We start from the raw sequence: 288,358 nt of genomic DNA, 5'->3' as shown, positions 1-288,358 counted from the left end.
GCTATAGTCCTTGGGGTTGAAAAGAGTCAGACACAACTGAGCGGCTAACACACAGGTTGCTGGCCTCCTGAATGAAGGAAATTTTCCTTTCCAGCCAATGCTTGTCTCTCGAGCAGTCAAACATGAGTATTACATTGATTGGAATAATTCTAGAAAAAAAAAAATTGCCTTACTTTTCCTGCTGTGCTCATGTTTCTTCTTTTCTCTGCTGGCAGGAGATGTGAATTACAGACTTAAAGACTCTTTCCTGTTCAAGTACATACAAGAGATAGCTTGCACAGATTTTTTATATGCTTGAATAGCACCCTGTTCCCCACATGTGATCTGGTATCTTTAAGCCCTGCCCATCAGCTTATTCTTAGACCCAGTCAAATCAACAATAACAGGGCACCGAACCAGCACTCAAACATTAACTTTGTTTGCAATATGCTAATTTCAAATAACGTCTTGACTTCATTAGTTAAATATTTTCTTATATGTAACTTTTTTTTTCTGGATTACATGTTTCTCCTCTCTCATTTCCACATAGGATGTTCAGAGTTCTGTTTTCCCTTTGTGTAAACTGAGCTCCAATTTCAAATCTACATAACACAGTTAGCAAGAAGGAAGGGTAAGAAAGCAGCACAAAAGGCATAGGACAGAGAGAGCTACAAGCTCGAGCAATGTGTTTGTTCCAGCACACTCCCGCTCTTCACAACAGAGAAATCAGACACCAGTCAGTGACAGCAAAAGTGGCGTTTCTGCCTCATACAGTATCAATCAAAACTGACTGGGACCCTCCCTGTTCCAGATATTCAAGTGGGTACTGTGGGGTGACAGTGATGGATAAGATGTGACCTCTACCTGTGCCAAGAGGCAGTATGAGGCCATGGTTATAGCATGACCTTGGAGTTGAGCTGACCCTGCCCTTACGAGCTGTGTGAATTGGACTTGTTATTTAACTGTCCTTGGCCTTAGTTTCCTTATCTATAAAATGAAGATGAACAGTCGTGTCACCTGGAAAGGTTGTTTGATGAACAAATGAGTTAATCTTCTTAAAGCACTTAAGGACCCTGACAAATAGAACGGCCTTTAATAAATATTAGCTACAATGTTCATCCATAAAAGTAAACTCATAATCTATGGGGGGAAAAGACATAGCAAACCAAGTCAGACGATCTGTAATGTTCTATATCAGACAGCGAGCATCCTGTCTGAAGAACTCAGAGGAGGCTTTGTAGACCTTTCAGTTAGAAACTAAATAATGATCATTTTGGCAATTATTCAAGAAAACTCACTGTGAATTTCCATTGTTATTTGTTCAGTGCAGTGAGTATGAGAAAGAGAATATGAGCTTGATTTTTAATAAATCTCAAGTCTTTTACCAACACTTGGAGGATATGGTACATTCAACTACTTAATTAGATTTAGTCTGTCAACATATGTTAACAAAAAGGGTATATTTCTCTAGAATTGTCAAGGGAACAACACTATTGTCTGTTGCCAACTTTACATATGCAGATATGGAAAGCCATACTACAGCTACACTGTCCACCCAGCAGAGAGGGTCGAAAGGTCTTCTGTCTCACTGTGGTCTTATAATCTTTGACTAGACACCGCTTCTGTGGAATGGTGACACCAATTCTACAGAATGGCTACCACACTGCTCTCACTCACCTTGACTCGTAAAGGACAGCAGTGCAAAAAAAGGGAGTCTGACCACTTCTCAGAGATTCTGGGTGGTATCAAAGGGCTGATATGTCCCAAGCAATTCAAAAGACTCATTGGCTTGACTTGTTTATAGGATAATGGAAGGATAGAGTATTGGGAATAATGTAAATTCTTAATAAACTGTTGGTTTATTTATGAGATATAAATTTGCAGGAAGCTAAAGGCCACAATTAACTGAGCATCTACTATATTTCTAGAACTCCACTGGGAGTTCATGCATTCTCACCTACAATCCTCAGAGCAATTCTACAAAGAAAATACTCTTATTATTCCCATTTCATAGATTAAATAAGAGAAGCTCAGAAATTATAGGTCCCTAAGTATCCTTTCTAGATCAGAAATATTGGCTTCAAGAACATCAAGATACTCAGGCTGATGTTAATAAGAATGAATGCATTCTAAGTCCTTTCAGTTGTGCCCAACTCTTTGTGACCCTGTCTATGCACCGTAGCCCATCAGGCTCCTCTGTCCATGGGATTCTCCAGGCAAGAATAACTGGACTGGGTTGCCATGCCCTCCTCCAGGGGATCTTCCAAAGCCAGGGATTAAACCCGCATCTCTTACGTCTCCTACATTGGCAAGGAGGTTCTTTACCATTAGCACTGCTTGGGAAGCCCATTAATAAGAGTGTTAGGGTGTAAATATAATAGACAATCACATAAGCATCAAAGGACAAGAAGTGAATTGTATATGGAATATCAGGGCTAACTGACTATTTCACATCTTTGATTCTCCCTCTCTCTTTGAACATAGCCTGGCTCTGGCTTCTGTCTTTTAATTAAAGTCTCTCTGTCAAGCAGTTGGATCAGGTAGTATTTTAGTCTGTCTTAGCTGCTATTAATGTATCAAAAATATCATAGACTGGGTAGTTTAAACAGCAAATGTTAATTTTTTTACAGTTCTGGAGGCTGGAGAATCCAAAGTCAAGGTGCTGGCAGATTCGATGTCAGGGGAGAGCCTACTTCCTGTTCATAGATGACCATCTTTTCACTATGTCCTCACATGGTTTAAGGAGCAAACAAAATCTCTAGGGCCTCTTTTATAAAAGCACCAATCTCACTCTTGAGAGCTCTACCCTCCTGACCTTATCACCTCCCAAAGGCCCTGCCTCTAAATACCAGCTACTGGGGATTAGGTTCAAACTTATGAATTTTGGGGAATGCAAACATCAGTCTATATCAGGTGCCCAGTCATGAAATAATCAGTATAAAACAGAGGGTTGAGGTTTAGCAGGTGTAGAGTTATACCATCTCTAAGTATCATGAAGTTGGAAAGTGGCAGTGGCAGAATCCTAGCCAAGTCTGTTCAATTCAGAAGCCTATATTTTCCCCACTACTTTATAAAAATAAAGCAGGGCAGAACAGGGTTTGAGTAAGATATTTATCTGTCCAAAAAGGTAGCCCCCACATTATATAAGGCCTGAGAAAGAATACTTTATCTAGCAAGGAGATTAGAAATCCAATTCAAATTCCTTATTTTATAGGCCAAATGACTTGGCAAAGCAATGTGGTCAATATTTACTTAAAAGATATTTGGAAAGGAAAAAGATAACAATACTTCTCATTATTGCATAAATAATCTAACAGCTTCAACTATTGTGGAGTTTGAACAGATAAAGAGAAAGATTAGTAACAGCCAAACATTAAAGTTGCTATGGCAATATGTTTAATCTGCTCAAATCCAATACCATAAATCAAGTATTTACTTAATATTTTACTTTGACATTGAAGCCTAAGTTAGTGAAGGGGTTAAAGTTATCTCTTTTTCCCCCAAATTAGAAAATATTTTGGCAACTTTGACCCCTGACCATGACCTAAAAAAAATGTAGAGAATGTTTAAAATATTTGTTTGTAGATCTTGTGAAAAGTGCTAGGAAATAATCTCAGAGAAGTGTTAAGGCAAAGCCATGCAGATTTTCTTGACAGTTTTCCCTGAGTTCCAGACTTGAATGATCTTAATATGTAGGTGTTTTAGTGAAATATTGTGGATCAGTGTGCTGAAATGCTATGTAAATATAATTTTTGAGATGATACAGACACAAAAATATTAAGCAATGATTTTTGAAAAATTAAGTATAGTTGATTTACAATGTTGTGTTAATTTCAGGTATACCGCAAAGTGGCTCAGTTATATGTATCTATCTATCTTTTCTTTTTCAGATTCTTTTCCCTTGTAAGTTATTACAAAATATTGCCTAGAGCTCCCTGCGCTATACAGTAGGTCCTTGTTGGTTACCTCTTTTATATATAATAGTGTGTATCTATTAATCCCAAACTCCTAATTTATCCCTTTCCCCATCCCCTTTTGGTAGCCATGTTTATTTTCTATGTCTGTGGGTCTATTTCTGTTTCGTAAATAAGTTCATTTGTATCATGTTTTTAGATTCTGCATATAAGTGATATCATATAAAAATTTTAAAGTAATGCAAAATAGTATGAATTCCACACTTCAATAATATGAAAGTATGTACCAGGGGAAGATGTGATCTACACACTGAAAACAGTTGTTTAATGATGAAGAAGACTCTATGGTGATTTTCCACAGGATAGTATTTTTATTGATCATCACATTATATAACTAATAATAGCCAACTTTTATTGAGTGATTACTTTATTAGTGCTTTCTTTACATTGTTTGGTTTAATTTTTATTAGCACAGTATTATCATACATCACCTTTTGTAGATAGGTAACTGAAGATACTAAATTTAAAAAAAAAGATTGAGATAAGTCTCTAAGAAGTTTTCTCCAAAGGTCTTTTTTTTAAAGTGTTTATTGAGTTTGTTACAGTATTTTTTCTGTTTTCTCTTTTGGGTTTTTGGCCAAGAGGCATGTGGGATCTTAGCTTCCCAACCATGGATGGAAAGTTAACTCTTAATCCTCACCCCCAACATTGGAAGGACCTCTAGCAAGTCCCCAAAGTTTTTAATAAAGAATAATAATGATAATACTAGTAGTTAACAATTATGTATGTTTTGTATATGCCAGGCACTATTCTAAGTGCTTTATATTTACTAAAAATTCTCAAATCAATCCTATGCAGTGCTGTATTCCTTTTTACAGATGATGAAATGGAGGCCCAAAATCAAGTTCTTCAGCCAGCATGGGGCAGAATCAGGATTTGAACAATTCAGCTCCAAAGTCCACATTCATCTGTTTACTGCTCTAGTCCCAGGACTTAGTGAAAGTAGCAAAGGATGAAAAGAGAAATTACAAAGGAAAAGTAAAGTACATGTGATAAAATCTGAAAAACTCCAGTGTTCCAGTGCGAATATGTGGGAGAAAGTGGTTTTATTGACTAACAGGGGAAGTTGATTTGAACATGTTGAATTCTAGATAACCTTGAAATATTCTGAGAGGAATGTCCAGTTGGGAATGTAATAGGCAATATAAAATGACTCAGTGTATAGATTTAAAGAGTATGCAAAGAGAGGTCAGAGAACTTCTGGCTTTCAGTCTGTCATGCAAGAAGCTTGGAAGTCACCACACCATCCTAACAGCAAGTAAAATGTTGAACAAACTGAGAAATCAACTCTTCATAGATCCATAAGAGAAATAAGGTCTCAGGGCAGAATGGTTCACCCCAAATTGGAGAAGTCAACAGGTGAGTACAAAGCATGACCACTTACAGGTGTAGCAACTTCTGCAGGAACCAGCATTGTGTAAGAAGACCTGAATTGTAATTGATGAATTGCTGAGGCTCAGTTAAAAACTGAGGAAGTTAAACAAGTTCAGGGGGGATCCAGTCAGAAGGAGACCCCCACACTTTTGTGAGTTTTGTCTCCTGGATCTTGACCAGATTCTCAGTTATAGGAGAAAAATCCACTCCTGCTTCCTGCAAGGGGAGAAGAGCCTTCTTGAAATAGGCCAGTATATTTTGTTCTTCTTAACAGGCCTGTGATCTTTCCACTAGTCATGTATTGATGTGAGACCCGGACCATACAGAAGGCGGAGTGCCGAAGAATTATGCTTGTGAACTGGTGCTGGAAAAGACTGTTGAGAATCCCTTGGACAGTTAGGAGATCAAACCCATCAGTCCTAAAGGAAACAAACTCTAAATACTCATTAGAAGGACTGATGCTGAAGCTGACTTTGGTCAGCTGGTGCAAAAAGCCAACTCATTGGAAATGAGTTCAATACCTTGGCCACCTGATGTGAAGAACTGACTCATTGGAAAAGAGCTTGGTGCTGGAAAAGACTGAAGGCATGAGAAGGGCAACAGAGGATGAGATGATTGGATGGCATCACCGACTCAATGGACATGAACTCGGGCAAACTCCAAGAGACAGTGAGGCATAGGGAAGCCTGGCGTGCTGCAGTCCATGGGGTCGCAAAGAGACGACTTGGCAACTGAACAACAAGAACAATGCCTTCCCTCAGGAGAAGCTAGTTCACCAAAGCCTAACCTTCTGGGGTTGTCATGAGAGCCTAGATTACCTGGGCACAGGGAAACACCCAACCCCAGCCAGCTCTAGCCATCTCGTCCCACCTAAGGGGGGGTTGAGAGGCAGGCTGAGAAGCCCTGATGAAGTGCACGGTGCAGGGGCCCAGGCTCACTGAAAGACTGTAGAACCATAGAGCCCTCCCCTCTCTCACACCTCACCACTGCATTCCTATTTTCAGCAATTCCTTTTTACCCAATATAACATGTCCAGATATCAAGAAAAAATTACAAAGTGTACTGAAAGCAACAGAGTAAGCCTCAAAAGCAGACTCAGATATGGCAAAGATACTGGACTTACTGGACTGGGAATTTAAAACAGCTATGCTTAAGATGCTAAGCTCTCTCCTGGATAAAGCAGACAGCATGCAAGAGCAGATGGGCAGTGACAGAGCAGATGCAGAGAGATGCCCTGTGCTTTCCTAGAGGGAAGTTGGGATGAGTGGAGCTTGGCATTAAATAGGTATAAATGTTTTGTGTTGGGACCAGCCCAGCAACGAACCGACCTGAGGGAGTGGTGCTGCAAAAGAATAAAGAAAAATAAGACTCAGAAATAAAGTGGGGATCACGGGGCTGATGCCATTCACAGGCAAAAGCCCGGATCCTAATCCTAGCATGCCTTTTATTGTTAACATCTACTTTCTGTACATGCTCTAGAGATGTCTGTTCTTTACAATCTTAGATCGGGGATAAAGATACACAATGCACAGTCCTCAGTGTCAAACCTTCAGGCCTTTCATAACTTTGTTTAGTCCTTCAGCTAGTGACGCCCTTTCTCAGCAACTCCCTCAAGACTCTGGCTATGGGAACAGTCACTAATGGTTTTCGATCAGTCACATGAGTATTTCAACACCTTGTTTTCAAGACGTCTTTCCAAGATGTACTTTTTACTGCTCCCAGCTCTTTGCCTGGGGTTGATGAGAAAGTCATTCTTACTTTTCAAGGAAGCCGTGTTAATACAGGCCTGTGCATAGCATATTCCCTACAGTTTTGCTCTTAATATTGATCTGTTGTCATGGTTACACTTTCATAGTCTGCTCTGTGATGCTGGGACTGTGCCTTTGCAAATTCAGTTTCCCCAAGTCCCTTGATATGTAGCTTCCCTAAAGTTTCTGTCACAGAGATCTGAACACAGGAAAAGGGGAAGGAGACTTTCTTTCCAGTTCTCATCACTGTTATACGTGTCACACAGTTGGGTCCATTGGCCAGGTGCTTTTAGGTGCTCGGGGCTCCAGGCTTGCTTCATGCCTCAGAGGCAGCAATGGCAGTAGCAGTTGAGCAGCTTTCTTGGCAGAGTGAGCATGAGCTTTGGCTTCTGAGCAACCACTGTGCTGCACCCTGTCTTCAGAGGCCTAAGTCATAATCCTGGGGGGCCCTTTTGCTCAGGTTTCCGTTCTGGCTACCCTACCACATTTTTTTTTTTCACTCTCTCTCCCAACCCTTCTGAGGCTTAATGATCTCAGTATGCCCTTGCAGGCTTCCAACAACCCTATAACCCATTTTCTGTATTAAATCCATTTTATTTGAAATGTAGAGTTTTCTGCTTTCCTAACTGGACACATTGATACAGCTATTGGCACCAGGATTGATTCCAGAAGCAGACCCTCAAGTAAATGTTAATGCCAATTGAGTTGATATCTTGTTTATGGTCTTAATTTGTTGAAACAGAAAGCGCTGGGATGAGTGTGTTTAAGGGATGTGAGAAGAAAGGCAAAGACCTAGAATTGTCAACGGAGAAGCCGTTAGAGATGACTAACAAGGCCCAGTTGCTCTTTCCCATGACAGATTTCTACGGGCCTGACCTGCAATGTTCTGTGCACCCTCCATGTGTCTACAAGTAGAAGTTTTCCAGAACACTTCTGCCAGGGGAGTTTGTAGTTTATTTGGTTCTGTTTTGCAACAGCAAAAATTTGAAGAAATGGATGGACCAGTGTTACAGCTCAGTTTTATTCGGCAAGCAAAGGAAAACACATCCTCCAGGTATGAGGGTGGGGCTCCACCTCCCATCCAAAAGACACAAAGAGAAGAGGGGCCTGAGGCTCAGTTTTGGCTCCTCTTTTTATATGTTTCTTCTCGTCCCCTTGAGCCTGCCCTATGTAAATTGGGCTAGCCAGAAGGGCTGTTTGCTTCATCGAGGTTCTCACTCTGGTCCTTGGACCTTCCTTTGTTTATTTTCGTGGGCTTTTCCCTGCTTTGCCTTTTAGCCACCACCATTCTGGACTTCCTTTTCCTATTCTAACTACCTGACATTCCCCCTTCAAGAGATGGGAGGTCTAATTCTTTGGGAATAAGGGTGTCGAGGTCTCTCTGGCTACTTCCTGCTGAACTCAGGTGGCAAGGGGCATTGGACCTCCCCCTCTTGCTAGTATCAGGCCTCAGAGTCCTTATAGTGGTGTCCCTTTAAGGGTGAGTGGTATTTTCTGTGGCTGGTTGTAGTCTTGTATATCCTTGTTGAACCGGCACTGCATGTTGTAGCTTGCTGACAGGTATACTGAGTGTTTTCTTCTGTTTTCTTTCACGCTTTACTCATGAGTAGTGAACCCAGGAGTCATGTCCTGGTGCTTTGACTGCTGTGGGGGTAGAAAGTATTACAGGGTAGGGGCCCTTCCATGTGGGCTGGAGTTGAGCCTTTGGGGACCCATCTTTCCAGACTTTAGAGTCCCTGGAGCATATAGTGGTGACTCTTTAGAATCTTTTGAGTCCTGGTTGATATCCCATAAGTGTATATCTTGTTCGAATTGCCCAATGGCCATGGTGTAAGACCAGAGGGTCTGAACCTCTGGATCTAGGAAGAGGTCATTGACATAAACAAAAGGTCTCCAATATAGCATGTCATAAGGACTAAGATGAACCTATTCTTTAGGGGCAATACGGGTGTGGAGGAGAGCTATTGGTAAAGCCTTCTTCCATCCCAGGGAGGTCTCCTGGGATATCTTTTTTATCACTGATTTTAAGAATTGGTTGGCTCTCTCCGCTACTGCTAAGTTGCTTCAGTCGTGTCCGACTCTGTGCAACCCCAGACTCGGGGCAGCCCACCAGGCTCCCCCATCCCTGGGATTCTCCAGGCAAGAATACTGGAATGGGTTGCCATTTCCTTCTCTAATGCATGAAAGTGAAAAGTGAAAGTGAAGCTGCTCAGTCGTTTCCGACCCTCAGTGACCCCTTGGACTGCAGCCTTCCAGGCTCCTCCATCCATGGGATTTTCCAGGCAAGAGTACTGGAGTGGGGTGAGGTCTCCAGGCACAATGGAGGTAATAAATAATGCCCAAGGCTTTAGAGACCTCTTGGGTGAACTTAGAAGTAAATGATGTTCCATTGTCATTTTGTAATGACCTGGGCAGACCAAATCTCAGAATGATTTCATGGAGCTGTTTTTTTTTTTTTTTTTTAAACCACCTCCTCAGCCTTCTCAGTCCAGGTGGGAAAGCTTTTAATCCATCCTGTGAATGTATCTATCATGACTAATAGGTATTTATACCCTTGAGAAACTGGCATCTGGATGAAGTTCATCTGCCAGCCTCTCCTAGGTATGTCCCATGTCGTTGGATGGGCTGGGCCAGCTGGGGTCTTTGAGTTCCTTGGGAGTTGTTTAATTGGCAAGTGGGACAAGAGAGGACCACTTGCCTTGTAGTCATTTGGAGGCTTGTTCCTCTGAAGGACTTTTTTAGTAATCTTTGGAGGACCTTCTTCTCTAAATGGTGGCATGCAAAGAGTTAACCAACTTCCATTGGAGGTTCCCAGACAGAAAAGGAGTCCCTCCTTTAGGAACCACCCCATTTGATCATCTTGAAAGCCCTCACTCTTAGCTTTAAGAGTCTCACCTTCAGTATATGAAAGAATTTCTAGAAAATTAGTCTGTGGAACTAAGGTGGCAACCCCTATTAGGTCATTGTTCTGTAATGCTGCTCTTAGCTGCCTGATCAGCTGCCTGGTACCCTCAGGCCCCTTCCATGCTCAGTTTTTGGTGTGCTTTACAATGGGAGACTGAAACCTCAGTGGGCAGATGGACTGCCTCCAAAAGCCTAAGGATTTGATTGATTTGGGACCTTCGGGTGGTCAAGTGGCCTCTTTCTTTCCAAATAGCCGCATGTGCATGTAGCACCAGAAAGGCATACTTGGAGTCAGTGTAAATGGTGACTCTTTTTCCTTTTCCCAGCTCCAAATCTCGAGTCAGGGCTATGATCTCAGCTAACTGGGCTGAAGTACCTAGGGGCAAAGGTTTAGCCTCTAGGGTCTCAAAATTGGAGACTGCTGCATATCCAGCTCTTCTTTTCCCATCCAAGACAAAGCTGCTCCCATCAGTGTACCAGATTTCCTCAGCATTGGTCAGAGGATCTTCTGACAATCCCCCTCTAGGTTTTGTCCAGTGGTCCAAAGTTTTTAGGCAAGATTAAAAGGAGAGAGAGTCCTTGGGAGTAGGCAGAGGGTGGCTGGGTTAAGAACCTCACAAGGAGATATAGTAAGGCCTGGATTTTCCATCAGCCCTACTTGTTATCTGAGGATTCTTTGATCAGACATCCATAAATGGCCTTTCCCATTCAGGAGTTGTTTCACTTGATGACTGGTAAAAAATAGTTTGCCCCTTAGAGAGTTTTAAACCATCTTCTATCAGGACTGCAATAGCTGCAAGATTTCAAAGGCAGGTTGAGATCTCTTCCCAACAAGGGAGTAAGGCACTCAGAGGCCACCAGAAACTGGTGGGGAAATATTTGTTCATCCCAGCAACATAGAAGTACTCAGGTGAATCTTTTTGTAGGTTTTTTTTTTTTTTTCCTGTAGCAAAATGGTACAGGTTTGGGAGAAGAAGCTTCCAGAGTAGAAGGTCAGGATAGAGCAGGTAGCCCCTGTGTCAACCAAGAAATTCTCGGACCTACCTGCCACATCCAGTTGTACCCTTGGCTCCAGCCCTGTAAAGGTTATCTGTGACAGGCAGGCTGGCTGGAGTGGACTGCTTCAGTTCTGTTGAACCCATTGTGAGGGAAGGCTTGGTGCTTGACCTCAAGGCTTTTGGGTCCCAAGGGAAGAGTGCCACCCAATTTCCCAATTGATGGCATTTGAAGCAAGCCATTTTAGGAGACTTGTCACAGTTTGGACACTCTTTGGCCCAATGTCCTGCCTGTCTATATAGTAGGCATTTGCCTTGTGCCTTGTCCTTCAAGGAGTTGGGGTTTGTGATAGGGCTTTCCTGGAGGGCAGATAGCATCTGAGCATGCCTTGTCTCTTTTCTTTTCTCCCTTTCTTAGGCCTTGGCTTCCCTCTCCTGTCTCTGTTATAAAAGGTATGGGAGGCTGTCTGTACCATCTCATCTAAAGAGACAGCAAGGTCCTGCTGCTGTAGCTGTTGTAACTTTATCCTGATGTCTGATGCACATTGGGACAGAAACTTGTCCTTTAAAATCACCTGTCCCTCCTAAGATTTTAAGTCCAGATTGGTAAACTTGTGGAGGGCCTCTTTTAGCCTTTCCAGAAAGGCAGTGGGTTCTCATTGAATTCCAAAGCTATTGCTGAGACCAGTCACAGCCCAACAACCGACAGGCTTCCTTCTATTTCCATGGGTGGACTTCCTTAGGAGTGAGTCTTTCTGAAGCTTATCCTACCCAATACTGTTGCAACCTGAGAGCCAGGTGTCCTTGGGTCAGGATGCAGATTCCCAGGCAGGCTGAAGCATGACAGCCTCCTAGAGATCGACTCCCTGGGTAGGTTGAGGCAGGTAGGCCTCCCTTGAATTAGATCTCTGGGCAGGTTGAGGCATATCGACCTCCTGGCCCCCCAGACTGGTGGATCCCTGAGCACGTTGAGGCATGATAACCTCCTAGGGACAAGATCCCTAGGCAGGTCAAGGCAGGTTGACGTTCTGGGACCCCCGGACTGGAGTTGAACATCCCCATGGTCTCCAGCATGACTAGTGCTGGGTAGGATTAAGGGGTTATAATCTTAATTCATTGCTGATTTGCCAACCGCAGATGGGAATAGATATCATGATGTAAAGCAATCCAAGTCTGCTGAGATTGGGAACCTGGTGAAACACCCTTATTCTCTTATTGCTCTGAGGGAAAGCAAGTCACTGATTTCCTTCTAGGTCCTCGATAAGAACAGCTTAGGGTGTTTCCAATGGTAAACATTTCACTGTCATCAGTTCAGTTCAGTCACTCAGTCATGTCTGACTCTTTATGACTCCATGGACTGCAGCATTCCAGGCCTCCTTGTCCATCATAAACTCCTGGAGCTTACTCAAACTCATGCCCATTGAGTCAGTGATGCCATCCAACCATCTCATCCTCTGTCATCCACTTCTCCTCCCACCTTCAATCTTTCCCACCATCAGGGTCTTTTCAAATGAGTCAGTTCTTTGCATCAGGTGGCAAAAGTATTGGAGTTTCAGCTTCAACATCAGTCCTTCCAATGAGTATTCAGGACTGATTTCATTTAGGATGGACCGGTTAGATCTCCTTGCAGTCCAAGGGACTCTCAAGAGTCTTCTCCAATACCACAGTTCAAAAGCATCAATTCTTCAGCTCACTCAGCTTTTCTTTATAGTCCAACTCTCACATCCATACATGATTACCGGAAAAACCATAGCTTTGACTAGAAGGACTTTGTTGGCAAAGTGATGTCTCTGCTTTTAAATAAGCTGTCAGTTTGGTCATAACTTTCCTTCCAAGGAGCAAGCATCTTTTAATTTCATGGGTGCCATCACCAACTGCAGTGATTTTGGAGCCCAAGAAAATAAAGTCTCACAGTTTCCCCATCTATTTGCCATGAAGTGATGGGACCAGATGCCATGACCTGAGTTTTTTGAACTCTGAGCTTTAAGCCAACCTTTTCACTCTCCACTTTTACTTTCACCAAGAGGCTTTTTAGTTCCTCTTCAATTTCTGCCATAAGGGTGGTGTCATCTTCCTATCTGAGGTTATTGATATTTCTCCCAGTAATCCTGATTTCAGCTTATGCTTCATGCAATGTGGCATTTCACATGATGTACTCTGCATTTAAATTAAATAAGCAGGGTGACAATATACAGCCTTGACGTACTTCTTTCCCGATTTGGAACCAGTCCATTATTCCATGTTCAGTTCTAACTGTTGCTTCCTGACCTGCATACAGATTTCTCAGGAGGCTGGTAAGGTGGTCTGCTATTCCTGTCTCTTGAATTTTCCACAGTTTGTTGTGATCCACATAGTCAAAGGTTTTGGCATAATCAATAAAGCAGAAATAGATGATTTTCTGGAACTCTCTTGCTTTGTTGATGATCCAACAGATGTTGGCAATTTCATCTCTGGTTCCTCTGCCTTTTCTAAATCCAGCTTGAACATCTAGAAGGTCATGGTTCATGTACTGTTGAAGCGTCATAGACCCACTCTATGTAATAACAGAAGTAATGACAAAGGAGTGGGTTATCTTGTCCTGTCAGGGGCATTCAGACTATTTTAACAATAAGCAGGATGGAGCCACATTGCCTACCAGGTAGCAGCGTCCTGGTTGTAGGAGTTAGTAAATGGCTTAAGAACAAACTGATAAGAAGGAACAGATCAGATGTTCCATAAAAGTGGAGTGGAGATTTAATCTGGGGGTATGTTTGTAACTTTAGGAGAAGGATGGCAAGAGTATGTGCCCAAAGAGCCTGCAGGACTAACTCCTGCAGTGGCAAACATTATCCCTGGAAGCCCACTTGCCCTTGAAGGAGGCCACCAATAGATGGACTTCTAGCAGGAATTGTGTGCCTGTCATCTGCCCCAGGGGGTTCACTGAGAAATGCTATTGTTGCACATGTTGTAGAAAGCATGGAAAATGAAGGCCTGAATATCTAGAGAGATTGGAATTTGCTTTTCTCTGAATCTGAACAAATCTACCTCTTACCTATCACTATGTTTCTCACTGACTTTTTTTCAATGAGATATCAAGAGCCTGAGCTTTGCTACTTCCCGAAACCAGGCACCATGGGTTTTGGCCAGGTTCAAGTCCCAGTTGGATACAACCGAGTGACTAAGCATAACACAGAGTTCCTGCCACATGGATTTGAATCCCAAACTTAGGTAAATGATTTCAAACACAACTTTCAGAAATGGAAAGATGATGACCTGACCAATACTTTGTAAGCAGTAGCATAGATGGAGAGAGGAGCTGAAGGATGGGAGGAAAAAGCAGTGGGAAAAATGTGCTGAGGAATCCCCTTCATAACCTGCCAGAAAATCTGCTAAATACCTGACCTGTGCTCACAGTTTTCATTAGCCTGATCCTTGGCACAAAGAAGATTAAGGACAGAAGAATCCCCGCCCACTGGGGCAACAGCTACTAAGGAACAGCAAATAGCAAAGCCTTTGGGACACCCTAGGGCGCCCACTGCCACTTGCCTGTTTGCAGGGGGTTTGAGGAAAGAAAGAATGAGAGAGTGTAAGGAATTAAGATTTTGTTAGACATATGTCCTTCCAGCCATAGCAGCGAGGACTTCCTACCCCAACCAGAGGTTTTCTGGAATCTGAGACTGAGCTGTGTGAGCTTTCTACCTCTTCTGTGTTTGCTGTTCCAGTTTCCAGCACTCTGGGCTTCTTGTCACTTCCACTGCACTGGGTTTTCTTCACATTCAGATTCCACCATGGGAGCTTTTGCTGAGTTGGGCTTCTGCTGTGCTTGGCCTCTGCCTTGCAGGGGTATCGTATGGTTGTTTCAGCCAAGCTAAATCTGACAAATGACACCATATATGTCAGGGGAGTTTGTAATTTCTTCAGTTCTGTCTCGCTGCAGTAAAAATTTGAAGCAACGGATAGACCAGTGTTACAGCTCAGTTTTATTTGGCAAGCAAAGGAAAATACATCCTCAAGGTGTAAGGGTGGGCCCCTATCCCCACCTCCAACCACCACCCAAAAGATGTGAAGAGAAGAGGGGCCAAAGGCTCAATTTTGGCTCCTCTTTTTATGTCATTTTTCTCCTCCCCTTGAGCCTGCTCTATGTAAACTGGGCTAGCCAGGAGGGCTGTTTGTTTCACCTGAGATTCTCACTCTGGTCCTCAGACCTTCCTTTGCCCTATTTTTGTGGGCTTTTCCCTTCTTTGGCTTTTAGCCACCACCATTCTGGACTCCTTTTTCCTATTTTCACTACCCAGTCCTATGTGTTCTTTGGAAGGAATGATGCTGAAGCTGAAACTCCAGTACTTTGGCCACCTCATGCAGAGTTAACTCATTGGAAAAGACTCTGATGCTGGGAGGGCTTGGGGGCAGGAGGAAAAGGGGACGACACAGGATGAGATGGCTGGATGTCATCACAGACTCGATGGACATGAGTCTGAGTGAATCCAGGAGATGGTGATGGACAGGGAGGCCTGGCATGCTGCAATTCATGGGGTCGCAAAGAGTCAGACACGACTGAGGGACTGAACTGAACTGAACTGAACACGTCCAAGGTGTTGCAACATAGTACCTTTTGAATTCTTATGTGATCCAGTCACTAAAAAAGTAACATTCAGCTACATATATCTATTTTTGTACATGCTATGAAATTGGTTTTAAAACATTCATTTTATGCTTATGAATTTTGGAATGTAACCAATTCTTCCTGTCTTCATCATTTTTCCAGTTTTTTATTTTTATTTTACCAAAGTGATACAGGAATATACAAATGCAAAAATGTTTCCTGCAAAGCCTAACCACAGCATTCACTTTACCACTTCTTCCTACATTTACTTCTCCCTAGAAGCCACTGCTTTCAACTTTTGAAACTTACTATTTTGTGTTTTCTCTCTGCATGTCTAAGTAGCATGCATATATTCCTAACTTGGTTTTTCTTTGGGCTTTTGTTGTTCTCATTTTGATGGATGAGAATTTGGGGCAATTATTACCACAAAAAGACTATACCTCCCCCCATTTCCCAACCAAGTAATAGATGTTAAGATAATTTATATTATAATGGCTATGTAAAGGCTACTTACACATGAGCCATGTAGTTTGCACTGCCTTTTTTCTTTTTACCTGAACATTTTTGCTTTTCCCTAGAATTAAATACTGACTTAAAAAAAAACTGTTTTGTTTTTGTCTTATATTTAACTAATTCAAAGCCCAAAGCATCACCAGTTGTCTAATTCTCCACTCAAGACATATAGATGCATCAGGAATCCCATGAATTTTGTCTTGATGGGAAGTCTCTCCTGCAGTGGTTGACTTGCTCCAGGATGGCCTGGGTGTGCTCTGCATCTGGGGTCCATCTGTTGTGTTGCTTTCGTGCGGCTGCTGTAACAAATTATAGTGTGTGCGTGTGTGCTCAGTTGCTTCAGTCATGTCTGACTCTTTGTGGCCCTAGGGACCAGAGCCCACCAGGATCCTCTGTCCATGGGATTCTCCAGGCAAAAATACTGGAGTGGGTTGCCATGCCCTCATTTCCCTCTATTTCAGGTGCATTCAGTGACTACTAAAAATATGAAGATTAACTGCCTCAGTTCTATAACATTCACTTATGTTGCTTTGTTAATGTTCTTCCCTCTCTGCCCCCTTTCACTCTGCTTTGTCTGTTCTTTCATTCTGAAACTCCCACTACTCAGACTTTGAATGTCTTGATTTGGTACTCTAATTTTCTCTCTCCCTGCCCCTCTCTCCATTTTTCTCTTCGTGTTTTCACTCCCTCTAGCTTCAAATCCCCTCTTAAAATGAAGGTGCAGGTGGCAGTGTCAAGGTTTGCAGAGCATAGCACTATCTTCTTAGAAGTTGGGGGCGTTTACAAGCCTAGTGCTGGCACTTGGTTCTTAGTTCTAGTGGTGAGGACACAAATGGGTTGGAACAGAGCCTTAGTAACGTCATGCAGTTGGGTACCAGCTCAGAGCACCCTCCTGGTCTCCAACAATGACAAGTTTGATTTCCAAGATCAAGAAATTCTATTGATTTCCTCCAAATTGTCACAACTTATATTCAAGGAAATAAGGGCCCTAATTTTTTGCTTACCATCCCAGCTAGTCCCCCAATAAATTGTGAATGATATTTATATGATGATTGATAAGTTTATGGTTCATTAAGACTTGTGCTACTGCTTGAACATTTATAGCTGGATAATGAAAGTTCTCAGTTTGCCAGAGATGTTACTTTTGTCCCAGTGTTATTCTGACGGCTCACTTTTCACTTTCGGGAGTGTTCTAGTGTCATTGTACTTACGCCTAGATATAACTTAGGCTTATTCAGTTACAAAAGGCTTCCTTGGGATAAAGAAAACTTTCCAAGTTTCAAGAGTTAGAGGCTCATGTTCATTATTTGAGCAATAGTTCCTGCAGTGGTGACCTGTTCCAGTAATACTGTAAAAATTGAAGAAAAAAAAGAGTAATGCAGAAGAACACTTAACTAATTTTTACCATTTTATGAGTCATACAACTAACTAGGATTAGAAAGAGCAAAGGTTAATGTAGCTTAAAAATTAGATAGGCTCATAAGGAAACTATTCTCAGAAGCTATGTTAGAATGAGTCAAAGTCTATATTAATTAACTACAAAATATTTAATTTTTATAGGAACTGATTATTACAAAACCTCTGTTAAATATTCACTGAAAGATTTGAGTCATGACTGTGTTGAAGTATGTCAGTTTTATTTGTGTAAAACTTGCAATAACCGAGAAATGGGCCATTGCATGAGAATAGATAAAATTATTGAAATGAGAACGTGTGGAAAGTACATCAAATTGGTGTGTGAATTTGAGATTAACTCAATGAGATTAATGGCCTTATGTGTGGACTTGATTTTCTTTTTTTTAACTGACAGTCCACAGGATGTTCTGTGTGCTGCTGGTACACACAATCCTACAAAACCAGAACTTATTAGTCTGGTTTTGAATAAGCTTCATGCTAAGGGGAAATTTTTAAAAAGTCCTAGCGTGCACATATGTGTGAAATATTATCCAGGTAGGCTATTTAACACATTAATAATTGTCAACAAATATTAAATGTTCTTTTCAATGAAAGCAAACCAGAAAAAGAACAAGATCTTTCTTATGTAAGCATTCTGTTTTTGTTCTGCCACTCACCAGGAACTGCAGGTAACCTTGGTGGTATCCAATTACCTTAAGGTAGATCGCTGGAGTCTCAAAACAGAATTAGTACTTGTTTATTCTAATGTAAAAAAATAAATATTCTCCTAGAATGTTTTGTCTGGAATCTGAATTGCAGGGAGGGCAACCAAAGAATGTCAAAAATAACTTAAGGACTGGTTCTGCAGTCTAAATTCAGGCCCTGGAAAAGTAGAAGTTAAAAGAAAGCTAGAGTGAAGTCTATTCCTCTATTTATGAAAGAGAGTTAAAAGCAACTGCCCAGCCCCCATCAAAGTGCAAACAAAAGTAAATAGGAAGAAGGGTTTGGAGGAATCATGACACACAGAACCTTCCTCTCTTATAGAGATATTCCAGGGTACACAATACTCAAGTCACTGATTATTTTCCAAGTATGAGGATTTTTAAGCCATTTTTATTTATTTATTTAATTATTTATCATGACATTAACTTTATTGATATCAATTTTATATGCAAAAAAAGGCACCCATTTCAAGTTTACACATTGGTAGGTCTTGCCCAATTAATAGTCCTCTAAATCTACCACCACAAACAAAGTATGGAAAATTTCCTAAAAAATTCCCTCATGCCTTTTTGCAGCCAGTCTACCTACACACACCCAGCCCCAGGTAACCACTGATCTTTCTCTCTTAGTATAGATTGTTTAGCTTGTTCTGTACTAGTATATACATAAACTCAAGCCAGGACAAACTCTCACACATTTAGCCTCTTTCTTCAGCATCATGTTTTTGAGATGTAAACATGTTCTGTATATTTGTACTCTGTTCCTTTTTATTGTGAGATAGTAGCTCACTGTATGGATTTACTGGATTTATTTACCCATCCACCAGGGGATGGACATTTCAGTTGCAATTTTGGCTAGTGTGGAAATAGCCACTATTAAACACTTGTAGACAAGTGTTTTTGAGGACATATGTTTTCTTTCTTTTGGATAAATATCCAGGATTGAAATCACTGTGTCATATGGTGGAGGGATGTTGAATTTCATAAAGAAATAGCCGCACTGTTTTCCAAAGTACATTTTACATTCCCACTAACCATGTACATGAATTCCAATTGTTCCACATCCTCACCAACACTTGCTATTGACAGTCTTTTAAATTTAAGCCAATCTAGTCAAGTGCAGTGTTATTCCAATGTAGTTTAAATTTTCACATACTTCAACACTAATTTTTTGAGCATTTTGTTCTTATTGACCATTTGTATAATTTCTTTTGTGAATTGTTCAAATCTTTTAGTTATTTTTATTGGGCTATTTTCATCCTGTTTGTTGGCAAGAGTTCTTTATATATTCTGGATACAAGCACTTTGCCAGGTATGTGCTGAGAATATTTAATTTCATTCTTTGTCTTGCATTTTTGCCTCTTTAGTGGTGTTATTAGAGGAGTATAAATTTTTAATTTCACTAAACTCTTAGTTATTAATTTGCTCCTTTATAAGTAGTGTTTTTTTTTAATTTATTTTTAATTTTAAAATCTTTAATTCTTACATGCATTCCCAAACATGAACCCCCCTCCCACCTCCCTCCCCATAACATCTCTCTGGGTCATCCCCATGCACCAGCCCCAAGCATGCTGCATCCTGCGTCAGACATAGACTGGCGATTCAATTCACATGATAGTATACATGTTGGAATGTCATTGTGTTCTAAGAAATATTTGCATGAGCCAACATGCAAAAATTTTTCCAATGTACTCTTCTAGAAATTATACAGTTTTACCTTTCACATTTATGTCTATGACCCAATTTAAGTGATTTTGTGTGTGTGTGTTTATCAGTTCAGTTCAGTTCGGTCACTCTGTCATGTCCGACTCTTTGAGACCCCATGAATCTCAGCACGCCAGGCCTCTCTGTCCACCACCAACTCCCAGAGTTTACTCAAACTCATGTCCATCAAGTTAGTGATGCCATCCAGCCATCTCATCCTCGGTCGTCCCCTTCTCCTCCTGCCCTCAATCCCTCCCTGCATCAGAGTCTTTTCCAATGAGTCAACTCTTCGTATGAGGTGGCCAAATTACTGGAGTTTCAGCTTTAGCGTCATTCCTTCCAAAGAAATCCCAGGACTGACATCCTTTAGGATGGACTGGTTGGACCTCCTTGCAGGCCAAGTGACTCTCAAGAGTCTTCTCTAACACCACAGTTCAAAAGCATCAATTCTTCGGTGCTCAGCTTTCTTCACAGTCTAACTCTCACATCCATACATGACTACTGGAAAAACCATAGCCTTGACTAGACGGACCTTTGTTGGCAAAGTAATGTCTCTGCTTTTTAATATGTTATCTAGGTTGGTCATAACTTTCCTTCCAAGGAATAAGAATCTTTCAATTTCATGGCTGCAGTCACCATCTGCAGTGATTTTGGAGCCCCAAAAAATAAAGTCTGACACTGTTTCTACTGTTTCTCCATCTATTTCCCATGAAGTGATGGGACCAGATTCCATGATCACCACTGAGATAATCACGATGGTGTGATCACTCATCTAGAGCCAGACATCCTGGAGTGTGAAGTCAAGTGGGCCTTAGAAAGCATCACTACGAACAAACCTAGTGGAGGTGATGGAATTCCAGTTGAGCTCTTTCAAATCCTGAAAGATGATGCTGTGAAAGTGCTGCACTCAATATGCCAGCAAATTTGGAAAACTCAGCAGTAGCCACAGGACTGCAAAAGGTCAGTTTTCATTCCAATCCCAAAGAAAGACAATGCCAAAGAATGCTCAAACTACCACACAGTTGTACTTGTCTCACATACTAGTAAAGTAATGCTCAAAATTCTCCAACCAGGCTTCAGCAATACATGAACCATGAATTTCCAGATGTTCAAGCTGGTTTTAGAAAAGGCAGAGGAACCAGAGATCAAATTGCCAACATCTGCTGGATCACGGAAAAAGCAAGAGAGTTCCAGAAAAACATCTATTTCTGCTTTATTTTTTGTGTATAGTGGGACATAAATATTGAGGTTCATTTGTTTTCATAAGGATAGCTACTTATTCCCTCACCATTTCTTGAAAACCTCTCCTTTTATCTGTCACATTACTTTGGCACTTTCGCTTAAACACATGCACACACACACGGGTCTATTATTTTTGGATTCTGGAATCTCTAATATGTTGTATGGCTATTTGTTTATTGGTGTGCTAATGCTGCACTATTTTGATTGCCATAGCCTTATGATAATTCAGAAGTCATCCAACTACGTTCTTATTTTTCAAAACTGTTTTGGAGACTCTATGTCCTTTGAAATTTCATCAAAGTTTTAGAACTAGCTTGCTGTATTCTACAAAAAAAAAGCCCACTGTGAGTTTGGTTGGAATTGTATTAACTCCATAAATCGATTTGGGGTCAAATTATATCATAACAAACTTGAGTTATCTAATCCATAAACATGGTATTATCTATCCTTTTAATATCATCAATAGTATCTGACAGCACTGTTCAGCATAGTTGAGGGTATAATGCTTATATATATGTTTTGGTCATTTTACCCCTGAGTATTTCATATATTGAATGATATGTAAATGAAATCTATTTTCCAACATTTCATTGTTACCATATTAAAATATAATTGATTTTTTTATATTGACATACTTATTCACTAACCTTGCTAAATTCACTTCCTAAGCCTAGAAGCTTTTTGTGCATCCCTTTAAGGTGTTTTCTGTATACAATCATGATATCTGTTAATATAAGCAGTTTTACTTCATCCTTTCGAATACTGAGGGTTTTTGTATTTTTGGCCTTAAGAAACTTGTTTAGACCTTCAGGACAATGTTGAAATGGTGAGAATGGAATTCTTTGCCTTGGTTCCAAACATAGGTATACAGCCTTAAACTAAGTATGCTACTAGCTTTAGATGTTTTCATAGTTCACAGAGATTTTTCTTTTCATGCATGGATGTTAGATATTGTCAAAGGTTTTTCTTGCATCTGTTGAGATAATCATATGAGTTTTCTCCTTTACCCTGTTATGAATTATACTTACTCTGTGGTTAATTACATCAATATTTGCATATATTTTTTAAAATTAATTATTTTATTTTTTTTTTTTGTTGTGCTGGGTCTTTGTTGCTGCATATTGGCTTTTTCTAGTGATGAGTGAGGGCTACTTTTCATTGCAGCACTTAAGCTTCTCATTGTGATGCCTTTTCTTGTTGTGGAGCACAAGCTCTAGGCATGTGGGCTCAGTAGTCATGGCTCTTGGGTTTTAAAGCACAGGATTTAGTTGCTGTGCAGCATGTGGAACCCTCCCAGAGCAGGGATCAAACCAGTGTCCCCTGCACTGCAAGGAAGATTCTTCTCCAATGCACCACCAAGGAAGTTCAACATTTGTATACTAAAGCATCTTTTCCTTCCTAGGACAAATCCCACTTGATTATGACATTATCATTTTTACATATGATTGATCTGCTAATATTTTGTTAAGGATTTTTGTGTCTGTGTTTATGAACTCTAGGTTTGCTGTAAAATGTTTGTCTGGCTTATATATCAGAGTAATAGTGACAATAAAATGGGTCCCCTCTTCCTCTATTTTCTAAAGTTGTGGAGTAATTGTTATTCTTCCTAAATATCTCTAGTTAGAAGTGGAGTTTACTTTGTGGGAAGAGTTCTAGCTAAGAATCCAATTTGAAAGATAGACAGGAAAGAGATGCAGGATTAAGCAAAGTGCCTGAGCCCTTAATCATAATGTGAGTTTGTGAAACTTCCAAAAGTAATAGGTACTTGAAAAGAATAGAACATGAAAGTAATATTAGAAAGTAGAATTAAGCAAAGGATTACAGTGTTTTCTCTCTCTATCATGAACAAACTTTTGAACTTGTTCCCATATGTTTATTTATTCTGTAATCTCAGAACTGCATAATTAGTGACTCTGAATTTAATGTCAACATTATATAATATTCCATAAAAAATATGGTGAATTTAAAGTTCTGTGCTTCTTGATAATCTGAGTACCTCCACTCTATAAGGTCTTTCTGACTCTAAAACCTTGTAGGAAGAAGAAAACTCTTATTTTACTTGAGATTTTGTCACAAACATTCAATGGTTGGATGGGATCCTTTAGTTTAAATTATTTTTATATGATAAAATTGAAGGTCCTACATGAGGTTATGCAATTTACTCAGGTCATGTAGAGTTTGTGAAACATCTGGAAGGGGAACTCCATGCATTTCTTAATATACCTCACTAATATCGGGGTCTAGGCGTTGCATCCCTGGGTTCAGTTATAGGGTTAACATGACAGAAAGTAGCCATGCCTGCTACCCCTCCATACAACCAAGCCAACAAAGACTAAAAAAAAAAAAAAAAAAAAAAAAGTCATCCAGAGTAGAAATGTGAAAGGCCAGAGTAGATTTCCTGTCAAGTCAGAGTAGATTTTATATCAAATCAGAGTAGATTTCCTTTCAAATCAGAGTAGATTTCCTATCAAATCAGAGTAGATTTCCTATCAAATCAGAGTAGATTTCCTATCAAATCAGAGTAGATTTCTTATTTGTATTAAGAAGGGTAGACTTTGAGACACACCTCATACTTTAGCCTTTGAACTATATTGTAACTTAACAGAGGAAATAAGAATGTATTTTGTTTTACCTCTCTTCTCTGTGATTTTTTTCAACTTGAAGGGCTGTACAGATGACTGGGAAAAGTGGCCATCCCTGAAGTATGAAGTGTCGACTTTGTCCATTATAATTATTCTACTGTGCTGGACAGGTCCTACAAAATTACTGCCTCCCTTTCTCCACCCAGGCTTTTCCATAAATGCTATGTATGGAATGAAAGGGGTCTGGAAAAGGCACATGGCAACCTTAGGTGCTTAGTGACCTAAGGAAAAGAGTTGCAAATGTGGATAGAGTATGGGAAGAGTTCACAGAAAGGTCTAGTCCCATGCATAATATTGTTCAAACAGAAACTGCACTCTGTATGGTAGTTACATTGCTAGTCTACCTAAAATTAACTAGGAGCTAAGCACCTAAGTTAGCTTTACCTACAGAATGAGACTAAGGTAAAGGTTGGAGTCCAAGTGGTATCTGAGTGAGTGGGAAACTTATACAATAAGCTATAGGTACAAGTTTAAAGAGCTTCCCTGGTGGCTCAGCAGTAAAGAATCTGCCTTCCAGTGCAGGAGATGCAAGAGACATAGGTTCGATCCTTGGGTTGGGAAGATCCCCTGGAGGAGGGCACAGCAACCCACTACAGTACTCTTGTCTGGAATATTCCATGGACAGAGGAGCCTGGTGAACTACAGTCCATAGGGTTTCAGAGCTGGATATGACTGAAGTGACTTAGCACACATGCACAAGTTTAAAATGGCTTCCCAGGTGGCACTAGTATAAAGAACCCACCTGCCAATGCAGGAGACGCTGGGGATGCACATTCTATCCTTGGGTTGGGAAGATCCCCTGGAGGAAGGAATGGCAACCCACTTCAGTATTCTTGCCAGGAATATTCAGTCATGTCCAACCCTCCTACTAACACACATGCACACACACAAGTTTTAAGATCCCCTCAAAATGGAAGCAGTAGAGAGTAGAATGGAGAAGGCAATGGCACCCCACTCCAGTACTCTTGCCTGGAAAATCCCATGGATGGAGGAGCCTGGTGGGCTGCAGTCCATGGGGTCGCTAAGAGTGGGACACGACTGAGCGACTTCACTTTCACTTTTCACTTTCATGCATTGGAGAAGGAAATGGCAACCCACTCCAATGTTCTTGCCTTGAGAATCCCAGGGGCGGCAGAGCCTGGTGGGCTGCCGTCCATGGGGTCGCTAAGAGTGGGACATGACTGAGCGACTTCACTTTCACTTTTCACTTTCATGCATTGGAGAAGGAAATGGCAACCCACTCCAGTGTTCTTGCCTGGAGAATCCCAGGGGCGGTGGAGCCTGGTGGGCTGCCATCTATGGGGTCGCACAGAGTTGGACACGACTAAAGCGACTTAGCAGCAGCAGCAGCAGAGAGTAGAACTGATACTCTTGACAGTAAATCAGTAACCTAAAGAACAAACTTGAGACACTCATCAAGAAACCCTAGAGTGGGTTAAAAGAAACACAAAACTTCTTTAAACAAAATGATGGTTAAAAACAAAAGAATAAATAATAGGTAATAATGATTTATTCATTCAGTTAATTTTTATTGAGCATGCTCAGTCACTCAGGCGTGTTTGACTCTTTTGTGACCCCATGGACTGTAGCCTGCCAGGCTTCTTTGTTCATGTGTTTTTCCTGGCAACAGTACTAGAGTGGGTTGCCATTTCCTCTTCCAGGGTATCTTCCCAACCCAGGGATCAAGCCCATGTCTCCTGCTTAGCAGGCAGATTCTTTACCACTGCACCTCCTGGGAATCTCTTTTATTGAGCATCTGTTGTGTTTTAGGCATGTATTTGGCAAATTCAAACAAAGAGAAATCAAGATGGTTTCATAAATATCATATAGAGTTCAAAATGAAGAAGCATGAGACCAGATAAAGAGGATCATCTTGTATTGATAAGAGGAAAGCTGAATTGCCAAGAAATATCCTGGCATTAAATAATATTATGTTTTACAAGTTTTATTATAGAGAAAATGATAGAAGCAAACAATGAGAAGTTGGAAGTGCTAAGAAAGAGGAACGCATACAGATTGAAACACTTTATCCATGAGAATTCTTGGGCTCCAAATTACAAAATACAAATGAACAATGACTTGAACTCCTGCCAATTAATGTGAGGTCTACGGACCAACAGCATGGGCATCACCAGGGAGTTTGTTAGAGATAAAGAATCTCAAGACCCGCCCCATACCTACTGAATCAGAATCTACATTTTAACAAGGTCCCCACATGATACAAACACATGTTGCTCATTAATATTCACACATATACTTGATATGTAAAGATTTGGAGTAATAAAAAATACTAATTTTTATATGTGCGCATAATAAAGTTACATGTGCTATATACTCTGCTTACAGAATTAGCCTCTTTTATTGAACATTTATGGAAGACAGAAAAAATTCATCACTAGGTTGTAAACAAAATTCCTATTTGCTCCAAAGAGTAGAAATTGTGCAAAACATACAGTCTGAGAACTAGATTAAAATTTAACTATACTGACTTGAACAAAAATCAGTCAGCCAAACAATAACAAAACTCTATAACAACAAACAGAAACTCTCATTAGCTATTGTTTCAAAGAAGTAATTAAGATTATCTTCCAGTCCAAGTATGCGGTATATTTTCCATCTGTTGAGTTGTCTTCAATTTCTTTCATCAGTATCTTATAGTTTTCAGAGTACAGGTCTTTTGCCCCATTAGGTAGATGTAGTCCTAGGTATTTTATTTTTGATGTAATGGTAAATGGGAATGTTTCCTTAATATGTCTTTCTGATAGTCCATTGCTAGTGTATAGAAATGCAATAGATTGCTGTATATTAATTTTATATTCTCCAACTTTACTGACTTCGTTGATAAGCTCTAGTAGTTTTCTGGTGGTGTATTTAGGACTTTCTATGCATGGTGTCTTATTATCTACACATGGTGACAATTTTACTACTGCCTTTCCAATTTGGGTTTCTTTTATTTTTTTCTTCTCTGACTTCTATGGCTAGGATTTCCAAAACTAGGTTGGATAAAGTCATGAGAGTTGGCATCCTTGTCTTATTCTTGATTTTAGAGGAAATGCTTTCAGTTTTTCACCTTTGGTATGATGTTACCTGTGAAACCCACTGTCACATATGGCTTTATTACTTTGAGATACGTGAGATATGTTTCCTCTACTGCTGCTGCTAAGTTGCTTCAATCGTGTCTGACTCTGTGCGACCTTATGGACAGCAGCCCGCCAGGCTCCTCTGTCCACGGGATTCTTTAAGCAAGAATATTGGAGTGGGTTGCCATTTCTATCTAGACATACTTTATTGAGAGTTTTTCAAAGTAATGAATGGATATTAAACTTTATCAAAAGCTTTTTCTCTGTCTATTGAGGTGATGATATAGTTTTATTCTTCAATTTGTTAATGTGCTATATTGCAATGATTGATTTGTGGATACTGAAAAATCCTTTCATCCCAGATAAATCCCACTTGGTCAAGTTATATGATCCTTTCAGTGTGTCGTTGGGTTTGGATTATGGACTTTTTAGAAAGCTTCATACCAAGAAGTGTCAAATAGGCAAATATGCTTACGGGGTCAGAGTTCCAGAGAGAGGCCTGGGCTGGAAATGTAGACTTGAGGGCATTAGCATGTAGGATTTGAAACCAGGGAGTGAATGAAAGCACCATCAGGGGAGGGATGAGGACAAAAGTATGTTAAGGAACAACATTAAAACAATATTTTAAAATTAAAACAATAGGAAGTCTTTAGGTCAAGTCTTCGGTCCAATATATTAATAAGATTGATATTATAATATATTAATAAAATTGATACCTAAGGAGTAGAAAAATTTTCTAGAAAAGGTATAAAACATCAGGATATGACTGGTTTAAAGATCTGTGACTTTAACTGTAGAGGCAATAGTCAAGTCAGTTTGTGTAGCAAAATTGGCAGTTTCCTTCTGTAAGGCAGGAGAATTTAACAGTCACCAAGGATGATACAGGAGCCAAGATGTGACTGAATGTATAGGTTCTTGCATCCTAGTGACCCTTTTGTTGGAGAGGGGTCAAAAGCTCTATTAGTTAACAATGAGATTGCTATCTTTTCCTCTCTTGTCCTGTATTCATTGCTTGCTTTGCTTGCCTTTCTGGTTTCCTTAAAATCCCTGTTGGTTAATAACTCATGTACTCTTCCAGTGATATTTCTTTTCACCTTCAGTTTGTCACTAATCAACCCATGCCATCTTTAATCTAGGGGTTTGGGGTGAAATTGGAAGGTAGGAAGGGGAAGAGCATGAAAGTAGAGCTGGTAAAGACAAGAACAGGTCCAACTGACTTTGCCAGAGAGCATGTCTGTGTGGGATATAGTGGTCTGTGCAGGAAATGTTTAGGTTGGGAGCTGTGGTTCTCTTTCATTAAAGCTTGTAAAGAATCCTGAGTGGATGGGAAGGATCAAACATAAGAGGAAGACATCAACCTTTTCTTTAAAAAATTCAGTTCAGCCAACTCATTACTCAATGGGAGACAGATGCAAAAATACCATGATGAACTAGATTCCTTAAGGAACTTAAAGGCCAGAAGATTGTGTAGGGAAAAGTTTAACAAATCCTGCATTAGAAGTATAAAAAGGAGTTATCAGATAAATCCATCCAGAGTGATTGGGAAAAGTCATGGAGATGACTTTTAACCAGGCCTTATATATTGTGACAAATACACACATGGAGGGAGTATAATTTGCAAAGGAGGAATACCTTAAACAGGTTGGGACAATGTTGGGCATGTTTTGATTGGATGTAAAGTGTGTGAATGCATGAAGTTTAGAGAAGGAATATTGAAAAGTGTGCGTGTGCCTGTTAGTCACTCAGTCGCGTCCAGTGCTTTGCGGCCCCATGGACTATAGCCTCCAAGTTCCTCTGTCCATGAGGGTCTCCAGGCAAGAATACTGGAGTGGGTTGCTATTTCCTCCTCCAGGGGATCTTCCTGACCCAAGGATTGAACCTGAGTCTCCTGCATTGTAGGCAGATCTATTTCTGTCTGAGCTACCAGGGAAATCCATATTGAAAAGTAATAAAGTCTAATTATGTATTACTTCAAATGCCATATTAGAGTTTGCATTTTCTTTTTCAAAGGAAGGATGTTTGAACATTCTCAGTGTTAAGTAAAAGGATCAAAATTATGTTTTTAGATAATCTCTTAGCCTTGTACAAGATTTTGAGGTATGTGTGTAGAGGGGAGGAAGGTAAGAGTTCTTCCAGTAGAAATAATCCTTTAGGGATGTATGTGTGTGACTGTGTGTTAGTTGCTCAATCATGTCTGACTTTCACGATCCCATGGACTATATCCCACCAGGCTCCTCTGTCTATAGAATTTTCCAGGCAAGAATACTGGAGTGGGTAGCCATTCCCTTCTCCAGGGGATCTTCCTGACCCAGGGATTGAAGCTAGGTTTCCTACACTGCTGGCAGATTCTTTACCAACTGAGCCACCAGGGAAAGCCTTTAACTAACTTTTATATTTATACCTTACTTTAAAAAAAAAAAGTCATTAAGCTCTCAGCTTTATTACCAAAGACTTCCTTTAGATAGGAAGATGTAGATATTCCAAATTAGAGTAGCAAAATTCAAATGGAAGAGACTGTACTCAAGCCCTTAATTATCAGTGCATGGTATTATTGAGGTACAGGGAGCGGCACTTTTCTATTTCTGGTGGAAGCAATGGATGGCCAGGAAAGGGAACTAAAGCTTGCTGAGCGTTTTCCATGTGTCAGTCACTTTTAACAACTATCATCTCACTGAGTCCTCATAACAACATTTTAAGGCAGCTATGACTTTTTCCATTCTACAGTTAAATTGGGGTTCAGATAGATGAAGTAACTTTCCAGAAATCACATAGCTGGAAAAGAAGCAAAGCTGAGAGTCAAACCTAAATCTGCCTGCCTGAATTATTGTTACCATCATGCTAAAAATAGTAAAGTTTTCTTCAAAAGGAATTTTAAGAAATTTAAACAACAGATTGAGGAGATGGAGAAAAAGAACAAGGAGATCCAAGTATAGTTAATTCTAGGTTTACAATAATTTCCTGTGGATGTTAGTTTACAGGTGGTGCAATTTTTCTCTTTAATAATCAAATACAGGATTAGCTTTCTCACCATAGGCAGTATTGATGAAACAGACTATTGTAGTATAAACCATTTCTTGTGAAAGAGCTGTGGAACCAGCCAAATGTTTGTCTAAGCAAATAGTTTACTGCTCATCTTAGCTTGGGCTACCCTAACAAAATACAACAGATGCGGTAGCTTAAATAACAGACATTTCCCACAGTGCTGGAGGTTGGCAACTTTAAGATCAAGGTGCCTACTGATTGGTTCTAGCAGTGAGAGCCCTTTTCCTGACTGGCTGCTATTGCTGTTTAGTTGCTAAGTCGTTTCCAACTCTTTACACCCCCATGGACTATAGCCAACCACATTCCTCTGACCATGGGTTTTCCCAGGCAAGAACACTGGAGCAGGTTGCCATTTCCTTCTACCTGATGCAGGAATCAAAGCCAAGTCTCCTGCTTGGGAGGCAAATTCTTTACCACTGGGCCACCTAGGATGTCCATTCTCCTGGCTTAGCTGGCCACTTTCTCTCTATGTCTTCACAAGATGGTGAGAAAGAGTGAACGCTCCAGGGTTTCCTTTTATAAGAACACTAATCCTATCATTCAGGGCCCCATCTCTGTGAATTCATTTGTTATTACTTTCTTACTCCAAATACAATCACACTGGAGGTAAGAAATCAAAATGAATTCAGTTCAGTTCAGTTCAGTCACTCAGTCGTGTCCGACTCTTTGCGATCCCATGAATCACAGCACGCCAGGCTTCCCTGTCCATCACCAACTCCCGGAGTTCACTCAGACTCACGTCCATCGAGTCGATGATGCCATCCAGCCATCTCAAAATGAATTGGGGGCGCACAATTCAATCCACAGCAATAACTGTAACAATATTCAAAAAAGTATTATCTGTTAAGTTTCAGTTCAGTTCAATCACTCAGTAGTGTCTGACTCTTTGCGACCTCATGGACTGCAGCACACCAGGCTTCTCTGTCCCTCACCAAATCCCAGACCTTGCTCAAACTCATGTCCATTGAGATGGTGATGCCATCCAACTATCTCATCCTCTGTCATCCACTTCTCCTGCCTTCAATCTTTCCCAGCATCAGGGTCTTTTCAAATGAGTCAGCTCTTCAGGTCCGGTGGCCAAAGTATTGGAGCTTCAGCTTCAGCATCAGTCCTTCCAATGAAAATTCAGGATTGATCTCCTTTAGGATTGACTGGTTTGATCTCCTTGCAGTCCAAGGGACTCTCAAGAGTCTTCTCCAACATCATGGTCCAAAAGCATCAATTCTTCAATGATCTGCTTTCTTCACAGTCCAACTCTCACATCCATACATGACCACTGAAAAAACCATAGACTTCACTAGACTGACCTTTGTTGGCAAAGTAATGTCTCTGCTTTTTAATACGCTATCTAGGTTGCTCATAACTTTCCTTCCAAGGAGTAAGCGTCTTTTAATTTCATGGCTGCAATCACCATCTGCAGTGATTTTGGAGCCCCCAGAAATAAAGTCTGACACTGTTTCCATTGTCTCCCCATTTATTTTCCGTGAAGTGATGGGACCGGATGCCATGATCTTCATTTTCTGAATGCTGAGTTTTAAGCCGGATTTTTCACTCTCCTCTTTCACTTTCATCAAAAGGCTCTTTAGTTCTTCTTCGCTTTCTACCATAAGGGTGGTGTCATCTGCATATCTGAGGTTATTGATATTTCTCCCAGCAATCTTGGTTCCAGCTTCTGCTTCATCCAGCCCAGCATTTCTCATGATGTACTCTGTTAGAAGTTAAATAAACAGGGTGACAATACACAGCCTTGACATACTCCTTTTCCTATTGGAACCAGTCTGTTGTTCCATGTTCAGTTCTAACTGTTGCTTCCTGACCTGCATATAGGTTTCTCAAGAGGCAGGTCAGGTGTTCTGGTATTCCCATCTCTTTCAGAATTTCCCACAGTTTATTGGGATCCACATAGTCAAAGGCTTTGCATAGGCAATAAAGCAGAAATAGATGTTTTTCTGGAACTCGTTTGCTTTTTCCATGATCCAGTGGATGTTGACAATTTTATCTCTGGTTCCTCTGCTTTTTCTAAAACCAGTTTGAACATTTGGAAGTTCATGGTTCACGAATTGCTGAAGCCTGGCTTGGAGAATTTTGAGCATTACTTTAGTAGCATATGAGATTAGTGCAATTGTGCAGTAGTTTGAGCATTCTTTGGCATTGCCTTTCTTTGGGATTGGAATGAAAACTGACCTTTCCCAGTCCTGTGGCCACTGCTGAGTTTTCCAAATGTGCTGGCATATTGAGTGCAGCACTTTCACAGCATCATCTTTTAGGATTTGAAATAGCTCAACTGGAATTCCATCACCTCCACTAGCTTTGTTCACAGTGATGCTTTCTAAGGCCCACTTGACTTCACATTCCAGGATGTCTGGCTCTAGGTGAGTGATCACACCATCGTGATTATCTGGGTTGTGAAGATCTTTTTTGTAAAGTTCTTCTGTGTATTCTTGCCACCTCCTCTTAATATCTTCTGCTTCTGTTAGGTCCATACCATTTCTGTCCTTTATCAAGCCCATCTTTGCATGAAATGTTCCCTTGGTATCTCTAATTTTCTTGAAGAGATCTCTAGTCTTTCCCATTCTGTTCTTTTCCTCTATTTCTTTGCATTGATTGCTGAGGTAGGGTTTCTTATCTCTTCTTGCTATTCTTTGGAACTCTGCATTCAGATGCTTACATCTTTCCTTTTCTCCTTTGCTTTTCACTTCTCTTCTTATTCACAGCTGTTTGTAAGGCCTCCCCAGACAGCCGTTTCACTTTTTTGCATTTCTTTTCCATGGGGATGATCTTGATCCCTGTCTCTGTACATATCACGAAACTTCGTCCATAGTTCATCAGGCACTCTATCTATCAGATCTAGGCCCTTAAATCTATTTCTCACTTCCACTGTTTAATCATAAGGGATTTGATTTAGGTCATATCTGAATGGTCTAGTGGTTTTCCCTACTTTCTTCAGTTTAAGTCTGAATTTGGCAATAAGGGGTTCATGATCTGAGCCACAGTCAGCTCCCGGTCTTGTTTTTGTTGACTGTATAGAGCTTCTCCATCTTTGGCTGCAAAGAATATAATCAATCTGATTTTGGTGTTGACCATCTGGTGATGTCCATGTGTAGAGTCTTCTCTTGTGTTGTTGGAAGAAGGTGTTTGCTATGACCAGTGCATTCTCTTGGCAAAATTCTATTAGCCTTTGCTCTGCTTCATTCCGTATTCCAAGGACAAATTTGCCTATTACTCCAGGTATTTCTTGACTTCCTACTTTTGCATTCCAGTCCCCTATAATGAAAAGCACATCTTTTTTGGAAAGAAAGTTACACAGCTCAAAATAGCCTGGAGTTAAAACTCCCCTTGGGTCCTCCCCACCATTCTATGCAAAACAAAGAACTCTCTCACCCAAAGGGAAATAATGACATTAAGGTTGATTAAGCCCAGCACCTAGCTGGTCCCAGCCTCTGGGGATCTCCAGAATTCCTTGCCCCAGCTGTTTTAAGAGATAACTACTCCAAACAACCTTGGAGAACATGCCCCCTTAAGACAGTAGATTTCCACATATATGACTATGTATACTTACTCTTTTCTTGGGTTAGTGCCGCAGCTCACTAATCTGACTGCTGCCTCCTCTCGCCTCATTAAAGATGATATGTTCCTGTAAAGTGCCAGTCTCGCCTTCTCTACCTCCCTTACCCTACATGAACCTCACTCCAATAGAGGCTACAGGTCCCCTGACCCACTGCACCAGATTTTGTGTCTTTTCTTTATTCTTATCGCTTGCTCCCAGACCATTAGAGCAACAACTGGCGCCCAACCCGGGGCTGGAGGGAAAGACAGCTATGAGCGAAAGTGGAACTACAGCGACGCAGAACCTGGGACAGTTAAGAGGCCTCTGAAAATTCCTGCTTGTAAGTCCTTCAGGCATTTAATCAGGGTTAAAGTGGGAAATGTTGAGAGTACAGAACACTATCGCCCGTATATTTGTTTATTAAGACAGCTCTTGAAAGCGGGGGGAGCTTCTATTAGTGAAGGGTGATTATTAGAATTGTTGCAAGCAGTGGATAATTATTGCTGCTGGTTTCCATCAATAGGGACCTTAGGTCTGAAAGTCTGGGAAAAGGTCAGAGCCAGATTAACGAAAGAACATGCAAAAAGAACTCCGCTCCCTTTTTCTATTTGAAATACATGGTCATTAATTAAATCAGTACTGGAACTTTTGCAGACTTCTGATTCTTTTGAGGAAAGTGATGATGACTCTTTAGAAAGAATTTCAAAGTCCAGAATATGTGGAGTCTGAGGGAAAGGGCAAGCCATATGCAAAACCTGCCCCCTTGGCTCCCCAGGAGGATGATGAGGGATTTTTTTCCTCTGCCTCCTTCCCCATCCTCCACTCCTACAACTTGCTTTTGGAGAAAACATCTTCAGTCGAGAGTCTATGCCCACTCCTCCTCTTTCATCCATACAGAAAGGAATTTTACAAGCACAACAGGAAGGAAATTTAGAGGCTTTTTGTACTGCCTTTGGAAATGGCAACCCACTCCAGTATTCTTGCCTGAAGAATCCCATGGGCAGAGGAGCCTGAGCGGGCTACAGTCCACGGGGTCACAGAGTCAGACATGACTGAGTGATTTCACTTCACTTCCCGTGGCTATTCATGAGAGGGTAACTCCTGGTGTGAATCCTAACAACCCTAATGGAGTCTATGAGGTTGTTTATGAAACTTTTCCCTTTAAAATCCTAAAGAAATTAAAACAAGCAGTACAATATTATGGTGTAAATTCCCCATTGATGGTGGGAGTAGTTCAGGGTGTGGCAGAGGGCAATTGCCTCATTCCAGCAGATTGGTCGACATTAGCAAAAACAGTCTTAGCTGTGGTGACGAAAGGACGAAAGAGCAGATAACCAAGGAGGGTCTTGGAATGCAGGAATGTAAAACCAGACGCTTATGTCCTTCCCTTCCCCGTGTTGTAACTATTAATGGAACAGTATAACCTGTCTCCCCTCCTACCTCATATGGAGGAGGTTATTTGCCTTACTCTTCCCCTCCCACCAAGCATACGTGCCTCATCCAATTAGCAAATGACCCACAAGACCCCTATCCCACTCCTTGTACCCTGGGTATAAGAGTGGACTAAGGACTCCCATTCATGTTGGTTCTCCCTTGAGCTGGCCTGCTGTTCTAACAGCATCTCCCATTCTAATAAACTTTATTTCGCTCTCATTCTGTCTCATGTCTGGCAATTCTTTTCCAACCCGCACCCAGATCATGACATTAGCCCTGGGGGAATTTCTCCAATTTAGAACTTGATGGCAAGATGCTGAGACTTTGACTGCACATAATCAGACTCATAATATCCCTATTTTGTTGGAAAAACTTATGGGGATAGGTCCATGGAGGAGAGTGCAAGATCAAATATGTATGAATGATTAAGCCATAGAACAATTGCGAAGATGTTGCTTGAGGGCCTAGTTAAAAATAGTCAAAAAGCCAGACTTCTGATTCCTTTCAAAAAATTGTCCAGGGTCCTAAGGAGCCCTATACTGAATTTATTGCCTGATAATGAGAGGCAAACTGCCAGCAAGTTACAAATGTTGAGAAGGTAGATGTCATATTACAATTGTTGGTTTATGATAATGCTAACACTGATTACAAGAAAGTAATGAACCCTTTCAAAGGAAAAGCCAGTTTGAATGATTATGTTAAACTATGCCAGGGAATAAGAACTGTTACGTAGTTAGAATAGGAAAAAGGAGTCCAGAATGGTGGTGGCTAAAAGACAAAGAAGGGAAAAGCCTGCAGAAATAGAACAAAGGAAGGTCTTAGGACCTGAGTGTAGGCCTCAGGTAGCACAAACACCCTTCTTGGCTAGCCCAGTTTACAGAGGGCAGGGTCAGAGGAAGAAGGAAAAACACATAAAAAGAAGAGCCAAAATTGAGCTGGGGTGGGGGTGGGGTGGGGTGGGTGCCCAGGTGGTGGTGGTGGTGTGTGTGTGGGGTGGAGGGTGGGGGTGGGCAATGGCAGGGTGGTTCTCTTCTCTTTGCATCTTTTGGGTTGGCCCTCCCTCATGCCTCAAGGATGTATTTTCCTTTGCTTGCCAATAAAACTGAGCTATAACACTGGTCCATCCATCGCTTCAAATTTTTGCTGCTGTGAGACAGAACCGAGGAAATTACAAACTTTCCCAACAGAACCAATTCCTTTAAAGCTGATTTATTAGCTCAGGCTATGGCTGGATTATGACTTCCTAAATTCTCCAACTCTTGTTTTAATTGGGGGAAACCTGGGCATACTAGAGTTGAATGTAAGTTCAAAAAAGGGAACTTTCAAAAGAGTAATTCACAAAAGGGAAATGTCCCTGGCTTCTGCCCAAAATGTAAAAAAAAAAAAAAAAAGAAGCCATTGGGCAAATCAATGCCATTCTGAATTTCATAAGGATGGCCCCTTTTGGGAAATGGCCTTTGGGGCAATCTCCCAGCCCTAAGAAACAAGGGAGCCTATCCTGTTCAGACTCCACAAATGTCTTTCCCAACTACTCCTGCCAGGAACAACAACAGTCAGAATTACCATGCTGTGTCATGGAATTAAAAGATGCTTACTCCTTGGAAGAAAAGTTATGACCAAACTAGACAGAATATTAAAAAGCAGAGACATTACTTTGCCAACATAAGTCTGTCTAGTCAAGGCTATGGTTTTCCCAGTAGTCATGTATAGATGTGAGAGTTGGACTATAAAGAAAGCTGAGTGCCGAAGAATTGATGCTTTTGAACTGTGGTGTTGGAGAAGACTCTTGAGAGTCCCTTGGACAGCGAGGAGATCCAACCAGTCCATCCTAAAGGAGATCAGTCCTGGGTGTTCATTGGAAGGTCTGATGTTGAAGCTGAAACTCTAATACTTTGGCCACCTCATGCGAAGAGTTGACTCATTGGAAAAGACCCTGATGCTGGGAAGGATGGGGGGCAGGAGGAGAAGGGGATGACAGAGGATGAGATGGCTGGATGGCATCACCGACTCGATGGACATGGGTTTGGGTAGACTCTGGGAGTTTGGTGATGGACAGGGAGGCCTGGTGTGCTGTGATTCATGGGGTTGTGAAGAGTGGGACACAACTGAACTGAACTGAACTATGGGGGTATAGGACATTCAGACAAAAAGTGGGGCTCTGGGGGATTTAGAAGCACAGGCCAGGCTGGTATTTTTCTCACTGAAAAGATTTTGGAATCCAGATCCACTTGTCAAGTCAATATAAGTGGCAAAAACTTTCAAGGTTTAATAGATACTGGAGCCAATGTTTCTATCATCAGCTCTCAACATTGGCCTAAAACATGGCCAGTGAGGCCTGCTCCAATATCTGTTGCAGGTCTAAGACAGACACAAGGACTAAAACAGAGTGCTATGGTATTGTCTTTTTCAGGGCCTGATAAGCAGCCAGCCACTATCCAACCTTATATCACTGATATACCTATCAATCTATGGGGTCATGATCTTTTAGATGCTGAGATACATATTCCTCCAAATAAATATAGTCACCAAATTATGTTCAGTCAAGGTTATATACCAGAATTGGGACTGGGCAAAAATCAACAAGAAAGACTTGATCCTTTGACTACTCAAGATTTCAAACCGCCTCCTTTTCACTAGTGGCCACTTTTCGTATTAATCTTCCTCTACTCACATCCATAGCTCTTAATTGGAAAACTGGTCAACCTGTGTGGATACAACAGTGACCTCTAAAACAAGAAAAATTAGAGGTTGTACATAAATTAATGAACAACTTAACAAGGGACATATTATTGAGTCCTTTAACCCTTGGAATTCTCCGGTGTTTGTGATACAAAAGAAATCTGGTAAATGGAAAACGCTTACTGATGTGAGAGCTGTTATGCTGTTATTGTTCTAATAGATGCTTTGCAGCCTGGCCTACCTAATCCTAGTATGATTCCAAGAAATTGGCATTTGTTTGTTATTGATCTCAAAGATTGTTTTTTTCATTATTGCTTTATATCCTGATGATCAGCCTAGATTTGCCTTTTCAGTTCCTTCCATTAATTTAAAGGCACCACATAAAAAATTTCAATGGATGGTATTACTTTAAGGTATGCTTAACAGTCCCACTATTTGTCAAAATTTTGTAGCCAAGGCTTTACATCCAATGCTACAATTCCCTCAAGCATATATCCTTCATTATACGGATGATATATTATGTGCCTTACCTGAAATTGATAGCCGGCAGGAATTGTTTTAAAAGCTAAAGGAATGTTTAGAATGTGCTGGCTTACATTTCACTCCTGATAAATTACAATACACTGAACTCTTTCAGTGCTTAGAAAAAGTTTGTAGTACTTCCATACTACAATCAAACCACAGAAGGGACAAATACACAGAGACTCAATTAAAGCTCTAAATGACTGACGAAAATTACTAGAGATATTAACTAGATTCAGCCTAAGTTAGGGATTCCAACTTATTCTTTATCCCATTTATTCTCTCTATTAAAAGGAAATCCAGAGCTTAATAGCTCCCAACAACTAACTCCTGAAGCTGGAAAAAAATAAAACAAAACTAAGACTTATAAAAGAAACTGTACAAAACTGCCAAATAGACAAAATAGACCCTTTAGAGCCTCTCTAGCTATTTGTCTTTCCTACCCCTCCTTCCCCTACTGGGTTGATTATACAAACTCCTTTAATAGTTAAATGGATATTCTTAGCTAATTCACAAACAAAATCTATTACCCCTTGTTTAGATATGATACCCACTATAATTCTAAAAGGAAGAGAGCGTGTTCAACAACTTACTGGACATGGTCCCTGCCTTATTTGCACTACACTAACCTCCAAAAAGTTAAAACATTCTCTTCAAAATTCATCATCTTGGCAACTAGCTTTAGCTGCCTGTGTTGGACAAATTGACAACCAGTATCATGATTTGCCTATCTTACACTTTTTGAAACAAACAAGATGGATTTTGCCTAAAATTACTAATGTCAACCCCATTCCCTCCACTCCTTTCATTTTTACAGATGACACTAGCCAAAGAAAAATAAGAAATATAGGCGCGTTTACGTTATTTATTGAAACACCTAGATATTTTACACAACAAACAAAAATTCCAGCTATTACACACACATTACAAAATATTCCCCAAACAATTAATATCTTATCTGATTCTCAATATTCTGTACATATCACTATATATATAGAAACAACAACTATTAAAGATACTATCGCATCCACATTATATACACTTTTTACAAATTTACAACAAGTGATTAGACACCAACAGTTTCCATTCTACATTACCCATATTGGGGCTCATACTAATTTACCAGAACCTTTAACAAAAAATAATGCTCAAGCCTTTTACTTCCAACCTTTACAGAGACGTCAGGTTTTCATGATCTGACACATTGTAATTCAAAATATTTTAAAAACCAAGTTTCGTATCACTTGGACTCAAGCTAAACAGATTATATAGACTTGTTCTACTTGTCAGACTGTTGTGATAACCACATCTACAACAAAAGCCAGGGAAATTAATCCCCATGGCCTAAAGCCAAATCAGATCTGGCAGATGGATGTAACTCACATTCCATCCTTTGAAAAGTTTGCTTATATACCTGTCACAGTTGATACTAACTCTAAATTTATCTAGACAACTGCTTGCTCTAGAAAATCTACAAAACATGTGATTTCACATTTGCATAGCTGCTTTGCTACTATGGGCCTCCCACAAAATATTAAAACAGACAATGGCCCGGCTTACACTAGTACTGCTTTTAGAGATTTTTTAAAGTCTTGGTCTGCAAAACATCATGCAAAAATCCCCTATAATCCCCAAGGACAAGCTATTGTAAAATGAGCTAACAGATCTCTTAAAAAAATATTACAAAAACAAAAAGGGGGAGATGGAATGTCAGCAAAAGTTACATAAAGCATTATTTACTTAAAAATTTTTGCATCGAGATAATGATCTCACTGCAGCAGAATGACATTTTACAAAGGAACAAAAAGAAATTCACCCCAAACCATCTGTTAGATGGTATGATCCAGTAACACACTCGTGGCATAGGAGGGAATCTGATAACCTGGGGAAGGGGTTTCACTTGTGTTTCCCCAGGTGATTCAGAAACACTTATTTGTATTCCCTCACCACCATCTGAAACCGTATCATGAGTGAACTCCCTCAGAAGAGACGCTTTGCATGGGACAGAGAGCACCCAGTAAAGAGTTTCAAAGGCCTGAGTCTGAAACAAAGATAATGATTTCCCTCCCTTCGACACATCGGAACAAGATCCCCAACTGGGGACAGATTAAAAGATTAACACAGAAGTCAGAGGAGATCTTAGAAAGTGAAGGGAAAGCTGTCACTCCTGACAATCTGGCTGTTGCCATGTTTGCCATTATCACCACCACAGTGAGTATACCCCTAGCAACAGCTTAATCTAAAAATTATACTGATTGGGCATATATACCTAACCCCCATTACTAAAACCCGTTGATTGGGGGGATTCTATGATCCCCGTTTATGTTAATGATTCTTCCTGGATACCAGGACCTGAAGATACACATCTTCCTCTTTTTAAACAAGAGGAAGGGACTCCCTTCAATGTTACTTATGGGTGTGTATCCTAGCCAATTTGTGTAGGACCAGCTACAGAATGTCTTAAATTATCTACGCAAGCCTGGCTGTTCACTAATTCTCTAAATAGTAACTATGCTAAGATTCAGTTACATCTTCTTTCTGGTCTGAGTTTTGCTTATAACAACTCAGAACCCAATAATGACACCAACTCAGGCAGACCTTTATACGAGCATCACAAGCTGTGGACTGAAAAACAAGATCGTATTCAGTGGGATCATTGCCGTGGGACTGAGGGAGTAATTTTGACTAATGGTTCCTATGGAATTGTAAAGGACTGGTGCCCTATTGGGTATGCAGTCTCTAACTGCTCTCATCAAAATCAGCACTGCAATCCTCACAAAAGGCTGTGTTGGCAGGTGCATAAGGTCTTTAACCATACTAATATTACCACTCATTCAAATCATCCAATTATATGACATGGTAATGGCATGTCATCCCCCCTTTCCACAACTGGATCAAGAAAGAGGGCAAAGAGAGATTTGGAAATTGGCTTTAAGTCTTAACAAATTCCAAATTTGGGATGGACATTATTCCAATAAAACTAATTATTCATTAACATTTAATACCAGTTCAGTTCAGTTCAGTCACTCAGTCGTGTCCGACTCTTTTCAACCCCATGAATCGCAGCATGCCAGGCCTCCCTGTCCATCACCAACTCCCAGAGTTCACTCGGATTCATGTCCATCGAGTCAGTGATGCCATCCAGCCATCTCATCCTCTGTTGTCCCCTTCTCCTCCTTCCCCCAATCCCTCCCAGCATCAGGGTCTTTTCCAATGAGTCAACTCTTCACATGAGGTGGCCAAAGTATTAGAGTTTCAGCTTTAGCATCAGTCCTTCCAATGAACACCCAGGACTGATCTCCTTTAGGATGGACTGGTTGGATCTCCTTGCTGTCCAAGGGACTCTCAAGAGTCTTCTCCAACACCACAGTTCAAAAGCATCAATTCTTCGGCACTCAACTTTATTCACAGTCCAACTCTCGCATCCATACATGACCACTGGAAAAACCAAAGCCTTGTCTAGATGGATCTCTGTTGGCAAATTAATGTCTCTGCTTTTTAATACGCTATCTAGGTTGGTCATAACTTTCCTTCCAAGGTGTAAGCGTCTTTTAATTTCATGGCTACAATCACCATCTGCAGTGATTTTGGAGCCCAAAAAAATAAAGCCTGACACTGTTTCCACTGTTTCCCCATTTATTTCCCATGAAGTGATGGGACTAGATGCCATGATCTTAATTTTCTGATGTTGAGCTTTAAGCCAACTTTTTCACTCTCCTCTTTCACTTTCATTCCTCTTCACTTTCTGCCATAAGGATGGTGTCATTTGCATATCTGAGGTGATTGATATTTCTCCCACAATCTTGATTCCAGCTTGTGCTTCTTCCAGCCCAGCATTTCTCACGATGTACCCTGCATAGAAGTTAAATAAGCAGGGTGACAATATACAGCCTTAACGTACTCCTTTTCCTATTTGGAACCAATCTGTTGTTCCATGTCCAGTTCTAACTGTTGCTTCCTGACCTGCATATAAGTTTCTCAAGAGGCAGGTCAGGTGGTCTGTATTCCCATCTCTTTCAGAATTTTCCACAGTTTATTGTGATCCACACAGTCAAAGGCTTTGGCATAGTCAATAAAGCAGAAATAGATGTTTTTCTGGAACTTGTTTGCTTTTTCCATGATCCAGAGGATGTTGGCAATTTGATCTCTGCTTCCTCTGCCTTTTCTAAAACCAGTTTGAACATCTGGAATTTCACGGTTCACATATTGCCGAAGCCTGGCTTGAAGAATTTTGAGCACTACTTACTAGTGTGTGAGATGAATGCAATTGTGCAATAGTTTGAGCATTGTTTTGCATTGCCTTTCTTTAGGATTGGAATGAAAACTGACCTTTTCCAGTCCTGTGGCCACTGCTGAGTTTCCAAATTTGCTGGCATATTGAGTATAGCACTTTCACAGCGTCATCTTCCAGGATTTGAAAGAACTCAACTGGAATTCCGTCACCTCCACTAGCTTTGTTCAAAGTGATGCTTTCTAAGGCCCACTTAACTTCCCATTCCAGGATTTCTGGCTCTAGGTGAGTGATCACACCATCAGGATTTAATACCAGTACAAAATATTATTTTCAGGCTTGCATAAGAGATCCTTATGTACTCTTGAAAGGAACAAATTGTATCAATGAAAGTGTACAAGAACTTTGTTGCCAGGACTGCAAATTATATACCTGTTTAAATTGGTCCCTTTATAGTTCTAATCACTCATTTGTTATATTAAGAAGGAGATTGGGAATATGGCTTCCAGTAAATCAAACCAGACTTTGGGAAAACTCTCCTGAAACACATGGTTTTTTAAAGGTTATAAAGAAAGTACTGCAATGTTCCAAAAGGTTTATTGGGCTGCTTATAGCAGCTATTGTGGAAATTATTGCTGTAGCCATGACTCCAGAAGTAACCAGGGTGGCACTGCATCAAACTATACACACGACTACATTTGCACAGCAGTGGCACCAAAGTGCAGATTCTGCCTGGGGAAGTCAAACCCGCATAGACCAAGAAATTAATAAATGGTTGATTTAGAAGATGCAGTTCTCCTACTAGGGGATGAAGTAAAAAAATTTAAATTACAAATTCATCTTAAGTATGATTGGAATATCTCCATTTTGTGTCACACCTCATAAGTATAATCAAAGTGCATATACTTGGGATCAATTATCTGAACATCTGAGAGGATATGTTCATAATAATCTATACTTAGATATTTCCCAATTACAGGCTGCTATTTCTAATATGCAGATTGCTCACTTACTATTATTCCCAGAAACTGATTCATTTGAAAAAAATTGAGGAAAGCTTACATAAACTTAACCTCATGGTGTAGATTAAAACTTTAAGAAGAGGATTGCTTGGTACTATAATATCAGGATGTATATGTTTAATTGTTTTATGTCTAGTCCTCAGATACACAAGAGAAACCATCCGAGAATTGATGAAGAAAGAAGTTGTGTCAGATAGCATATCTATTCCTGCAAAAACAGAAAGGGGGATATGTAGTGGGAATTCCTAACAATGTACTTTCACAGCCTTGAGAAATTCCACAGAAATAACACCTGGAAAAACAGCATATATTAAGAAACTATGTTAATGATTATCTTTCATGTTTTTCTTAAGAATAATTGCCTTGTTACAAACCCAAGGCCAGACCCAGAAGGGAAGATGACTAGGATCATGAAAGCATGGACCTTGAAACACTGGGTCAGCATCAGGCACGAACGCTGCCTACACACTTGCTGATTGTTCCCGAGACTACCCCAGAAGGGAATGGCCAGTGGAAAAAACAAGGAGATCTGGACTGTGTCATTGTAGTCCCTGACATTTAGCAGTACGTGATTAACACAACAGGTGTGCTGAGAAAGATAAAGCCAAAGAAACTCTTGTAGTCTGCAATTAGGAATAAAAGCTGAACTCAGAGTGGACTCTGCACCTCAGTCCAGTAGAGGCTACAGGTCCCCTGACCCGTTGCACCAGATTTCGTGTTCTGTCTTCATTCTCATCACTTGCTCCCAGACCATTCGAGTAACAATATGGCACAACTATGCTATGGAAAATAGTGTGGCAATTCCTCAAAAAATTAAAAATAGAACTATCATATGATCCAGCAATCTCATTTCTGGGTATATACTCAAAAGAATGTAAAGGGTCAAAAGCACGATCTCAAAGAAAATCACACATCCATGTTTATAGGAGCACTATTTGCAGTAGCCAAGAGGTAGAAGCAATTATAATGCCTATTGATAGATAAGCGGATAAACAAGTTGTGGTATATACATACAAAGGAATACTATGTAGCTTTTAAAAGGAATGAAATTCTGTCACATACTACAACATAGATGAACCATGAGGATACTTTGCTAAGTTAAACAGTAACAAAAAGAGAAATGCCATTTGATTCCACTTATATGAGGTATCTTAGTAATCAAATTCATATAAATAAAAAGTAAGGTGATAGTTATGGGGAGGGAGGAGTTGTTACTCAATGGGTATAGAGTTTCACATTTGCAAAGTGAAAGAGATCTGAACATCTGTTTTACAATAATGTGTATATACTTAACACTACTGACCAGTATATTTAAAAATGGTTAAAATGGTGAATTTTGTGATATGTGCTTTTTACCACAATGAAGAAGATACAGCTTTTTGTCCCATTGAACTTTTAGATGTCTGGTAAAAAATAAACTGGATGAGATGAACAACAGATTAGATGTTGCAGGAAAAAAAATTGGTGAATTTTTAAAAACCAGTAAATGAGAGAAACTATCCAAAATTAAAAACAGAAAAAGAATTAAGAAAGCATTAGTGATATGTGAGATAACATCAGGAGGACTAATACATGTGCAATTTTAGCTCTAGAGGGGAAAAAAAAACAGGGGAAGATATTATATTTGAAGACATAGTTGGTTGACAATATTCTATATTTGGTGAAAATTATAAACCCACAGATCCAAGAAGTTCAGTAAACCTCAGCTACAAGATACATAAACTATGCCAAGGCAAATCAGTCACATTGCTCAAAACCGGTGATAAAGAGAAAATTTTAAAAAGAGCCAGAGAATAAAGACTGATGCACTGCTCTTTTTGGGGTTACAGATGTGTTTTTATCTTGACAGTAAACATATGTAAAGTGAATCAACTGTACATTTTATATTTGTGCAGTTTATTTTTTGTCAACTATAACTCAAAAGAACTTTAGAAAAAGTCAACTGGTTGATCAAAGAAATCTGTCTTCATTACTTCTCTAATAGTTATTGGGCTGGTTTTATCTTCCTTTTATTGAGCTGTGTTCATGGCCCCATAGTAGGGAAATATTATTTTAAAAAACTGAAACTTTAGATTGCAGTAGGAATGTCTTTGATTAAAGGCATAAAATCATAAATTCATCTTTTTAAAACATAAAATTAAACATTAAAAGACAATCTCTCCTATTTCCTTTACAAAGGAAAAAAAATATTTACTTTCCCACATGAATATTTAAAATTTCCCTGGGAGAGGAATTTTTTTAAAAATTCTCCATTTTTTAAATTGAAGTATAGTTGATTTACAATGTTGTAGGATTTTACTGAACAGCAAAGTGACTCAGTTATATATACATGTATGTATGCATTCTTTTAAAACATTCTTTTCCATTATGGTTTATCTCAGGAGACTGGGTATAGTTGTATGCCATACCATAGGGCCTTGTTCTTTATCCATTCTAAATGTAACATTTGTATTTACACTCTAAACTCCCAGTCCATCCTTCTCTTTCTTCCTCCCTCCCTCTTGGCAACCATGAATCTGTTCTCTATGTCTGTGAGTCTATTTCTGTTTCCAAGATAGATTCAGTACTGTCATATTTTAGATTCCACGTATAGGAGCTATCATATGGTATTTCTTTTTCTGACTTATTTCACTTAGTATGACAATCTCTAGTTGCATCCATGTTGCTGCAAATGGCATTATTTTATTCCTTTTATGGCTGAGTAGTATTTCATTGTATATACATACCACATCTTTCTTATCTATTCATCTGTCAATGACCTTTATCCATATTTTGGCTATTCTGAATAGTGCTGCTATGAACATACAGATGAAGGTGAAAGTTCAGTTGCTCAGTCGTGTCCGACTCTTTGCGACCCCATGGATTGTAAACTATCAGGCTCCTCTGTCCACTGGATTTTCCAGGCAAGAGTACTGGAGTGGGTTGCCATTGCCTTCTCCAGGGGATCTTCCCGACCCAGGGATGGAACCTGGGCCTCCCACATTGTAGGCAGACGCTTTACCATCTGAGCCACCAGGGAAGTCATGCAGATACATGTATCTTTTTGAATCATAATTTTGTCTGGGTATTTGTCCAGGAGTGGCATTGCTGGATCATATGGCAACTCTATTGTAAGGAACCTCCATACTGTTTTCCACAGTGGCTGTACAAATTTACATTCCCACCAACCATGTAGGAGGGTTCCCTTTTCTCCACGGTCTCTCTAGCGTTTGTTGTTTGTAGATGTTTTAAAGATGGCTGTTCTGACTTCACTATAGCTTTTACTTACCTCTATCTGATAACTAGTGATGCTGATCATCATTTAAGGCGTCTCCTGGCATCCGTATGTCCGCTTTGGAGAAATGTCTATCAAGGTCTTCTGCCCATTTTTTGATTGGGCTGTTTGTTTCTTTGTTGTTGAGTTGTACAAGCTGTTTATCTATTTTGCAGATTAAGCCCTTGTCATTCTCATCATTTTCAAATATTTTCTCCCATTCTGTAGGTTGTCTTTTTTTTTTTTAATGGTTCCCTTTGCTGTACAAAAGCTTGTAAGTTTGATTAAGTATCAATTTGTTTATTTTTGCTTTGGGAGACTGACCTAAAAAGAAAGCAGTCTGATTAATGTGGAGACATAAGTGACTGATATAAAACACTTTCTAAGAACAACTCTTTAAGGGAGGAGAGAGAGAGTGAAAATCTAAAGGCAGGGTGACTATATGTTTCAGTTTTTCTGGGACCCTATTGGTTTGTGCTTTTTGTCACAACATAATTATTAATAATACTGCCATTTTTTTCTTAAGATGATATTAGTTTAAATAATAAATTATATGGTCATCTACCAAGTCTGGCTAAGATGTAGGAGATGGGAAAAAGAGGCAGAAGTACATGGAGAAGACAAGTTAAGTTTTTCTGCACCTCATAGTTGCCTAAATCCTCTGCTTCCATATCAACCTATCAAGAGGGCATGAATCAGTGGTAGGAATGGTACTAATCCAAGTACATGGAGAAAACCAGATTTAGTAAGGGAACAGGAAGTCAACACACAACTAGAAACAGAGAAAATGACAAAAGGAAGTCTGGGCTGAGGCCAAATTCCATTCCTGAGTTCCATTATTGCCAAGGGAGTCCAGCTGTCTTCATATGCTGTTTATTGCTTAATTGTTTATTCTTCTTTGTATTACATAAATTAACACATTCTTAATTTGTCATGGACATCTGCTTTATTTAATCTGGAACATTCTGTTATTTCTTCTTCAGTTAAAAAAGTTTTTTTTGACTGCTCTGGGTCTTCATTGCTGCATGTGGGCTTTCTCTAGTTTTCAGGGTTGGTGGCTACTCTCTCCTTGTGGCAAATGGGTTTCTCATTGCAGTGGCTTCTCTTGTTGCAGAGCACAGACTCAGTAGTTGTGAAAAACGGGCATAGTGCTCCCACACCATGTGGAATCTTCCAGGACCAGGGATCAAACCCATGTCCCCTGCATTGGCAGGCAGATAATAACCACTGGATCACCAGGGAAATCCTCCATTATTTCTTCTTTTGAAGTTAAATCCTTTTTCCTTTGGGAATTACCCTTTCCTGACTCCATGTTTTTCCAGTGAAGCTGCCTCTGCAACATCCTTATTGCGGGGATAAGCACAAGGCCCAGACCAGGCCAATCATAGCATTTCACCCTTCCGACCAAAGACAGTGACCCTGGGATGGGCTCAGGAACCCTGCCCCACTTGTTTGAGCTTTTCTTTGGGATTTTTGAGTGAGGATCCTTAGGGAGGAAAGTTTTCTTTCTTCTGGGATTTCTATGCTGGGATAACTTGAGTTCTGAGTGGTTCACGGAGAGAGTTGTCATGTGTAAACCAAAGTAAAAATGGACTCAATTAAAATTAAAATAAACATTCAAATCAACATCACTGATTTCACTTTTTTATCTCCTCTTGTAGCACCTGTGGAGGTTTTAGTTAAGGTTACGGAATGTGTGTTAGAATGATTTTACCACTTAGTGACATAGCCTGCGGCTGAGCCTGTGATCTCATTGAGGCTACACTTTTATTGCAGAGGTTTTATTGGAGGGCTCTTCAGGTAAAGAGCTAAAGAAGGAAGTACCATCCATCTTAAAGTCCTTTTCCTCACAGCCTCCTAATAATGTCTCCACAGTTCTCCTTAATCCTCTCTAGGGATTTATTGCCTGCTTTTGACCATAAGTTGTATCCACTGATTATCCTCTGTCACTTCACTGCATCCCACCATTACCTCAGCAAGGAGATGGGGTGGTGTTGGAGCTGTGACTAGCAGGTGAATTGGGAGCTTCCAGGGGGAGGCAACTCCCTTCCAGCAGTAGAGGCAGTCACCTGCTCTGGTCTCCCCAGGTCTTTGCCAGGGAGCCTCCAAAATCTCAAGGGATGGGGCTCTGTGTTACTCCATGGGCATAGCAGCTGAGGGCAGGGTGTGATGAGGTCTCCTAGTGTGCATTTGTGCTTTGGAGGATTCTAAATCCTTCCAAAGGAGATGCTCTTCTATACCTAAAGGCTTTTTTATTTTGGTGACTGTTCTTATGTTCATGTAGTTTAAAATATGCAGGATGGAACTAGAAATGCTTTACAGGTAGAACTGGGGTGAAGCTCTTTGAAATATTTATTCACTGAAAAGGGCCTCTTGAGGGCTGAATGCTCCATGGTCTATATCCTAAGCATACAATAAACAAGGCAGGTTCTCCTACCTTCTCTTGCCCCAGCTCCCAGGGCTGCACTGATCAGCCCTCACCTCATTCACACTAATAATGAACAAATACTGAGATCAGCCAGGATGCAGTCTCACTCTCTCTCTCCATTGCTACACAGGGGCATCAAAGTAAGAAGCATTCAAAAGCTCAAAGGCCAATGGAAAGGGTCCTTCACCCTGACACAGAGTTGTGTGTGTATCTCCTGTGTGCCCCTGTGTTCTCAGAATGCCTCCCCCAGTTCCCTCGTCCCCCATCCCAGGGAACTCTTCCTTACTTAATGAAATCCATGTTCTCATCCAGGAGAAGGCTAACTTGTTTGTTGTGTACAAGTCTATTCAAAAAAAAAAGAAAGAGGCCAATTTGGATTTTTATCACAGTCTCTTTTTGCCACATGGTAGGCAGCTGAAGCCAGAAAGGACCGAAGGCACCCATATACACAGTGAGCACGTGTCACTTTTCCACTGTGACCAAGCGAAGGGAACCCTTTGGCCCTCCAGAGACCAAGGCCACATCAATGGAGACTATTGCAGTCACTTCTAGGACACTTCTTTCACTATTCCTGAACTATAACATGACTTCAGTTCTGTACAGTTGAAAGGAAAGCTGCTCTTAGGTTTTCTTGAATCCCACATACCCACTAGGGAATACTCAATCTACAGAGAAGGCCCTTCTTTCAAAGGATCTCTGACTGGCAGGCTTCAATTTTCCCTTTGGGAACACTTGCTAAAATTGAGCAAAGTTTGTCCTGGTGATTTCCACTGTATTTCTGAACTTTGCGTAGATGAAAGGTGAATGAATTATACATAGGATTAGCCATTAAAAGTTTATTGTTAATGAAGAGATAGAGAGCAAACTAGTGGTTACCAGTGGGGAGGGTGTAGGAAGGGAAATTTAGGGGTGGGGAAGAGGGAGGTACAAATTACTGGGTGTAAGATAGGATCAAAAATGTTTTGCACAACATGAAGAATATAGCCAATATTTTGTAATAAGTGTAAACAGAAAGTGACCTTTAAAGTTATATAATGTTTTTTTTAAAGTTAATTGTTAATGATGACAATAATTATGTCCTTGATTCTCCCTGAAACTGGTTTTGGTTTCAAAGTTCAAGAGAGAACCCAGCCAATGCTAGCTCTGAAACAGATTGCAAACTCTGTTACTGTATCTTGAGCCTGTAATAGCTAAAGGACACTGATAACTGAGTGTAGTCTTTATATCTACCCAGAATTGCAAAAGTGTCTTATGTGAAAGAACTAGCCTGAGGCTGATACTAAAAGTAGTGCCGCTAAATATACATAGAATTCTAACCTTGGTTTTCAAAGAACAAGATTTTTATTCCCCTTACATAGAGAAAGAAACTGTTACATAAGACAGATCCAGTGACACAATGAATGGTGGGGATGATTGGAGAAGCTGTGGAGGCAGATGTCCTGTTCAGAGAACTAACTGTGTTTCATAGATTAGTAGGTTAACATAGCAGAGAAAATGGATTCTTCTGTCCCAGTACTTTGTCTTGTCAAGACACAAATCTTCTTTTAAGCACTGCATTATTCTATACCTCTGAAAAAACTAAATTTATATATAGAAATACATCATATATTCATATCATAAAAGGGGAGGATGGTGGTCACAAAGTCAATTGCAGATTTCATGCTGGCTTTAATTTCTCCCCAGAACACCAGTTTATCAAATTTCAAGACTATCTATTGGCTCTCCATCTTAGAGATCTTGGAACTGTGAGAACGGATAATGGGGGCAAAGAGCTACTTAGGATATTAAACAAGCATACATCTTTTCTTGATAAGACTGCTAAGAGGTCAAATTGCTTTTCTTTCAGCTGGGCTATGTAAACTCAGTGTGGTAACCTTAGATATCTTATGCTGATCCGAACCTGGTGACAATGTATGGTTTTTATTGATAATAACTGCTTTAAAATTATGCTTGGCAGACAAATTGTTGTAAAGCCTCAAGTCCATGAGGGGGTTATAATAATGTAGGGGGAACAGCTGTGAATCATCAGAGACACACTAGGGATATGAAGGAGCACTATAGTCAAGTCATCCAAGTCTTTGGTTTCATCAGAAATTCTCAGTCACTTTTGGATCAGCTTAGGTTGTCTCTGAATAATTCCAGAAGGAGTAATTTATTTACTAAATATTTATTGGTGAAACCCTATGATACTTCCCTGCCATGTCCTCAGCCTGCCTTTTGTCTAAAAAATATTTAGCCAGGGAATAAGTTTAGTCGGAGATGTGGTAAAATGCAGAAATAAAGGGAAACAGTCCAACAAGACCTAATAACAATCATTTACTCATTAAACATAGTTGAGGATCTCCTCAAGGGCTATAGATAATATTCTGAGCCATATCCTGTGACCTGTCTATTAGGTACTGAAACCTGCACCAGGTGGAAGAAGTTAGTTACATGATGACTAGACTATAGCCATGACATAAGCTGCCACATGTCTAAGAACTGGCCTCAAGAAAATGGGAAAAAGCTGACCATGGAACTGAAGATTAACTCGACTTTAAGCAATCGAGATGATGCTGATCAGACCACTGATGACCAACTTCACAATGACTGTCGGAGATGACTGTGCTGTTTCTGAATGTAGCCCCTTCCCTCTGTCTATAAAAGCTCTTGCCCACTGGTTGGCAATAGAGGGGGGAATCAGTCTTTGGATAGGAGTCTGCTTTCCCCTGTACACCCCTGAAATAAAGCAAACTTTCCTTTCCACCAGCCTTGCTTCTTTATTGGTTTTTGAGTGGCGAGAAGCCAGACCCTACTTTCAGTTACATTGAGACCTAAGTGACAAGCACTGTGCCAAGTACTGGGGAGAGAAAGAAGAGTGAGGTAGATGCCCCATGCTTGTGATACCCTGCCTGACCTTCAGATCATTCTCTGTCCTGTACTGTGCTCTCAAGAGGCTGATTCCAACAGCTGGAACAATAGGCCTCCCTGGCCTATGGATTCTGGCTGGGTCAAGTCAAAGAGGTTACCAGCAGATGATCAAGGGCAAAGGAGAGAAAGATTGGGGTGTTTCTTTCCTATCTTCCTCATCACCCATCCTGGTTGGGCAGGGACTGTGTTTTCTGCTCTTGGCCACTGCTCCTGCCAGGCAGCCCCTCTGCTATGTCTCCAGCTCTTGCTGGGTTCTGGTAGCTCTTCCCTGCCCTTGCCCTTCAGGCCTGGATGTGATAACAGTTTCCCACTGTAATAAGACTTTGAATACTTCATTACCCCTTGTGGGAATGACTCATACTGCCTACGGTTCTTAAAAGAAAAAGAAAAAAAAAAAAAAAACCCTTCCTAAACTTTATTCAGTTAAACTCTAATTTGATTAAGTTTACTGTCTCCTGCTAGGTTCCTGACTGAAATTGGTCCTGCCCTCAAGTTGATTACCAAACAAGTCAATAAGCAGGAGCTATTCAATGTGAACATGACTGTGATGAAAATTCTAGTTTCTGGCTTCCTGGGTTAGAAATTCATCAACCTGTGGAAGAAAGACCAGAATATAACATGAAAATTATAGCAACAACCAAGGTAAACACTTAGAGATCACTGAAAGAAACCGTCATTTCAACCTACACTTATTGGTTTAGAACCTATCATAGGTGAGGAAATGTAGAGGTAGGAGGTTTGAAGAACATAAAATAGGAGAATGGGGTCAATTCAGTGGGATTAAAAGCTAATATTAATAAAAGTAAATAAAGTATAAAAGAAAGACGGAGTCACTGTGGGCATATAAGCATTTCCCCAATAGCTTCCTCAGTTTTCAAAATCATTTGTAAACTGGAAAATTATTTATATAATGATTAACAAATAATTTTCTGTACATTCCCCCTTATTTGTGAAGCAATCCCTAAATCAGGCATGATAAACATGGAAAGATTGCTTTGTTCAAGTCACATGGTGATCCAGTATTTCATTTTGGTGTTTTCATCAGGCACAAAATATTCAGCTGTTGCTTCATTTTCCTCAACTCTACAGCAAGAGAGAAATGAACAAGGCAGTTAAAAAAGTGTCCCAAAGGACATGTAAAAGGGAGCTGTGGTTTCTGATTTTTCTTCCTATTTTAACTATGAACTTGCTCATAACCCTTTGGCCTAGCTAGACAGTGCCAATTTCAGCCTCTTTCCAAGTCCTGCAGAGGAAACCAGTCCTCAGGGGATCTTTTTTTATACTTTTATTTAAGAATCTGTATGCGTTTATTTAAGAAACACCATTGTATATCTGTTCTTGTTGCCTCTCCTTTGGCAGCTGGAGACAGGCACAGAGACTTGTGAGGGAATAAACACACACAGAATACGACAATCTAACATGGCACACACAACGACCAACTCACACTTAGGCTATTGAGAGAGCAGAGAGGCCCTGAGGTCAGAGGACGTATTCTTGAGGAGTGAAGACTAAAATGAATCCTAAAGGAGATGTAGGAATTTGCTAAGACAAGGGAGCAAATTGGGGGAATAGTCTAGGAATAGGAATCAGTTCAGTTCAGTCGCTCAGTCGTGTCTGACTCTTTGCGACCCCATGAATTGCAGCACGCCAGGCCTCCCTGTCTATCACCATCTCCCAGAGTTCACTCAGACTCACATCCATCAAGTCCATGATGCCATCCAGCCATCTCATCCTCTGTCGTCCCCTTCTCCTCCTGCCCCCAGTCACTCCCAGCATCACAGTCTTTTCCAATGAGTCAACTCTTCGCATGAGGTGCCCAAAGTACTGGAGCTTCAGCTTTAGCATCATTCCTTCCAAAGAAATCCCAGGGCTGATCTCCTTCAGAATGGACTGGTTGGATCTCCTTGCAGTCCAAGCGACTCTCAAGAGTCTTCTCCAACACCACAGTTCAAATGCATTAATTCTTCAGCACTCAGCCTTCTTCACAGTCCAACTCTCACATCCATACATGACCACAGGAAAAACCATAGCCTTGACTAGACGGACCTTAGTCGGCAAAGTAATGTCTCTGATTTTGAATATACTATCTAGGTTGGTCATAACTTTTCTTCCAAGGAATGTCTTTTAATTTCATGGCTGCAGTCACCATCTGCAGTTATTTTGGAGCCCCCAGAAATAAAGTCTGACACTGTTTTTACTGTTTCCCATCTATTTCCCATGGAGTGATGGGACTGGATGCCATGATCTTCATTTTCTGAATGTTGAGCTTTAAGCCAACTTTTTCGCTCTCCTCTTTCACTTTCATCAAGAGGCTTTTTAGCTCCTCTTCACTTTCTGCCATCAGAGTGGTGTCATCTGCATATCTGAGGTTATTGATATTTCTTCTGGCAATCTTGATTCCAGCTTGTGTTTCTTCCAGTCCAGCGTTTCTCATGATGTACTCTGCATAGAAGTTAAATAAGCAGGGTGACAATATACAGCCTTGACATACTCCTTTTCCTATTTGGAACCAGTCTGTTGCTCCATGTCCAGTTCTAACTGTTGCTTCCTGACCTGCATACAGATTTCTCAAGAGGCAGGTTAGGTAGCCTGGTATTCCCATCTCTTTCAGAATTCCAAAGAATAGCAAGAAGAGATAAGAAAGCCTTCTTCAGTGATCAATGCAAAGAAATAGAGGAAAAGAACAGAATGGGAAAGACTAGAGATCTCTTCAAGAAAATTAGAGATACCATGGGAATATTTCATGCAAAGATGGGCTCGATAAAGGACAGAAATGGTATGGACCTAACAGAAGCAGAAGATATTAAGAAGAGGTGGCAAGAATACACGGAAGAACTGTACAAAAAAGATCTTCACAACCAAGATAATCATGATGGTGTGATCACTAATCTAGAGCCAGACATATTGGAATGTGAAGTCAAGTGGGCCTTAGAAACATCACTACAAACAAAGCTAGTGGAGGTGACAGAATTCCAGTTGAGCTGTTTCAAATCCTGAAAGATGATGCTGTGCAAGTGCTGCGCACTCAATATGCCAGCAAATTTGGAAAACTCAGCAGTGGCCACAGCACTGGAAAAGGTCCGTTTTCATTCCAATTCCAAAGAAAGGCAATGCCAAAGAATGCTCAAACTACCGCACAATTGCACTCATCTCACATGCTAGTAAAGTAATGCTCAAAATTCTCCAAGCCACGCTTCAGCAATTCATGAACCGTGAACTCCCTGATGTACAAGCTGGTTTTAGAAAAGGCAGAGGAACCAGAGAACAAATTGCCAACATCCGCTGGATCATGGAAAAAGCAAGAGCGTTTAGGAAAACATCTATTTTTGCTTTATTGACTATGCCAAAGCCTTTGTGTGGATCACAAGGAATAGGAGTAGCAAGAGAGAAAGCAAGCAGGAAAAAGACACCCAAACATGGTGAGTGCAGGAGAAACCCAAGCATTTTAGTGTTGCCAGAGTGTAGTGGGAGGGAGGGCCCTTCAGGAAGGGCCTTAGACTCATGTTCATGTCCAGGAAGCAAAGTGAAGTTCTGGAATCACTTGTAAATAAAGGAGCAGCTTGTTCAAATTTGCTCCTTGGCTGTCTCATTCTGGAGACTGTGGGAAAGACAATTCTGAGGGGAATAAGACAAGAGGCAGGGTATAGAGAATTTCCCAAAGCTCTCTCTGTAATTACCTTAGAGGAAGATAATAGGATATCAAAACATTTCTCTTTAAGTAGGTAATTTCCCAAAGATTAGGGAAAATGAAGTTACACTGACTGTGTTTTGGTTGAGTACATTCATCCCTTGATATCCATGGGGAATTCATTCTAGTACCCATTGTGGATGCTCAGATTCCATCATCTTCCTTCCATATCCACATGTTTGACATCCAAGGATATGGAGGGCTGACTCAGAAAACTTACACTTAAAAACTCAGTAAATCAGCAACTTCGCTGGTGGTCCAGTGGCTAAGACTTCACGTTCCAATGCTGGGTGCCAGGGACCTAAGATCCCACGTACCTCCTGGCCAAAAAAACCAAAAACATAAAACAGAAATGGTATTAAATGGCTCACATCAAAATAACAGCAACAAACCCAAACTCAGTAAATCTAACTAAAACAATGCCATGATTCCCAAAGTATCACTAAGCTTGTTTTTGGTAAAAGATAAAGCAGTTAAGTCCATGGTATTTAGACTCAGAATCCTCAATCTTGGTTTTCAGGGGAAATAAACCAGTGAAAGATAAATCTACTTTTTAAGAGAAAGGGAGCAATAAGTTCTTGCTCTGATAGGAAGCTCTCACACCAGCGAGGTGTGTCAATCGAGTGCACCTGAGCTCAGCATTATCCCCTCCCTTTTCAGGTGATGTCCATTCCTCTCACACTCGCCTAACAGGAGTCAACCAGGGCGGAAGCCGAGCTGCTCCACAGTGAACAGGCCTTCAGTCTCCACCCTGCACTTCCTGTCCATGCGGAGGCTGTGAAATATCCTGCTCTGAGCCTCAGGTAAGAGAACGTAGTACAAGGAGGTTGGTGCCACTTCCTACTTTGCTCTCAAAAGGCTTTTTGGTATTTTAAAGAACAGAAAAAGAGTGCTCATTGTGAGCCTTCCTGTGGATGAACTTGAAGGATCTGGACAAGTCTGTTCAAAGCTGTACTGTAACAGGCAGGGACTCATGTTGATGTTTGTTGTAGGAATTTGGGCAAGAGATGAGGGAATAAATCACAAACTGGGGAAACTTGGTAGTAGGGAAGAAGGCAAGGGAATTGATTGGTTCATGGTCTCGGAGGTAAAATCAAGAGGTCTTAATAAATCATTAGCTGTGGAAGCTGGTGGAGAGGGAAGATTCCAGCAAGGGGCCTGGCTTTTGAGTTTGAGTGGATGGTAGGGCCACAGACCAAAGTGAGGAGCCAGTAGGCAGATCAACTTTGGAGAAAATGAAGGGTTTAGTTTTGGCCGTGTTAGTTTGCATTGCCCATGGAGTAGTGAGGTGGTTATTCCCAGGAGGTGGAGAGACAACCCATATGGGTGTGGTCAAAATGCCAGGCTAGTCTTGGGGTAAAGTAATCGGGATATAGACGCTCAGGGATATTTCCTTGTGTAAATTAAAAAAAAGAGAAAAATATTCTTGGTTAAAAGGGGAGAGACCTCATGTGGGAGGCCTCCTGAGTGCGGTGTGGAGACTTCTGGGGATGATTAGGTGTTTTCTTTCAGGGCCTGTTGCTGTTCCTATAAGCACTGCCTGCTGCACTGACACCAAAGGAAAGTGCTTGATCTCTTCTATGAAAGTCCTAAGTCTGGTGGCTGGGGGCCGGTTGATCCTCTGAAATATACGTCCAGTGTAGGGAAGTTGCCCAGTTTCTTCATTTTTACTCTGACTGTAATTAGAGGAAATCATTTGGATGAACTGAGATATTCAAAGCAACGAGAAGAAAAAGATAGATATTAATATCCTTCACACAAGATAAACTGTAGAATTTGGGGAAACTGGCATTCTTACAAAATGACACATTATGATGACCATTTGTTTCAAAGGGACAACAGCCCAGATTAGGCTAGAATTCTGCCATACCAAGCTTCTAGAAGCAGGTAGAGGTGAAATAGGGCCTCTTGGTACTGCCAGGGCTGAGTTCCTGATGAGAAAACTTTGTTCTCTTTCTCTGCATAGTGTTCATTGGGCATAGAATGTTTTACTAGGTACTGTTTCAAGAAAAAAAATTTTTAGCACAGTTTCTATCTTCTAAAACTTTGCATGTATAGTGGGTTGAAATCTCAGAGAAAAGACATAATTCACTTCTCTGTAGCCTGTTGGGTGACTGGCAATGTCAGAAGAGTGGTAGAACGGATTACAGGAATCTAAGGCTGATTGGTGAAGGGACTCCAGTTCTATAAGGGAGTCGGAAACAAGAAGATGAATGAAATAGATATGCAAGAAGGAGGTGACTATGGCAAGCTAGTTTATGAGGCCTCAGTCAGCTAACTGTTACAGAGGAATAGGAAAACTTTTTGATACAGAGAGGAGTGAGAAATAAAATGCTGATGGGAGGAATTTTGCAGGTTGGAGTTAAGGTCATGGGGGAAAGAGTATTCCTGGGAAAGCTATATCTATCTATCTATAGCCATTTTCTTCTTCTAAGTAAAAATCATTTAATGTTAATCTTGGTAATAGCTAAAGCACATTCTTTTCTGGACAAGTGCATATAAAAGCTGACTATTGAGAGAAATATATAAAAGTCTTCATAAGGAATCAGCATTTAGAATATTATTAATGTTTTGAGGCCATTCTGACCTGTTCTCAGTTCCCAGTAGGAGATAGTCAATTTTTCCATATTACTGGCCTTTGGATATGTGGTTCCTCCAACTGGGAGAATTCTGCCCCTCTCTTCATGGGGCCTGTTCCAGCTCATCCTTCAGATGTGAGCTTAAATTGTACCTACTCAGAATGGCCTTCCAAGACACCTTATAGAAAGTTGGAAGATTCCTTCCTTCCATTTTTTTTCTCTAACACAGTGCTTTAGTCACTGCCCTACTTAACACATCATGTGTTCAGTGATATATTTGTATGTTTATTTACTTTCTTATTAAGTGGATGTCTTGCTGCACTCTATGCTCTGTTAGGGCAGAGGCCACATCTGTTTTACTCACCACCATGAGCTACATGTTTACCTAACTCATTGCTTGGTATGTGGTTGAAATGAAAAGAAAAATTGCATAATAAATTAATACCTTTCACTCATGATTTAAGTAGATAAAATCGTAAATTATTTTTTAAACAAGAAGTTGGATATTTATTTAACATTCTTATAGCTATTTCTTTAATCCTCTGATTTAACAGCCAAGAACTCAGTTTGATACTGCTTCATGGCTTTGTTGATTAGAAATGAAAAATACATAAAAACTATCCTTTTCCTGATCTCTCCTTAGGACCAGCATTTTCTGTGATATGAAAAACTGCTCGTAGGCAGGTTTCCTTGGGAAGATTGAAGAAGGTCTTTCTGTTCACTGTTTGGTCATGGCAAGCTCAGAAGTGAGAAATGATTTCACAAAGTTTCATAATAAACACTAAAAATATAAAATTGTGACATATACAACATTTTTAAAAATAAAATTTATAAGAAACTAGGCATAAAGTGGAGTTCGTTTAAAAAGCTGGTCTGAGAGAGATAAAGTTTTATTCCTTTTTAGGATCATTTCTTCTGGTGTAACTATATTTGTATATAACTTTAGGTATCCTTGTGTAACAAGTTTTCTCAAAATTTGAGGTAAGGGTCATAAACATTAATATACTTTATGTATTTTTCTGGTTAAAAATGCTTTTGGGGATCAATTTTCCTTCATTAGGTGTTTGGGTTGTAACTGTAGACATTGCTAATGGATGAGGGAAGTCTCTGAATGATTCTTAGGTGGAGAGTGTGTGTGTGTGTATATATATATATATATATATTCTAATATGTATATATTTTCTAATAAATTGTAACTATAAGTGCTTTGAGAAGTGCCATAGATGAACAGCTGATGAAAGTTACTTCACAAAGGAATTTAATATACCTTTTAAGATATTTCTGCTGTTTTTTGTTTTGCTTTGTTTTTCAAACCTAGATTAAATGTAGATCAAGAAACTGGCAAAGGAAAGAAATTTTACTCCTTGGGTTTGCCAGGGTCCCTGGTGGATCCAGGGAATTCGAAGGGGAGATGGTGTCAGCGAGGAGAGATTTATTTATTTAGAAGTATAAAGAGAGATTAGGAAAGAATAGTGTGGTAGGAAAATTAGTGGAGAAAAGAGGCTGAATAACTTGGTTTACATAGAGAACCAATAAAACTCTGAGACAAGGGGTTTGCAGCGTCTCCGTAGGCCACCAGCACCTGCTTGAATAGCGGAGGGTGCCCCGCCTTGGGCTCCCTCTCGCATGGGTCTTAGAAGCCAGGGCAAATAAGTAGACACAGTGAGCCTCCATGCTCCAGATGGGAATTCAGCCAGAAAAGGGAGAAAAGAACGACATGCGGGAGCCAAGCATCGGTGCCAGACCCACAACTTTATTTTCAAAAGCAGCTTATATACCCCAAGTTGTACATAAAGAAATAATGGAATATGCAGAGTTATGCAGGGGCAGCAGTCCTGACCCTTATTGAGACTAGGCTTGCTTTTTGCATATCTTCCCATATACAAAAGGTCTTAGCTGGTTTTACATCATCTTCTGGCCAGGGGGCCTGTTAACATTTTTATGGCTCTTTTCCTAGATAAATGTCTATCAGCCAGAAAACTCTTTTTCCCTTAAAGTATTTTTCCTTTAATCTGCATCACCCTCAAAGTACTAAATAAAGTTACATTCCTGTAGAACAAAGGTGCAGTGGGTTATAACAAAGAAAGTACTTAACTCAAAAGATCTAATGCTGCTAATACCAGGGCTACTACCTGTTTTTTCTATATACCAACTATATCAACAAATAAAAGATGTGAAAACTTGGCAGCAAGTATTGGCTCAAAAAAATGAAACCCTTAATCAGTCCTATTCTAATGATTTTGACTCCTCAGAAGCCCCTACATTCCTAGGATGTTTTAAGCTTCCTGTGCCTCTGGTGGTCAGGAGGCTGCAAACAATCACATGCGCAGCTGTAAGAATCAGGCAGGCAGGCTAGAAAGCCATCAGAGGGTTTTTTTGCATTGAAACACTCTTATTATGCCCAGGAGACTTATTATCTAAAAGCTCTAAATTAACTTTTTCCAGAAAAAGGTGGTGGGGGACAGCCCTCTGTTAATGTCAGAAGAGTAGGAAAGCATAACACAGTAAAGCAGGCAGACTCTGGTTTTGGGGATGGATGCTCGAGAAAATCCAGGGGGGACCCCTGAGGCCTGATTCTGCCTTTGTGTTTTGTCAGGCCCCCTTCCTCATGACCTTTGCCATGGGTGGGATTCCCCATGGTGGCTCCCAGCATGGGTTCAAGCCACTTTTCATTGGGAAATACACATCACATAAAAGTAAATACTCTTAAGTACCTAGACTTTTGTGCAATCTCCCAAGGCAGGAATGTACAAGCTGTATTATAACCTTATATTGAAAGCTCCAATTTCCGTTGTACTCACATTACTTACTTTTCTTACAAAGTATTTCATATGTTTCATATAGGTGTCTTAATGCTTTACACATAGAGAATAAAAGTTTTATAATAAATAGAACTACCCTCTTAAAAAATCACCACAAAACATTTTATAAAATCTTTAAATTTTATTAAGAATTAAGTATATTGTATATATAGATTCGGGGCTTCCCTAGTGGCTCAGAGGTAAAGAATCCACCTGCAATACAGGAGACGTGAGTTCAATCCCTGGGTCAAGAAGATCCCCTGGAGAAGGAAATGACAACCCATTCTTGCCTGGAGACATGGACAGAGAAGCCTGGTGGGCCATGGTGTCACAAACAGTTGGACACAACTTAGCAACTAGACAGCAAAAATGTAAATAGATATAGCAAGCTGTGCCAGTATAGATGTATACAATTAAAAACATTATTTTGTTAAATGGAGTCATTACTAAGCCAATCAGGACTAGGGACTGCTTTATTGAACTGACTATTAGGATATATATGTAATATATATATTACACTGTGATTGTAGCTGAACTTGTATGCTTAATAGTATCATCAGTTCAGTCTGACTCTTTGTAACCCCATGGACTGCAGCACACCAGGCCTCCCTGTTTATCGCCAACTCCCGGGGTTTACTCAAACTCATGTCCATTGAGTCGGTGATGCCAGCCAACCAACTCATCCTCTGTCGTCCCCTTCTCCTCCTGCCTTCAATCTTTCCCAGCTTCAGGGTCTTTTCCAAGGAGTCAGTTCTTTGCATCAGGTCGCCAAAGTACTGGAGCTTCAGCTTCAACATCAGTCCTTCCAATGAATATTCAGGACTGATTTCCTATAGAATGGACTGGTCTAATCTCCTTGCAGTCCAAGGGACTCTCAAGAGTCTTCTCCAACACCACAGTTCAAAAGTATCAATTCTTTATAGCCCAACTCTCACATCCACACGTGACTACTGAAAGAACCATAACTTTGACTAGATGGACCTTTGTTGGCAAAGTAATGTCTCTGCTTTTTAAAATGCTGTCTAGGTTGGTCATAACTTTCCTTCCAAGAAGTAAGCGTCTTTCAATTTCATGGTTGCAATCACCATCTGCAGTGATTTTGGAGCCCAAAATAAAGTCTGTCACTGTTTCCACTGTTTCCCCATCTATTTGCTATGAAGTGATGGGACAAAATGCCATGATCTTCATTTTCTGAATGTTGAGTTTTAAGCCAACTTTTTCACTCTCCTCCTTCACTTTCATCAAGAAGCTCTTTAGTTCATCTTCACTTTCTGCCATAAGGGTGGTGTCATCTGCATATCTGAGGTTATTGCTATTTCTCCCAGCAATCCTGATTCCAGCTTGTGCTTCATCCAGCCCAGCATTTCTCATGATGTACTCTGCATAGAAGTTAAATAAGCAGGGTGACAATATACAGCCTTGACATATTCCTTTCCCAATTTGGAAATAGTATTATGAAAAGACATATTTTCCTGAAATATTCATGTATGCTGACAAATCTCTTATACTATGCTTTTCAGTTTCATCTAGTTATAGAATGATTCTTAAAGTTAATCACTTAAAATGTGCTCCTCCCTTGTATCCTCCCTTTCACTATTTCTTTCCTAATCAAGTAACTTACACTATGCAATGATCTGTTTTCAAAACCTAATTCAGCTTATTTTGTAACAAGTGCTTTTTAAAAATATTTACATTTGAATCCAAAAAGAATGGTTACAATGTATTAAAGGCTATCCATAAAATTAATATTAGTGTAGGAAATACATGTGTCATATCTTTATGGCTAAATCTGCAGGGTAAAATTCATGTAAGAACATGTAAGTTAAAATTTTTAATATTGTTGACCCAAGAACCCTGCTAATTCCCAGACACTGAATGTTTACTTCATGAAGACTATACATCTTCATATATATATATATCTGTCTTCAGTCTTGTATTTATGAAACAGATCCATGGTCACAGCAGAGGAAGTATAAAAAGGGAAGGTCCAGGTCACTGTCATACAACACAGACCTTCTGTCACCTAGAACCTCAAAATGACAGGACAGTTTGAATGCTGAAATGTAAAATGACAGTCTTTAGTGATTTGTTTCCATACCTTCCAAACAAAAACATTTCATGCAAGTGTCCTTCCTGCCTGATTTAGGAAACTTCAGGTCAGTTCTGCTATTGGAAATCCTTCTGGGCCTGAGGTCTCCACCATTCATTTTCTTTCTGTGGGTCTCTGATATCTAAGCTGATTCTTGAAGCATCAGTACAATTGCAAAAGCTGACAAGAGTAAAGGGATTTCCTGAAGGGAAAGTCTGAAGGAAAAGGATGAATAAGGCTATGAAGCTGTGAACAGGAAGGGTCATCCAGTGAGCTTAGACTTCTGGGTGTCTAGGAGAAAATTAGGAGAGTGCTACTCCCTGGCTTTATCCCCAGAGCCTAGCACAGAGGCTGTGATAGGGTGGGTGCTAAATTCTTAGCTGTTAAATGACTCGATATATTAACAAACAAAAGTAGGTTGTGGTTTAATAGTAAAGGCTTTCAAAACCATGTTAAGGCATTGATATTTTGGGGCAACTTGAGTTTTAGCAGTTTAGTGAAGTTCTGGCCAATATGGTAAAATATAGTAGGCAGGAGACCTATTATCACACAACTGTGTTAACATGGTCAGTGAGAGATAACTGAATTTAACTAAGGTAACAACTGTGCAAAATGAGAGCAAGCACGCCCGTGTTCACTGCAGCACTGTTGACAATAGCCAAGAAGAGGAAACAACCTGTGTCCATGAGTGGATGAATGAAGTGTGCGTGTGTGTATAGTGGAATATTTAGTCATAAAAGAATTAAATTTTGCTATTTACAACAAAACAGATGGCCTCAAGGGCATTATGCTAAGTGAAATGAGTCAGTCAAAGACAAATGCTATATGATCTCACTTGTATGTGGAATGTGGAATCTAAAATAACAAGAACAACTTCATAGATACAGAGAACAGATTCAGTTCAGTTCAGTCGCTCAGTCTGAACTGTCCGACTCTTTGTGACCCCATGAATTGCAGCACACCAGGCCTCCCTGTCCATTACCAGCTGCCGGAGTTCACTCAGACTCACGTCCATCAAGTCAGTGATGCCATCCAGCCATCTCATCCTCTGTCGTCCCCTTCTCCTCCTGCCCCCAATCCCTCCCAGCATCAGTCTTTTCCAATGAGTCAACTCTTAGCATGAGGTGGCCAAAAGTATTGGAGTTTCAGCTTTAGCATCATTCCTTCCAAAGAACACCCAGGACTGATCTCCTTTAGAATGGATTAGTGGTTGCCATAAGCAGGAGTATGGCATGGTAGAAATAGGTGAAGGGAATCAAAAGTTAAAAAAACAAGGAAACAAAATCTAATCTTCAAGGATCAGAAGAAAACACACTTTAGAAAGCACTTTAAAAACTATAAAGTAAGGAAATTTTGTGGCAATACTTGAAGAAGTGAGGGGGTTTGTGATGAAATAAAAATACCTAAGATGAAATCAATCTATTAAAAAATCAAAGTACAGAGGTTTTAAAAATTGATTCTATAGGACAATGACACAATAAGTCTATGAAAAAGACTTATTCTTTTTGTAAGTCTTTACAAATCTTGCTATATAAGATAATATAAAATGTGAAGGAAACATACATTTATAAATATTAAATTTAAAAAGTAGCCTATGAGAAGAAGACAAGATAACCATAAAAAAGCAAGTACCTTTGTCCTGAGTTGAGCAGTTCAAATCTTTTATTGATTTTTTTAAAAGCTAAATCATGTGTTATCAATTGGTCCAGGTCAAATTTCTTTTCCAGGAAATCAGTCACTAGTTTTGGAACATAATCTTCGCTTTCCCAACCTGTAAATAAGCACACGTGTTCTGTTTAGACTTTACTAAATGATTTTTATATTTTATTATCTTATATTTGTTCCTTCTCTCTTTTGTACTGTTACCTTTACCCTGGATGATACTATTCTCAGCAGCACACAACGGAGCTGCATTTCTCCCTTCTTAAGAAACAAAGGCAGAAACTCCATGAAAACCCTTTCTTGCCCCCACATCTTCTAGCTACCCCATATCTCTTCTCCTTTTACAGAAAAACTACTCTACAGGAAGGATTTTCTCCAGTTCAGTGTTGTCAGTTCCACTTCCTTTTCTCTTATTTTCTCTTGAGCCCACTCAGTACCTGGCTGCTATAGCTCTTGTCAAGGTCACCAGAGACATAGACTACCGTCAGTGTGAGGCCAAGTCTTTTCTCTTTCCACAGTACCTGGGATACAAAAAATGAGAGGCCAGTTGGTACAGATGAGATTCTTCAGAGAGGGCTCCTTAGAGAAAATAAGACTAGTTGAGAAATAAACAATAAGAGATATAAGTTGAGCTTCCTCACTTTGGCTATTTGTGTGATGTGGGTAGTATGGATTATTGACAAATTAGAAGTAGAATTCACATATTCACTGAGTGTCTTTTGAGTATATGCTAAGTACCAGGGGGCTTCCCTGATGGTTCAGATGGTAAAGAATCCACCTGCAATGTAGGAGGCCTGGGTTCAATCCCTTGGTTGGGAAGATAACCTGGAGAAGAAAATGGCAACCCACTCCAGTATTCTTCCCTGGAGAATCCCATGGACAGAGAAGCCTGGCAGGCTACAGTCCACGGGGTTGCAAAGAGTTGGGCATGACTGAGTGACTAACACTTTCACTTTAAGTACCAGGTACCATTTCAGAGATGGGAACAAGATGGAGGCAAAAAATGCCCTGTCCCCTGGTCTCAGGAAGAACAGGAAGCCCAAGAATCCTCTCCCTTTAGTTCAGGGAGACTGACAGTAAACAAATATCGCAGAGCTCATCATCAATGAGAAGAATGAAGGAGAAAAATAGAGTAGGGGCAGTAGGTTGTGCAGAGGCCGAGGTTATGCAGGTGGGGAGGGAATGTGATTTTTTAAAGCTTAGGGAAGTCCAGTCTGATTGGGTGACATCTGAACAAAAACATAAAGGACAGGAACTATCCAGAAATCTTGGGGTAAAGTAGTTCAGGGAGAAGGCCGAGTAATTATAAAGGTGTTGAGGTGAAGTGTTGGCCAATGAGAACAGTGAGGAGGCCAGTGTGTCAAGAATAGAGGGACAGCAGTGGTAGCAGTGGGGTCAGAGGGCCGGATCAAAGGGGGGCTTTCGGCCATTGCATGTTTGAGATTTTATTCTGAGTGAGAAAGGAAGTCATTAGAGGTGTTTGGGAGAAGGGTGACCTGATCGGATTTCCCTTTTAATAGTCTCATTCTCTGGCTGCTCTGTAGGGAATACTCTAGGAGACAAAGGGCAAAAGCAGGGAGGCTGTTGACCAAGCAAGTCATTTATGTCACGCAGGAAGAGGTGATGGTGACTTGGACAAGTGATGGTGCTGGTGAGAAATGACCAATCCTGGGTATACTTTGAAGGTAGAGACAACAGGCTTTGCTGAAATACTCATGGTACAAGAGAAAGAGCATAACCCGGGGTTTGAGGCTTGATTAACAGGAATGATGGAGTCGTCATTTATTGAGATGGGAAGGCTGGGAGGCAGGAGTGGTTTGGGGCAGGTAAAGTTCACATGTCTACCAGCTATCCAAGTGGACATGCCAGGTAGGCAACCTTTATATCTTCAGGTCTAGGCTGAAGATATAAAGTTAAGTGTTATGGGTAGAGTGTATTTAAAGTCTTGAGACCACAGAAGATCACTGTGGAAGGAAGCGTAAATAAAGAGGAGGAGAGGACTGAACACTGAACCTTAGGACACACCAAAGTTAGAATCTTAAGGATGTAGGGGAACCCAGCAAAGATTCCTGGAAGGAGTGACCAGTGAGGAAGGAAGAGGAGGAAGGGAGGAGGAAGAACAATAGCAGCAACAACAAAGTGATATCTAGAAGTGAGGTGAAAGGAGTGTTTGAGAAAAAGGGAGCCACCAGCTATATAAAATCCTGCTGATAGTTCATTTAAGGCTGGGACTTACACTGTTGGTGGGAATGCAAACTAGTACAGCCACTGTGGAGAACAGTGTAGAGATTCCTTAAAAACTGGAAATAGAACTGCCTTATGACCCAGCAATCCCACTGCTGGGCATACACACCGAGGAAACCAGAATTGAAAGAGACACGTGTACCCCAATGTTCATCACAGCACTGTTTATAATAGCCAGGACATGGAAGCAACCTAGATGTCCATCAGCAGATGAATGGATAAGAAAGCTGTGGTACATATACACAATGGAGTATTACTCAGCCATTAAAAAGAACACATTTGAATCCGTTCTAATGAGGTGGATGAAACTGGAGCCCATTATACAGAGTGAAGTAAGCCAGAAAGAAAAACACCAATACAGTATACTAACGCATATATATGGAATTTAGAAAGATGGTGATGATAACCTTGTATGCAAGACAGCAAACGAGACACAGATGTATAGAACAGTCTTTTGGACTCTGTGGGAGAGGGTGAAGGCAGGATGATATGGGAGAATGGCATTGAAACATGTATAATATCATATAAGAAACGAATCGCCAGTCCAGGTTCGATGCAGGATACAGGATGTTTGGGGCTGGTGCACTGGGATGACCCAGAGGGATGGTACAGGGAGGGAGGGGGGTTCAGAATGGGGAACACGTGTACACCCGTGGAGATTCATGTTGATGTATGGCAAAACCAATACAGTATTGTAAAGTAATTAGCCTCCAATTAAAATAAATAAATTTATAAAAATTAAAAATAAAAAGGTATATGATTTAAAAAAAAACCAGGACTGAGTTGACCATTGTCTGTGTCAGTCTTTCTGTGTTATTTTCAATCATCCCCATAAAATGAGACAATCCCTTTTATTTTGGCTTTAGATCCAGAACTTTCTGTCGATGCTATTTAGTGAATCAAATAAACTCTATTTTTCATACACATTCTCGTGTATGTTGAAAATAATAGGTTAAATCAGAAATTTCTGTTCCATAAAATCATCCCAACAGGGAGTGCTGGAGCCTCTCATTCAGGCCTTAGTATTACAGATGCGAATACTAAAAATATACCACCAATACTAGCACTAAATCAGAGTAGGGGGATCATCTTTTGTATCATCATGGCCACAGTCTCATTTTAGATCACTTCATATCCATTCTTGGAAGAAAGACTTTTCAGGGAGGATATGATGAGAAAACAGACTTCTCTCATTGTCAACAGGGCTAAAGCCACACTCTCAGGCTGGAGGCTCTGTTCTTACCTTCAAAAATGCATCCCTTCCACATGCATCCAGTGAAGAGCAGCGCTGGGTGTAAGTGAGCATCTTGGCTGATGGAGGGGCCCCTACCGCCACGCTGACCACTTAGTTCTTATTGCAGATGCAAAGGCATCAATCCAAGTTTAGAATGAAGGAGAATGTTTATTTCTCATCTCATGTTGTGGACTCAGAAATACCCTACGTACATTGTGGTTCTAATAGTTGATTTATTTTCCAAGTCATGAAGTAAAATTAGGCCCACATGCCTTTTGCTTTATGCTTACTTTAAAAAATTCTCAACACAATTTTAGTCACAACTTAAACTTGTTCATACATTTGACTTTTAAGGCAGAAAGTAGAAATTAATGTGGTCAGTGTTCATGGCATTTTCAGTTTACCATGGACCAAAATGCAGGGGGAAATTTCTTCCATTTTCAGAACAATATCACCACTTGAGAAGGTTTAGAAAGCCATTTGAACTAAACTAAATCAAATTACCTATACTGAATCAATTGACCCAGTTTTTTTTTATTAACCTTTAATATGAAAATTAAATCAAATGGTAAAATGTAGGAAAAAGGAATCCCTTTCTTGGTTGCATCTCTGAGACTAATCCCACATTTGCTGGTCATCTGCCCATTAACTATTTGTTAATAGTTTTTCTGAATACTTGATAGTGAGAGGGTAACAGGCAGGAAGGCCAGGGGTCTCCAAACGGACGAAATAGCCAGCAAGTGTCAGACATTTTATCTCTCTTAAGCAGCAGGAGGAAACAAACTAGCGATATTTTTTCCTTCTCTATACAAATTTAAAAGGAGGTTTTTCTTAAAATTCTGTGTTGCCATGACACCTGGTTTCACCTGAAGCTAACCAATGCCTTTTTCTTGTGGAAATGTTTATCTTAAGCTATGCTAATGTACTATGCATTTACCCCAAACTCTGTCTTCAAGTCGGTTCTGCCTTTCGGCTCAGAACCTACTTGACAAACCAGTATGTTATACTCAGATATTGTTCCTCTAATCTATGTAAATGAAACTATTTGTATGGTGATCTGCCCTTTTTCAAGATTCAAGTTAATCATTTTATGGCCCAAGGTGAACCATTTGGTGCCAAGATTATCACAAAATGCATTTTATGGGTGAAGGGCCTGGTGCCATTCTGAGTTTTAAGATATTCCTTTATTTCATTAACAGACTGCTAGTGACTATATAACATCCAGCTAAAGACTAGCAGGGGGGCACTCTTTCTGCCCCCTTCTGATGTCTATGTCAGAAGCTTTCTCCATCTCCTTTATACTTTAATAAAACTTTTATTACACAAAAGCTCTGAGTGATCAAGCCTCATCTCTGGCCCCGGATTGAATTCTTCTTCTCTGGGGTCCAAGAATCCCGGCGTCGTGATTCAACAACAACCTTTCAGTAGGTTGTAGCAATAGATGTTATTTATTAGAGACTCATGTTCATTAAAGTATCATCTGGAAATCAATAGAACCTAACAATATCCAATGTTGCATATTGACTGTGTAAACGTGGTATTGGTTGCTATGTAATAATTCTAAGTGACATCAGGGAAGGGGAATGACAACAACGGTAAAGACTACTTTTTCCTAAGGTACCAAAAATATTAGAGCGAATTTAGGCTACTGCTCAATAGGGAGCAGAATTGATTGTGTCCCATATTGTCCCATATTGCAGTTCTCCTTTCCTACCCTGGCACAGACTGGGGCTTTCTAGTCCAGGAGACCTGACCTCAGATCTAAGCAGAAGTCTGGTGCTACTGACTGCCACAAGGGAGGCATATTTTAGAGAACTGAGGGCTTCTATTTTGAGAGAATTCAGATAAGAGACGGAGAAGGCACTGGCAACCCACTCCAGTACTGTTGCCTGGAAAATCTCATGAACAGGGGAGCCTGGTGGGCTGCAGTCCATGGGGTCGCTAAGAGTCAGACATGACTGAACGACTTCACTTTCACTTTCCACTTTCATGCATTGGAGAAGGAAATGGCAACCCACTCCAGTGTTCTTGCCTGGAGAATCCCAGGGACGGGGGAGCCTGGTGGGCTGCCGACTGCGGGGTCGCATAGAGTCGGACACGACTGAAGCGACTTAGCAGCAGCGGCAGCAGCAGATACGAGGAAGCAAAGCTCAGGTATAGAGTGAGAAATTGGCTACACCATGGTTTTGACGGAAGATGGCCAGATTTGGAATAGCCCCTCCACCCATGCCTTTTGTTCCTGCTCTCTCCCCAAAGAGTCACTTTAGGCTATTTGGCTTACTAATGTTCAAGAGATGTAATCATTGTTGCAAAAAAAAAAAAAAAAAAAGCCGTATATACAAAGCAGATTAATACTTGAGCAATTTGCCCTGATGGTTGACTTCCTCGCAGTCTGGTCACATGAGAGTGGTATGATGTGAAACTTAACTTTACGTGGAAGACCTGCACGTAAGTTTTTGTATGGCTTTAAGCACAACTGCTTCACGATTACCAGGTATTTTGCCTAATAGGTAGTTCCTATTAGTAAAGCTATGGAAAATGAGTTTCCCTTTGTGCAATCGAGGTAGCTTGTGTATTGCATGGCTCCCGTTATCCTGGCTCTTACCATAGTTTCAAGATGCCTAATAACTTCAAAACGGTAGCCCATAGTGTCACCTGTCATTTCTGACAGCACCTCACTGACGGGCTTGGTGAAGTCCTTGGGGTTGATGCACTCAGCGGCTCCTACAGCCACAGCCTTTTCAAATTTGTCTTTGCTGAGGTCAGCCCCAACGATCCTGGATGCACCAGCTGACTTACAGCCCATGATGACCGAAAGGCCAACCCCTCCCAGGCCAAAGACCACACATATTGAGCCAGGGGTGACCTGTGAGGAGACAAGTCCTGTAAATGCTAGACCTAGGGTAAAAAGGTAGAACCTGCAAAGCGTCTCTAATCATAGAACATGAAATTGAGAAGATCACTTTGATGAGTTACTAGGACCGAATGACTCATTCTCATGACAGTGCCACAAAGAGAACCAGAAACAGCACAAACCCTTGCCAAATTTGTTTTAGATTTGGTTTAACCAGCATGTTCTTAGTGATCATAACTGAGTCTTTTGTAAATAAATTGAAAGTTGAGCCTCCATGTTGCAATAGATTATCGATCTTTCTTCAGGAAGAAAATGCAGTTAAATCAGTTGGGGGATTTTTACCCGTACTATGTGTTATTAGGGTTTCCCTGGTGGCTCATATGGTAAAGAATCTGCCTGTCATGCAGGAGACTCAGGGTCAATCCCTGGGTTGGGAAGATCCCTTGGAGAAGGGAATGGCTACTGATTCCAGTATTGTTGCCTGGAGAATTCCAGTGGACTATGCAACCAGCACATAGTCCCTGGGTTGCAAAAAGTCAGATGTGACTGAGCAACTAACACTTTTACTTCATGCTATATTAAAGAAGATTCTAGCCAAAATTCATCTCCTAGATGAACACTCTTAATCCTATTATACAGCAGGGAGCAAGGAAACCTGAAAACACTCCTAGAACACTCTTAATCCTATTACACAGCAGGGAGCAAGGAAACCTGAAAACAGAAAGACCTGTATCTATATATGCATGTGTTTTGAAATGTCTAAACTTATAAGCAGAGATTTCTGTGGGTACAGAGGTGCCATACCCATTCTCCATGAGCTGTAATTTCAGCTGTGGCCTCCCAAGCTCTCAGTTCAGTTCCTGAACTTGGAGCTTTGAAATCCGTGTGGCCATTCTCTCAAATATCATTAATCATCCACTCATCCGACAACACATTTTATTGATGAGTTCTTTGTGGTCAGAAACTAAATGGGGCATGTTCTGCCTTTTCTTGTAATTTCTCTGGCAGTTTTACTAGCACAGTAAAAAAGTAGAATACTAATTTAAACTATATCCAATGTCCCGTCTCTCATCTCTTTCTTGGAATAAATCTGTTTCAACAGCCATATGTATATTTTCCACAAACTCCTTACCTTTTTAGTCTTCCACATATTTGGGCATCCCTTTCCTTTATTCATTCATACTTTTCCAAGTATTATTTATTGAGTCGTTACTATGTCCAGGCTCCTTGCTAAGCAGTGCAGGGAACAGAGACTTGGTCCACACCTTCCTGAAGCTTGTGGGCTAATGAAAAGTAAAGGCATAAGAATTTGAGATTTGGGACCATACTATTAATGAACCAGTCATGTTACCTTGAATAACAGAAAGAGATTCCTGTTTAGATGTAGTGGATAGAAAGAAATAAAGAACTTCTTTGAGCAAGCAGGTGATTTTTTTTTTTTTTGAGAAACCATTTCAGCTCAATTCCGTTCAGTCGCTCAGTCGTGTTTAACTCTGCGACCCCATGAATTTCAGCATGCCAGGTTTCCCTGTCCATCACCAACTCCTGGAGTTCACTCAAACTCACGTCCATCGAGTCAGTGATGTCATCCAGCCATCTCATCCTCTGTTGTCCCCTTTTCCTCCTGCCCCCAATCCCTCCCAGCATCAGTCTTTTCCAATAAGTCAGTTCTTTGCATGAGGTGACCTAAGTACTGGAGTTTCAACTTTAGCATCATTCCTTCCAAAGAACACCCAGGACCGACCTCTTTTAGAATGGACTGTTTGGATCTCCTTGCAGCCCAAGGGACTCTCAAGAGTATTCTCCAACACCACAGTTCAAAAGCATCAATTCTTTTTTTTTTTTTTTTTTTTGGCCAGGATTCAAGCATTTTAATATTCTTTGGGTGACTTAGAAGATTAGTGTTGTAATCATGTAATTACATGTGAGGTTATTTCCCTTAAACCACCTGCACTGCTACAGTTCTGAACTCATCCTAGAGAGATCTGAAATAAATAAAGTGACTGAAGTTCTCTCACAGACGAGTTCTATGTTCAGAAGCCCTCCTCCTCATGAAGCTGCCACTGTCATCAGAGTTCACGGCGACCGCGCCCCATCAGGCGGCGCTCTCACACGACCGTCTGCACAGGCGTGACGCACTGTGCCGGGGAGCCGGCTCTCTCTGACGATGAGGTTGATCGGTTGGAAATCTCTCTCTGTAGCTCCTCTACTTTCTTCTGAAGCTCTGCCCGTTTAGCGAGAAGCTCTTTATATCTGTTGTGAATGGGCTCCTGGGGCTTCATCTGGGGGTTCCACCTTACGTAATATCCCACCCAGAGCTCTAGGTGGCGCATGCTGGCTACTGGGTAAAGGACATGATTGGAATAGCTCCCGTAGAGGGGATTAGTGAAGTCCTCCAGCTGGCTATTTATGTAAGACCACAGTGACACGGTCCTCCTGGGAAGATTCTCTTTGCCTCTCTGCTGTTCACTGTTACAGAGGAATGTTCCGAATAAACAGCTATATAGGTGGTCCAAAATGGTAATGAGAAAATATTCATTGAATTCAAATGCTGTAGGAAACTGTCTTGTCATCTGCCAGACACAGTCAATAAACTGAAGAAAGACAGGTGATCTGTCTGCATCTGCATGGTTCTTATCTCCATGGCCAACTCTAAGCTGAAATCGATGTCCAAAGCTCAGCCACTCTTTTTCCACAAGGACTTCAAACCCTCGGATGGTGCGGTAGTATCCGTCCAGCATAAGCATGGCCAGGGAGGTCAGCTGGGCCGTGCGGTCCCAGCCATCGCTGCAGTGCACCACCACAGACGTCTTTCCTGACTCCACCCTGTCAGCAATCCTGAGAGCCCCTGCAAGAATAAGCTTAATATGTTCCAGCCAGTGAGTAGATTCCAAGTTAGACAACCAGTGGGTCTCCTCAATGTTGGGGTACACAATCTCCTTAAGTTTTCGTAAAGATTCTCTCATAACATGGATATCGTGGATATCTAGAAAAACTAGTTCTGCATTTTGATAGGCATCTTCACTTTCATAACCTCCACCTTTTGCCTTATTGGCAACTGCATTAACACTTGGCCGGGCGTCGAATATAAAGATTTTATGAGATTGGGCATTGGAGTCCATAATAGCTTGAAGGTATTTTTCATCTTCTTTGCTTCACTTCCCACTCACCCCACCATGGGCTGGCTACACCGAGTGATTGTGGCTTGACTTTCAGGATGAATCCATGACAAAACTGGGATACGGCCCCGTGATCTGAAGGAAGCCACTCTCTTCAACTCTTCATCAGGGATATTTGCCGGAACAACCAAGAGGGCAGGGTAGGTATCACAGAGCTCATATCGTTCATTTATCTTTGTTATTCTCCAGCTTTCATTTGGAATTCCCTGCCTTCTATACTCCGAAAGAGAGTCATATAGCTTCCACCCATTTTCAGGGAATACTTCTTTATACTCAAAAGCAAAAAGAGACAGGTTATTAGAGACAGGAAATGCATATTTCATTAGATTTTCAAATATTGATCTTCTTGTTCGCCCCTCAGGTTTATGAGCAAATCGTAAATTCCGAATATCCTTGCACACAGTTTCCAATCCATAAGAATTTTCACCACGACTAGAAGCACCACCAATTTTTTCTACTCTGCTTATAACACCAAGAGAAGCATCTAAAACAAATGGGGGATCCCGTTCCATGCTTTTGAAATATAACCTGTAATTCGTAACAGTCAGAGTTCCTCGTACAGCACCAGTGAATGGACATATATAAGTTACATCTTTGGCCATGTCTTTAATATTTTCTCCTGGAAGCAAGGGCGGTTCTTCCATTTCTGCTAATTTGTTAGACTCCCTCAGGACCCTCAAATCAGGAGAAAAGTTCTCTGCAGAAGTTGATATGGAATCCGATGAGACAACAGAAGCTGATTTTGTATGCACTGAATTCTCTGAATGAGAAGTGGAAGCAATTATAATTTTTGAGATGTTTTATCTTCACTTCTGATGATCTTCAAATGTCAATGGCTCTTAACACATTAACTGGACAGGGAGTCCACGCTGGGCGGCCGTGCTACCGCTGGCTGAGAGCCAAGGCTTTCGCAACTCGAGCTCTTCTCCATGGCGCGGCGCGGGGGCAGCCGGAGGAAAAGCCTGCGGCGACCTCCGCGGCTGCCCGGCGGGAGGAGCGGAGGGCGGGGTGCGACGGGCTGGGTCCGCGCTCAAGCCCGCGCCCCAAAAGCATCAATTCTTTGGTGCTCAGCTTTCTTCACAGTCCAACTCTCATATCCATACATGACCACCGGAAAAACCATAGCCTTGACTACACGGACCTTTGTTGGCAAAGTAATGTCTCTGCTTTTCAATATGCTGTCTAGGTTGGTCATAACTTTCCTTCCAAGGAGTGTCTTTAAATTTCATGGCTGCAATCACCACCTGCAGTGATTTTGGAGCCCCCCAAAATAAAGTCTGACACTGTTTCCACTGTTTCCCCATCTATTTCCCATGAAGTGATGGGACCAGATGCCATGATCTTAGTTTTCTGAATGTTGAGCTTTCAGCCAACTTTTCACTCTCCTCCAGAGAAACCATTTATTTCTCCTTAATTTTTAGATTTTACTAGGATGCAAATCTAAATTGGTAGTCTTTCTGTTTCTTCCCTGGTGGCTCAGTGGTAAAGAATTTGCCTGCAATGCAGGAGACCTGGGTTCAATTTCTGGCTCAGGAAGAACCCCTGGAGAGAGGAATGGCAACCCAGGAATGGCCATCCAGTATTCTTGCTAAGAGAATCCCATGGACAGAGGAGCCTGGCAGTCTACAGTCCATGGGGTTGCAAAGAGTCAGGCACGACTGAGCAACTAACACTTTCACTTTTCTGTTTCTTCCAGTATTGTAACTTTTCCCACCAGGTGATCTTTATTTTTTATTTATTTTTTTAATTTAAATTTTTATTTTTACTTTATTTTACTTTACAATACTGTATTGGTTTTGGCAGGTGACCTTTAAACTGAGAATAATGTTAAGGAAGCAGCCACATAAGGGCTCAGTAGATGAGCATTCCAGACAATCAGAATACCTTGTGTAAATATTTTCATGCAAGACAAGGACAGCTCAGCAGGCTTATACATCTCACGAGAGGCGGGTGTGAGTGGATCATAGTGGGTTAGATGAGATTGTTCCAAGAATGGAAGCTATTGAAGGGTTTTTAGCAAAGATGTGATGCAGACCAATTTATGTTTTATAAAATTACTCTGATTTGTAAATGGAGAATTACTGGAGATGGAGAGGAGTAATGAACACCATAAAAGGAAGGCCATTGCATCCAATGAAGATATGATGATGGTAGTGAGACGAAGAAAATGGAAAGATTTGAAATATACCAGAATTGAAAGAGATACATGTACCCCAATGTTCATTGCAGCACTGTTTATAATAGCCAGGACATGGAAGCAACCTAGATGTCCATCAGCAGACGAATGGATAAGAAAGCTGTGGTACATATACACAATGGAGTATTACTCAGCCATTAAAAAGAATACATTTGAATCTGTTCTAATGAGGTGGATGAAACTGGAGCCGGTTATACAGAGCGAACTAAGCCAGAAAGAAAAACACCAATACAGTATACTAATGCATATATATGGAATTTAGAAAGATGGTAATGATAACCCTGTATGCGAGACAGCAAAAGAGACACAGAGGTAAAGAACAGACTTTTGGACTCTGTGGGAGAGGGAGAGGGTGGGATGATTTGGGAGAATGGCACTGAAACACGTATACTATCAGGTAAGAAACAAATCGCTAGTCTAGGTTCGATACAGGATACAGGATACTTGGGGCTGGTGCACTGGCATGACCCAGAGGGATGATATGGGGAGGAAGGTGGGAGAGGGGTTCAGGGTTGGGAACTCATGTACACCTGTGGTGGATTCATGTCAATGTATGGCAAAACCAATACAGTATTGTAAAGTAAAAAAATAAAATGAATAAAATAAAGTATACCTTGTAGGTAAAGTTAGCAGGACTTGCTGCTGGATTGTATATAAGGTGATGGAGAGGGAAGATCAAGGATGAAGAAAATTAGAGTGGGCATAAATATGTCTGGGTGACAGGGAAGAAGAAAATTAAGAATTCCATATGATACATACTCATTTTGAGATACCTGTGAGATTCTTAAAGGGAGATGTCAGGTATGGCATTGGATGAAAGAATTTGGGGTTCAGAGAGAGTACTGGAGATAGAAATTTCAACTCAACTAACATATGGACAATTTTTAAGACTTCAGAGTTGGATGAGACCACCACATACGGGATTGTTTGGGGAATGGTTTTAGTAGTTATGAATTGTGTGTTATTTTACCCACTTCTTCTACTTATTAAGAGTGACATAGAGAGTTAGTTTAGTCTCTCAGTTGTGTCTGACTCTTCGCAACCCCATGTACTGCAGCATGCAGGGCTTCCCTGTCCATCACCAACTCCTGGAGCCTGCTCAAACTCCTGCCCATTGAATTGGTCATGCCGCCCAACCATCTCATCCTCTGTCATCTTCTTCTCCTCCTGTCTTCAATCTTTCCCAGCTTCAGGGTCTTTTCCAGTGAGTTAGTTCTTTGCATCAAGTGGCCAAAGTACTGGAGCTTCAGCTTCAGCGTCAGTCCTTCTAATGAATATTCAGGACTAATTTCCGTTAGAATTGACTAGTTGGATCTCCTTGCAGTCCAAGAGACTCTCAAGAGTCTTCTCCAATACTACAGTTCAAAAGCATCAATTCTTCAGCACTCAGCCTTCTTTATGGTCCACATCCATACATGACTACTGGAAAAACCATAGCTTTGACTCTATAGATGGACCTTTGTAGGCAAAGTGATGTCTCTGCTTTTTAATATGCTGTCTAGATTGATCATAGCTTTTCTTTGAAGAAGCAAGTGTCTCTTAGTTTCATGGCTGTAGTCAGCAACTGCAGTGATTTTGGAGCCCAAGAAAATAAGTCTGTCACTGTTTCCATTGCTTCCCTATCTATTTGCCATGAAGTGATGGGGCCAGATGCCATGATCATTAGTTTTTTGAATGCTGAGTTTTAAGCCATCTTTTTCACTCTCCTTTTCATTTTCATCAAGAGGCTCCACAGTTCCTCTGACATAAGCTGAGTCAAAATAATCACTCTTAAATTTTCACATTTTCATACTATATGCTAGCCATTAGAGGTTGCATTTTGTCCCCCCACCTAACTACTTATTCATACATTGAAGTCTTAACTCCCAGTACCTCAGAATGTGATCTCATTTGGAGATAGGGTTTTTGTAGAAGTAATAAACTTTAAGGTAATTCAGTTCAGTTTAGTTCAGTCACTCAAATAAGGTAATTAGATGGGTTCTAATCCAGTATGATTGATGTCCTTATAAAAAGGGAAATTTTGGATAAAAAGACTGGCATAGAAGGAAGGTGATATGAAGAGACATTGGGAGAAGACAGCCAAGGAGAGAGACCTGGAACAGATCTTTCATTCACAGCTCTTAGAAGAAACCAGTCCTGCCAACATTTTGATTTGGGATTCCTAGTTTCCAGAATGTGAGACAATAAGTTTCTGTTGTTTAAGCCACCAAGTCTGTGGCAGTTTGCTACAACAGCCCTAGCAAGTTAACACACCAGCATTAATAGTTATTTTGTGAAAAAGATTAATTTTAGATGTGAATCTAAATTTTAGAAAAGAACCTGAAGGAAATACAGAGGAAACAAAATTAAATCTAGAGATTTTATTTTCACTTATTCAGAAATAAAATTTTAAATCTGAATTTTTCATTCTCTTCCAATTGATTTGGCATTGTGTAGAAACAGCCTGCATATGAGATGCTTTCAAAAGTTTTGTTTTATAAAAAAAACTTCAGTTTTCCTTAAAAAACAAAAAGCATTTAAAAAACAAAATAGGAACTAGCCCACCCTGCTTCTTACCTTGCCAATCTTAATAGCGGCCCTGTATCCAGTGGAAAATCCACATCCCGTTAAACAGACTTTCTCAGGAGGAGCTGCACCAACAGTCTTGGCGATGGAAGTTTCATCCACCGCCGTGTACTCAGTGAATGTACTGGTGCTCAAGAAGTGATAGACTGGCTTGCCTTTGCATGTACATCTGGTGCTGCCATCAGCCAGGACTCCATGACCAGTGATGCTGTTTGATACAGCAAATACTCAGGTTAATTCAATTCAAAAAATTAGCACAGGAACAATTAAATGGCATTACAGAAAAGTGACTGAAACCTACTCTGTCCTTATACAAAGGTTGCCATCTGGGTTGTGACAAGCATTGCATTCTCTACACTGAGGCAGACAGTGGGGGATGACTTTGTCATCCAGAGAGAAAACATGATATAATGTGTTGGTCATTAACATTAAATGATGAAATAGACAAATGTGAATTGAGCCCATGCCATATGCAATAAGAGTAGAGGCATGCCTTGGAGATATCACAGGTTCAGTTCTAGGTCATTGTTGTAAAGTGAGTCACACAAATTTTTTAGTTTCCCAGTGCACAAAAAAAAATCATGCTTATACTATCCTGTAGTCTATTATGTATGCCAAAGCATTGTGTAAAATAGCAGTGTATATATCTTAATTTAAAGTTTTGCTATTGGAAAACTGGCACTGATAGACTTGCTTGAGGCAGGGTTGCCTCAAACTTTCAATTTTTTTTTTTTTAAAGGCATTTCCTTAGAAGCATAATAAAGCAAAGTGCAATAAAACAAGGTATGCCTGTATTCTAAAGTTTATAACCACATCAAATTTGTTTGTTAAAGGTTGAGACTTTGCCAAATTAAATTTCACTCTATACAACCCATTTTCCTTGTGTTCTCTTATCCTCCTAAATTCATTAAGGCTCCTCTAATAATTCCTAGTTGCACTATTTCTTTTGATAGGATAGACAGCCCTGCTTATCTCAGACTTGTGGCTCAACATTTGCACACCTAGTTTCATTGTAGTGACTCCTTCTCCAATGCTGTCTACAACCCCAGGGGCTTCATATCCCACAATCACTGAAAACTTAAACACTATTGCTCCTTTTCATCACATGGGCATCTGTTTGACAGATTCCCTTTGCCAACACCTGGGTTCAAAGGAAAGAACATTCACCAACCAGCAAAGGGGTTGTTCTACAGTTGGGAAGACATTTATCTCTTTCTTGAAAAGACTATAATTATTTATGCTGGATGACTGCCCAATATAATAGTGTTGATTCTCAAATTCTGAGCTGAGGATCACCATCAAACCAAAATCTCTCTCTTTAGGGAATTTATAGTACTGCTGCCTCTGGCTGTATTTTTGAATCTCAGTCTTTTTGAAGTAAACTGATGCTCCTGTGAGGGAACTAGAATGCAGTTTGTTACCCGGCACAGAAGTAGATTTTTACCATTAGTTCCTCCTCTTGATGAAAGATAGAGGGAATGGGAATGGTGTGCAGAAGAGAAGTGAGCAAAATTGTATGTTACCACAGTGCTCAGATAACAAGAGATGGTCGAAGAAAGATGGCAGCAATGACTATTCAATAATCTGGTGATCAAAACAATGGTTAGGCTCTGTCCAAAGGAGTGGGAGGAATGTTCCAGGAAGCTGTCAATTCTAAAGGCACAAATGAGTTCCTTATTTTTTGTGAAAAGTAATCTCAATGTTATTTGATACCCAGAAGATTTAAAAAATATTCTTTAATCATAATGATTAACCATTTTTATCACTGTGTCAATAAAAATTCAACAAATGAAAGTTATACAGAGCTGATTAGTAGAACTGTTTTTTAATCAATAACTAAGTCATTAATTTTATACCCACTATGGCCTTATCAATTTAAAAATAAAACAGAATGAGAGTTAGTAACTGAAAATTGGGAATCATTTCCTTATTTAAGGATCCAACCTCACAATAATATATACTCAAAGTAGGGGTGATAAAATTTTAGGCTTATATGCACTCTCAGGCTACTTTAATATGGACTTCTTTCGCCTTTGGTGGAGCAACTTCTATCTCCTCATTGGAGAAGAGTTTCTTCTGTTCCCATAGCACAGCCACTTTACGTTTAATAACCTAAGAAATTGGTGAGAGTTATAAACAGGCTCCAAGTTTGTCTTTACAGTTACAGACTCTCCAAACGATACACATCTGGACAGAGCACTTTGTAATCCTTAGAGACCATCTTATGTGCACCTGTGATATATGAGGAGCGCAGCCCAGAGGTACTAACAACTGGACCTGTGCTCACAGAGCGTGTGGGAAGCAGGGCTGGACCAGATCCTGAGGTGCACCCTTTCCAGCCCTTTGCCTTTTCTCTGCCTGTGCTCACATAATATTTTACTAAACTAGGTTCTGTTACTACCACTTCAAAGTAACAAAATGTCACCTGTGTATCACTTATTCACAAGAGCAGATTTATAAAACAGAAAATGTTGATATATCTTCAAGAATCTAAGCCAGTATTTAATAGCTGTATAATCATGTAGCAATGGTGAGGACATTAGGAAATTAGCTTGTTTAGAGATGAAGGGAACCATGAACATCATGATGCATATAGACTGCGAATTCCTGGATGACTGTGTCTTTGCATCTCCTAATCCCTTTTTGTACCCAGCCCAGTTCTTGCATCTCATGGGTCTAGATAGGTGAGGTAAAGCTTCTCATCTCTGCTGCTGCTAAGTTGCTTCAGTCGTGTCCAACCCTGTGCGACCCCATGGACATCAGCCCACCAGGCTCCTCCCCTCACAGAAGTGGAAATTAAAGAGTGGAGCATCTCAGTGAAGAGCCTTCAGCTGTTCAACTGGTTTGGGTAGTTATTTAATTAAAGAATTTTGCTGACATTATTGAAATCAAAGAAGAGGGGAGAAAGAGATTGTTTTCTTGATTTCCCATCCTCAAATCTGTTTAGGAATCCAATTCATTTGTTCAGACACCAAATGAGTTATCAGTTATCTTTCATCTTTCTTGTCAACTAATACACCATTTCTAAGATCTGCTTCAGATGGATAGTTACTACAAGAGATTTTGAGAAATGATATGCTGGAAACAGTTGGGACGCTGAAAGCTATCAGTGATTTTAACATTCACCCTCTGCCTCTCTGAGGCAAATGTCATATTGCTTACTCTATTGTTTTATTCCTGTCCTCTTTGTTGCCGTTGTTCAGTCACTCAGTCATGTCTGACTCTTTGTGACCCCATGGACTGCAGCATACCAGGCTTCCCTGTCCTTCACCATCTCCTGGAGCTTGCTCAAACTCATGTCTCCATTGAGTCAGTGATGCCATCCAACCATCTCATCCTCTGTCGTCCCCTTCTCCATCTGCCTTCTATCTTTTCTACCGCTGTCAGCAAGTAATGTCTCTGCTTTTTAATATTCTGTCTAGGTTTGTCATAGTTTTTCTTCTAAGGAGCAAGTGTCTTTTAATTTCACGGCTCCAGTCACCGTCTGCAGTGATGACCCCATATGAAAAGGGTTACAGTGCAATGTGGCCCAATCTTGATGCTAGAAACTTCACATCACAATCCCACACTAATTCCTGCTGGACTGATAGTTGAGATTTAAAGTCAAACTATAAATATAAACTACGTGGAGCATTGAGGAGTTTTTGTGCTTGAGAATGACAGAAAAAAGTCATACTGGAAACATCTAAGAATGAACATTTTGTGTCTTGAGAAGTAGTAAATAGCAGTATGTGTCACTGAAAGTCAATTTATGGAAACATTTTGCTTACCAGAACAATTGCCCAGCTATCCTGAAATTCAGTTATTAATAATGTCAATAGAAGCCACATTTTTCCATTTTTCTTGCTGCAAAAGCTCCCATATGCTGTTTTATCCTGTTTCTACTGGCATTCTCTGAAATCCTAACCCATTGCTCTCCCTCATCCCCCAGGGTATGCTTGCTCAACAGGCATTTAATTCCCCAAGAAATATCCCCAAGTATTCAATTATGTTAAGATATTCAAGTTCTAACAACCAGACCCGCATTATTAGATCGTGAGGATACAGAAATGTTCTGCTCACATTCCCAGCGGTGCCCATTCTGTCATTCTTTTTGTGCTGTGTTTCAGTAAACAGACTTTTTCTGCCTGTTGTTTAGCTCAGTTTGCTGTAAATAACAGCATCTTGCGCCCTCAGATAAATGGCCTGGCTCAAAAGTTCTGCCTTGAGTGATATGACTCATGTCTTCAAGACTTCCAACGGGCCATAACCCTCACCCTTGGCAGTCAGTTTTGAAAAGAAATATGGTAACCTGCAATGATCAAACCATGAGTAGAGCTCTAACAAAGACAAGATGGTCAATCCTATTGAAAATGACTGAAAGCTTTCTTATCCATCATATTTCTGGGGATATAAAAACATATCAGGTTAGTTCAGCTCAACATAACTCAGTAAAAAATGGATTGTGTGCTTCTTTAGCTGCTCTGCAAGGCACAGCTGAGTTTAGGGATGTGTGTGTATTTATTGGTGTATATTGTATTTATTGATGTTCTAGTAATACTTCACAACACAGAGACTTGATGTAGTTTGTGGAAAACATGTAATTAAACATAAATGAAAACAAGGCCAAGAAAATGTAAAAGATTGGAATAAAAGGTCAAAATTAGAAAAGAGGAGTCAAGGATATATAGAACATGGGTATGGATAACTGTGGTTTCTAGATATTTGAGGGAATGAAAAATGTGTAAAATTTGTTAGCTCTGCGTGTGGACAGATTATGGACTGAACCCAAATCACCATTACACACAGCTGTCTCGTACAGTTGTAAAAGTTGTGCATGGCACAGAGGCATACAGTGCAGAGGAGAAAGGGAGCTGAAGTCCAGCCTGTATCTGGCTCTCAAATGTTAAGGGTTTTCATTTACTTGGCAAGTGTTTCACTCTTCTGAAGTAGTTGTTTAACTACTTCAAGGGACTTTTTCTGAAGATAAGATACAATGGAGCTGGAATCTTTGGGATTTCCTGACTATTGATAGGAGAATAGGCAGGATGGATTTTATTTTTCACACTATTTGGGAGTGCACTGGCAAATTCACTTCCAAGTAAATTCATTTTACACAAAGGAGATTTTACTCTTGTGGAATCAGTCAGTAGGGCAAGTTTTCCAAGTCTATAAAGCTGTTCAGATCATGAAATATACGTTTAGACAACAGATATGAGCAAAATTTTCTTTTAAAAATCTGGCATAAGCTTTGCCCACAGATACCTCTCTCAGTGTAATATATTAAATGTTGTAGGTCCACCTTAAAATCTACATACCTAATTCAGGATTATGAACTAGAAGGACCTTGTTTATCCATCCTATATGTAGCACTTACGTCTGCTAACTCCTGTCTCCCACTTCGACCCTCAACCTCTGTCCCATTCAGCAATCACGAGTCTGTTCTCCATGTCTGTGGGTCTGTTTCCGTTTTGTAGTTAGATTCATTTGTGCCAATTTAAGGTTTCACATAGAAGTGATATGATATTCTCTTTCATTTTACTTCTCTTAGTACGATAATCTCTAGATGTATCCATGTTGCTGCAAGCATCATTAGTTCACCCTTTTTTATGTCTGAGTAGTATTCCATTATATATATGTACCACACTGTTGGGAGCCAGCGTGAGGAACTCCGCCCATGGCAAAGGCCATGAGGAAGGAAGCTTGGCATACGCAAAGGCGTGATCAAGCCTCAGGAAACCCCCTGTTCCCGAGCATCTACCCCCCAAACCAGAGTACTTTATGGGGAGCTCTCCCTCATAACCATTTCTCTCAGAGAAGGAGTTAACTTGCAGCTCCAGTTAATAAAAATTCCTGGGCGTAATAAGAGTGTTTCAACTTACAAACTCTGAAGGTTCTCTGGCCTGCCTGATCAGGCTCGTCCGGCCGCATGTAATTGTTTACAGCCTCCCAACTGTGAGAGGCATGGGATGTTTTAAAACTTTCTAAATACAGACTCTTTTGAGAAGTTAGAAGATCATTAGTATAGTATTAGTAGGATGATTAGGAATTATATTGGTGAAGGGTTTTTTCATTTGTCCTGCCAATAATTACTGCTAATTCCCTGCCCTGGGTGTGACAAGGATGTCTCAGGTCAAACCTCTCTGCCTGCAGACTAGCTTGTGTGACAACCTCTCAACCATAAACAGCACAGAGAGTTTGGAGTATTAGTGTAGGGCTTTTTTCATTGATGAGTCAATGATTGCCATCAGGCCTCCATATCGTTAGGCACCTGGGAATATATTAATCAATGTATCTGGAAGATAGAAAAGGGAATATAGTAGTTTTTTATGTTAGCAATACTAGACTTTTGAGTTAATGAATCTTCTCTTTTGTTATAGATCACTGTACTTTGTTATAAATCACTATAAATCACTATGCTATGTAACTTTATCACTATCTTAAGACAAAATATATCTTAAGGGGAACATTAGTGAAGGGTTTACATTTGTTAAGCCAATACTTGCTGCTAAATCTCCATATTCCTGTCCTTATAATGAATATAACTAGCATATAGGAGAAATAAGTATTAACCTTTAAGATTAATCATGTTAAACCTTAGGTTAAGTAAATTCCTTTCTTGATTGTAACTCACTACACCCTCACCCTATAGAAATGCAACTTTATTTGGAGGGTGGCGCCTGATTTAAGAAAAAATCACCCCTGGAAAAATAAGTTTTCTGGTTAACTGATGGGTATCAGAAGGGGCCATAAAATGTCAGCAGACCTCATGGCTAAAAGATGATGAAACTCATAAGACCTTTGTATAGTTTTATATGAAGCAGCTGATTGTGACAAGGGTCAGGTCTGCTGACCCCCGCGTGACTCTGTATTCATCCCTATGTATAACAAAAAGGTACATAAACGAACCTGAAAAATAAAGAAATCGGATCAGTTTCTGGAAAGACTGATTCCCCCATGTCATTTCTTTCTCGCTCTCCACTTTCCTGGCTGAATTCCCATCTGAAATGTGGGTACTCACCAACACATTCTAATTCTGCCTGGTCTTCTGAGATTGGACTAGGGGAGGCCTCAGTGCCTCCTCTCCTTTGGGAGAATGGAAAGACGCCTGTGGCCTACGTAGGTGGTGATTGGTATTCCATGTAAACCAGTTACTCAGCCTCTTTTCTCCACTAATTCTCCTACTACACTATCTGTTTCTAATCTCCCTCTATATCTGTAATTAAATAAGTGTTTTCCAGGACGCCGACTCCGTCCGCACCTTCGAATCACCCTGGATCCACCGGGGCTGGACCCCGGCACCACACCTTTGTCCATTCATCTGCCAATATACCTTTAGGTTGCTTCCATGTCTTGGTGATTGTGAATAGTGCTGCTATGAATACAGGGGTGCATGTATCTTTTTGAATTATACTTTTGTCCAGAATATGCCCAGGAATGAGATTGCTAATATATTTAAAAAAAAAAAAAAAAGAAGAAGAAAGTACATGAAAGAAAAAAAAAAATTATCAATTAGAATTAGTCATGCTAACTCACTGGCCAAATTAAATCCACAGATAAAAGCATTACCAGTCAATCAGCCTTGACTGGGAGCACCATTTTCTTAGCAGCCAAACACTGAAGAAACCCAGCATGCCTCACAGGTATTACCAGACAGAGTTAAGAGTTAAGTGAACCAAACATCTATTCTGAGTCTTAATCTTCAAATCAAAGATGGCAAAGTTTATGTCAGCAACAAAAAGTTGTTTACTTATGAACAAAGACAAAAGAGTACCAATATGCGAGGTGCCAGCACAAATATGGAAGTCCTCACTTGGTAAACTCCCTCATGTGAAGTTCGCTCAGTCATGTCCAACTCTTGGCGAGTCATCCTGGTTTCCAGGATTGAGGGGGTTCCCAGGACACTGGAGTCCTAGTGTTAAAGCCAGGACAGTCCCAGGCAGCTGAGTTGGTCACCCCTGTGCACCGGCATCATCACACAGTCTGTGTATGTGGTGGGCAGAGTCACGTGAGCTTCAGGGTGTCAGCTGTCCTCTCTGAGTCCTGGTTCTTCCCCTGCATCCTCCGTCGTGGACCTCAGTCAGGAGTCGGATCACCTAGTCTCACATTGACAGCAGTGGAGTCATACTAGTTAGTGGGGTCAGGAGAACTAGGTCTGAGTATCAGCTCTAGCAGTGACTTGTAAGTGCTCGTGACAAGACACTAAATGCTCTGAACTTCCCAGTGAAAGGAAATTATCTGACTTCAGGGCTTGTCATGAAGCTGAAGTGAGGTACTGTGTGTGGAAGTGCCCATCAAACTGTGGAACACTCAGTGTATGAAAAGTACACTAAATGATATCCCTAAGGTTAAAAAAGTAGGAAAGAGGCCTTCGTGTCCACAGGGAAATGGACTTCTGTTTATTGCTGAATCATTCTTAATAAGCAGAAATAGTTACACAATTGGAATATTCCAAGGCATTAAAAAATCTGCTAATAACTTGAGCCACAGTGACTTGTGTTCTGCCAAACCTGAAGGTGGAATTTCACTGTGGCCTCTGCGGCTAAAATTTTCAAACACTCCAAACTCAGGCGGTAAGTCAAACAACCAGCTGCAAGCTGAAACTTATCCTTTAATCCTTGAGCTATGCCAAGCCAGGAGAGGATGAGGAAAAGCTGGAAAGCTGGGTTGAGATGGACTTTCTGCAGCTTTGCCCTGACAGGCTAAGATTTTGCTAATCCTTTTTCAGGTACGCAGTGACAGCTCTCAGAACTGCAGTGTGAGATTATGCTTGGCAGTTTCAGAAAATTTTTTTCTACACGCAGAACCTGAGCAGGGAAAGAATCCTGAGAAGATATTTCATGATAATGCCAGGGCTTCACATCACTCCAGCACATCTCCATTGTGCTCAGCTCGTCAGCCCAGTGTGCAAGTTGATGAGAATTTCCATTTAAAGAGGTCAGGAATTGTGGGAAAAGTATAAATCCAAGTTGTTTTGTCCTCCTGTTGAGCTTCCCTTAAGAATAAAACAAAGCAGATAGGAAAATTGGTTTTGCTATGTGTCAGGCTGAGGACTAGTTGAAAATAATTCTAGAGCACCAAGGCCTGGCAGTGCTTCATTCCAGACATGGCCTACGGATTGCTTCTATTTCTAGAGTTCCTTTCAGGGCTTGTCTGGATAAAACATGGAGTAAGAGTCCAGAATATTAGCACCAGAAGTACCCACAGACAAAGTACCCACAGACCACTCCTCTATTACAAAAGCCCACTCCATATTCAGAAGGAACTCTGCCTGGCACAAGAAGAATTTGGCTCTCATAGTCAATCAGCTTTTTCTGCAGTTCCACCCAGGCTCTCCTTGTGTTTTAAATTATCATTAAGATGGTTAGGGGGTAGATCCAGGGGAATGTTGAATCCCATCTCCATGGGTTCTGTGGCCTAGGAACTTCTCAGCTTTGCAAGTTCAACAACTTGATTCTCTTAGTATGTGTAAGTTTGATTGGATTCTGAAGGCTGATTCACATGAACCACACTCATGATGAATTGATAAACTATACACCAATTCATCATTTATTAATTTATGATACTAACCACTATAACCTTTGAACAGATTCTGCACAAGGAACATAATAGACAGATGTAATATTCAAAATATTTATCAGCCCTGAAAGGCATGAGCGCCAATTAATCAGAATGGGTCCACAATCCATTATAATAGATGCCAGCTGGCCCTGGAAATAGAGGCAAGAGTTAATATTTAAGTAACCCACTACCTGCTAAATACTAATATGTGATCAATTCACTTGGATTTTTTAAGTCAAAACCTTACAATGATCCTTTGAGGAAGGCATTAAAAAACTGACTATAGAAGGTCTCAGACAATCTGTCCTTGGTCCCACAGGTAGTTAGATAATCTGGGTTTACATGCAGGTGCCTGGTGGGCTGCCGTCTCTGGGGTCGCAAGAGGACACGACTGAAGTGACTTAGCAGCAGCAGCAGCGTGTGTATCATACTGCAAAAGTAAATCCACCTCACCCCATCCCCCTAGTACATTCATGCTGGAAGCAAATTGAGATCATATGGTCAGCTAGTGTTGTTATTATAAGAGGAAAGGGATTAAAGGAATTCTTTAAATTCTTAAGGTTTTCCTTAAGAATGCCAAGATTGTCTCAAAAAAAAAAAAAAAAGAGTTAGACTTATTTTATTTTGGCTGGGTTGGGTTAGAAAAGCTAACCTCTCTGGACCTGCATGGTTATCCTGCATAGGACAGAGTTGACTGTGTGTCCATGCTTGGCAAGAATGAAGCTAAAATAAAAGTGAAGCATTTAACTCTGGAGCAATGGGCTAAGTACCAATGCTGAGAGTATTTAGAAAACTTTATAGCAACTTGACAGAATAAGTATATATCTATTGAATCTAATAATTAGAAAAATACAGGCTAGTATTTTTATATCTTTGGTTTTTTATTTCATTTTTCTGGTGGTTCATTTATATTATATTGTACAAGAGGATCAGTCCATGATGGAGTGGGGGAGGGAAGGTAAGGGTTTTTCACCATAGATGGTTTCGAAAGCATAGCTCGAAACCATCTCTTCGGATAATCTTGGGTATGTATTAGTTGCTCAGTCATATACGACTCTGTGACCCATGGACTGTAGCCCACCAGGCTCCCCTGTCCATGGAATTCTTCAGGCAAGAATACTGGAGTGAGTAGCTGTTCCTTTCTCCAGGGGGGTCTTCCTGACCTGGGGATCAAACCCAGGTCTCCTGCATTGCAGGCAGGATTGAACCCATGTCCCTTGTACTGGCAGGTGGATTCATATCCACTGCACCACCAGGGAAGTCCTAGACTTTACTATCTGAGCCAGCAGGGAAGCCCTTGGATTACCTTGCGTCCTGCTAAAGACCACACTTTGAGGAAGATTCTGCCTGTACCTGCTGCCCTTCTGAGGCTGTCATTGGATCGTTTACCATCTTTGGTTTCATTATCGGGGTCAAACGTAACTTCCTCAAGGGTTAGCTTATCTTTGCCAGTTTTTCTCAGAGGACACGGTTGCAGCACTCTTTCACTTCTATAATATACCTGGAAAAAATGGCAATATATAAGTATAAAACATGAATCTCCACTAAGTGGTAAAAGAAAAAGGCAGGGCTCAGTTGTGCTTGGAGATTAGCAGTGGGTGCCTGGGTGTCTAAGGCTGACTTGGAGGCTCCTCAGCCAGCTGCACTTCTGGGGGGAAGAGCCCAGGGCATTGTTGACGATCTATGCTTTTCTTTTCTGGTCTGAGGAATGATGGTATGTGACAGGATGGAGCTGTATGGCAGTTCTCACTGAGGACAAGACCCAGGGTTGCATAACATGGGAGAGCCACTGGCTAAATGAGGTCTGAGCCATCCTGTAGGGGAGGACTAAACTGTGAATAACTCTGCAGATTGTCCTGGATCATTTCAAACCAAGAAACTTCTGACTTAAAAATAAAAGTTTTAATTATGCCTCCAATATAGTGAATTTTCTTTTCCTAATTAAAAAAATCAACAGAGTCTAGGACTTCCCTGGTGGTGCAGTGGATATGAATTCACCTGCCAGTACAAGAGACATGGGTTCAATCCTCGGTCTGTGAAGAGTCCACATGCTGCGGAGCAGCTAAGCCTATGGCCCACGGTTACTGAGCCTGAATGCTGCAGTTACTAAGGCCCATGTGCCTTGAGCCTGTGCTCTGCAAGAAGAGAAGCTGCTGCAGTGAGAAGCGCAAGCCCCACTACAAAGAGTAGCCTCTGCTCATCACAACTAGAGAAAGCCCACACACAGCAACAAAGACTCAGAGCAACCAAAAATAAACAAATAAAAATTAAAAAAATAATAATAACAAATAATTGTTCTTAATATAAAAAAATCAAAACAGTCTAATTAAGGGTTTGGTTTTGATGTTGGGGCTTCCCAGGTGGCCCTACTTGTAAAGAATCCACCTGCCGATGCAGAAGACATAAGAGACATGGGTTTAATCCCTGGGTCAGGAAGATACCCTGGAGGAGGAAATGGCAACCCACTCCAGTATTCTTGCCTGGGAAATCCCATGGACCGAGGATTCTGGCAGGCTATCATACACAGGGTCACAACGAGTTGGATACAACTGAAGCAACATAGCAAACAAGCAAGATATCACTTCCTTTAATCCTTGAGACCTCATCTTGGAAGTATAATTTGGACACACATAATAATTTTCTGAGACATTTTAGTGCATAAAGCACTAAGGAAGGACAGAAAAAGAGAGTATTTTGTATCAGAATATGCTTGAAAATAAGAGATATGGCCACATTTCTGCCAACATGGTCTCTGATTCCTCTGCCTTTTCTTAAGCTAGCTTGAACATCTGGAAGTTCTTGGTTCACATGCTGTTGAAGCCTCACTTGGAGAATTTAGAGTATTACTTTGCTAGTGTGTGAAATGAGTGCAATTGTGCAGTGGTTTGAACATTCAAAGCTATGGTTTTTCCAGTAGTCTTGTATGGATGTGAGAGTTGGACCATAAAGAAGGCTGAGAGCCGAAGAATTGATGCTATTGAGCTGTGGTGTTGGAGAAGACTCCTGAGAGTCCCTTGGACTGCAAGGAGATCAAACCAGTCAATCCTCAAGGAAATCAGTCCTGAATATTCATTGGAAGGACTGATGCTGAGGGTGAAGCTCCAATACTTTGGCCACCTGATGGGAAGAGCCGACTTACTGGAAAGGACCCCAATGCTGGGAAAGATTGAAGGTAGGAGGAGAAGGGGATGACAGAGGATCTGGTGGTTTGATGGCATCACTGACTCAATGGACATGAGTCTGAGTAGACTCTGGGAGATAATGAAAGACAGGAAAGCTTGGTGTGCTGCAGTCCATGGGGTTGCAAAGAGTCGGACATGACTTAGTGACTGAACAACAACTTCGGTCACATCTATTTCTTTCTCTTTTTAACTGAATATTCTTTCAATTAATGGTAGTGAATATTTATTATCTCATTAATTCATTATCTCATTTAATATTCATAAACTTCCTCCAAGGAAAATGGTGTTACTATGTTGTTTATCAGTTTTATACATAGTAGTGTATATCTGTTAATCCCAAATTCCAAGTTGATCCCCACCCCACCCCCTACCCCCCAAACTCTTTCTCCTTTGGTAACCGTAAGTTTGTTTTCTATGTCTGTGAATCTATTTGTTTTGTAAATAAGTTCATTTCTATCATTTGTTTAGATTCTACTTATAAGTGACATCATATGATATTTATCTTTGTCTGACTTACTGCACTTAGTATGATAATCTCTAGGTCCATCCAGGTTGCTGCAAATGGCATTATTTCATTCTTTTTTGTGGCTGGGTAACATTCCATTGAGTGTATATATATATATATGTTACATCTTCTTTATTCATCTGTTGATAGAAATTTGGATTGCTTCTGTGTCTTGGCTGCTGAAATAGTGTTGCTGTGAACATTGGGGTGCATATATCTTTTCAAATTAATTTTTGTCTTTTCCAGAATTATGCCCAGGACTGGGATTGGTAGATCATATGGTAACTTTTTAGTTTTTTAAGAGAGTGCCATACTATTTTCCCATAGTGGCTGCACCAGTTTATATTCCCACTAACAGTTTAGGAAGGTTCCCTTTTCTCCACACCCTCTCCAGCATTTATTATTTGTAGACTTTCTGATGATGGCCATTCTAACAGGCGGGAAGTGATACCTCATTGTGGTTTTGATTCATATTTCTCTAATAACTAGCAACATGGAGCATCTTTTAATATGCCTATTGGCCATCTCTATGTTTTCTTTAGAGAAATGTCTACTTAGTTTTTCTGCCTATTTTTCGATCAGGTGTTTTTTTCTGTTGTTGTTGACATTGAGTTGTATGAGCTGTTTGTATATTTAGAAATTAAGCCCTGTTGATTGCATTATTTGCAAATATTTTCTCCCATTCCATAGATTATCTTTTCATTTTGTTTATGGTTTCATTTGCTGTACAGAAGCTTGTAAGTTTGATTAGGTCCAATTTATTTTTGCTCTTATTTATAGTGCCCAGGGAGACTGACTTAAGAAAAATTGCTATGATTTATGTCAGAAATGTTTTGCCTGTGTTCTCTTCTAGGAGTTTTGTGGTGCCGTCTGTCTTGTCTTATGTTTAAGTCTTTAAGCCATTTTGAGCTGAGTTTTGTGTATGGTGTGACAGAGTGTTCTGACTTCAGTGACTTGCATGTAGCTCTGTCCAGCTTCCTCAATACCACTTGCTGCGGAGGCTTTTCTCCATTGTATATTTGTGCCTCCTTAGTTAAAGATTAATTGACCATAGATGTGTGGGATTACTAAACCCGTTTTAGAAATGAGGAATATAAGTTAAATAAACCTCAAAGGTAATCTCGAAGGGGAAACGACGTACTACTTGAGTGACATGAAAACTAAGTGTGGGTTATGGAAGTGTTTCTAGGACTGCTGAACAAAGGTAAGAAGATGAGGAGGAAAGGGAAAGAAAAAGAGCTGGAAGACAAGTAGTCTGAGTTCTAAAATCAAGTTCTACATTGAGCCGTCATTCACAGCGTGAAGAACCCTGTACAATAGTCTGAGTGGCCCTAAATCTGAGGAGCAGAGAGCAGCATGAAGCCCTTGTTGGCTTGCTCACCCACACACAGAGTCAGCCTCAGGGAGGGAGGAAGTGCTCTTGAATACAAACTACCAGGCACACCCAGGCTAGGGTAAACACACCCAGGTCATCATCTGTGGTTCTACCTCATTTTTTAAAAATCATCTCTATTCTCAAAGAGTTAGCCACCCTCTTTTCCCCATTGCTTTCATCACTGGGCACTATAGAGCCTAAATAGCTAGTCAAGTGCTGTATAAAGAATTTAGATGCAAGCAAAGCAGATTTCAGCAGGTTTGCATTTCAGACTTACTGGCTAGGAAACTTCAGGCAGTTGATGTAATCTCTTATACCCACATTTTGCTTATCTGCTAAATGGAGGAGCTAATGTCTTTCTTGTAGGGAGACTGCATTGAACAGTGCTTAAGAGCTCGGTCTCTGGACTCTGACATCCATTTGAGAATGCCTCTACCTTTGATAAATTACCTGATTTCTTCAAGCCTTAATTTCTTCATCTATAAAGTAAGAATAACACTAAAAGCACCTATTTCACAGAATGGTTATGAGAATTGAATGAGATACCATATACTTTACACATTCCCTGAGAAATGATTAATGATCAACACTTATTAGCTTTTATCATTATTACTGAAGATCACACACAGTTTAGATCTGTCCAATGCATGATAACTACCCTTAATAGGATTCACATGGTGAGATTTGAGTTTTCTCTTTTGGCTGCATTCGATCTTGATCGCAGCATTCAGGATCTTTGTTGCAGAGTTCTGGATCTTCAGCTGCAGCTTGTGGGCTCTAGTTCCCTGACCAGGGATTGAACCTGGGCCCGCTGCATTGGGAGCTCAGAGTCTTAACTGCTTAACTGTCAGACCACCAGGGAAGTCTCAGCTTTGAGTGATTTTTATGCACGTTATTTTCTCTGAACTGCCATTCTTGTTAATACATGTGTATTTGATGATGAAAGGCTGGTTTTCTAGATCTCTTCTCTTTAGATATGTAAGCCTTCACACAGATATAGGCTCAAGGTGTGGGGAAAGTCTTTAGCAAGCTTGAATACTGCTCTATACACCTGGGAGGTCTAGCTGGGAAGAAAGCAGTGGGTTGAATATTCTCTTAACATTCATGTCGACCAGAACCTCAGAATACAATCTTGTCTGAAAGTAGGGTCTTTGTGATGTAAATAATTGAGGTCATGCTATGTGTGCTAAGTCGCTCAGTCATGTCCAACTCTTTGCAACACTTTGGACTGTAGCCCATCAGGCTCATCGGTCCATGGGGTTCTCCAGGCAAGAATACTGGAGTGGGTTGTGATGCCCTCTTCCAGGGGGTCTTCCATACCCTGGCTGGTGGGTTCTTTACCACTAGCACCACCTGGGAAGCCCAAATCTAATGCTGCTGCTGCTGCTGCTAAGTCGCTTCAGTCGTGTCCGACTCTGTGCGACCCCAGAGACGGCAGCCCATCAGGCTCCCCCTTCCCCGAGATTCTCCAGGCAAGAACACTGGAGTGGGTTGTCATTGCCTTCTCCAAATCTAAGGCCATAAAAAGGCCATGTGAAGATACAAAGGGGGAGACACAGCCAAGAATGAGCTGTGACTACAGCAACAGGGATCAGAGCATGCAAGTACAAGCCAAGGGTGCCAGGCAGTGCTGGCGGCCGCCAAGATCTAGAGGGGAGGTTGGGGCAATGGCCCAGCTAGGCAGGGCTGCGGTGTTCCCAGTGGCCATGTGTGGATGTGAGAGCTGGACTGCAAAGAAAGCTGAGCGCTGAAGAGTTGATGCTTTTAAACTGTGGTGTTGGAGAAGACTCTTGAGAGTCCCTTGGACTTCAAGGAGATCCAACCAGTCCACCCTAAAGGAGATCGGGCCTAGACCGATGTTGAAGCTGAAACTCCAATACTTTGGCCACATGATACAAAGAGCTGACTCATTGGAAAAGACCCTGATGCTGGGAAAGATTGAGGGCAGGAGGAGAAGGGGATGACAGAGGATAAGATGGTTGGATGGCATCACTGACTCAATGGACATGGGTTTGGGTAGGCTCCAGGAGTTGGTGATGGACAGGGAGGCCTGGTGCGCTGCGATTCATGGGGTCGCAAAGAGTCAGACGTGACTGAGCTACTGAACTGAACTGTCTCAATGACTCTAGAAGAATCCAACCCAGTGGAGAGTTTGATTTTGAATTTCTGGCTTCCAGAAGCTATGAGAGAACAAATGCCTATTGCTTTAACCCACCAAGTCTGTGTAATTTGTTAGCGTAGCCCTAGGAACTGATACATGAGGGATCTCCATCCAAAAGAGGGAGTAAGTATCACAGTATCTCTCTTCTCCAGCAAGGAGGAGTGAAAGGGCATGTGTGGGGTCCTGAATGGCACACCAAAAAATGGGTCCCAGTAAGGGCAGGTGCAAAGAGCTGACTCATTAGAAAAGACCCCGATGCTGGGAAAGATTGACAGCAAAAGGAGAAGGGGACAACAGAGGATGAGACGGTTGGATGCCATCACTGACTCAATGGACATGAGTTTGAGCAAACTCTGGGAGATGGTGGAGGCCAGAGGAGCCTGGCATGCCTCAGTCCATGGGCTCACAGAGAGCTGGACACGACTGAGCGACTGAACAACAACAACGACCAGAAGGCAGGTGTGTGTTCTCTCAGTGGCCTGTTGGGTGTCTGGGGGTAGTGTTGTGGCATGAGGAGCTAAGCGCCAGGCAGGAAGGGGCAGTGAATTATGATCACACTGAAAGGGACAGATGAGCTGAAATTGGGCCACTGAAGTTCTCCAGGGTGACCCACCACACAGATTCGGGGGCTGCGACACACTCAGAAACAGTCACTCACAAATGAATCCTTTTAAGTATAAAGCCTAAAGCTGACTACCTTCTTACGCTGCAACGACAGCACTGACATTCAACTACTGTATTAAAACAAGTTCTATCAGCCAGTTTTAAATTTAATGCTAACAAATTTTAACCCAGAGATAGCCTGTTAACAAAACAACTAAAAAAAGAATTTTTTTAATGAAAGCTTTTTCTGCTTTAGATATCCCAGGGCTCAGGATGGGGACTGTCCTGAGTTGTCTTACCAAGACTTCATTTTAACACCTCCTAAGAAACCTTTCTTGCCAAATTCAGACAGGGGAATCTATTCAAAAAGTAGCAAATCAAACAAGCATTCAGAAAGAGCTAAGTCATGGTAAGAGTGGAACCTCCCTCCAGCAGCTAGAAGAACACAAAGGATGTAAGTGCTTGACTAGTTTTACAATCAGGATGGCTTGACTGGGCAGCTGAGAAAGGGAAAAACTAAATCAAATCGGAGTCTTGGAAACTCAGGTCAGCCAAATCTCCTTTTTAAGTCACAAATGTCACCAGTATAAATGGCCATTCAGTTATCCCAGCACTCAGTGAATCTTCCACACATCCAGTGAGGTTTTGTTGGTTTCTACTACGGTATAGGTGCTGGGATATTGGTGGAGGGTACTGAAGTGATTAAGAGGTACTCTCTGTTCCAAGAAACTTAGAATAGAATAGGTTATCAATAATGTTTTTTGTCTCATCTGATTAACCCTAAATTTTTTTAAAGAATAAATAGGGTGACAAAGCACGGCCACTCCAGCAGATGTACACACACATATATATGCACACACACTAAGAACATTGCTCAAATCACAAAAATGACCAAACATTCTACTTTCCGACTTTGGTGATTTAAAAAGCATGTCCGCACATTTTTGGGTACTCTTCCCTTGAGGAGGTGGAGCTTCCCCTCTCCCTGAGTAAGTTGGATATAGTGATTTGATTGGGCTTCCCCCATAACTCAGTCAGTGAAGAGTCTGCCTGCAATGCAGGAGACCTGGGTTCGATCCCTGGGTCAGGAAGATCCCCTGGAGAAGGAAATAGCAACCCACTCCACCATTCTTGCCTGCAAAATCCCATGGACAGAGGAGCCTGCCGGGCTACAGTCTATGGAGTCGCAAGAGCTGGACATGACTGAGCGACTAAGCACGTAAGTCAGTGACTTGATTCTAAGGAATAGGCTGAGGTGGAGGTGATGAAGTGTAGTTCTGAGACTAAACCATAAAAGTCATTGGAATATATTCCTTCCATGCTCTCTGTCTTGGGTCACAAGGGAAGACCTGTACTGAACAGCCCCATGGAGAGGACCTGAAGCTCCCTGCCAGGAGACGTGTGTGTGAGACTGGAAGCTGGACTTTGACCCTGGTCAAGTCTTCAGGGACTGCAACCCCAGCTGACAGTTTGAAGAAGACCCCAAGAGAGACCCTGAGCCAGAACCACCAAGCTAAGCCTTCCTGAATTCCAGATCCTCAGAAACTGCTGTCATTGTTTAGTCACTAAGTCGTGTCCAACTGTTTTACAACCCCATGTACTGTAGCCCGCCAGGCTCCTCTGTCCATGGGATTTTGCAGGCAAGAATACTGGAGTGGGCTGCCATTTCCTTCTCCATTTTCTTTCTCCTCCCTTTACTAACTCCAGGGGATCTCACCAACCTAGGGACTGAATTCACGTCTCTTGTGTTGGCAGGCAGATTCTTTTGTGTGAGGTCATAAAGGGTTGTTCTTTAAGCTGCTAAAATTGGGGACGACTTGTTGCACAGGAAAGATAACTAAAGCAGCTGGTTGAAATGGATACTGCTCCCTTACCAATTACAGCAGATTCATTCCTGTTGCCTCCTTGATGAGTGTTGTCTTGATAGATGTTATTCCTGATAAATGTTTTTGAAATGCTCAGTCAGAATTGTTTCTGTTTCCTGACAGCATCCAATCCAGGACAAAGCTCCATTTCCTGACACTCTCCTGAGACTCACCTAACAGAAGCCCAAATCTTAGAAATTTTTTCTAACATCCTCTTGTTAAGATGGCTCATGTTCCTGATTACACACAATCTCTTACCACAACAGGCAGATAAATCCAAACCTTTGTTACAGTGCATTCCTGGTGGACTTCCACTAAAGGTGTCACAATAGTGTGGCGCTGTACCGGGCAGCAAACTTCCGGTACTGTGCATGGGTAAAAATCAATTCAGGCTGTTAATAGATACAATTATAAAAATATTAGCTAACATTTACTGAATGCTCACCGTATGCCAGATATAGTGCTAAGTGCTTTACATGCATTATATTAGTTTAGTAAAATAACTTTATGTAGTGGCTGACATTATTATCCCCATATTAGAAATGAGTCAATTGAGGTGTTGAGAGGTTAGGAACTGACCTAATGTCACACAGCTAGGAAGCAGTGGAATTTAAATCCAAACTTTCTCCAGACCACCATTCCTAACCATCAGTGAATTATCCCCCATCAATGTATATTATAATATTCACTTAAAATCAGATAGCCAGTGATCCCATAGTATCTCCTTCAGCCTGATTGCAACCTACCCCACTAACTGGCAGTATGTCTGGAGTGCTACCTTTTCTAATCATCTAAAAGCAGATTTAAAATGTTTTTTATTAAGTTCTCAGCAGAAGAGAAGAGTGGGGAGGGTTCAATGGCTAAAGAAAGTTTGAAAGCCATGAATCTAACCTTCTCTTCTATAATCATCATGAATCTGGACTCCAAATACCCTACAGACTCTTGTTCTTAGGAGATTTAAATATAAAAATCCTTTCTTGGAAATAAAATATGATTTCTGTTTTTTTCCAACCCAGTAAGTAATTGAAGTAATAATAAACACACTAAGAAACTTCCTAAGCAGTTAATTTAATTTCCCATTTGCTTCTCAATTATCATGTCTCATAAAAAATAATGTTCTTGCAGAGTTAGAAAAATAAAGTATGAGAGACTTGGGGCAGTGTTGGCATGACAACCAAGGAAGAGAAAAGCCTTGGGATAAAGGACAGTGATTGAGGAAGAGGAATTTCTTCCAAGGAGCAGGCTCTGAGAGAAGAGTCACATGCATTTAAGCCAGAAGAAGAAAACCAGAAAGCTGGAGTTGGCTGATGAACAATCATGCTGTGAAGTGAAACATGATCACTGCTTCAGACTCCCCTTCACACCTCTTCCCGCTCTGCCCGTGTCTGCAAAGATGCTTCATCATCCCTTCATTCCACTCATTCATTTAGGTATTCATTCTCATCACACTACATGCAAAATAAAAGACACATGTAAAGTATGGTCAAAAAAAAAAAAGGCATAGTCACATAAAAAATGTAGTAAGAATGTTAAACAAGGAGTGTTGCATTAATTCAGAGGACAGGGGCACAGTTTAACACCGCCTCAGAGACAAGCAATCCCACAGAATGGTTTTTGCCTATGGCTACTCCCAGATACAATTATTCAGATTTATTCACACATCTCCTCCATTTCATCAGTCTTTGCCTTGTCTCCCCATTAATTGCATCACACAACTTGGGTCCCCCAAGTAGAGTTCCCTTCTTTACATGTTTTGGGGTCTGAGGCTTTCCTACATCTAACTCCCCAGACAAATTCTCTTCCTTCCTGCCTGTCTTTGTTCTGTGCAAGGACAGGACTCACCAACCCATCTAAGAAATGAATTTAGGTTCAGGAATTAAAGGAAATGTGCTGGCTCCAAATTTCTTCTACTTGATAACTTTCAAAAAGGAAATCAAGTTTGGGGATAGCCTGAATCATGCCATGGTCACACCATATTCTGCCTATTTTGCTTTTTTTTTTTTTTTTTTAATCTTGGCTTCCAGAAGCCCAACCTGAGTTCACACTCTATGTGGTCCACTGGAGAAGGGAATGGCAAGCCACTTCAGTATTCTTGCCTTGAGAACCCCATGAACAGTATGAAAAGGCAAAATGATAGGATACCAAAATAGGAACTCCCCAGGTCAGTAGGTGCCTAGTATGCTTCTGGAGATCAGTGGAGAAATAACTCCAGAAAGAATGAAGGGATGGAGCCAAAGCAAAAACAATACCCAGTTGTGGATGTGACTGGTGATAGAAGCAAGGTCCAATACTGTAAAGAGCAATATTGCATAGGAACCTGGAATGTCAGGTCCATGAATCAAGGCAAATTGGAAGTGGTCAAACAAGAGATGGCAAGGGTGAACGTCAACATTCTAGGAATCAGAGAACTAAAATGGACTGGAATGGGTGAATTTAACTCAGATGACCAGTATATCTACTACTGCAGGCAGGAATCCCTCAGAAGAAATGGAGTAGCCATCATGGTCAACAAAAGAGTCTGAAATGCAGTACTTGGATGCAGTCTCAAAAACAACAGAATGATCTCTGTTCGTTTCCAAGGCAAACTATTCAATATCACAGTTATCCAAGTCTATGCCCCCACCAGTAACGCTAAAGAAACTGAAGTTGAACAGTTTTATGAAGACCTACAAGACCTTTTAGAACTAACACCCAAAAGAGATGTCCTTTTCATTATAGGGGACTGGAATGCAAAAGTAGGAAGTCAAGAAACACCTGGACTAACAGGCAGATTTGGCCTTGGAATACGGAATGAAGCAGGGCAAAGGCTGATAGAGTTTTGCCAAGAAAATGCACTGGTCATAGCAAACACCCTCTTCCAACAACACAAGAGAAGACTCTACATATGGACATCACCACATGGTCAACACCGAAATCAGATTGATTATATTCTTTGCAGCCACAGATGGAGAAGCTCTAGACAGTCAACAAAAACAAGACCGGGAGCTGACTGTGGCTCAGATCATGAACTCCTTATTACCAAATTCAGACTTAAATTGAAGAAAATAGGGAAAACCGCTAGACCATTCAGGTATGACCTAAATCAAATCCCTTATGATTATACAGTGGAAGTGAGCGATAGATCTAAGGGACTAGATCTGACAGATAGAGTGCCTGATGAACTATGGAATGAGGTTCATGACATTGTACAGGAGACAGGGATCAAGATCATCCCCATGGAAAAGAAATGCCAAAAAGCAAAATGGCTGCCTGGGGAGGCCTTACAAATAGCTGTGAAAAGAAGAGAGGCAAAAAGCAAAGGAGAAAAGGAAAGATATATGCATCTGAATGCAGAGTTCAAGAGAATAGCAAGAAGAGATAAGAAAGCCTTCCTCAGCGATCAATGCAAAGAAATAGAGGAAAAGAACAGAATGGGAAAGACCAGAGATCTCCAAGAAAATTAGAGATACCAAGGGAATATTTCATGCAAAGATGGGCTTGATAAAGAACAGAAATTGTATGGACCTAACAGAAGCAGAAGATATTAAGAAGAGGCGGCAAGAATACACAGAAGAACTGTACAAAAAGATCTTCACAACCAAGATAATCATGATGATGTGATCACTAATCTAGAGCCAGACATCCTGGAATGTGAAGTCAAGTGGGCCTTAGAAAGCATCACTATGAACAAAGCTAGTGGAGGTGATGGAATTCCAGTAGAGCTCTTTCAAATCCTGAAAGATGATGCTGTGAAAGTGCTGCACTCAATATGCCAGCAAATTTGGAAAACTCAGCAGTGGCCATAGCACTGGAAAAGGTCAGTTTTCATTCCAATCCCAAAGAAAGGCAATGCCAAAGAATGCGCAAATTTCTGTACAATTGCACTCATCTCACATGCTAGTAAAGTAATGCTCAAAATTCTCCAAGCCAGGCTTCAGCAATACGTGAACCGTGAACTTCCAGATGTTCAAGCTGGTTTTAGAAAAGGCAGAGGAACCAGAGATCAAATTGCCAACATCCACTGGATCATGGAAAAAGCAAGAGAGTTCCAGGAAAACATCTATTTCTGCTTTACTGACTGTGCTAAAGCCTTTGACTGTGTGGATCACAATAAACTGTGGAAAATTCTGAAAGAGATAGGAATACCAGACCACCTAACCTGACTCTTGAGAAATCTGTATACAGGTCAGGAAGCAACAGTTAGAACTGGACATGGAACAACAAACTGGTTCCAAATAGGAAAAGGAGTACGTCAAGGCTGTACATTGTCACCCTGCTTATTTAACTTCTATGCAGAGTACATCATGAGAAACACTGGACTGGAAGAAGCACAAGCTGGAATCAAGATTGCCGGGAGAAATAACAATAACCTCAGATATGCAGATGACACCACCCTTATGGCAGAAAGTGAAGAGGAGCTAAAAAGCCTCTTGACGAAAGTGAAAGAGGAGAGTGAAAAAGTTGGCGTAAAGCTAAACATTCAGAAAACGAAGATCATGGCATCCGGTCCCATCACTTCATGGGAAATAGATGGGGAAACAGTGGAAACAGTGGCACACTTTATTTCGGGGGGCTCCAAAATCACTGAGGATGGTGATTGCAGCCATGAAATTAAAAGACACTTACTCCTTGGAAGAAAAGTTATGACCCACCTAGATAGCATATTCAAAAGCAGAGACATTACTTTGCCAACTAAGGTCCGTCTAGTCAAGGCTGTTTTTCCTGTGGTCATGTATGGATGTGAGAGTTGGACTGTGAAGAAGGCTGAGTGCTGAAGAAGAATTGATGCTTTTGAACTGTGGTGTTGGAGAAGACTCTTGAGAGTCCCTTGGACTGCAGGGAGATCCAACCAGTCCATTCTGAAGGAGATCAGCCCTGGGTGTTCTTTGGAAGGAATGATGCTAAAGCTGAAACTCCAGTACTTTGGCCACCTCATGCGAAGAGTTGACTCACTGGAAAAGTTTGTGATGCTGGGAAGGATTGGGGGCAGGAGGAGAAGGGGACGACCAAGGATGAGATGGCTGGATGGCATCACGGACTCAGTGGATGTGAGTCTGAGTGAACTCCGGGAGTTGGTGATGGACAGGGAGGCCTGGCGTGCTGCGATTCATGGGGTCGCAAAGAGTCGGACTCAACTGAGTGACTGAACCGAACTGAGCACAGCCACCATGGAAATGCAGATTCTGCTCCTCCCCTCTCCATGCACCCCAGTAGAAACGTGAAAGTCAACAAAACAAATTAGGTGATATAAAATTATTCATCAGGATAAACAAATTATCAACTTTGTCAAGTGCACCATGAAGTTGGGATAGTTCCTTTTAAAGAGAAAAATGGAATTAGACTAAGCAACATAAATTAATTTTATATTTGAATGCACATGTGCTAAGTCGCTTCAGTCGTGTCTGACTCTGCAACCCTATGGACTGTAGCCTGCCAGGATCCTCTGTCCATGGGATTCTCCAGGTAAGAATACTGGAGTGGGTTACCATGTTCTCTTCCAGGGGAATCTTCCCAACCTGGGGATTGAACCTGTGTATCTTAGGTCTCCCCCATTGGCAGGTGAGTTCTTTACCCCTAGTGCCACATGGGAAGCCATATATTTCAATGATCCATTCTAAAAACTTAAGAATTCATCTGAAAATATTAACTATATTTCCTTCCTCTTATCCTTTATGTTGTTCAGTTGCTCAGTTATGTCTGACTTTGTGATCCCATGGACTGCAGCACAACAGGCTTCCCTGTCCTTCACCCTCTCTATGAGTTTGCTAAAACTCATGTCCATTGAACCATCTCATCTTCTCTTGTCTCCTTCTCCTCTTGCCTTCTCTCTTTCTTAGCATTAAGATCTTTTCCAATGCGTCAGTTCTTCACATCAGGAGGCCAAATTATTGGAGCTTCTGCTTCAGCATCAGTCCTTCCAATGAATGCTGAGTATTGATTTCCTTTAGGATTGACTGGTTGGATCTCCTTGGAGTCCAAGGGACGTTCAAGAGCCTTCTCCAAAACCGCAGTTCAAAAGCATCAATTCTTCAGTGTTCAGCTTTCTTTATAGTCCAACTCTCACATCCATACGTGACCACTGGAAAAACCATAGCCTTGACTAGATGGTCCTTTGTTGGCAAAGCGATGTCTCTGCTTTTTAATATGCTGTCTAGGTTGGTCATAGCTTTCCTTCCAAGGAGTAAGCATCTTTTAATTTCATGGCTGCAGTCACCATCCTCAGTGATTTTGGAGCCCAAAAAATAAAGTCTGTCACTGTTTCCATGGTTTCCCTATCTATTTGCCATGAGGTTATGGGACCAGATACCATGATCTTAGTCTTCTGAATGTTGAGTTTTAAGCCAACTTTTTCACTCTTCTCTTTCATCAAGAGGCCGTTTAGTTCTTAGCTTTCTGCCATAAGGGTGGTGTCATCTGCATATCTGAGGTGATTGATATTTCTCTCATCAATCTTGATTCCAGCTTGTGCTTCATCCAGCCCAGTGTTTCAGAAGATATACTCTGCATATAAGTTAAATAAGCAGGGTGACAATATACACCCTTGATGTACTCCTTTCCCTATTTGGAAGCAGTCTGTTGTTCCATGTCCAGTTCTAACTGCTGCTTCTTAAGTGCGTACAGATTTCTCAGGAGGTAGGTAAGGTGGTCTGGTATTTTCATCTCTTGAAGAATTTTCCAGTTTGTTGTGGTCCACACAGTCAAAGCCTTTGACATAGTCAATAAAGCAGAAATAGATGTTTTTCTGGAACTCTCTTGCTTTATCAATGATTCAGTGGATGCTGGCAGTTTGATCTCTGGTTCCTCTGCCTTTTCTAAATCCAGCTTGAACATCTGGAATTTCATGGTTCACGAACTGTTGAAGCCTTGCTTGGAGAATTTTGAGCATTACTTTGCTAGCATGTGAGATGAGTGCAATTGTGCGGTAGTTTGAACATCCTTTGGCATTGCAATGAAAACTGACCTTTTCAAGCCCTGTGGCCACTCCTGAGTTTTCCAAATTTTCTGACATATTGATTGCAGCACTTTCACAGCATCATCTTTTAGGATTTGAAATAGCTCAACTGTAATTCCATTACCTCCACTAGTTTTATTTGCAGTGATGCTTCCTAAGGCCCACTTTACCTCGCATTCCAGGATGTCTGGCTCTAGGTGAGTGATCACACCATTATGGTTTTCTGGGTCATGAAGATCTTTTTTATATGGTTCTTCTGTGTATTCTTGCCACCTCTTCCTGATATCTTCTGCTTCTGTTAGGTCCATACCATTTCTGTCCTTTATTGTGCCCATCTTTCATGAAATGTTTCCTTGGTATCGCTAATTTTCTTGACAAGATCTCTAGTCTTTCTCATTCTATTCTTTCCCTCTGTTTCTTTGCATTGATCACTGAGGAAGGCTTTCTTATCTTTCCTTGTTAGTCTTCGGAACTCTGCATTCAAATGGATATATCTTTCCTTTTCTCCTTTACCTTTTGCTTCTCTTCTTTTCTCAGCTATTTGTAAGGCCTCCTCAGACAATCATTTTGCCTTTTTGCATTTCTTTTTCTTGGGGATGGTTTTGATCTCTACCTGCTGTACAATGTTATGAACCTCCATCCATAGTTCTTCAGTCACTCTGTCTGTCAGATCTAATCCCTTGAATCTATTTGTTACTTCCACTGTATAATCATAAGGGATTTGATTTAGGTCATACCTGAATGGTCTAGTGGTTTTCCTTTCTTTCTGTAATTTAAGCTGAATTTTGCAATAAGGTGTTCATGGCCTGAGCCACAGTCAGCTCCCAGTCTTGTTTTTGTGACTATACAGAGCTTCTCCATCTTTGACTGCAAAGAATATAATCAATCTAATTTTGGTATTGACTATCTGGTGATGTCCATGTGTAGAGTCTTCTCTTGTGTTGTTGGAAGAGAGTGTTAGTTATGACCAGTGCGTTCTCTTGGCAAAACTCTGTTAACCTTTGCCCTGCTTCATTCCATATTCCAAGGCCAAATTTGCCTGTTATTCAAGGTATCTCTTGACTTCCTACTTTTGCATTCCAGTTCCCTATAGTGAAAAGGACATCTTTTTGGGGTGTTAGTTCTAGAAGGTCTTGTAGGGACTCATAGAACCATTCAACTTCAGCTCCTTCAGCATTACTGATTGGGGCATAGACTTGAATTACTGTGGTATTGAATGGTTTGCCTTGGAAATGAACAGAGATCATTCTGTTGTTTTTGAGACTGCACCTAAGTACTGAATTTTGGTCTCTCTTGTTGACCATGATGGCTACTCCATTTCTTCTAAGGGATTCTTGCCCACAGTAGTAGATATAATGGTCATCTGAGTTAAATTCACCCATTCCAGTCCATTTTAGTTCCCTGATTCCTAAAATGTCAATGTTCACTTTTGCCTTCTCCTGTTTGACCACTTCCTATTTACTTTGATTCGTGGACCTAACATTCCAGGTTCCTGTGCGATATTGTTCTTTACAGCATCAGACTTTACTTCCATCAGCAGTCACATCAACAACTGGGCATTGTATTCACTTTGGTTTCATCTCTTCATTCTTTCTGGTGTTATTTCTCCAGTCTTCTCCAGTAGCATGCTGGGCACTTACTGATCTGGAGAGTTCATCTTTTGTGTCTTATCTTTTTGCCTTTTCATACTGTTCATAGGAGTCTAAAGGCAAGAATACTGAAGTGGTTTGCCATTGCCTTCTCCATTTTCAGTTTGGTTCATTTTCAATGTTTTAGAGGGAAAAGCAAATCATAGCTTTGGGATTAGTGACTGAGCTTGGCTGGGTACTAGCCATAAACCTTGACCTAGTTACCACAGTTTTCCGAGCTCCAGGAAATGAGGCATGTCTTGAAGGAGTGTTTTAAAGATAATGCAATTAATATGTACCTTGTAATAGGTAGTTATTAGGGTAGTTCTGTTTATTTTTGATTGCTAATCATTATTTTGGAGTGTAATACTTATTTGTCAACCAACTGCCTACAGACATAGTTTAAGTGCAGACAAATCTTCCAGGTATAAACTGTTTACTCTCCAAGGTTCCCCCTCCTCCTGCTCTGTCCTCAGGGAAGGCTCACTAGCTGGTTTAGTTGAAGGACTCTCTTGCCCTCTGGTTGGGATTTGGCCAAGTGGGGATCATAAGCAGAAGAAAGGCAGAGCCAGGTTGAGGGTTGATCCCCCAGGTGCCTCCCTATGGGTCCTGCTACCAAAGGCCAGAGCTACAGTTGAGAAGCCCCTCTGTGTAACCACGCCTCTCTCTTTCTCAGTTCCATAAACACTCCCCATCTCTTCCCCCTACTAACTTCAGAGTACTAGACCACTTCTTGTTTGCTGCTTAAAAAAAAAAATAAAAACAACCCATCTCTTCCCCCTACTAACTTCAGAGTACTAGACCACTTCTTGTTTGCTGCTTAAAAAAAAAAAAAATGCTGTCCACAACTTTATAATCTATGAAGTCTTCTCAGTAATTCAGCTTGGAGGTAGCATCTGTTTCCTGCTAGTGTGCATATGTGCATGCTAACTTGATTTTGCAGTCTCTGATTCTTTGTGACTGCATGGACTGTGGCTCTCCACAGGAATCTCTAGGCAAGAATACTGGAGTGGGTTGCCATGATCCAAGATCCTCCGGGGGATCTTCTGATCCAGGGATCAAACCCACATCTCTTATGTCTCCTGCATTGGTAGCGGGTTCTTTACCACTAGTGCCACCTGGGAAGCTCATTTCCTGCTAGAGCCAGAAATAATACAAGGGTTATTACACTCCCACTATTATTACTTCCAAATTTCATTAGATTTTGTTTAACATGTGTGTATAGTTATAGTCATCAATCAGGTTCTTCCATGAGGCCTTCCATCATAGCTAACAGAAACGCATTATGAAGGTTTGGCTGGACAGAAGCTTTGGTTTTAAACAACTGGGTTCTGGTCATGATTCTGCATTTCTGAGCTCTGTAGTGTATCCCAGACTTCTGTCTAAGCCTCAGTTCTTTCATCTGTGAAATAGGGATAATAGTAGTTCCTATCTCATGGGATGGTTAGAATACATGTAACTGTTCAATTAATGTCAAGTGTTATGTTACTATTATTATGCCAAAAATAAGAAAAGAATATCCAGCTGGTCATGAATCAGCAGTGGAGCTGTCAAGTCTGTCTTCAATACTGTAACATTTCAGGCCAAGGTGGAGGTGCTTAAAACTCAGGACTTGTGTGAACCCAGTGTGAACAGGAACCAGGTGGCTGGAAGAACAGTCAGCACCCTCTGGCTACAGAACAAGTCTTGTAGGAAGCCTGGCTCCACTGCTATTTTTTTTTTTTTTTCCCAACCCAGACTGTGCATCAACCTACCAGGAAAGGTTTTTTAAAACAAACTGTAGGCTGTATTACAGAGCTTTAGAATTTTCACAAAGCTACTCAAGTGCTTCTGATATTCAGCCTGGGCTATCAGCCTCACCTCAAGGAGCAAGGTATTACCCTGAGTAGAGGTCCCCACCCTGCTGTACTCTGTGACTCTCCTCTGCTCCATAGCCACACAGGGACCAATCATATCAGTCTTCAAAGAAAGCAAATAATTAGACAATTTAGGGCTAGGATTTACCCTAGGATTTCTGAAGGAGATCAGCCCTGGGATTTCTTTGGAAGGAATGATGCTAAAGCTGTAACTCCAGTACTGTGGCCACCTCATGTGAAGAGCTGACTCATTGGAAAAGACTCTGATGCTGGGAGGGATTGGGGACAGGAAGAGAAGGGGACAACAGAGGATGAGATGGCTGGATGGCATCACTGACTCGATGGACGTGAGTCTGAGTGAACTCCGGGAGTTGTTGATGGACAGGGAGGCCTGGTGTGCTGCAATTCATGGGGTCGCAAAGAGTCAGACACGACTGAGCGACTGAACTGAACTGAACTGAACTGAACCAGTCATAGACTATAAGTGGGAGTTGTTTCTTCAATTCCAATATAGAGTCCTAGTGCCAGATATTAATAAACTCAGTATTCTCTGGTGGGGGAGAGGGGAGTCTCAGCCTACTGCTTCTTTTTTTTAATGTGTTTTTTCAGCCTGCTGACTTCGACATGGTCAGTTAGGCCAAGATGTAGAAGGTCAGTTTTGCTAGTGGAAGCAATCTATTGCAAATGTTCCAATTTATCAAGAGTATCTTATCGAAAGGGCTATACATAAGTCTTCACTGAGTTTTACCCTTCTAAATGGTTTATTAGTTTAGGAAATAGAATGGCCACAGCAGTTCCTCTTTCTGAAGGCTTCCATTCCAGCTCTTCCTGCCCTAGCTGACCGGAGCATGGGCAAGTCTGTGAATAGCATGTTGCCGCCACCTAGTGGTGAATGTGGCACTTTAACTTTGTGACGAGAATAAAAATCTCTTTAGAAGAAAATTGGGTTTCCCGGGTGGCTCAGCTGGTAAAGAATCCGCCTGCGATGTGGGAGACCTGGGTTTGATCCCTGGGTTGGGAAGATCCCCTGGAGAAGGGAAAGGCTACCCTCTCCAGTATTCTGGCCTGAAGAATTCCATGGACTATATGGGGTCGCAAAGAGTTTGTAAGACTGAGCAACTTTCACTTCATTTCACTTCTCTTTTTAGGAGAGAATTGGGAGAGCTGGATTAGCAACATCATTTTAAAAACAATGTTGAATCCTCTATTACCTTCCAATAAATAAATAAAACCCACCCAAATATATCCCTTTGACAAATTTAGATATTCTATAACTAGCTGTCTTTAAAAAAAAAAAAAAAAGCTATAATCATTTCCCCTCTTTTCTCTATTCACACACTATAGTAATTTTTCCTTAATTACAAAAATCAGAAATAAACTATCACCCTAACTTCTTAATATTTGTAAAATATCTAATGCGGATATACCAGTGACAGACAATGCTCTTTCAACCTTTTTAATGAACACTTAAATATCAAATGCATAGCACTTCTGATGAATGAAATGGCTCTTCTCAGAGCCAGGAGAGCAGTTGAGAAGCACTTGGTTTTGAGTTCTAACAGAGATGAATCTCACCTTCAGAGAGATCACTTGATAGGAATTGATAGTAATTAGATTTACAAACTGGAAGAAGTCATGGTATCACCTCCCCTTTGCTATTTTGTTAGTTGGTGATCTGATGTAAGCTCGTCCATCCTGAATTTCCCCAAGGAACTCAGAAAACATTTCTCATTTGTTTTCTCTCTTACTCAGATGAGGGACTAGAAGTGTGAGAGAGAAATCGCTCACGCATTTAAGTCTGACTTTTGTGGCGCTGGCAGCATTCTCAGGCTGATGCGGCTCTTCGCTCAGTTCTTCTCAACGTGGTACCGGTTTTGCCGCCGGCTGTCTGTGTGATCCTGGGGAACTTGTGCATATCAGCTGCATTTCAGCTGGACACACTAGAGGAAGAATGTTTTCCAGGTAATTATATTGGGGGTGAGATGGGAAGTCTGGAATCCAGAACAGAATCACTGTGAGATCCTTAGGCTGATTTTTAATTTTATTACTTATTTAAAAATTCATTTGCTTGCTTTATCTTCTAAATTCCACATATAAGTGGTAACATGCAGTACTTTTCTTTCTCTGCCTGATGCATTTCACTTGGCATAATACCCTCCAGGTCCACCATGTCCTTTAGGCTGTTTGAAATGGATGAGCCTCAGAGCAGGGTAGGGAACTGGATTTCAGGGCTGGCGCTAAGCTCTCCTCTCCCAGCCATGACCAGCAGGTTCAGAGCTTGTGCGCGGCACTTTGTGCTTTGAGCAAAGCCTCTTGAGAAACCTGTATGCAGGTTAGGAAGCAACAGTTAGAACTGGACATGGAGTAACAGACTGGTTCCAAATAGGAAAAGAAGTACGTTAAGGCTGTATATTGTCACCCTGCTTATTTAACTGCTATGCAGAGTACATCATGAGAAACGCTGGGCTGGAGGAAGCACAAGCTGGAATCAAGATTACTGGGAGAAATATCAATAACCTCAGATATGCAGATGACACCACCCTTATGGCAGAAAGAGAAGAGGAACTAAAAAGCCTCTTGATGAAAGTCAAAGAGGAGAGTGAAAAAGTTGGCTTAAAGCTCAACATTCAGAAAACGAAGATCATGGCATCCAGTCCCATCACTTCATGGGAAATAGATGGGGAAACAGTGTCAGACTTTATTTTTTGGGGCTTCAAAATCACTGCAGATTGTGATTGCAGCCATGAAATTAAAAGACGCTTACTCCTTGGAAGGAAAGTTATGACCAACCTAGATAGCATATTCAAAAGCAGAGACATTACTTTGCCAACAAATGTCCATCTAGTCAAGGCTATGATTTTTCCAGTGGTCATGTATGGATGTGAGAGTTGGACTGTGAAGAAAGCTGAGTGCCGAAGAATTAATGTTTTTGAACTGTGGTGTTGGAGAAGACTCTTGAGAGTCCTTTGGACTGCAAGGAGATCCAACCAGTCCATTCTAAAGGAGATCAGCCCTGGGTGTTCTTTGGAAGGACTGATGCTAAAGCTGAAACTCCAGTACTTTGGCCACCTCATGCGAAGAGTTGACTCATTGGAAAAAACTCTGATGCTGGCGGGGTTGGGGGGGATTAGGGGCAGGAGGAAAAGGGGATGACAGAAGATGAGATGGCTGGATGGCATCACTGACTCGATGGGCGTGAGTCTGAGTGAACTCTGGGTGTTGGTGATGGATAGAGAGGCCTGGCGTGCTGCAGTTCATGGGGTCGCAAAGAGTTGAACACGACTGAGGGACTGAACTGAACTGAAAGTACTCTTCTGTGTTTACAAAAAAAAACAACAAAACAATTCTAGCATGTTCGCCATGTTCCAGATGTTGTGCATGATCACATTCCATTCTAAAGCTTTCTGAGGCTGAGAGTTTTATTGTGTACAATGAACAGATAAGAAGACTGAAGCCTGGGCAATGAAGTAAACTGACCCGGAATCACACAGGGAGTATTAAAGCTGAAACATAAGCCTATTTTGACCCAGGCTCAAAATCATTTGGTTTTACAATCTGTCTGCTGCATAAATTAGCACCTAAGAAATCTTTTATAGAAAGCCACTTGCTTTGAAACCAAGAATGTGCTGTCCCTATGTGCTACCTTATAAGAAAGAAGTAACTTGGTTCAGAGAAGGCACAGTACACACTCAATAAATGTTTGTTGAATTAATGAATAATTAGTTTATAATTTCATATCTTGCAGTGTAATATAGCTGAAAACTTCAGCTGCATATTAATAATTTTACATCTCCAGATTTTAGAATTCTTCCTTAATGACTTATAAAGAACTCTACTCTTAAGACAGAGATCAGAAGCCATGTAGGAAATAAATTATAGACAGCCAAAATGAATATGCTTAATCTGTGAGATACATTTCTTTTTTCCATCTTCCCTCTCTTCACAAATTTTCACTTTTATTGTCATTTTCTGAATGCTGCAAAGAAATGTGTAATGTCCTACAATTACAGGTATTAATAGCATGATACAGTTCAACAAATCATTTTATTTAGTGAACTCAATTAAAATATATTATTTTTCAGAGGTAAACACTAGCTAGAGATGTCATGCAGAGAAAAAATCTAAGGGTGATCAAGTTTGGAGAAATATTGCAGTCTGAAGCTGCCAGTGATTGGAGAAAATTTTGGGGTGAGGCAAATATGGCATTGAGGGATGTAGCTACGCATGGGCTCAGATTAAGTAGAACACCAATACAGTATACTAACACATATATATATGGAATTTAGGAAGATGGCAATGACGACCCTGTATGCAAGACAGGAAAAAAGACACAGATGTGTATAATGGACTTTTGGACTCAGAGGGAGAGGCAGAGGGTGGGATGATTTGGGAGAATGGGAATTCTAACATGTATACTATCATGTAAGAATTGAATCGCCAGTCCATGTCTGACGTAGGGTGCAGCATGCTTGGGGCTGGTGCATGGGGATGACCCAGAGAGATGTTGTGGGGAGGGAGGTGGGAGGGGGGGTCATGTTTGGGAACGCATGTAAGAATTAAAGATTTTAAAATTTAAAAAATTTAAAAAAAAAGATTAAGTAGAAAGTTTGTAAGGTCAGGATGCAGCTAACAATTTGAGTTGTCTTGACTCCTACTGAGAATAGTTCAGATTTGGTTAAATGGAAGAATAGGAAAAAAAATTATAGTTGGAAAACAAAGCCACAATGATTCAAACATTCCAGATTTTTCCTTTTGTAAAAATTGTGATGATTTCATATCACCACATGCTTTCTTTTCCCCAGACAGGAACTCGTGACATAATGGGACCATTATGGGCCTCCATTCAGGAAATTTAATGACATAGCAGGCATAAAGTTTATTATTTGGGGGGCACTTTCTATGTATACCACAATGAAAGCATATTCTAGTCACTATTGTAAAACATTTTTTAATTGTGATAAAATACATATAACAAAATTTACTACCTTAACCATTTTGAAATATACAATTTAGTGGCATTAAATAGTTCACATCACACAACCATCACCATGATAGCTTATGGTGAAAGGTGTTGGATTCGTGATCTGTAAGGAAGAAGATTTAGCTTCAGGACCAAAGACTTGATCACTCAAGAGCTTTTGTGTAGCAGAGTTTCATTAAAGCGAAAAGGGACAGAGAAAGATTCTGACATAGACATCAGAAGGGGGATGGAGAATGCCTCCTTGCTAGTCTTTAGCAAGCTATTTTATGCTGTTAGACTGTTATTGATCAGATAAGAGCGACACCTCAAGGCTGAGGGAGTTTCACCAGGCCCCTCACCCACAAAATGCATTTTTGAGACAGGATGGCAGGAGGTGTGTCATCCCCCAACCATAAAACAATTGATATGAATACTGGTTTGTTGAGCAACTATCAGCCAAAAGTTAGTCTTAGGTGGAACCATTTTGAGGAAAGGCAAGTTCCAAAGCAAATATATAATTTCATTAACATAGCTTAAGAAAACTATTTCCATTAAAAAAAAATGAATTGGTTAGCTCAAGGTTTCAGAAAAGTTAAGTTCAGGTGGAACCGGGTGTTGTCATAGCAACACAGAATTTTAAGAGAAAAAGATCAGACACTTGTAGTTTGTTTCCTCCTGCTGCTTAGTTCAGTTCAGTCACTCAGTTCTGTCTGACTCTTTGTGACCCCATGGACGGCAGCACGCCAGGCCTCCCTGTACATCACAAACTCCCAGAGTCCACCCAAACCCATGTCCATTGAGTCGGTGATGCCATCCAACCATCTCATCCTCTGTCGTCCCCTTCTCCTCCTGCTTTCAATCTTTCTCAGCATCAGGGTCTTTTCTAATGAGGCAGTTCTTCACATCATGTGGCCAAAGAATTGGAGTTTCAGCTTTAGCATCAGTCCTTCCAATGAATATTCAGGACTGATTTCCTTTAGGATGGACTGGTTGGATCTCCTTGCAGTCCAAGGGACTCTCAAGAGTCTTCTCCAACACCACAGTTCAAAAGCATCAATTCTTCAGTTCTCAGCTTTCTTCACAGTCCAACTCTCACATCCATATAAGACCACTGAAAACCATAGCCTTGACTAGACAGACCTTATTAAAATAATATTTCAGATACTTATAAAATCATCCAATCCATTTTGAAGGATATCAACCCTGGGATTCCTTTGGAGGGAATGAAGCTAAGCTGAAATTCCAGTACTTTGGCCATCTAATGTGAAGAGTTGACTCATTAGAAAAGACTCTGATGCTGGGAGGGATTGGAGGCAGGAAGAGAAGGGGACGACAGAGGATGAGATGGCTAATGGCATCACGGACTCGATGGACGTGAATCTGAGTGAACTCCAGGAGTTCCTGATGGACAGGGAGGTCTGGCGTGCTGCGATTCAAGGGGTCGCAAAGGGTCGGACATGACTGAGTGACTGAACTGAACTGAACATTTATTGTTCTTAATCACTTTATCTTTTCATAGCATTTTTAAATGTTTATATTTGTATGTCTGTGGGTCATATACACATACATATACCCATCCCTCAACACACATAATTAATTGATCATTATTTATGCGTTGGAGCAGGACCAAAGGAGAATTCTGGCTTCTGTTATTTCCATGAGTCTCTTCAATTCAGAGATGCAGTCGCTGGCTGTTTGAATGTGAGTACCTTGTAACTTGGGCCCCTGTGGGTCCACCCAAGACGGGCGGGTCATGGTGGAGAGGTCTAACAGAATGTGGTCCACTGGAGAAGGGAATGGCAAACCACTTCAGTATTCTTGCCTTGAGAACCCCATGAACAGTATGAAAAGGCAAAATGAGGATACCTAAAGAGGAACTCCCCAGGTCAGTAGGTGCCCAATATGCCACTGGAGATCAGTGGAAAAATAACTCCAGAAAGAATGAAGGGATGGAGCCAAAGCAAAAACAATACCCAGTTGTGGATGTGACTAGTGATAGAAGCAAGGTCCGATGCTGGAAAGAGCAATATTGCATAGTAACCTGGAATGTTAGGTCCATGAGTCAAGGCAAATTGGAAGTGGTCAAACAGGAGATAGCAAGAGTGAACATCGACATTCTAAGAATCAGCAAACTAAAATAGACTGGAATGGGTGAATTTAACTCAGATGACCATTATATCTACTACTGTGGGCAAAAATCCCTTAGAAAAAATGGAGTAGCCATCATGGTCAACAAAAGAGTCTGAAATGCAGTACTTGGATGCAATCTCAAAAATGACAGAATGATCTCTGTTCATTTCTAAAGCAAACCATTCAGTATCACAGTAACCCAAGTCTATGCCCCAGCCAGTAACACTGAAGAAGCTGAAGTTGTACGGTTCTATGAAGACCTACAAGACCTTTTAGAACTAAGACCCAAAAAGATGTCCTTTTCATTATAGGGACTGGAATGCAAAAGTAGGAAGTCAAAAAACACCTGGAGTAATAGGCAAATTTGGCCTTGGAATACGGAAGGAAGCAGGGCAAAAGCTAATAGAATTTTGCCAAGAGAATGCACTCATCATAGCAAACACCCTCTTCCAACAACACAAGAGAAGACCCTACATATGGACATCACCAGATGGTCAACACTGAAATCAGATTGATTATATTCTTTGCAGCCAAAGATGGAGAAGCTCTAGACAGTCAACAAAAACAAGACCAGGAGCTGACTGTGGCTCAGATCATAAGCTCCTTATTACCAAAATCAGACTTAAATTGAAGAAAGTAGGGAAAACAGCTAGACCATTCAGTTATGACCTAAATCAAATCCCTTATGATTATACAGTGGAAGTGAGCGATACATCTAAGGGACTAGATCTGACAGATAGAGTGCCTGATGAACTATGGAATGAGGTTCATGACATTGTACAGGAGACAGGGATCAACCCATCCTCATGGAAAAGAAATGCCAAAAAGCAAAATGGCTGCCTGGGGAGGCCTTACAAATAGCTTTGAAAAGAAGAGACGCAAAAAGCAGAGGAGAAAAGGAAAGATATATGCATCTGAATGCAGAGTTCAAGAGAATAGCAAGAAGAGATAAGAAAGCCTTCTTCAGTAATCAATGCAAAGAAATAGAGGAAAACAACAGAATGGGAAAGACTAGAGATCTCTTCAAGAAAATTAGAGATACCAAGGGAACATTTCATGCAAAGATGGGCTCGATAAAGGACAGAAATGGTATGGACCTAACAGAAGCAGAAGATATTAAGAGGTGGCAAGAATACACAGAAGAACTGTACAAAAAAGATCTTCACGACCCAGATAATCACGATGGTGTGATCACTCATCTAGAGCCAGACATCCTGGAGTGTGAAGTCAAGTGGGCCTTAGAAAGCATCGCTATGAATAAAGCTAGTGGAGGTGATGGAATTCCAGTTGAGCGATTTCAAATCCTGAAAGATGATGCTGTGAAAGTGCTGCACTCAATATGCCAGCAAATTTGGAAAACTCAGCAGTGGCCATAGCACTGGAAAAGTCAGTTTTCATTCCAATCCCAAAGAAAGGCAATGCCAAAGAATGCTCAAACTACTGCACAATTGCACTCATCTCACATGCTAGTAAAGTAATGCTCAAAATTCTCCAAGCCAGGCTTCAGCAATACATGAACCGTGAACTTCCAGATGTTCAAGCTGGTTTTAGAAAAGGCAGAGGAACCAGAGATCAAATTGACAACATCAATTGGATCATTGAAAAAGCAAGAGAGTTCCAGAAAAACATCTATTTCTGCTTTATTGACTATTCCAAAGCCTTTGACTGTGTGGATCACAACAAACTGTGGAAAATTCTTCAAGAGATGGGAATACCAGACCACCTGGCGTGCCTCTTGAGAAAACTATATGCAGGTTAGGAAGCAGCAGTTAGAACTGGACATGGAACAACAGACTGGTTCCAAATAGGAAAAGGAGTACATCAAGGCTGTATATTGTCACCCTGCTTATTTAACTTATATGCAGAGTACATCATGAGAAACACTGGGCTGGAAGAAATACAAGCTGGAATCAAGATTGCCGGGAGAAATATCAATAACCTCAGATATGCAGATGACACCACCCTTATGGCAGAAAGTGAAGAGGAACTAAAAAGTCTCCTGATGAAAGTGAAAGAGGAGAGTGAAAAAGTTGGCGTAAAGCTCAACATTCAGAAAATGAAGATCATGGCATCTGGTCCCATCACTTCATGGCAAATAGATGGGGAAACAGTGGAAACAGTGGCAGGCTTTATTTTTCTGGGCTCCAGAATCACTGCAGATGGTGATTGCTGCCATGAAATTAAGACACTTACTCCTTGGAAGGAAAGTTATGACCAACCTAGATAGCATATTCAAAAGCAGAGGCATTACTTTGCCAACAAAGGTCCCTCTAGTCAAAGGTCATGTATGGATGTGAGAGTTGGACTGTGAAGAAAGCTGAGTGCTGAATAATTGATGCTTTTGAACTGTGGTGTTGGAGAAGACTCTTGAGAGTCCCTTGGACTGCAAGGAGATCCAACCAATCCATTCTAAAGATCAGTCCTGGGTGTTCTTTGAAAGGACTGATGCTAAAGCTAAAACTCTTAGTACTTTGGCCAGCTCATGCGAAGAGTTGACTCATTGGAAAAGACTCTGATGCTGGGGGGTGGGGGGGGGGGGTACTGGGGCAGGAGGAGAAGGGGATTACAGAGGATGAGATGGCTGGATGGCATCACTGACTCGATGGATGTGAGTCTGAGTGAACTCCACGAGATGGTGATGGACAGGGAGGCCTGACGCCCTGCAATTCATGGGGTTGCAGAGTCAGACACGACTGAGCAACTGAACTGAACTGAACTGAACCTTGTAACTCTCTAGCTTTCACACTGAGATATGTATCCTGGATCTGCTTGTCTGTCTTCATGCATGTCGTCCTCCCATGTAACTGCAACCAAGTCAGAATAAGCGGAAAAATCTCAAGGTAGAAATAAATACAGATTTTCCATGTCTTACTTTATAATACTTTTCTTGGCTGCTACGATTCTTTGTGACCCATGGACTGTAACCTGCCAGGCTCTTCTGTCCATGGGATTTCCCAGGCAAGAATACTGGAGTGGGTTGTCACTTCCTTTTCCAGGGGATGTTCCTGACGCAGAGATCAAACCAGGGTCTCCACCTTTGCAGGCAAATTCTTTACTTTCTGAGCCACTAGGGAAGCCCCAAGACTATTACAGTAATTGCAAAACTAATAGTTCCTGTGTTTAAGAACTGAAAAGGGTACTGACTCCTCTTCTTTGACCCTCCTCCTGTCCCAGCACTCATCACTCAAAAGAGCTTTGAAGGTGTTCTTACATGTCAGATCAGCTATGGTAATTTTAAAAATGGGTTCTCTTAAGTTTAAATGCAGATTAAAAATCTTTGGAGCTATGGTTCAGAAGATTTGCCTAGACATGAGAACTTATCTGCATTCTAATTACTTTTTTTCTGTCTGGTTAAGAGAACTATGAAGGGAACATCTGAAGGCACCAAAGAAGTGAGTGATTAGAAGAGTGCAGTCACTGCTTATATAATTTTATGGTGCATGTGGTGAAGACATATATATTCACCTGAAGATTTATTAGTCTGGACCCCCTCATTTGAACATTCTGTATCAGGAATACATAAATCTATAGGAAAGAAAAATGTTTTATTTTTGTATAAAATGGGAATAAAACAAGCTATTGTGATAATTTATAATAGAGGTCATCTAAGAAAGTAACACTGATATATATTGTTGCTTCAATTTTAGTTCAAATTGAAGCCCCCCTTTCTTTGTTGGTGGAGAGCATTATATTAACACTCAGCTCTTTCCTGAATGATGCAAGTCAATTCCTTCCTGAATTTGTTCTCTGTGCAACACATGAGTTATTAATGATCCATATTAATCATTTTTTGGCCATAAAATCGGACACAAATTTAAAGCCATATCTCTGCTCCTGAAACCTGATACAAATGAAATCAAAACATGTGCCACAATCTGGGACTTTTTGTTGGGTTACATTTTTATGTTACCAGGAAGACTAGTTACTAGCAAGGCTATTAATAAGATGTTTTTAATTTCATAAACACTTAAGTTAGAAAAATAATTTGAATTAGATTTCTGCCTTTGTTTTAAGGGTTTCTAGACAAGTGGATCTCAGGTGTCACAAGGCATTAAAATTGCCTGGGATTGGGGATCCTGCCTAAAATTCAATATCTAAGTTCTCTTCCCAGGAATTTTAACTCAATAAGTCTAAGGGGTGGAACCCAGGAAACTGCATGTTAAAAAACTTTTAATAGAGTGTGAGTTGGTGATGGACAGGGAGGCCTGGCGTGCTGTGGTTCATGGGGTTGCAAAGAGTCGGACACAACTGAGCGACTGAACTGAATATTCCATCAGTAGGGTGTCCACATCATTGGTGTGGAGCTCAGTAACTTCTCACAAACTGAACCCACACATGTAACCAGCTCCCAGTTCCAGAAGCAGAATCTCCTGGCACCTAGAGCCTTCCCGCGCTCTGTCCTCTCACTCTCCCGTCACAAGGAGGACATGATGCGCACTAGGACTCCAGAGGTTCGTTTCGTCTGTTTCTGTATTTCATGGAAACAGGATTGTGCACCTGATACTCTTCGATTCTGTCTTCTCTCATTCAACACTATGTTTATGAGGTTCGTCACTATTGTTGTGTGTAATCAGATCATTCATTCTCACTGCCACGTGGTATTCCATTGTGTGGCTACACCCCAATTTATGTATTCACTTGATTTTTGTTGGGCATTTGGGTCGCTTCCCATTGGGCTATTAAACTGGTCCTGCTGTAAACACTGCTGCTTGAGCAACCAGGGAAAGGGGAGCCCTGTAATCAAAGTTCATAAAAGAAAGTCTCAGGACCTATAAGAATAGTGCCTTGTGGAATTTAGAAAGATGGCAATGATGACCCTGTATGCAAGACAGCAAAAGAGACATAGATGTGTAGAGCGGACTTTTGGACTCAGAGGGAGAGGGTGGGATGATTTGGGAGAATGGCATTGAAACATGTATACTATCATGTAAGAAACGAATCGCCTGTCTATGTCCAATGCAGGATACAGCATGCTTGGGACTGGTGCACGGGGATGACCCAGAGAGATGTTATGGGGAGGGAGGTGGGAGGGGGGTTCATGTTTGGGAATGCATGTACACCCGTGGTGGATTCATGTCAATGTATGGCAAAACCAATACAGTATTGTAAAGTAAAATAAAGTAAAAATAAAAATTAAAAAAAAATAATAGTGCCTTAAAGCTAAAGGGGAAAATAATAATGTCAGACTTGTTTTCTGAAAAAAAGTGCTAAGAGCAAATAATAAGGCTTTTAATGGTATGCCTTAAACAAGACTAGAGGGAAAGAGCAGATAAAGAAAGCAGAATTACTTGAATTTTCCCACGTCTTTTCAATAAGGAAAACACTGGCAGGTAAACAATGGGTAGAGAGTGCATGGTTGAGACAGAGCTGAGTCCCAATATAGGCTAGAAGGTGGTGAGTTAGTAAGCGGCAAAGTCAAATGCTAGCAAATACATCCCTTAAAAATTTTTTTTTTATTTTTTAATTGAAGGATAATTGCTTTACAGAATTTTGTTGTTTTCTTCCAAACATCAACATGAATCAGCCACAGATATACATATATACCCTCTCCCTCTTGAACCTCCCCTCCCATCTCCCTCCCCATCCCACCCCTCTAGGTTGTTACAGAGCCCCTATTTGACCTCCCTAAGTCATACAGCAAATTCCCATAGGCTATCTGTTTTACATATGGTAATGTAAGTTTTCATGTTACTCTCTCCATACACCTCACCCTTTCCTTCCTCCCTTGCCAGTCATGTCCATAAATCTGTTCTCTATGTCTGTGTCTCCAGTGCTGCCCTGAAAATTTCACCAGTACCATCTGTATAGATTCCATATATATGTGTGAGCATACAATATTTTTCTTTCCCTTTTTGACTTACTTCACTCTGTATAATAGGTTCCAGGTTCATCCACCTCATTAAAACTGAGAGATGTGTTCCTTTTTATGGCTGAGTAATATTCCATTGTGTATATGTACCACAGCTTCTTTATCCATTCATCTGTCGATGGACATCTAGGTTGCTTCTATGTTCTAGCTATTGTAAATAGTGCTGCAGTGAACACTGGGATACATGTGTCTTTTTCAATTTTGGTTTCCTCAGGGTATATGCCTAGGAGTGGGATTGCTGGGTCATATGGTGGTTTAATCCTAGTTTTTAAAGGAATCTCCATATTGTCTTCCATTGTAGCTGTATCAATTTACATTCCCACCAACAGTGCAAGAGGGTTCCTTTTTCTCCATACCCTCTCCAGCGTTTACTGTTTGTAGACTTTTTGATGATAGCCATTCTGACTGGTGTGGGATTATATTTCACTGTAGTTTCGATTTGCATTTCTCTAATAGTGAACAATGTTGAGCATCTTTTCATGTTTGTTAGCCATCTGTATATTTTCTTTGGAGAAATTTCTGTTTAGGTCTTTTTCCCACTTTTGATTGCACTGATTGTTTTTCTGGTATTGAGTCATATGAACTGCTTGTATGTTTTTGAAATTAATCCTATATCAGTTGTTTCACTTGCTATTATTTTCTCCATTGGAGGGTTGTCTTTTCACCTTGTTTATAGTTTCCTTTGCTGTGCGAAAGCTTTTAAGTTTTATTAGGTCCCACTTGTTTATTTTCATTTTTATTTCCATTATTCTAGAAGGTGGGTCATAGAAGATCTTGTTTTGATATATGTCACTGAGAGTTCTGCCTGTGTTTTCCTCTAAGAGTTTTATAGTTTCTGGTCTTACATTTAGGTCTTTAATCCATTTTGAGTTTATCTTTGTGTATGGTGTTAGCAAGGGTTCTAATCTCATTTTTTAACAAGTAGCTGTCCAGTTTTCCCAGCACCACTTATTGAAGAGGCTATCTTTGCTCTGTTGTATATTCTTACCTCCTTTGTCAAAAATAAGGTACCCATGGGTTTATTTTTGGGCTTTCTATCTTGTTCCATTGGTCTTTATGTCTGTTTTCATGCCAGTATCATATACTGTCTTGCTAACGGTAGCTTTGTAGTATAGTCTGAAGTCAGGAAGGTTGATTCCTCCAGCTCTATTCTTCTTTCTCAAGATTGCTCTGGTTATTTGGGGTCTTTTGTGTTTTAGCAAATGCATTCTTATCAAAAGAACTTGTACTTGTGATTCTTACAGCCTGAGAAGAGTCCAGACCCCTGGCCTGCCAGCAACTCAGTGTTCACTAGTCACAGGTAAAAGCCCTGGATTCAGGGTCTGACAGACATTGGTTTAACACATTTCTTGTTACACAGTGGGTGGGGAGTGTGGGCATGGCTTAACTTGAGCCAGATCTCCAGATCAGGGTCTCATAAGACTGCAACCCAGGGGCCAGCTGGGGCTGGGCTTTCATCTGTGGCTTGGGGTCCTCTTCAAGCTCTTGCGGTTGTTGGCTGACTTACTTCCTGACAGCTGTAGACCTCATGACTGCTTGCTTCTTTTAAGGCCAGCAGGTGAGCTGTCTGTTCTTGTCTGTACATGCTTAGTCGCTCAGTCATGTCCAACTCTTTGTGACCTCATGGACTGCAGCCTGCCAGGCTCCTCTGTCCACGGGGATTCTCCAGGCAAGAATACTGGAGTGGGTTGCCATGCCCTCCTCCAGGGAATCTTCTTGACCTAGGAGTCGAACCAGGGTCTCCTGTGTTGCAGGCGGATTCTTTACCAGCTGAGCTACCTCAACCTGCTAAGTCACTTCAGTCGTGTCTGACTCTGTGTGACCCCATAGATGGCAGCCCACCAGGCTCCCCCATCCCTGGGGTTCTCCAGGCAAGAACACTGGAGTGGGTTGCCATTTCCTTCTCCAATGCATGAAAGTGAAAAGTGAAAGGGAAGTCGCTCAGTTGTGTCCAACCCTCAGCGACCCCATGGACTGCAGCCTACCAGGCTCCTCCGCCCAAGGGACTTTACAGGCAAGAGTACTGGAGTGGGGTGCCATTGCCTTCTCTGTACCTCAACCTAAATCTCTTTTAAAGGGCTCACCTGATTAGCTCAGAACCATCCCAAATAATCTCCTTTTGATGAACAGACTTTAATAAACTCTAAGTAATTTTGATTTTGGAGAAGGAAGTGGCAACCCACTCCAGTGTTCTTGCCTGGAGAATTCCAGGGACGGTGGGCTGCCGTCTATGGGGTCACAGAGAGACGGACATGACTGAAGCAACTTAGCAATTCTGATTTTAGATCTTAATTATATCTTCTAAATCTCATCTAGCTCATAGAATATAATCACAGGAGTGACCTTCATTCTATTCACAGGTGCTCCCACAGTCAAGCAAAGGAGATTCCCCAGGGTATGGACACCAGGGAGAGAGAATTTGGGGGCCAGTTTATAGACACTTGCATATGTACTATTTTCTGGGATTACAGATACTTGATGCAGATTGTGTTGAATCAGTGCTTTCAAAATGGACAGAAGAGAGTACTGGATGGGTAAGACACGAGATGAAATTTTTAGTTTTGTATTGTTTTAAATGAGCATTTTTTGTGAATTGAATCGCCAGTCTATGTCTGACGCAGGATGCAGCATGCTTGGGGCTGGTGCATGGGGATGACCCAGAAAGATGTTATGGGGAGGGAGGTGGGAGGGGGGTTCATGTTTGGGAATGCATGTAAGAATTAAAGATTTTAAAATTTAAAAAAAATTTAAAAAAAAGAAATAAATTTTAAAAATTTAAATTGAAAAAAATAAATAAATAAATAAATAAATAAATGAGCATTTTTGCCTTTCATAAATTATTTGCATTACCTTCTTATAAGTTAATCAGACACTGATGACATTTTTATAGTAAATGCAAAACGAGGATAAAAATGAATAGGCCTGATCCATTCATAGCTCCAAGATGTGGCCACTTGGAACTTGCGCATGGAGAAAATGGACCTAAGAGTTACCTACATATTCACACCTGTGTGAATCTGCTATGGCTGCCATAACGTAGTGCCACTGACATTATGTGGCTTAAACAACAGAAGTTTATTTTTTCAGCATTGTAGTAGCTGGAAGTCTAAGATTAGGTTGCTGGCTGGGTTGGTTCCTGGTTAAACCACGCTTCCTGATGAGTAGATGGATGCCTCCTTGCCATGTCCTCACATGACTTTTCTTCTGTATGTGCAGAGAGAAAAAGAGAGAGTGCTCTGGTGTTTCTTTCTTCTCTTCTAAGGATGCCAGTCCTAGCTGTTTAGGACCCACTGTTATGACCTCATGTAACTTTACCTCCTTCTAGGTCCTGTCTCCACACACAGTCATGCTGGGGGTGAATGCTTCAACACAGGAATCTGGGGGCCACACACCACGGCAATACTCAAAAGTATCCGTGGACAATGAACAACCTGTGGAGTTTCCTGCTGTTGATTACCTGTGTTTTAGAAATTACTATTCACCATTCATAGATTCATGCATATATCCCAAGAAATCTCTCCATCTATTTTCTACCTTTGCTGAAAATAACAGTGTCTTGGACTGGTTGTCTGTTACCAAGGCAACAAGGAAACACAAGCTGCCCTGAACCGTGCCTCAGAGTCATCTCAGTCCATGGTTCTGACAGAATTACTGCAAACTGTGCCCAGCCCAGTGAGATGTATCATTTTTTCTGGTAATGAGAGAAGAGAGGTCCTCATAAAGGGAATACAGCAGAATTATGGTCACATGCCAGAAGTATATCTTCTTCTAATGGATGATGCTTGTCTCTCTCTAAGGAAAGGTGTAAACCACAAGAATATAAACACCTCTCACACATGGGTTAGGTATGGCAGGCTCTGTGGTAGAGACTGCTTATAAACCTAAAGTATGTTTTCTAAGCCTCTGTTTTAGAAAGGGGTGGGAATGTACTCTGTGAGGAAGCTACATTTTCTTTTCTTTTTTTTTTTTAGTTTTTTATTTTTTAAATTTTAATATCTTTAATTCTTACATGCGTGGGAGGGGGGTTCATGTTTGGGAACGCATGTAGGAAGCTACATTTTCTGTGCCCCCCACCTCCCCCTTTTCCCCCCCACCCTCCTGCTCCAGCTACAAGTGATCAGCACATCCAGATTATTGCCTGGGATTCACGGAAAGGCTCTTACAGGAGGGGCACATGGCTAGCTCATGCCCGTCTGTTCTTCCCCACCCTCTGCCTTTCCTCTTTTCTTCCTGGATTATTGATGTGATGTCTGGCAACAGAGTAGCCATTTGGATGGTTAGAACTTCAGGCACCATCTGGGATAAGAGTTAAACTCCAGAAGAGAAGCCTCACGATAAGCAAGATGGACCTAAATGCGGAACAAGCCTAGGTCCATAATAACACTATAGAACTGTTATCAACCACGGAACCCTTTCACATGAGGGAGAAATAATCTCTGCTACTAGCTGCATAAAGCCAATCCCTAGCTGGTAGAAAGTAAGTCTCAAAATGAAAAAATTACCTTGGAAAATCCTTTAAACCCCCCATAAATAATATGTAAATCCTGAATGGGTTATAGGTGCAGAGAGATGCTGAGCCTTTAGTTCTTGGGGCCAGTCAAGAAAACAAGATTGTATTAAATTCTATCCTTGTATTGTAAATTAAGTGTTTGTCCTTCAGGAATTAGCTACATTGCTTTCAGAGACAGTAATTCAGCTATCAAAAGTCATGTGTGGTCTGAAAAGAAAAATACTGGGAAGCACCAGTATATATAATCCCGACAGTTGACAGCAACATATATGTTTGTACATTTGTGTGTGTGCATAGTAATTCCATCTTTAATTTTCATAGAGAACTTTATGACTTTAACTGTATTACTTAATATATCTTTATGATTTTTAATTAACATTTCAATTCTTTTTCAAGGCTGTTGAACAGTCATCGGCATGGTCATCCTGATTATTCGAGCAGGATGACTGGGATTCTTTAGTCATTCAGACTTTCTCCCTACATGGTTTTTGATGAGCTAAGTTTGATTACATCTGCATGGTACGAGTTCTTTAAGCAAAATTCTGCAGAGAATTATCTACATGATTGAAATTCTTCCTCTACTCTCTGTTGTTCTTTCTCTTGCATTTGATTCAGCTCTATTTTACATTCAAAGATGAGAAAACTCACTGCTGCCAAGTGGCTCTGTCAAGCTGTGGGCAGGTAGAACTCTAAGAAGAATGATAAGTGGAGAGGTTCTGGAACTCAGATTTCCCCAAGGAATGTTACCTACCAGGTTGCTAAGCTATATAGAGTATCTTAACAACCAGGGAGCCATATAGGGCTCCTTGGAGCAAGAGTGGGAGAAACCGGAGGGAGACAGTGACATTCATTTGGAAGCCTTGGACATTAGGCTGTCTCTGCCAATTAAGGATTCCCAGCTCAAGTACAAAGATTTCAGGAAATCAATGACAACTCAAGATAGACCCATTACAAGGCTTGAAAGGTATCACAAGCCTTGAGTTCCTGTCAGCCAGATCACCTTCCTTTAAAGTTGACCTCAGGTATAATTTTAAATTCATCATTAAAATAATTTTTTAAAGTTTTAGGTTTGATTTAGTTGAGGGACCACAGTTGACCTGACCTTTTCAAGACTACATAAAAGCCAATTAAGTCTGTTTTGAGGAAATGGGGCATTACCTTTTAAAGTAAACCACCTATTTTTGAGAGATCAACAAATAAAAATGCTGAATTTGTGGGATAAGAACATTTATTCTTTGAAAAGGTTTACTTAATAAATATTTATTGAGCATAAACTATGTGACAGGTGGAAAATTCAACTAGATCACTGCCTGCTTGATACATCCTACAGAGAAGCAAAAAATAAACACAGAAATGTAAAAAAAAAGTCAGGGTGACATACATTATGAGTTATGAAGACAGTTTAAAGAGGGTTGAGGGAAAGAGAATGGGATAATGGTAGAAACGACTTTGGAGAGGGGTAGGAAGCCCTCGGAGAAGGAAATGGCAATCCACTCCAGTATTCTTGCCTGGAAAATTGCATGGACAAAGGAGCCTGATGGGCTGCAGTCCATAGGGCTGCAAAGAGTTGGACATGACTGAGCACACAGACATACACAGAAAGCCTTTTGGAGAAAGTCTTATCCAGACAAAGCCATGAACAAGGTGAGGGAGGAAGCGATGGGAAGACCTGGGTAGCCAGGGGCTCTGCAAATGTAAAATGGTTCTGCATTCATCACCTAAATAACAGTCTTCACATCTCAAGGAATTCAGAGCAACTTAGCTGCTCATTAATCAGCTATTGTCTGCTTTTGTAAGCATGCATTTTGCATATGTGCTATTTTGGACTAAATTAAATCTGTATTTAATACACATCTGCATGGTATTTTCCAAGTAAATGGCCAGGACTAGATTGATTAATAATGTTTTTAAAACTACCTATTCTGAGGATTTTGTGTCATGTGGTCTAGATAAAATTCAATACTTTACTAATATATAGGTAGATTTTAGAGGCTTTAGAAAAGGAAATATTTTTACCAGTACTTACATGATTCTGAGTGGTGAATGGTAATTTTAATTAGATTTTCCCACAGAGTTACCTGTATACAGGTTTTTCTTCTGTTCTTCAGGATGAAGGCACAGTTTTAGCATCACAATTAAAATGGAATTATAAACAGAACTTGGCTACTTTGACTCAGCAAATCTTTGGGATGTATCCTCTTAAGACATTTCAGCCTAGGTTTTATAGTAAGGCAGTCAGGCTAGTGGTGATGGAATTCCAGTTGAGGTGAAGGAAGTCCAGTTGAGCGGTTTCAAATCCTAAATGATGATGCTGTGAAAGTGCTGCACTCAATATGCCAGCACATTTGGAAAACTCAGCAGTGGCCACAGGACTGGAAAAGGTCAGTTTTCATTCCAATCCCAAAGAAAGGCAATGCCAAAGAATGCTCAAACTACTGCACAATTGCACTCATCTCACACACTAGTATCTTCACTTCAGTTCAGTTCAGTCGCTCAGTTGTGTCCAACTTTCCACGACCCCATGAACCACAGCATGCCAGGCCTCCCTGTCCATCACCAACTCCCGGAGTTCACCGAAACTCATGTCCATCGAGTCAGTCATGCCATCCAACCATCTCATCCTCTGTCATCCTCTTCTCCTCCTGCCCTCAACCCTTCCCAGCATCAGGGTCTTTTCCAAGGAGTCAACTCTTTACATGAAGTAGCCAAAGTATTGGAGTTTCAGCTTCAGCATCAGTCCTTCCAATGAACACCCAGGACTGCTCTCCTTCAGAATGGACTAGCTGGATCTCCTTGCAGTCCCAGGGACTCTCAAGAGTCTTCTCCAACACCACAGTTCAAAAGCATCAATTCTTTGGCACTCAGCTTTCTTCAGAGTCCAACTCTCACATCCATACATGACTACTGGAAAAACCATAGGCTTGATTAGATGGACCTTTGTTGGCAAAGTAATGTCTCTGCTTTAGAATATGCTATCTAGGTTGGTCATAACTTTCCTTCCAAGGAGTAAGTGTCTTTTAATTTCATGGCCGCAATCACCATCTGCAGTGATTTTGGAGCCCCAAAAAATAAAGTCTGCCACTGTTTCCACTGTTTCCCCATCTATTTGCCATGAAATGATGGGACTAGATGCCATGATCTTCGTTTTCTGAATGTTGAGCTTTAAGCCAACTTTTTCACTCTTTCACTTTCATCAAGAGGCTTTTTAGTTCCTCTTCACTTTCTGCCATAAGGGTGGTGTCATCTGCATATCTGAGGTTATTGCTATTTTTCCCAGCAATCTTGATTCCAGCTTGTGCTTCTTCCAGCCCAGGGTTTCTCATGATGTACTCTGCATATAAGTTAAATAAGCAGGGTGACAATATACAGCCTTGACATACTCCTTTTCCTATTTGGAACCAGTCTGTTGTTCCATGCCCAGTTCTAACTGTTGCTTCCTGATCGGCACACACTAGTAAAGTAATGCTCAAAATTCTCCAAGCCAGACTTCAACAGTATGTGAACCATGAACTTCCAGATGTTCAAGCTGGTTTTAGAAAAGGCAGAGGAACCAGAGATAAAATTGCCAACATCCACTGGATCATTGAAAAGCAAGAGAGTTCCAGAAAAACATCTACTTCTGCCTTATTGACTATGCCAAACCCATTGACTGTGTGGATCACAATAAACTGTGGAAAATTCTTAAAGAGATGGGGATACCGTACCACCTTACCTGCATCTTGAGAAATCTGTATGCAGGTCAGGAAGCAATAGTTAGAACTGGACATGGAACAACAGACTGGTTCAAAGTCAGGAAAGGAGTATGTCAAGGCTGTATATTGTCACCCTGCTTATTTAACTTTATACAGAGTACATCATGAGAAATGCTGGACTGGATGAAGCACAAGCTGGAATCAAGATTGCTGGGAGAAATAGCAATAACCTCAGATATGCAGATGACACCACTCTTATGGCAGAAATTAAAGAACTAAAGAACCTCTTGATGAAAGTGAAAGAGGAGAGTGAAAAAGTTGGCTTAAAACTCAACATTCAGAAAATGAAGATCATGGCATCTGGTCCCATCATTTCATGGCAAATAGATGGGGAGACTGTGGAAGCAGTGACAGACTTTATTTTTTTGGGCTCCAAAATCACTGCAGATGGTGACTGCAGCCATGAAATTAAAAGACGCTTACTCCTTGGAAGGAAAGTTATGACCAACCTAGACAGCATATTAAAGCAGAGACACACTTTGCCAACAAAGGTCTGTCTAGTCAAGGCTATGGTTTTTCCAGTAGTCATGTATGGATGTGAGAGTTGGACTATAAAGAAAGCTGAGCACCAAAGAATTGATGCTTTTGAACTGTGGTGTTGCAGAAGACTCTTGAGAGTCCCTTGGACTGCAGGAAGATCCAACCGGCCCATCCTAAAGGAAATCAGTCCTAAATATTCATTGGAAAGACTGATGCTGAAGCTCAAATTCCAGTACTTTGGCTATCTGATGTGAAGAACTGACCCGTTTGAAAAGACCCTGATGCTGGGAACGATTGAAGATGGAAGGAGAAGGGGACGACAAAGGATGAGATGGTTGGGTGGCATCACCTACTCAATGGACATGAGTTTGAGTAACTTCCGGGAGTTGGTGATTGACAGGGAGGCCTGGCATGCTGCAGTCCATGGGGTCACAAAGAGTCAGACATGACCGAGCAAAGTGACTGAACTGAACTGAGTCAGGCAAGACCCAAGATATTTAGTAACAATAGTTAAAATGTTCACATTTGCAAACTGTTTAGTTTTTTAAAGAGATTAATATAAAGAAGGGTAAGTTTCCTACCACTATTGCTAGCATTTAGTTGCAATGTCCTATTCTTACCTGAGTGGAAAGCTTGGAGTTCGAGCCTATTTATACAGCTCTGCTGAGCAGCAGTTACTGACACCCACAGTTAGGTGAGTAAAACATGTTTTTAGTACTTCGTTTCCCACAATTTTGGGATGTGGTCTTTAAAATCTGAACATGTGTTGGGAATGTGTCTTCCACGTGAACATTACTGTCATGTGTAGCACAGTGGGGAAGAGGCTGACAACTCCTGCTGTCTATTATATAGCAAATACCTATGAAGCTAGACTACTAGAAAGTGTGTTTCCCCCACCCCCATCTTGTGTTGTTTTTTAAACTGTTTTGGCTTTTAAAATATGTCTACTATTTATCATATGACTGTATTTGAAAGTGAAAGTCACTCAGTTGTGTCTGACTCTCTGCAACCCCATGGACTATACAGTCCATGGAATTCTCCAGGCCAGAATACTGGAGTGGGTAGCCTTTCCCTTCTCCATGGGATCTTCCCAACCCAGGGATCAAACCCCAGGTTTCCTGCATTGCAGGCAGATTCTTTACCAGCTGAGCCACAAGGGAAGCCCAAGAATACTGGAGTGGGTAGCCTATCCCTTCTCCAGCAGGAGTTTGGTCCCTAGTAAATAATCCATGGAAAATTTGTAGAAGTAACTATAGCTGATTTAGTCCACTGAATCCATCCATCATATATATGTGTTTTCCCTTGATGGATTTCTCTAATATTGGTTTAGGGAAACTTTTAGTCACTTCATTAAAAAATCAGTTTCTCTAATAAAGATAATAAAGAATAAGTAAGTTATATATTTCCTTGTCTCTACTTCTATTAATTCCTTACTTTAGTAATATGTTCTCTTTTTTCTCTTGTTTTGCGAGGAAAAAAATCCACCCTTTATGAGAATGAATGATCATTTCATTTCTTCTGGATTTGTGTCTTAAAAAGTTACAGTCCAAAATCAATTCTTGTTATAAAGAGAAATCTTTAATAGCTAAATATTATTCCAAGCCAATTAATGGGCTTGAAAGTTTCCATTAAAATCACTGAGCAATTAATTATCAGTCAGTTAAAAAGTGCTGAAATCAACATAGGCAATAGGAAGGAGAGTAAATGTGGGCCATTATTAATAGCAACAAAATGTTGCTAGTTTGAGGTGGTGGTGGTTTAGTCACTAAGTCCTGTCTGATTGTGAGTGATCCTGTGGCCTGTAGCCTGCCAGGCTCCTCTGTTCATGGAAATCTCCAGGCAAGCATACTGGAGTGGGTTGCTTTTTCCTTCTTCAGGGGACCTTCCTGACTCAGGGACTGAACCTGCATCTCTGGGGTCTCCTGCACTGCAGGCAGATTCTTTACGGACTGATCCACCAGGGAAGCTCTAGTGAGGTAGTTGTTTTTCAATGCTAATATTTTTAGAGCAGTTTTTAAGCTTATGGGAAAACTGAGCAGAAAGTACAAGGAGTTCCATATCCCTCTGCCCAGCTTCTCCTATTATTAATCTTGCAGTAGTGTGGTACATGTTACAACTGATGAACCAATACTATACATTATTAACTAAAGTCTATAGTTTACATTAGAGTTCACTCTCTGTTGTATAGTTCTATGGGTTTTGACAAAATGCATAATGTCATGTATCCATTATCATGGTATTGAACAGTGTAGAGGTTTCACTGCCCCTCAAATCCCCTACGCTCTACCTATTCATTACTCCTCCACTCCCCCTCTGAAACCCCTGGGAACTGCTGATCTTTTAATAATCTCTAGTTCTCCTTTCTCTGGAATGTAACATATTTAAAATTACACAGTATGTAGCATTTTCAAATTGATCTCACTTAGCAATATGTGCTTGCTGTGCTGTGCTTAGTAGCTCAGTCATGTCCAACTCTCTGAGACTCCATGGACAGTAGTCCACCAGGGTCTTCTGTCCATGGGGATTCTCCAGGAAAGAATACTGGAGTCGGTAGGCTAGCCCTCCTCCAGGAGAACTTCCCAATCCAGAAATTGAACCCGGGTCTCCTGCATTATAGGTGGATTCTTTACCAGCTGAGCTACCTGGGAAGCCTGTTTTAAGTTTCCTTAAACCTGTCTTTTCAGGGCTTGAAAACTCATTTCTTTTTAGCACTGAACAGTATTCCAGTGTATGGAGGTACACACTTTGTTTATCCATTCCTACTGAAGGACACCTTGATTACTTCTAATTTTTGGCAATTATGAATAAACATTATTTGTAGGTTTCTGTGTGGATGTATTTTCAACTCTCTTTGAGTAAACTTGGAATGCAATTGCTGGATCCTGTGATAAGAGTATATTTAGCTTTGTAAGAAACTTATAAACTGTTGTCTAAAGTGGCTGTATCATTTTGCATTCCCATCAGTGATGAATGGGCATTCCTGTTGCTCTACATCCTCACCAGAATTTGGTGTTGTCAGTGTTTTGGATTCTAGCCATTTTTAACAGGTGTAGCAGTATCATATTGTTGTTTCAATTTGCAATTCTCTAATGACAAATGATGTTGAATGTCTTTTCATATGAATGCTTATTTGCCATCTGATAATCTTTGATGGGCTTCCCTGGTGGCTCAGATGGTAAAGAATCTGCATGCAGTGAAGGAGACCTAGGTTTGATCCCCGGATCGGGAAGACCCCTGAAGAAAGGAATGGCAACCCACTCCGGTATCCTTGCCTGGAGAATCCCATGGGCAGAATCTTCTTTGATGAGGTGTTCAGATCTTTTGCCCAGTTTTTAATTGGGCTATTTATCTTTTACCTCTTAGGCCTATGACTGCTAAGTCGCTTCAGTCGTGTCTGACTCTGTGCAACCCCGTGGACTGCAGCCTACCAGGCTCTTCCATCCATGGGCCTATGACACTGGGTCTAATAAACAACTGTTGAGTGGCTGAAAAGCCATTAAATATTACTGAACACTGCAAATAACAAAACTCTCCAGTTTCTTATCTGTAGATGCAATATCATTCTTTTGCTACTGGACTTTTTTTCTCCTTCAAGTTTTACCATCCTTTCAGAAGATACAAATTTATGATGTTGGTTTTCTTAAGAGTACAATATGAAAAGTCCTCATTTACAGTAAACTGAATGTAAAGCACATTTGTGGGTGTTGTATTTTAAAGCTAACATTTTATTATATCAAAATTGATTGATAACCATGTCATATATTTTATGTTTGTAATGTTTTACGTTTCTCACAAGTGCTTCGATTTTTCCAGGGAAAAATTTTTATCTGTTCCACTTATGTCTATCTTGATTTTAATGTTTACAAAAATTTGGTCTTAGAGTAAAATTAGCCTCACATTAACAAATTCTTATTTGTTGTCTCTCTTCTGACATGAGAGACTACTCAGGACAAAGAAAGATGATGGAGAAATGTTTGATGTGCAAGAAAATGTCTAGAATCCCTGGTCTGAACGATTGTCATGCTGTGATTTCAGGGTGTGAGCACCTCTGGAAGTGAGGTTAACAAGGTTCTCTCCAAGACCTTGTGTGGCAAGAGTGGAGAGGAGGAAACCAACACTCTGTGAACATGAGCCTCAAATCCCCGATGTCTGCTCCTCGGTTTGAGAGCAAAGGCAGCCATATTTCAGCTAGAAATGGAACCTGTTTTCTAGTCAGGCACACTCCTCATCCCAGAAGGGTCTGCCACATCAAAGGTGAGGTAATTCAGAGTCCTAGAATGTCTGTCTCTCCTCTACATTCGGACTACTTGATGATTCTAGTGGGTAAACACGGGGGTGTTATTCAAAATACTGAACCACTGGTGAGGCACAGGCACTGACTGTTGGGACCAGAGGCCAGCACCGGAGCTAGGGCAGAAGAGACCTGCAGATAACTCCTGTGCAGGCACGTACCCCTGGATTACTTGGTTGATAGGAAAGGGACCTGGAGAGGTGCCAAAGGGGCCACTCAGGAAGCTCAGGGCAGCAACTGACCCAGTGATATGAAAGCATCTCAATTTTTGACGTGTACAGTCATGATAACGTCTGCATGTTAAATACCAGCCTGGAGAACCATGCATGTCATTCACTCTCATTTTCTCTCAATCCTTTCTTTTTTCTCCTCTCCCTCCCTTTCCCCCTTTCCTTCCTCTCTCCACCTTTCCCTCTCTTTCTTCATCATTTTGAAAATTTAGTTTCAGTCACACCATATACTCCTAAAATTTTTTGCCTATTCCTGTAGTTTCTATTTTTTTTTTTTTTTTATAATTCTGCAGTAAATGTTGGAATCCCTTCACAGGTAAGTCCTTGGCCATTTTCTCTTTATAGTCTCTACCATAATCCTAGTCAAATTTACTAATTCCCACTGCAAAACATTATCCAGAAGCTTCTTGTGCAACTTCTTAGGAAACAAAGCAGCCATCTATTACTGTCTCTCATAATTCACTTATTAACAGAACTGTGTCCTGCACACGTACGCTTCCTAAGCTGCCCAGTTTTATATAACACAGCATTGATACTAAAAAGAGGGCCTGGATATAATTCAATATTTGAGCCAAAAGCAAATAGCTATTATAGGAGAATGAATGAACCCAGAAGGCTCTGAGGAAGGAGGTTCCTTTTTTCCTAGGTTTTCCTTCCCTCCTTCCCACACAACTTACCTTGTCCTGCCTCCTGTTCCTCACTCTAATGACTCTCTTCTGCCAGCACAGAAGAGCCAATGTATGTCTTTTATGGGGCCTTGTTAAGTTTTGGATGCTTTCAGAAATCTAAATCTGATATTCCTGAAGAGGGCTAACATAGTCCCTCTTAGTCATTATTAACACATGGGAAATGAGAGGTCTGTCTGGGATAGCAGCAAATCTACTCCACTTAAACTCCCAGATCAAAGATCAAAGATGTGGGCCTTGGTTCTCAAAGCTAACAAGATGGCAGGACATTTTAAGAAGGGATGTGTTGCAAACATAATTTGATATACTGACTTTTAAAGATTGTCCACCCAGCACTGGTTCATAAAATCTGAAGTCTGACATCTTTACATACATTTGATAATATCTGGTTGGAAAATTGCTGGGCATTCAAAGAAAACCTGCCAAAAACCTAATCTGGTGGTTTGTTCTTCTTATCCGTACTCACCTAGGTTTGAATAACATTCCAATCTGTAATGTGAATGATGATGAGAACTCATTCAGAACATTGTGGGGTGTTGGCCAGTCCCACCACTCACAGAAAGATGAGATACCATATGCCAGATGCAGCTACCCACCCAGTGCTGTGGCCACGGAGAGCCCTGTCTCGCCAGCCCTTAATGGGGTCAAAGTGCCCCCACGGCCTCATTCTGGTGAGTCCCTCTCAATTCATGAAATCTTTCCTGAGGCTTCCTGCCAACTATCAGGAGGGAAAATATCTATATAACTGCTCACATAGCTGCAGTCATTTTTAAATAGTCATGAAATTTTCCCACTGTGAAATAGTTATTCATTATAAAAATTTCCACTCACCTAATCTCAATTCAGTTCAATACTGTTAATATGTGATTATTATTAATTGTGCCCAAGCCAAATTTGGCATGGTTCTAGTCTCTAAGCCCTACAAAAGTAGCTGAGAGAGACCAAAAACAAATGTTAGCCAACATTGGTAGAGAAACTACTCCAGACCAAAACTGAGTCAGGGAAATGCAGTAAGGATGGAATGTCATGTTTACCTTTTCCTCACTGGACGGTCACTCCTTAAAGTCAGGGCCCAGTTTTACTGTTCTCCCAGGTCCTGGAACAGGACCTGATCTTTAGCAAACATTTAATTCAATTAATTCATGCTTATTAAGTTAAATTTAAAATGATTACTCAAAAGTACAGCATGATGACTGTAGTAATACTATATCATATATTTGAAAGTTAACACAGTAGATTTTTAAATTTCTCATTACAAGAAAAAACATGGAACAATTGGTGATGGATGTTAACTAAACTGATAATCATTTTACAATATACATATATTAAATCATTATGTCATACAAGGAGTTCTAGATGGTAGAAAGTATATTCAGTACTTTTCCCTCTGCCCTTTATAATTACAAACTAACACTTTCAGGGCACATGAAAATTATTTTGGTATAATGTGGTAAAACACATATATCTTCTAAAAGGTAACAGTAAGAGGAATAGATTCCATTCTAGAGTCTTCACATGAGTTATTTCATCCTTTTGACCAGCAATGAAGAATTAAAACCCACTTATTCCACCATCTTTCTAGTGTCCCTTTTTATATTGTAGAACCTAGAAACCTATAAATTACTTTTGCAAGAGTCCCTTGATGAGAATGAGGAGTTGCCATCTCGTAAGACTTATACCCACAATAAACTGTGGAAAATTCTGAAAGAGATGGGAATACAGACCACCTGACCTGCCTCTTGAGAAATCTGTATGCAGGTCAGGAAGCAACAGTTAGAACTGGACATGGAACAACAGACTGGTTCCAAACAGGAAAAGGAGTACGTCAAGGCTGTATATTGTCACCCTGCTTATTTAACTTCTATGCAGAGTACATCATGAGAAACGCTGGACTGGAAGAAACACAAGCTGGAATCAAGATTGTTGGAAGAAATATCAATAACCTCAGATATGCAGATGACACCACCCTCATGGCAGAAAGTGAAGAGGAACTAAAAAGCCACCTGATGAAAGGGAAAGAGGAGAGTGAAAAAGTTGGCGTAAAGCTCAACATTCAGAAAACAAAGATCATGGCATCTGGTCCCATCACTCCATGGGAAATAGATGGGGAAACAGTAGAAACAGTGTCAGACTTTATTTTTTGGGGCTCCAAAATCACTGCAGATGGTGATTTCAGCCATGAAATTAAAAGACACTTACTCCTTGGAAGGAAAGTTATGACCAACCTAGATAGCATATTCTAAAGCAGAGACATTACTTTGCCAACAAAGGTCCATCTAATCAAGGCTATGGTTTTTCCAGTAGTCATGTATGGATGTGAGAGTTGGACTGTGAAGAAAGCTGAGTGCCAAAGAATTGATGCTTTTGAACTGTGGTGTTGGAGAAGACTCTTGAGAGTCCCTGGGACTGCAAGGAGATCCAACTAGTCCATTCTAAAGGAGATCAGCCCTGGGATTTCTTTGGAAGGACTGATCCTAAAGCTGAAACTCCAGTACTTTGGCCACCTCACGCGAAGAGTTGACTCATTGGAAAAGACTTTGATGCTGGGAGGGATTGGGGGCAGGAGGAGAAGGGGATGACAGAGGATGAGATGGCTGGATGGCATCACTGACTCAATGTATGTGAGTCCGAGTGAACTCCGGGAGTTGGTGATGGACAGGGAGGCCTGGCGTGCTGCGATTCATGGGGTCGCAAAGAGTCGGACACGACTGAGCGACTGAACTGAACTGAAGACTTATACTGCAGACGTAGGGCTAAAGTCATCTTTTTGGCTGCTGTCTGCTATCAAGTGTGGCTAGAGACATGGAGTTTTTCTAAGACAGCATCTCAGTGTTCAGATACTGGATTTATGAGTGTTAAAAGGCAAAGTCAGCAGATGTGGTGATCTTCTGATTGCAACAGTGATCCAATGCCTAAGATTTAGCCTCATGGACATTGTGACAGCAATTGACATGGCCATGGCCTCCCGAGTCTCCTTCCTCCAACTGTGATAAAGGCTGTGCCCGCATAGGTGGGTCAGGCACATGGTGTTGTTCTTGAAATGATTTGTGAAGATCAAGACAGAGTTCACTCTCACCTTCCCCTACTATGTCCATAAGTCTATTCTCTACTAGCATTGACATATATACACTATCATGTGTAAAATGGATAGTGAGAAGTTGCTATATAACACAGGGAGCCCAGCCTGGTGCTTTGTGATGACCTAGAGGGGTGGGGAGAGGGGAGGGGAGGGAGGCTCAACAGGAAGGGGATATACATATATAATAATTTATATATATATTATAATAATGTATATATATTAATGACAATTCATGCTGTTGTGACTATACAGGGGATATATATATATTTACATAAAAGGGGATATATATAATTTTTATATATGTAATAATTTATATATATATGACAGTTCACATTGTTGTACAGCAGAAACCAACACAACACTGTAAAGCAATTTTCCACCAATTAAGAAAAATCTATATAAAAAGAGTTCACTGCTCCAACTCTTCTAATGACATTACAAAGAGCTAAATTCTATGTATTATTTACATTTTTGCTTAAAATAGATGAGAAGTTTCTGTTTCCCACAAGTGGACACTAAGCAGAATCACTACCCATAACTTCCTTCTCATTATTTGGAGAGAGGTTAACTTTATACTTAAAAATAAAAAAATCTTTCCTCAGCTAGAACTAATGAATTGTTACTACTGTGTATATGCATAAAATCTTTTCAGCTTTTAAAAAATTGTTAACTATGGCTTCAGTGGGGGGAAAAAAACAGCATCATACAGAATGTATCTTTAAATGAATGCAAAGGGAAATTAAGCAAATATTTAAGTGTAATTAAGTGTAATTTAATTAGAGGGCTATGTGAAATTGGCAGGGTTGTAAGACAGATGAAGTACGTAGAATAAAGAATGTAATTATAACTCAACACACATCTCTTTTTGTCTACAGGGCAAAGAGTACACATGTAATCTCTAGTTAGAGAAAGTGACAGTCATATGGACAGAAAACAAAACATGTCTTATACTGAAATACGTACTTTTTAAGAACCAGTTTACCCACATCAAGGAAGTTCTTGTAGTATTTCTTTATCACTTTTTCATGGGCCTAGAATTTGTTTTATAAATATACTTTTATTATGTTGTTAACAATTCTACCTCCAGGTTTTCTAGTGTTTATAAACAGATCCCTGGGTTGACTTTAACTGAAATTCAGATGTACTCTCATTCATTTCAGCAAGTGATGGATGTATCATGTGGTAGAAATTATTTTTCAGTTTGATCTAAATAAATATATTTTTCCTGTCATTTCAGAGCCCTGTCGAAAAGTCAAGGAGTGCTTCAAAACCTCCAGTGATAATCCCTTAGTAATTAAAAAGGTAAAGAAACAACTATTTATAGCTACCTATTTGGTTTTGACTCCTATCATTTCCTCTCCTTTTCTTCACATATCTTTCTGGAAAAGAGTTTTTCACAATATTTTTTTCTACAGCTTTAAGTATAATTAACATGATATAAAATGCACATTTTTAAAGAGTTCAGCTTGAGGAATTTTGACATACATATTCACAGACTGAAATCAATAAAATAAAAACTCCCCGAAGTTTTCTCATGACCCTGGCCTTCCCACAGGCAAACATTTATCTGCTGTCACTAAAGATTATCATGCATTTTTTAGGATTTTAGGTAAATGAATTTACAGTGATCTTTTAAAAAATCTGGTTTCTTTAACTCAGCATGTTTAAGACTCATCTTGTTATATGTATCATTCCTTTTTATATTGCTGAGTACTATTCAATTAAATTGGTATCTCACAATTTTTTAATATGTTCACCTGTTGATGGACTTATGTTATTTCCAGTTTTTAACAAAGCTGATATGAACACGGTGCACAAATCTTTGTATGGATATATATTTTCTTTTCTCTTGGGTACATAAGTAGGAGTGGAATGACTGGGTCTCACAGTAGTGTGTGTGTTAGTCATTCAGTCGTGTCTGACTCTTTGCAACCTCATGGACTGTAGTCTGCCAGGCTCCTCTGTCCACAGGATTCTCCAGGCAAGAATACTGGAGTGGATTGCCATTTCCTCCTCCAGGGGATCTTCCCAACCCAGGAATCAAACCTGGGTCTCCTGCATTGCAGGCAGATTCTTTACTGTCTGAACCACCAGGGAGGCCAGGTCTTACAGCAAATGTGTTTAAATTTTTAAGAAACTGCCAAAGTTTCCAAAGTGGTCGTAGGATTTTACATTCTCACCAGTTATATATAATGGTTTCCTTTCCTGCATATCCTGTTAAAACTTCAGTTCAGTTCAGTTCAGTCGCTCAGTCGTGTCCAACTCTTTGCAACCCCATGAATCTCAGCACACCAGGTCTCCCTGTCCCTCACCAACTCCCGGAGTTCACTCAGATTCATGTCCATCGAGTCAGTGATGCCATCCAGCCATCTCATCCTCAGTCGTCCCCTTCTCCTCCTGCCCTCAATCCCTCCCAGCATCAGAGTCTTTTCCAAAGAGTCAACTCTTCACATGAGGTGGCCAAAGTACTGGAGTTTTAGCTTTAGCATCATTCCTTCCAAAGAAATCCCAGGGCTGATCTCCTTTAGAATGGACTGGTTGGATCTCCTTGCAGTCCAAGGGACTTAATATGACCAATATTTTTATGTGGCCAATCTAGTGGGTTTGCAACGGTATCTCAGTGTGGTCTTGATTTACATTTGTCCAGTGACATGTTTTCATGTTCTTACTTGCCATCCATGTATGTTTTTTAATGTAAAGTATATATTCAAATATTTTGTCAGTTTTTTTAACTGGGGTGTTGGTTTCTTTATCATGAAGTTTTAAACATTTGTTATATATTCTAGATAATTTTTTTGTCACACATACAATTAGCAAATATTTTCTTCCAATTGAGGCTTTTTTTTTTTTTTTTTGGTAATAGTGTCTTTTGAAGAATCAAAACGTGCAATTTTTATAAATCCCAAATTGAAAATCTTTCCCCTATGGTTTCAACACATGCTGTTTATCTGTTTCTTGTGCCTTACTGCAATGGCTAACCTCTAGTACAATGTTGAATTAAAGTGAGGACAGCAGACATTCTTGCCTTGTACCTAATCACAGGGGGAAAACATTCAGACTTTTGCCACTGTGGTATTAGTTTACTTCATCCAGAGGTGCCCTTTACATGGCTGAAGAAGTTTCTATTTCTAGTGTTCTGAGAGTTTTTTCCAAAAATGGAGATAGGATTTTGCCAAATGCTTTTTCGGCATCTATTTGAAACGATCATGTGATTTTTCTTTTTTAGTCTGTTAATAATGGTGAATTGCATTGGTTAACCAAATGTTAAACTAGACTGCACTGCTGCGAGAAAACTCCACTTGATTATGATGTATTATTCTTTTTATATATTTAATTTCATAAAACAGTGTTTAGCATTTTTGTGTCTATGTTTGTAAGGGATATTTGTAGTTTACTGGTAATGAATGTCTTTCCTAGTTTTGGTAAATGGCTTCATAAAATCAGTTGGAAACTCTTTTTTAATAGTCTAGGCAATTTTATGTATAATTAGTATCATTTTTTACTTAAAAATTTAGTAGAATTCTTCAGTGAAACCATCTGGAGTTTCCTTTAAATCAAGATTTTGGTTATGTTTTTCAAAAAATGTGTCCATTTCATCTAAGTTGTTGAATTTACTGATAAGTCATTCATAAAATATTCTTTAAATTATTATATAATCTGCAGATGTTCTGTCTCTCAATTCTTGATATCGGTACATAAGTTGTCTTTTTTTTCCTGATGCTCCTAATTAGAGGTTTATTAGTTTTATTGATTCTTAAAGAATCAGCTTTTCATTTCATTGATGATCTCTATTTTTTGTTTCTATTTCACTGACTTTGATTCATGTCTTTATATAAGGTGAAAACTTATGTGTTGAATTGAGACATTTTCCCTTTCTAATATAGGCATCAGTTCAGTTCAGTTGCTCAGTTGACCCCATGAATTGCAGCACGCCAGGCCTCCCTGTCCATCACCAACTCCCGGAGTTCACTCAGACTCACATCCATCGAGTCCGTGATGCCATCCAGCCATCTCATCCTCGGTCATCCCCTTCTCCTCCTGCCCCCAATCCCTCCCAGCATTAGAGTCTTCCTATAATTTTTCTACAAACACTGCTTTGGCTGCATCCTCCAAATTTTACTTGCTGAGTTTTCCTTTTCATTCTGCTCAACATACTACCTACTTTCTTTTAAACCTCTTGTCTCATGGGTTACTTAAAATTACATTAATTCCCAAATATTTGGGGATTTTAAAGTTATATTTATGTGACTGATTTCCAATTTAACTCCATTATGGTCAGAGAACATCCTTTACTTTGAAACTTTTTATTTATTGAGATGTTATATGCCCAACCTTGATAAATTTTGCCCAACCTTGATAAATTTTCCATATGTCTATAAAAAGAAGGTTCACGTTGGTTCTTGGGAGAGTGCTATATAAATATCAATTAGGTCAAGTTGGTTAATAATGTCATTCAAGTCTTCGATAACCTTACTGATTTTCTTTTTTCCATCACATTATGGTTTTTATTTTTTATTTTATTTTTTTTTTATTTTTTTTTATTTTTTTTTTTACTTGCTATAATTTATTGATCACATTTGAAAAGATAAGTTAGACATCAGGATAACAAAAGAAATAAGATATTCCTCTCGTCAAGGAGCTTCCCTGCAGATGGCTGGGACTAAGCTCGTGTGTGCTTTGACGGAGGGCTGAGCTTTGTGCTGGAACAGGAGAAATGAGCCACACCTCCTTCAGCCATCTCAGCCCCTAGACTCAGGACTCGAAAATGACTGGTTCCTTCAAATGTAATTCACTCCAAGGTGAAAAATAAATGTTTACTGAAGCTTTCAAAATAAAGTCATTGGAATAGTAGCTTAATTCACTGAAACACAATTGCAGTGACAGTGTGATATTAGACAGTTGACTCTTCATTTTACAGTGGGATAAACGTTTGAGTCTGTTTTTGAGTTGGCTTATTATAAACTGAGAATTGATTTGGGCTTTGCAAAATGAAGGATGCCATCATTTCCTTTAGTTCCACTGAAAAATAAAGACAAGCTATGCAAAGATGAAACTCACTTCATAGAGAAGGGATACTTGTGGGTTTTCTTTGTAAGCAATGCTGGAAAATCTTTAGATAAATTGTTGGAAATAAGAGCCTCACATTTCTTATTTCTTAGTAAAATATTTGTTTTTTTTTTTCATGTTTAGTTTTTTTATTTTTTAAATTTTAAAATCTTTAATTCTTACATGCATTCCCAAACATGAACCCCCCTCCCACCTCCCTCCCCATAACATCTTTCTGGGTCATCCCCATGCACCAGCCCCAAGCATGCTGCATCCTGCGTCAGACATAGACTGGTGATTCAATTCACATGATAGTATACATGTTAGAATGTCATTCTCCCAAATCATCCCACCCTCTCCCTCTGAGTCCAAAGCAAAAATAAACAAATGGGATCTAATTAAAATTAAAAGCTTCTGCACAACAAAGGAAAATATAAGCAAGGTGAAAAGACAGCCTTCTGAATGGGAGAAAATAATAGCAAATGAAGCAACTGACAAACAACTAATCTCAAAAATATACAAGCAACTTCTGCAGCTCAACTCCAGAAAAATAAACGACCCAATCAAAAAATGGCCCAAAGAACTAAATAGACATTTCTCCAAAGAAGACATACGGATGGCTAACAAACACATGAAAAGATGCTCAACATCACTCATTATTAGAGAAATGCAAATCAAAACCACAATGAGGTACCACTTCACACCAGTCAGAATGGCTGCGATCCAAAAATCTGCAAGCAATAAATGCTGGCGAGGGTGTGGAGAAAAGGGAACCCTCCTACACTGTTGGTGGGAATGCAAACTAGTACAGCCACTATGGGAAACAGTGTGGAGATTCCTTAAAAAATTGCAAATAGAACTACCTTATGACCCAGCAATCCCACTTCTGGGCATACACACCGAGGAAACCAGAATTGAAAGAGACACATGTACCCCAATGTTCATCGCAGCACTGTTTATAATAGCCAGGACATGGAAACAACCTAGATGTCCATCAGCAGATGAATGGATAAGAAAGCTGTGGTACATATACACAATGGAGTATTACTCAGCCGTTAAAAAGAATTCATTTGAATCAGTTCTGATGAGATGGATGAAACTGGAGCCGATTATACTGAGTGAAGTAAGCCAGAAAGAAAAACACCAATACAGTATACTAACACATATATATGGAATTTAGGAAGATGGCAATGACGACCCTGTATGCAAGACAGGGAAAGAGACACAGATGTGTATAACGGTTTTTATTTTTTAAATTTACTTAATTGGAGTATAATTCCTTTACAATATTATTTTCTGCTGTAAAACAACATGAATCAGCTATAAGTATAATATTTTCACCCTCTTAACCCTTCCTCCCATCAAGCCCCTCACTCCCCCCCCCCCACCCCACAATCCCACCCTCCTAGGTTGTCTTTTTCTATCAGTTATTGCTTTTTTCCCTGGGTCCTGGTGCACACTAGACCTTGTATGTACCCTCCAAGAATAGATTTTCTGTTTCCTCCAGTCCTGTGGAATTTTTGCAGTCAAATACCACTGGCCTTCCAAGCCAGATTCTCTGGAGCCTTCTCCTACTGTTGCCAGACCACCAGGCTGGGAATACTGACGTGGGGCTCATGACTTTCACTCCTGTGGGAGAACTTCTGTGGTATAATTATTTTTCAGTTTGTGGATCATCCACCTTGTGGATATGAGATTTGACTTTATCACACGTGTCCCTCCTACTGTCTTGTTGTGGTTTCTTCTTTATCTTTGTGTACAGGGTATTTTTTCTGGTATACCCTACTTTTTTTTTTTTTTTTTTGATGGTTGTTTGGCAGTTATGATTCTGGTGTTTTTGTAAGAAGGAGCCATCTTGATGACAAGTCCTTTTTCTAATTCACATTATAATTTCTTCTTTGACTAATGATTTAATTATTAGACATTATGTATGAAAAATCATTTGTAGGAATCTGAAGATCATGATAAATGCACTTTTTTTCAGAGAATTGGTGTTTGCTTCTGTAGGAACCCTGAGGCCCTACCAGCCTCAACCAATTTACCCAAGTTCAAGCCTTGATCTAACGCTATATTTCTTCAAGGATTTTGCATTTCTAGGTCACCCTGACCTTGAGGGTGTATACCTTTGTTGGCCTTTATTTGGGTCCTGTCTTTCAGGAACTTTAAGACTGTCAAAAGGAAAGTTTTCATTTTCTGGAGTAAGACAATGATCTCAGGGAAAAAATGGCTACTGTACATCCTACACCTCAAGTGGCTCATTTCTATTTTATTTTTTGACCCATTAATTCCTAAGTTATTCATGCCTCAACAGTTTAAACTTAAAAAATATTTTAATCTACCATTTTAGCTGTGTTCTGTGCAGGGTTGAACATAAATATATACATGCACACACACACACATATATATTATGTAAATATGTGTGTGTATATATATACATACATACATATATATATATATAATGTTGCTATTCCCCTAAACAAGAAGTCTGCGTAATAAACCTTAACAGAAGAGTGCATATACAATATAGCTTTATTTTCTCTTGTGTTGTTTACTTGCTCAATCATGTCCAACTCTTTTGTGACCCCATGGACTGTAGCCCACCAGGTTCCTCTGTCCATGGGATTTCCCAGGCAAGAATACTGGAATGGGTTGCCATTTCCTTCTTCAAGGGATCTTCCCAACTCAGGGATCAAACCCATGTCTCCTGCTTGGCAGACAGATTCTTTACCACTGAGCCACCTGGGAAGCCCTTATTTTCATTAAACATCAACAATTGAACACTGCTCTAGAGATTATAATCACTGCAGTCCCTAGCTGACACATTCAGCTACCAGCTTCTGTGTACCTTTATGTATTGCTCACTTCTGAAGATGAAAAAGCCTCTCTTGGAATAGACAATAGTTTTTTTAAAAAACTGCAAACAATATATTCACCTCCCAGAACAAAAAAATAGCCTTTCTATTTCCTTTTCCACCTAACCGAGGGAAGTAACTGAGTTTACTCCTCCAATTCTCCAGCTCTCAGCTGTCATTTAGCAGAGCCAGGAAGCAGTGGTTCATACCATGTAGTTTCTTCACAGAGAGCATAAAAACTCTCGGCTGACTTTTTCCAGTCATAAAAGAACAATCTCAATAGAAAATCTCGTGTCGTGAGTTGGCTGTTACCAGAAGCAGCAAGATAAATGATGGTTGCACATTAAACATTACAGAATTAGCTTTTAAACCAAAGGTTTAAAATGGTTTTATAAAAAGTAAATAACATATCACTAATGTGTTCCATCTTCAAATGTAAATATTTGATAATGAGCTTTTTAAGGGAGCATTAAAACTAACGTCTTCTTACTTTCATGTATGTGTCTCAGTTACAACATTTCTCATTCATTTTACATTCAATTTGCATAGAAAATATAAGTGGATGCAGATGCATATTGATTATATTATACCTATGCTTTAGGATGAAATGAAGGTAAAAAATCCACCACTGACTCCAAAGCCATGTTCTACTGCTAGTTCTTCTTCTTCAGAGGTGACAAGTACCAAGACTGCCATCAAAGAGAACACCATCTGCATACCAAACTATCTGGATCAGGAAATCAAAGTAAGAGGCAGGTTTATTAAACCCATAACTTGGGAACACCATGAATATACAAAAAAATCACATCACTAGCATCCTTAAAACTCTTTCATGGTTCCCACTGACAACTGAATTGAGTTAAAACTACTCAGCCTGAAATCCAAGGCCGGCTCTTGTTTTTTACTTGCAGATTTCTTCCTGGAACACATTCCTAAATCATGGCACAGAGAAGTGGAGGCCAAAAAGGGAGTAAGAGCTTCACTAGGTAGAGAAAAGAGAGTTGAGTTTGGGGATGTAAGATACTGAAGAAGTACCTGTGCAAAGAATGAGCTTCAGAAATCTGTATAAGATTGCCTGAGTCTTTAGCCCAATACAGACTGCACCTGCATAGGATGGGAGTCTGAGACATGGCAGAAGAGAGCTAATGGGAGGGAACGTGCTGCTTAAAGATATTGGAGTTGTGATCTGCTAGACTGGAGAGACCTTGCTCAACACACCAAGGATACAGCTGAGACACCAGAAAGGTCACACCTTAGAAAAAGAATAGGGGGCTCTGGCCCACATTTGTGGCTAATCTAGATCTACACTCTCAAATCCTAAAATCAAATTTCAGTAGATCAAACTCACCCACTTTATTTATCACCACTTATTATAACTGCTTTCCAGAATAGAAATGAAGAGAAAGCAGGGTTCTGAGGAAGACATCTATTTTCTTTCACTGAAATGATTAATTACATTCTTTCAGAGCTGATCAGTAAATGACCTATGAATTAGAAGCAGCCAGGGGTGACGTCCAATCACTATATTGATGATAAAACCGTGAGAGGCAGAGTGGCCTGGAGAATACCACAGGGCTATTCTTCTACTTTTGCCATTTCCACTGATTTGCCATGAAATTAGAAACAAATTTAACTTGTTTTCTTCTAGGATAAGGCATCAAGGACAGGAATCTTAATAAAAAAGCAAAGCTGAATACAGGACAGCGGATTTTTCTGCCCTTTAAATTCTGTATTTCCAGCACCTAAATCAATGATACACACAAATATTGATATCTGTTGAATTAATAGTATTTTAATAAAAGTTTTCAGGCAGAAAGTCTAGGAAAAAAATGTTTCAGTAGCTCAAGCAAGAATTGATGGTTTACACTGTGTCAAGCAAGGCTATGGGGATAAAGAGAAATGGAGATTTGAGACATATTTACAAGAAAGAATTTACTGAACTTGTTTGGCAATGTGACATAGAAAAGGACAAGGGAGTCATCTAGGGTGAATCCCAGGGTCTTTCTTGGACATATATTCAAAGTATGCAGGTGCCATCCACTGAAATGGGGAACCAGAAGGGACAGCAAGTTTGGAGCAGGTTTTATAAAGAAAAAGATGGGTGGAGTTTTAGGTATTTGGGGTTCAAATTACCTATAGTATGTCTATGGTTGCAGATGGACTGAAGTTCAGGACACAGGTTTAAATTTCAGGTATGTCTAAATTCCAAAAGCAGATACAATTTAGGGTAAATCTGGAAACATTACATATGCTTAATATTTTGAACTTTTTATAGTCCCTTTTTATTATTTCCTCTATCACCAACACAGCAGTTAGCTTCCAAATGAAAAAGAAGTCAATGAAGGATTCTGATTGACTAAAGAGAATTATATTCCTATCCGACTGGGCCAATCACTGTGTTCTGGGGCCTGAGGAACAATGATGAATCCAGCTAGGTTCACTCACTAGAGAGAGGAGCAAAACTGATGGGGTAGTTCTGTGACCAGAGAATCCCATGGTGCAGTAGCAAAGGGTCAGTTCCCAAAGAGAAGAAAAGTGAATCACTCCTCCATAAAATGTTGGTCCTGAACAGACAAAACAAGAGAAAACTGCATGGCTTAACCTAAACTATTGCAGTTGACCCTTGAACAATATGAGGTTGAACTGCATGGGTCCACTTATACATGGATTTTTTTCAGTAGTAAATACAACAGTGCTACATGATCCATGGTTGGTTGCATCTATGGATTCGGAATTTAGAATATGGAGGAGCCACCTATACCGAGGGCTGACTCTAAGTTATAGCTGGATTTTTGACTGCCTGGAGGGTTGGCAGTAGACTAACCTTGCCTTGCTCAAGAGTCAACTGTATTTGTACTGAAGATGTTTTTTTCCTATTTGAAATCTGGCTTCCAAGTTAAAATCCCAATTGACTTTAATACTGTGTACAGAGTGACATTTGGGAAGACAAGATTGTGGAGAGAGTAAAGGAAACCTTATACACTTTGCTCACTATGTAACCCTAATATTCTCTGTCAGATTCTGGAAAAGCTCTGTAACAGTTTACACACTGATTCTCTGGCAGAAGTTCTTCAGTGGCTGCTCCATGCAAGTCCAAAAGGTAAGATTATGTATTTTTGAACACTGAGCTCAATTTATGGCCAGAAACTAGGAAATGTGACAAAGTCTGAAGTTTTCTACCTTGGATTTGCAAAGACAATGCTGCAATTTTATTTCCCTAGTGTTCAGCATCAGAGTCCTGTATATGCAACTGCACACAAGCTGGTCATGCCCCAAACTGAACTTCTGTGGGTGACGTGAAACACTTGTGTCCAGAGCTGGTTTGTGCTTCTCCCCCAGGCCCATGCACCCAGGCTCTCCCTGAGCATATCTCTGGCCTGCTGGGAGGCCTCAACACAGCCTGTTTCTCCTCTTCAATGTGGATGGCAGGAGCACAGCCTTTCAAGTTCCAGATTCTAACACCTCTGCCAGTTCCTCACCAAAACCATCAAGTCAGTCATCTCCCAGCCTCCTTTAGGCTCTTTCTGGCCTGTTCCATGAAAAATATATGCCAGTCCCAAGTGGGATAACCATAAATAACACAGAGCAGCTATCCCCAAACCTAGCCAGTCATCTGACTGACTGAGGCAAAACTTCTGAGGTGGGTGGGGCCTGAGAATATGCATTTCTAACAAGTTCCCAAGTGATGCTGATAAGCCTGTTCTGGAGAGCACCCTTTGAAAATCAGTGTAGTAATCAGAGTTAGGAGATACCCATGTGTTAGGGACAGATTAATAATTTTAAATGGAATTAGAGGCATTTGGAATACCTTACCTCAGGAATTCAAGATTACTTGGCAGGCAACTGAGAAGTATTTGGGGGTAAGGAGTTTTTACGTTTTTTTTTTTTTCCTTTTTAAGAATATAACTTTTAAAAATTTATACAAATAATGAGTGCTTACTGTTGGGCAAAAAAAAAAAAAAAAAAAAGAAGGTGAGCCAGACCAAAAAAAAGAAGAAAAATAAAATTATCACAGACACCATTTTAGTAATGCTTTGATATGTATCTTTTCAGAGATGCTTATAACTATTATTTAAAATATTAGTTTTAATTTTCATGAGCTCATCCTGTACTTAGTATTTTTTATAGGTATCTTTGTTTTTATCTGGCAGTGGCCTGTAAGGCTGGATTCTGTACTCAGTATTTAAAATCTATTCCACTGCCACTCAGGGACAAGTACCCCCATTAAGTTAACTATTCTGAGTAGTCTGTTATATCACAGGTGGAGAGAAACTAGGTTAATGTAAAACACCTTTTCTACACAAACCTTAACTCACACAAAGGTGCCTACCCAGGAAACAGGCTACCTTTCACACTGGAGTGCTGGGTAAAAGAACTAATCCTGTGTTTCTAGCCAACGTGATAAGTATAACCTTCATGACCCCTCTCTTTTTTAAATCAGAAAAGGAGTGGGTCTCAGCTTTGATTCATGCTGAACTGGCTGAGAGAAACTTGTTAACTCGTCTCAGAAGAAACACCTCAGATGAACCAGCAGCAGAGACTGGGAGGCCACCCAAAGTTAAGTCACCCTCAAATTCATCAGCAAAATCAAAGGTGCTAACCAGTTCTAGGGAAGGACATCAACAGAGGAGGTAATCAGGCTTGATGGCCAGTTACGGGGCATGTGGTTCATACAGACTTTAAATTCCCTTTTGGTTATCTTTCAAAACACTAAAATTGCTGAAGTTTTAATGTCCTCCTTATTCAGTAAATGACAACGTACTTGTTTTTTCATATTACATTTATGAAAATGAAAGAAATCATTCTAAATTCTACTATTTAGAGCATGTTGGCAGAGGCCATGTCTTCCTTACTCAACAATCTATCTTTTTGAGAAAAGTTCCCTTTCCACTCAGACGAGCCACCCAGAAATCTAAGAAAATGTAGTAGTTCTCAGTTTACTGAAAACAGAAGTAATAAAGAAAACCAAAACTTCATTGTTACTGTATACTTTGCAAGAATGCATATCATAGAGGTATCACTTTTTCTGTCTAGAACAATGCAGGATTAAAATATATTGCTTAAACTAATTTCCCCTGACATATGCCTGGGGGCTACTAGAGGGAAAAATAACTATTTAGGGAATTAGGAATTATTTCAGGAAACTTTTCTCAAGCCTTATAATTTTAATGACAGAAGAAAATACATATTTATGTGTAACATCATAGTGAAAGAATGTGGTAAGAAGTTATTTAAGCTGGGAGAGAAAATAATTTTGCTTTAAAAGCAAAAGTTGGGTAAATCTTAAATTTGGGGAAGATAAATATTCAAAACAAATAATATGTCTCTTTAAAAAGCATTAAGATGGAGGAGAATTTTACATTGGAGACTGGGAGATAGGGTCAATTTCTCTACCCTAGTGAGTAATATCTGATGTACTGTTCATATGTTTACTCCAAGTCAGAAGAATTTTTCATCAGAAAGTACATTTAATGCTATCTGCATCAAAAAACAGAGATGTTTATTTAAGAAACATACATTTCTTAGCTTGATGATGATGGTTCAGTCTATAGAAAATATTTGTATCTGTGAATTTCATTTTGTTTCTCCAATTGATTTAGAGTGTCAAGTCAAGGATCTGAAGAAAATAAGGAAGTACTGAAAGGTTAAGTACAGTTTGTGATAATTACTGAATTGATATAAGAAAACCAGTAAGTATCTAATTAGTTGGGAGACACAGGTATTATGGATCTATGGTTTTAAAGGGAGTATAATGCAATAGTGATTTACAGCTACTCTTAAGGGACAGCACCTGCTGAATTTCTCGTAGAGGTAAATCTGACCTGTTTTCGACTTTGTTTTGAAAGGCAAAGTGCCTCATCACACTATTTGAGAAGCAAGACAGCAGGAACTCGGTTTGGTCATTTCAATCCAGTGACTGGAGAAGACCTGCACTGACCTAACAAAAAAAAACAGTGATATCAGTTTGGGTTTTTCACAGCTTAACTGTCATTGAACTAAATGATCTTCACTTGAAACAAAGTCAGCCAGAGAAAACAGTAACATTTTGGCAACCAGCCACAACATGTGCCCCAGACATAGCTTGAATACAGTAGCAGCAGAGCAGCAGCTTTGTGTCCCTGTCAGAAGCCCAGCCCCAGCCTGCAGTCAGGACCAAGACATATCAAGAATTGTGGAAAGCCCTAGTTTGGTCCCAAACAGCCCAATCGAAATATCCCTGTGGGTTCCGCCAACTCCTAGCTTTAAAACAAACAAAGCAACAGTGACTACAGAGCAGCCGCTATGAAGCATGTCTACAAGCCTCAAATTGTCTTACAAGAAGTCCCTCTTACATCAGGAATGATACAACAATCTATTAAGAGATCCAAGAGGTCACTCTAGACCCCAGCAGTTTCTGTTGGGGTTAATCAAACCCAAAAGAAGTGCTATTTGCTAATATGAGGCAATAATAAGTATAGTTTAGAAATTAGAAAACATTTGCTTACTCTGACACTCCAAGGATAGTCTATTGTATCTGACTCTTCCTAACAAATTCTTTACCCTAGGACCATAAAATCCTGACAGTGATGACTTCTATTATTCATGTCTTATCTGTAGGTCTCAAATATATTTTACCATGTCTAGATACTTATATACAACCACCCAAATCATACCCCTTAAAGTCTTTGGTATAGGTATTCAGTTCAGTCGCTCAGTCATGTCCGATTCTTTGCAACCCCATGAACTGCAGTATGCCAGGCCTCCCTGTCCATCACCAAATCCCAGAGTTTACCCGAGATCACGTCCATTGATGGTGATGCCATCCAACCATCTCTTCCTATGTCGTCCCCTTCTCTTGCCTTCAATCTTTCCCAGCGTCATGGTCTTTTCAAATGAGTCAGCTTTTCACATCAGGTGGCCAAAGTATTGGAGTTTCAGCTTCAGTACTTCCAGTGAATATTTAGGAGTGATTTCCTCTAGGATGGACTGGTGGATCTCCCTGCAGTCCAAGGGACTCTCATGAGTCTTCTCCAACACCACAGTTCAAAAGCATCAATTCTTTGGTGCTCAGCTTTCTTTATAGTCCAACTCTCACATCCATACATGACCACTGGAAAAACCACAGCCTTGACTAGACGGACCTTTGTTGACAAAGTAATGTCTCTGCTTTTTAATAAGCTGTTTAGGTTGGTCCTAACTTTTCTTCCAAGGAGTAAACGTCTTTTAATTTCATGGCTGCAATCACCATCTGCAGTGATTTTGGAGCCCCCAAAATAACGTCAGCCACTATTTCCACCACTGTTTCCGCATCTATTTGCCATGAAGTGATGGGTCCAGATGCCATGACCTTAGTTTTCTGAATGTTGAGTTTTAAGCCAACTTTTTCACTCTCCTCTTTCACTTTCATCAAGAGGCTCTTTAATTCTTCTTCACTGTCTGCCATAAGGGTGGTGTCATCTGCATATCTGAGGTTATTGATATTTCTCCCGGCAATCTTGATTCCAGCTTGTGCTTCATCTAGTCCAGCGTTTTTCATGATGTACTCTGCATATAAGTAAGCAAGGTGACAATATACGGCCTTGACGTACTCCTTTCCCAATCTGGTATTCAGTGTCTCCCCAAACCCTCCTTTCTGCTTGGATGTAGGCCTTGGGAAGGCCTTATCAGTGCAGTTGTTTTAACCTGCTTGCCTGCTTTTTTTGTCTGTCAGGACTGTAGATACTTCACCTTTCTCTCACTGGCCCCATCCTTTGCCCATCACCAGCTCTAAATGGTTCCCACCAAAATAATGTTTGATTCTAACTGAAAGAACATATCCTGCATGTTGTAGTACAAATAGCTCATTAAAGATGAGCAGGTGGTAATAAAGATGAGAATAAATAATTTTATGAAATTTGGGTATATCTGAATCACCTAAACTTCATTTTTTTTTTGTATGTCATTTGCTACTAAGATATGACAGAAGTTACTATATTTGGATGTCTCAATTATGGTCTTATTGAGACTTTTTCTATTTCAGAGGGCAAGCCTCCATTGTTTATAAGAAGAAATCAGACGAAAATACCTGTTGCAGAATATTTCAGCAAGCCAAAATCTCTTCCCAGGCCTAAAACTCAGGAGAGCACATTAACAAAGCCAGTGTCAGCAAGGAGTATACAACAAGGATACAATCCCTCTGCCCAAAGAGCATTTTATCCTATAACATACCAAAGGTAGAAATGTTAGACTGGGCTAAACCTTTCAGAAACACGAGTTTCACTTTGTTATGACATCAATTATGAAAAACACATTTTTGGTATGGAGGAATCAATAGCTCCTCTATATGGTGGTACATGTAAATCTCATAGCAACTGTATATAAAGCTACTAAATAAATATTAATGGAAAAATTTCTATTTGTAGTTAATTAGTACCTTGTGTAAAAGATGTTTGTTTATATACTACATTTCTAGTCTTGGGCTACTATTAATATTAAAACATAAGCATTGGACTCTGATACTAGAAAAATCATCCATAATCAGAATTTAGGCAATTTCAATTCAACACTACCCCAAACTTTGATAGAAAATCAACAACAATAATAAACAAACTGAATTTTAACATCTGAGCTACTTCTTGCAATGTACTGTGTTCAATAATATAGGACTATTGAAAAAACCATTTGTTAAACAAATGTCATAAGTTAGGAATAATTTTTCTTTTTATGAGAAAGTGAGCCTTTTTCTAATAGTCCAACTTATGAGTCAGAAAGGAACTACTGCTGCTAGTTCCCTTCTATTCACTGCTAATTGTGAATCATATTAACATTTCCTAATGCTGAACTTTTGGTATTTTTAAAATAAACCACTGTAGGGCCATGCTGACCTGCCTCTTGAGAAATCTATATGCAGGTCAGGAAGCAATAGTCAGAACTGGACATGGAACAACTGACTGGTTCCAAATAGGAAAAGGAGTACGTCAAGGCTGTGTATTGTCACCCTGCTTATTTAACTTCTATGCAGAGTACATCATGAGAAACGCTGGGCTGGAAGAAGCACAAGCTGGAATCAAGACTGCTGGGAGAAATATCAATAACCTCAGATATGCAGATGACACCATCCTTATGGCAGACAGTGAAGAAGAACTAAAGAGCCTCTTGATGAAAGTGAAAGGAGAGTTGAAAAAGTTGGCTTAAAACTCAACATTCAGAAAATGAAGATCATGGCATCTGGACCCATCACTTCATAGCAAACAGATGGGGAACTAGTGGTGGAAATAATGGCTGACTTTATTTTTGGGGGCTCCAAAATCACTGCAGATGGTGACTGCAGCCATGAAATTAAAAGACACTTACTCCTTGGAAGGAAAGTTATGACCAACCTAGACAGCATATTCAAAACCAGAGACATTACTTTGTCAACAAAGGTCCGTCTTGTCAAGGCTATGGTTTTTCCAGTGGCATGTATGGATGTGAGAGTTGGACTATAAAGAAAGCTGAGCACCGAAGAATTGATGCTTTTGAACTGTGGTATTGGAGAAGACTCTTGAGAGTCCCTTGGACTGCAAGGAGCTCCAACCAGTCCATCCTAAAGGAGATCAGTCCTGAGTGTTCACTGGAAGGAATGATGTTGAAGCTGAAACTCCAATACTTTGGCCACCTGATGTGAAGAGCTGACTCATCTGAAAAGATCCTGACGCTGGGAAAGATTGAGGGCAAGAGGAGAAGGGGATGACAGAGGATTAGATGGTTGGATGGAATTACTAACTCAATGGACATGATCTTGGGTAAATTCCGGGAGTTGGTGATGGACAGGGAGGCCTGGCGTGCTGCAGTTCATGGGGTCGCAGAGAGTCAGACATGACTGAATGACTGAACTGAACTGAAGGCCATGCTATATTCTTCTTCCAGTGTTTGCTGAATTCTACCTAGCAATTAGCCAATCTTTTGTTTAGAATGTTTGCTGTGATATTCAAAACAAAAAATATTCTTATAAATTTTGTGTGTATGCATGCATGCACACAATACTAACACATACCACACTTACTGTGTGTCAGGAATCATTCTAAACACTTCAGTTATAGTAACTTATTTAATTTTCACAGTAACTATTTGAGGTAGCTATTATTGATATCCTCCCTTTTTTTTTTTCCTGAGGTAGATATTGATATCCTTCCTTTTTTTTTTTTTTAAATAAGAAAACTAAGACTCTGGGAGTTGTACTCACTGGAATGAAACAGAACAGTTGTAACAAATGTCATCATTCAAATACAACAGAGGTTTCTTCTGCATGTAAGTGTCTGAAGTGTGTGTTTTCAACCAGCAGATGACTTCACTTTACTTGGTGATTCACAGGCCCTTGATCCTTCCATCTTGTGGCTCTACCATCGTCGAGGTTTCACTGTTAACTTCACCTTCCTGGAAAGAGACGAAAAAGTAAAAGTGGAAGCAAGTATTAACTTCCAATAGCTGCTATAGTAAATTACCACAAACTTAACTGGCTTAAGCCAACACATATTTAAATTCTTAAAATTCCAGGGCTGAGGTCCAAAATAGATCTCCTTGGGCTAAAACCCAGGTGTTGGCAGGGCTTCACTTCTTTGGAGGCTTTAGGGGGGAATCTGTTTCCTTGCTTTTTCCAACCTCTAGGGGGTACCCACACTCCCTGGCTCATGACTCCCTCTGTCTTTAAAGCCAGCAGGGGCTGGTTGAGTCTCTCTTGTAACATCACCGATACTGACTCTTCAGCTTCCCCCTCTTCCACTGTTAAGGATCCTATGGTTACACAGAACCTGTCTGCTATCCAGGTTATCCAAGATAATTTTAAGGTCAATTGATTAGCAATTTAATTCCCCTTTACCATGTAACACCATAGGTTCCAGGAATTAGGATCTCTGGGGGAACATTTTTCTGCTTCCACAGGGAGGGGGCATCTACTTCAAGTCTTGGTCTTGAAATGGGAATTGTCACTTCTAGTCACCTTCAATGGTTGAGAATTAGTCTAGCTGAAAGGAGGCTGAGAAAATTATTAAGCAGGAATTGTATTTCCAGCTACAGCTATATTCTGTGGTGGACAGTTAACTCTGACACAAAAGTGACTGGTTTAAAGTATAGCTGGAATCTATTTGCTTAACCACTAGGCACTACTAATATGTATCAAGACTATGCTCCTTCATTAAATTCATTTCAAAGCTTGCTCTCTCTCTCTCTCTTTTTCCTGTCAGGGAGAGGTTGCAATAGCATTGTAGATTCCTTTTCCCTGCAAACTTAAGTAAAATTTGGGCTTCCCTGGTGGCTCAGAGGGTAAAGAATCTGCCTGCAGTGTAGGAGATGTGCATTCGATCCCTTGGTCAGGAAGATCCTCTGGAGGAGGAAATGGCAACCCACTACAGTATTCTTGCCTGGAGAATTCCATGGACAGAAGAGCCTGGTGGGCTATAGCCCATGGGGTCACAAAGAGTCAGACACAACTTAGTGAGTAATACTTTCATACTTCAGTAAAATTCACCTATCAGACCATGTAGGTTTGGTGTCTTGGGAGTGGTAGTCCTTTGACAATTTTATTTCTTCTGTGATAACTGGTCAGTTTATATTTTCTGTATTTTGGAGAATCAAAGTAATACAGCACATTAACAAAGGCAAGGACAAAAATCACACCATTATTTCAATCAATGCAGAAAAAAATTTAACAAAATTCAACACCTTTTCATGATCAAAACATTCAACAAGCAAGGTATTCACAGAAAGCTACCTCAACATAACAGAAGCCATATGTGAAAAGCCCATAGCTAACATGGAATTCAACAAGGGAAAGACTGACAGCTTTTCCTTAAAGATCAGGACCAAGGTGAAGATGTCCATTCTCACTACTTCTATTCAACACAGTCCTGGAAATTCTAACAGAGCAATCCAGACAAGAAATAAAAGGTATACAAATTGGAAAAGAATAAAGGGACAAATATAATTAAAATGATTTATTTGCAGATGATATGATCTTATATGTAAAAAACCATAAAGATTCCACATACAAAAAATTCCCCATTAGAACTAACAAATTCAGCAAAGTTGAAGATGCAAAATCAACACTTAAAAATCAGTTGCATTCTGATACACTACAATGACCAAATCAAAACGAAAATTTAGGGAAAAAAAATCCCACATCCTATAGCATTAGAAAGGATAAAGTACTTAGAAAAAAAATTAACCAAGGAAGTGAAAGACTTATACACTGAAAGCTAAAAGACAATGCTAGGAGAGATTAAAGAAGAAAGGGAAAAATGGAAAGACATTCCACATGCACTGACTGAAAGACAATAATGTTAAACTGTCCGTACTACTCAAAGAGACCAACAGATTCAGTGCAATCTCTATCAAACTCTCAATGACACTTCTTATAGAAATAGAAGAAAAACTGTAAAATTCATATGGAATTTTAAAGGACCCTGAATAACCAGAACAATCTTAAAAAAAAAAAAGGGGGGGGGGGCAGCTAGCAAGCCTCACAGTCTTTTGATTTCAAAACATATTACAAAGCAACAACAGTTAAGACAGAGTAATACTGGCATAAAGATAGGCATACAGACCAATAGAAAAGAATAGAGGGCCCAGAAACAAACTCTTGCATACATGGCCAAATGATTTTCAACAAAGGTGCTGAGACTGCAATGGGTAGAGGACAGTCTGTTCAACAAATGATGTTGGGAAAACCAGATATTCATATGCAAAGGTATAAAGTTACCTTATACTTTATAAAAAATTAACTCATTTGATTAAAGACCTAAATGTGAGACCTAAAACTATTAAGCTCCTAGAAGAAAACAGGGGAAAAACTTAAGGACATTCAATTCAGCAGTGATTTCTTGGATATGATACCTAAAACACAGGCAATAAAATTAAAGATAAATGGGACTCCATCAAACTTTAGAACTCCATGGCACAAGAAACAACACAGTGAAAACACAACCTATGGGGTGAGAGAAAATATTTCCAAATCATGTATTTGATAAGGGATTAATATCTAGAAAATGTAAGGAAATTTTATAACTCAATGATAGAAAACAAACCAATTTTAAAATAAGCGAAGGACTTGATTAGACATTTCTCCAAATAAAATTTTACAAATGGCCAATAAATGTGTGAAAAAATGTTCAACATCACTAATCATTAGAGATGATCACCATGAGATATCCCTTCATACCCATCAGGATGGCCACTATCAGAAGAACAGAAAATAAGTTTTGGTGAGATACAGAGAAGTTGGAATGCTCACACATTGTTGATGAGAATGTAAAATGGTATGCCTATCATGGAAAACAGTATAGATTCCTCAAAAAATGGAATTAACATACAATTCACTAATCCCATTTGTGGGCATATATGGAAAAGAAATGAAAGCAGGATTTAAAGAGACAGATGTACACTCATGTTCATCACAGCATTATTCAAAATAGCCAAGAGGTGGAAGCAATCCAAATATTCATGAACAGATGAATGATAAAGAAAATGTATTACAATGGAATACTGTGCAGCCCAAGAAAGAAATTCTGTCACATACTATAACTTGCATGAACCTTGAGGACATTATGCTAAGTGAAGTAACCAGTCATAAAAGGACAATATTGTATGACTCTACCATATGAAGTGCCTAAAGTAGTCAAATAATAGAAAGATAGTTACCAAGGACTGGTTGGAAGGAGGAAGGGAAATTAGTGAGTATAGAGTTTCAGTGTTGCATGATGAATATGTTCTAGAAAGCTGTTCCCCAACAATGTGACTGTACTGGGTTGGCCAAAAAGCTCACTAGGGTTTTTCTATATAATCTCACTAAACTGTACACTTAAATTCGATGTTATGTGTTTATCATAACAAAAACCTAAAGTGGAAAATATATGACTTGAACAGCATAGTTAACAAACTTCATAAATTGAGCGTTCCCTCATTTTTAGTTCTCTACAAAGAATCTGTGTAAAATAAGTATTTGCTTTTGGTATGTCTCACAGATATGCCCATAAAACATTTGGTCCTAGATTTTATAATACTAAATCAAATTACTTAGAATTATAAAATTCTTTAGGGTACTAAATATTTTTTGGTGATTTTAATTTTTGTAAGCCATTTCACATAAACTTTCATATGTACTGACACAAAGTAATTTATAATTCCCATTTGTTTACAATTTAATATCTCCATCATTTCTATATTGTCTCGTCTCCTTAAAGTTTTCTTCTTTAAAAGACCATTATTTTTTTAAAAGAATTGAAACCAATACAGTATTGTAAGTAAAATAAAGTAAAAATAAAAATTTAAAAAAAAATCCTTTGCAAATCCAAAAAAAAAAAAAAAAAAATTGTTGCCTTCAGCCTCTTAACTATATGTTTGTTTTACTTTTAATGCTGATTTTATCTTGTTTCCCTCTTTCAACTTTGAATTTTATTCTGTTCTTTTATAACTTAAATTAAATGCATGGCTCAATAATACTAGTCCTGCTTTTCCTAACTTAATGGGCTATAAATTGTCCTCTAAACTGTTTTACTAAATTCCACAAGTTTTAATACACATTGTTTCATTAAATTTACTTCTAAATATTTTCTAATTTTTTCTTCTGCAACCCATAAGCTGTTTTGATATGCCTTTTCAAAAAAAATTTCCCCAACATATGCTTTTTAAACTTGTATTTTTTTAATGATTTATAATTTAATTGCATTGTGATCAAATAATATGATAGGCAAAAATGATCCACAAAAATTTTCTTGTGGGTAGCTTTGAGGGTTAGCATATGGTCAATTTTATAAATGTTCCATATGACTTGAAAATAATGTGAATTTTTAAGTTGTTAGACACACAGGTATATCCATTAAACCAAGCTTGTTAATTGTGTTGTTCAAATCTTACATATCCCATCTAATTTTTCTCTTCATGCTTATTTTCTAACTATTATGGTAGATGATGTAGTTCTGTGGTCTTTGTGATTTTGTTCACTTTGATTCATGTATTTTGAAATGATGTGTAAATGTAGTTTAGAATTTTACAATTAAGTTATAAGAAACTATCTCCAATATTGTTTTTTATGGTTCTAGGTTGCAAGCCTTTCCTCTTGTCCCACAAGTTTATTTTCTACTTTTATTGTTATTAGAGAAGTTGCCTATATTATTTTTACTTTTGAAATTACTTTCCTTTGTGATTTAACAGATACTTTTATGAATGTCCCTTATGCACTGGAAAACTTTTCACCTATAGAACTGGATATATATCAATTATATCTCCTATTAATTCTAGCATTTACATCTTCCATAAATTTATCCTTTGTCCACCTGAGCCATCATGTATTGAAAAGAATAAATTAACTTCTCCCTAGACTACTGCATTTCTTAATATTTCATATAATTCTCAGTCTTCTTTCAATGAATTTAAATATTATGCTACCTGGTGCACAGATATTCATAACTATGATATCTTCACTAAGGATTACATTCTTGAACACTACAACATGCCTTTCTTTTGCCTCTTTCACTGCAAAGTGTTGAATCTTTCCCCAATGTTAAAGCTGTAACTTCTGTCTTCCTTCTTATTATTAGCCTGATATGCTTCTATTTTAACATTGCTGAGTAAACTTACTTAAATACAGCATAAGTTTAGGTTTTGAGTTTTTAAAATCTAATCTGAGTGACTTTAGATTATCTGGTGATAGGACAGACAGATATTGTCTTGTGTGGTCCCTGTTTTATGTTAGTACTGTTTTTTCAATGTTTCCTAAAGGAATTCTGATTTCCATACTTTGATAAATGTTCGTTCTAGTAATTTAGAAAGTTTGAATATTTAGAATCTTATCTAATTCACAATCCTTAAAGCAAAGCCTAAAACAAAGGGTTATACATTATTCCTTTTGGGGGCCCGGCAATGTCAAAAAGGAAGAGAAAGAAATGAAGAAAATGAGACAAGAAATGAAGGGATGTCAATATGAGAAGGTATTATCAAGTTAGCTGCTGTTTGGTTTCAAACCAGTTGACTGCTCAACCCTAAGGGACAGGCTAAATGGGATAACATTCCCATTTTACAAATGAGGATTCTTGAGACCTAGAAAGGTTAAATAACTTGCCCAGAGTCATGCAACTATCATGTGGCAGTGGGGAGATTTAAACCAACTCTTTCCACTAACTGTACTATCTCTTGATTCTGTCACTGGTTCTCCCCTTCCTATTTAAGTGCCTACTATATGTGCCTAGCAAGAAGCCAAGAAACCAGGGATAAACATCTCTATGCTAACTGCAAGAAATTTCAATGAGCATTCTAGAACACTGCCGTCATTAATTCTAATCCCTGCCATTCTTTTTTCTTATTAATTCACTTTTTACAACAGTTGTCTGTACTATTCTTGGCACTGTATGGACAATTCTTGCCTTCTATCTATATCATCTCAGTGACCTTTCCCAGCTACAAGGTGAAATAATATATCATTTACTTCTGATTATAATTGGTGGGTTTCATAATTGTTCATTCACCTCCTAAAGTATTCCTAAAAAGAATCTTCAGAATTGCTTCCTTTTGGCTTTCCCAAGTATTTTAAAATTCTCCACAATGCAAACACTCTGATCTCTGGAGAAACAGTCTCAACAATGTCCTTCCCCTTAAAAAGGAGCTTGCTTTATAAAGATCATGCATTTTTAAAGAAATGAAATGAGAACGCAGCCACGATGGCAGAGTAGAAAGACCCTGAGTTCACCTCTTTTTAGGAGCACACCAAAATCACATCTGCAGAACAATCACTGATGAAAAAGACTGGAAGCTACCAGAACTAAAAACATCAAGAAGGAACCACAAGAGGAGCAGGAGGGGCAGATTCACAATATAATCAAATCCCATACCCCCCAGGTGGGTGACCCACAAACTGGGAAATAATTAGGCTGTAGAAGTTCTCACACAGGACAATTCTGAGCCCCATATCAGACTCCTCAGCCTGGAGTCCGGCACTGGGAAGATGAGTTCCCTGAACGTCTGGCTTTGGAGAATGAACAGGGCATACAGTCAAGAGCCCTGTAGGACTGGGGGAAATAGAGACTTTACTCCTAAAAGGCACATACAAAGTCTTAAGCACACAGGGACCCAGAGGAAAAGCAGCAATTTGATGGGAGCCTGGGCCAGACCAACCTGCTGGTTTCGGACAGCCTCCTGGAGAGGCAGGGGTGGCTGTGGCTCACACTGGGGGCACAGACACTGTTGATGGACATGCTGGGGAACATCCAGCCTGGTGAACACTTTTGCTGTTGACAGTTAACATCTCATTAGCACCAAGACCATCAGACCTATCCAATAGCCTGTGGACTTTAGGTCAAACAACAAACTGTGCAGGGACACAGCCCCACCCATCACACATAGGCTGCCTAGAGAACAGTGAGCCCAAGCCTCTGGACTCACCTCTAGACACTGCCCAGCCCACCAGAGGGCCAAACAAAAAAACCCAATCAAAAATGTACATATTATCTAAATAAACACGTCTCTAAAGAAGATATACAATGGCCAATAGGCATGTGAAGAGATGTTCACATTGCTAATTATTAGAGAAAAGCAAATCAAAACTACAATAAGTTATCACCTCACATCAGGCAAAATGGCCATCATCAAAAAGTCAACCAACAGTGGAGAGCATGTAGAGAAAAGAGAACCCTTCTACACTGTAGCTGGGAATGTAAACTGGTGCAGCCCATTATGGAGAACAGTATGCAGGTTTCTTAAAAAACTAAAAAGAGTTACCTTAGAACTCACCAATCACACTCCTGGGCACATTTCCAGAAAAGATGAAAACTCTTAATTAATTCAAAAAGATACATGCACTCCAGTGTTTGCTGCAGCACTATTTACAATAGCCGAGACATGCAAGCAACCTAAATGACCACTGACAAATGAACAGATAAAGAAAATGTGGTGTGTATGTGTATATATATACACACACAATGGAAAGTTAAGAAAGAATGAAATAATGCCATTTCTAACAACACTGATGGACCCAGAGATTACCATACTAAGTCAAGTAAATCAGATAAAGACACGTATCACATCACTTATATGTGAAATCTAAAAAAAGTTATACAAATGAATTTATTTACGAAACAGAAACATACACACAGACACAGAAAGCAAACTTAAGTTACCAAAGGGCAAAGTGGAGGATGAGATACATTAGGAATTTGAGATTAACAGATACACACTACTACATACAAAATAGATAAACAAGGACTTACTATGTAGCACAGGGAACAATATTCAATATCTTCTAATCACCTATAGTGGAAAAGAACCTGAAAAAGAATAAATATATATTTTATAAATATAGTGTGTATGCATAACCAGATCACCTTGTGATACACCCAAAATCTTGTAAATCAACTAAACTTCAATAAAAATAAACTTTTAAAAGTTAAAAAAAAAAAAGAATGAGAGAAAATCCTACTATTTCAGCAGACATATCTCCTTTTGATGCATTTAAGTACTAACTAAATTCCCCACCTTTACTATGTTCCAATACAAGTGACTTTAATATTACTTAAGTTTTTAAATAAAGTACCTCAGATAAACTAAAACAATTTTGAGAACACAGTAAAATAAGAAAAAATTACAATTATTTAAAGAAAAACGAAATTTTAAATACCTCAGAAATTAGTCATTTCTAATTGTCATCTTTGCCTTCTTGTCATCAGCAATCCAAATTAGATATGGACTTGGAGTGAACAGAATTGTATCTACCCAAAAGATATGTTCAAGTCCTAATATGTGGTACCTGTGGAGGTGAACTTATTTGAAATCAGTTTTTGTAGATAAAATCAAGCTAAAATGAAGTCACAGTGGATAATGGTGAACCCTAATCCAATCACTGGTATCCTTAAAAGGACACAACACAAGCACAAAAGAGAGAGGGCAGAAGTCCATGTGAGGACAAAGATTTAGGTGATGCAGTGTTAAGCCAAGGAATGCCAAGGATTGCTGGCAAGCACCGACAGCTAGAAGCAGCCAGGAAGGAATCTTACTCTGAGGGAGTATGAGCCGACCAACACCCTGATTCTGGACTATCAGTTTCCAGAACTATAAAGAGTACATTTCTTTTGTTTTGAGAATAAACTTCTGTTGTTTTAAATAAACTACTGTTGTTTTTAAATAAACCACTGTTGTTCGCAGCCCTGGAAATAACATAGGGCTTATATAATTAGCGAAAATTAAACTACATGGTGCTTGTAATGACCTTTCCCCACTTTTCAGTATCAAACTGAGCCTTATTCCATATGGAATGATTTAAATTATAAGCCTAACATTCCATGCTACTAACCATACTTACTCAGAAAAACCTGTAACTTTGAAAAACACAACTTAAGACACAAGCTCTGTTCTTCTACAACTGTGGGGGCTTTTCTTTATTTACATACATTTCTCAGAGACCTTTAAATGGGTTACTGTAATAGAGTACTAAGAATAAAGCAACAAGAGTCAGTGGACGTCAATATTAAATTCAGTGAATTTTCGATCAAATATGTATATAATCTGAGATGCCAATAAGTAAAAAAAAACCAGAAACTTAATTTATCCAAACTTAGTTAACTAAGGCTTCTGAATGTTACTTTAGCTGTGACAAAGAATAATCACGTTAAATATAACTGCTCTACATTTACTGGCAGGAACTAAAACATCAACTAGCTCCACCATTTCTTGCCAATGCCCTCATATAAATGTTTAGTTATAGATATTTACATTTCATGAAATTTAAATTCCTTAGTGTTTTTCAGCACATTCACACAAATAATATAGATATGGTAACTCAATCCTATCATCAATAACAGAATTATATATGATGTGGACAGACAGATATATATACAATTATATGCATATTTTCATACATGCTTATATTATTTACAGAAACATACTTACATTAGCTTAAATATTATTATACGATAGACAGATGCACATATAAAGTTAACTTTATTCGCTTAAGAATCAACATTATTTTAAAGAAGCACATATGGAAAGAAAAGGATAGCTGCTAAGGGCTACTTTTTTAAGAGCGGTTTCTTTTTAAATTTGGGTAATGACAAAAATGGACCCGTCTATGCCTTTTCTAAAAGTTAAGTGTATGTATTTATATTCGATTGGGCTAGGTCTTCACCGCTACGTGTGGGCTTTCTCTAGTTGCTGTGCATGGGTTTCTCCTCGCAGCGGCTCCTCTTCTGGAGCACGGGCTCTAGAGCACGGGGGTTTCAGCAGCTGCAGCTGAGGGCTCTGGAGCACAGGCACAGTCGTTACAGCGCATGTGCTTAGTTACCCCACGGCATGTGGAATTTTCTCAGACCAGAGATCGAACCCGTGTCCCCTGCACTGGAAGGTGGATTCTTAAGCACTGGACCACCAGGGAAATCCATCAACAGCTTTTTAAAATAATCTAGCCTGAAAAACAGGTTTCCCTGGTGGCTGAAAAATTAATTTTGTAATCAAAATAATTTACCATCATTATTTAAATTAAGAAAATATATTAAAGTCTTAAGTCCTCAGTGCTTGCCTTAGAACCACAAAGGGCATCACACACACACAAAAGGATAGAGATGGATCCACATTCCAAAAGACATCAATGTTTGAATTTATCAATCGAATCCAGGAATTCTGGAATGGGTTGCCTTTTCCTTCTCTAGAGGATCTTCCTGACCCAGGGACTGAACTCATGTCTTCTGCATTGGCAGGTGGATTCTTTACCACTGAGCCACCACAGAAGCCCCTTATCAATCCAATACTTATTTTTTCCTAAAATCACTATATTCCTTTGAAATAATTAAAGTGAATATAAAAGCTGCAAATAGAAGGTAACTTCCCATTCAGAAAATTCTGTCAGATTTAAAGGAGATTTAGGATACTTGCCTCCACAAATAAGCAGGCAATAAATCAGAAAGACACTGATATAAACATATAGTAATAAAACTGGAAGGTCAGAAGGCACATTCTGAAGAACACAATCTTGTAAATAAAAGAATATAGATTTACTAATAGGGTAATATTCTCAAGTAATGCTTGTTTGAGGCTTAGAAAATTATTTTTTATTTTACATATTTAACTCTTATGCAAAAACAAAAAAAATGCTTTCTTATGAGTACTTATCACTTAATTCAAAAAGTTTTAAAAAGTTCACAACAGAAATAAAATGAAATTTCCTTCCAATTCAAATATTCTATGAAACATCTCACTTTCTCCTGATTTTTCCTTAAACCTAAGGAAAAAAAGATGATATTAGTGTGGCACAGAGTTCACTGTAGATTCAGTGCTATTTTCTTTATCCTGCTTTTCCTCTTCATGTGTTGAATCTAGTTCATGCCTATTTTCCTCCTCACTGGAATCACTGTTTAATCCACCTTCAACACTGGCGAATTTCTTGTCATGTGAACAACTTTCACAGGCTTGGTCTGTGGGAACAGCTCCTTTCCTCTGGGGTAAAATAGTGAAAAATGCTTCTTGCCAGTCTCTTGTCTCCAGGTATTCCAGAATAATCTCAAACACTGCAACAAAGACAAACTCTGTATGTTTCTTAGCCTAGCTTATTACTTTCTTCTCTTGTATTAGCTGTCAGAGCTAATATGTCCCAAGGCTCTCAAGGCTGCTACTTTGTAGCTTTTCCTCATATCCTTTCTTAAGCCCTCAGAAGTTTACCATTTTCCATTGTCAATTATAATTACTAGACAGAGGACCCCTCTTTTGTTTCCTTCTTATTCTTTATTCCTTCCATATCTTTATCCTTTATATGCTAACAACCCTCCCCAAAATAGTTGGGGGGGGCTACCATTAATCTAAATTTCTTCTAGCTTTCCACTCACTCTGGGGAGTGTCTTGCCTTCTTTTTTTTTTTTTTTTAAATACTGTCCCTCCAAGTTCCTCTCACTTTAACACATTGATGAAAGGGTAAATTTGCATTACTTTATGATAGAAAAGGAATCCATTATATATCAAAAGTCTTGGAAGAGGTTCATTCCTTGAATCAATAAATTCATTTCTATAACTCCCTAGAGCCTGCTACAGAGAAATTTTAAAAACCCAATTAATAGTTGTGTACTAACAAAAATCTCTACTGAAAAAAATTTCAAAAAGCAAAACTCCAGGCAAAGACTTAAGTCTGAGGATATCTATTATAATATTTATAATAGTAAAACGAAAAACATGTCAACAACTGAAGAATGGCTGTATTATTGTATTGATATATTCAGATGAAGAAAAAAATTACACAGCCATTAACAATGATTCAATAAATATAAATGGAGGGAAAACACCCCACATTTATAACATTTTATGTAATAGAGTAAGAATTCAATTATATAATAAAGGATATGTATGCATAGAAAAAGAACTTGGAGAAACACCAAAAAGTTACTATGAAGTATTTCAGGGTAGTGAATAACACCTACTTATTTTTCTTTACACTTTTTTATACCTTCAGAACTTTCTAAAATATGCATGTATCAGTCAAACAAATCATAAATGACTACATTTTAATTTTCCAAAGGTATGTATTTTCTATTTTTACAAAATGTAAAAAGAAGGTTATTTTTTCACCATGTTCACTCAGGTAAATTTTTAGCTTATAAGCTTATAGCTTACCATGATTAACTGCTAAAACTTTTCTACTATTCATCTTCACAAAATTCCCAAGGGGAAGCTGTGCATGATCAATTCCATGATCTGATGCTTGTTTATACGTGAGTCCCTAAAACAAAGACATCATCACCTGGACTAGAACATTACATTATTTAAAGTTAAACTCTATGATAGAATAGATAATTTTTAGGAAAGACTTTAGTTCAGAGAATATAATCTGAATTTGTGTGTGTATATTTAACAGCTAATTTGAAAACATTCTCTTGATAATAAACATAGTCAGAACGTTGCTGGTATTTATTTTAACCAAACGAGGAAACCAAAGACATTATGCTGTCTATCCTGTCACAAAGTTCGTCAGTGGCAGAATCAAAGGAAAAGCCTGGCTCATGCCTCCTGACTTAAGCAGCTTCTCATCACTCCACACTGCCTTTTTCTCAGCTTAAAGTATTCAAACTGAATTCTTATAGAAGCATCATCACTCTTCTCATGAATCTGAAAGAGAACTGTTTCAATTATATAGCACTAAGAAGCACAAGTGGCAAAAACTGATGAGATAAAAACCTGAATGAAAAAAATTTCATATTGTCTATAAATTTTATTTTTTCATTTCTGTCAATTAAAAGAATGCTGAATTATGAAAAAACAAAAAACAAAAAACCCCAAACCCAACCTTAGCATGGTAGCATGGTAGAATAAAAAGCTTTAGAAAGGAAATCAACTTAAATCCTGTCTTAGGACTTTGTTTTAATGAAATGTAAATATTTTAGAAATTCTATTAATGTTGCACTTAATTTATGTGTGAGAAACACAAAAGTAAGCAAATAATATAACTTTCAGTGGAATAATACTTATTGGATGCATGAATTTTAACTTAAAAAAAAAGAATGCTGAGTATGAATTTTCTCCTCAAAATTAAAATCCTTAAAGCCTGGGTCTAATCAGGACTAAAAGAGCCCAAAGACATAACACAGGAGGAAAAAGAGCTAAATTTCTCAACTAACAATTTGCATTTTCAAAAAAAAATTATTCATTTATTGGCCACTCCATGTTGCACAGCTTGTGGGATCTGATAGTTCCCCAAACACAGATTAAACCCAGGCCCTCGGAAGCAAGAGCACAGAGTCCTAACCACAGGACTGCCAGAGGAATTACCAATAGTCTGCATATTTTAGAGGCCAATATTTGATAACAGATCAAGTCAGGTCTTTTTGAAAACAAAATTGTTTTAGTTCAGAGAAACATACAACATCAAAGAAAAAAAACTAGTTCTACAGAAATAAGAAAATAGATTTTTTCTAAGAAAAAAATAAAAAGGCTAAAGATCATTCTGATAAAATTCCCTACGATGCTATAGAGCTGTACTGTCCAACTGTAGCCACATGTGACTACCTAAACTTATCATACTTTTTAAAAACTCAATTTCTCAATCATACTATGTACAACTGCTCAACCAGCTAATGGGTTACCATACTGCAACACGATGATATAAATACTTCCGACAATGCATAAAATTTTCCTGCACAGTGGTGCTATATGAGAATAATGAATTACTGTGTATTATTCAGCTGACATTTTAGCAGATACTTAACTAAATAAGTTGAGCACAATGCAACATAGCTGGAAAAATACAAAATAATGTTATCTTTTAGAAATTGTATTTCTGTAATTTTTCACTTGAATGAGGGTAAGGAGGTGGGAAGAGACAAAAGTACAAATTAAAGAGGACAGATAACACATCCCATATAATCACATATTTGAAAATGGGCATAAGTTTACCAATTTGGATATAAATTTTGGTATAAATTAATATAAATTTTACCAGCAGCCTAGAAATTGATTAGCAAAAGCAGCATTTATCAATACAGAAAATCATTTAAGCACGTGGGCTCCAGAGCAATCTGGAGTTTCAAGTGTCTACTATTATTATTAATTTTAGATTTAATTTTTATGTGCCTCTGGTTCCTCATCTGTAGACTGTGCATACTAACAGCACTGACTTCACTGGGTTGCCATGATAAAGCAAGCTAACATATGTGAAATGCTTTGCTTGGATAGAAAGGTGACTGAAATACCGCTGTACTCAGTAAACACAAGCTCTCAGTATTTACTATCAAGAAAATTAACATTACTATCAAGAACACCGGTACAGTAATTTTTTCAAGTATGAGCAAAAGCAAAATTAAAAACTTAATAGTATGTACCTTGTGATGATTGTGATCTACTAATCCTCCAATCACATAGGCCTTTGATTCATCTAATTCCTTTAATACATTAGGTGAATCTGATGTAAGATAAATCAGGTCTTCTTTCTGTATGAATTCACTATAGTGCTCTGGTTTGATATGGATATCCTTTAAAACACAAAGAGAAAGATGCTATTAATTAATAGGATTTGGTGAAAATTGGCTAAAAATTATTATTTTCTTTTCCCTAGACAAACCCACCCAAAAAACACACGACAGGAAGTCTGAAAGAATATTATAACAATGTATTATTTAGAACCTATCACTCCAACATCTTTTCACCTCACATCTCAATTATTTAAGTAGCCTCCTGATGCTATTTCCACCTCTAGCCTCAGATCCCTCCAATTTACTTCCTCACATGGCTGGGGGAATCATTTTCTGAAAACACTACTCTCGATGTTTCATATTTATCTGTAGGTTAAAATTCAAGCTCCTTAACTTAGTAACTCTCACCTCAATATAGCACCAATCTATCTTGCTAACTTCCTGTTCCAACAAAACAAATGCATTTTTGTTATATATTTGCTCACATTGTTCTCCAGCCAAAGAATGCCTTCTCCAATTACTTCCTTCTCCATTTATATGAATCATCAAAAAGAAAGGGCTTACAGATTTAATAATTTTCATGTATCTACTTCCACAAAAATAGACATTTGAAATCTTCTTTACCAAAACTATCAGGTCAGAGGTACAAGGCTGAACAACAGTAGGCAGAATTTTGCAAACTACACCAAAAGAAAAAAGGAAGATACATCACAAGGTTTAGATGACACTTCTCAATAATTTTTGTGGAAATAAAAAAATGAAGCAGGAGACCTCTCACCTGAGTGTATATAGCCTATTGATTAATAAGCAGCCATTTTCTGGAAAATGATATACGACAAATATGATGCCTATGCTTAATAAAGGCCCCAAGAAGAATATGCATAATTAGAAACTTGTGAACTCATATGTCTCTGGAAAACTGGTGGTATAAAATAATAAATTCTATAAGCCATAAAATAACTGAAAGTATGCTTATTCTAACTCATTACAGTATTTCTTAGGAAAACAGGCATGAACATAAAACTTGGTAAATATACTATACTTCAGAACTTAAAAAGACTTTTGAAAATGTATTATACTATAGACTTAATAAAATTAAAAAAAATGTAATCATTACAGGATTAATGAGTGAGACAGGGAAAGTCTGTCACAGTGAGAACTGGCTTGGAGAAAGGGGAAAAGTATAAGAATAACCCACCATTTCTCTGAGTAGAATAGGATTAAGGTTCCTTAGGGATTGGTACTAAAGCCCACCTATTAGTTATCTTTGCAAATGACAGAGTAGTTTAGTTCAACAGAAAAAAAAAAGTGAGCCACATATTTGAATCCTTCTAGTAGCCACATTAAAAAACAAATGACAAGTGGCTTCCCTGGTGGTCCCGTGGTTAAGAATCCACCTAGGGTGCCTAAGTTTGATCCTGGTCTGGGAAGATCCCACATGCTGTGGAACAGCTAAGCCCATGCACCATGACTACTGAGCCCCAAAGCTGCAACTACTGAAGCCCTAGTGCCGAGCACCTGCCCTCTGCAACAGGAGAAGCCACTGCAATGAGAAGCCTGCACACTGCAGCTAGAGAGTAGCCCCCGTTCACCACAACCAGAGAAAGCCCGGGCATGCAACGAAGACCCAGCACAGCCAAAAATAAACAAATAAGACAATTTAAAAAGTGACAAGAAATGCATGAAATTAATTTTAACAATACATTGTATTCAACACAATAGACCTTAAATGTTACCATTTCAACTTAAAATAAATGTGTTTTTTTTCATTTCAAGCAGGTATTTTACATTCTTTCTTTTTTGTACTATCTTTGAAATCCAACGTTTATTTGACATTTATAGTACATCTCAAATCAGACCAGTCACACTTCAAGAGTTCAACAGCCATGTGTGGAGAGTGGACACCAGAGGGTATAGAACCGATTTAGAAGAAAACAAGTACATTTCCAAATTTTAGAGTGACTTCACTCTTATAAATAATGTATAGACAGTTTGCTGGGTTGAGATTGCATATGGACTTTTAAATTCTTTCCTTTTTTAAAAAATATGTTTTAAAGTTGGCAGTAAAATAGCAAGTGAGATTTCATGAAAGAAGATACAAACTATATCTCAAGTCTCTTAGCTTCTCTCCTTGGTAAACTTAGACTTAAGTACAGTGATACACAGGGTTTGGAGCTGCTGACTCATATTTGTTAGCACTATGTAGAACTCAGGTAAAAAATGTAGACCTTTAAGGCTAAAAATACTTTGTATTATATGAGTTAATCGATTTTAGTTACCTTCCAGTTGACCCATCCTTTGTCATTTTCATCCATGTTCTTTTTCAGCTGGCCTCCATGACTTGTCAAATAAAACTGATAAAGAGATTGGCAGGCATAGAAAAAGAGACTGAAAGACTATTAAAGTCAATATTTTATTTCCTCACACACTAATTTGAATATCAATGAAACAATATTTTCGTTCTGGAAAAAAATTTATGACATTAACTTAAAAATTAATTTATGGCTTTAAACATGACAAGAGTTATCTTTGATAGAAATGTGTATTTTTGTGCATCTCCTAACCCACTAACTTCTGTATTCCACCTACATTTTCATTCCGTTTTCTAAGCAGTTATAATCTGCCTCTTGGTTAATGATCACTTTTCTATAAAATTCCTGCTTCCATGTCAAGTTTCCCTTCCTCTTCTTTTGCCACTACTGTTATTTTTTACTAGTCCAAAGTCTTCATAATTTTGCTTTGACTTGAAACCCTGAAACCTATTTGAAATCTAATCAAGGGTAAAAATAATCTAAAATATGAAAATATAATATTACTATCACTTGATAAAAAGAAAATATGTAACCAAAATTTTAACAAGATTTTCTAGTTTTTAACATCAGTGAGCCAGAGTTAATTTTTAGCTCACTTAGAATTAAAACAATAATGAAAATGACCCTGCTCTTACGAACAGTCAATTAGTCTCACATATCACTCCCTCAATCCTTCAAAATCATCAGTGACTCAAAATCCTTTTAAGTAGAGAAAATTTGGCCAACAGGCACAATGGCACTTATCAGCCAGGGGCAGTTCCCCTACTCCCCAGAAAGGAAGGACTGAGAGCTGAGAAACTGGTATGAAAATATGCGTGTGTCCTTTAATGATGATGTTCAACTACACAACAATGAACAGGTCAAGGTGTAAAGGACTGATGATGACTGGATACAGTGTGTCTGAAAATAATGTATGAAAAACATTTAAAATACTCAATTTTTGTAGAAAAATAGAACATTTTCCCAAAGAGACATTTGGCTTGTTAAAAAATATTACCTGTAAGACTCATTCTTGTAAAGGCAATCAGGATTATCTATGCCTTTTCTGAAGGAAGATATAAAAGGAAATTGGAAGTTTGTTTTAAATTCCTCAGACATACCTGCACAGGATGCAGTGCTCGTCGATTTTCTGCATAACATCGTTGAATCTGCTTATGAAGTTTTTTAATGTCCTATAAAAGAGTGCAATTTTTAAAGTAATATTTTCAAAATTACCTGTGGCCGTTTCATAATCCGAGTGGAACAGAATAAGGAAGGATAACTAGATAGGTACATTTCTTCTTTGGAAATACCAGTCCTTTCTGATTAATTTCCATTCAATTTCCTAACGTATTATTTAAATAATTAATATGTCAATACTCTGTAAGTGACCCATAATTTCATATTTTGTATCCACTTAAAATATTAAGTTCCTGAAAACTTTCACTCTTCTTAGGAGACAACAAAAGAAAAAAATAAAACTCTAAGAGCCATAGTATTAAAATTTTCACAAGTTACAAAAGTTTGGAAAGTAATTAAAACATAGTAGCATTGTTTAAACAACCAAATTTCTCAAACTATTAATTAATCCTCTTAAGCCAATCGTATTTTTCCCCCTCCTTTCAGTTAGGATTAATAGCAAAACCCCCCACAGCTCTTTACGATTAGTATACAGTTACTGAGTTTCATAACCTATTATAGTACCTGTCTTTCCCTCTGTCTATACATATACATATAAATAAAAGCAACTTATTAGCTATTTAATACTTTAATATAGGGCCACAGATTTTGAAAAGCTTAATTTAGGAAGCATTTTTTAAGGAAAAATTAAAAAAACATTTTTTTTAATCTAAAAGTTATTATTTTTTTCTGGCCACTCTGTGCAGCATGTGGGATCTTAGCTCCCAAGCAAGGATCAAACCTGTGCCCCCCACATTGGAAGTGAGGCATTTTAACCACTGGACCACCAGACAAGTCCCAACTTAGGATGCATTAAAGCTGGTTTGGTGGTGCTGACTTCTCTTAGCTTTTGCTTGTCTGTAAAGCTTTTGATTTCTCTGCTGAATCTGAATGAGAGCCTTACTGGGTGGAATACACATTCCTATACTCTAACAACAGAAGATAAGAAAGAGAAATCAAGGAAACAGTCCCATTTACCATCTCATCAAAAACAATTAAATACCAGGAATTAACCTACCCAAGGAGGGAAAAGACCTGGATGCAGAAAACGAGAAGATACTGATGACTGAAATCAAAGATGTGTGACACAAACAGATGGAGAGATAATATACCATGTTCTTTGACTGGAAGAATCCATACTGTGAAAATGACTACACTTCCCAAAGTAATCTACAAATTCAATGCAATCCCTATTGAATTATCAATGGCATTTGCCACAGAATTAGAACCAAAAAACTTTACAGTTTGCATGGAAAAACAAAAGATCCTGGAGAGCCAAAACAATCTTGAGAAGGAAAAACACAGCTGGTGGAATCAGGCTCCCTGACTTTAGGTTATACTACAAAGCTACAGTCATCAAAACAGTATGGCACTGGGACATAGACAGACATAGTGATCCATGGAACGGGACAGAAAGCCCAGAAATATACCCATGCACCTATCATCAACTCATCTATGATGAAGGAAGCAAGAGTGCATGATGGAGAGAAGACAATCCCTTCCATATGTGGTGCTGGGAAAACTGAATAGCTACAAGAAAAAGAATGAAATAAAACACTTCCTAAAAACATACACAAAAATAAACTCAAAATGGATTAAAGAGCTAAATGTTAAGGCTAGGTAGTATAAAACTCCTAGAGGGAAATATTGACAGAATACTCTTTGACATAAATCACAGCAAGATCTTTTCCAATCCACCTCCTAAAGTAATGAAAATAGAAACAAAAATAAACAAACAGGACCTAATTAAGCTTAAATGCTTTTGCACAGCAAAGGAAACCATAAACAAAAAAGGCAGCCCTCAGAATGGGAGAAAATATTTGCAAAAGAAGCAATTGACAAGGGATTAATCTCAAAAAAAAAAAAAAAACAGAACAGCTCTTGCAGCTCAACATCAAAACAAACTACTCAAAAGATGGGCAGAAGATCTAAACAGACATTTCTCCAAAGAAGACATATAGATGGCAAAAAAAACACATGAAAAGATGCTCAACATCACTAATTATTAGAGAAATGCAAATCAAAACTACAATGAGGTATCATCTCACACCTGTCAGAATGGCCATCATCAAAAAATCTACAAACAATAAACGCTGAAGAGGATGTAGAGAAAAAGAAATCCTCCTACACTGTTGGTGGGAACATAAACTGGAATAGCTACTATGGAGAACAGTATGGAGGTTCCTTAAAAAACTAAAAATAGAATTACCATATGATCCAGCAATCCCATTCCTGGGCATACATTCAGAGAAAACCATAATTCAAAAATATACATATATCCCAATGTTCACTACAGCACTATTTACAATAGGACATGCGAGCAACAGAAATATACATCAACAGATGAATGAATAAAGATGTGGTACATACATACAATGGAATGTTACTCAGCCATAAAAGGAAAGAAATTGGGTCTTTTGCAGTGATGTGGATGAACCTAGAGTCTGTCATACAGAGTGAAGTAAGAAAAAGAGAAAAACAAATCCTATATATTAATGCATATATAAGGAATCTAGAAAAATGGCACTGATGAACCTATTTGCAGGGCAGGAATAGAAGACACAGATATGAAAAACGGACTTGTGGACACAGCGGGAAGGAGAGGGTGAAACTGAGAGAGTGGCACTGACATACATACACGACCACGTGTGAAACGGGTACCTGGTGAGACGCTGTCGTGTAAACACAAGGGGCTCAGCCCAGTGTTCTGTGATGACCTAGACAGGCGGATGGACGGTTCAAGAGGGAGGGGATACACATATACATATAGCTGACTCACACTGCTGTACACTAGAAACTAACGCAACATTTTAAAGTGATTATACTCCAGTTAAGAAAAGAAGACACGGTATATTTACATAATGGAATACTGCTCAGCCATAAAAAAGAAATAATGCTATTTACAGCAGCATGGACGGACTTAGAGAGACTATCATACTAAGTGAAGTGAGTCAGACAGAAAGACAAATGCGTGTCGCTTCCATGTGAATCTAAAAATATGACATAAATGGACTCGTCCACAAAACAGAAACAGACTGACAGAGAATAGACTTGTGCTTGCCAAGGGGTGAGAGAGAGATAACTGGGAATCTGGGATTTAGCAGATGCAAACTACTACACACAGAATGGATAACAACAAGGTACAACTGTATAGCACAGCTAACTATATTCAGTATCTTGTAATAAATCATAATGGAAAAGAATATGAGAAAGGATAAATGTGTGTATATATATATACATATATATATATATAAGTGCATAACTGAGTCACTTTACAATAGAAACTAACACAACATTGTAAATCAACTATACTTCAATAAAATAGTTTAAAAAACACACACACAAGAAACCAACAAAATAGCCTAGAGATGGAAGCAACATAAATGTCCACTGACGACAGATGAATGAATAAGCAAAAAGTGGTTTATATATACACTAAAATAGTATTCAGCCCTAAAACATAAGGGAATTCTGACACACACAATGCAGGGGCTTCCTAAGTGGCACAGTGGTAAAGAATCCGCCAGTCAGTGTGGGAGACATGGGCTCCATCCTTGGGTCAGGAAGATCCCCTGGAGTAAGAAATGGCCACCCACTCCGTGATTCTTGCCTGAGAAATCCCATGGACAGAGGAGCCTGGTGGGCTACAGTCCAGGGGTTAGAGAGAGTTAGACATGAAAGAACAACTGAGCACAGCACAGTGAAGACATAATGCTCAGTGAGAAAAATCTGTCACAAAAGTGGGATTCCACTTATATAAGATACATAGAGTAGACAAAATCATAGAGACAGAAAGTAGAATGGCCATGCCAAGGGATGGGGGAAGGGGAATGGAAATGGTTGTTCAATGGGTAGAGAGTTTTAGTTTTATAAGATGAAAAAGAGTTCTGGAGATTGGCTGCACAACATAAGTGTACTTAGCACTACTGAACTGTACACTTAAAAGTGGTTAAGATGGTAAACTTTGTTATGTACATTAAAAACCACAATTAAAAAGAAAAAAAGATGCATTTTAGTACATAAATTATATCAAAGTAATATTACATATTAAAGCAAAAGTTATTCAACCTAGTGCAGCTACAGGATTTTTCTGACAATGATTCATGATACCTTTAATACCATCAAGCTGTCAAAACTGCAGTCAATGATAAGGCGGAGTGGGCTGTGAACAACATCTCTTCGAATACGTTTTCTGTCACTTCCATCTGAATTCGACTCAGGTTGACACTGTCGTTCTAATTGCTTTCTCTTGCGTTTTTCCTTCCGCTTTTGTCTAAAATTAGTAATTGAAAGCAACTTTTTATTATTTGGATATTTACAAAACTCTTCTAAACAAAGAAAAAATTATTTTAAAATCAGTAGGCTAAATCATAAAAAACTGCCACTTCTGTGGATCAAAAATTGTCAGATACCAGAAATTTTAGATAGTCTAAAAGTTTTACATAATAAATGAGTCTGCAAAAGCAAAAAATTTTTTTACACAGATCTGAACTATAAGTTCATTTATTATTGGTAGCACGTTATATGGGGCTTCCCTGGTAACTCAGCTGGTAAAGAATCCACCTGCAATGTGGGAGACCTGGGTTCAAGGTTCGATCCCTGGGTTGGGAAGATCCCCTGAAGAAGAGGGCATGGCAACCCACTCTAGTATTCTTGTCTGAAAATTCCAATGTCAGAGGAGCCTGGTGGGCTACCGTTCATGGGTTCACAAAGAGTCAGATACAAACTGAGTGACTAAGTACAGCACAGCGCACAGCCCATTATGTGTACTTAGAAAACTTTTAAAATACTGAGTTTGAGAGTTATAAAACATTTTACTTTTACCATTTCCCTACATGATTTTCAAGCAACAATTATAATCATATATAAAAAAAGTAAAATTGTTATTCAACATAGATTCAGACATCCTAGCCACAGCAGGCAGAAAGAAAAAGAAATAAAATGAATCCAAATTGGAAATGTAAACTGTCATTGCAGATAACACAATGTTGTATACAAAAAATCCTAAGGATGCTAAAAGAAAATACCTGGAACTCAACAATGAATTTGTAAAGTTGAAGGATACAAAATTAATACATAGAAACCGATTGCATTTCTACACAACAAAACATCAAAAAGAGAAATTAAGGAAACAGTCCCCATTTTACCATCTCATCAAAAGAATAAAATGCCAGGAATAAACCAACCTAAGGAGACAAAAGACCTAAACTCTGAAAACTATAAAACACTGATGAAAGAAATTGAAGATTACACAGATACAAAGATATACCATTTTCTTGGATTAGAAGAATTAATATTGTGAAAATGACCATATTATGCAAGCAATCTATAGATTCAGTGCAATTCCTATCAAAGTATCAATGGCATTTCTCACAGAACTAGAACAAAATTTTTTGAATCTTGTATGGAAACACAGAAGACCCTGAATAGCCAAAATAATCCTGAGAAAAAAGAATGAAGCTGGAGGAATCATCTTCCCTGGCTTCAGACTATACTACAAAGCTATAGTCATCAAAACAGCATCACACTGGCACAAAAATAGAGATACATACATCAATGAAACAGACAGAAAGCCCAGAAACATATCAATTAATATCAATTAATCTATGACAAAGGAAGAAGAGAGTACAGGAAGAAAGACAGTCTCTTCAGTAAGTGGTCTTGGGAAAACAGAATAGCTACAAGGAAAACAATGAAACTAGAACACTCCCTAACACCATACACAAAAATAAACTCAAAATGGATTAAAGACCTAAATGTAAGGCCAGATACTATAAAAAACATAGGCAGAATACTCTGACATACATCACAGCAAAATCTTTTCTGATCCATCTCCTAGAGTAACAAAAGTAAAAACAAAAATAAACTTAAAAGCTTTTGCTCAGGAAAAGAAACCATCAACAAAATTAAAATACAACATATGGGCAGGGAGTAAATATTTGCAAATAATGTAACTAACAAGGATTTGCTTCCAAAATAAACAAAAAGCTCATACAGCTTAATATTAAAACAAAACAACCCAAATGAAAATTGAGCAGAAGACCTAAACAGACATTTCTCCAAAGAAAATATACAGATGGCCAATAGGCACATGAAAAGGAGCTCAATGTTGCTTTGGAGAAATGCAAATCAAAACTACAATGAACTATCATATCACCTCACACCAGTCAGTATGGCCATCATCAAAATGTCTATGAATAACAACTGCTGGAGAGGATGAAGAGAAAAGAAAGCCCTCCTACACTGTTGTTGAGAATGTGAATTTGTGCAGCCACTACAGAAAACAGTATAGAGATTCCTTAAAAAACTGAAAATAGAGTTACCATATGGTCCAGCAATCCCACTCCTGGGCATATAGCCAGAGAAAACTCTAATTTAAAAAGATACATACACCCCCAACAGTCATAGAAGCACTGTTTACAAAAACCAACACACAGAAGGATCTAAATGTTCGCTGACAAATGAATGGAGAAAGAAGATGTGGTATATATACACAATGCAATGTTACTCAGCTATAAGCAAGAATGAAATGCCATGTGCAGCAGCATGGATGGATCTAGAGATTATCATAATAAGTGAAGTAACTCAGACAAATATGATATCACTTACATGTGGAATCTAAAAAAAGTGATATAAATAAAGTTATTTACAAAACAGCAGTAGACACACAGACACAGAAAAGAAACTTATGGTTACAAGAGTGGATAGTAAGGGAGTGGGAAGATAGGAGTTTGGGATTAACATACACATTCTGTGCTCAGTCACTTTAGTTGCGTCCAACTCACTGCAACCCTAAAGACTATAGTCTGCCAGGCTCCTCTGCCCATGGGATTCTCCAGGCAAGAATACTGGAGTGGGTTGCCATGTCCTTCTCCAGGGGATCTTCCCAACCCAGGGATCAAACCCGTGTCTTTCACATGTTCTGCACTGGGAGGCGGGTTCTTTACCACTAGCACCACCAACAAGGACCTACTGTATCACACAAGGAACTATATTCAGTGTTTTATAATCATCTATAATGGAAAAGAATCTGAAAAAGTATGTATGTATATGCATATATGGGGCTTCCCCGGTGGCTCAGATGGGAAAGAATCTGCCTGCAATATGGGAGACCCAAGTTTGACCCCTGGGTCGGGAAGATCCCCTGGAGAAGAAAACGGCAACTCACTCCAGTACTCTCGCCTGGAGAATTCCATAGACAGAGGAGCATGACGGACTACTGTCCATGGGGTCACACAGTTGGATGCAACTGAGCAACTAACATTTTCACTTTCATATATATATAAATATATATGACTGAGTCACTTTCCTGTACACCTAAAACTAACACAACATTGTGAATTAACTATGAAAAATAAAGTGTTAGTTGCTCAGTCGTGTCTGACTCTTTGTGACCCCACGGACTGCAGTGCGCCAGGCTCCTCTGTCCGTGGAATTCCTCCAGTCAAGAATACTAGAGTGGGTAGCCATTCCCTTCTCCAAGGGATCTTCCTAACCCAGGGATCAAGCCCAGGTTTCCTGCATTGCAGGCGGATTCTTTACCCTCCGAGCTACCAGGGAAGCCCATGAAAATAAAATGAAGAAAAAAGTGTTAGTCACTCAGTAGTGCCTGACTCTTTGCAACCCCAAGGACTGCAGCCCACCAGGCTCCTCTGTCCATGGAATTCCCTGGGGAAGAACACTGGAGTGGGAGCCAATCCCTTCTCCAGGGAATCTTCCCAACCCAGGGATCAAACCCAGGTCTCTCACATTGCAGGCAGATTCTTTATCACCTGAGCCACCAGGGAAGCCCTTCAATAAATATAAAAGTTCTTTTTTAAGAAAAGGCTGCTCCCATTTTTTTTAAAGTAAAATTATGAAAAAAAAAAAAAACTCAGGTTTTTCTCTCATCTACATCAACAACTGATTTTCTAATAAATTTTGTCCTTCTACAATAACAGCTTAAGCCTAACTGCTCTTACCAAAACCTGCAAGAGTTCTAGGAAAATCAATGTTAGGCCCAAATTTGACCTTCCTGAGATGATTATTTTTGTTCCATATCTAGGATATGGATGCTAACTATATTCTTTTTATAAACTGGTTACTTTAGAAATTGGGGTGCTACTCATGATAGGTGTGGGTGAGAAAAGTGTATTGTGTAAATTCAGCAACACTGTTAAAAAAAAAAAACAACTTAAAACAGTTTTAGTAGCCAACTGACAAACTGAGCTAACAATATGTACAGTCCCAATTTAATTAACATAATTACTATTGCATAATTATGTAACTGCATAATTACTATACTGAAGGTCCAACATGCCATATCTCTAAATAGGGGTAGAATATATGCATTTTGATACATACTTGCGGAGTTCTCGTTGTTCTTCCCATTGTTTCTGTTTCATTAGCTTCTTCATTTGCCGTTTAGATATTGGTTGAAACTTTTCACTTAATCCTGGCTTCTGATTTTCCTCTCCATCTTCACTTAAGTTTTGCTGTCTTTCAACATTACAAGGCTCACTAAATGCTGGCAACATTGCAGATGACATTATTTGATGCCTCTGAAAAATTGAAAAGCAACTCTGACATGAACAGATGATTTACAACCAAAAAGAAAAAAAAAAAAGACCAAAGGATGTAATTAAAATGAAACCATATTAGTAATGAAAAAAGTGCAAATTTAGGCAATCAATCGTCATTTACTGGCAAAGATCATTTGATGAAATTGGATATTTTCATACACTATTGGCAGCATAGCACAATTTTTTCAGAATGCTATGTTTGAAGAGATTTAAAATGTTGATACTCTTTCTTACAATAATTTATTTCCTTAGAATTCCTGTAAATTAATTAGAAATATAAACAAAATTAATGGAAAAGAATACATGTATTACTGCTATTTTTAACAATAAAAAGTTAGAATGTCACCAAATGGGGACTAAATATAAATTACAGTTCACCTATAACACTGGATTGGAATACTAAGCAGCCAAGAAAAAATGTTTCTCAATATTATTTAGCAATAAAGGGAAATAATTGTTAAATAAGAAAATCAAAACAAAAAATGCTCAATTTTGTTTATATACACACACACACACATATATACACGTTTTAATTCTGACCCACCCATGACTTTTTGCATTTTTCAAATTTTATATAATGAAAATATAGTTTTATAAGAGAAAAATGTATTATTTTTTTAAAGAGATGGAAAGCACATTTTTGTACTTGTCTTTTAATACTGTCACACAGGAAAAATGCTAATTTCACTATCTGGGTGGACACTCAACAACTGGTTTTTGACAAAAGGTATGCTATACATTTCTAAATTTTGAACAGTACAGAAAACAAATTGAGTTGCCCCCCAACATATTTCATTATAAATATGTAATTATAAATTTTTCACTTAAGTCACAGCTGAAAAACAAAATATGTAAACTGACTCTGTAATCAGCTGTGGAATACTCAGGGCCATCTAAAACATCTTACTTAGACTTAACCACCCACATCTTTAAGGGTCTTCTCTGGTAGTTCAGTTGGTAAAGAATCTACCTGCAGTGTAGGAGACCCAGGTTTGATCTGTGTGTCGGGAAGAGCCCCTGGAGAAGGAAATGGCAACCCACTCCAGCATTCTTGCCTGGAAACTAAAGTCCCACAGACAGAGGATTCTGGCGGGCCACAGTCCGTGGGGGCGCAAGAGTCAGACATGACTTAGCAACTAAACCACAACCCACATCTTTACATCTACTGTCTAGAGCTAAACTTGCCTTTAGAGCAGGGAAAATGATAAAAATACTGAAATATCTTTTCTCTTTAATTATTAACACCATAGCTTAAGAATGTGTTCTTTATCCCTATCAAAGACTAAGCATGAAGTCTGCAAATATTCTATCAGTCTTACACAAAAATGGGTAATTCTTCCCTTTCACAGAGATAGCTAACAAGTCTGTGCAGAGAAGCCAACATCTAAAAGGAAAAAGAACAACTGCCATAATTCAGAGACTGGAAAGAAAAAAAACTTCACAGAACATAATTTGAGCAGCGGTTTTATTACATGGTTCTTGCCTTCTTTAAACATGCAATGATGTAATAGGACATATGGGGTGCCTAAGAAAAGTTAGAAAGTTTACCAAATTTTGACTGCAAGACAAGAAATTTTAAGATGCATGATTTAGGGTCCAGAGCAAAGCCCTGACATTTTACTACACTGCAAAATTACTAAGAGGGGAAAGAATCATCTAGGAATACAAGTAAGAGTTCACAAGTTTTCTTTATGCCACCAACCAAGCACTTCTTTTTTCCGCTGGATCATAGAAAAAACGAGAGAGTTCCAGAAAAACATCTATTTCTGCTTTATTGACTATGCCAAAGCCTTTGACGGTGTGGATCACAATAAACTGTGGAAAATTCTGAAAGAGATGGGAATACCAGACCACCTGACCTGCCTCTTGAGAAACCTGTATGCAGGTCAGGAAGCAGCAGTTAGAACTGGACATGGAACAACAGACTGGTTCCAAATAGGAAAAGGAGTATGTCAAGGCTGTATACTCTCACCCTGGTTATTTAACTTCTGTGCAGAGTACATCATGAGAAACGCTGGGCTGGAGGAAGCACAAGCTGGAATCAAGATTGCTGGGAGAAATATCAATAACCTCAGATATGCAGATGACACCACCCTTATGGCAAAAAGAAGAACTAAAAAGCCTCTTGATGAAAGTGAAAGTGGAGAGTAAAAAAGTTGGTTTAAAGCTCGACATTCAAAAAACGAAGATCATGGGCATCCAGCCCCATCACTTCATGGGAAATAGATGGGGAAACAATAGCTGACTTTATTTTTCTGGACTCCAAAATCACTGCAGATGGTGACTGGAGCCATGAAATTAAAAGACGCTTACTCCTTGGAAGGAAAGTTATGACCAATCTAGATAGCAGAGACATTACTTTGCCAACAAAGGTCCATCTAGTCAAGGCTATGGTTTTTCCAGTGGTCATGTATGGATGTGAGAGTTGGACTATAAAGAAAGCTGAGTGCTGAAGAATTGATGCTTTTGAACTGTGGTGTTGAAGAAGACTCTTGAGAGTCCCTTGGACTGCAAGGAGATCCAACCAGTCCATCCTAAAGGAGATCAGTCCTGGGTGTTCATTGGAAGGACTGATGCTAAAGCTGAAACTCCAATACTTTGGCCACCTGATGCGAAGAGCTGACTCATTGGAAAAGACTTTGATGCTGGGAAAGACCGAGGGCAGGAGGAGAGGGGGATGACAGAGGATGAGATGGTTGGACGGCATCACTGATTCAATGGACATGGGTTTGGGTGAACTCCGGGAGTTGGTGATGGACAGGGAGGCCTGGCGTGCTGCGGTACATAGGGTCACAAAGAGTTGGACACAACTGAGCGAGTGAACTGAACCGAAACATTTCTTTTAAGGGAGATCATCTCCTAGACATGACAACTCAGCTTTGACTCTCCACTGGAAACTCCACTTGGCAGGGCTAGCTAACATCTGCTTTTGCCCAACATTACATTGGCAACACTAACATAGTGCCGAGCACTTAGTAGATGCTTATTATGTATAGGGAGCACAAATAAATGAGTGAATATGATATTATAAAGGACTTCTAAGAGTAATGAAAATTGTAACATCAAACATTTATTCACTCTTACTATACTTAATACAAAAGTTATTATCTAATTTACTCTTAAAAAGCCCTACAGGGTAGTCATCTATGCCTACTTTGCAGAGGAAGAGGTACAAAGATTACTCACCCAAAGTTACAAAGCTATTCTACAACTCCTAAGAAACAAGGCACTACAGCAAACGTTGCACAAAACAGGTCCTCAAAATACTCGTTGAATGAAATAATGGAACAAAGATTCAAGCCCACATCCAACTCTACTGTCTTCTAGAAATCCAAAGTCTTATTTAGAAAATGGGAATTTCCAAACAATATTAAAGAGCTGTGTTGCTTTCACCCACCTGCTGTTGAAAGGCTCGGAGAAGACCTGTGTCACCAAAAGATAACGGAGGGGCAAAACCCTTTGGTTCTACTTGTATACCAATGCACCAAAAAAAAAAAAAAAAAAAAAAAAAAAATTGGGAAACTTCCTAGAGATCACTGCTGAAAGTCTATGTCTGTGACATCCTGCCTTCCAAGCTTGCAACACATGACAATGGCAGATAAAATATTAAAAGGGGAAACAAAAAAAGTATAGCCTCTCTCAAAATCAAAATTAAGAACAAGGTCTGCTGTGTAAAGACAGCTAACAGTTTTCCTATCTTTAAAGAGAAAAATAATAATACAAGACAGAGGATGGGAGACAGATGGGAGGCAATTTAAGATGAACCCTTAAACTGGTGTTAGGGGTGAGTTTCCTCTTTCCAAGAAAAAAGCCTAACAACAGGTAAAATTAAAGATAGCTTACACAAAGTTGAATACTTGGGGGAAACAGACACCAGCCTCTTGGCTACAACCTGGGCCCAGCTATGAGGTGACATATGAATGTACAATAATATGACTGAAATTCTCAACCACATATATAGGCTCTGCTATTGGCCTGAAGCACTGAAAAGGGTCATGGGGTGGAAGAAACCACAAAATCAGTAGTAGACAGAGGCAGTTTGGAAAGGAAAGCTATAATTCCATTCCAAATGAGTCTGCAATGCAAAATTATAGAAGGACAGGAAATGAGGGGAAAAAAAGAGTTAATGAAGAATAATAACCATAAAAACAAAAATTGAGAAATTGATACACAAAAACGGGCATAAAAATAGCAAAACAAGAATTCATTAAAAAAAAAAAAAGCCAATTTGGAAACCAGGAAGTGAAGTCATAAAAATTTCAACATATGAGGCAAACTCCAGATTACTTGGAGTCCAAGAGGTAATCGATGAATTAGAAGACAACCTCACAATCTGATTCAGAGTTCAGACAGAAAAATAAAACGAAAAAAATCGTATGTCTGAGCATTTAAAAAATGTAACAGCTTGAGAGAAACATAGGCCAAAAAGGTAACTGGAGGTAAATGTAGAACCTTGAGTGCATTCATTAACTTTTTTTAATCTAGAAAATAAGGTTATTATTCAATTTAAGAAACAGGAGACAGAGGGAACACAGTAAGCCTGAAAAGATAAGCAAAATTTTAAACATACATTGTGATTCCTAGAATCACTTTTATTTCCTTTCCAAAAATAAACACATGAATAAAAATTAGCAATGAATATATCCAACACAATACAGAAAACATAAGCTAAACCTGCCCATTAGGCTAAATGTGCGGGCTTCCCAGGTGGCGCTAGTGGTTAAAAAAAAAACATCTGCCGGCCAATGCACGTGGGTTCCATCTCCGGGTCAGGAAGATTCCTTGGAGGAGTGCATGGTAACCTACTCCAGTATCCTTGCCTGGCGAGTCCTCGCACAGAGGAAACTGGGCTACAGTCCACAGGGTCGCAAACTGCTGGACACAATTGAAGCAACTTGGCATGGAGAACACAAGCCAAACATGCGGCCTTTAAGGCACAATTAAAAATCAGAGGAAACAAATTGCTTTCTTCATGAAATTGATTAATATTGTAGGACAGAGTATTTCTATCATCAGTGGCATCGTTTTTCACTAGTTTCCTACGATGGTCAAAAGAGCAAGTGTTGATTGGCTCTAGACTGAAAATTTTTAATATAACAAAGTACAGCAAAGTTTTACAACTCATGCACACCAGGGGGAGCTGTCGCCTTTCCCAAGAAGTCCAAGTTAAATTTAATTTGCTTATCATTGCATACTAATACTTTTTAAAAGCCTATCAAATACAAAGGTCATGAGCTTGTCAAAATCATCACTGCTATTTTAAAAGTTATTTCCAATTAAGAAAAAGGAATGTAGTAAAAGAAAATTTTTTAAAGCTCTGAATAAGCTAGATACATTGCAGGGAATGATGCAATGATCAAGCATCAAATGATGCTAGATTGAGATCCTTTCATTATTGCTTTCAACACACTTTACAAACACACGGACCAACTCCTACTGCCTGTAACATACAGTAAGCATTTAACTATACACTAGTTTGTTCAGATTAACCTGTTGAGTAAAATATAAACACCATGGCAGATTTGCATTCGTCCCTCACATGCAGTGCTATTCACAGCAGATTTTAATTCATTCACCAGGTTCAACCAACTTTGTAGCAATTACAGAAATAATTGTGCCAAATTTAGTTTACTTGAGCACTGAATTGCTTTAAATGGTTTAGTTAGATATAGATTATCTAGTGGTTTTATGAAACTATGGATAAAGATAACTAAGTCAATTTTGTGTGGGATAGATAGATTTAAAAAATTGTATCTCTATTATCCTTGTATTTCCACTTCTTAGCACAACTCCTGGCAGGGACAATACACATCATGAGTTGTGACTGGCCGAAAGTTAAAAAAAACAAACAAACAAACAACTCACAGCTTTATTGATTGGGCTAAAGTCTTAATAATTTATAACACAGTCTCCTTTTCAGAAACATCCAAAGGAATGTCGAAATAACCGGAGAACGGAATTAAATGACCTAACGGTGGTAAAGAAGGAATACCTTTTTAAAATGCGCGGGCCAGATTTGCAATAACGACTCAGTTCAGCTGTGAGGTCCCTTAGGCAGAGGCCTGGGCCATGATGGGGAAAGGCGGAGGATTTATAACAAAAAAAAGCGAGAAATATGCCATTGCTATCCTCTGTGTATCTCTAGAAAAATTCCTGAATTTAAACACAAAATGTTTCAGGGAAATTCGGTAACACCTCGGACTTCTTAAAACCACGGTGGGGCCTACCAGCACCTGCGGCAACTTTCCCCTGGCCTCTTCCCACATTTCACAGCGCTGAGAGACATCAGCCCTCGTAGGAAAAATGAGGGAAATGAGGGAAAACGAGGTTTAAAGACGAAAAGCGACTTGCCCACGGTCTCTTGCCAATAAGTGGCACAACCACAACTCGTTTTCCGGCCTTTCAGAGTCCAAATTTCCCTCTCCTTTCATTCTTGGGAAGCGAACACACTTCACATACTAGGACCCGTATCTTGACCCCCCAAACAGAAGTCGACAGCAAGAGGTCCTCTACTAGTGAGCAGAACCGAGCCCGACTCTCGCCTCCATGTCACACACGCGCGGACGCACTCCAGAGGCGGGGTTAACTTGCAGCCGACGAATCAGAAAGCTGTTTGGCGAGCCGAAGGGGCGCGCGCTCTCTGACGTCACTTCCTTCCGGAGCTGGTCTTTGCTACCATTTTCCATTATCCCACTTACCTCTTCCCCGGAAGCCCTATTGCTAGTGGAAGGCGGGATCGGCACGAGCTCCTTTTGCTCGCGGATTATATCAAAAGGTAGACGAGCGCAAGCCTCCGCGCCAAGAAACTTACCGAACAGAGGAGTTGTCGGGGAATCTGATAACCTCTCAGAAAGCTTTTTGTAGTGGTATTTACCACTCTAGAAGGTCCTCTTTCGGAAACTTCAACTCCCAGAGGCAGAGCCGGTAGCTACACGTAGAAGGCTACGGAGGTTACGTCTTTCGTCAGCCCACTGCGCCAATTCCGGACCCGCAGTGGGAGAAAGGGGCGGGGTTTGTGTGGGGCGGGGTCTGGGGTTAGGATTTCTGGAGTGGGAGGTGTTTGAGTAGTAATACCTGTTTTTCCAATTCAAGGCAGGCATACACCTGCAGGCATTTATTCATATGTCCTCGTGGACGTGGCGAGGGATGTTAAAACATTCCTACTCTTAAAAATGGCCAACACTAATAAAGGGCTTATAATTCTTCCATGTTTGAGATGAGAGGAAAGCATCTCTTGCCTGAATTATTTGTATTTATAATACAGGAGGTTTTCAGTATCATAATTTTACACAACTCAAGTGGAAAATTAGATTTTAAAAGTGAATCAAGCTCCCAATAAGAGGTAATTAAATCTAGAATGTTTACGCCTTTTCTTCCATGTAACCATAAGTCTTACTCTCCATTCATTCCTTGAGCTGTTTTTCATATACTGTTTTGTAAGACATCTGGTGACGTTTCATTGTTTATAATGCCTGACTTTACTATGTAACCTTTTTGATATATATATGGATCAAGTCACCTAAGGGAGAGCTGTAACATAATCCGGTTGATGGTCATTTTCTATATAGTTTTTAATTTGGTCCTACTTCTAATAAGTGATTATTGCAGAATTCGAAGATAAGAGTGATGTTTGAATCAGTGAATAGAAGACTGCCATCTCAGTATGGAAAGAACTCTGGAGTGATTTATACTTGATATTTGAAAATATTCTAACATGTTTAAAGGTTTCTGTGAATAGGAAATTCCAGACTTAACTTTTCTGAAAGAATTAAAATGTCTGTAAATTTAGTTACAAAACTGAAGTCACTCTTGTTTTAAACAGTCAAATTTTACTTGAAAAACTGTCACTGCAACATGGTTGTAGGCCACTCTCTGTTTCCTCATTATGTCAAGTCCAAAAGATCTTTTAACTAAGAATTGGCAAAGAAGTCTGGATCCATTTCTGATCTGTTAGTAGGGCATCTTTTTTCAGCTACCTCCATATCAGGCCAAAGAGTAGCTGAAGGAGGATTAGTAATTGGATATTTAGCCCTTCACATGTAGGTCATTAAGCTCAGGCTGGCATAGTGATGTGCCAGAACTTTCAACAGCTGTTCAGTTGCCCCTCAGGGATCTGTTTTGTGAATAATAACATATTTTTCAGAGCTAATACCTGATACCCTTATTAAAACAAAAATTTTAAGTTACTTAAAAAACCCTCTTATGTTTTCTTTTGACATAGCCATTTAACTTTGTAGTCATAGGGTGTGAAGTTTAAAATGGTTCTAGTATCATCCAAAGAAAGCACTAGCAAAAAATGGACAATTTAACCAAAGATATAGAAAGCATATAGAAAATACAGGAAGGCAAAAACCACAATATGAAACAGTATTATTTTCATTAATTTGTAAAACTCATTTATTTATTTATTTGACATACTTGTTGAGTCCCATGGTTTTTTTTTTTTTTTTTTTTTTGTCTTAGTATTGTTGATACAAAGATAACTAAATTGTGATCTTTGTTCTTGAGGAATCCTTAGTCTAATGGGAGAGCTGGTGTTAAATATCATACAATATAATGTACTTGAGATGCCTGTACATGGAAAGAAGCAACTAAGTGTTCCTGGAGGTGAGTGACATAGTTTCAGAAATTGAATAATTTGTTCTGTCTTGAAAAGTAAATAGATCTTCAGATATCAAGATGGAAAAACTATTTTAAATATTGGCAACAGTGAAAGCAAAGACATGTCATAGTTTGGTACATGACTGATAAGCTGTGGTTAGGATGAGAAAGGAGGAGGAAAGACTGACCCTAAGGGTTTTTCTAATTTAGACAACTGTGATAGCCCCTCAGTCATGTCTGACTTTTTGTGACCCCAGGGACTGCAGCCTGCCAGGATTCTCTGCCCTTGGGATTTTCCAGGAAATAATACTGGTGGGTTGCCATTTCATTTTCCAGGGGATCTTCCCAATGCAGGGATTAAACCTGGGTCTCCTGCATTGCGGGCAGTTTCTTTACCATCTGAGTTCTAATTTGGACAACTGCTACTGCTGCTGCTAAGTCGCTTCAGTCGTGTCCAACTCTGTGCGACCCCATAGACAGCAGCCCATCAGGCTCCACTGTCCCTGGAATTCTCCTGGCAAGAACACTGGAGCGGGTTGCCATTTCCTTCTCCAATGCATGAGAGTGAAAAGTCAAAGTGAAGTCACTCAGTCATATCCGACTCCATGGACTGCAGCCTACCAGGCACCTCCGTCCGTGGGATTTTCCAGGCAAGAGTATTGGAGTGGGGTGCCATTGCCTTCTCCAATTTGGACAACTGTAGGAATGTAATTCTGTTAACTGGATCATTTGGCAAATAGTAGAAGAAAATTAGGCTTTTAAAAAATTAGTTTGGTTTTGAATATATGGCTTCTGGGGAGTCTGCAGAACATCTAAGTAGAAACAGATCTAGAAATTATCAGCATATATTTGGTATTTTAAGCCAACATCAGAGGTTGAAATCAGAGATGCTAGACCATAGGTTACAAACCTATAATGTCTATTATGACTGGAAGGTAAATGGCACAAGCTGTCTAGAAGAAAAGTGCCACAAACCTGACAGCATGGTCTGTGTTTAATCAGGGAACAAGTTTCAAGTAGTGGGCCTAATGCCATCAGAGCTCAATTTTTTAAGAGCAGCCAGAGGTCTGGTTTTCTATGTGAAATCTGATTTTTAAGTGTTTGTAACTTATTTTGTTTGTTTTTAAGTACTAAGCAAAGCATATCTTGGACCACATTTAGACAGCAGCCAATTTGTTAAATTGGACTGTAGATCACGGGTCCCTAACCCTCAGGGCCGTGGACCGGTTAGGAACCAGGCCGCACAGCAGGAGGTGAACTGTGGTAGCAAGCAAAGCTTCATGTGTGGCTCCCAATGGCTCACATTACCACCTGAACCAATTCCCCCTCGGCCCCTCTCCCACCACCACCATCCATGGAAAAATGGTCTTCCACAAAGCTGGTCTTTGGTGCCAAATAGGTTGGAGACTGCTGCTGTAGATTGTAGAGAAGAGGGCTACAGGTAAAATCAGAATGTTAGAACACAAATATGGTAATAAATAAAGTGATGAGCTCCTCCAAAATGCTTGGCCTGAAAACATAGGGCAGTCATCACAAATTATTTTAAGCCTAGTTCTGATGTTTTATATGTATGAGAGTACTCTTCAGCAGGTTGGGGAGGTATGGGAATAGAGTTACACTTGTAGGTATATTAATTTGAGGCTAAGCAAAAAAAAAGCCTAATTTATTTTAAATGACATGAAAGGTATCTAAAAGGCAGAATCAACCTATCATCTGTAATCATTTCAACTTGCATTTGGATTGCCTTCAAAAATATAGAAAAAGCTTGTAAAAATGTTTTTAAAAATACCTTATCCCCCACCATCCTGAGTAATATGAATATTGAAGACTCTAGGAAGATGACTGGAGACAGTGTAGTCTGAATCTCCTCATAAAACATCTAGGACAGTAATTCCAAGAACAAATCATGGCTACAACAAGAAAGAATCCTTTTAAAGTTCAAAATGTGAACAGGTGGGAGCAAACCTCCAACTTAATATCAGAATCTGCGTAAGAGGAAATAGTGGGAAGACAACAGGGTAGCTAAAGGCCATGAGAACCTCTGACTGCCAACAGGTATTCACTGACAAGCAAGGGAGATCAATATGAAATTAGCAGCAGAACTGACAGACTCTAATTTCAGAGTGAATACAGACGGATGAGCAGGAAGGTCTGAAGGTGCTCATGGGATGGGGGTGGGAGGAGGAGGCGGTCTATGAATTCTCAAAACTTAATAAACCTGAGCTCCCTTCATGGAAAAGAGCCCAACACTAAGGGGACACTTCTGGGAGTAGCATTCCAAATTAGACAGATTAGAGACAATATAAGCAGAGAAAAAAGGTCCAGATGACAGTGGGAGAAGAGAAGACAGAGCTAAGAAATGACCAGGGTATGAAAGTGTCATTTTATGAAAACATCAGAAAAGGAAGCTCTGGAAGCTAGAAAATCTATTCTACACACACCTGTCTCTTTAAAGTATAGAATAGCTTATTTAAACTAAAAGTGTGCCATGAAAAGAATTATAATTCTATGTAAAGCTGTTGTAATAAAAATATGAAACATCAAAAAAGATGAAAACTGTTACCCTATATTTCAAAACAAGGGAAATTGTTTAAATGGTAGAAGATAGAACAACATAAACCAGAAAAACTCAGAAATAATGTGATTGGAGAAAAGATTTGAAGGGGAGTAACAGAACTCAGAAAATATGAAATATAAAAAGTACATAACATACTGAAAGTGCATGCAAACAGGAAGAAAAGGAAATAGAAGTAAAACTATTCTCAGGTGACATGATTGTCTATGAAAAACATCCCCCCAAAACAAAAACTACTCATGGAATTAATAATTGATTATAGCAAGGTCACAAGTGACAAGGTTAATTTAGGAAAGTTCCTGTCTACCGTCAATGAACAATTGGAACTTAAAATTCAAGAAAACATTAGCACCAAAAACAAAGGTATGCATCTAACAAAATATACAGGATCTATATGAGTGAAACTACAAAACTGATGAAAGAAAGATCTAAATAAATATAAGATTCTGAGTACATGGATTAAAAGATGATAATGTAGGGACAAGCTCAGGTCTTGCTTTCACATACCATTTTTCAATAAAAGGGACCAGAGCTCCTTGCAGAAAGGGCTGACTCTAGGATTGGGGTAAAAACATACAAGATGAGCCTGGAGCATTTTATAGGACCGGAAATGAAGGAAATGCTTGAACACACACACACGTACAAAGATGGGATATGTCAAAGGAACGTAGGAGCCAACTGAATGAGCTCCCGATGGCTAAAGCTGGAACAATTATAGAAATAAATTTAAAAGTCATATTGGATTATAATCCAAATATAAAATAGATAGTTGTGCTTATGCTGCTATAGATCACAAATAAATAGGGAAGAAGAGAGAAATCTCTCATGCAGAGAAACTCCAAATAATTTATAAAGATACTCCATCCTTAAAGAGGAGGAATATAACTCCTTAATCTTTAGGTATGAGCTGCCCATAGCACTTCCTTCCAGAAAGTACAGCATGGAAGAAGTTTAAAAAAGGTAACTTTACAGTGGAGAAGTTTGACAACATTTGTCAGCCAGGTGACCAAGGTCAACATCAACAGTGATAAATCATACCTTTGATATAGTGTGATGAAAATGGCACCTCTGTGGTTTTCCTCCAAACCTAGAAGCCCACTTGTCATAAGAAAAAATATTCCATAAAACTAATAAAGGAGCATTTTATAAAACACCTGGCCTGATCCTGCAAAACACGTCAAAGCTGTCAATGCCATCAAAAATGGGGAAAATTATTATATGTGGAATCTAAAAAAGGAAGGGGGCAAAGGAACTTACCTATAAAATAGAAAGAGTTACAGATATAGAAAACAAATGTATGGTTACTGGGGGGTGAGGGGACAGGGATAAACTGGAGGATTGGGACTGACATACACACTACTATATATAAAATAGGTAACTAACAAGGACCAGCTGTGTAGCACAGGGACCTCAACTCAGTACTCTGTAATGGTCTATTTGGGAAGAGAATCTGAAAGAGTGGATATATGTGTAACAGACTCACTTTGCTATGCACTGGAAACTAACACAACATTGTAAATACTACAGGCCCATAAATTTTTATTTAACTGAAGAAAATTGGAGAAACTAATAGCTAAGAAACGCCTAAAGGTACATGACAACTAATTTTAATGTAACCTGGATAGAATCTTGGAATAGAAAAAAGCATTAGATTGGAAATCTGAATACAGTATGGATTTCAGTTACTATGTCAATTATTAATAAATATACCACATTAGTGTAAGATATTAATAATGACAATTGGGTACAGTGTATATGGGAAATCTCTGGAATGTCTTAGTAAATAAAATGATTCTGATCAAAATTTAAGCTTTGTTTTCTTTACAATAGTTCATTGAAAGAAAGCCATCAGTTTTCTTCCTAAATGCTAGAAATTCAGTTTTGTGCCACCAAAAATAAAGTTAGACTCCTCTTAGTGTGAGTATTATTGACCCACAAGGAGTTTTTGGTTGTTGGCAAATACATGTGTGTGGAGGTGTGGGAGGCAGAGGTGAAGTTTGTTTAATAACTCCCATTATGCAAAAATGATTATCCTTTTTTGCAGGTCTTAGATTCCATATATTTCAAACCTGTCTTGTTTATTCTTTTTAAGGAAAAGCATTTTCCTTAGTGCATTTTTCTTTTATTAAAGAGAATTCTTAAACAATACCTTTAAAAATAGTATATGTATTCTCATATAATTTTTGCTTAGTATAAAAGAGAGCATTACTTTATGAGAATACAGTCTCTAAATTAGGACTGGAATTGACATAGACACATTACTATATATAAAATAGTTAGCTAATAAGGACCTACTGTATAGAACAGAGAATTCTACTCAATAATCCGTAAAGGTCTATATGGGAGAAAGATCTAAAAAAGAGTAGATATGTGTATATGTGTAACTGATTCACTTTGATGTACACCTGAAATTAACACAACATTGTAAATCAACTCTGCTCCAATAAAAATTAGAAAACAGACAAATTGAGAAAGTGTTAACTGACAAAAGTCAAAGACAAAAACTACAGTCCTGTCTCAGTAGCTGTGTGGGATTGGTTCCAGGATCCCCACGGTCAGCAAACTCTGTAGATGTTCAAGCCCCTTACAGTTGTCCCTCCTGGGTATCCCCTGGTTCCTCATCTGCTGATGCAAAGGGTGGACTGTATTCCTTACCTATCAAAAATATTTTTTGCAGGATTCCTTGAGAATGCTAATTTCCTCATTGAATTGAAAATACTAGTAGAATTTATTATGACCGCTTAGGGATAACTTGAAGAGTCCCTCTAAAAAGTTTTTCATTAGTGTCTTGCTTCTTTCTAGGACAGAGTAAAGTGTCTGACATCACAATGTCTTTCTTCCCTCCATAGATAGCTATCATACATATTGTCTTAACTATGTCTAGAAGGGTAATACATTTCCTTCCAGCCTTTAGTGGGGTAAAGTTCATTCATCTTCTAATCTAGGAAATGAGTTAACTCCTAGCAACCTCTGACACTTAACAGAAACACAACTGTACTTTGGAATTAGTCCAGTTCAGTTCAGTTCAGTTGCTCAGTCGTGTCCGACTCTTTGCGACCCCATGAATCACAGCACGCCAGGCCTCCCTGTCCATCACCAACTCCTGGAGTTCACTCAAACTCACGTCCATCGAGTCAGTGATGCCATCCAGCCATCTCATCCTTGGTCGCCCCCTTCTCCTCCTGCCCCCAATCCCTCCCAGCATCAGAGTCTTTTCCAATGAGTCAACTCTTTGCATGAGGTGGCCAAAGTTACTGGAGTTTCAGCTTTAGCATCATTCCTTCCAAAGAACACCCAGGGTTGATCACCTGTAGAATGGACTGGTTGGATCTCTTTGCAATCCAAGGGACTCTCAAGAGTCTTCTCCAACACCACAGTTCAAAAGCATCAATTCTTCGGCTGCCTTTATTTCATAGTCTCTTATTATCACTACCAAATAGAATAGCAAATATTCCATAGTGCCACGTACTTACCAATGGATTTAATTGCAATGCTGCTGCTGCTGCTGCTAAGTCGCTTCAGTTGTGTCCGACTCTGTGCGACCCCATGATGGCAGCCCACCAGGCTCCCCTGTCCCTGGGATTCTCCAGGCAACAACACTGGAGTGGGTTGCCATTTCCTTCTCCAATGCATGAAAGTGAAAAGTGAAAGTGAAGTCACTCTGTTACTTGATTGTGACCTGACTAGCACAGATCAGTTTTTTTCCTGGGACCATCTGTTCAGCCTGGAAATTCTAACCAGCAATTAAGCTACCTGTTAGCCTCCACACAAAAGTGTGATGGACTTATTAAAAGACAGTCTGAATTGATAATTCTTTGTCATACCTAATAAATCAATTTTCTACCTCCTATCTCTAATATTATTTAAGTAAAGGAGGATATTGGATCTAGGTTTCAATGTTTGTTTTTCTATGATCCTTAAATCATTTCACTAAATTAATCTAAATGTCATTTTGCTAACAAGTGAAATAATGGTTGTTAGGTTATACTACAAAACGTTCAGTGCTTGGCATAGTGTATTAACCTAGTAATTGTACCATAGATGGCAAGCTCTTATTTTTGTATCGTGCTGTGCTTTTCTGTATTGCTTCACATGCTGTGTAAATAGCCGATTTACACGTGATAAGATTTGGAGGTATTTCCCACATTATTGTAATATGTCACTTTGCTTGGTCAACAGAGTAACCAAGGAGAATGCCTCTCCTTTGGTACACAGAATTCACTGGATATGAAAACGCTTTGGCATTCTTATTTCACCTCTGAAACTATCTTAAGAAGTCTTTCAAATATCTTTGTAAAAAGTTAAGGATGATGGTTGTTATTACCAACAGAAGTAGCCTTATTTGAACATCCTATATTTAAATGACTGCTTAATACAGAGACTCATAGGTACTTTCTAGTGGAAAGCAAATGCTCAAATGAAACAGATTTTGTTAGGCAATAGTGATATGCTTTTTATTGGTTAGACTCTGGTAAACACCTGACGACGAATAGTACTATAACCAAATAGACACGTATCGTGCACCACATAGTCAAACCACAAGCATAGGGCTGTAAACCTCAAATGAAAACAAAAGGCAGTTCTCATAGAATTTTAAATAGTCCTTAATCTAAGCAAAAAAATATGTAAAGTTTAAGTGACTATAGTGGCTTCATATCACTATGTATGCAATAAAGAAATTGTGGAACTACACTGAAATCTATTCAAATGTAAAGCAATAAAGCACTTTCATGTTATCTTGTATTTATAATACCTACCATTCATAAAAACTTATATTTCTTCAACAGTTATTTTTCTAAGAGGACAACTTATTATTTTCTATTTACCCCAGGACAACTTATTATTTATAACTTTAAAGTGAAAATAATAACCAAATATTTTATTTTTGTATAGGTACTTTAGCCATAATTTATATATAAAACATGATAGCAAATGAAGTTTTAATCTCAATAGAGGATAAAGACAAATGATTTTCACATTTCAGTTCTTTGTAAAAAATATACATATTTCAAAAGGAAGTATGCTTAACTTTGAGATTTTATATTTTAGATTTCATCTTGTGGCCCTGTTTATCAAGTTGACTATCTCTTACCTGTGTTGTCTAGAAGATTTAAGCTTAAGGTTAGGATTCTAGAAAAGGGTTTGGAGAGAGATGGGGTTAGATATAAGAACCCGTTATGCTTAAACATGGCCATACTGCTGCTGTTTAGTTGCTAAGTCATGTCTGATTCTGTGACCCTATAGACTGTAGCCCATCAGGCTCCTCTGTCCATGAAATTTTCCAGGCAAGAATGGGTTGCCATTTCCTTCTCCAGGGGATCTTTCTGACTCAGGTCTCCGGCTTGGCCAAGAGGTGAATTCTTTACCACTGAGCCAGCAGGGAAGCCCCAAACATGGCCATAAGTATTTTCAATTTTCTTTGAAAAATCCCTTTACCAACACATTTGCCAAAGCATCCCCACATGGTTTGCAAATCACCTCATTTTAGTAGGTTTTATTCATAGCAAGTTTCTCTTGCAGAAGTTTACAAGAGCAGAGCTGGTTTAGTTAGTGTGGTCTTAGCCATTCTAGGGTATTCACTTTAATTCTAGAGAAGTGTCCTAATTAATTTTCTGTTGCAAAAGTAGTAAGGACTGGAATCCCCTTTCTGAATTTCTGCCTAGAACTGGGATTCAGAAAGCGCAGGGAACTGCAGCCAGCCAGTCTGAGGATCCAGACAATTGTTTATTGTCATAGCTATAGCTAGAGGTCTGCTATGATAAACTCAGTTGCCTCCTAGTGTGTTAATGGCAGACAATGCTGATTCACACATAAGAAGAATCATCTAGTTTTCGGAAATGAATGTTGTATCTATTCTAACATTATTTTGAAGTGATTGGTGGTAGTACAAGTTAAAATTTTAAAATTCAAATTCTAAAATTCAGAGTGATTTTTTAATAATAGCATACACATGGTATAAAAAATTTCAGATAACCATACGAGAGAATAAAATTCCATCAAGTTTACCTGAGTTTTCAAATCCTCACCACCCTCTCACATCAAATGGTAAATGTGAAGACAGGCATTTAATGGTATGGACATGTTGATGATTATGTGCTGAGCAGAAAAGTATCCTCCTCAGTTTTCCTTGATTGCCCCTCTATACTTCTGAATTTACAAGATGGTAATTGGTTTAGTTTAGCTCTCAAAAGTGAAAATTTTCTTGATTTTTCTTATTGAGTAAAAAAGTAAAAGAGTGAGAGACTGAAAACTATAGCCCCCCTGAGTTTAATCATTAATAGTGAGCCCTTCTGTGAACTTAGGTCCTGATTTTGGAGTTTGGAGTCTGACCTTTCTCCCAAAGATAAACATTGTTGCAGGTTCTGAGAAGGGTCACTCCCTGGCTGCCATTGAAAGAGTCCACTTCTCAGTGACTTCTAGTTGGGAACTGAATGCATTAAAGGATAGCTTAACCAATATGATTCTTCTTGCTGTGCTTTTTCTCTGCTTCATTTCCTCATATTCAGCTTCTGTTAAAGGTAAGTTTGTGTTGCCTTCTGCTAAACTTTAATTTTAATCGTTGAGGGTGAAAAAGTGTTTGTATGTGTAATGAAAGAATTCTTAACTAAGTGATCTTCAAATCCATGTAACTTGAGAATGCTGGTGAAGGCATGACTGGATTGGAATGAAAACTAAATTCGAATTCCTACATACATTAAGAAAACAGAGGCTCCTTTTAGTTTCAGTCCTTCAGACTAGCATGCTTCTTGCTTCACTCTCTCATTCATGGTTTATTTTTAAAAGGGAGAAAAAAGATGCCAGCTATTGTTACCTGGTGCTGCTGGTCACTCAATGAATACAGCTACTTCATTTGAATTGTAAAAGTAGATTTTAAAAAAAGAGTTCTTAAATTTCCTTCTAGTTGCCTAGCAATGTGACATCAAAAAGAATTAGACCCAATGAAAAAGGCATTTGATTTATCAAAGGATTATGAATGAAATGGTAAAGCCTGTATTTAATTCTATCATCATTCAAAAAAGATAAGATTATCATAGTTGATGGATTATAGAAAATAAAACTACATGACATAGATTTAAGAGATAACATTTATCTTTGGAAAAATAGTGTTGCTCATTATAGTTTCTATTTTAAGATAATATTGATTTAAAAACATACAAATTGCTAACTTTCAGAGCAAACAAACTTTTGAGTAATGATTTCGAAAAGCTGTATGAAATATATTAATATGTAATCTTGTTTTAAATCAGCTAATTTATGCATGCCTTGAATTTCTAAATATTGCGCCTGTAAAATGATCGCTTTTTAGAATCTCTTAAGAGGACTCTCCATCAAAGTCAGTTAACCTATTATAAAACAGCATGATAGTGTCCAATTTTAATAACTGTGTACGCTAAGCAATTGATATAAAACAATTCACTTGTAAGCTTCTAAAATCCTCTTGAGATAACTGTGACTTTTTCTTTTTAATACGGTAAAGTTTGTCTCAAAATTTTTTGCATGGAAAATTTCCGCGTGAGGAAAAGAGACAATTTTTGCTATTGGAACAATAAATGTGGGGGGAGGGCCTAAATTATTTCACCTAAGCAAATTGCACTTCAGATTCTTAAACTAAAGATTATACATATATTTATATGCCTATATATATATTACCATTTTCTAAAATGTTTGGTAAAGATATAGCCCTTACTTGCATGAAAGAAAATTTTAAAGAGAAGAAATAAAGGTTTGTAAATTATATCTGACAGAGAATTGTGAAACAGCTTGCATTTTATCTGTCAAATACTGCTAAATATTCATAATATGACCAATTTATGCACCATGAGATCAAACCTAATACCATGATTATTTTGAGAAAAATGATTGAGCTATTGTGGGCTTCTCTTTTTTCCTTTTCCTACATGGAATATTGGATAACTTGATGTTTTCAAATATATGCATTTGTAAAGATTCAAATACACACATATACACATACAGAAATGACATACAGGAAAATATGACTGAGAACATAATAGATAGCTACAGTTTGTTGTAAGTTCAGTGACAAATCCAGAAGTTTAGAAACTGAAGCTTATACAATTTAGGCTCCATTTTTGAGGAAAAAAAATCTACATTTTCACAAAAAATATTTTACTTTCACAAATATTACTGAAAAAAGATATGGCATGTATGCATAACACTAGGGTCCCCTTCTAAGATCTTGGAAAAGGCCTGGGCAAGTGGGGGCTTCAAAGCTTAAGTGTTATTAGTGTTGTGATATAACCTACTTGTGGCAAATATCGTGAATAAAAAATATAGGACTTGGCAACTTTCTCTTTCCCAGATGGGGTAACTTCTTATATTATGGTGCTTTGTTCACTCAGTTGTGTCCGATTCTTTGCTACCCCATAGACTGTAGCTCACCAGGCACCTCTGTCCATGGGATTTCCCAGGCAAGGATACTGGAGTGGGGTGCCATTACCTTTTCTAGGAGATCTTCCCAGCCTAGGAATTGAACTCTAGGCTCTTGTACCTCCTGCACTGGCAGGTGGATTTTTTACCAGTAGCGCCACCTGGGAAGCCGTGTATTACAGTATATTGGTTTAATCATAGATTCCTTGTCCTTTGAAATGATTGACATTTAATAAGCAAACTAGTTGTGAAGAGTTTACTTTAAAATCAGGCCATTATACATTTGGGATGTTATGCATCACTTCAAAACTCATCTCAGAGTTAATTATCAATGCAATTATTTAGCAGATCTCCAGATCTGGGTGGATGTTGAGAGCAGATTGGGCTGTAAAGAGAATGGAGAAGGAGTTAGTATAGAGAAGAGATATGCTGACTCAATGTCTGGGAGGCTCATGTAGCCTCTACTTTTCCTAATTCATATTTTGTAATGGTGGGTCTATTCTCACTGCCTTCTGTGGGTTTTATTCATAATGCTTTTCCTTTCAATAATCCACCCATATGTACACTTTCTACTTAATCTTGTTACCTCCAAACCTGAACTGTTCCTTCACACCAGTCTTTCTTTCATTTCCTGGCCTGACTGTACTTTTCAGTCCATTCACAACAACCATCTTCCATTTTTTCCCTCCCTTATCCTTCATCCTACTCTTCCTTCCAGCCTTCTGGGTTTCTGTTGGATTCCTAAGTCCCCTTATCTTTCATCCTTATCATCACGGCAGGTCTCTTCAAGCCTCACCTTTACTAGCTTATTTCCATTTTGTCTTTTTGCTTAAGTCAATTAACTATTATATTGATCTGAGTTTAATAAAAGAATACTTTACGATATTTTTTTTAAAGTTCAAAATTAAAAGCTTTTTTCCTTTTGTGGTAGTAAAAAAAAAATCCCTCAAAGGAACACATTGAAATGGTACAGACTCCTTTGGGAGCTAAACATTGATTTGCTCATTTAATCTACCATCAAGTCCTGTTGCCCTTCTGCATACTCTACAGAGCAACACCCAAAGACAGAAATTTAGTCCAGATATATAAATGGAACATGCCCCCACTTGCTGGTATTGCCGGATCTCTGAGTAACATAAACAAAGAAAAACTTATCAAAGAGGAAAGGACAGCTGGGACAACACTTCAGCATCATCCACTTATTTAAAGGATGTGTCTTTAAATCCTTTTTAGGATGTATCTCCTATTGAAAGAGGTAGGAAAAGTTGTAGAACAAAGCCATTCTTTCCTCTGCTTTATCACTTCCAAGTCATCGTCAGGAACTGAAATATATTGTCCCTTTTCACATTCTTTTGACCAGTCAAGTAAAAACAAACAAACAAAAAAACCCAACATGATAGTTTGGAAGGCTTTGGCATTAAAGAGAAACTTGTCAGAGTTATTTTCATCAGAAGCCACTTCAGGTTGCCACAAAACTTGAATTTTAGTATATTCCGACATCAAATTCTGCATTGTCTCTGCTACATTGGAATTAAACGTGGAGTCAGCTTTTCTCAACTGCCCTATATTGCTTACCTATCAGAATTGCTGTGAGGGTTAGATAAGGCAAGAAGTATTTCCTTTTTGCCCTTTGTGGAGTTTGATAGGTGTCATAAAAAAGAAGGCCTCTTTGACCAAAATATCTTCCTGGTCAGAAAGCTGGTGTTTGAACCTGCTGCAGTATCCCCAGTTTGGGGAGGCTGGAGGGACTTACAGACTTTGTCTCCTTCAAGGTTTTTCCTGCCTTTGTCTGCTTCCTTATTTTATACCTGAGGTTCTGCCTGACTTGGTGTTTGGACACAGCTTGTTATCGTGTACACGTTTGGGTAACCACTCCATTGCTTCCTTCTGGCTTTTCTGTTAAAGATTTTCCTGTTAAAATCCTCATCCCTTTTCACTGAAGTTTTGTCAGATCGTGTAACTTCACCACCCAAAACTTTTCAATAGTTTTTCATCTCACTCAGTCGAATTCTGCTGCTGCTAAGTCGCTTTAGTCATGTCTCACTCTGTGCGACCCCATAGACGGCAGCCCACCAGGCTCCGCCGTCCCTGGGATTCTCCAGGCAAGAACACTGGAGTGGGTTGCCATTTCCTTCTCCAATGCATGAAAGTGAAAAGGGAAAGTGAAGTCGCTCAGTCATGTTGACTCTTAGTGACCCCATGGACTGCAGCCTACCAGGCTCCTCCATCCATGGGATTATCCATGCAAGACTACTGGAGTGGGGTGCCATTGCCTTCTCCGAGTCGAATTCTAAGTCTATGCAAATACCTTCCCCCTTCACCTACCATCTCCCAGCCACTCATGGGTGCCTATTTGACCTCATCTTTTCCAGCTTTTTCTTTTACCCAATCCCAGAGTCTTTGGCCTCTGTTATTCCTCCATTACCCCTCTGGGAACTCTCCTCAGGTTCTTTGAACTTGTTCTCCCTTCTGTGGTGGTGAGAAATGGGAGGAAGGAGGGGTGGGGAGTGCCCTCTCTGCAGATATCCAACTGACTAGCCTAAAGTCCTTGCCCAGAATATTACCTTCTCAATAAAGATTTTCCCCTCAGTTCAGTCAGTTCAGTTCAGTTCAGTCGCTCAGTAGTGTCCGACTCTTTGCGACCCCATGAATCGCAGCACGCCAGGCCTGCATCCTCATTTCCTTTCCCATTTCATTTTTCTTCATTTGCACTTCTAATATTCTTTATAATTTACTTATGTACTTGCTTTTTGTATTGCCCATCCCTCCTCATTTAAATGTAAATGCCACAAAGGTAGACATGTTGTCTGCTTGTTAACTGGTATAGCCCCAAAACCTAGAAAAGTGCTGACTACCCAGTAGGTGCTCAGTACCTCCTTGTTGAATGAATGAATGAATTCCTAGCTCACTCCCCAGAAATGGAAGAGGTCAACCTAAAGGTTTATATGTGTATAGTGTAGGTAAGAACATGGTCTCTGGATCCAGACAGGGTGTTAGAGGCTTCACCACTAATTTCCTGAGTGATCTTGGGTAAATTGTATAATCTCTGTGTCTCTTGATTTCCTCATCTATAAAATCAGTCTAATAATAGTACCTACCCCATTAGATTTTTGTGAGGATTAAATAATACATATGAAAGACTTCGAACAGATAGTAAGGAGGTTTTCTTAGTTTTTGACTTTTCAAGTAATTTTACTTCCTTTCTCAGTTGCCTCCCTTCTCTCCTAGTCATCTCGGCCTCCTTTTCTGTCCCTTCCCCATATGCATATTTCTTGCGGGGGGAAAAAGAGACATGGTTGCCTGTTATAGTTAACTAGTCAATTCTGCCCTGTTAGCCCTGAGGAAAAATGCCTACTGGAATCTTTTTTAACTCTCTCCTGAGAGCTATGAATAGAAGATATATTAAAAGACTTGTATGACTTCAGTTCGTCTTTGGGAAAGACTGGATGCTACTATTTTATGTTTTCTTTGGGTTAAGATATACCAACTGGAAAGTATATGAACTCTTCCATATATCTTTTTTTTTTTTTTTTTGGTTATGATGCTGACTTTTATACTATTTGACATTAAACTTTAAATTGTCCCTTCCAAATTAAAACCTGTGCTGGATTTTATGTAGGAAAACATCATTTTATTCAGGAACAGCTAATTTAAATTTACATATGTGTTGCCTGCAAATGTACTTTCATACTGAAAATTTGCTACTTTAATTAATAGGATAAATTACCTTGAAGGGATATTGTTTAAATGTTCAAAATATCCAATGTAAGGGACTACCATCTAACTGCTAAAATTTCTTTGGCTTTGACCTGTTGTATTTTAAATATGTTAATTGCAAATTATCAAGCAATCTCTGGCTGAACTTCTACTTGAAATCAAAGTTTATTATTTTATTTAAAGAAAGCTGGGCAGGGAGAGGGGAAGAAATAATATACATATAAGTTAAAGCAATACAATGATATTTATTTTAAAATATTCTATAGTTCAACCAAGGCAGTGTTTAGATAATCGGATTATTATTTAAAGATACAAATTAAGTTTTCTGAAATGGAAGCTTATTTCTTTGTTAGTTGTTGTTTTTGTTGTTTAACCAATAATTTCAGCAGATGAAGAAGTAGAATCGTGTTTCACTTAGCAAAGATTTACTCCCGTTAACAAATATAAGCTCCCACTGGGTACCACTGTGCTGGAGAAGGAATGCATTGATGGCAAGATAGCATAGTCCCTGGCCTGCTGGGTGCCTTACAACTAAGACTTGACTTGCATCACTGTCTTTTTTATAGGTCACACAACTGGTCTCTCATTAAATAATGACCGACTATACAAACTCACATACTCCACTGAAGTTTTTCTCGATCGGGGCAAAGGAAACCTCCAAGACAGTGTGGGCTACCGAATTTCATCCAATGTGGATGTCGTCTTACTGTGGAGGAGTCCTGATGGTGATGATAACCAACTGATCCAAATTACAGTGGGTATTTTCTACCAGAGAGATGCAAAGATTAGATGTTAGCAAAGTCTTTGAGAAGTGTACCATTCAATAGCACTTGTTTGTGCTGTTGGCCATATGTTCATTGAATATTATCCATCACTAAAATAAGTAGATATACAGTTTTGAAGTTTTTGCTAATCAAAAATTATCTGATCTTTCCAAATTATTGAAGCAGGCAAATGAGGGTGTCTACTGATAACTGAAGTATTATGTTCAGTTCTATATGTCATATTTTGTTGTTGTTCAGTAGCTCAGTTGTGTCTGACTGTGATCCCATGGACTGCAGCATGCCAGGCTGTTAATATGTCTTGTTAATAGGTACAATAAATTAGAATCCATTTGAAATGTTCTGCATGTAAGGAGTGTAGAATCCATGTCATATGAAAAGCAATTGAGACCACTAGTCGTGTCTGACTCTGTGCGACCCCATAGACGGCAGCCCACCAGGCTCCCCCGTCCCTGGGATTCTCCAGGCAAGAACACTGGAGTGGGTTGCCATTTCCTTCTCCAATGTGTGAAAGTGAAGTCGTGTCCAACTCTTAGCGACCCCATTGACTGCAGCCTACCAGGCTCCTCCGCCCATGGGATTTTCCAGGCAAGAGTACTGATCCAGCTTTCCTGAGTTCCTTGATCCGACAGGTGGAATCACCAATGAGGGAGTAACATATTCTGCTTTCTTCCTGAGGACAGAACCAAGTGCTTCCCTGAATGGCAGTGTTTGGTCAGTTATGATGCTTTAGATTTATGTGTTGACAAAGAAGGTCAAATTAGATGGCCTTTGGGGTCTCTTTGGACTTTAATATATGATTCCACATTTGCTTTTCAAGGACCTAAAAGCAACAGATTTCTTTAGTAAAGTCAGTTCTCCTTCTACATGTCAGTGTGAAGCAGGCACCAGGACCAAGATTTTCCTCATTGTAACTGATAAGTAGTTGGCAATATACTTTATAATGAGGTTTCGTTGCAATACGTTTATCAAGTGATCTTTGCTTCTTTGGTTGTCTCCAATAGCTGTGTGTATTTTCCGAGTTGGATCAAAACTTTATCATCCACCTCCCCATTTCTCAGTAGAACAGTATTCTGCAGAAAACATTCTGTACCTCATTGTTCAGCAATCAGATTGTTAATGCTTAATTTTGTATGTATAGATGAGGTACAACGGGGCAGGATACCTTTCAAACAAATGGTACAGAAAGTGAAGAGAGCAGGCAGACAGCAACAGTTCAAAACAAATGAAGAAAGTGAAAATGACATTAAAGAGCCATATTCCAGGCGCAGTGACTATAAACCTGAAGTCATGGATTCCTTTAATGTCAGTATTTTTACCTAATTCAAAAACCTAGTTTTTGAATACTTTCTCCTTTCTTTTAAAGACGATGGCTAGATACTGTGACTCATGTGTTGAATGACAGAAGAAATTATGGCCAACTCTGTTTATTGCTTTACCATTTTATTTTCTAGGAAGGTCTGATGGAAACAGGTATAGGAAGTTTTTCTAATAGGTTTCTTTCCGTGATTCCAGATGAAAGATGTAAATGTTGAAAATGTCAATCAACAGAGAGGAGAGAAGAGCATTTTCAAAGGAAAAAAGTCATCTCAAATCATAAGAAAGGAAAACTTGGAAGCAATGCAAAGACCTGTGCTCCTTCATCTAATTCATGGAAAGGTAAAAGAGATTTTTGGAGTTCCATGTCTTTTTTTCCCCCAACTTCATCTTTTTTTTCCTTAGGTAGATATTAATATCATTTTAGGTGATCATGGTGTCACTACTTTTGTGAATAATGGAGTTTTTTTTAAAAGAACTAATAAATGGAAGTCACAAATTAAATGTTTCATAAGTAAATCAAGGCACTGGATTCACTTATATTACCTAGCCATTTATGTTCCCTATTTTTATGAAAAATCTTTATAGTAGAATCAAGTATTTGTTTATTGATGAGAGGCAGTATTAAAAGGTACATTCCTTATTAAATTAGAAAGGATTAAAAAGCTACTGTAACACAATAGGTCATCATAGATGAATGGATAAATTCAGGAAAATAGGCAAATTATAAAAATGAAATGATCTAAATTAGATAAGTGATATGCATTTGTCATAAGAGTATCAATAACTGGCTCAAGTACAAAACTGCAGCTTTTGAAGGGACATGGCATTTCTAAGATAGAGTTGATTAAAAAAATCATTTAGAGATTATTTTAAAGTTATGACTTTGAAAAGCATTTTATATACTAAAGTAATGAATGAGCACTATATGTTGGAAATTTGCTCTGAAAATTCTGTAAATATGATTACTTACAATTTGAATCTCATCTCTTAAAACTGTCTTTTGGATGTTTGGAATTGAAACGCAATTGTGATCTGTGAATTTTCAGGCATTAAATATATGGGTTTATGAACAGTATAGATGTTATATTGACATGTTAAAACATACTATAGTAGTAAAAATGAAAGCTTACTTTCAGGAATTATTGTAGAAAAACAGAAAGGGATCAGTAAAACTTCAAATCTCTAAAATTTCTCTAGATCAAAAATTTCCAGATTCAAACTAAAAATGAAAACAAATACTTTAAAATACAAATCTAAGACATATAATATGTTGCTATTCCTGATGCTCATTTTTAGTAAAGTACTAAAAAAGGGATTCTCAAGAAGGATTATTGTATCATCACTCTCTTACAACCAAATATGAATCACCATTTCAGGAATGCTTCTCTCCCTTCTCTACTTGTGAAAATATTAATACTTATTATGCTTCAAGCTTTGCTTACAGGCCTTTTCTTTTGTAACATTCACACCCTTTTAACCAGCTGGAAATAACTATCCCTCTTTAGAACCTTCTTAGCACATTATAGCTCATTCATAACCCTTATCACTTTCCTTTTGGCCATTTGTGTTCATTGCTACATGAACATTTGTGTTCATTGCTAGGTTTTGGTGAAGAAAATTGTTCTTCCTCTTTATATTTCAACCCTTCTACTCTCTTCCTGAGCAAAGCAGTCAGAACCAAGTCTTGCACTGACTGATTCGGTGTTCTGGAAGCCTTTCCCAAACGCTGTGCTTCCCTGAGCCTACCCAGGTATTGCTAGTGGTAAAGAACCTGCCTGTCAATGCAGGAGACATAAGAGATGTGGGTTCGATCCCTGTGTCGGGAAGATCCTCTGGAGGAGGGCATGTCAATCCACTCCAGTATTCTTGCGTGGGTAATTTCATGGACAGAGGAGCCTGACAGGCTACAGTCCATGGGGGTCACAAAAGAGTCAGATACAATTTAGCTAAAACATACTTAATGCTTAATACCTGCACTGACCGAAGGTATTACATGAATTCTCCCTTTTATCTCCATAACAGCCCTGGGAAGCAGGTGCTGCTTTTTCATCCTCTTGTAATAGATGAGGAAATCAAAGTTAAGAGAAGGAAAGAAACTTGCCTAGGGTCACACAATTAGCAAGTGGTGGAGCTGGGATTTAAAAGAGAGGGTCTGTGTAGAAACTTCTGTGTTTTTACTGTCTTTTCTAGCTGGAAAGTATTTGGGGAAAAAAACATGTCTCTGGTTGCTTTGTAGTCTTCTTGTCATTCTTCACTGTATGTATTAACTCAGTTGATTTTCATATGGCCCAACTTTGTAAACAACAGGAAATACTGTTATTTTTTTCTTTGGCATTCCATTGTGGCAACATGCTTGAGCCATAACATATTAATTGCATTTATAATCTAAGTGTGAAATGTTAGTCACTCAGTTGTGTCCAATTCTTTGTGATCCCATGGATTATAGCCCACCAGGCTCCTCTGTCAATGGAATTCTCCAGGCAAGAATCCTGGAGTGGGTAGCCATTCCCTTCTCAAGGGGTTCTTCTCAATCCAGGGATCAAACCCAAGTCTTCCACTTTGCAGGTGATTCTCTACCATCTGAGCCACCAGGGAAGCCCAAACCAATCAGTGCTATAGGAAATCAACCTTTCCTTTCATTGAAAGGAAATCCTCCTTTCATTGAAAGGATGCTGAAGCTGAAGCTCCAATACTTTGGCTAAACCACAGCCAATCATTTTATAGCCCTGTGGGCGGCAGTTGAGTACAAAGTCTTTGGTTACACATAGAGAAGGACTCAGTGCCTCCCTGTACAAAGGCTGGGATGGAGCTGCCACATCATTATTTCAGTGACCCCAACGTGTCGTTTCTGCAGGAGCTGTTTCTTATGATGATTTACTGTAGTCACAAGTTAAAGTACATTGTGGTATCTTTCATTTATATGATAAAGTACTTGTTGGAAAAAACATGACCCTGGAGATAAAGAAGCCACGTGGAATTTTTAGCCACTTCACTGTCAGAAATATCATTATTTTAACTATCACATCATCTTACTATGGGAGAAATTATGAAAGGAAAGTCTGTACTGCTGATTAGCAGTTTTCTCAGAGAGTATTTTCTATCCCAGATTCAATTTTTAAGTTTTACTCCCTGAAATTTCTGTGATCTCAAGGTTTCTCACCAGCGTGTATTTTTGTCTTCTCAGAGTCCAAATTTACATTATAAAAGATATCCCATGAAAATACTTAGATGCATGTTTATTGCACATATGTTTTTTTCATCTCCCCCTACTTAAATGTTTGGGTATGACTCTAATTTATGTACAAATTAAGTTGGAAACATGACAGTTTTCTACTTAAGATTGACATGCAAAAGATGCCTCGTTACCACATGGATTCTTTTTAGGCCTGAAATGCTAATCCAATTAACTGAAATATTACCAGATTTCTATTTCTGGTTTTCATTCAGTATTGACTGAATTAATCATGTGGCTGCTGAGTCTGCCCTTCAATTTTGTTGTCCCTAGGCATTGATTAAAAGACGCTTACTCCTTGGAAGAAAAGTTATGACCAACCCAGAAAGCATATTCAAAAGCAGGGACATTACTTTGCCGACTAAGGTCTGTCTAGTCAAGGCTATGGTTTTTCCTGTGGTCATGTATGGATGTGAGAGTTGGACTGTGAAGAAGGCTGAGCGCCGAAGAATTGATGCTTTTGAACTGTGGTGTTGGAGAAGACTCTTGAGAGTCCCCTGGACTCCAAGGGGATCCAACCAGTCCATTCTGAAGGAGATCAACCCTGGGATTTCTTTGGAGGGAATGATGCTAACGCTGAAACTCCAGTATACTTTGGCCACCTCATGCGAAGAGTTGACTCATTGGAAAAGACTCTGATGCTGGGAGGGATTGGGGGCAGTAGGAGAAGGGGACAACTGAGGATGAGATGGCTGGATGGCATCATGGACTCGATGGATGTGAGTCTGAGTGAACTCCGGGAGATGGTGATGGACAGGGAGGCCTGGCGTGCTGCGATTCATGGGGTCGCAAAGAGTCGGACACGACTGAGCGACTGAACTGAACTGAGGCATTGATTTGCTCTCTGAATCTGGCAGCGTGGCTCCTGTGAAAGTGAAAGTGAAGGTGAAGTCACTCAGTCGTGTCCGACTCTTTGCAACCCCATGGATAGTAGCCTGCACCAAGCTCCTCCATCCATGGGATTTTCAAGGGAAGAAGTACTGGAGTGGGTTGCCATTTCCTTCTCCAGGGAATCTTCCCAACCCAGGGATCGAACCCAAGTCTCTCACATTGTAGACAGACGCTTTACCGTCTGAGCCCCAACCTCCAAAAGAAAAATGACACCTTGAAAGCCTCCTAACTCTTTGTGTATTTCTTCACTTGTCCATTTTACAAGGCACCGTTTCCTAGCTATGCTCTTTCTTAGGTACATATGAAAGAGACATACATAGCTTCAGCTAAGCAGACCAAAGAAAGTGACTAATCTCTGTTTGCTGTGATCCTTTTTGTTTAGTTTTGCTCTTTGGCTGGTTAATGAAGTTTTGCTTTCTCTTTTTCGTAGTGAATGTATAAATTGAAGGAATGTATAGAAGCATTTTTTTCTTTAAAAAATATGAATAACCCCTACTGATTTCTAGGGGAAATTGGTCCTCAAAATTTGGCCAGAAGAAGCACTGCATCTCCTTCGTCACAACCCACCCTTATTCCTCTGTGTTTAGTTTCTTTGGGTTGACGGCTTACTTTGTGACTATGCCGCTCAGGGACTGTGAATTTAGATAAGAGTCCTGTGCTCTTGGATATTCAGAGCTCATTTCAGAACTGAATGAAGTAATCAGATTTATGGCCTAAGTATAATAAAACTCACTCAGTTCCTGTTGTGAAATAATGAATTTAAGATTGTGTCAGCCTCATGGATTAAACTTCAAAGTTCTGACTTTATTATTTCTTAATTACCAAAAGTCCACTTTATTCTGACAGTTTTTACATTTAGCTAGTAGGGATACAAGTGCTGTCTTCCCGCTGGGTCTCAGTGGTCTGCATGGGCCTCAGTGGTCTGCAACTGAAGGGAGGGAATTTAGGTCCCAAAGGTTAGCAGGCATACAAAAGGAAAAAGAGACTTGTCATCTTTTCTAGTTCTATGGAGACAATAAAAACTAACAGGAGGAATGAAAAAGAACTTTCTGTCTCATACTTTGTGTTGCTCAGCCTGCCAGGAAAAAGTCTGTCATATCATTTTCTTAGGGATATAGCAGTCAAGATCAGACGAAGGAGTAGGAGGAGAGTATTTAACCTTATCTATGAAGATTAAATCTGTCAACTGGGTTTCTGAAATTTTAGGGAAAACTTTATAAGCAATTCAGGCATATTTTATAGCTTGGAAGCAAACTGAGGGCACTGATCTGATGGTAGTACAAGTATTTTTCGTACTTAATGGATCCTCTCACTTTCTGAGGTATTTAAGGCTCAGGCCAAAAACGTCCCAGACCGTAGGCATGTGCGTATTGCTAACAGTGAACCCTTCTGACTGTGTATGGGCTCAAGAAATCCAGTTAGGATCCTTTAATAGTCCTGATATTTGGAGATTAAGTTCTCCCAAATATTTGCAAGGAAAGTTACACTCTAATTCCTCAAAGGTAAGAAAACCTAGTTTACAAAATAGAACATCAGAAACTCAACCTTGGTTCTGCGAAATTGTCAGTGATTTGTTTGAGAATATGATACCGTGGATTTCCAGACGTTGAGGTCACTATTCCAGTTCCCTTTTAACCTGGACAAACACAATCCCAACATTTATAGGTTCATCCAGTGTAATGACTAAAATTGATTGCCAGATAAAGTATCCAGTAAATCTGTCCCTAGGCAGAATAATATGTATAAAATAAAAACAGAAAATTTGAAGTACTTGTTTGAATTATCAGGCAAAGTATTTTCATCTAAGGTATGAGGGAGTTTTCATGTACACTAAATTGTTCAGACTGGTATTAATTGAATTTATTGCATAATGACTAGCTTTCAGTTTTACTTGAGAAGTCATGGTTGGTTTTAAAGAGAAATAGGAAGGCATTCAGGATATTTCTGGTAGACATGCATCTATAATTACCATAAACCTTGGGAATTTTTATAGGGAAGCTATATCCATGCTCTCCATTTCTAAATCATGTGATGTGTTTGAAGTCAGGGTAAAAAATGACAGCCTGCTTTCCAGAAAATTCTCTGTATTTTTATCCTTGTTTCTTAAACGTGAGCTAAATGGTCAAAATGGTATGAGACATAGTTATCGTCTCTGTGCCTGTAAATGTCAAGGATGAGACAAAGCTAAGATAAGCCATTTACTATTGCAGCCAAATCACAGTCCCCTTCCTCACTCTAGCCTTTTTCCTGCTTTCTGAAGAGAAACTCAAAGCAGTGCCTGTGGCAGGCCATGCTGTGTTAGCACCGTAAACCTCAAATCTTCCAACCTTCTGTGTCTCCTCATACCCAAGGCCAACAGGAATGCTCTGGAGGGCCAAAGAACATCAGCCTTGTGGAATTTTATCCATGGGCATTTTGGCCATGTGTGGGCCCTTATCATAGCCCTTAGAGGCCGTGCTGTCTCCGGATTCTCAAGCATGGTGATTGCCATTCTCTACAAGAATCTATTTCTATGATGTTACTTTGAAACTTGATTAGTTTTTTTAAAAAATTCTGTTTATACATTTTTGACTGTGATTAAGACTTGATTTTTGTCTTTGCTGCGCTGAGTGGGAATTCTCTAGCTCCAGGAGCTGCTCTTCCCTGAGGTGCAGGTTCCTCATTGTGGCGGCTTCTCTTGTTGCAGAGCGTGGGTTTTAAGCGCATAGGTTTCAATAGTTGTCTCGTGTGAGCTCAGTAGTTGTGGCACTCCAGCTTAGTTATTCTGCGGCATGTGGGATCTTCTTGGACCAGGAATCAAACCCATGTCCCCTGCGTTGGCAGGCAGGTTCTTAACCACTGGACCACCAGGGAAGTCCAAACATTGGTTAATTTTTGTTCCAAGCAGAATTACAAGTAGGGAATATGTTGACATGCTTGAAGAGAATGTTCCTGATTTCTCTTTCTTGGGCAATCCTTGTTTTCACAGAAACCCCATCCTGTATCAGTACTTTTTTTCCTTTTTCTATGTTATTCCCATCATAGCCAAAGCCTTCATTATCAGCCTCCTGAAATGTCATATTTTGGTGGTCTAGCTTTTTGAAATGTAAATGGCTTCTTTTCACAAAAAAGGAAGTCCCAGTTTTGAACTAACAGATCTCTTTCTCCCAGGATTGATGGGGGCGAGAATCTAACCTTTCCTGCTATTTATTTAACCAAGTCTCATAAATGACCCATTTCTGCTCTATTTATGTTTGTTCTTTTTTCGCCTAGATCAAAGAGTTCTACTCATATCAAAATGAACCAGCAGCTATAGAAAATCTCAAGAGAGGCCTGGCTAGCCTATTTCAGATGCAGTTAAGCTCTGGAACTACCAATGAGGTACTCAGTAATATTATTAAGCATCTAGAATCTTATTTGTTAACATAGTTACTAAAATTGTTTATATGGGTTTCTATTTGGAGAAATTCAGTAAAAAAAAAAAAAATTTACTCCTATGGTAATGATTAGAAAAGGTGAGTTGGATAGTTGTCTCATTTATATATGAAACAAATCATCCTTTACCCTAATTTGTATTTGAATACAGGGGAAAGGAAATTAGAATCACCTATACTAAGGAGACCTATAGAATGACTGAATGATCAGTTCAGTTCAGTTCAGTCGCTCAGTCATTTCTGACTCTTTGTGACCCCATGGACTGCAGCACACCAGGCTTCCCTGTCCATCACCAACTCCTGGAGCTTACTCAAACTCATGCCCATTAAGTTGGTGATACCACCCAACCATCTCATCCTCTGTCGTCCCCTTCTCCTCCTGCCTTCAATCTTTCCCAGCATCAGGGTCTTTTCAAATGGTCCGTTCTTCTCATCAAGTGGCCAAAGTATTGCAGTTTCAGCATCAGCATCAGTCCTTCCAATGAATATTCAGGACTGATTTCCTTTAGGATGGACTGGTTGGATCTCCTTGCAGTCCAAGGGACTCTCAAGAGTCTTCTCCGACACCACACTTCAAAAGCATCAAATCTTTGGTGCTCAGCTTTCTTTATAGTCCAACTCTCACATCCATACATGACTACTGGGAAAGCCTTAGGTCTGAGTAGACAGACCTTTGTTGGCAAAGTAGTGTCTCTGCTTTTTAATATGCTGTCTAGATTGGTCATAACTTTTCTTCCAAGGAACGAGTGTCTTTTAATTTCATTGCTGAATTATAGGGACCCCAAAAACCTTGGAGAACATTCCAGTGACCTCACTGTGCATCCCTTTGCCATAGGAAGGTTATAAAAATAAAGACTCCCTGGATTCACTGCAGAGATTCTGGTTCAGTAGATTAGCATCTGTATTTTAATAATTTTCTTAGCTAATGTAGGTACAGTCAGTTTGAGAAACTACTAGTCTATATGAACCCTTCCATTTAATAGACGAAAACAAAGGCCAAGTGACAGAAGTTTAGTGGCTCCCCAAGTATTATATCTAAAGCGGAGCTGAGTCCAAGTTTTCTTGTCTGAATTCAGCCAGTTCATGAGCTGGTAAGAAAATCTGATGGCAAGCCTGGGCCAAGAGAATGCTGGTTAGCTTGCTGAAAAGACTGAGGGTAGAAAGACTGGCTTATAGAGACCAAAGGGATGCCTCAGAGAAGCTATACAGAGTCAATATTGAGATGTATACTGTGATGTGCCTTATGGTAGGCTGAATTAATGCCGCAGGTTTTAAAGGACTTAGCTCATCAAAGCATGTGTGTGTTTGCATGTATACGCGCACACACACACACACACACACACACAGCCTACACATAGTATTAAAAGTCAACTCCCCTCACCCCATAATTATCCATCTGAGTGATTTTGACTGTGACTAGGTCATTTTTGGGGGTTCCAAAATCACTGTAGATGGTGACTGCAGCCATGAAATTAAAAGACTTTTGCTCCTTGGAAGAAAAGTTATGACCAATCTAGACAGCATATTAAAAAGCAGAGATATCACTTTGCCCACAGGGTCTGCCTAGTCAAAGCGATGATTTTTCCAGTAGTCATGTATGGATGTGAGAGTTGGGCTATAAAGAAAGCTGAGCGTCAAAGAATTGATGCTTTTGAACTGTGGAGTTGGAGAAGACTCTTGAGAGTCCCTTGGACTGCAAGGAGATCCAACCAGTCCATCCTAAAGGAAATCAGTCCTGAATATTCATTGGAAGGACTGATGCTGATGCTGAAACTGCAATACTTTGGCTTGATGTGAGGAACTGACTCATTTGAAAAAACCCTGATGCTGGGAAAGATTGAAGGCAGGAGGAGAAGGGGATAACAGAGGATGAGCTGGTTGGATGGCATCACCGACTCAATGGACATGAGTCTGAGTAAGCTCCAGGAATTGGTGATGGACAGGGAAGCCTGGTGTACTGCAGTCCATGGGGTTGCAAAGAGTTGAACGTGACTGAGCAACTGAACTGAACTGAACTGAAGCCACTTGTCCAATTCCTATTAGACATTAGACAGAAGTAGGAAATCATTTATTATTCCTGGGGCAATAAGAATGTGCTCATAAGACTCAAAGAGGATGGAAAGGAATCCACATGCTGCGGGAAACACTGAATTCTTCTGTCTTCCTATCTTGTCAGAGAAAGGAGTCCTGCATGACGTATTAGAACCCCAATTTTTAAGCTACTTGCCACTGGAATTCAAATGGTTCATGTGAGAATCCCATCTGAAACATTGTATTTTGGCTTTTCCTTTTAGGCAGACATCTCTGGAGATTGTAAAGTGACCTACCAGGCTCACCAAGACAAAGTGACCAAAATTAAGGCTTTGGATTCATGCAAAATAGAGAGGGCTGGATTTACGACCCCACATCAGGTATGCTCGCTATCACTTTCTTTGAGGCAACCAAGTTCTTTTTGTAGAGATGATTCAGCAATAATAGGTGAATAAAGCAGCAATATAATTTGGGAACACTTGTAATTTTTAGTTTAGGGTATAGTATTATATAATATCAAATGAATGGATTTATTTTAATATACTGTAGGTTTGTGTATTGAAGGAATATGAAAGGAGCGTTCTTGTGAAGATGAAAAGATAATTTGCTATTTGGCTTGATTCAAAGATAAAAAGCTAATTGCTTGTTACAACCACATTTATTTATTTAGGTCTTGGGTGTCACTTCGAAAGCCACATCTGTCACTACCTATAAGATAGAAGACAGCTTTGTTGTAGCTGTGCTCTCAGAAGAGATACATGCTTTGAGGCTGAATTTTCTACAATCAATAGCAGGCAAAATAGTATCAAGGTAAGATAATGCTTAAATTTTCTTTACTGTTCTTTAATGTATTATTAAAATTTTAAAATATATATGCATATATATACATGCACATGAACTAATATATTTATTACTTCCTCATTTTGACTGTGAGCTCCTTTAGAACAATGATTATATCTTGTTCATCTTTATTTTTCATATTATTTATAATAGTATATGGCATGAAATAAATACTTAATGTTTTAAAATAGGACTTCATTAAAAATAGTTTATTAAATAGAATTTAAATTTTAAAAAGGCAAACACTTTGATTCATTCTTATTTATTTTCTGATTTCTCTATCAAATGCTTTTAATGTTTAGATTTAAAAAGTGGCATTTGCAAAGATTTAATAGCATATTTTCCTTATTGCTTCTACATAGAAAACTATACAAAAGTAAAAGTCATAAATGCATAGAGACAATTATAAAGATGTTCATCATAATGTTGTTTACAATACATTTTAAATATATGATGTAATCTGAATGTCCTGTACTTAATTAGTAGATGTGTTTTATACTTTGCCTTATTCATACTATATAGTATTATAATATATGTATAGCAATATATCAGTGTGGCTAAATCAGTGCAGTTTAGTATTTGTAACATGGTATTAATAAATATATACATATATTAAAAAAAGTGGCATTTGTGTGTTCTCTCCTCAAGATTATTTTTTTGTCATTATTGTTAATAAACACAAAAATGTTCCATTGTAAAGTGATATGACAGAATTTTTGCTGCGATTTATAGTACTTACATATTCAAAACTGTTATTTCAATTTGAGAAAATTTCTCTGGTCAGAATAGTTCTCACAGGCTAAAGGACTAGAATTTCAAATCTAAGAGTATGTCTTACTTTCAGATTTTAATTTAGAATAACACATCCTAGCATTAAATGTAAGTTATATCTTCTGCTATTATTTCTCAAATATTTCTTCTGAAGTAACCCTAATGTCAGAGGTAAATGGTTAAAATCTTGGTAGAAATGCCTCAAACCACAAATGCTTGAAATTTTATTGAAGTCTCCTCTGGATTAGAACCTTGCATTCTACTTTGTACTACATCCATCTTGTTTTCATATAAAACTAATATTTTAAATTTAGGTTTATCGGGATTCCATTGTTCTATAACACACCACTCCAAACTTAGTAGTATAAAAAGCAGCAATCACTCTATTATTTTCTCTCATAATCGTGATGCTTGCCTTGATCCTGCTAGGCATGCCTTGCTTGGTGTGTGCTGTGCGGTTGCAGAGCTGGTTCACAGGCTGCTCCCTCACCTATCTAGAGTCTGGGCTGGAGATTCACATTAGGCTCCTCACTGCATCTCTCTATCTCTATGTGGCCTCTCAACATGGTAGCTTCAGTAGCCAGACTTCTTACACAGTATGTGCTGCTAGCATGCCAGATGAAAGCTGAATTCCCTTTTGTGACTTATTGTTGGTCAGCCACCCTGTCGTGTCTGACTCTTGGTGACCCCATTGATTGCAGTACGCCAGGCCTCTCTGTCCCTCACCATCTCCTGAAGTTTGCCCAAGTTCATGTCCATTGCATCAGTGATGCCATTCAGCCATCTCATCCTCTGATGCCCTCTTCGCCTTCTGCCCTCAATCTTTTGCAGCATCAGGGACTTTAGTGATGAGTCAGCTGTTCACATCAGACGACAAAAATACTGGAGTTTCAGCTTCAGCATCTATCTTTCCAATGAGTATTTCGGGTTGATTTCTCTTAAGACTGACTGGTTTGGTCTTGCAATCCAAGGGACTCTCAAGAGTCTTCTCCAACATAAAAGGACTTAGCCTTACAAGCCATATATTGAAACTTCTACTGTTCTCCACAAGTCCTGGCAGTCACAGAGTCCTGCCCAGGTTTAAGGAGAGGGATGTAGACTCCACCTTTTGAAGGGAGAGAAGCAAGCTACTGAAAGAGCATATCAGATTATTGAGGCCATATTTGGAAAACAAGATTTCCTAATTGTCTTAGTAAGTGACGTGTGGTTGTCCTGAAGATATCATTTTTCAGAGAGCTGGGCTAAAGCCCAAAGAGGTAACATCATATATCTTGCTCAGCATCCAGGCAAATTTTCTTTCCTCTAGTCACTTGTCATAATATTTTGAAATCCCAGGCTTAAACTTTCAAAGCTTTGAATAAAATTGTTGCTCCAGAAAAGTTTCATAATTATCTTGAGATTTCTGTTACTGCTGGAGATCTCTCAGTTTGAAAGACATGGCCTTATAGAGTTTGAATACATTAGTATCTTGTTTGCCAAAAGAATGACAATTAATCACTTGTTCACTCAAAAGGAGGCCGCTGATGTGGTATTTCTCTTCCTTGGTTATGCAGGCAGAAACTGGAGCTGAAAACCACGGAAGCAAGCCTGGGACTGAAGCCGGGAAAGCAGGTTGCAGCCATCATTAAAGCAGTTGATTCGAAGTACACGGCCATTCCCATTGTGGGCCAGGTCTTCCAGAGCAAGTGCAAAGGATGCCCTTCTGTAAGTGTGAGCCACAGTGCTGTGTGGCCAAATCATGGAATAATCATGGCCTACAATTCTGTTTTCCTTTCTGCAATGGAAGCTTCAGTTAATTTATAAGGAAAGTTTACACAGAACTTCCAGCCACCACTGAGTTATAATGGCAGTAGCCTAATAATATGCCATAATAATTAACAAATGACTACCACGTCCACTAAGTTCAAATAAAAACTGTTATGACTTGAAGGCAGCTTCCTCAAAGCAGACCTCAGAATGCAGTGGGGATAAGCCTGACGAAGTTAGGGGAAGCATACGGCATTGAGAGCATAGACAGTGGCCTGAATCCTGAAAGTTCTGCCTCTTGGGAGTAATATTTCCAGACTTCCCAGGTGGCTCAGTGGGTAAAGAATCCACCTGCAGTACAGAAGATGCAAGACATATGAGTTGGATCACTGGGTCGGGAAGATCCCCTGGACGAAGACATGGCAACCTACTCCAGCATTCATGCCTGGGAAATCCCATGGACAGAGAAGCCTGGTGGACAAAAGTCCATGGGGTTGCAAAGAGTAGGACACAACTGAAATAACTGAGCACACACACAGTACTATGTCCACAGGTGAAATGTTTTACTGAGCTCAGTGTTCTGAGAGCTGCTAGGAGGACTAGAAATGGATACCAAGCTCCTCACCTAAATCAGGAATACTTATTTACCACACACCCCCACCTCCACTACTGTTACAGCCAGAAATGAGCACACCCCCAAGGCTAAGTGTGTGAGTGTGTGTGTCTGTGTGTGTGTGCAGGTGTGAGTGTATCCGTATGTATTTGTAAGTGTGTGTGTAATATTTTTAATCTAATAAAGAATAATTTCTTTTGTTGCATAAATCAGTTGTGATGTATGGCCACAGGTATGACTCTGGGTTCCAGCACTTCCTAATACTTAACCCTTGGCTTCAGGCTCTGTTTGTAGCTACCATAAGATGCTTTTCCCTTGGCCATTATTAGTGTTCAAAAAAGTGGAATCATCAAGAGCTAATACCAGAATTTGCTTAAAGTGTAAGGCACCAATTCCTTTTTAGTTTCTCAAATATATCAAAATTGAGTGAAGGGGAAAACAAAATGAGACAAAACTAATTGTTCTCAAATCTTGTTTCTTCTTTTTTTCCCCACAAATTATCTAATGTTCCAGTGTCATCTTCTGATGTCATATGAGATGGAAATTATTTAGAAAGGTGACTAATGAAACCAGTGATCTTTTCTTATTCTGTTAATTTCTCTCCCCATAGTTATCAAATATTATGAGCCATCTAAGATTTCTCAAAACTATTTCTCCATTATTATAGGAAAGGTTTATGTCTTTGGTTTGCTTATTCAATGTCAGAATAATGTCACCATTGCAACTCTTTAAAGAAAAAAATTCTGACTTAACACAACACTGATGTGATCTCTGCCCTCAGAAACAACGCAGTAAATCTAGCTAAGTACAACTGGACTATTTTTTTTGACTATCCTCTTAATATTAGATAACCAAAAGGGATTTGAAAAGAGCAAAATATATATCTGTTGTTATTGGAAGGAATGAATAATTTAAAAACTGGTAGCATGTAGATTATGCAGAGTTAAGAGTTCAGTTCAGTTCAGTTCAGTTCAGTCACTCAGTCATGTCCGACTCTTTGCAACCCCATGAATCGCAGCACACCAGGCCTCCCTGTCCATCACCAACTCCTGGAGTTCACTCAGACTCACATCCATCGAGTCAGTGATGCCATCCAGCCATCTCATCCTCTGTCATCCCCTTCTCCGGTCACTAATGGGATTTAATGCATTTTTTTTTTTACAACTAGGGGAGAAATGGTAAACTATGAAAAATAAGGTTTTGAACTTTTTTCTAAGCCAAAAGATGTTATTGATCAGAACTATTTACTATTTTTAAAACCACAGCGGCATAACAGTACTGTATATGAGGATTACCTTTATCTAAATGCCACTCTACTTAACACAGAAATATGAAATGAACAGTTCAGATCTCAGCAAGATGTTTTACTATTACTAGTATTTCATCCAAACCATAAAATAAAGAGAATAGGGAGATCGAATTATTATAAAAACTGGTTTTCAATAAGGTTTCAGTTAATAAGAAATATGACACAATTCTTCAGCAGTTCTGATGATTTTTCCCAACAGAATAGCCTGTTGTTAATGAAAATTCGACATAATTTCACTATGGTAGTCAAAGCCTGGCCTCAGACATAATTCCTTTGTGTAACCATGGAATGACCTATATGGCCGGAATCTTGAGGTATCTTCATTTGAGCTAAGTTCTAATCGACAAAAAGCGTCCTCTTGAGAGGACTTGTGCACTGGTCAGCAGGCCTCTGTATTTGCCTCTGAGAGTCACAGCAATGTGACAGGGGCAGGGGCAGGGGCAATCAGATATACGGAGGTAAGATACAAAGAGCTTCTTTTGCTTGTCGGATACAAGGAAAATTTTATTTCTGGAGAGAACATTCTTTATAAACACAGATGTTCAGAATTATGAGTGTGGTCTGGGCCTGTGGCCGTGTTTTGCAGCTCTCAGAGCATTGGCAGTCCATCAGAAAACACCTGCAGCCTGACAACCTCTCCAAGGCTGAGGCTGTCAGAAGCTTCCTGGCCTTCATCAAGCACCTCAGGATGGCAAAGAAAGAAGAGATCCTCCAAATTCTAAAGGCAGAAAACAAGGAAGTACTGTAAGTTCCCTGAACATTTCCTGGGGTTGTCTATAAGAAAGTATTTCTGGATTGCTGTTTATTAAGCAGGTAAAGATCCCTTTTTAATCGGCTGCCTCACCTTCAAATCAGTTGTTTGGCTATTTCACATTTGCATTGAACAGTTATACCTCAGTGCAGTAACTCAATGGTTAATTGGCCAGAAATGCAAGTTTTCAGCAGTGACTCAGAGTGAACATTTTATTTTGAACATTTTGTTCATGAGTGTAAATCAGGTCTAGATTGGTACATAGATAGGGGGAGGGTAGAACTTTGATGTAATACCACAGTGCAGGTGCTGCCACACTCTGCTGAAATTGTGTTCCAAGAGCTATTAATTGACACTCAGAAAGAGTTCAGAATTGATTATGAAAACAAACAAAAAAACAGTATGATTTTTTCTATTAAAAATGATCTTTCATTAAAGATACAGTGATGATCCTCATAGAAGCCTTGTTTTGAAGAGAAAATTGAGAACTGAGATAAATAGCCAAAAGAATCCAGAGAAAAGAAATATGTATATCATTTGAGTATACAGTGGAAGAGTACCTTATTTTGCATCCACAATAAAGAGAATTGACAATTCTCAAACTTACGTTGTAAATACCAATACAAATACACTTTCTAAATAGAAGTGTTTTGGTCTGTAAAACAAAATTTATCTGCAACTACAAATTCAACTGTTTAACACTAATTATCCTAATTGATGATATAGAACATGGCTCAGTTAGTTTGACAAACAGTGGAAACTAGCCATTAATAGTCAAAAGTATAAAATGGCCAAGTTACACCCCTTCCCACAAACACACAACACACACAGCAACAGTCAGTGGTCACTGAGTTCAAAGGACTTGATTACTGAAGAATAAGAAAATTTAGCTTTTTTCCTGAGAAGATTGCTTATTCTTGATTGTAATGTTATTGACTTGACTTAGGGGATTAAAAAATTGATATGAATTCCATATGACTACTAGTTAGTTGGATACTGTCTTCAAAAATAAACATTTAAACTGAGTTAAATATATGCAAAATCATAAATTCTCAGACTCTGTTTTAATCATAGAACTTAAGGATATATTTTAGAGTGACTTATCTTTTTGTCAAAAAAAAATTACTGACAAAAACAGTGCAAAATTTGGGTTAACTTAGACACTAAACCTCTTTTTGAGTGTGCAAGTAATTTGTATGGCATGATCCTCCTAATATTTTCAATATAGTAAGTGTCCCCATGAATCCAGCACCAACTCTTGGTGACTGCACTCTCATCCTCTGTATCCATCCCCATGCATCAGAGTCTTTTCCAATGAGTCAACTCTTCGCATGAGGTGGCCAAAGTACTGGAGCTTCAGCTTTAGCATCAGTCCTTCCAAAGAACACCCAGGACTGATCACCTTTAGAATGGACTGGTTGGATCTCCTTGCAGTCCAAGGGACTCTCAAGAGTCTTGTCCAACACCACAGTTCAGAAGCATCAATTCTTCGGCGCTCAGCTTTCTTCACAGTCAAACTCTCACATCCATATATGACCACTGGAAAAACCATAGCCTTGACTAGACGGACCTTTGTTGGCAATATTACATATAAGTTTCCTTAAATATATTCCAAACTTACATGACCTTGAAAATCCCTCTTCTTAAAGCATTTTGTAGGATTAGTGTTACATGAAAGCACTTTAGAAAACACTGTAATTAAGACCCATGTATTCCAGAGTCAGAAAAAACTGAGTTCCAATCCTAGCTCTATTTTTACTAGCTATGGGACCTTGAACAAATGATTTGATATCTCTGAGTTTGTTTCCTTATGTATAGGGAGAATATTAGTATTAAACTGACAGAGATGTTAGGTGAGCTGATGGTATTAATAACTGCATATATTTATTGAGCATTTACAATGTGCCAAGCACTATTCCAAGTGTTTTACATAGATCATGTGATTTAATCCTCTTGACAACCCTAAAATAACCGCTCTTTATAGCCCCATGTTACAGATGAAGAAATTAAAGCAAAAAGAGGTTCCATTCAATTCAGTCACTCAGTCGTGTCCAACTCTTTGTGACCCCATGGGCTGCTGCATGCCAGGCTTCCCTGTCATTTGCTAACTACCAGAGCTTGCTCAAACTCATGTCCATTGAGTTGGTGATGCCATCAACCATCCAACCATCTCATTCTCTATCATCCCCTTCTCTTCCTGCCTTCAATCTTTCCCAGCATCAGGGTCTTTTCCATTGAGTCAGTTCTTCGCATCAGGTGGCCAAATTATTGGAGTTTCAGCTTCAGCATCAGTCCTTCCAATGAATATTCAGGAGTGATTTCTTTAGGATGGACTGGTTGGATCTCCTTGCAGTCCAAGAAACTCTCAAGAGTCTTTTCCAACGCCACAGTTCAAAAGCATCAATTCTTTGGTGCTCAGCTTCCTTTATGGTCCAACTCTCACATATGTACATGACTACTGGAAAAGCCATAGCTTTGACTAGATGGACCTTTGTTGGCAAATTAATATCTCTACTTTTTAATATGCTATTTAGATTGGTCATAGCTTTTCTTCCAAGGAGCAAGTGTCTTTTAATTTCATGGCTGCAGTCACCATCTGCAGTGATTTTGGAGCCCAAGAAAATAAAATCTGTCACTTTTTCCACTGCTTCCCCATCTGTTTGCCATGAAGTGATGGGGCCAGATGCCATGATTTCAGTTTTTTGAATGTTGAGTTTTAAGGCAACTTTTTCCACTCTCCTCTTTCACTTTCATCAAGAGGCTCTTTAGTTCTTCTTCACTGTCTGCCATAAGGGTGGTGTCATCTGCATATCTGAGGTTATTGATATTTCTCCCAGCGATCTTGATTCCAGCTTGTGCTTCCTCCAGCCCAGCATTTCTCATGATGTACTCTGCATATAAGTTAAATAAGCAGGGTGACAATATACAGCCTTGACGTACTCCTTTCCCAATTTGGAAAAGAGGTTGCATACCTAAAATAGCTAGTAGAGTGTTTGCAATACTAACACATAAGAAGTATTATCTCTCTCTCAGTCTGCTCCATTCCATGAGGTTTTGTTAGGGCCAAAATGGTATAGTACAAGAATATCTTTTTTAAAATATGTATATATATATATATATATATATATAATGCATTAAATACATGTATGTATCTGTTATGTAGATGTGGAATGAAATATATACAGACATCTTATGTTCATTAGTATAGCAACTAGTTTCAGAAATATTATCATCCTAAGACTCAACCAATCAGAGATTCTTGATGAGTGGACTATGTACCTAGCACTTTCCTGTAGAAGTTTCTCTCTACTCACAACTAATTGTTGTGATTGAACTTGAACTATGCTTGTGTGCACGCTAAATTGCTTGTTATGTCTGATGCTTTGTGATTCTGTGGACCATAGCCCACCAGGCTCCTCTGTCCATGGGATTCTCCAGGCAGAAATACTGGGGTGGGTTGCCTTGCCCTCCTCCGGAGGACCTTCCTGACCCAAGGGTCAAACCCGCCTCTCTTACCTCTCCTGCATTGGCAGGCAGCTTCTTTAGCACTAGCACCACCTGGGAAGTCCGAACTTGAACTGTACCATGGTGCTTTTTATGTTTTTAAAAAATGAGCAGAAATTTCTCTTGGATAGAAATGAAAGTTAAAAGAATGTCCCATCTTTCCACTGAATGATACTACCTTAGTTATGCATTTAAGAAATGTATATAGTTGCAAAGCTAATTAGAAAAAGAATTGATTTGGGAGACCATAGCTTTTATATATTAATTATGGAGAAAAGAATTTTAACCTAATTTGTGATATTATTTATATAATTTTATTTACAAACCTCCAAATTATATTTGGCTTAGGGTAATACAGTAAAATTAATCTGTATATTCTGAGGGTACATTGAGTGAGAAAGAAGGGAGTTAAGAGAGAGGCTTAAAATAAAATGGGGTAATGTCTTTCAGAGAAAGCTGTCACTTTTTTTTGTTTAAATAAAAAATTTTCACTTCTTTAGCAAACTCAAACCAATGGGGTCTATGAATGGTAGCAATTCAAAATAATTTATTAAGCACCCTAAAGACTGATATCTATGACTGTGTTTTCTGTTGTAGACCCCAGCTAGTGGATGCTGTCACCTCTGCTCAGACACCAGACTCATTAGATGCCATTTTGGACTTTCTGGATTTCAAAAGCGCCGAGAGCGTTATCCTCCAGGAAAGGTTTCTCTATGCCTGTGCATTTGCCTCACATCCCAATGAAGAACTCCTGAGAGCCCTCACTGTAAGTCAGATGGACACTGCCAAAATTAAAGCTCTCAGCTGATCTTCAGAATTTAAGCAGTAATTAAAAGTTGCCAGCATCAAAATAAAGGCTGAAACTAGATCTTCTGGTTATTCATATTCAAATTCTATTAGACTGTTTTCTTTCATTAATCATTAATTATAACATAGATTATTTCACAAAGTAGAATATTTCACATAGTGTCTTCTTTGCAATTCCTCTAGATAACTTAAGCTATGTTTTATGGAAATTTAAAGATTATATTCACCTATCATGTAATGTGACATAGGACAAAATTTCAATTTCTGTCTTGGTTATACTTCACAATTTGACTTTAAAAGATTTATTTTGACTTCAAAAATCTTCATGCTATTTAATGTACAGTACACTGTATAACATATAATCATTATATGTTGTGTGTTGGGTTGGCCAAAAAGTTCCTTTGGGATTTTCAGTACATTATTACTGAAAAACCCCAATGAACCTTCACCAACCCAATACATAGAATTCTTCTGATACTGAAAAATTATATTGGAAGCAAAAGCTAGAGTTCTCTTGGACCCAAGGTTTAAAAACAGAAAGTGTACTTATTCACTTATGATTTAGGGGAATAATTCATAATCTTTTTGGAAAATAGGCTTGTTTGAAAATCTGATAGCATTAGTGAAGTCCCTCATTACCCACACATACAATTTTACAGACCATTTTTTTGATTTACTGATGCAGTGAATATAATCCATAAACTTCTCAGGAATTCACAGATCTATGTTAAAAATACCTGGAAAGACTTTACCAACTCTTCAGTTCAAAGCTAGATAGTGAATTTATGTGTCCCCAAAGCAAAATTCAGAGTTCGCAATCTAGAAATATGGAAACAGTTTCTTCAGGCTTTGGCTACTTTTGTTTCTTACTGAAAAATATTCCATGAAAATGTTTAAATGTTTTGGTAATCTGTTTTATCCCTGTTTGGCTAATAGAGTAAGTTCAAAGGTTCTTTTGGAAGCAATGACATCAGAGAATCTGTTATGATCATCATCGGGGCCCTTGTCAGGAAGCTGTGTCAGAATGAAGGCTGCAAACTGAAAGTAAGTGCAAATCCAATTTCAGTCACTGTATACATAGCTCCAAACCGTCCTATTTAACACTCGCGTGCTCACGACTGGTGTTCCTAATTCCTCTCACCCTACTCTGTTTTCACTACTTGCATGGCAATTATTGCTGTTGAACATACTTTATAATTCAGTTAATTATTATATGGATTCTTTATTCTGTCTCCCACTGAAATATAAGTTCACTGAAGAAATGGATCTTTGTTTATTCCCCACCAATTGCTTAAAATGGTGCCTGGTACATAGGTAAAGTTCAATAAATGCTCCCTGAAAGTGAATAGTCCAAGAATCCCCCATCAAGAAATATTTATTGTGTACCCACTGTGTACTGTACTCAACTTTGAATGATGTGTATACGTATATATGGTAAAGTTCTTGTTCTTCGATAGTACACTCTAAGGCTACCTCCTTGAGCAGACTATTATCCATAGTAAGTATGGTTTGCAGTTTTTGAGTTTTTATGGGAGAAATTTAGTTACTTCTAACTACTTTAGAACTTTGTATTTTATTTTTAATTTAATTTCCTCAAAGCTTCTCCACTTGCCTGAGTGGACTATCAATTTTAACATCTTCCTCATTAAATTATGACAAAACATTCACTTTTAAGCACAACTAAATATGGAAAATCTAAATGAATTAATATCGAACTCAACTCATCTTTCTGTAAGGCAAACAGGTTAAAGATGTTAAACATATACAAATATAATCTTTTTTCCATCCATGTTTATTATATAACCAGCTTTCAGACCGCATTTTACTTTTATTTCTGTTTCCTATTAATATGTGTTTTTGCTTATATTTTGATCTCACTGCATCCTAATTTCTTTTCTCCCCCAAATTTATATTTGGAAAAAAATTCAGACCTATGGAAAAGTTGTGAGGATAGCGTAATTCCATGAATATTTGTATACCTGATTCATCTAAATTTGACAGTTGTTAATGTATTATCCTATTTGAATTATCTTATTTCATTTTATATTATTTTGGTTGAACCCTTTGAGAGTAAGTTGCGTGCATCTGACATTTTACCCCTAAAGACTTTTACTTCTCATTACTTGAAGGCCATTGCATCTAGGCTTTTACAATGGACAAAATACATGTAGTTATATTTATTAAATTGTGAGTTCATACTGCTACCTCTAATTCTAATCCAGTTCTACAGGGTTCTTTCTCTCCTTCCATCATTCCATAATTATATCTTCCTTCTCCCACATTGAGAACCTTGGTTCTCAAGAACATTGATACTGTGATTCATTTGCTCAATCCTAAAACATGCACAAAATAGCTTTGGAGTTGTTACATGAATATCACTACAAAAAACAAACTATCTTAAGTAAAGTTCAAGACTTCACAATATTTTTGTCTTTAGAATATATTACATGAAAGGTATATAATCAGAGTACTATGCTCAAACATTACTTGGGTTAATTCTTTTTTATTTTCTTTCGTTCATTTATGTTATTAATCTGATATTTATTCATGTTCATTAGATTTTGTTTCGATTCAATTTTAGCATCCTTACATCTTATTTCATCTGTAACTTCATCTTATTTCTTGAATATATGAAATAGGAACATGATTTGAAAGTCAAAACTTGATTTTAAAAATATTCTCAAAGAGGTCTCATTCCCTTTCCTACCCTTCCACCCATTCTTACCTACTTTTTCTACGTAAGTGATATAATTAGTTTTGTGTTCTCTTTCCTGTTTCTTTTTGCAACAGTAAGCAGGTGTACACACACATTCTTATTCCTTTTTTTTTACACAAACTATAAACTTCTGTATATCTTATTGTTTCCACTTAACAACATATTCTGGAAATCAACCCATACTGGTTCACAGAGATCTTTCCCCTTCCTTTTACAGCTGCCTAGTACTCCGTTGTGTGTTAAACTGAGGCACCACAGTTTATTCTCCCATGTATGGTCATTAGGTGATGTCCACTGTTTTTGCTCTTTACAAATAATATTTAAATGGATAATCTTGGGCACACTTTCTCTTATTTTTGGAGCTATAGCTTCAGGGCTAGGGTACTGGATCAAAATGCAGATCTGTTAGATTTTTCCAAATTATCTTCCATGGGAATTATAACATTTTAGGTTCCCACTAGGATGCCTATTTCCCAATAGGCTCAATAACAATGTATGTTATCAAACTTTTGGGTTTTTAGAGTTCAGTCTGATAGTTGAGAAATAGGACTTCTTTATTACATTTAAACTTCAGCATCTTCATTCTATTTGAGGGTCACTACCCCCCATTTCTCCCGTGTGTGTGTGTGTGTGTGTGTGTGTGTGTACCTGAAGCCTACATATGACACTGAAGCCCCTAAAACATACTTAGTAACAAAGGTGAAATAGAGCCTATTTCTAATTTACTTTTCCATTAAACTATTAACTTATTAGTTAATAGTTTCTAGGCCAGAAAACAAAAGGCCTTTCCTGATTAAAGAATATGTTTGCAAAGTACCTGCTACACAGAAGGCATTCCAGAAAGGTTTTTTGAACAGTATGTCAGCATTAATGAAATTTGGAATTGAGTGGAAATGAGCACTCTTTAAATAGTTAGAACAAGACCTTACAGTTGAGTCCTAGGTGCTTTCACCATAGTTAATACAAAAGAAAAGGTGAATGCCACCAGTTAGGCACCTTCTAACCATTATTTTAGAATTTCAATGAATGGGCAAGTCTAGGAATAATCGATTACAAGGGAATTTTAAAAATGATCTTATACATTCAGGATGTGTTTAAAAGTAAATATGCCCATTGTTAATTATACTCATTGCTTCTTGCAGATATGTTAATGTATGTATTTAAAAAATAACAACAATACCTTTATCAAGCTGTGCTTCTTCATTTTCATTGTGTGCCTCAGTCAAGCAACCAGTGCAAAAGCTATAAAACTTGAGGCTGTTGTCTTGGACACAAGAGTGAAGCCAGTCTTACCCAAGCTTTGTTTCATGTGTGGCTACACATATGTCTGACGTAGGATGTGTTCTTTTAGGGAGTGGTAGAAGCCAAGAAGTTAATCTTGGCAGGACTTGAAAAAGCAGGGAAAAAAGAGGACATCATGATGTACCTGCTGGCTCTGAAAAATGCCCGGCTTCCAGAAGGCATCCCGCTCCTTCTAAAGTACACAGAGACAGGAGAAGGGCCCATCAGCCACCTTGCTGCCACCGCACTCCAGAGATACGATGTCCCTTTCATAACTGATGAGGTAAGTTCTCCAAGAATATTTGCAACCTTCACAAAAGGGAAACAAAAGCATGCCTAATCATGCTGCTGCTGCTGCTACTGCTAAGTCGCTTCAGTCGTGTCCGACTCTGTGTGACCCCATAGATGGTAGCCTACCAGGCTCCCCCATCCCTGGGATTCAACTGGCAAGAACACTGGAGTGGGCTGCAAACTTGTCTGAAGTCACCCTATTTCCTGCCCCAAACTAAGAATCTCTTTTTCCTGTTTAGAAATAACTTCAATTGGATTTAAGTCAGTTCTGAAGTAGCCTCACATTTTGAGTAGATATTATCCTATATCCTGAAGCATAAATATTGAAGCACCTTCTTTTACTTTAAGAAACAAATTCTTCTCTGAAATATCTTTATTTCCCTGGTGGCTCAGATGGTAAAGAATCTGCCTGCAATGCAGGAGACCCAGGTTTGATCTCTGGGTAGGGAAGATCCCCCTGGAGAAGGAAATGGCTTACCACTCCAGTATTGTTGCCTGGGAAATCTCGCAGACAAGAGGAACCTGATGGGTGACAGTCCATGGGGTCGCAGAATCAGACATGACTGAACAATTAACACACATAGACACACACACGTTTTAAGATGCTCTTAAATTGTTTGACATGGGAATAACCTGCTTAAGTGTGACCATTCAGGAAGCCATCCAAATTAAAAATTTTTTTAGGACAGAGAATGTTTACAAAGTATGAGATAAACTACCTGCTCAGAATGATGTTCTAAGTTTGCAGCTACATTGTTGATAGGCTGTGAAGTGTGATAATTAGGGTCATGAGTGTTTGAGACAGACAGACTTAGAGAGAGATTCTGGCTCAGTCTCTTCTTAGTTGTTTTTGTTTTGATGAGTTTCTTAATTCCTATGTATTTGAGAATAAGGTCAACATTTGAGAGAGAGAACAAGGCAGAGGGGAGTAGAATTGAAAGAAATATTTATAAATACCTAGTATAGAACCCCTATTGTTAGGTGATGCTAGTGGCTAATGAAATTAGTTGTTGCCACAGAATGTAATTATTTTGATGAATTTTCTTCAGTATTAACATTTTGTAAAAAAGATTTAAAAAAAAAGAAGAAAATCCTCTATTATAACCTATGGCGTTTGGATGATAATGATGTATCAGTGTCAGTTCAGTTCAGTTCAGTTCAGTCGCTCAGTCGTGTTCGACTCTTTGCGACCCCATGAATCGCAGCACACCAGGCCTCCCTGGTTCATCAAATGTAATACACATACCACTGAGATGCAGGATGTTGACAGAGGGGAGGTTGTGTGGAAGGGGGAGTGGGAAGGGATGGAGATCAGGAGGTATATAGGAACACTATACCTGCAGCTCTGGAGAAGGCAATGGCACCCCACTCCAGTACTCTTGCCTGGAAAATCCCATGGATGGAGGAACCTGGTGGGCTGCAGTCCATGGGGTCGCGAAGAGTCAGACACGACTAAGCGACTTCACTTTCACTTTTCACTTTCATGCATTGGAGAAGGAAATGGCAGCCCACTCCAGTATTCTTGCCTGGAGAATCCCAGGGACAGGGGAGCCTGGCGGGCTGCCATCTATGGGGTCACACAGAGTCGAACACGACTGAAGCGACTTAGCAGCAGCAGCAGCAGCATACCTGCAGCTCAGTTTTTCTGTGAACCTAAGATTTCTCTGAAAAATAGTCTATTAATTTTAAAAAGATGGAAAATTCTGAGGCACTTCATTGTAAGGAATATAGGTTCATCTAGTCCATCTCTTTCCAGAGGCCCTTTGCCGTATAGCAGTAGTACCTTTGAAAAATCTGTTAGGTAATACTATGATATGCTGCATAGCAGTCAAGACTCAGAAATCTCAGTTTCTCACATCTCAGCGTCTCATTAGCTATGGCTAATCCATGCTAAGGGAAAACGTGGCCATGATCTCACTATAGTAGTGGACTAAAGAGCGGGATAAGATATACCAGCTCTTAACTGCCTCAGCCCAGAAGTCACCCACAGAAATTCTGCTTACCGTCTGTTAGCCAGAACTATGGCCCCACCCTAAGTGCAAAGAAATGTGGGAAATGTAGAGGCACGTGTCTATTTTTATGAGCATGAACTCTTCCTGCCAAGGTATCAATTCATGAAATGAGATGTGAGCTAACCAAGCTTGAACATCTTGTCTACAGGTAAAGAAGACTATGAACAGGATATACCACCAGAATCGTAAAATACATGAAAAAACTGTGCGTACTACTGCAGCAGCCATCATTTTAAAAAACAATCCATCCTACATGGAAGTAAAAAACATCCTTCTCTCTATTGGGGAACTTCCCAAAGAAATGAATAAATACATGCTCTCCATTGTCCAAGACATCCTACGTTTTGAAATGCCTGCAAGGTAGGGAACAGCGCCCCTCTCTCTGCTTATCTGAGCTTGCTTGTATAATGATGTGATACACATGTGGCTGATAACAATGGTGTGGTCTTTATGCTGGGTTATGTTGCGTAAAACCAAAGAGTTTGCCAAATTTCCCATAAGAGAAGTATTTAGCAGGCCAGGTTAAACTTTGCCTTGGCACTATGATTTGGAACTCTGGATATAGTTTTTTTCACTCTAGGTATTCTGTTCGGTCTGGTAATATCATATTGCCAAATGTTAGTGATGTTTTAAAATCCAACTACATTTTCAGTAGGACTGAAATCTTCTCTCAGCCTGACTTCATCCCTGGAGCAAAGCAGAAGAGAGCTAATCACTCACTCATATGCAGTCCCTGTGAATATTTGAGGACTGCTCTTTACCTTTTCTTCTCTATGCTAAAATCATATCACCTGGTGATTCTGGGGTGAACCCTGTAAGGAAACATTCTTCTTCTTCCTCTCAATGTTCTACATCAGACCTAGGTATGGATTTCTTTGGTAGATTATTTTCTTTTTTTGCTGTGCTGTTTAAATTTTATTATTACTGATGCAATTAATGTTAAGTAGTCAGGAATGGCAATATCTCAACACTAATTAGATAAGTAAATAAGATAGAGAAAAAAAAGTGAAAGTTTCTTGGTCGTATCCAACTCTTTGGGACCCCATGTACTATACAGTCCGTGGAATTCTCCAGGCCAGAATACTAGAGTGGGTAGCCTTTGCCTTCTCCAGGGGATCTTCTCAACCCAGGGATCAAACCCAGGTATCCCAGGTCTCCCATATTGCGGGCAGATTCTTTACCAGCTGAGCTACCAGGAAGCCCAAGGATACTGAAGTCCATAGCCTCTCCCTTAGAAGGGTAAGGCTTACTTAGAAAGAGACACTCAGGCTTCCCAGAGGGTGCTAGTGGTAAAGAACCTGCCTGCCAATGCAGATGAAAGAGTCCCTGGATTGGGAAAATCCCCTGGAGAAGGGCATGGCAACCCACTCCAGTGTTCTTGCCTGCAGAATTCCATGGACAGAGGAACCTGGTGTGCTATAGTCCATAGGGTTGCAAAGAGTCAGACACGACTGAAGTAACTTGGCACACACATTGCGTTTTACTGAGATGTTTCTTTTCTTTTTTATGGCCATGCTGAGTGGTTTGTGAGATCTTAGTTTCCTGACCAGGGATCGAACCCATGTCCCTTATGGTGGAAGCTCATGAAGTCCTAACTGTTGCACCACCAGAGAAGTCCCTTGTGAAGTGTCCCTTTAATTGAACATTAGACAACACTAGAGGGTATAGGAAAACATTTAAAGAAAGATTGGGCAGCCTCTCCAGTTTGGTACAATTTTCCTTAAAAGCATATACTATTTGACAATAGAACCACAGTGATTCAAAGAACATGTTGTTTTCCACTTCTGAGTTGTGCCCATCACTCAGCTTCAACTATATCATAGTTGGGTGTCCTCGCCTTGCTGTCATTTTGATACCAAACTAAACTTCAGATATCTGAGGAATGAAGGGGAAAACCCTCATCCTGATGCTGACACTCCAGCTGGCACCTCCCTAGTCTTGGAGTGGCACGAGGAAAATTTGGCCCCTTCTTTTTTCCACTGAGGATTTGGGTTCCTTCCAAACATGACTTGGGAAACAGCCATCACAATGCAGCTTTTTCCTTTTTTGTGTTACAGCAAAATGGTCCGTCAAGTTCTGAAGGAAATGGTTGCTCATAATTATGATCGTTTCTCCAAGAGTGGGTCCTCCTCTGCATATACTGGCTACGTAGAACGTGCGTAACCCAGAAAGGGGCTCTCCCTCCCTGCCCCATGCCCTGCTCAGTGTTGCTGTGACTGTTGTTAAATTTGTGGATTTTTTTTGTTGGTGTCATTAGGGACTTCCCATTCGGCATCTACTTACAGCCTTGACATTCTTTACTCTGGTTCTGGCATTCTAAGGAGAAGTAACCTGAACATCTTTCAGTATATTGAGAAAACTCCTCTTCATGGTATCCAGGTATCTCATTTTTCATTAATTTTGCTTATTTGACTATGTAAGCAGTTAGTGTGAAGTAGGATAAAATATATACTAATGATAACACTGCTGCTGCTGCTGCTGCTGCTGCTAAGTCGCTTCAGTCGTGTCCGACTCTGGCAACCCCATAGACGGCAGCCCACCAGGCTCCCCCATCCCTGAGATTCTCCAGGCAAGAACGCTGGAGTGGGTATGATAACACTATAGAATGTGTAAATTAATCATGGACCTATCATGTCATCCTGATTCCATCATCTGCAAGAGGCTGTGTGGTTTATGGTCCCAGAGAGTTTCAAATATGCAAACATCCATATTTTTTCAAAGGTACACATGTTCACAAAATTGAAATCATGCCAGTATTTCTCACATATGTTTTGCAAAAATATTTTGTTTTTACTCATAGATATATATATTCCTTGGAGCTCCAGATATTTAATTCTAGAATGTATTTCCTTCTCTTGGTGTTTCTATGGAGAGACTGATTCCTCATAATGAAAGCTCTCATAATAGAATATGGTTCTCCAAAGAGTTGATCTAATTTTTCTAATACTTCTAAGACAGAAAAGAATAAAGTGTAGGCATTTGACAACTGGCTGACTTCCATCCCTTTAGTTTTACCCCAAATTTGGTGACAATCTTTAAAGGCTTCCTAATTTCAAAATATACTCTGTTTTTACTTTTTATGCATATCAAAACTATAATCTTATAAATAAGCTAATTTTATCTTTAGAAATGATTCAGTGTTCTATAAACTTGAGTTCTTATCAATATTGTGTTACTACACTGTTTAACAAGACTCTAGTCAGAAACCATGCCTCTGTCCTGAGGAATCACCATCTGTTTTCTGATATGCGCTCTGAAATGCCAAATGCCCATGGCTAGGGCCCTGGGTGTGGAGGACAGAGAATATGTAGGATTCCTGTGTCTGATAGAGCTCAGGGTGTGAGCCTGCTCTCGATGTTCAACGTCTCTTCTTTTACTGGAAAAGGTTTTATGTGGAAGGTTGTGAGTCATGGCTTATAGAGTTGCCCACCCTCTCATAGCACAGACTTAGGCCAACTGTGCCAACATCTCTCCACTTCGTTTTTAGGGGCTCCCTGAGACAGGCAGTCCACTATGTACGACAATTCTGCAGAGACTCTGTCTCTAGGATGATGCCAATAAATGGAAAGTTCATGCTTTGCAGTGAGACAGAAGAGATTTGAGACCTATCTCTACCATCTGAGTGTTTTTTCAGGCTTCATCTACAAGCTGGATACAATCACGTGTACCTCCAAGTGTGGCTGTGAGAATTAAATGAAGAAAACAAAGAAGAAAGAAGAAAACAAACTCATACTCAGGCACAGAGCTGTTTTTGTTTTATTTTTTGCTTACTTTTTGCAGATGCAGGCAACTTTTGGAACCCCAGGAAAGTTGTAGGTGTAGCTCACCCTCTAGTACAGAACGGGCAGGGAACTAATGTCATGAATGCTATATCCATTTTCCCTAGGTGGTCATTGAAGCCCAAGGACTGGAGGCATTAATTGCAGCCACTCCTGATGAGGGGGAAGAGAACCTTGACTCCTATGCTGGCTTGTCAGCTCTCCTCTTTGATGTTCAGCTCAGACCTGTCACTTTTTTCAACGGATACAGTGATTTGATGTCCAAAATGCTGTCAGCCTCTAGTGATCCTATGAGTGTGGTGAAAGGACTTCTTCTGCTAATAGATCATTCCCAGGTAATTCAGTCTTCACGTGAATACTGAATATACTAGTCACATTTTATACACATGGAGGATACAAGATAAAGTTCCACTCACCTTGGAGCTAACATTCTAAGCATCCGACCCTCTTGGCATTATTGTCCTTTCTCCTTACCTACAGAAAAATGGGTTTTCTTTTGCCTGTATTATCTGATTAAGATGTCTTCTCACTGTTGAGGCAAAAGAGGAACTACTCAACGTGAGTGTAATATAATGTCATTATATCTCAGTAAAACTAAAAGCGGGGGAAGGAAACTGATGTGAACAGAAAAAACTATGGAGAAAATAACTTAGGATTCAACAGAGGACAGGTGGCCTTATTTCTTTCACTTGGCTTTCTTGGGTACTAAGATGATATTTTTTTCTGAACACAAGCACTGAACTACAAGCTTCATTAAGTTACTGATGGCATTTAACATGATGACATTAGTAAAGACTCAAGTAGTGCGTCCTCTCTACCATATCAGTAGAGGCACAAGCAAGCACTGAAACCAACTACATATTTAATGGACACTCTTTGCCCCACATTCTCATCTTCACAGAACCTTACAAAGGTCCATTCATTGTTAAAGAATAAGAGTGCTTTCATTCACTTGACCTGCATTCTTCAGAATAGTTTTCAATTTTCTTCATTCCTAAATCTTGCATTACTATACTAAGATATGACAATAGTATATTCCGTGTGGTAAGATTTAGGTGATGAGGTTACTGTAGGGTGGGAGTGGTCTGCCTCATGGAATTTTCTCAGAAACAGAAGAGGGTTAATCTGAATAACCTTTGAGTTTGACTGTGTTTGTTGTTTAATTTTTTTTTCTTTAATGACTTGGACATTTCCTGTCTTACTAAGCATAGCAATATAAAAATGGAATATTTGCTAAAAAGAGGATCTTATGAAAAATCCTTAAAGTGATCACTTGCACTCTAACTTGTATTTTTGAGTTGAAGAAGTATGAGGAGATTGGATTAAAATGTACAGACTATAGGACTTGCTGGGGAAGTTTGCTTTTGTGGTTTATTCAGAAGTAATAGCCTAGGTTTGACTTTTGCCTCCACTAGTTACCTTCTGGAATGGGTAAATTTAACTCAGATAATCATTATATCTACTACTGTGGGCGAGAATCCCTTAGAAGATATGGAGTAGCCATCATAGTCAACAGGAGTCCAAAATGCAGTACTTGGATGCAATCTCAAAAACGACAGAATGATCTCTGTTCATTTCCAAGGCAAACCATTCAATATCACAGTAATCCAAGTCTATGCCCTGACCAGTACTGCTGAAGAAGTTGAGGTTGAATGGTTCTATGAAGACCTACAAGAGCTTCTAGAACTAACACCCCAAAAAGATGTCCTTTTCATTATAGGGGACTGGAATGCAAAACTATGAAGTCAAGAGATACCTGGAGTAACAGGCAAATTTGGCCTTGGAATGCAGAATGAAGCAGGGCAAAGGCTAATAGAGTTTTGCCAAGAGAATGCACTGGTCATAGCAAACACCCTCTTCCAACAACACAAGAGAAAACTACATGTGGATATCACCAGATGGTCAATACCAAAATCATATTGATTATATTCTTTGCAGCCAAAGATGGAGAAGCTCTATACAGTCAGCAAAAGCAAGACAGAGAGCTGACTGTGGCTCAGATCATGAACTCCTTATTGCCAAATTCAGGCTTAAATTGAAAAAGTAGGGAAAACGACTAGACCACTCAGGTATGACCTAAATCAAATCCATTACAATTATACAGTGGAAGTGAGAAATAGATTTAGGGAACTAGATCTGATAGAGTGTCTGATGAACTATGGATGGAGGTTCGTGACATTGTACAGGAGACAGGGATCAAGACCACCCCTAAGAAAAAGATATGCAAAAAAAGCAAAATGGCTGTCTGAGGAGGCCTTACAAATAGCTGTGAAAAGAAGAGAAGCAAAAAGCAAAGGAAAAAAGGAAAGATATACCCATTTGAATGCAGGGTTCCAAAGAACAGCAAGGAGAGATAAGCAAGCCTTCCTCAGTGATCAATGCAAAGAAATAGAGGAAAACAATAGAGTGGGAAAAACTGGAGATCTCTTCAAGAAAATTAGAGATACCAAGGGAACATTTCATGCAAAGATGGACACAATAAAGGACAAAAATTGTATGGATCTAACAGAAGCAGAAGATATTAAGAAGAGGTGGCAAGAATACACAGAAGAACTGTACAAAGATTTTCATGACCCAGATAATCACGATGGTGTGATCACTCACCTAGAGCCAGATATTCTGGAATGTCAAGTCAAGTGGGCCTTAGGAAGCATCACTACAAACAAAGCTAGTGGAGGTGATGGAATTCCAGTTGAGCTGCTTCAAATCCTGAAAGATGATGCTGTGAAAGTGCTGCACTCAATATGCCAACAAATTTGGAAAATTCAGCAGTGGCCTCAGGACTGGAAAAGGTCCATTTTCATTCCAACCCCAAAGAAAGGCAATGCCAAAGAATATTCAAACTACCGCACAATTGCACTCATCTCACATGCTAGCAAAGTAATGCTCAAAATTCTCCAAGCCAGGCTTCAATAGTACATGAACCGTGAACTTCCACATGTTCAAGCTGGTTTTCAAAAAGGCAGAGGAACCAGAGATCAAATTGCCAACATCCATTGGATCACTGAAAAAGCATTAGAGTTCCAGAAAAACATCTATTTCTTCTTTATTGACTATGCCAAAGCCTTTGACTGTGTGGATCACAATAAACTGTGGAAAATTCTGAAAGAGATGGGAATACCAGACCACCTGACCTGCATCCTGAGAAATCTGTATGCAGGTCAGGAAGCAACAGTTAGAACTGGACATGGAATAACAGACTGGTTCCAAATAGGGAAAGGAGTACGTCAAGGCTGTATATTGTCACCCTGCTTATTTAACTTATATGCAGAGAACATCATGAGAAACGCTGGGCTAGATGAAGCACAAACTGGAATCAGATTTCTGGGAGAAATATCAATAACCTCAGATATGCAGATGACACCACCTTTATGGCAGACAGTGAAGAAGAACTAAAGAGCCTCTTGATGAAAGTGAAAGTGGAGAGTGAAAAAGTCGGCTTAAAACTCAACATTCAGAAAACGAAGATCATGGCATCTGGTCCCATCACTTCATGGGAAATTGTTGGGGAAGCAGTGGAAACAGTGACAGACTTTAATTTTTTGGGCAAAATAAAGTCAAAGTCACTGCAGATGGTGACTACAGCTATGAAATAAAAAGATGCTTACTCCTTGGAAGGAAACTTGTGACCAACCTAGACAACATTAAAAAGCAGAGACATTACTTTGCCAACAAAGGTCCATGTAGTCATGTATGGGTGTAAGAGTTGGACTATAAAGAAAGCTGAGCACCGGAGAATTGATGCTTTTGAAGTGTGGTGTTGGAGAAGACTCTTGAGAGTCCCTTAGACAGCAAGGAGATCCAAGCAGTCCATCCTAAAGGAAATCAGACCTGAATATTCATTGGAAGGACTAATGCTAAAGCGGAAACTCCAATTCTTTGTTCACCTGATATGAAGAACTGACTCATTTGAAAAGACCCTGGTGCTCTGAAAGATTGGAGGTGGGCGGAGAGGAGATGACAGAGGATGAGATGGTTGGATGGCATCACTGACTCGATGGACATGAGTTTGAGTAAACTCCCAGAGTTGGAGATGGAGAGGGAAGCCTGGTGTGCTGCATTCCATGGGGTTGCAAAGAGTTGGACACGACTGAGCGACTGAACTGAACTGAATTGAACTGAGTTACCTCCTGTGTACTCTTGGAAAGTTACTTCATAGCTTTATATCAGGAATTCCTACACATAAAGTGAGATATTTGGAACAGATGATTCAATTTTTTATTAGTTTTGTTCTTTGGTGGATAACTCGAGTATTTTGATATGTTGGGTTTTGCTTATGAAATCAAAGATTTTAAGATCTGTAAGTGACCTGAAGTATCAGATTTCCTAAAAATCCACCCAAACGTCAGTGGTTGCAACTAGAAATTAATTCCCTTTCTTTATTATTCTTCATAACAGTTCAGGATAGCTATATATAACAACAACAAAAAAAACTTAATTTAGGGTAGTTTGACCAAATAGTTTGATTTTTATCATGTAAAAGATATTTATAAGTAGATAATACAGGGTTGATATGGCAACCCTAGGTATTATTAGGTTTCAGGCTCTTTTTCCATCTTTACTTGTGGCTTTTAACCTCATCTTGCCACCTCAAGATTCTCAGATGGCTGTTGTACTTCCAGCACTAATTTCTCATTCCAGGAAGGAAGAGGGAAGGGTAAGGGGCAGCAGAGTCTGACTCTTTTCAAGAACTATCCTACAAGCCTTATCTATTTCTAAAAAAGAAAACCATCTGCAAATGGAAGTCCTTTGTTGTGACCAAAACTGTGTCATATGGCTCTCTCTAGCTGCAAGAGAAGCTGATAAAAATAGTTTTTTTGGTGGTTGTACTGACACTCTGAACAAAACTGTGTTTCTGTTACTATGAATGAAAAGAAGGAAACCAGCAATGCCTCTAATACCCCTTAATTCTCAAAATCACACATGAAAAATTGTTCCCAAATTAATCAGAGAACTGCACATCATTACACTGCATATTTCCATTAAAGTACTACCTGTGGGAGATAATCTCTTTTTTTAGTTGGAGGGCTGTGGTGGGTCTTCGTTGCTGCATGTGGGCTTTCTCTAGGTATGCAGGCTTCTCACTGAGGTGGCTTCTCTTGTTGTGGAGTGCAGCAAAACTAGGCACACAGACTTCAACAGTTGCAGCACGTGGGCTCAGTAGTTGTGGCTCATGGGCTTACTTGCTCCACAGTGTGTGGGATTTTCCCAGACCAGAGATCAAACCGATGTCCCCAGCATTGCAAGGTGGATTCTTAACCCCTGGACCACCAGGGAAGTGCTGGGGAAATGCATTCATAATGAAAGAATCTCTGAAGAAGTCCTAAGAGTGCTGAGAAAGTAGTTCACAATTTAAGATGCAGGAATAATAACAGTTCAATATCATCTATATGTACTCACCTTCCCATCAGCAATGCTTAATGTCTAAATCAGATATTAAACTTGATGCAAACATAAATAGTAATCTAGACCAGGGTTGGGAAACAATTTATATAAAGGGGGAAAAGTAAATAGTTCAGGCTCTGTGAGACATATGGTCTCTGCCATTGTAGAGTGACAATAGCTATAAATGATATATTAACATATGAGTGCATCAGTGTTCCAATAAAATTTTATTTACAAAAGTTGTCAGTGGGCCAGGTCTGCCTGCAGTCCATCATTTTCCAACCCCTGTTCTAGATTATCTTTATGGTTTTTCTTTTTTAAAAACAATTTTTTAATTGAAGTATAGCTGATTTAAAATGTATAAGTTTCTACCAAACAGCAAAGTGATTAAGTTATTGTATTTTTTTTTTATTAATTAAGCTAGGGCACCACAGACATATTCTAAGAGAAAGATCTTCACTTAGCTATTAAACATAGCATAGTGACAGTGTATTTTAAATTGAAGTATTTTGCAGATCTCAATTTATTATAGAAATGAGCTGTTTGAGTCCCTGGCTCTGCAGAGCACTCCAGTAATGCAATTCCAGCTTGAGAGGCACATACCACTCTAGGTCAAGTGCTGACATTGAAGGAAATTTTGGCAGTTGAGGGATGTCACAGCCACCAGGGCAGATGGAATTACTCTGTACTCTCTCTCTCTGTTTTGGCTAATTGGATTACTCTTCAGAGAAGGATGTTTGATAAAGTCAGATTAATAGGGGGATCCTCTTTAGCCAGCAAAGAACATACTTTCCTGAATGGAAGCAATGGGATGAGTTATCAAAACATGGGTGTCTGAGCTATAAGAAACACCTTTAGTACCAAAAGTAAAAGATCAAAGGGGTCCTATTAGCTACAAATACAAAGCTCCAGTATCTTGTTCTTCTAGTTCATGGACAAGAATTAAATATGCACTCTGAGTCAAACAGGACGTAAACCTATTGCTGTTTAGTCACTAAATCATGTCCGGCTCTTTTGTGATGCCATGGTCTGTAGCCCACCAGGCTCCTCAGTCCACAGGGTTTCCCAGGCAAGAATACTGGAGTGGTTTGTCATTGCCTACTCCAAGGGATCTTCCTGACCCAGAGATTGAACCCAAGTCTCCTGCCTTGGCAGGCGGGTGCTCTACTGCTGAGCCACCAGGGAAGCCCATACATCTGTACTTTATCTTTTTTTTTTTGTCATATTTCTTAGAACAGGCCTCCTTGCACAGTAAGAGACAAGTGAGAGTTATGATTTTGTGATAGTCATGTATGGTAGTAGAAAAGTCTTCCCACTAGAGACCATCTGGATATTCAGTCTAGCTCCACAGGTAGACTTCAAGCCTCATTTTTCTTTTCAATCTTCAGATATAATGCCAACCATGGAAGATTTGTATGGAAATGAAATGAGATATGAAATATAGAGCTTCAAGGGGCACAACAGATACTCAAAAACCATTCAGTTCAGTTCAATTCAGTTGCTCAGTCATGTCCGACTCTTTGCAACCCCATGAATCGCAGCACGCCAGGCCTCCCTGTCCATCACCAACTCCCGGAGTTCACTCAGGTTCAAGTTCATTGAGTCAGTGATGCCATTCAGCCATCTCATCCTCTTTCATCCCCTTCTCCTCCTACCACCAATCCCTCCCAGCATCAAAGTCTTTTCCAATGAGTCAACTCTTCATATGAGGTGGCCAAAGTACTGGAGTTTCAGCTTCAGCATCATTCCTTCCAAAGAAATCCCAGGGCTGATCTCCTTCAGAATGGACTGGTTAGATCTCCTTGCAGTCCAAGGGACTCTCAAGAGCCTTCTCCAACACCACAGTTCAAAAGCATCAATTTTTCAGCGCTCAGCCTTCTTCACAGTCCAACTCTCACATCCATACGTGACTACTGGAAAAACCATAGCCTTGACTAGACGGACCTTAGTCGGCAAAGTAATGTCTCTGGTTTTGAATATACTATCTAGGTTGGTCATAACTTTCCTTCCAAGGAGTAAGTGTCTTTTAATTTCATGGCTGCAGTCACCATCTGCAGTGATTTTGGAGCCCAAAAAAATAAAGTCTGACACTGTTTCTACTGTTTCCCCATCTATTTCCCATGAAGTGATGGGACCAGATGCCATGATCTTCATTTCTGAATTTTGAGTTTTAAGCCAACTTTTTCACTCTTCTCTTTCACTTTCATCAGGAGGCTTTTTAGTTCCTCTTCACTGTCTGCCATAAGGATGGTGTCATCTGCATATCTGAGGTTATTGATATTTCTCCCAGCAATCTTGATTTCAGCTTGTGTTAGCTCTACTCATTTTACATCCCTCAAAAATTAGAACCACTGTGTTGTGTGATTTAGTCGCTTTCATGAAGAAAAGAGTGGTTTGTCCTTCTACTGGTGTCAGTGGTCTATCCTGAACATATTCCTCTGTGATTATATGTAAGAATTTTTCTTTGATCCCTTTGTGTGAGAGATGTAATCTCCCCAGCAATCCAAGGCTCTCCTCAAAACCCACACTGCAGTGGAAATGCTCTCTCCCCACAAAAGTCACATTGTCTAATAGCCGTGAAATGTTCTTTCCCATGGTGCATGGTGTGTTTTGAGATCCACGTAATGTATGGTCAGTGGGAAAACCAAAGTCTACATCATAGACCTCTGCTGAGTTGGGTGGACTAACAAGATTATAGCTTTCAAATTGGAAATATAGAATATGATGCAAAGAAAGAAATACTTCTGAGGCAGGGCACACAATAGGGCCCATTTGGAAGCAGACACCATCATGGTACAAATGCAGAATTTGTATCTTGGTTCTGTAGTTCATAGGCATGGGTTACAATTTGAACATGATTACTTGGGTTTTTTCAGGATAATTTGTGTTCCTTCATACTAGTTATGATGCCCAAGACAACCTCTGCATCCTTCCACAATGCCATTTTGTTTTAGACCTAATGTAGCAGTAGATATCCTTAGGGCTGTCTCCTAATGTGTCCCGAGCTCTGTGTCAAGAATCTCATGTTTTCATCTGAATGTCTTTCAGACCAAAGGTAGTTTCATGCCACAATCAGACTTTTTTAGTAAACCTAGTTCTATGACTGAGATTCTTGCCACTCTTTTTGGAAAGTTGGAGAAAATCCATGGAGATCAATGACCAACACAATCCTCTCTAGAAATTAAAATTGCAGCATTAATAGTTGATGAAAGCGTGGTTTGTTTGGTCTGAGGAGGGCAGCTACCTAAAGAAGTTAGTCATGCTGCCAGTTGCCATGAACCTAAGATTTTTGGAGGAATATAAAAATTAAGAGTACTGAGCCTTTTTCGAAGAACTGTGGTCATTTCCAACATTGTCCCTGGGCAATCTGATTCCAACCCAGCTGAAGAAGTTTTCAGCAAACATCACTTCGTCTAGTGTACACAGAAATTGCAAGGCTTAAAAGGTATATGCTGGCAATCAGTATAAAACAACGGGCTTCAGACAACTACAAAGTTGCTGAGGATGGACTATGTTTGTACATGATTACTGTCACTCTGGAATATGCTGTGGGGTTCATGTTGATCTTTTTTGTTATATTGATGTCATTCCAAACATCAAACAATAGGGTATTAAGGCTTAGTTAAGTTACCCTGCCTTTCTTTCCCAGCTTTCCTTTCCTAGGCAATTCGTAGAATTTGTATACTGCACCAGCAGTTTTTATCTTTCCTTACATTTGCCAGCAAGATGCAGTTTACTTTATTTGACACAGCACATAACTACAGAAGTGCTAAAGGACTTCTGGAAATCATTTATCCCAGCCCTCATTCCCACCCCAAAGCCAATGCTGGATTTCCGATGGAGATGGCTTCATTTTTCCTAGTCTGGTGGCTCTCAAATTTGGGTACATCAGAATCACATGAGGGCTTGTTAAAACACAGATCCCTGGGCACCACCCTCAGAGTTTCTAATTCAGTAGATAGGGAGCTTGCATTCCTAACACGTTCCATAGATGCTCCTGCTACTCATCCGAGAACCACACTTTGAGAACCATATTCCTCCCAAAGTGAGGCAACGATTGAGAGAAAGCACCCTTCTCAACTGACACTTTACATCTTTATTATTTCAGTTGATTACCCAATGTAACATTATCAGTAATCTACTTCCAGTGATCAAGATTAGAATCTGTTTCCTAGCCTAGAGAAAGACTTCAACAGTAACACAACTCCAGTGGCATTGCAGGAGGAATGTGCTATTAGAAAAGGGCTGGCTGAATTGTGCTGCCGCTTCTCCTCCCCTCTCCCTTCACCTTCCCCTTTTCCCTCCTCCTCCTTCCCTTTCTCCTTCTAACTATTATTGCATATTTTTGTTTCTAGGAGCTTCAGCTGCAATCTGGACTTAAGGCCAATATGGATGTTCAGGGTGGTCTAGCTATTGATATTACAGGTGCCATGGAGTTTAGTCTGTGGTATCGTGAATCTAAAACCCGAGTGAAAAACCGGTAAGCATATGTACAGTACTCTACGAAAAGAACCACAGATATTTCTTTTTTAATTTTATTGATGTATAGTTGATTTACAATGTGAATTTCTGCTGTATAGAAAAATGATTCGGTTTTACTGAACATATATATGTTCTTTTTCATATTCTTTTCCATTATGGTTTATCATAGAATATTGAATATAGTTCCCTGTGCTATATAGTAGGACCTGGTTATTTATCCATTCTATATATAATAATTTGCCACTTCTCATAGCAAACTCCCGGTCCTTCCCTTCCCCATCCCACTCCCCCTTGGCAACCGTGAGTCTGTTCTCTATATGCAGAGATATGGTTTTGAAATTCTTTAACCTTCCAACCCCTCGAAATCTATGCTTTCTATTTGTAGTCATTAAATCAGAGTAGGAAGTAACCACGGGAGTCATCCTTACCATAGATCCTTATGAGCAGGTAGGTATATAATACAACTTAGAGAAGGATCTGCTTGCTTTTAAAGACATCTATGGACAGCTTGCCCAGTGGGTGAGACATCCATCTTCTCTTGGTATTCCACTTTTGGTTCAGTTTAGTTGCTCAGTCGTATCCAACTCCTTGTGATCCCATGGACTGCAGCACGCCAGGCTTCCCTGTCCACCACCAAGTCCTGGAGCTTGCTCAAACTCATGTCCATTGAGTTGGTGATGCCATCCAACCATCTCATTCTCTGTCATCCCCTTCTCCTGCCTTCAGTCTTTCCCAGAATCAGGGTGTTTTCCAAGGAGTCAGTTCTTCGCATAAGGGGGACAAAGTATTGGAGCTTGAGCATCAGTCCTTCCAATGAATATTCAGGACTGATTTACTTTAGGATTGACTGGTTTGATCTTCTTGCAGTCCAAGGGACTCTCAAGAGTCTTCTCCAACACCACAGTTTAAAAGCATCCATTCTTCAGTGCTCAGCTTTCTTTATGGTCCAACTCTCACATCCATACATGACTACTGGAAAAACCATAGCTTTAACTAGACAGACCTTTGTTTTGCTTTTTAATATGCTGTCTAGGTTGGTCATAGCTTTTCTTCCAAGGAGCAAGTGTCTTTTAATTTCACGGCTGCAGTCATAAAATAAGCAGGGTAACAAAATATTCCACTTTAGTAGTTGACAATGCTGTCAGAAAACTTTACTTTTAAGCAAATTATTTTAGCTTATCCCTCTAGTTGAGATTTAAAATCTTTCTTCTTTTGCTGTCTTCAGTGGAGAAAAATAAAAAGATGATCACTTTTGTGAAAAATCTAAGTCTTAAATATTCTGAGTCCTTATATGTATTTATCAGTGTTCATTTTTCTAAATAGAATTTTCTCAGGTCCTTTAGCTTTTTTAATTGACCCATCAGATCAAATGAAAGCATTTTATTTTGACCTTAAAGCATCTTTGAACTAGCATTATAATCAAGATAATTTTTCTTCTGTTTGTTATAGCATTGAAGAAAAGAAAATGAAATTGATTTTTACATTTTTGGATATTTAAAAATACAGTGGGGCAGAAGTGAGATAGGAGTGCTAAAATTAGATTTTTTAAATCTATTTTGAACGATGGGTGAAAGAATTGAGAAAAATCAAAAGGTAGCACACTTAACATGAAAGATGAGCCTCAGGGTTACTGAAAGGAACCAAAGAATGAGAAATGGGAGAAGCTTTCAGAGGGATAAGCAATGTAATTTAGGGCTTCCCACCAAATCAGTCATTTTTCTTGTCTTTCTGATGTATTTTCTGGATAGAAGTTTTCCAAATTAAACTGAGTTGAATTATTTGCAGAAGGAAGTCAACAACAGCAATGCCAAAAAAATAGAAAAAAAAAAAAAAGCTGGCTTTTTGAAAGGGACACAATATCCCTGATTGTCTGCCAGTGTCCACATTATATCCAATTCACCTTCAGTGTACCATTTGCTCATTTAAAGATGGTCTAAGCCTTTGTTGAGTGTAAGATGCGAGAAGGTATGGTAAAGGGTTCAGGGATTTAAATGCTACCACCTCAGATGCAGCATGCTTGGGGCTGGTGCATGGGGATGACCCAGAGAGATGTTATGGGGAGGGAGGTGGGAGGGGGGTTCATCTTTGGGAACGCATGTAAGAATTAAAGATATTAAAATTTAAAAAATAAAAAAATAAAAAATAATAATAATAAAAATAAAGCAAAAGGAAACAAAGAAACAAACAAAAAAAATAAATGCTACCACCTCTGACCTACTTTTCACTGGCAATGGCAGCAAGTGTGCTGTGAGTAGGACAGCAAGCATTAGTAGGTCTATCAAAAGAGTGAAGCGTACAACTCAGATTTCATCTGAAGTCTGCAATTAAATTAGAGTGGTCCCAGAGGTAAGCCTTCTACTAGAATTGCTTATCCTCTTCATTTCCCTCCAAGACTTTATCCTACTCAGTCCAGTCTGTCTAGGTGATCATTGGAGAACCTATGATATCTGTCCTTTCTGAGCCATGCAATGTACATGCTATAGGAATTGTTCTTCATGATACTATATATTTTTAAAAAAATATCTTGGCAACCATAGACTTCTGTCACCAAAGACCTTTTAGAGAAAGTAATGAAATGAATTAAAATAACTACATAGAAGCCAAAAGAGAGATCGGTACCAAGAAAATTGTTGTAAACATCAGCTGTCTTCTGGGTGGGCTTAGATTTTAAGATAATCAGGTATTTCTGACTTTCTGAAAGGACCAGATCCCAGGCATCTTTTCCTCTTGGCTCTTGGTATGCCCTTATCAAACATTAATGTCAGATAGACATTTCATTTCCACATTTAGAACTGAAGGCTGGGAGAGGACTCAGAGGTAAGGCAAATTTTCACTGGCCAATTCCTAGAACTATCCAGGCTCTGGATAATTCCAACAGAATTCTAAGCAAATTTAGGTCACCTTTCCAGTTATCAATGTCAGAAATTCAGACCCTATGGTCTGTTAGTTCGGCTCAGTTAAATGTGATTCATGGATTCTTTTGCTCAATTTTTAGGGTAAGTGTGTTAATAACTGGTGACATCACGGTGGACTCCTCTTTTGTGAAAGCTGGCTTGGAAATTGGTGCAGAAACAGAAGCAGGCTTGGAGTTTATCTCCACGGTGCAGTTTTCTCAGTACCCATTTTTAGTTTGTCTGCAGATGGACAAGGAAGATGTTCCATACAGGTAAGAAACAGGACTTATGGAATGTTCCAGGGACATCAAGAGTTCACCAGGAACTTGCACCCAATTTTGAGCATTCCACAGAAATTAAAGGAAAATGGTAAAACCCAGTGAGACATGAATTTTCTTTAAATGAGTAAAGAATAATTGATAAGACTAAAAAAAAAATGACAGTTTCTAGCAGGCCAAGAAACTATAATGACAAGTTCATTTGATTCTGGAGATAATATCATATTCTAGCCCAGAAATAATTTATCAAGGCAACAAAGAGATTTGACTTAGTGTACGTTTCCACATAGTTTCAGCAAAAACACTAGATGCATGTTTTCTATCAGCTGTTTTCACAGTTTTCTCTTGGCTAGAAAGCTCAAAACAGAACATCTGACAATCATTTACCATGGCTTAAAAGCCCGAATGAATTCACAAGTTTTATGTAATCCATATAACAGCAACTTGACCTGGTTTAAGTTTTGGCTCAAGCTTAAGTGTTGGGGATTTTGAATTTTAAAAAACATGCTTTTATTAGAGTACTTGTGTGTGCATGCGCAGTCTCTCAGTTGTGTTCAACTCTTTGTGACCCCATGAACTATAGCCTGCCAGGCTCCTCTGTCCATGGAATTCTTCAGGCAAGAACACTGGAATGGGTAGACACTGCATTCTCCTAAGGATCTTCCCAACCCAGGGATCAAACGCAGGTCTTTTACATTACAGGCAGATTCTTTACCATCTGAGCCACCAGGGAAGCTTCCCTGAGGCTATAAAGCAGTTACTAATTTATGTTAACTTATGTCTAGAATGGACTTCCCTGGTGGCTCAGATGATAAAGAATCCGCCTGCCAATGCAGTAGACCTGGGTTCAATCCTTGGGTCAGGAAGAGCCCCTGGAGAAGGGAAAGGCTACCCTCTCTAGTATTCTTGCCTAGAAAATCCAATGGTCAGAGGAGCCTGGCGGGCTACAGTCCGTGGGCTCACAAAGAGTTGGATGTGAATGAGCGACTAACACACACACACACACACACACACACACACACACACATCTAGAATAAACCTCCATTAACACATTAAAAAGAAAATCAACCTTCCAGTGGTCAAAATGCAGTGACCAGGAGCCCAGGCACAAGGCTAACTGATCTGGTTCCACATTTCACTTGGCCCAGAGCTCTGGGGGTGTTTCCCTCTCAGCATTGTTGGCTTAAATCCAGATGGATTTGCTCCTTACTAAAAGGGGTGTACCCCAAAGGCAGGGCCCCTGGAATGAGGGATGGGGGACATAGCAAGGCCTAGAAAGCTTAGCAGCATCTCCAAAACTCTGAGAGGCATTTGGTCCTTCATGCCAGAAAAATGAGTGGCAGGACTCTCATATCCCAGGCCTGTGAAGTGTATCTGTTTGTGGGCAACAAAATGGGAAGAAAAAAATCACCCCACTCATGGGAATGAAAGCTTTGGTACTGTCGTCCTTTCTCAGATGGCTTTGACTCAGAAGCTTGAAGTGTTCATTCAATAACTGGGCTCTGATGGGTGTGCTGTGACTTTAATGTGTGTGTGATTTTGTTATTGTTTTTATGCAGGCAATTTGAGACAAAATATGAAAGGCTGTCCACAGGCAGAGGTTATGTTTCTCGGAAGAGAAAAGAAAGTCTAATAGGAGGATGTGAATTCCCGCTGCACCAAGAGAACTCTGACATGTGCAAGGTGGTGTTTGCTCCTCAACCAGAGAGTAGTTCCAGTGGTTGGTTTTAAAACTGATGGGGGCTGTTTCACTAGACTCCATCTCACCGGAAGGGATACGATGTGACATGCCTAAGTATTGCTCTCTGAGAGCACAGTGTTTACATATTTACCTGTATTTAAGAGTTTTGAGAAACGTGATAAAAAACCTCACATAATTAAGTTTGGGCCTGAATCATTCGATACTACCTACGGTGTCATTCTGAGCCAATCTATGTGATACTTTTAGTAGCATTCAAAGTTTTCCTGCATCTCTCTCAAATTACGTTTACTATTGTGAAACTAGTTCTGCCCTAAAAAGAAACTATTAAAAAAAAAAAAAAGACATACACACACTCAGGGGAGTGCAATTTTGTTTCAAAAATGTTCAATCAGTGTATGAAGTCCTTGGTAAAATCTTACATGGCTTGTCTCTACCAAACATGCCCAGTCAGGAAAGTAGACCTTTTTGTTGCTGTTTTTAGGGGGCATGAGGGAAAAGGGACATGACTTTTAAAGGCTTCTGTCAACCATGTTCAAGAGTTAATATTTATCTCTTCTATTGTTAGTTTTATTGAGCATTGAGGTAGGAGGTACACAGAATTGGCACGTACCATCTCACTTCTCTGCGGGCCACATAGATTGCTAGAAGAAAGCCTGTCAGTCCTCTGCCTTCTGCCTTACAAAAATGTCAGACTGAGCTTACCAGAATTAGAAATATTAACTTCAGGAACTCCATTTGACTTTTTTTTTGTGCTGCCTCTCTTTGAGACTTCAGTATGGTCCACTGTCCTTTATAAGGAAGATCCTCAAGTATTCATCATTTTTTTATCTTTCAATCAATTGTTCTGTGGTAGGAGTTCCAATCTGTTGGACTACAATCTACAAAAGCTGGGAGAACTTTATAATACTTTAAGAAACCGATGGATTTGGATTCTAAAATATGAAATCAAGGAAAGAATGTCTCTATCTGTACAAATTAAAAGAAACATTATAAGAGACATCTCTTATGCCTCATGTATTAGCAGGTGGGTTCTTACTACCAGCTATCAGTACTTTACTCTTTTTACTGTTGAATAATGTCCCATTATATAAATATGCCATTTATCAGTTGATGGACATTTGGATAGTTTTCACCTTTTCATATGTTAACCATTTTCAAGTATTTATTAATAAAACAGACGCATGTATTAGTGACAGGATCCAAACAGATAATAGGTGCTTACTTGTCCATGAAACACACACACACAAAATGGAAGTTTAAGTAGCCCACCATTAGTTGTAAATTTAAGATGAAATGTGATGAAATAAATATATGGAATTCCTACTGAATTGCTTTTGTCTTCTATTACTTAGTTGTTGTTCAGTCGCTAAGTCATGTCCAACTCTTTGCAACCCCATGGACTGCAGCACACCAGGCTTCCGTCTTTACTATCTCCAGGAGTTTGTTCAGACTAGTGTCCATTGAGTCAGTGATGCCATCCAGCCATCCATTACATTGAGCACCATATTTGTCTGTTACCGTCATTTTCTGAGCACAGATACACATACAACTGAGCCTCTACAGCTCTGCGGAATAGGCCAGGTGCTCTAATGAGTGGTCAGAATCCTTTGGAAAATACACTGCTGAAAACAGCAGCAGTCAGAAGCTCTTAAAAACAAGCTCTAAGCCCAGTTTTTTAAAACTTTGGACCAGCACACTTATTGTGGTACTGAGAAAAGAAAAAAGACTAAAAACCAGGAGGGTTTTGGGGGATACTGGTAGTGGTGGTGGCATTGGTCTTGGAGGAAACATTCTGTAGAGATACTGTTGTTGCAGCTAAAGCAAGTTGATGCAGAGCACTGAGCTCAACATGTTGTGAGCTAAGAAACCTCGGCCATGTGAGGCTTGGCCCATCCCAGCTACTTCTGTGATAACAGCCTGTGTGGTGTGTGTGTGTGCGGGCTCAGTCGTGTGCAACTCTGCGATCCCACGTACGGTAGCCCGCCAGGTTCCCCTGTCCGTGGGATTTTTCAGGCAAAAATACTGGAGTGGGTCGCCATGACCTCCTCCAGGGGATCTTCCAGATCCTGGGATTGAACCCACATCTCTTACCTCTCCTACACTGGCAGGCGGGTTCTTTAGCACTAGTGACCAGTATTTGACTCTTTTTATGGTTGAATAATATTCCATTATATAAATACACCATTTAACAGTTGATGTTCATTTGGGTCGTTTTCACCTTTGGTTATTATGAGTAATTCTGTTATGAACTTTTGTGTACAAATTTTTGTGTGAGCATATGTTTTTATTTCTCTTGGGTATATGCCTCATAGTAGAATTGCTGGGTCAAATAGCAATTCTATGTTTAGACTTTTAAGAATTGCCAAATTGTTTTTCACATGACTACACCATTTTACATTTCTACCAGCAGTGTATAAGGTTTCTGATAGCTCCCTATCTTCAACAACAATCTTACTGCCCTTTTAAAATTATAGCCATCCTAGTGGATGTGAAGTGGTACCTCACTATTGTTTTGATTTGTGTTTCCCTAATGACTAATGATGTTGAGCATTCTTCAGTGCACTTTCTAGCCACTGCATATTATTATGTTCTTTGGAGATATGTTTATTCAGATCCTTTGCCTTTTAAAAAATTGGATTATTTGTCTTTATTATTGAGTGGTAAGGATTCCTTGTATATTTGGGGTGTAAGTCCCTTGTCAGATAAATAATTTCTGAATATTTTTTCCATTCTGTGTGATGTCTTTTCCCTCTCTTGATAATGTTCTTTGAAACACAAGAGTTTTTAATTGTAGTAAAACGCAAGTAATCTATTTTTTCTTTTGTTGCTTGTACTTTTGGTCACATCCAAGAAACCACTGGAAGTCCAAGGTCACAAAGATTTACCCCTATGTTTTCTTCTAAGAGTTTCATAGTTAGCTCTAAATTAAATATTTGATCTAGTTTGAATTAACCTTATACATATGATGTGCAGTAGGGGGTCCAAATTCATTCTTTTGTATGTGGACACCTGGTTGTCCCAACAGCATTTGTTGAAAGTATTCTTTTTTTCCCCACTAAATTGTCTTCTTTGTTGAAAATCAATTGACTGTAAGTGTAATGGCTCACTTCTGAATTGTCAGTTTTATTCTATTAATCTGCATATTATCTTTATTCCAGTAGGATAGTCTTTTGATTGTTGTTGCTTTATAGTAAGTTTTGAAATTGTGACCTGTAAGTCCACCTACTTTGTTCTTTCTCAAGATTGTTGTGGCTATCCTGAGTCCCTTGAGTTTCCATATGAATTTTAGGATTTAGCTTGTCAATTTCCACAAACACAGCTGGGATTCTGATAAGAATTATATTGAATCTGTGCATCAGTTCAAGAAGTATTACCATCTTAACAATATTATATCTCCTGATCCATGAATGTGAGACACTTTTCCACTTACTGAAATCTTTTAAAATTACTTTCAACGATGTTTTGTAATTTTCAGAGTATAAGTTTTGCACTTCTTTTGTCAAATTTATTCCAAGTGTTCTGTTATTTTTGAGCTATTGTGAATGGAATTGTTTCTTACTTTCATTTTCAAATTTTTCATTGCAAGTGTATAGAAATGCAATTTTTTGTATTTGATCATGTATCCTGCAACCCTGCTGAACTCACTTGTTAGTTCTAATATCTTATGATAGATTCCTAAAGATTTTCTATATAAAAGAGCATATCATCTGTAAATAAAGACTGTTTTGCTTCTTCCTTTCCAATATAAATTGCTTTAATTTTATTATTGCTTAAATGCCCTGGCTAGAACTTGGAACCTGAACATTGAATGGAAGTAGCGAGTGTGGACATAGCAAAGATGGTGGTACTAGCGATGATGGTGGTGGGGGTGAGAGCAATGAGGGATGATAACCCCAGAACGTGGAAGGAGGGCTCAAATCACTTGGTAAAGCTCCAGTTCTATTTTCACTAATTAATTTACTTTAAAATTCATAAAAACTTATTTGAAAGCTTAAAACATATTAAAAATAGTCTAAATAGTCTAAATACAGGGGAGGAGGGACAGAGTTCAAGATGTCTATCCTGTCATTGGGCTTCCCACGTGCTTCAGCTGGGAAGTTGAAAGTTAAGAGTCTGTTCTGGACTCAGGTTGATCAAATATTCACTGCACTTTCTGCATTAATTTAGTTGTCAATTAAGACAGTGGGGACAGCAGATGGGTGGAACCGGCAGGTTGTGACTTGAAATTCCAGGTCTACAGTCTGTTGGTTGAACGATCTGGGGCATATGACTCTATTTGTCCTCTTTAGAATAGGTATGATAATCCTATTTCACTGGGTGGTTTGAAGAATTCCTTGAGATAATGAATGTATATAGTGCTGAGCACACAGTGCTGTGTTTAGTCACTCAGTCGTGTCCGACTCTGCAACCCCATGGACTGTAGTCCACCAGGCTCCTCTGTCCATGGGATTTCCCAAGCAGGAATACTGGAGTGGATTGCCATTTCCTTCTCCAGGGGATCTTCCCAACCCAGGGATCAAACCTAGGTCTCCCACATTGCAGGCGGATCCTTTACCGACTGCGCCACCAGAGCACACAGTAGCATCTGATAAATGTTATTTTCCACTTTACTTAGTACTGTTTTTAGTATTAGAGATGTCATGAGCAATGTTCTCAGTCATCAGTGATCAGTTTCAACAAAATGATATTTGTTTATACTTTCTACCTCTGCCTTCCATCTAGTGAGATAACACAGTGGTCACACTTCTCTAACTCAATGGCCAGGGTACCTGAGCCTCTCGTGTGCGGCATCCAGGAGAGTGGGAAGCAGGGAGGGCGGTTTGGAATAAGACCACATGATCTCTTTCCCTTTCTTCAGCTACTGCTTAACCAGGATTGGCTTCTCTTGTGTATCAGACTCCTTTCCTATCCAGGACTTCTAAACCCCCAAGATGGAGTCAGGTCTGTTTGCAGCTTGAGTGTGCAGACAAGCAGTTCACACTCACAGAGCCTACTGCATGATTGCATATTCTATTTGATGAGGTTAGAGAGGAGCATAAAAGTTGATATCAATAAAAAGTCCACCATTGGAGGTACATTAACTAATCATTTACCTTCCATAGTGGGGTTACCATTAATCTAGAATGAGTTAGTAATCCTTTGCTACTCTCCTATTAATAAGAGTTTAATTTGTTCACAGTTGACTTGGAACATCACATAAACCTGTATGCTATTTTCATCCTTCTATTTTTACTAAAAAGATTCCTGCCATAATCTTCTAGGATTACATGTAAAAGTTTGGACCTTCTCTTTCCAGAATAGGCTTTAGATTATATTACCTGATTCCTTTGTTAGTGAAAGTGAGTCACCTCCATTCTGTTTTGGGTTACCTATCCCCACTTTTTTAAACTTCTCCCACTTAATTTGCTTGAAGATCAACCATGTAAACACAGTCAAAAGTAAGATTTCTGTGTGAGGTGAATTAAATTATTGAGATACGAAGAGATGTTTGTGAGTGAAGATGTTCTAATATATTCCCCAATTATGGAAGAAGACATCAGCTTTCCAATAAAATCTGAGAGGACCTTGGTGAAGCCAAAGCACTTATGGGATGATCAGACAGTTCCCAAGACTTAATTAGTTGTACTTCACCAAAGTCTTCCACAGTCTCCCAGTTACCCTCATGATTCATCATTTTATCAGAACCTCTTAGGCACCAGGCACTGCTCTAGGCACTTCATAGGTGGCCTATAATTTCATCCTCAAAATGATCCTATACGGTAGAAACTGTAATTATACACCTTTTCTGTATGGAGAACTGAAGCACAGAGAGACTCAGGCCCTTGTGTAAGATCTCATAACCAGTAGAGAACACAGGATTAATCCAGGAGTCTCATTGTCCTCTGCTACCTACCCAGGATTCAATCTGAGCTCCTAAGTCTGGAAGTGAGTTTCCTCTCCACACTCAAATTCAACATTTCATTCCAGCTTCAACCACATGACTCTTCACAAACAGCACCCCTCATGTTCCTGCCACATATACTCTCCAAACACACCAACATCCAGCTGTTCAGTTCCTCGTCTCTCACCCTTCCTTCTGCCCAAACGAATCTCCCCAAGCACAGCTTCCATCATACTTCCTGTGCGTAGAAGCTGCCAATGACTGAGCCACCTGCTTGCAGGTACACTTGGTACGTCTGCCACCCACCTGGGAATTAAAAAGGGTGAGCTTCTCAAGCTTAGATCCACACTTGGAGAGCCTTGCCCTAGAAAAAAAGAAGATATTTAAAGTCATAAGAAGACTCCCAGTCTCTTCTAAAGTTTACAAATGGGGTGTGTGTGTGTGTGTGTGTGTGTGTGTTTAGAAAGTGGAGTTGTTGGGTGGGGGAGGGGTTGAAAGCAAGTGTTTGTATTTTAGCAGTGAATATGTATTTCAGCAAATCACAAGGCACTTCTCATCCCTCAGTCTTCAGGATAATTTTATACAAGTGAAGTGCTAAAATATGAAGTTTCTAAATAAGGTGTTTGCATGTTTTGGGGTAGATGATAGGGAGATATCTGTGTCAAAAGTGTTAAGATTATTCATGACCTTTTATTAGAGGACTTTGTCTCAAGGAAATCATCAGACATGCTTGGAAAGATTTGTGTTCAAAGATGTTCATGGCAGCATTATTTTCACAGCCCCAAACCATAAGAACTAAGTGCTTAAAATATGAGATTAAGTAAACATGGAATAAGAAATAAGATATAGATGTTAAAAAACATTCCTTTAAAAATATTGGAAGTTAAGGAGGTAGGTTTATAAATGTATGGAAAAAATAAACTACAAAATAGCATGTAAAGTATCAAATACACTTGTAAGTAGTAATATTTGTTTCTGGAGGTATTTTGCTTAGTGATTAAGAATTTTCCTGCTTTTTAGTTTTTAGATTATTTTTACATTTCTAAATTTCCTTCAAAGAACATGTACTATTTTTATAAACAGAAGATATCCCAGTAAGTGGTTTGAGCATTTTTAAGCAAAGTGTATAGGAGTGAACTTGAATTTTTCAGTAGCAAATGTGCTATAATTAAGAGGTATATTGTAGTAGTTTATATTTCTTTTTTTTTCTGTTAGTAGTTAGTATTTCTTGAATGCAACTATAGGCTAGGAGTAATATGCATTATCTCACAATTCTGTCTTTATAATAATATATGATATGCCACATATTATATGTATATTATAATGTTATCCTATAATCCTCTATCTAGGGTTTGTTTGTGTGGAATATACATACGTGTATAATAAAACCTGTTTTCACTCGCTATCCAGTGGTACTGAAGGTATATAAGCCTTCAGGGATGATTATACTCAAGGGGCAATCTGTTGATTGGAGCAGAAAAAAATATATGTAAGTTTTGGCTGTGTCTTTGATGACTATCTTTTCACACCACTTCTGTGTGAATAAACTTCCTGTCAAAGGGCTTGGGCCATGCTACTGCCCGACATGCTCCTCTCCTTACTGCCCTTCAACAGCTTCCTGCCCTCTGCACAACTAAACTGCTGCTTCACTTTCAGTCTCTTGCTATTGCGCTGGTTTTCTGCTTCTCTTCACACCTAGCCCTCTTTGCGCCATGCCTGCCCCATGCTGGGTTGCTGGCATGGATCTCCTCTTTGCAGCCCTTGGCCAGTTTCCTCTTTCAATCTCCATGCCTTCGACAAGGCTTAGACTAAAGAGCTTCATCAGCGCATCAGGCATTCTCACCATGTTTAAAGGCTTCCTGAAATCCTAACCTCTTCGTGAGTCAGAATGCCTGGCATATAGCAGACATTCATTCATTCCTAAAGAACATTAATTCCCTCCATGCCAGAAATACACTAGTGAGATTCTACCCTCTGAGATTCCAGCATATGCTCAACACAGACATAAGGCACACCCAACAAATCTCTTTTTTGTTTATTGGAGTAGAATTGCTTTCCAATGTTCTGTTAGTTTCTGCTGTACAGCAGTGTGAATCAGCTATACGTATACATATATCCCTCTTGAACCTCCCTCCCCTCCACATCCTACCCCTCTAGGTCATGGCAGAGCAGTGACCCGAGCTCCTGGTGCTATACAGCAGCTTCCCACTAGCTAGCTATTTTACACATGATGGTGTATGGTGTATACATGTCAATGAACAAATCTTTATAGACCATTCTCATTCTAGATTTTTTCTAGAATCTTTGACCTAACCTACACTAGTCTAAGAACTAGCTTTAAAATTCCTTCTTTAAAAAGTATCTGTTGAAAGGAAAGGAAAATGAAAGTGAAGTCGCTCAGTTGTGTCCAACTCTTTGTGACCCCATGGACTGTAGCCTACCAAGCTCCTTTGTCCATGGAATTTTCCAGGCCATAGTACTGGAGTGGATTGCCATTTCCTTCTCCAGCGGATCTTCCCGACCCAGGGATTGAACCCAGGTCTCTCACATTTACTGTTGGATCCACCAGAGAAGTCCAAAGCACTCCTTATTTAGGATGGTGGTTAAAACAAGTCCCTGAATTATTTGACACTCTTTCCATTGAGAGATGGGACTATGTTTCTGCCCACTGAAATCCGAGCTATGTGAATGCTTGTCAGATAGAGTAAAAGTGATGCTGTCTCACTCTGAACTAGGCCTTGAGAAATGGGCAGTGTCTGTTCCTGTCTCATCGGATACTCATTTTTGGAACCCAGCCACCATGTTTTGAGGAAGCCCAAGCAGTCCAGGGTTCAATCCCTGGGTTGGGAAGATCCCCTGGAGAAGGAAAAAGCTACCCACTCCAGTATTCTGGCCTAGAGAATTCCATGGACCGTATAGTCCATGGGGTTGCAAAGAGTCAGACACGACAGAGAATTTTCACTTTCTGATCACTTTCCAAGCTGTCCATGGAGAGGCCCAGCTGAAGAGGAACCGAGGCTCTTGACTGGCTCCAACTGAACTCCCAGCTGACAGCTATTATCAGCTTTCTAGTCATAGGAATGGGCCGTTGTGGAAGTAGATTCTCCCTAGAAGTTGAGCTGATATGAAAAGCAGAGCCAAACCTTCCATGCTGAGCTCTGCCCAAATTGTAGACTTACAAGTTAAACACATGAGTTTTGTGTTTTTTAAGCCACTAAGTTTTAGGGTGGATTGTTATTCAGCAATACACAATGAGAACAATGGTTCTGGACATATGCAATGAATCTGCTTTAGGAGGGCTTTGCTAGATGGTTAAATTGCTCTGCATAAGAAATAATAGGAAAATAAGAGGATTCTGAGCCAGCAAGCTAAGGAGCAGAGGATGAAGAGAGGCAGAGGGCTCCAGCCATACAGAGGATGGGTAAAGCATAAATGAACTCAACAGCTAGCAAAATGATCTAGTGCCTATTTGGAACAGGGCTGCTAGTGCTCAGGTTAAAGGTGTTTGCTGACACAGCTGGCTGCAGGCATGCAGCACCTGCCAATCTCTGTGCCATTACCGTAAGCATTCAACATAACCCTGCCACATGTATACATTCTCGAGTCTGGAATATTCAGGACAGGATGGGTACACTGCAGTGAAGCTTGGTGGAATAACACAATGCAATTATTAAGGTTTATAGTAACTTCAGTGTTAGAGCTGATCCTTCCTGCCCTGTCTCCAACTGTGTGCCTCATTTATTTTGGTTTTGAAGGGGATGACCACAGATACTTTCCTGGGCCTCAGTGTGAACCCTTGGGGACATTCGTTGTCTAGGTTGCTCTTTGGCGTCAGTGGAGCATCCCATACCTTGGTAGGTGCCCCTCACAATGTTACTTAATAATGAGAGCATGTAGGTGCCTTAGATACCTTGATTAGGTGAAATACTCTAGGTCCAAGGAAAGACCATATCAGACTCTGACGTCAAGAACCATAAAATAATAAACTCATGTCGTCTGAAGCCACTATTTTCAGTGGCTTAAGCCACTAAGTTTGTGGTTACCACAAGAGAAAAGTAATAAAACCTGGATGTGAAACATTACAATAGAGTGTTGTAAGTTAAAGGAAAGATTTGTTAGAAGGCAGAAAAAAAGGAAAATGTCCAAAGCTTGTTTCTTGAGTTAAAAGAAAGACAAAACAATGCACATTTTCTTTGCATTTACTTTTACTGGAAAAAAGAAAAAACAACAACAAAACATTTTTTTTCAAAAGAATCAAAAGACCATTACACAAGATTGCACAATCACTTACAAATACTGTCAATTAAAGGTAAGTAGGCTAGTCTCACAGAGTCCTTGTCTAAGTAGTTTTCTCCGTATGCAATACACTGACAAAGTAATTCTCAGAGCTGTTGGGCTGGATTCACAGTCCCGCTGGGCATGCTCACTGCATTCCATAATTGAATCACATCAGATCTCAAGTAGGAACTCTTCCACCAAGATTTCTATCATGACAGCAGTTTAAACAGTCACCTTCTTTCCATTTCCCACTGGCTTTTTTCGTAGTCAGAGGTATAGTTCAGCGTTATCCAATGTCTTTCTCCATTTACCACACAATTTACTCTCCTTTGTTTGGGACCTAACTTCCTCAGTCTTCACATTCTTTTCAACCACCACTGTCTTTACAATAAGCTGAGTTCAGTGTAAATATAGAAACCAACATCTTCAAAGGGGGAGAAAAATAAAGGACCACCTGCTAGAAAAAGGATACAAGGATGATAGGTAATTTCAGGAAGCCCTGGAAAGGACTTTTTGCCATTAACATTAGCTTGTAAAAAGCAAGTATGAAACTTAAAAAAAGAAATCAAATCTGATGTGTGTGTGTTTTATTTTGCACCATTATGAATCAAATACAAATACAACTAATAATATGCTCTAAGTTGCAACATGAAACAAGAATGGTAACAGCTTACAAATGCTGTGAACGTTCAGTTCTCTTCTGAGACATGGGGTATATCAATACTCCAGTTTTCAGAATCCTCCCCTGGGCCTTGTAATCACACGTGCCACAGATGGACCTGTGTTTTTATTTTCCCCCCAGAGGACCGGAGTCTGCAATTCTTATTAGATTCAAACTCAAGGTACAACTTAGCAAATGCTACATGCTTTATTAATGATTTTATGCACCTGTGAGGTCTACTTAGGACCCAGAAATTAATTAAGAATATAGAAACAATCTCTTGAAAATATATATCATATCTCTACATATACCTCTTTAGGAATTATGTAAAAGCCTAACATATTCTGTGAATTTGATTTTTATAAGTAGTTTTCTAAAACAAACCTACACATAATTTTTCCCCTCAACAGTACTGATAAAATACAGGGCACCTTTTTCTTTCAAGTATTTGGGTAAAATAGCATACCCTGAGAATTTGGGGTGCAAACCTACACCTTGTAAACTGTAGAATGAAACTCCTCAAGCACCACATAGGAAAATGTGTACCGTGATGGTTTTAAAACACAGAGACTATTACTGAATGTGTCTTCTCATGCACATATAATATATACTTATCATGAGATTATAGTCAGTCTACTTAAGAATCAACACTGTCCTGCAGTCCAAAGTATTATTTCAGGTAGCATGAGCATTCAATTGGTAACAAACACAGACTTCCATTTCTATGAAATATGAAAATAAATTAAATGCATTGAATCTCTTTAAGAGGCAAGAATGATGAAATCAAATCTGAAATTAAAAAGATTCACATAGCTATGTATTTCTGAGTGACATAGGATGGTTTTGAAGTTCATGTTAACATTTAAGATTCATCATAAAGATGTCAAAATGTAATTTGTATTAGCTTATTTGTTCAATCATATCCAGAGAGCCATACACATACAGACATAACAGATGCAGACATACAGAGAGCCAATATGTTAGGTCACTAACTGCATATTTGGGCTTCATTTCATCCTGAGGGCAATTTCAGAGAGTGTTTTTCAAGAAAATACATTCTGGTAAATTAAACTGTTGTACTGGTTACAAATTTGTTCAGTTTTCCAACAACAATTCAAAAGGAGCATATTTAAACCTGACCATTTGACCAACAGGGAAAAAGGGAAAATGGGTCAAAATTTCTACACAAAATACCCTGTGGTTCATCTAGAAAACTACATTTTCACATGTAACCCCAAGAAGAGATGGCCAAAGGCAGACTCTGCAATTCTAATTAGATTCAAGCTCCAGGAACCCTCTAGGAAATATTACATGCTTTATTAATGGTTTTGTATATTTAAACCATAAAAAGGTAGCTTGGTAGCTGAAAAGACACTGTTAGGGTGATGGTTTTATGGGCCAGAAGGTTTCATATACTCCTGGCTTTTTCTACTTAGCTTTGGTTGAATAAGGAAGGACTCAACTACTTCATTCAAATATCAACACAACCTCAAGAAATAAAACAATGAAAAGTGAGGATTTAGATTTACCTCATGTTTTTAAACATGTTCCCCTCTATCATTTGAGGTGGTAAATGGCCTAGCAGCTTTGCTTCTTATGGCTTGATGAAATAGAGAACCATGAAATTATCACAGATGATATATGGTATTCATAGAACACTACTTTAAAATCCCTTATTTTAACCACTTGGACATTTACTACAACCAAAGCAGCTTCTCAGAGGATGTGGCCTCTCTGATAGGGCCAACAAATGAAAAGTTCTTTTTTTCCTAGTTTACCTCATTGTGAAAATTTGAGGCTCAGATCTGTTAGGGGAAAATAATGATAAATAGTGATGATAAGTAGCTTATGGGATCCCCAGACCCTTGGTAGGTAAGACTCCATCACATTCTCTGGGAAAGGAGACATCTCTCTTTTTGGAGACCTGGAAGTAGCTGACTACTTAACACGAGCACTGGGTTTTCCTAAAAGTCACATGTAGTTTTGAAATAGTCTTGTCAATTCTGGTTCTATCTATGAAATTGTATCTGAGTTTCACAGGATGTGTTCAATACTTGAGATTTCGGTGTTCTGAAAGCATTGTAAGTTATTTGAGTACTATGTTTGAGATCTTTAACAGATTCTACATTCTTGTTTCAGTATTACGTGACCAAGACCCAGAGCATCTCTACTGAATATAAGGAAGGGCTGATGCTGTGAGAGACACTTCCTAGTAATGAAAAATTAAGTTCTGGGGTGAATCTGTTGATGGAGTTGAGTAAGATGACTTCTATAACAAAGGAATAACACTTCCCCCAATTATGGCACAAGGACATCTTTTCCAAATACAGAGACTATTTCATATTTCATGCTCAGTATCTCATAGAGGCAGTCTCCTCATTTCATAGCTCATCAGCACAATGATTGATTGAATTGTGACCAGAGCTGACTATTCCTGTCTCAAACCCTTCCTTTTACCCAAAAGAACTTCTTTTCAGAATAAGATCCCTTTAAGGAAAGCCCTGAATATGAAATTGAAGTTTTTTTTAAAAGAGTACAACTGAGATGGAAGCATAAAACATATCTTCAGTCATGAGCAGTATAAAGTTCTGTGGTTTCAAGATGTAATTTTAAGCAAAAATCAATATTGATGATCATTAAAATAAAAATAAGGCTTTAAAATTTACCAGAATGCTTTATCTTTTAAAAAATAAGTAAATAAGAGGAGATTCCTTTTTGAAAAGCCCAGGAGAACCTTCAAGTTATTCTTTTTAAAAGTAAGAAATATTTCAATGTAACATTTGTTGAATATATATTAACTCACTTATAAATTATGATGAGCTAAATATTTAACTGTTCAATCAGCTCTTCAAAACTTACCATGAACACTCACTAAAATAACCTTCAGAAGTGGGCTACAACTGAGGCAGTATTGAATGTCAATGAAAGATTCTATGATTTGGATTCTCGACATCTCTTAAAGCCATAGGGAGCAAGTGATATAAACCTAGATCACTGCTATTGGTATGGTGACGGCTGGAGAGAATCGGAGCCACCAAATCAGAGTTCACTTTCTGCTCCACTACTCCAAACAGGTCACACTTCAGACTCCAAACAATCTGTGAGAGAGAGGAGTATGCAACTATGGAGGGAATCATTAAAGAAGAATATAATCCTCCACGCTCATAGCAAAGCTTGGATTCTAGAGGGAAATAGATATTTTATACCTTTCTGAAACTAAGACCTTAATCTTAAATGCAACCACTGGCTCTCCAGTCTTTCAAACCATTCTATTTTAAGGCAACAAATGGTGTCATGGCATTGTACCGATGGGAAAGTTAAAACAAGGCACAAAAGTTAAAACCACTGTTTTTCACAATCACATTTGAAATCATGCTAAATCCAATAAAAGGACATGTAAAACATAACCAAGAGAATGACTAGGCTTGGCTGGTCTATGATTCAAAATACAGGCCCATCATATTTAAACCCAGACAAATGCTACAACTCTGCCCGCCAGTGCTGATATATTGTAAGAATCTGTAGGGAGATTTGTGACCCAAATGACTGATTTGTTGTTGGTTTACAACAAAACCAATCTTATTCTGTTGTATGTTTTGACGGAACTACAAGAACATGTAAGAGATGGTTTGCCTAGTCACAAATGCAGGAAGGAAAGATGAAGGGAAAGCTTATATTAAAGTACAAAAGGAAATAGTTTTACATAGGAAAAAAACGCAACCATTCAATCAGCAATAACACAAAGTGTCTTAACAGGGTTATTCAGAAAAATATGGAAACTTACACACTTGTTTATAAGAAGCAAAAACTAAGAATAACGTATCTAGGGGAAGTTTTTCCGGTGGTTCTTAGTGTTGTTACAATGAAGCCTTCAGATTTAAGAAGGTTTGTCCATCTTTCTGTCTTGCTCCTATAAACAAACATAGTCAAAGAAAAGACTGTTAGTTCTAAAAGTAAATCTCAGTCTTGAGGAAGCAAGAAAACTGCCAAGATACATTTTATTTAACTATTTGGCTAATTTCTGTGTGAATAATGCTGAAGTTCACATTTTAAAATTGGAGAATGTGTTTCTGAACCTACTAGACATCCTACTGACTTCACGAAATTGCCCCAAATGGAACATCTTTTTGAAACTTGAATTAAATACAGTCAATCCATTCAAAGAGTTAAATGTTTAGTTTTACTGAAATTATCCATAACAGAAAATAGTATAACAGATATGTTCTTAAAACATGCAAAAATGATATTTAAACTGAAACATTTGAAATTAACATGAGATATTAATTTAGTTAAATGAATAAACTCTATACTCTAAAGTGAACGGTCACCACCTAAATTGTGTGGAATTTCATACTGTGCATTTTGTTTGAAATGAGATATACTGGTTAGAGTCTATAACTTATTTCAATCCATTCTAAAACAAGCACTGATGTGTTCAAAATCTTACTGAAAATTAGCCCTTTCTTTCTGTCAATCTCTCTATATAGTGCATATCTAATAGAACTTTGCCTAAAGAACTTTTTAAAATTAACCTTTGGGAGTTGAACTTTGAACATAATACTATGAAGACAAAAATAGAGTGGCCTACAGGTAATATTTTTTTAGGGATTAGACGACTCTATCGTGTGAAAAACAACCTTCAAGTATCAAATAACGGCTATCTAATCAATTATATGCAATCAGAGTAGAGTGGCAAAGGATATTTTAATCCTGCCATCTAGAAACTGACCTGTGTTAAATATATATGCTTAACGAAAAAGAAGTCTATAAGATTAATTATAGGTTTAGAGCTCATATGTATACATTTCAAGTTTGTTGATTTTACCCTTCTGTACTTGATATCGAGAAATGACTTTCAAGAGAAAAGGGACTGTTGTGGGTCTGGAAATTCTCATTTGCTAAAGGTTTTCTACCTTAGGACACACAGAACAGGAAAAGAAAGCATAATTACAAGGGGAGGAGAAAATAGGAGACCAAGAAGAAAAATGTCAACATGGATCTAAGGACAACTCAGGCTGAGTCCTGTTGTGAAGCAAAGTTTGCAAGGACTCCTTGAGCAGAGAGGGGAGAGAGACAGAGAGAAATAGTGTGAGAGAGAGAGAGAGCGGGAACACCCCAGGATGGGGAGAGCAAGCTGAGGAATGGAGGAGAAATCTGTTTCTACCAATTGCTGGGATCATTTTCAGGGACTTGTCTAGATAACATCTTTTCACTCATTTGTGGGATATTGCTTCTGCAAATTGGAGAAGGAAATGGCACCCCACTCTAGTATTCTTGCCTGGAAAATCCAATGGATGGAGGAACCCTGTATATTAACTTTAGAGGAACTATGTTTAAAATCTTGAAAGTAACACAGTTGCTCCAATTCCTATTAAGGCTGAAATAATGATTGCCCAGTTGAACCTGGCAGAGTCATGATGAAGTCAGGGAAGGGAGGGAGTGACTGTACTGTCACCAGGGAGTCTGGCCTGGATGACTTTCCATGATTTTAGGACGGAACCCATGACAGAGTTCAGCCAGGATGTTGGGTCAGACTCTCCCTTGCTCTACACGAGCTTGCACCCAGAGAAAGGGGAAAACCACCACATGCAGCTGGCACCCTATGCCAGGAGCTGTATAACATGCTGAAAAGCGTGGGGATACTAGAGAACCCTGACCACAGCCAACTCCTGCCCCAGGGGGCCAGGCAGCATGCAGAGCTGTGAGCATGACCTCTGGTTTGAAGAAATACTAAGAAATCCTGCATACTGGCCCCTGGTGCTGCCCTGAGAGTATGCAGGAAAAAGGGCTGACTTTCTGTCTTGGTGGAAGCCCCAGAGAGATGAGGGGCGTCTAGTCTCCAAGGAAGATTGAACTCTTATGATAGGGCATGGACTGTGTGCCATGTCCTTTGCAGTGATTTTATGATTCAATCTTCACAATGCTCCTGCAAGGTATCCCCACTTTACCCTTGAGGAAATTGAGGTCCAGAGAGGGTGAATCATTTGTCTGGGGGAAGACTTTGAGTCCGGGTGCCTGACTTCAAGGCACACATACCTGGGTTTTAGTCAAAACCACACAGCTTCCTTTGGACTGAAATGCATGTCCCCATTGGCATTTAGCAGACCCTGCTTTCAAGTGACATCCCACACCTGCCCCCCACCCCCCCCTGAGTTACCTGTCCTCCCCGCCAACACAGATTACCCCATCCCATCCCACCCACACAAACACTGACAGCCACAGCCCCTAGAAGTGCTGAAACTATTTCTCTTTGGGACGTACAGTGTTCTAATGACTAATGAGAGCTAATTTTTTAATCAAAAGAGAAACACACATGGAGGCTTAATATATGCTAGACATTGCCAGATTCAGGATCAGTTTCTTACTTTATTCTCTCCCCTTTTCCCAGTTAAGAAAGAGGGACAATTCACAAGGAACTGAGATGTGCAGGGCAAAGAGGGAGAAAGTGGGCAACACATGGCCACTGAGCTCAAAGGGCCTGGATTTCAGCTGGTCTCTTGATCTGGGACAAATTATTTTTTCATTTGTCAAATGGGGATAAGAAAGTACCCACTGGCTTAAAGACAAGCAGCATGATGTTAAATCTTGGTATATAATAAATGAATACACATTAGCTCTTAATTTTCCTTTCTTATTAATTCTATAGAGGTTTGAGGAAAATATAATGACAAAAAAAAAAAAAAAACCTGTAGAGAAAAGCACCAAATAATAAGAATGAGGAAAGTTACAATCCCAGGAAAGAGAAAGGGAGAAAAGAAATACAAAAAAAAAAGACAAAAGGAAGATAATACAACAGCAGCTATATATAAATCATCAGGAGAGGAAGCCACAATCAAGGTAGGAAAAAACAGATATAAATGAGTTGATTCAGTAATGTGATCACGGGATGAGCTGAAAATGAAACGTCGAGCGTGTTGCCTGCAGCCCGCCCTCTGACCTCGTGCGCAAGGCTGCCAAGAACACAGGTGAGGGAGCTGCCACAAAGAAATGATAAAAAAAAAAAAAACCAGAAAGAAAATTCTCAAACAAATGGAAGGGGAAGAAAAGAGGGAAAGTAAGGTGTGGGCCTGACCCCAGGATGGAGGAGCAGAAGGAAGAGTGGGAGAAAAAGAGACGGGGACTGGGCAGCATTAAGAAAGAAGCAAATGGAAACAGACTCTGGTCTGGGATACTTCAGTTCTGAGTCCCAGTTCTGCCCTAGATGGACACTATGACTTCAGAGGGGTTAGCCTGAATTTTCTCCTGACATCTTTACACAAGGGGACAGGGTTTGATGACCTAAGGACCCCATGGGGCCCCTTTAGAGAACCCTATGAAAATGGTTTCCCCTGAATCTGCTCCCTTTCTCCTTCCTCGTCAGTTGCTGATGTCTGGGGCTCTACTCAGGAGGTAGAAATAACTCTGAAGAAGTGAGGAGAAAAAGAAAGAACAATGACACAGGAACAGTATATAGCACACTCAGAAATGAAGAAGCAAATGGGTCAAGTATTAAAAAAAGAAAAGACGTTCAAAGGAAACAAAATAATTGCAGTCCCCACTGGGTGTCAGGCATGGTGCCAATGAAAGTTTTCTGTTGTTATTATTACCTGTTTATCTTTATGTAAATGGTATTTAGTATCAAGTCTCAGATACAATTTTAAAGCAAAAATACAGCATGTAAGTGGGTGGGCAGGAGCAAGCAGGTGACTGAACATGTTAGGGAAGGAAAAATATAGCTACATGCCTCAAATGACAGAAATCTAAAATAAAAATAATCTCATCAGAAAAGGCATCAAAGATACTGTGGAGAAGGGACTTCCAAAATGAAACATAACAAACAACAAAGGCCTAAAACAGAAGAGGCCTAACAAAAAAGGAGAGAGCTAGGACGTTTTGAACTGGTATGCCCAGCACACTGGTGTGTTCCAGTGGGTTTCTGTTGTAACCCTCTGGCCACCAGCTGGGAACAATTTGGTCCATTTATCACACTGTGTGATGTCATTGCTAAATACAAATAAAATACATAATATTACTACTTAGCTTCTGAGATGGGTTGTGACCAGGCAAAGATTGAGGAACACTGCAATTTTGTTCACAGGAAGAAGAGAAATAGTAAAGACACACCTATGAAAGCGAAATGAGAGGAAAATTCATACCAGAATAATCCAAGAGGAGCAGCAGCTGGGTATACTCAAATCTATATGGGGGAGAAAGTAAGGCTCCTGGTTACAACGTGCAGCTAAAAATAGATGATGAAATACTTATTATTTGAGCTGGAAGGAATCTTAAAGGTTAAGACAGGATTTGAACACTGGTTTTGCGGTTCTGTGTGTTCAGCTTATGTCTTCCAGCTGGAGTGCAGGCTCCTGGCTTGTATTAATAGGATGGTCACATGTAGGTTCATAGCCTCACCACAGAGTTCACCGTGGCTGATGGAGTGTAAACATGTAATTCATGCTTGTGGAATGAATGAAGGAGTTAGTGCATTTTATTAAACATTAATTTTACAAAAGTCAAGAGAATCAGAGCAGGTCCGAGGTGTCCTGGCTGCCAGTCCTGGGCTCATTAGGCTCCTCTGCCATCCTTTTTTTGTTGCATGACTCCTACCAACAAACAAACAGCATACTGTGTGGTCCAGGAGCCAGGAGCCAGCCCCTCGGGTCCTGGTTCTCTCCCTCTCTGGGGACCTCAGCAAAACCACTTCTTTCTAAAGCCCCAGTTTTCTTCTCTATGAAATGCTGTGTTTGGATCAAGTCGTTTATGTGACTTCTTAGTTGAGAGGGGCACATAAAATCCTACTCTACCTCAAGAAAATACTCTGGAATAAGTCTAGTTTTCAAAGGAAATCTTAAACTGAAACTAGCTTCCAGGCCTTCTCACACTGACTGTCCATACGAACACCAACAGATGAAGGGGGGTGTACCATGTAATTCTTGCTGTATCTGAACCATGTTTAAATTTTTCCACACAAGGAAAAAAACTATACATCTCCTTTTTTTTAAACCTGACTTTTTTTCTTTGGCAAGTGGCATAGAACTTTCAGGATGCTGAGTCTTGAAGGATTTTAGTTATCATCTGAATCTGGGTAATTAGATTTTCACCTATACACTGAAAGCTAATAATTAACTCCTCTGTGTGTGCATGTATTTGTGTGAGTATGTGTATTAATTGCTCAGTTGTGTCTGACTCTGTGAAACCCCATGGACTGTAGTCCACCAGGCTCCTCTGTCGATGGAGTTCTCCAGGCAAGAATCCTGGAGTCAGTTGCCATTCCCTTCTCTAGGGGATCTTCTCGACCCAGGTCGCTGCATTGCAGGTAGATTCTTTACCTTCTGAGCCACCAGGGAAGCCCCAGTTATTTCCCTGACTACCCTTAAATCTTGAAGCCAGCTTTTGCCTTTCTGTCTATCTTTAGGGTTGTGGAGTAAAATAAATGTTAAAGAAATAAAAAGCTTTCAAAGAAATCACTGTTCAAATCTCTAGTGCAAAAAACCTGGGTTTGTATTTGTGTCTGATGGAAACCACGCCGGCCTAATCTCTCCAGACTCAGCAGACGGGAGAAGGGCCAGAGGCAGCTGCTACAGGACACGGAGCTAGCCTGTGCCACTTCCTCCCTCCTCGGGGCCCTGTCCTCCTTTCCCCTTGCCCTGCGCCTCCACAACTCACACAAAGGCCTCCCAGGATTAGCTGCTCCCAAACAGCCTTAGGTAAACATCCCACCTGTCCAGAAGATGAAAACACTTTGGTCTAGAGGCTACTTCTTTTCTTCTGCAAAGCTGTCTCTAAATTGGGGCCTCTTCCACATGCATATTTCTTTATTTTCTACATTGAACAACAGTGGCATTATTTATATTTAATCTTTCCCTCCTTTATTTGTGTTCATTACATATGGCCTGTTGCAAATTCTTGGAAAGGAAGAATTCGAATCATCTATTTCTAGATTAGAAGTGAAATGAGGGTTGTGCTTTTACCTTAATTTTTAGAGGAAGATCCAAGGATTATTGAACAGTGGTCTATTGTTTATTTTTCAGCCTAGTAAATATAATACATAGTAAAATCCCTTAATTTGGAAAACTTTTATATTTTGCAACAACTGTTACATGATCTGACATTCACACAAATGTTGAGCAGTAGAAATCATTGACACACAGTTGTCATGAGTCCTAGAGAGTTTGCATGCCCCAGAAAACAACAATTGGTGAAAAGATGCTGGCACTCTGATCCTACATCCTAATTTAACGCTTTTTCATTTCAGAAAGAAACAATGTTCCTCTCTTTCTTTTCAATACAGAGAAGACAGGAATGGCTTATTTTTCCCATGTAAGCATAGAAAGGGTTCCTCCCCTCTTCCTCTCCTTTCTTAGTTCAGTATGCTCTTAGCAAGGTATGAAACCCCTTAGAAGCATTTATGCTGTCAACCCTTCCTCATGTGAAGACACAGGAGAAGGAGAGGGCAAATCTGTCCGCCCAGTGCCGGCAGCTTCCTGCTGTATCTGAAGGATGTGTGTGTGTGTTTAGCTTCTCAGTCATGTCCATCTCTTACGACCCCATGGACTGTAGCCCGCCAGGCTCCTCTGTCCATGGAATTCTCCAGGCAAGAATACTGCAGTGGGTTGCCATTTCCTTCTCCAGGGGATCTTTCCAAACCAGGGATTGAACCTGCATCTCCCTTTCACCACTGGGCCACCAGGGAAGCCTGTCTGAAGGTTGCCCCTGCCTTATGTGCTTGACCTAAAGTGTCCTGGTTCAGAAAAATCTGGCTTCCCTTCCTATCAAGTTCCTGGACTATCAGAATCCACATGTCCTTCTTTTAGAGAGGGGAACAAGGGGGAGTTGATTCTTTTCTGATGGGAGAGAATGTAGATAGGAAAGGGTGCCTTGTAGGCATTCCCAGCAGAGCACAGTGGATTCACTCTGAACAAACTGGATCAAACACAGCAGCTACATCCCAGGAGCCACTGCAGCTTGGGAATCTTCCATCCCACAGGGGTCAAGCCGTGTTTGTGCGTGTGTGCGTGTGTGTGTGTGTGTGTGTGTGTGTGTTTGTGTAAAATACCTTAAAGTCTTTGTAAAGACTTTGGACTTGCCTAAACAAAGTATTCTGATTGTCTGAAAGCAAAAACGAGACCTTAAAAATAGGCTCTTTGTATAAGAAACTTCAAGAGAAAGATGTGGGGGACAGACAGAAGCCATTCTGCAGATTTTAGAAAACCTCTTAACAAGAAAATGTCAGCCTTCGACTCTCCTTATTCTGAGGAGCAACCAGAGTAATGGTGTTTCCAAAGATGTCCTGTGCCTCTGTCACTTGGGCTGCAAGGAATAAGGCTCACTCCACAAAATCCAGACCAGGTTTTCACTTCTTCCCCCTGCCAATCTTCACCCAAGGCTAATCCTGATAGATCCCTCCTACTCACTGTGGGAAAAACACTCAGGCAATTTGAAAAGGTCAAAGGGAAAAGGCCAGACATGGGGCTGAGGAGTGGGGAGAGAAGGACACTTCGCAGGAAAATTAGCTCCCTAATAATTTGAATGGGGTTCTATTCTTACGAAAATACCTCCTCTGCTATAAACCTGCCACTTCAAACACAAAGCATTAGGACTCCTCTTAATCGCTCAAACCTGATTATCAAAGTGATGGTCACTCACCAGCAGCTGCTCCCTTCGGCTTTCTGGTGACCACTCATCATCTGTGTTCCACCACGAAGCTCATGGTGGTGCCGTCAAAGGAGGGGGGTGCGATGATCCGCGGCCCCAGGGGCTGTGAGGTGATGCTGATGACAGGCTTGCCATGCAGCTGGGCAAAGCCCTTGGCCCCCACGAGCTGGGAGGTGGCTGCCGGGGCAGAGGAGGAAGAGGAGGCGGGAGACTGACCAGAGGCCATGAAGTAGGGGGCCTCAGTGAATGCTGCAGCTGCCTCTTTGCTGGGGGGCTCTGCTGCCAGTGGGGAGAGCTCACCGCCCCCTGGAGTGCGAGCAATTGGTGTGGGCTGCAGGGCGTTGGCGGGCAGCACCGTGGGCAGAAACCCGGGGTAGATCATGTAAGTGGGTCCATAGGCCCCAGGACTCAGGGCCAGAGGAGGCACAGGGAGGGACATGGGAGCCACTGCCTGCTGCTGGGAGGTCACTGGCACGTCCACATACTGCCCCGTCTCAGGGTCAAACAGTCTCCGGGTCATGGGCTGTACTGGTGTGTCCACCAGATAGTACTGGCCGGTGGTCACATCCAGGAGCATCTTGCGCTGGGTCTGCTGAGGTGGGGGCTGCTGGAAGGGGTCTGTGGGGACAGGAGCTGGGCCGGCAGGTGCCGGGGCTGGCATGCCTGGAGGGGAGAAGCAGAGCACCTGGGGCTGGGCACTCTGTAGGGTGAAGGGCAGTGGCTGCTGGTGGTAGATGGCGGTGGGGGGATGCTCAGGGCTCTGGGGCCCCGCAGGGGCAGCTACTGTCTCCCGGGGGTGGTCAGGTTTGGTGCGCCAAGCTGGCCGGCTGGTTCCACTGACCTGAGAGCCCTTGGGACTAGTGGGGACCTGACTGCGGGCACTCAGGGGGGGCAAGCTGCAGAGAGTGGCCGTGGCTGAAGAAGCTGGGGGTCCCTCCCTCCCTGCCCCAGGCCTGCCTGGAAGCTCTCCAGCTGCAGAGCTTCCTTTAAGAGGGATGGTCAGGTAATTCTCACAGTCACTATTGCTCTTTTCCAAATTGCTGCCGATTTTCCTGTTGGTCACCTCTTCCAGAGGTGCCCGGGTGGCCGGAGAGATCTTGAGGGACCGCAGTCCCTGCGATTTGATGCCCTTGGCGGCCGCTGAGGGACTCTCCGGAGAAGGGCCTTGCGGGAACTTGCCAGCGACTCCCCCAGTTTTCTGGGTGCTGCTGGCACTCACAGTGAAGACGTTCCGTTGGCTGGGGAGTGGGGGCAGGGGCTGGGTTCTGTCCACATCCTTGTGCACTGGCGGAATATAGAGGGACCGGGGCCGCTCCCTGGCCAAGTTCTCAAAGGCAGCCGCGCGGGCAGACACGCTCTCGGTGCTGGGGTTGGAGTTTCTCCGCTGTAGACGCTCTGGGCCCCCTCTGAGGACCACCCCACCTTTGTTCCCGATGCCCCGTGGCTCCTCCGCCTCACCCAGCCGTCTGGCCAACTTGTCGGGGTCAGCAGCCCCGGCCCCTTCCCTCTCCTCGCTGGCGATGAGCGACAGGACGTGGCTGTCGGTCAACAGAGGCAAGGGGTCACTTTTCCGCTTCCACTCATTCCTGTTGAAGCTGTACAGCTCTTCCATGGACCTCACAGCCGCCGTCAGCTTCTCCAGGGCATTCCGGGATGTCTTGGGGCCTTTCCCTTCCTCTTTGACCTCCTCCTCCTTGACCTTCTCTGGGGTCCTCTGAGCCTTGGAGACGATCTTGAGCACAGGCAGGTAGGAGCCCTGCTCAGGCTTGTTGGGGGCGATGGTGGCCACTGGCAGCCTGCCAGATGCCCTGTGCACCAAAACTGTCCCTTCTGGCGAGGAGGAGTTCAGGACCCGGCCGCCTCCCTTGCCCGCATTCTCCCTGGGCTCTCGCTCGGTGCTGTCCTCCCTGGGGTTCACCACAGCCTGGCACGTGATCACCATGGGGGACAAGGATCCGGATCCCCCAGTGGCAGGAGCCAGCTGCTTGGGTTTGGGCCCAGTCAGCCCCTGCTCTGGGGTAACGCTGCCCTTGTCACTGCTGTCCCCTGACCCCTTGATTAGTTTCCGAACATCTCTCACCTGATGGAGGGGGCCTTGGGCCTTGGACTTGTCCCTGACGTCTCTCACCTGGAACTGGGGCACTTTTTCCAGGTTGTCCCCCCGGAAGAGCTTCTGCTGGGCCCTGCTGTTGTCCTCAACGGTCTTGAAGAGGTTGGAGGCACTGCTGCTGGCCAGTTTGGGCGTGAGCAACTTGGCAATGTTGAAGTCCGAGCTCGGCTGCTGCACGCTCCCCAGGCGGATCTTGATTTCGGGAGCCTTGGGTCGGATCACTGCCGTGGAGGTGGCCTGAGCAGCAGGGTACTTGGTGGCCTGCTTCCCCGGCTGCTTATCCCTGGGTGTCTGCTGGATGTTGGGGACAAAGAGGCGAGACATGATGGTGGACTTACTGGCAGAGATCTCCCCCAGGTCGGCCCTCCAGTCACCCCCCTTGGGGAGTTTCAGCTTCCCAACGGGGGCTCTTTCTTCTCGCTTCTCAGCCTCTTTCTCCTTCCAGGACCGGAATGCACTGTTCTGACTGCGGAGAAAGATGCCCTTGACAGTCTCTGAGGCACTCTTTTTAATTTCACACACTTCTGGGAGTCCATTGGCAAAATGACGGCCGGAGCCTGCGTGGCTCTCCCGAGGGGCGCTGGCTTTGAAGATGGGGGATTTAGACCCAGCTACGGCCCCCTCCCCACCAGCATCAGACATGCTGACCACCGTGTACTCGGAGCCGGCCTCTGAGTGGCGAGAACTCTGCCTTTGCAGGCCCCTCTCGCGCTGCTTCTCAGCCCCAGGCGGAGGGCCCTCCGTCTCCTTGGAGGTGCTGGAGAGGTGATGGTGGGATGTGTCACTGAGTTCTCCCCTCTCCATTTTGAACTCGTGTTCCCTCTGCATCTTCTTGGAGATGACATTTTTGAGCAGGCTGGAAGCAAACTTGGACTTCTGGGGGCCATCAGCGCGGGAGGCCGGCTTGCCGCTCTCGGAGGTCTCTGAGCCATCATCCGTGTACACCGACCCGGGGCCCTTGCTGGGGCCTTTGGTGGCCTTGCAGGGCCCCGCGGCCAAGCTGGCTTTGCTCTCACTGCGTAAATTCAGAGGCTCGAGAAGGGTGACCACACGCGGACCTGACTGGACCTGCTTCTGGAAACACAGAGGTGTTTCCACGTGTTTGATCTCGCCCTCGACTTTGCTGACCACGAACTCCAAGGCCTTGGTCTGGGACTTCTTGGATTGGATGTAGAGCTGGTCTGCCGTGGTCCTGGCCCCACCGCCCTTCCTCAGCCCTGCAGCCACTGAGGCCGCGCTGCTCCTCAGGAGGCTCTGTTCCACCCTGGCTCCAACACCTCCACATTTTAAGTCCAGGAAGGTCGACCAGCGCCCAAAGCCGACTTCGGAGAGCACGGAGGACTCCCGGGAGCTGATGTTCAGAGCCTCAAAGTAGGGGTAAGCGAGGCTCCGGAAGGCCCGGGAGGTCAGATTACGCACCTCTTTGTCCGCATCGTCCAGCTCGCTCACGGCACTGGAGGCTCCACTGGAGTAGTCCACCAGCTCCTTCGCCCGGATGGCCCCGCACCGGGTCTGCAGGCGAGCAGGGACGGCGATGAATTTCTTTGCATGGTCCTGAGCCACGGCTGCAGCCGGGTCTTGCTTCAGCGAACTGGAATTATGGTCAGCAGCTGTAGAGACGCGGAGGCTCATGTCGCCTTCATGCTTGGCAGCATAAATAATGTTTTGCTTTGCACACACGTTGCTAGGCTCATTTATAGCCCGGGAAGTCGGTTTGATTGATAGGAGGATCTGGCTTGCTGCGTTCCCACAGCTGCTGGCGGCGGTGGCTGCTGCTGCCCCTGAAGCCGCCTCCGGGGGCTCGGGCAAGGGCTCCCGCGGGGTGGCCGTGCCAGGCCCCGTGGGTGGGGGAGTGGGGTCACCGTCCGAGGGGCCGCTGCCCACTTCCGTGCTGCTGGTGTCGCCGCCGCCACCGCCGCCGCTGCCCGCGCTGGGCCGGGTGGGGTCGCTGCTGGTGGGGCTGGGTGTCCGGGTGGCGTTGGTGCTGGGAGTGGTGCTAAGGTAGCAGCTGTTGTCGTCGTCCTCTTCGGTCAGGGTGGTGACATCCTCTGGGGTCTCGTCGCTGCCACCGAAGGAAGCGTAGTCCACAAATGAGTAGATCACGTTGTTGTCCTCGAAATCCCAGCGGGAGGCCAGGCCCACGTCGAAGTCCATGTCCTGCTCCACCTCGCTCAGCTGGATCTCGTGGGTGGTGATGTAATGGGCCTCCTGATTTCTGGGGGGGTCCCGGCTGCCCTGAGACTTGGCGATAATGTCCCTGCACTCTGTGGCATCCGCTTCCCCACATCGCCCTCTTCCTCCCCCTCCTCGTCCTCCTGCTTTTTCCCCTTCTTCTCCCTTGAGCTGGCAGCTCAGCACATTCTCACCACTGTCACTCTCGAAGCCTAAGGATGAGGAGGAGGTGGCCAGAGCCCCTGTGGACGTGGTGGTGCCATCCATCTTGGACAGGCCACCTTCTGCTCCATCCACCGGGGAGGAGGAAGAGGAGGAAGAGAAGGGGTTGCTGCCCTCATCGGTACCGGAGAGCTGGGATCTGGAGAGTTCCAAGGGGCCAGAATTCTTCAGTGGGGCTGGAGCTTCGCGCTCTTGACTGCTGACTTCGTCTTGGGCTTTCTCCTGGGGACTATTCGAGCCCCTCTGATCCCCCTGGCACTGCTCCCGAGTGAGTCTCATGGTCCGGGGACCGTCCCTTGGGACTCCAGCTGAAGCGCACATCTCCACATATTTTGCTTCTCGCAGGGAGGAGGCTGGTGGCTTGGGAAGCGGCTGCAGCTGCTGCTTTAGCTCCTGGCTATCTTGAGCTCCGCTCACCCCGTCCCCCACCTCCTTGGATCTGGCCTGCAGATTCAGTTCAGGAGGGGTGCCTTCCATTCTGAGCCCTCGCCTAGGTGTCAGCGACAGGAAGAGGCAGTGGTGAGCGACGGGACTGTCCTGGGTCCCTCCCTGGCCCTGGAGGGGCTGCAGAGTAGCCCGAAGCAGGGTCCCACGTGCCTGGACTGGCCTCAAGGCTGCAGGCACCCTTGCCACTGCCGTCACCACCTCCCAGTTCTTCAGCCCCTGTGGCGGGGCCCAGGCCAACCTGAGGGAGGTAGGAAGGCTCCTGGGTGGGGTGGCAGAGGTGGTCTGTGGCCAGGGGGCTGCTGCTCTGGCCGAGACTGTGGCCAGCTTCCAGCAGCCAAGCTGTTCTGTCCAGTTGTTGGCCTGACGCTGTCGGCAGCTAGGAGTCTGAATGCCATCGACCACGGAAGAAGCAGCATCTGTAGGTCGACTCCGGGACTTCCAGAAATGAAAGGAAAGCATGTGCTGTTTCTTGTGGAGCCTTGTCCCTTTCCTGGATGGGGTAAGAGTGGGTCACGTCATTCCAGAAATATTTTTAGTGTCCATTCCTCAGTCATACTGAAACCACACTTGAGGGAAGAGAGAAGAGGCTCTGAGATAAAGAGAGAATGTGGGAGGTAGAGAAGACGTGTGGGTTCTAGTTGAAATCAACCAAATGTCCTATGTAATCTATTACGGGGATGTCTAGCAAGTACGAAATTATTCTTTACTCACTGCCGTCTTTCATTCCCAAGTCTGATTAAATGTGTTCCCCCCCCCCACCTTGTTCTTAAATAAATCTGAATTCAGCAGTGCATTTCAAATCAATTAAGGACAGCCCAGAAAGACTTCAAAATCTCCTTTGGACATATGGCAGCTTTATGTTTGCCTGAAAATCTATGCCTTTTCTTTCTCTTTCATCTTAAATCAGTTGAGTTCTGGTAATACCACCTTTTGTAGGAATAAAACACTCTATCCCTCCTTCCCCAAAGTTCCACTTTATGAAACATAATCTGTTTGTTTAAAAATAGGAAGAACTCCTCCAGTCCTTACTGTTGACTAAAGTGTAAAAGGGCATTTTCAGAGACTTGAAACTTAACACTTGAAATAAACTTTTAATTAGAGTCACTAAAAAGCACCACGTGGTTCCAAAATGACACTACTTCAAATCCCTACAATCTCAAAAAGTTCCCTAAACTTCCAAAACCATGGCAAGACAATAAACCTCCAATTATATATATAGCCTGAGCCGCGGCCTCACGATTCAGTTACACTGGCTGGATTCCAGACCTGCAGGGCACTGACTGAGAAGGCACGGGAGAACAGCGAATACACTTACCCTTCACGAGTGCAGTGCGGCTGGCAGGGAGGCCCAGAGAGGAAATGTGGCCCACTGGCATGCCCCATGGCACCGAAGCCAGAAGCCTAGGTCGCTGGCTCTGAGATCCTTTCATGTCAAACAATCCAGGAGTTGTGCCAGTGTATTTGCCAGGCAACCCCAGATGGCGGTTCTGTGCTGGCCATCCTCAGAGCAGATCCCTTGGGTCTATCAGTGGAGAACCACAACTCTTGGTTTGGTAAGATCTGGCTCCCATCACCTGCCAGGCCCAGTTCCACCACTATACATAGTCTATGTGTCACTTATGCCGATTGAATAAAGCACTATTTTAAACATTCACATTTGTGGGAAACAAAAATAACACCATCAACCATCCCCTTCCAACATGAAGGCCACCCCCGCACTGAAAAATGTTCCTTCCTCTGGCTGGGCGTGGGGGGAGGTATGGAGTGGGAGCCCCTAGCAACTGAGGCATCCACCTTCTCATCCTTGGGATGTGGAAAGTGCAGCCCTGCCATTCTCCCGGGACAAGTCTCTCCTGCCCACATCACTGCCATTGAAAACACGACATAGGGAAGGCTGGAAATATCAAGAATCACAATGTGGATAGAGAGCCAGAATGCTAGAGGCAGAGAGTAGAAGAGAAAAGGAAATAGAAGCAGAGAGGGAGAGAATGAAAGAACAAAAAAGTCAGAGAGAAAGCAGGGACTTGCTAAATTTGTGGTCAAATTTTTGATTATGGAGAGCCAGGTGTAATGGCACAAAATCCTAGATTCTTAATGATAAAAAAAATTGTGAATTGCAATAGTTATAACTAAGAGTTACATAGTGTTTACTGTGTGTGAGGCATTATCTGAGGCACTTTTAGATGTGTCTGTATTTACTTATTTAATTCTCATTACAGCTTGGTAAGTTAGGTACAATAATTGTAGTGAATTTACAGGCGGAAAAGCTGAAGCACGGAGATGTTAAGAAATTATAGTGAAGTTGCTCGGTCGTGTCCGACTCTTTGCAACCCCATGGACTGTAGCCTCCCAGGCTTCTCCGTCCATGGAATTTTTCAGGCTAAGAGTACTGGAGTGGGGTTGCCATTTCCTTCTCCAGGGGGTTTTCCCGACCCAGGGATCAAACCCCGGTCTCCAGCATTGTAGGCAGACGCTTTACCCTCTGAGCCACCAGGGAAGCCCAAGAAATTATAGAGCAGAATTCAAACCCAGGCTGTCTGGTTCTAGAGCTCCCCCCTTCACCATGTTGCTACACTGCCTTGCTGACTTCCATACTCAAATACTCTCTGCTACACACAGACGCCCAATTAGACTGGAGCAGGACGTCCTAGGCTACTTCATCTGAATGACCACAAAATAAGCCATGTAACCATTTCTTGGTTTTGTTTTGTTTATATCATCAGCCTGCGTTCACATTATGTATTCAGGGATTAAAGAACATGAGCCTATAAATAATTATATTTGTCTCCTCCAGGCAAGCAGAATACTTCCAAAGCCCCATTTTAATTTTGCTTTGAAGCCTGGGATGAGAAACCCCGAATACTACCTCAAACACTGTGGGCCATACACACTCCTCAGCTGATTAGAAAACAGAGTTTCTGCCCATCAAGGCAATTATACTTCAAGAAGAAATGTTTCCAGCACTTTCCATATGGCCCTGTCTGTCATGACAACTCAACAGATTTTAGCAGTTTTGCCTTGCAGTTGGCAAAGCACAGAATTGAAAGGTCAGATGCCCTGGATGTAGGTTAAGCATAATTATTCAATGTCCTGAGTTCTAGAAGCTTACTTCCAGAGTTTTGCTTCTTCCAGAGAGTAAACCCTAGCCCAAACTCCCCACAAAGAGAGAAGATTAACTTAAAATAGGCACTTACCTCCAAATACCTGTGTGGCTCCTTTTCTCTATTCTAAGTCAATGCCAGCATAGGAAAAAAATTTGTAGAAAAAAAAAATTGGCCTTTTTCAAGTGAGGTCAATTTCAAACAAGTAGAGTTTAATTCAAACCACAAGTTCTACTTAAAAATCAAAAAAGCAGAAAATTTGGAGTAGGAAGACTCTATTAAAAAAAATTTTTTTTAAGAAACTCATAAATGGAAAAACAAGGACCAATCATAGAGTAAAGTAAGACTAAAGCACCAAGCTTCTGCTTCCTGGCATTTCCAGAGCTCTAGATTAGTATATGCTACTGTGAAATAATTTCAGTTTTGATGAGATAATTTTTCATCATTCATTAGCCATAGAGCCATTTATTCCTACCATGACTACAGTCATTTTTTTTTTACAGATGAACTCAGTGATTGCCTACCTGATCTCAGCTCTTGAGCAATTAGCAGTGACTAATATCACCAGCATTAACCCATGCTAAGCAAGCATACTTGCTAGACTAGGCAAGGTATACTCAGTAGATAACTTTATATGGGAATTAAAAGAGCAACAAAGGAAATGACTCATGTCGTTATATTTATCTCTGAAGAGAAAGTTTCTTAGCATTCCCTGAAAGTCTTATGTGATGTATCACAGTGAAGAAAACTTTAACATGATTAAAGAAGAATGATGTCCAGGCTATCCACCAACCAGTGAAAGGGGATCATTATATTTCAGGCCTCTGACAGTGGCATAGTACGATAGACAAATACCTCATTCAAAAGCAAAACAGTTATCCAGTGTAGACTACAAGACCAGAAATGAAGAGACAGGTTTAAACTCTGACTCAAACTAGACAAAGGGTTTTTCAAACACGGGCATTTTCGGGATTCTCTGAGGTGCAATAGGGGAGAGTCAGTTTCTGATTACTTTAAATTTGGAGTAAGTCTTCCCATTGCGTTTAAGTTGTGGTGCTGGAGAAGACTCTTGAGAGTCTGTTGGACTGCAAGGAGATCAAATCAGTCAATCCTAAATGGAATCAACCCTGAATATTCATTGGAAGGACTGATTCTGAAGCTGAAGCTCCAATATTTCGGACACCTGATGTAAAGGGTCGATTCATTAGAGAAGATTCTGATGCTGGGAAAGATTGAAGGCAGGAGGAGAGGGGGGTGACAGAGGATGAGATGACTGGATACATCACATTCATTCAACTCAATGAATATGAATTTGAGCAAACTCTGGGAGATAGTGGAGGACGGAGGAGCCTGGCATGCTGCAGTCCATGGCGTTGCAAAGAGTCAGACACAACTTAGTGACTGAACAATAACAAAGGCTTCCCCAAAACACCTGCACACCTATTTGCACACACTGATGTGAAAGAGGCTTTTCTGTTGGCCACTGCTTAATGTCCAGAGTGTGGCCAGCTGTTTTTCCTCCTAGCCAAGGCTAACACACCTAAGAATTACATCTGAAAGAAAGTATCGTTTTTGTTTGTTTGGTTGGTTGGTTTTTTGGCTGGTGGTGCCAAAGAGTGAAGACAGGTAACCTGGATGACTTCTTACAACTGCAAAGTGTTGGAGCCCTGGCTACCTGGCTCTGAGAGACTCAGACCCACACTCAGCTGATGACTGAGCTTTCAGTTCATGAGGTGGAGGTCACAGGCTCTTTTCCAGTGCTGGCCAGTAGGCTGTTCCACAGCCTCCACCAGCTGCCTGCACATGGGAGCAGCTGGTCACCATGGAGTCCAAGGAAATGGAGTGGCAGGATTAGTGTAAAACTATCTCTGTGAATAGAAAACAGTATGTCCCATGAGGATGAATAAGTAGCACTCTCTTCTTGTGCAAAGAAGAGCACGTTATCATAGAAGCGAGCCATGCACATCGGAGATGCAACCTCTAAGCTATGCCCTTAAAACTTGGAAGGACAGAAAGGGGCAGTTCATCACCAGAAATAAAATATTCATAGACACTCAAGCCTGCACACAGAGAGCAGAGGTGGTGCAGAAAGTCCTTCACGTCTCCCCTTGAGTCAGGCTGTGTATCTGGGGTTGCTCCTCACATGTCCATCCCCACCCCACCACTCTTCCGGGTTTCCTACACACTTTGCATCCCCCACCCTTGCCCCAAAGCCATGCCCTTTCTTCTTCCTTTTGGTCCCTGACAATAGTTTCCATCTTGTTTTCTCTTGAGGGAGTACTGGAGTTTTTGGTGTTTCAGATCTTACGGGATAAATAAAAATTGTCCCTTCTACATCAACCTCAAAGTGAAACATTGACAGGACAAATAAGTCTTCCTCTGTGGAATACAGACCACTTTGAAGAGCCTAACTGTCAATGTTTGTCCATCTCACCCAAGTCTGTCTGTTATCCTAGACCGTAGGAGGCGGAGGCCTGAGAAGGGTGCTGCTAAGGTTACCTCCTTGGTCTGAGAAAGCAGGTCAGGGAATAGGCCTCCTTAGGGTTTCACAAGTTAAAGTAAGTTTTTTCCAGTTGGTAATGAAACAGAGTTTACATCATCAGTCAGCTCAGCTGCCTGTCTATGGAATAACATGAATAACTTACTTCTAAGACTTTAGAAAGAAAGCTTGTTTTGCCTTTTAATTCTTGATATTGCATCGCAAGGGCTAAAAATCATGTTCCTGTTCTGTATTACTTTGGTAAATATTTTTTCTCCCCGCATTTCTGATTTCAGACTGTAGTGATTTCAAACAGGAGCCTCTATAGATACACTCATATTTTATTTTTCAGCTTTCTATTTTCTATGAATACTTGAAATCATTATGAAAATTAAGATCTCATTTCTTTCTTTACTCCAAATCTGTTCAAAACTCAGGTACTGAGATGCAAATTAAGCAACTTTTGAGAAAATAATGTGACAGCTTCTGTCTATCATATGTAATACGACTATTAGGGTTCAATAATATATATACAGGAATGTTTATTGCACTGTGTTTGATAGCAAAACAAATTGGAAATCACATAAATATCAACCAGTAGAGGACAATTGATTGATTACAGAGCACACATACTCTGACTCATTGCACAGACACTAAATACATAGAAACATACGTTCCAGTCTTTGAAGAATGGCCATGAAAAGTCAATTACAGAATAAAAATGTACGCGTATGAATCTGTTTCAAATACAATAATCAAACTCACTTAGTGAGCACAGTTCATGTTGTTCATAGTTGAATCAACCAAAAAATAGATAGAAGCATAACACCAAACTATCATTGTTTATGTATACGTAGGGAGATAAGATTGAACAGTTATGATTAAATCTTCGTTCATGCAGCTCAGTATTGTTTGAACTGTTACAACAATTATGTTTTTCTTGTATAATAAAAAAAATTATTTTGGAAATCTTCACTTCTCTATAAACATTCCTTGAGCCCAAGCAGCTTCGTGTGGAAACAAAGACAACTCAGGCTGCAGTAGACCAAAGCGACTTTTCAGTTTTACTTCCTCATTTGACTTAGCTAATTGACTGATTTAAATTTTGGTCGTGCTGGGTCTTCATTGCTGTGGGTCGGCTTTCTCTATTTGCGGTGAACGGGGGCTACTCCCTGTTGCCGTGCGCAGGCTTCTCGTTGCGGAGGCTTCTCCTGTCGTGGAGCCTGGGCTCTATCTAGGCACATGGGTTTCAGCAGTTGCATCACGAGGGCCCAGCAGGTGCAGCGTGCAGGCTCCAGGCTGTGAGGGCTCCGGTAGTTGTGGCACGTGGGCTTTAATTGCTCCACAGCGTGTGGGATCGTCCCGAACTAGGGATCAAAGGCATGTGCCCTGCGTTGGCAGGCAGATTCTCATCCACTGAGCCACCAGCGAAGTCCTTACTTCCTTATTTTATTAACGTAGGAAACGAAGTTCAGAGACTGTAAGAGACTTGCCCAAGGTCACATAGGGATGAGCCGCAGACAAAGAGTGGAATCCATTTCTCCTGACTCCAAATTCAGGGCTTGCTCCTGTGTTGCTTAAGCTTTGTCCTCAAAGTAACCAAAGGGAATAGGAAACCAAGTCACAGTCTCAAACAACTGGAGTATGTTCCCTAAGAATAAATAATTTTATTGTGGAGTTATGTTTTACCTTCAAAATCAGTGTTGGTTAGATAAACAAACCATAGCCACATGCAGCAATATAGATGTACCTCAAAAATGTAATGTTAAAAGAAGCTAGATGTAAAGAGAATATACTAGATGATTCTATTTATTTAAAAATCGGAA

At 39.9% G+C, this 288,358-nt stretch overlaps 7 protein-coding genes across 24 annotated transcripts in view; 2 read left to right on the top strand and 5 right to left on the bottom strand.

Moving 5' to 3' along the window:
- The window catches only part of LOC101111965 (alcohol dehydrogenase S chain), a 20,499-nt gene extending 20,238 nt beyond the window's left edge, over positions 1 to 261 (bottom strand). Inside the window, exon 1 of the mRNA XM_004009680.5 lies at positions 174 to 261. Coding sequence (XP_004009729.1) covers positions 174 to 191 — 18 coding nt within the window. The 5' untranslated portion in view covers positions 192 to 261. The remainder of the gene's footprint in view (positions 1 to 173) is intronic.
- A 56,018-nt stretch (positions 262 to 56,279) lies between these two features.
- Positions 56,280 to 154,917, top strand: C6H4orf17 (chromosome 6 C4orf17 homolog). 15 transcript variants are annotated; one of them, XM_060416855.1, is made up of 15 exons: positions 56,280 to 56,413; positions 110,413 to 110,622; positions 115,245 to 115,321; positions 122,864 to 122,919; positions 123,980 to 124,014; positions 124,091 to 124,153; positions 126,526 to 126,648; positions 134,397 to 134,615; positions 136,039 to 136,239; positions 139,885 to 139,949; positions 147,147 to 147,290; positions 149,564 to 149,645; positions 150,987 to 151,176; positions 152,146 to 152,189; positions 154,545 to 154,917. In XM_060416855.1, the coding sequence occupies exons 8-15, from the start codon at positions 134,489 to 134,491 to the stop codon at positions 154,739 to 154,741; spliced, it is 1,050 nt and encodes a 349-aa protein (XP_060272838.1). In that variant the 5' UTR covers positions 56,280 to 56,413; positions 110,413 to 110,622; positions 115,245 to 115,321; positions 122,864 to 122,919; positions 123,980 to 124,014; positions 124,091 to 124,153; positions 126,526 to 126,648; positions 134,397 to 134,488; the 3' UTR covers positions 154,742 to 154,917. The 15 variants fall into 15 exon arrangements, with proteins under 15 accessions (XP_060272838.1, XP_042107144.1, XP_060272839.1 ...); XM_042251210.1 differs by lacking the exon at positions 123,980 to 124,014; XM_060416856.1 differs by lacking the exon at positions 126,526 to 126,648.
- On the bottom strand, positions 59,923 to 123,204 carry LOC101111713 (all-trans-retinol dehydrogenase [NAD(+)] ADH7). Its single transcript, XM_027970860.3, is given in 14 exon segments — positions 59,923 to 63,046; positions 64,712 to 64,850; positions 68,229 to 68,279; positions 68,282 to 68,336; positions 69,431 to 69,451; positions 70,819 to 71,085; positions 79,006 to 79,222; positions 79,316 to 79,402; positions 80,015 to 80,112; positions 80,114 to 80,155; positions 81,025 to 81,126; positions 83,077 to 83,141; positions 89,908 to 90,055; positions 123,127 to 123,204. Coding segments are annotated over 14 exon segments (1,395 nt in total). The 3' UTR covers positions 59,923 to 63,021.
- On the bottom strand, positions 72,916 to 75,257 carry LOC114115281 (myotubularin-related protein 2-like). The gene is given in 3 exon segments (XM_027970861.3): positions 72,916 to 74,248; positions 74,251 to 75,032; positions 75,104 to 75,257. Coding segments are annotated over 3 exon segments (1,929 nt in total). The 5' UTR covers positions 75,184 to 75,257; the 3' UTR covers positions 72,916 to 73,181.
- A 10,954-nt stretch (positions 154,918 to 165,871) lies between the features above and the next one.
- Positions 165,872 to 190,391, bottom strand: TRMT10A (tRNA methyltransferase 10A). Of its 2 annotated transcripts, none has more exons than XM_015096398.3 (8): positions 190,248 to 190,391; positions 183,219 to 183,415; positions 178,986 to 179,148; positions 174,818 to 174,889; positions 173,685 to 173,759; positions 171,316 to 171,465; positions 169,115 to 169,220; positions 165,872 to 168,021 (listed from the first exon to the last, which is right to left on the bottom strand). In XM_015096398.3, exons 2-8 carry the CDS (start codon positions 183,401 to 183,403, stop codon positions 167,756 to 167,758), a joined length of 1,017 nt encoding a protein of 338 aa, XP_014951884.3. In that variant the 5' UTR covers positions 183,404 to 183,415; positions 190,248 to 190,391; the 3' UTR covers positions 165,872 to 167,755. The 2 variants fall into 2 exon arrangements, with proteins under 2 accessions (XP_014951884.3, XP_014951885.3); XM_015096399.3 differs by lacking the exon at positions 190,248 to 190,391 and adding an exon at positions 189,429 to 190,014.
- Positions 190,392 to 200,986: 10,595 nt separating this feature from the next.
- On the top strand, positions 200,987 to 257,296 carry MTTP (microsomal triglyceride transfer protein). Its single transcript, XM_042251207.2, has 18 exons — positions 200,987 to 201,130; positions 207,284 to 207,471; positions 209,015 to 209,158; positions 216,195 to 216,302; positions 218,650 to 218,766; positions 219,057 to 219,196; positions 221,551 to 221,701; positions 224,252 to 224,409; positions 228,518 to 228,686; positions 229,664 to 229,771; positions 232,795 to 233,007; positions 235,176 to 235,387; positions 237,085 to 237,182; positions 237,285 to 237,406; positions 238,914 to 239,141; positions 248,547 to 248,671; positions 251,669 to 251,839; positions 253,405 to 257,296. Exons 1-18 carry the CDS (start codon positions 201,070 to 201,072, stop codon positions 253,574 to 253,576), a joined length of 2,685 nt encoding a protein of 894 aa, XP_042107141.1. The 5' UTR covers positions 200,987 to 201,069; the 3' UTR covers positions 253,577 to 257,296.
- A 6,319-nt stretch (positions 257,297 to 263,615) lies between these two features.
- On the bottom strand, positions 263,616 to 281,441 carry C6H4orf54 (chromosome 6 C4orf54 homolog). 3 transcript variants are annotated; one of them, XR_003589666.3, is made up of 3 exons: positions 275,993 to 281,441; positions 272,503 to 272,543; positions 263,616 to 268,277 (listed from the first exon to the last, which is right to left on the bottom strand). XR_003589666.3 is itself a non-coding variant. In XM_060416854.1 (2 exons), the coding sequence occupies exon 1, from the start codon at positions 281,409 to 281,411 to the stop codon at positions 276,030 to 276,032; it is 5,382 nt and encodes a 1,793-aa protein (XP_060272837.1). In that variant the 5' UTR covers positions 281,412 to 281,441; the 3' UTR covers positions 263,616 to 272,543; positions 275,993 to 276,029. The 3 variants fall into 3 exon arrangements, 2 of the variants coding, with proteins under 2 accessions (XP_060272837.1, XP_027826659.1); XM_060416854.1 differs by having other exon boundaries at positions 263,616 to 272,543; XM_027970858.3 differs by lacking the exon at positions 272,503 to 272,543.
- Positions 281,442 to 288,358: the final 6,917 nt, after the last annotated feature.

Source organism: Ovis aries, chromosome 6 (genome assembly GCF_016772045.2).
Source record: "Ovis aries strain OAR_USU_Benz2616 breed Rambouillet chromosome 6, ARS-UI_Ramb_v3.0, whole genome shotgun sequence".
In the NCBI taxonomy this organism is placed as follows: Eukaryota; Metazoa; Chordata; class Mammalia; order Artiodactyla; family Bovidae; genus Ovis; species Ovis aries.
This window is presented reverse-complemented; position numbering and strand designations above follow the sequence as displayed.

Coding starts and splice junctions, on each gene's coding strand:
- C6H4orf17 (XM_027970859.2), top strand. CDS start 134,489: ATGAGCCTCAAATCCCCGATGTCTGCTCCTCGGTTTGAGAGCAAAGGC. Junction 134,616..136,038: donor AAGGGTCTGCCACATCAAAG/GTGAGGTAATTC, acceptor GTACTCACCTAG/GTTTGAATAACATTCCAATC. Junction 151,177..152,145: donor GAAGGACATCAACAGAGGAG/GTAATCAGGCTT, acceptor CAATTGATTTAG/AGTGTCAAGTCAAGGATCTG.
- TRMT10A (XM_015096398.3), bottom strand. CDS start 183,403: ATGTCATCTGCAATGTTGCCAGCATTTAGTGAGCCTTGTAATGTTGAA. Junction 179,149..183,218: donor GAACAACGAGAACTCCGCAA/GTATGTATCAAA, acceptor TACTAATTTTAG/ACAAAAGCGGAAGGAAAAAC. Junction 174,890..178,985: donor ACAGCTTGATGGTATTAAAG/GTATCATGAATC, acceptor ACTCTTTTATAG/GACATTAAAAAACTTCATAA.
- MTTP (XM_042251207.2), top strand. CDS start 201,070: ATGATTCTTCTTGCTGTGCTTTTTCTCTGCTTCATTTCCTCATATTCA. Junction 209,159..216,194: donor TTCATCTAATTCATGGAAAG/GTAAAAGAGATT, acceptor TTTTTCGCCTAG/ATCAAAGAGTTCTACTCATA. Junction 235,388..237,084: donor CGTTTTGAAATGCCTGCAAG/GTAGGGAACAGC, acceptor TTTGTGTTACAG/CAAAATGGTCCGTCAAGTTC.
- C6H4orf54 (XM_060416854.1), bottom strand. CDS start 281,411: ATGCTTTCCTTTCATTTCTGGAAGTCCCGGAGTCGACCTACAGATGCT.